This window comes from Neopsephotus bourkii, unplaced genomic scaffold (genome assembly GCF_033783945.1).
Source record: "Neopsephotus bourkii isolate Nb327-2 ecotype Australia unplaced genomic scaffold, CSIRO-AGI_Nbou_v1 NB_1761, whole genome shotgun sequence".
NCBI lineage: Eukaryota > Metazoa > Chordata > Aves > Psittaciformes > Psittacidae > Neopsephotus > Neopsephotus bourkii.
The window spans coordinates 394,768-683,125 of NW_026902235.1; the positions used below are offsets into that span (position 1 = coordinate 394,768).

Here is a 288,358-nt window from a genome sequence, read left to right on the forward strand (position 1 = left end):
GTGAAATACTCCTACTGCTAAGGCTGCGCTGCTCACTGGTACCAAGAGGTGCTGGGGTGCCAGTGATGGGGTCAGGAAGGGGAACAACAATGGGAAGGAAGAAAATCCTTTTTCAGTGCTTGATGTTGTGCATCAGTGAGCCATTTCCATGACTCCAGAAGCTATTCAGAACTCAACATCAGCTGCCTGCAGATCATGAAACCCCAAAGGCTCCACTGGAGGCACCGTTGTCCAACATGAGCAAAACCCTCCCGTCAAGTTATAAACCCAAGGACTCTAACAGGAGTAGTAAAAACCCCAACTAACCAGCTACACAGGAACCAAAATTAAACAGAACCCCCCAAACATTAAACATATAAAATTAGATTTCAGGGCAATACACTCATTGGTTCACCATTTCTGGCCTAGCATAAGCAAACGATCCCACAGCTCTTTCAATGTGGAGCTGTCCTTGCCTTCACCTCTCTGGATCTTATTGTTTTCTGGAGTGACATTCCCAGAGCGCCAGGAAGATGATAACCAGTGGCACAGGGACAGGTCCCATGCACTGTGAAAACGGAATTCTTATTGCTAAAGAGCCACATCTTCAGAAATACCCCCCCCCCCCCCAACACTGTGACTCAGACAATGTTTCTGGGCATTCCCAATGGATCCCATAGATTAAAGATCACGGTGTAGCACAGAAAATGCACAGCAGCAGCAGCAGCAGCAGCAAAATGTTGAGTGATCTCCCCACACCCTGATTCATTCCTCCACTGTAAGGGTTGATGATAACTCAACTGGTGTTTTCCCCTCTGTCCCTGTGGTCAGCTCCCTCCCTCCTTTATGAAACTTGGTTAACCTGGAAACCTGGAGTGCTGGGAAGGGTGGGAGGACAGGGAGGGAGATGCTCTGTGAACCCTCCTGGACCTATCTTGCAGCACCAGCATTTCCCACCTCTACATCCAGTCTCTTTTCTCTCGGCAAGGCCCAAAGCAGCCTTATGCCTTCTGGAGCATGCTCTAGGGAGCTGTACAGCCTTGGTTTAAATGACAGGGCTCAAGAGCCAGACTCCTCCCAGATAAAACAGATTTCTCCTGCCTGAAAAGGTTTCCCAGAATCTGCTTTTAGTGTCATTTTGTTTATTTTCATCCCGTTACTTTCAGTTACTCCATAGGGAACAACTTGTCCCTTCCTGTGTGTGCTCCTTCTGGATGCTCCCAGGAGCTCCTCTCCACCTCGTTTAGCCAGAGAGACGCAGTTATTGATCAGTCTTTCCTCCCAGCCTCTGAGTAACTTTTTGGCCTCTCCTTTACTGTCTTGTGATTTATCAGTAGCTCGGAGCTGTCTTGATGCAGGCAGCAGCACAGGTTCTCAGTCACCCTGCTCCTGTGCAAGACCACGTCCTGGCTTGTCTGCAGCGAGTACAGAAGGTGGAGATGGTCCCTCAGACTGGGTATAGCTCAGAGGACTCATCCCCCAGTACAAGCATATGTGGTAACTTCCTCTCCTGTTAAACCATGCATGTTATTGCAAGCAGCTGGAGAAAAACAAACCAACCACCCTGAGACATCTCCATGAACAGTGTTAACCCAGCCACCACAGCTCAGAGCTCAAGCCATTTCCAGAAGTGTCTCCCCTCTATTCCCAGCTGCTCCCGAGCTGTGCAAGTATCCGACACAACTTCAGGTGCAAAATTCACATAAGGGTCACGACTCCCTGAGCTGCTTCTGGACGTATTCTCGGCTCAGCAGGGGAGAACACCCAGCAAGCGCAGTTCAACCAGTGCAGGCAGCTCATGAGGATGCTTAAACCAAGTTAAACTGCTTTAACCGGCAACTAACAACTGAATTAAGACAAAACCTGAGCCCCCAGTTGGCTTTCACAGGAAGCTTTCCAGATTGGACTAGCTCAGATACAACCAAATCAGCTTCCGTAGAGCACAGCTTTGACAAAGGGAAATTCACTTCCATCTGAAACCAACCCAACCAAACCCAAGACACCAAGCCCATCGTGCCAGCCAGAACGCAACTGCTGGAGACATGGGGAGAAGAGACAGACACGGGAGACTTATCTGGGCTCCGTGTTCTCCACTGACTCCCTGGCTGCTGCACTCACACAGAAACAGCTTCTGTTTTGAAGAGCTCTGCCGTTGTATCCCAATTTCTTACGGATCCACAAGGATCTTCAGACAGGCCTGGAAAGCCCTTCATTCTTTACAGTTCATCTTCTCCCCATGTGTAGATTATAACCCCTCCCAAAGCAAACTGTCAAGTCAGAAAGAGAAGTCTGTAAGGTCAGGCACAGAGTAAGCAGCAGAAATAAACGAATGCCTGGAGAACACATGCACCATTTGTACCCCAACACATTCCCCAAGTGTGAGTAAAGGAAACAAGAAGGCAAATGGCCAACCTGACCCACCAGAGGATGATCCCAATTCTGAGGACATCTCCTTGCAACTCAGAGAGAGCAGAACCTCATGACACCCCTGCCAAACAAAGATACCCTCTCCTCTCCATCTCCCACCACAGGAAAGGCAATGCTCCTACAGCAGAACTGTTGCTCCGTGCCACCGAGCCAGCCATAGAATCAAACAATAGAACAGTTTGCGTTGCAGTAACCTGGAAGATTAAGAGCTTCCAAAATTCAAACCTGGGTGAAGTATCTATGCTCCCTAGAATGCAAATCCAATGAGCGGAAAAGAGAAATAGGAGCAAAAGCTTTGCATTTAGGATAAAGAGATGTGCTCCAGATGTGCTTCTCCCCTTTTAATGAAGTATGTTGAACAAAGCCTGTCAGCAGACACAGCATGAACAGCTCCTCTGAGCTCCACACCATGTAACCACGTTTAAGACTCATTAAAATCTGCAGCTTCTTCCACCAGGTCCCTGGAGAAGGGGGCAAGCTCCTCACCACCTTTCCAGATTGCTCCACTTTAGGGCTTTAGGTTTTATCTTGTATTTTCAGCTGCTAAGATGAGGTTTTAAGTCTTTGGAAGAACCTCATCTACCAGGCACTGCTGTGTGTTCGCTCAAGAGCCATCATTAGTGCAACTATAACCAAAGCTGCCTGAGAGGGAGCAGTTACTAGGATGAGGGAGAGGGCCACTCAGTCCCTCTCTTTGGTTGTCACAGCAAGGAAACTCCAGATCTGATGCCCAAACCACAGTGTAGGAAGGGGAAGGGAGATGGGCTGGGAGCTGAGGGTGGCTGTGGCGTTCCTGTGTGCACACCCCGGCTCACTCTGTGCTCAGCCTGGCACCAAACACTTGCACGAACGACTGCAGTTTTACCTCCTCCTCAATTCCAGGATTTTACAACTGGGCTAACTCTGCTTTGTCCACTCTCCCCCCTTAATGCCTTGCAGACAGACAACACAACAAGCCTGAGCTAACAAATCCTACAGAAGTTATCAGCCTGTCCCTTAGCAAAGGAGTGCTGGGGTTTGGAGCTTTCATTGCAAAGTAACACAAGGGGTTTGCACATTCACCTGAGCATCAAAGAGCCTGTGAGTGGTTCTCAGGTGAACCAAGCACAAAGAAGTGCTGCTAGGAGAAAGAACTACACATCCTGTCCCCATTTCTGCCCACAGCTGAGCCGCATGGCACACATTTTGTAGCCCCATCTTGCTTTGGATTCACCCTCCAGCCAAGCTTCCCTGCTGCAAGATACCTTGTGCTTTCCAGTGGGAACAGCAGCATAGCACAAATGCTTTATAATGGGCATGCATCTCACTTAGGGTTTTTTGTTTGTAGTTTGAGACTTACATATTGTTTGCTATAGGTTTCTCCTGCACTGCCAATGCAAACAGATGTGTTATCACAGGTCCAGCTGGTGCTGGGCAGGCAGGATTTGTATGGGAGGAAATAAAACCAGCAAGAAGAGAACATCTCCATCAGCCAAAGTCACTGCCGGAGAAATAGGATGTCCAAGTGCCTCAGCAGCTCACCCTCCAGCACCATAGCTGCCAGTGGGGCTCACCCTCTCTTCTAAGACTTACACTTAGGAGACAACAGGTTTTGCCCTGATGCCAGTAACAGTGCTGAGAGGTCAACCCAAAGGCTAGACTCAAGCCAACAGTAGGTCCCATTTCTAGGCTGAAAAGGGTAAGAGCTGGGTGCAAAGAGCCATCCTCAGTGACCCTGACCTAGGGATGGTCTCTAGCATGCAAGCTGTTCCCCTGCCTGAGCCCCACAGCAGTGAATCAGTGCCTGTCAGGTTCAAGGCATCTGCACACAAAGCCTGAGAGATTGTGTTTGACATTTCTCATGTCTTGGGACTTGCACCTTCTATTCTGTCCTGGTTTTGGCAGGTGGGATCTTGGTTTAACAACCATCCAACAGCAGCACTTCAATGGGGACCCCAGTCTCAACACTGTGTTGTCAGCAACCAGAAACCCCCCTGTGCTGCTGAAGGGCTCCAGCCTGCAGCGAGCCCAATGCTGCTCTGCGGCCACTGTGACCACAGCCCCAGGGGACACTACTGGAATGGGAGAGACTACTTCAAAAGTAAGAATTTGCTTCAATTTGCCTCCAGGATACAAGTCCCAGGGATGAAAAAATTAACTGTTTGGCACCAGAATTTAGGAATTGTCTGAGAGGCACCAAACCTCACAGCAGAGACCCCATCCAGCCACCCATGGGCTGTGCCTATGGGCACTGGACACAGCAGAGTGCTGGCCTCAAGGCCAGCAGAGTGACTGAGATGTTTTTGTGTTATGATGCTCTCTGATTGCATTTGGGGTGAGCCAGTAAGTGTGAACATTTAAGGGCCTGTGGCCTTTCTGGCCAGAACGATTCAGCAACGTAACAAGTAGTGTAATGCACTGTAGGTATCAAAAACACATTCGTGCTACAAGAGGAAACCATTCCAAACAAAATGGGAAGATATTCTTTGCACTCAATCAGGAGCACTTACATTCAGAAGGATCATTGAGCCCATGCACTTCTCTAAGCCTCCTTCAAACCCCAGTTTGACAAAACTGATGATCTTTGCTCCCCTGAAAACTCATACACCTTGGTTTGTCCTTGGCCATGCAAAGGTTGTTTTGAGTGGTGTGTGTTGACAAGCTTTTTTACTACAGGTTTAGGTACAAGGGTTCTCAATGGCAGCTGGCAGACCCTGACAAGCTTACTGGTGGCCTGCAGGGCTCTGTGCTGTCACTATTTGCTTGCTTTTCCTGTTTTCTAGTTTTGCCATCTTCACAACTGCTGTGCTTCCCCATAAGGATATTCTTTAATCGCAAATGGGCTACTCTAGAACAAGTCTGAGAGTGCCTGATGTCCAAAATTCAGAGAAGCTCATTACTACTGGGAATTCAGAGAACAAACTGTGCTGTAAGAAAACAAATCCAAGAAACATAAAGAGTTAGAGCCATTTCCTGCCATGAACCCTTTCTCTTAGGTTTAAATCAAACTTGGAATCATTAGCTAAGGTGTTAAATCTGGGAGTGGAGACAGAAGAGTAACTTCTGGGTTTTTTTGGAAAAAAAGTGTATGAAAAAGTTAAAGTAAAATAAACCCTTGCAGTCTCCCTTCCTGACTTCTAAAGACACTGGTGTTAGGAAAACACAGCTGCCCTGGTAACATGCACCGTGTGTCAAGAAAGCTGCAGGCAAAAGCCCTCAAGGTGTACAGTTATTCAAAGGAGCAAAGTCCAGTGCAGAACTGGTCTGTTCAGTGTAGTCTGATTATCCATGGCAAGATGGCCCAGGGGACAAGAGGAAAGGTGGGGTGGAGGAGAAACAAAAGAAACTTCAAGTCACTTTAGATCTCAGCTGCCTGAAGACTTTAGAACATCAGCCTCCCATTCGTCTGCCCACTTGAAAACATTAGAAAGTCTGTCAAGTCCACACACTATCTAGGGAAAGGAGCACGTTCCTGGCAGAGGGCTGTCTCTCTCACGTGCTCAGCTTTCCTTTCAAACTTAATTTTATATATATTTATATTTTTATATATATATAAAAAAGCACTTGGTTTCCAGGGGCATTCATAATGAGGTCCACAGTGTTTAGAACTTAAAATTCTTTTTTTCTTTGTTTGGAACAGTGTTTTAAAGTTTTGTTTTAATTAAAAGACAGTCTTAAAGCATGTTGGACTTCAAAAACATGAGTTTGTTCATGTCTTCTGGACTGAGTAGCCGTCTCCTTTTGATTAAGAGAGCCTGCTCACACATATTTACACATTCACTTCTGGCACCAACAGCAGGCACTGCTAAGAGCCAAAAGGCTAGCTTGGCTAGTTTTGTATGCTTTTGAGTAACACACGACCAGTACTGAAACAGGTCAGGGGTGGCCTGGAAGAGAGGTTCTTGCAAATAATCATAGACTTCATTTTTCCCAAACCAATCTTCTTCCTGAGCTGCAGTGGCTTCCCCTGCTGACCGAGGCTTCTTGGTTGAAGGTTCAAATTCTGTTTCTTCTGCCCAGGACTCTTTCACCTCATTGATCAGCTCACAGACCTTGCCAATGATCTCTTCATGCTGGTATGGTGGGACCGGCCGCAGCTTCTGCTGAGGGTCTAAGATCATGGCTACCTTGTGTGCCGAATGAACTTTGAAGTTCTCCTTCAGCGCCTCCAAGAAGAGGTGGCAGAGTTTGCTGACCACGCCAGCATCGTTAGCTTTGGAAGTGAACAGTTTCTCCAGTTTGACGTAGGTGGGCAGTACCAGCTGCAAGGTGGGCCGGCTCTCGTTGCTCAGCTCTATCACCGCCTGCTTCACTGGAGCCAAAATAGCTGCCAGGTTGCTGAGCAGGTGTTTGTTCAGGTTTTGGATGAGGTTCATCTTCTTGGCCCTGCTGTAGAACTCACAGATCTGCTCGTAGCGCTCGTGGACGAGCAGCAGGGAGTCGGTGACTGAGTTCCAGCAGGGCGGGGGGGAGGTCTCTTCCAGGGAGCCAAAGGTCTCCTTTGAGAGGCCTGTGGATCCCGCCAGATCTTCACAGACATTCAGGAGCTCGATCACTTCGTGCATATTGCGGGCCTGTAGTGTTCGCTTGTTGAGCACGCTCTGCACCACTGAGTTCAAGGCACAGGCCGAACAGCGCAAGCACATGCCTGCCTTGGAGAACGCAGAGGAATTGACTTTGCAGTCTGTGACATACACTGTCCTGATCTCCGACATCACAAACTCTGAGAGCACGTTCTGGACCCAGTGGTGGATAAAATCACCGTTATCTCGAATGTCTACACCCTTAATTCCCAGGACGTAACTCTTGATGTGGTTGCCTTCCACCTGATAAGCTGTGAGGATGTAGCAGGAATCGGGGCCGATGCTCTGTGAGTGACAAGTGACGCCAATACCCAGGCATGCGTTGCTGCCCAGTGCACAGGTTACCTTCACCTTCACCTGGTTGTACATCCGAGGCAAATGCTTCAGAGCCAGTGTGTTGAAATTGCCAAGGATTTCGGTGACGGAAAAGGCACCGTAGCGAGCGCCACTATCCACCAGGGTCTGTGCTAGCTTGATGAATTCCTTCCCGCTCACCACGCTCAGAGCCCCAAGGTCAGTGCACATCACCCTCAGGAGCCTCTCGGCAATGTTCTGCCGCTCCTTCTCCGGGATCACGCTGTTCCCTACTGAACCGCTCGCGGATGCTGCAGTGAAATACAAGGAGGGAGAGAAAGCACCAGATGAGCACTGCTCCCGTACAGAAGGAGAGAGGAGGGAGCCACAAACCAATTCTCAGAGGCCCAAAGAGGTAGAACATGCCCAGATGATGGAAGAGGCATCTCCAACCCTGGACTTCTTCTCCCAAGGATTTCTGGACAGAGGAACCCTTCTGTTCAGCAAAGGGACAGGCCTTGCTCTTTGCCTGGAGCAGCAAGGAGCTTGTCTGCATGCTGTCCCTGGTGTCGGGACTGAGACAGAGCACACACTATCTATTCACAATCCAGTGCCTTAACCAATGCCATCCCTGTGGTGTTCACTGAGGAAGTGCCTGACTAAGTTATAATCATGAGTGCCATTTGCTATCCATGTCTAAGGGCTGGTGGTCGCAGCTTAGCCCAGCTGGAAAACTGGACATCTTCCCTAGTTTGTGATCTGAGCCTTTCAGTGAAGCATACAACTTCCTGCACCATCTCCAACAGTGCTGGAGCTCCACTTTCCATTTCCTCCTCTGAACTCCAACACCCCACATTTGTGGCCGATTTCGGGCAATGTGAATGTCATTTTTGGCCACACCAGAACACAAAAGCCTCATGTTTTTGTACCACCCTTCCCCCAGGCTGCTCAGCTCAGGTGCTTTGGAAATGATTTCCCACAGGACTGTATTTTACCTTTTTCTGTGGGGAAGCTCAGAGGATGAACTGGGGATAAATCAGACCCTGGCTGCCGGCTGCCAGGGACTGACAGGTCATGCCTATGTCACACCATGACAACTGGACTAGTCTTTCATCTCCAGGTTGGGCCTGGGAAGTCTGACTGGCTTAGAAGTTAACTTTTTCCAGGAGCTGCCAAATGCATCTTCCCTACAAACCTTTCCAACCACCTCCCCAGGGCTCACAGAACTTTTTGCATATGAGCCCTCCTGTAATGGGAACGGGTGCTCTGCTCTGCAAGGGAGTACATGAATTAGGGATGAAATCAAGTGCACTTAGGCAAGATGAGAGCATTGTGTAATGCCCACCACTGCTGCACCCTGACAGTCACTTGTTCCAAGTGGACAGGAAAGCCCAGGATGGAAGGGCAAACACTGCTACTTACTGTTGTTGACATTGTTTCTTTGGAGCTGGGGTTTCCACTTCTCTTCTACAACAGCTAGAGGTGATCTGGGCTGGCTAGAGGCAATATTGTTCTCGTTGTCAGCTGTGGGGTAAGAGACAGGGAGGTGTTAGAAGCACAAAGTAATAAGGCTTAAAGCACAAAGAAGGGGAAACAGTACCCATCTGCGTAGGATTTATTTCTGGTCCCCTTCACTTAAGGTGACAACAATCTACTACATTCTCTGTAGCTTTTAAGCAGTTGTCAGTGAGCTGGCACAGTCCTGTCAGGAACCTTTAAAAGCCTTTGGACTCCCAAAATGGGGCTGCAATGACAAGGGCTTATTCTGTGCATCAGTGACATTGATGCCCTCAGCACACATGGAAAATGTCTCCCCATAACTGGAGCTGCACACCACGAATAGATGGTCCTTGTGCAGCCTGACCTGTGCAATTTGCTTGCTTTCAGAATGAAAGGAGGTGTAACGAACATTTATCCTTCTGCTTTACTGCCCTGTTCTGCACTGCAGGTGGCTTCCCTGTTCTTCACTGCTGAGTACTCTGTTTTCCAAGCTCTGCTCAACTCCTCTGTACCTATAGATCTTACTACAGTGCACACAGGGTTCCCTCCCATGGTAGAGAGGAGGCGAGTCTCCTCTCAGGCTGCTCTCTGCTGCCTTAGACTGGAAACAAGAAGGAACCGGCCCCCCCCCAGGTTTCTGGAGTGTGACCAAAGCTTGTCCCTCCCTATGGCTGCAAAGATACCAAGCACTCCAGGGTCTCTGTGTTGATGCTCCCAATTCAGTATATGTAAGTGGGCTAAGGGCTAAACACTTTGGCTGCCAATCTGCTGGGATATTTCAAGGAAATGCAGAATCAATAAATGCTGTACTGTATCCATGTCCTTTCCTCCCCAGTGCCCCAAGAACTTCTCTCCATCCTCTACAGGAAACTTTCTAGTTTCTTAGTATTCTTCACTATGAAACTGCTCTGAAATAGACTCTGAAGCAGCAATAGAGTGCACAATGAAAAGAGGTGGAAGAGGAAAGAGAAAGATGGAGAGACTGATGACCAGGCTGAACAGAAGGATGGAATTAAACACAAAGAAAACAAAACAGGCCCTTTACTCATCACACATGGACTCATCTTGCCTAATTCTGGACATCTCTGTTAGACACACAAAGGCTTCGAAGTAGCCCCTTAGGGCTCTTTTACACTCAGTGGTGAAAAACGGGCTCAACAATGTGATTCGTTTGATTATTCACCCAGGTAGAACTAGATGCCTTTCGTAGTACAAGATCCATCATGGTCTGAACTCACCTGGAATCAGTGACTTCTTCTCCAGGAAGTCCACACTGACCAGCTCAGGCAGCAGTAACTACAGCCTAGGCACACCAGCACACCAGGGTTCAATGGAATAAATCCTGCCCCAGCATTCCTGACAGCACAGCAGGAATTACAGGAATGCCTTGTTCAGGCACACACAGGTTCTTTGCTCTGCAACCCAAGTCAATCTAGTGCTGGGCACAGCACTAGGCTGCCCTTCAGAACAAACTGGAGAGGATAAAGTTGCTCTCCATGCGTGGCAATGACCCAGAAGAGAAGGGAGACCAGCCAGGATCTAGAGACAAGCAATGATGTGATGAACTCCAGTGCTCTCTTCCTTACAAGCAAGTCCTCTCAAATTTGCACAGCTCTGCATGTTCACTGCTGGAGCATTTACAAACCTTGTGATGAACAGTCACAGACTGCACCATTATTCCATTTGGGCACTGCACTGGCCACAGACTGGATCAACACCCAGGAGATTCAGGACATGACAAACCAGGGGTGACTCTGGGACTGCTTTGAGGACTGTTTGAACCCAGGGAACCCACTGGTCATGGCTGGTACCTGGGGAGCATTGCCACGCTCAGACTGCAGCAAGAGGTCCATCTTTGAAGGTGAGGAAGAGACTTCAAGAGCAGGAGATGCTCCAGTGACTGCCAGTGATTAGATGTCACACATCTCTTTCCCCCCAGCATCTACCCAGACTAATTGCTCTTGAGCTACCACCATCAGTGTCCTCAACTCCAAACATCTGTGGGCAGGCAAAGGAAAATGCTAGATGTTGCCTCCTAACTTCGTTCATGGTTCAGGCTGTCCTTGTCTTAGTGAGGGGCAGGGGAAGAAACCCTCTCTATTTCCTCCCCTAACTCTTTATCTGTTTCATATTAATAGGGGATTTATTACGTACAAATATCTGCTGGCATTCAATATGGCATTAATGAGATTTGTGTATTTCAGCCTCATCTTCCTTATCAGGCAGTCTGTGAGCTACACAGATCATGGTTCTTTAATTTCTCTTCATGCCTCCAATCCTTTAATCCAAGTTCAGCCTAGTCGTCCTTCTATTCTGTAGCTCTAGATTGTAGAAAGGGCATTATACGGTAGCACTCTACCTGAACAAAGTACTCTAAAGGGAGTCAAAGCTGTATATTGTACAGTGTAATTACAGAACAAATTCCTTTGCCTGGTGTTCTGCTGTTCTGTTTCTGCCTTTCAGCATCCAATTTACATTCTAATTGCTTCTCCTCACTGTGTAGCTTCTTTATGGAGCTATAATCTCTCCTTATTACCTTCTAGCCCCAGGCTCAACCCTCTGAGTGACTCCAGAGCCAGCATGTCCCTGGCTTCACAAGGCTCCAGCACATTCCCTGGCTTCACACACTTGCAAGAGAGGCTGAGTAGATGCATCACATTTAGTTGGAAGAGATGAACCCTTTGCACCAGACATGATAAGCCAAACTGGATGCCAGAACACACTAACTGAAAGAGTATTTGACCCATACAGGCTTTCTGTATCTCTGTATGGAATCACAGAATCACAGACTGGTTTGGTTGGAAGGGACCTATGCTCCTCCAGTTCCAACCCCTGCCATGGGCACGGACACCTTCCACTAGAGCAGCTTGCTCCAAGCCCCATCCGACCTGGCATCCCCATAATGAAACATTCCTTGAGCCAGGCATACGGACTGGTATAAACTGCTACTGTGTCAGTGTCCCCAATATGTGGATGACCCTGGGCCACCAGTTCTGCTGACTACTGCAAGGTCTCTGCACTCCCAGATTTCAGAAATGTGCCAACGCTGTTTCTTGGATATGGAAATCCCCACGCCCTGACAGGGTGAAAGGCAACAAACTGCAAGCAGAGTAACTGCAAACCCTGTGCGATCTCTGCTGTTGCTCCGCTAAAGTACAGTATCCAGAACCCACCAGAGCTCGCTGCAGCTTTCACACCTCTTCATTTTGTGTTCTGTTCTCACCCCACAGCAGTGAGTACCATGCTTCTTGCCCCCAGTGCACAGATCTGGAGAACAGGCTGCTGCTCCCCCAGGGAGGAGGCAGGAGTACAGGACTGGAGGCACCACACAGAGATGCCAGGACAGGGATGGCTGCTTCCACAGCCGCAGCCTCTGGGATGCCTGAAGAATGTACTGAATATACAAGACATGGACAAGTGTCTTCTTGTCATTGCACCACTGAGACATTTGGGAGGAAGCAGCCAAGCAGAAGATAATGAATTACAAACAAACCAGGGAGAGATGAGAAAACAGAGTTTAACAAGAGGAATCCAGAGCTGGGGAGAGAGGATTTAAGCATTAATGTATTCCTGCTAACGTTACGAGTCAGATCACAGATACCTGCTCCTCCAGCCGCCTTCTGTGTCCAAAGTGACCCAGGTGAACAAGCCCAATGGCCAAGAGACGGAAGAAGCTGCAGAGAGCACTAGCTTAAAAGTTTTCAACAGCTCCCCTCTTGCTAGTGAAGTGCCATCCCCTCTTTTGACACTAGCCTAATCCCTCTTTTGCAGCTCCTCTACTCAGCTTCATCAGGAGCTGCATTTCAAAATGCTGCATTTCAGTACCAGAGACCAGAAGAAGGAACAGGATGCTCAGGACACAGCCTGGAGGCAAGCAGGAATTGCCAGAGAGGAACAGCAAGAGCAGAACCCAACACCATGGAGTGATGGCAGCTACTACCATGAGAGGAGCTGCGCTGCTCCTAGCTGTAACATGAAGTCCAGTTCCTCCACATCAACCAGATTATGCTTGCACCATCTCATATTACCCTGAATGTCTCTTCATTACATTACAAAGATGATACAAAAGCTGCTGAGCAACACACAAAGCCTGCACTAAGGTTTGTCAATGAGAACTGAACTGGAATCGAGGAACCATATGGATGAAGAACTCAAGGGACACTATCAAAATGTCAGTCACAGAACAAGATTAAGAACTTTGATAAGAATTACTATTACAGAATGGAAAACGTGCCTATCCTCAAGCCACTCATCCTCCTGTGCCACTCTGGTCAGGACTTACCGGTAACATTAGGGCAGATGCAAGCACTAAACACGAATCTCAACAGAACAGCTGTCTGTTGAGCACACAGGTCTGTCCAAGGTGAATTGATTTGTAAACCTGTGTCAACTCACTTGCTTTTCATTCAAGAGTCAAAAAATGACAAAGTTCTGCGCTATAAAAAGATCCTGTTTCTATGGTTTTGAATATTCTGAATGCTGCCTTTGAAACAGCTTTTGCTTTGAGACTTAAAAGTCATCTCTTATGTACTGAGATAGAAAAGAAAAAAGGTGCCTCAGAAACAACACAGGAATTGCTCCTTGGAATTTTCTTTTGTAGATAGCTGAGAAGGAAATGAACACAACTGCTGAGGCAGCAAATACTTCTGCTGGGAACACATTCCAGTCCTTCGCAGAACTCCAGGAGACACAAGCACAGACAGAGGCTTGTGTGGGCAAAGGCTCTGGTGCCCTGCGAGCAGTTTTGCTTTGTTTGCTTCCATGAGAACTACCCTTTTTGCAGGAGAAGGGATTTAATCTGCTGTAGGAGTGACCCGCAAATGCTTACGCACTGAGCGTGCCCTAGATTCTGTTGGATAAAGGGAATGAATAGTGTGATGTGCTCTGTGCTAGCATGGCACGTTTCCTCTCTCCCTAGGAAGTGAGGTTTATGGCATCCCCTGAGCCTTGCAACTCTCAGCCCCTGCTACGTGCTCCAACTTTGAGGATCTTTTCTGCTGCAGATGAGGTTACTGGGGCTTTGGAAATGGTGAGCACAGAGACTGACACACAAAGGGGTGAGCATCAGGCAGCAGCGCAGAACTGAAGTGCCCAGCTTACCTGCGTGGGACTGCATGTGCTCCAGGAGATTGTTATAAAACTGGAACTGGATTCCACAAGCTCCACAGGTATAAGGCTCTGTTTGGGAGAAATCAGTTCAGAAGAATTACACAGAGTATGCAGGGAAGCAGCATATGTGCATACTTCAGTTTGTACAGTAGCGGGGCAGTGCCCTGTGGTCGTTGTCACCTCAGCCCACGTGCGCACATCACAGCAGCTCCTTAGGACCGAACCTGAAGGCTCGGGCTGTGATTTAGGAAGACTCTAGGGCAGGTCACTGCTTCTGGGCTGGGGCTGGGCACTCTTCACTTGGGCACACTTCATGGGCTTCACTTCACTCCACTGCCATGAGAAGGCCAGGATGGCAGCAGGAGAGCTCGTGCAACAAAGCAAAGCTGCCGATGGTGTGCGTGTGGATCTCAGTGACTTTTAGCAGGGCGTGTTGTGACAGAATGAGGGGTGATGGTTTTAAACTAAAAGAGGAGATTCAGGCTGGATGTGAGGAAGAAATTCTTTACAATGAGGGTGGTAAAACACTGGCACAGGTTGCCCAGAGAGGTGGTGGATGCCCCATCCCTGGAGACATTCAAAGCCAAGCTGGATGCCATGCTGAGCAACGTGACCTAGTTGAAGATGTCCCTGTTCATTGTGGGGGGTTGGACTACAGGACCCTTCCAAGCCAAACCAGTCTGTGACTCTATGAATCTGCACAAAGACTGGAGAGGCTGCACTCTTGACTGGGGTTTACTAACTCTTGCCTCTTGTGGGCTGTTTCAAGTGTATGTGTTCTTTGTAAGCCTGAAAGCAAAGATTGTGAATTCATTTTATATCCAGTCTGGTCAAATACCAGTCTCTGCTGCCTTTCCTGAGACATGGAGAAGCAGGTTATGAAAAATCCTGTTGCTCAGAAGCTGGGGGATGAAGTGCCACAGGGGAACTCAGCTTGGGGGTTTTGTGGCTGTCACAACTGCAGCGAGCCTGGGGAATAGCGAGTGCCACTGGGCTCAGCAGCAGCATGGTGCTGGGTGAGCAGAGGTGGAGGGGAGGAAGCACAGGAGCTGTGCCAGGGCTGAGAGCAGAGCAGGAGAGCTGTGTTGCCAGAGGACATGGATGAGCTGGAGTCAGAAAAGAGCTGGGTTCAGAGCTCCCTCATGAGCCGAAAGACATGTTTAGTTCTGTTCTACCGAGTATGTTGAAATGCATTTCTTCCACCACATTAACCTAGGAGCAAATGTTTGCAGTTGCTCTTTAAACAGTATGAGTTGAGTGCATTAGTTGACAGATGTAATACCAAACTACAGTGGCTGCAGTTCATTAACACTGCAGTTTGCTTCTACACCTCGAGATACACCAGCACTACTTACACTGTGGCATTTTGTTTCAGAACAGCAGAATGAACAAACACAAGCGTTTGGCATATAAACAACTTCATATCTAAATGCCTGGCATACGCACAGAGCAAGGTCTATTGCTACAAGACACCAGGAATTTGTATCTATACAGTATGACAGGAAACACATATTCTCCATCAATGAATAAGCAGAAGCAGCACCATCGGGGATGGAATAACCAAAGTACAGGAAAACACAAGCCTGGCTTGGCTATGATCTGTAAGAAGTCTGCCGCAGGTAGCAAACCCCAGAATTCATCAGATGGCTACAGGAAGCTGTGAGGAGAAACACAGAAGAGACCATGAGGGGTTCACACAAACTATACTCATATGCTGTAAGGCTGGAGACCCTGCTGTGCCTCTCCACAGAGCCACCAGCCCTCTGAACCAATGGAGGCAGCTCCATCTGGAGAAGCTGTGCTCAATGGTTTATTTAACTGTGTTTTCTTGTTATGGGTTTTGCTGTAACAAGGAAGTTTGGAAATACTGTACTTAAGTAACTGTGCTTGTGAAAAACAGGGAAGACTCTGGCACACTTACGAGTCTGACTCACATCCATCCAGCACTCTCCAAGCAGCACATGTCTCACATCCATTTTTCTCTCCTGTTTCACTACATCCTCACATTTCCTTCTCTGCTGACTCTGTCTCACTGAACGGCCTTTCCTTCCTCCTGCTATATACTCCTCTATTTTATCACCAGAAACTTGTGCTGCCTTTCTTCTAGCTCTCCCCTTGCCTGACTCCCTTTTTACTCCTGACTTGTTTTCTGGGTTCTCCCCATCAACATCCATTATGCAGTGACCATCAAGGTCTCAGCAGTTCTTCACCTCAAGGTCCCCCTCTGCCATTACAACACACTGTGCACTCACGGACTCTGAAACATCTCTCATATGTGATTCTTCTCCAAAAAAGGTTGTGGATTTCCATCCCATTTCCAAAATCCCCCCTCCTGTTTTGCACAGAAATATCCACCTCTGGAAACAAAACCACTGTTGACTCTTGAAAACTAGTTTTACATTGAACATTGTCTAAATACTCTTGAGACCAAGAGTCACATAAGTCTACAGTTTGCCACAAGTGAAGATGAGCTAAGTTAAAACTAGGGATAACATTTAAATTCATCCAACAATTCAAAAATCATTCCTGGGGAGGAGGGATGAGATGCCTGGGAGGATGTGCAGAATCCCTGTGGGAATGAATGAACTTGCTTTACTTCCCAGGGCTTTCTCAATCCTCACACTTCTGAGGTTTCGGCTTCTAAGCCCCTTTATGCTCTACAGCACAGGGAGCTGGGAACAGCCAAGCTGACTGGAAGCAGGTGGGATGTGTCAGAGCTAGAAAAAGGAGAGAGGGCAAGTGAAGAGAAGGAAGAGGCAATTTGTACCTGAAATCAGGCAAAAGCCATTGCCGGAACAGAACTCCTCAGCTGGGCTGGTACACAGCAAGTAAATCCCCTTCATTTGATTTCTGCTTACAACTCAGAGTTGACTGGAGAAGTCAGAACTGCTCTGCACAGCCCTGTGAGCCCCACTTGTGCCTGTTCTCCTGGCTGGGAGCACAGCCCCCTCCACAACACTGCAGGACCTCCCCTTCCCAGGGGGAGTTTTAGCTCCCCTCTCCCCTGCTCTGGATGCTTCCCTGCATCCAGAAGGGATCTATTCCCACCAGGTGGGCTGAACTCAGCAAGGGGCCCATGACTGTTCCAATCCCCAGATCTCCCCTTTCCCTCTCAGCTTTGCTGGTGATGGTATAAGGGAAGCTGGGACTCATTTGTGCTGCTATCACCAAACCCCCTTGAGAGCATCTGTGCTCTGTAACAGCCCCAGTTGCCTTGGGTGGCCAAGACAGGCCTTAGGTATGAGCAAAGCAGGAAGAGCAGCCATGCAGTCAGAAATGGCTCAGAGCCTTCCAACCCACAGCAGAACTGCCTGGATGGCCTGTGTCCCCCTGCTGGAAACCTCCTCCCTCCTCTCCTCAAACCTTCCCTGCTCCAATTCCTCTTGCTGTTGCACATCCGAGAGATGGGAGTTGTGGCAGGAGCAACAGTACCCCTTTGATGAGAAATCAGCCATTTACCTGTGTGCTCAGACAGGGTCCTGGCTCTCACTTGGGCCCATGGGCTTCTTTGCAATGCCAGATGCTGTGAACCTTCTAGCTCTGTTCCCCTGGCATGGGCATGGGCTGGGGATGAGGGTACTTTGCTTTCTCCACTACACTCTTGCTGTGCACTTGGCTTCCTCAGGCTGCAGGCTGGGGCTCCAGCTCACACCAACACTTTTAAACTGGTGGCACAATTTAAAACATCTTTCCCCAGGGCTATTATTAGACACTTTTATTAGTGCTCTAACACAGTGAACAAGGCTCCCGAGCAAGGCAGCAAGGCTGTGTGAGCCAAGCCAGAGAAAAACCAGCATTTGTGCTCGGCTTAAATAAATCACTCTAATTCCCATGTTAAATCTCATTGCCACATCTAAGCCAGAGAAAATAGCAGGGCCTGGTCTGAGGCCAGGAGGGAACATGAGTTGAGAGGTTTTAACAGAAAGTTTCAACAGCAAACGCCCTGAGTGAAGCCCAGCACCAGGCTGGGGCCTGGCGGCAGCATGGGGAACAGACCACCAGGCAGCTCAGGCTCTCCTCCACCGAGACCCACATTTCAACACTTCTGTCCTCATTCTGATGAAGAACAAATGCAGAAGAGCTGCAAAGGAAACTTCTCAGTCTTTTTGCCCACTCGCTGTTTCCATTGGCTTCAGCTTCAATAACAGAGAAACTGCATCTTTCAGTACCTTTGACACATGCCGATGAAACAATACATGAGGACCAGGAGCAGTCTCCTAGAAAAATGCCATCACACACCAAAGGAAAGGGGGATTTCTTGAAAACAAAACTTCCGTCACTTCCACCCATCTCAGAAAACGAGAAGTGCTACCTAAAAAGGTGCTGTGGAGGATGCTTCAAAAAGGGGGAGACCCCAAATGCCTGAGGGTTGTCAGACTTGCTGGCACTAATTTGGTTTCTCTTCCAAGGTGAACTCTCCTGTTCTAAATAAAGCTCTTGCTTCTTTCTCAGATCTGTGAGTGAAGAATGACCAAGCATTCGGGGTGTTCAGGGTGCAGCCCTCAGCACTGGCCTGCAGGTTGGCGCAGACAGCATCACCCCTAGAATCCAGACGCAAGCCAAGGAGTAACTAAACACAAGGTAGCATGAAGGAAGCAGCTCCTCCTCTTGAAAGCATCAAGAACACGGGGCAGAATCTCCAACAGAGACCCAGACCTGCTCTCCTTTCCCTCCCTCTTGCTCACCACTGTTCCCTGGGCTCACACTTCTCACCTGGGCTCTCAGGCCAAAGGGAACTGTCTCTGCGAAGGTGTTTACTGAGCTGAGCTATGCAGGTGAGTTTTCCTGTGCGTAAATGTAACTCAGACATGGGTTCTTTTTCAGGCTTCAAACCTCAGTCTCTCAGAACATGTATTACTGGCATCCTCCATCAAACAGAAGGCTGCAAATGAGTCTAAATGGTGTCGCAAACACACACTGCACAGAAACACCCTGAAGGGCCTCTGCTGTGTTTAAAGCTGGAACCAGAGCCACAGAAATGAGACATTTCCTTCTTTAACACCTAGACTCGTAATAAACCCCCCATTTATTAATGAGAAATGCCAGGAGGGCAGCCAGCAGGGCTGCAGGTGGAGGTGCACCCCCGACATCCATCACCTGATGCTATAAAAGGGGGAGAGGATTTTAAATCAGGGGACTTGTGGATTCTGCAAAAGAGAAAGAGATTTGAACACTGAGGCTGGCAGAGCCCTCTCTGCCTCCTGCACAGCTCTGCCTACCTGTTCCTGCTCCTCATCCTTCCTCTGCACTTCCAGATGTAACTCTGGCAGGATGGCGGGGTCTCTGCTGAGGGTAAATTACACCATGCCCAGCTGGGGTTTGTCGCTCATGGCCAGGAAGCTCCATCTTTCCTTCCCATTTTAAGATGTCCAGGGATTTTAACATACACCCTATGCTACAGTAACAGAAACAGTCAAGTGGGGAGGGTCCACAGAACAAAAACTAAGGGGGCAACAAAACCTCACAAAGGCTTTTTTGGGCCCCTCAAAAAGATGCAAATCCTCAGATTCACTGTGCAGCTTCCTCACACTGAAGCTGGGAAGGAAAACCAGGATGTTGTAGCCCCACTGGGTGGTATGTCCACAGAGGGAGCTCCTAAGCAGGCTGAGAATACAAATTCCCTGCCCAGCACACCCTGCACATTGCCCCTCTTTAAGGTGTGACTGGAGGGACTGGAAACCCTGGATGCTCTACCAGCACTTGGTCAACCACGGGACATCTGCATCCAGCCTGCAAGTGCCCAGGAGCAGAAGCAGTGATTCTCAGCACCCCAGACCGTAAGCAGTATCTTACAGTCTCCAGATGAGGTCCTTTAGTGTCAAAGGATCCCCCCTGCGGAAGGCAAGAAACCATTAGTGTTAAATACTCAAGTCATCAGTTCAGATCATCTACAGAATGGTCCCTGGTCCAAAGTTATGACTCAATGCAGCAGCGAATGAAGCTCCTGGGGCTGACAGACTTGGACTGGTTTGCTTGGAAGGAAAACTTTACTCATTAACCACATGAATCAAGCACTGGAAGCCTTCCTGCTAAATGTTTCCACATGAGGAGGACATGAGCTGTTGAAGAGAGCTTCAGCTGGCAGGAGCAGCCAGCAAGGGATGAAGGCATGGATGATGCTTGGCAAAGACATGAACGGACACTGCTATGGGAAGGGTACGTGTGGAAGGCACTGGCTGGATACAGAACCCTGCTCGTCACTTAACACATTTCCACTAGCCAGCATTGCACTGGGGGCTATTTGCAGCTCATGAGGCCTGTATCTTCACTGAAACAGGTTCCTAATCTGGTCCTGCTGAGCAGCTGTACAGGGCAGGCTCCTCCAGCTGCCATTCTTACACTGTCTGTGCTCTCTGCCTCTCTGCTGTGCTCAGCAGACATCCCACTACTTCAGAGCCAGGCTGAATGGGGCTTGAAGCAACCTGCTCTAGTGGAAGGTGTCCCTGGTTGGATGTGGATGAGCTTTAAGGTCACAGTCTGTGATTCTATGACTCTGGGTTTAAAGGGCTCCTTCAGCACTGCAGAGACAAGTGAACTTTTGAAGGCCCAATCCCAACAGTTTACTGTCCTCCCAGAAGTGAACCTGATCTGGACAAGGCACAGCAGAGGCAAATCCCACTTAAACACTGCAAGGAATTCTCAGCACGCTCTGACTGCTTTCCAGCCAGAAGTGCCAACGTAGTCTCCTTGGTACACCTGACTTCCTATACACATGAAAACCATTGCCTGTCTGCAACAGGAACTCAGGCCACCTGCTAAGCATTGCTACTATGGTATGTTAAGTGAAGAAAGCCTGTGGTTGGATTTTTCTCATCTTTGTATTATAGGCCATTTTGTTATTCATGCACTGTAATATCCCTGCCTCAGCACAGTCAGTTCCACTAAAGCCACCTCTCAGAGAAACAGGCACAGAAGTGTCATAGTTTGAACGAGTAACGACAGTTGGCTTTGGCTTGCTCTGGGATTTGCTCATCTCACTCCCTTCATTCTCCAGGCAAAACTGAAATGGTTTTCTGCCCATAGGCTTGTCTGTCAGTGACTCTTTTCGCCATGCCCTGTCCAGCCCCAGCCCAGCACAGTATCTGTGCTTGAAGACTGCAATCCACAGCTCCTGTCACCGCCTGTTTGTTCTCAATTTTGCTGACTGCTCACCCTTTCGCCACAACGTCTTTCAGATGTATTGTCTCAATGTCCTTCCTGGTGTCCCAAGGCTCTTGGGCAATTGGAAGGATGTCACCCACAGAGACTTCCTGCTGCATGCTTATTTTATCCCAGATTATCTTTCTTCCTGTCTATAAGTTGACTGTTCAACATGACAGGTCTGGAACCACTTAAATGAATGTGGCACCAGAAATCAATCATTCCCAGAAACCTCAATTCCATGCAAATGCCCAATGGACACAGCAACTCGTATTTATGCAACAGAGCAGTGACACTTTGTTAATTGATGCCTCTCTCTCTGTTACACTTATTCTAATGGTGAGAACTGCATTCAAGTGCTCACCCTGCATCCAGGCACATCTTTTTTAAGCTGCTTTGAAAAACGAACTTCTATGCATGTGCAATTGTGTTGCCCCATTGTGTTGCATTACCCATGCTCTGCACAGCTGAGCTACACCAATATGGAAGTTCACACGACTACAGTCCCTCCTCCCCCTTTTCCTCACTCCTCAGACTTGGTCTTTAGCAGGCCTGGACCTCCCAGCTCAGTAGAAAGACAGCAGTACTGTTTGCAGAGCAACCAGCAGATGAGAAAGGGATTTACCAAGAGATGAATCACTTGAATGGGACTTGTATTTTCAGTCCAGCTGACTTAAGCCATATGTGTCTCTGGAGACAGAGGCGCAGGGAGCTGGCTGAGCTACCATCAGACCAAGAATTATTACATCCCTGGCATTAAAGCTGCAGTCACCCACCAAAAATTCCAGCTTAAAAGTCAAGTCTTCCCAGAAGAAACCCAACCAAATGGGCTATATGATCACTGGACTACAGAGAGAGAGCAGAAGAGGATGTATGGCCATCAGCAGAGAAGAAGGAAGATCCCAGTGTCTAACACACCTTAGTTGACTCCTCCCTGTGTGTGTGCCATGAGAACCTGCACTTCCAGTGCAAAACAGCTCTTCTGGTACAGAAGTTTGGCAGGAGCCACTACTCAGGGTCTTAGTCTGGGCTTCCACTAGAGTGCACTGGGAACCTGCACTGTAAAGGCAGGAGTAGGAGCCAAACTCCTTCTACTGCAACAGGTTGCAAGGGGGAGGTTGCAAGGGGGACTCAAGCAGACACCAGGTCTGTTCCCACCACCACCAAACAAAGCTGCAGAGATTTAAGTCATGAATAGAACACTGATTTTCACTCTGCCTTTTTGCTGCTTTCCATAAATCTAAAGGATAGTTCTGCCCAGTTGCTAAGCAAGACACAGAACCTATTTCTGTTTGAGACTGCCCTCTTTAACACATGCTAAAAATACTGGGTTATGTGGCAAGTGACGAATGAGACATTTCTGATTATCCTACTGCTTGAAACAGTTCCATGCTACAACTGGATGCAGTTGGAATGCATGATGGAATTAGGAACCATAATATACAGTAGGATCCTGCTTATGCACATTTTGAGTAGCTAAATAGAACTGTCTCTAGTGTGCTGCATACACAGGAAAGTACTGAAAAATGATTTGCACTTCAAACTGACTCACTAGAAAGAAATTCAGTCCCTAAGATGACGAAATGAGACTGGAGTTCCTGAGAATCCCACGAAGTGCATGTTTAAAATCTGAGCCTATGGCCTTTGACTTCTGGGAACTGGCACTTCTCATAGATTTTAAACTTAAAAGAGGAAATTAACTGGTTTTGGTCTCAGTCTCACCTCAGCTTGCCATGAACTGATTGAAGAAGGTATTTCCCTGCCTCTCTACCCAGTCTGGAATCAACCCTGCTGGAAAGAAAAGCTTCCCTGGGTAAACAGAATGAAAAGCACCAACATTTAAAACCTGGAAATGCTAAACATTGTTCCACTGAACTAATGACAGCAACAGTTACCTAATGCAGCAGATGACATTCAGACACATTTATGGAGCTTAAATCGAGCCTGAAAGTTAAAAAATATTTCCCAATTCCCTATGTAATTTTAAATATTGTCTCTTTCACATTCATACTGTCTTGCAAGTTTAGACACTGACAACTACTGTCATTTCAATCAGGTTTTCCTTTGGATGGCTAGGCTGTAAGACAGTGAATCTAAAGAACGATTTCTTTCCCTTTCTGCTTTTTCTCTTCTTCAAGTCTTACAATTTCCCCCCTCCCTCTTGGCCTACAGATGGTGCGACAAGAAGAAGCTTCATTTTACTAAGGAGTCATCCACAGCATCGAGACCCAGACATCAAGGCTGGATCATGCTGTAACCACAGAGTTAGAGATGGTCGTTGCCCCTGTGGCTTTCCAAGGTCAGACAAAAAGTGAGACAATGGAGAGATCCAAAACCTTGGGAAAGAACCTGTGTGGTTACACAGGCACAGCATAGTAGGGCCGAGTCTGCAGCCTCCCATGGAAACGCTGCTCTGCCCACTCCAGCTCCGTACAGTGGATGAGGAAGGCAGCAGCCTTCACTGCTGAAGACAATACCCATATCTGACCCCTTCTGGGGCTTTTTCCTTTCAGTGCTCAGGCTGATCACAGCCAGCCTCTGCCAGAAGAGTACTTCTCAAGCTGCCCTTCAAATATTGCCTGGCCCCTTGAGAATTCAGTACCAAAAGCCCCTGTGCATGCCAAGACTCAGCAGAAAACCCACCATCAAGGAGAGTTTCCTTGAAAGCAGCTTTACAGCATTTTAGATGAGCTCACACATCGCAAGAAGCCAATTCCATCTTTCAGGATCAGGTCACATAATTGTTTTCTGGAGCCTGCTTAGTTCAGCAGGGAATAATCACATGCTTCACATGATCTGGGATGTCTGTGTTGGCTGCCTGTGCTCCAGAAGAAGCACAGGGAATCAATCTGCACACTGAAGCAGATACTACTGAGTAGTTTCATCAGGTTTCATCAAAAAGCAAGTTTAAGGAGCTGCGGAGACTCTTTCCCATGTAGTAATGGGAAGAAGGCACACTCTCCCTATCATGAGGTGGACAGCAGCTGAACAGTCCTTCTCCATCCACTCTGCGGCTCCATCACTCCATCCTTCTGCTAGTAGCTGGGACTCAAACACAGCCACAGTGCTGTTTTATCAGCAGCAAGATGCCAGGGTACTTAGATAAGGATACCAGGTACCTGCAGTGGGGCTGTGCATAGGGAGGAGACATCATTTTCCATTCTGGTTGTCTTACTCCCAGCTAGGGCTCCCTGCAGCATTGCATTCAACGCTATTTTAGGTGGCTTTACTTGCTGACCTTGCTGCTCTGCTTGTCCTCCTCACTCCAGCCATGAAGCTGCCTGTGACACTGACAGTCAGAAGAGTGACACAAGGTAAGAGCATAATGTCCCCAGCTGAGTGGCCTGAAAAAATCCTGTGTTATATCATTGTGACTGAGCTTGTGACTTAAAACTCACACTGAAAAAGAGCAAGTGGCAGAGGGAATCAACCATTTAATGAGGCCAAGCCACACAGGTCTCGGGCTGCTCAGCTAGGGCCTACATTTACTCCCCAAACCTGGACACTGTTCTTCACAGCAGCAGTTTGATGATAAGCAGCAGATGGGAGTGGGGAGGATGAAGTGTTCGTCCTTCTGTCATCCTCAGCCACAGTATCACCAGCTGCCTCCCCACCTGTGTGAAATATGCTGCCTGGAGCACAAGAAAGGGTGAGCCAACGACACCAGAGTTACTCCCAAGAGTTCATATCACACAAGTGAACATGAAGTCACACAGTTTGTCCCACCTACCAAAACACAGCCATGGAAAGAAGGAAAACTGGGAGATCAGGACATGTCAGCTTTTCAAAAAGGAAGTTACTGAGAGCTCTGCTTGGACACCCAAGCACACAGATGCCTGCAGAGCTTTCCATGGCCTCTCTAATCACCAGTGCCATTCAGAGTGGGACATGGCGATATTCACTCAGGCTGTGATCAGTGAGAACATTTACACTGACTTCTGAAAACACGAAGAAATAAAAGAGAAGAAATGGCTTGGTGCAAGAGCTGGAGAGAGCACTGAATGGGACACACCGGAAGCAGCATGGCACAAAGATAGCATTAAGGGGAAAACAGGGCTGGAGAAATGAAAAAAGAATGTAGGACAGGGAAGGGAAGACGGAAAAGGGAAGAAGTGTATACATCCCAATGCACCAGTATGGTTTTGAGTGTGTCAGCTGTTTAATGCAGGAAAGAACTACTTCCAACCAGAGCCCAACTCCCCTCAAACCAGTCCTGAGCACCTCACGCCAGTTCCTCAGGCTTCCAGGCTCAAACAGAAGTTCAGGTGAGCACCCTGCAAATCCCCTGCCATGTCTCAGACTGAGCCACTAAACCAAACTGAGAATGCATGCGGTGCAGACAGAAATGACATAAGACAAGCAAACCAGATGAAACTCACTACTCTATTTGTAAGAACTTCTGCCTTTGCATTTTACTATGAGCTTTTACTCATGTGCTTTTAATGTTGCAGTTCAGAAGGATGAGTGCGATCTGAGCTGGTATGAGGAGATGGCAAGGAGGATCTGTGAGATGTGTCACAGCAACAATGGGTTAGTATTTGATAGTTCAGACAGGACTGAAGTCTTGGGTTCTTCTATACAGCTACTACTGACTTCCTGTCAGTAGTCCCTGGACCCCCTCCATGATACAGGTTCTTTTCCCTCCTATAAAATGTAACACATGCAGCTCTCTTGGCTTTATGGATGGGCTGTTTGATAGGAAGGAAGGTGATTCTGTCCTTCCTCTGTAGGCTATACAGGGCCTGACAGGCATAAAAAAGGAACAATCTAAGGCTGCTGCTTTCAAAGGGCCCCAGTGGAGTCAGGAACCCAAATGGTACACTGGCGTTTGAAGATGTGCACTTAAAGGCTTTGAAACCCTTCAGACAAACCACTCATACTACCCACAGAAGACAAGACATGAGGAGCAGACCTGCTGAGGGGCAAGGGGCCACCTTTAGAGCAGCAAGTGAGGCTGGTAACTCTTGGCAGCCAGTTCTGTGTCATGTCTAACAGCCTGGCTGGGCTGACTGAACACTTGGCCAGCCCCTAACGACTCCTGACTGCTGCTGCTTAAGTGGAACAGGACTAAAGAGTACAAGGGCCTGAAACACAGAGACAAGCTCACCTGATGGGTTCTGCTTACACCTCTTTTCTTTAGGTTTTTCTGTCCCCGAATGAACAGCTGTAATTGTGGTGAATGCTTGGATTAGTACAGGGTTGTTCCTCAAAACACAATTGCAGTAGTTTAGTAACAAACAACTTTTTTCCCATCCATTATCACCCACTCTGCTACTGCACATGGGTCTTCCAGTACCACACCATTCCTTTGCAATACAGTTTCAGGAAGGTCCTTCTTTGCTTCACAGGCAGACATAAACCCTATCAAGAGATGCTGTGAAACCTGCTTCAGGGAGAAATTCCTTCCCTTACCTGTTCATCCCAGCCAGTGGCATTGGGAACACCACATATTTTGGTACTCTCGAATGGGGAACGGAGGGAGGCCAGCCTTTCCTGCTGACACATCATTTATCTCCGCATAGAGATGCTGAAATTACATTTTATCTGGTCTGTCTGTTATGCTCCTGTTAGGGAACATAAGAGAATGGCAGTGTCCCACCTGAAGACAGGGGGATGGACTGGCAGGACAAAAACCTTGTAAGCTCTACAAATGGTGTATCTAAATAAACTGGTCCAGCCCAGTGGCTGTTCAGTTTCTACCAGCTGGAGTTAAAATTTAAAGGAAACTCCAGAAGTAAATTTTAATTCCTTCTAGCACATACATTTCAGTCCTACATCTACACATCTGGTGTGCTGTGACCTCTGTGTAGCAGTGAACTCACAAACAGCTGGACTCCGGTTATAGTGATGTGTAAATAAACTGCCACATTAGATCACTGTATCATGCAAACTGCTGTTCTACTCAGAGTCCTTGAACTTCTCTTGCTGGTTGCAAATGGCTTTGTTTCACACAGACTTCACTGATGCATAAACAAAGAACAAGAACTGCTTCATCTCCGTCCATATTCCCCTTTCTCTACATCTTTGATCCCAACAGAAAACTTTATGCTCAAGTACCTGGACCTTGGGAGTAGGATCCCCAATATCACCTTTTTTTAAATGCTTGGAGTGGCAGGAAGCTGGAGAGGAGCGAGAAGAGGGCAATACCCCAGGAAGGCTAGCAGTCTGCAAGCTTAAAGAAGGTACCCAAACAGATCACCAATCACCAACCACAGCTGATTCCTGGTCTGGAGAGGGCCGTGGTAAGCAACAGCAGCAGGGAGAGAACACACTTACCGCTGGAGTTCTGAGAATTGCTGTTTGTTTCTTCAAAGTTGTTCTGTGCTTTGCCTTCCACTCTCCTGCTGAAAGCACTTTCTGCTGGGTGGAGAACAAAGCAGGGATGGTGACTGGTCAACAGTGGGCACAGAACCAATCAGACAGGAGGCAAAACATCCTCCTGTGCCAACAATCACATACCCTGAATACAGCAGAAAGGTGAAATACCTCGTTTTGGAGGCAAATGGGCCAGATTCATTGATGGGGTAACAGGTATTTTTCTTGAATGCCTTCTGGCTGAGGTGGCCTGGATTGGCTCTTAGGGAGCCCATGAACACCAGGGAGCCCATGAACACCAGTCCTGACTGAACCAGAAGGGTCATGGCTTCCTCCCCTGCAAAAAAACCCAACCCTTATCTTACTCTTTCTTAAGGCAATAAGCAGCCCTTAAAGCCTCTGGTACAGGTCTGCTGGTTGAACTCGGGTTTTCATCACAACATGCAGTGTGTGATCAACAGAAGCATTATCCCAGCTCTCCCTGTGCTTCCAGTAATCTGCACTCCCTCCCTGAACACCCTTCCAGAAACATTCAGAGGGCGGCTGAGGGGCTGCCTTGGAGCTGCCCACGATGCCTGGAAAAGCTGCAGTAGAGCCCCTGTCCCCTGTGCTCTCCAACAGTGACCTCGCTCCCGCATCCCTACCCAGGTCCCACAGACAGGCCTGGGCTCCTCAGGAGTGAGCTGCCAGCCCAAGCTCTTGGCAGTTCACTGGCTTCACCCACTGCAGCAACATAACAGGGCAATTTCTCAGTAACTGTACTGGGAGGACCCCTCCAATGTGCAGAGGTGGTTCCTGACACTGGCAGTGGCTGCAGTATCCTGAAAGGTCACTGCACAGCACAGCTGAGGTGCCTCACATCCTCCTCAAGCTGGCGTCCCTTAGTATAGGTTCACCATTACAAGCAATGTCCTGACTCTGTCGATAATGCAGGACAACAAGAAAACTTGGTAATCTAATCAGTTAAAACAGGAACACATAAAACAGGCCTGAAAAGGAACTGGAGACATTGTCTAGTCCACCCCCCTTGACAGATAAAGAACAGGATTGAGAGGCCTTAAGTAACTAGAAAATCACAGTGGGAAAGAGACCACAATAAAATGGATTTGGCCAACCAACCCCCCAAGAGACCCAGGTTCAAATCCTGGCTTCTGTCACAAGTGGAAATGAAGTTTGCACAGTAGTTTTGTCCTCATCTCTCTCATCCCCTATCCTTTATTGGTTGTCAAGTCTGGCAATAACAAAGAGCTGGTTGGATGCATTTCCCTGTCTTACAGTGTCCTTCCCACAAGGAGAAGGCAGCTAACACAAATTGTCTCTCTCTTCCCTCATACCTGAACCTTTTGCATGAAAAGCAAAATTATCTGTACAGACAAGTGCCACTCTACCAAGTGTCTGTGCAAAGCCTGCAAGGAATGATGCTCCACATCTCTGGTATTACCCAGGCCCATGTGGAGCATCTCTAACCGCAGCACTTGGAAGGCATCCCTTCTGGAGACTGTCTTCCTGATAGGTGTTATGGTCAATGCACTTGTACCAGAAACCCAAGAAGCTGCTCAGATTACATCTGTACAGGACACTGCCTTGAAAGACACCACAGAAATGACACCACCAGACAGATGGGGCAGGACCCCCAGGGTAATACTAGATGTTTTAAGATCAATCTGCCAGGCTCAAGCATCATGCGATTCCCTCCTCCATACAGGAAGAGAGCAGCTCAAGGTTTGTACCTCAGGTATCGATGATTGTTTTTTGATTAGAGAAGTGTGGGGGGAAAAGTGTCTTTACAAAAATCCTCTCTCAGTTACTGCTCTTCTGGCCTCTGCCCCAGGGAACGTTCCCAGCTTTTCCATTTCTCTGAGGGTCAGGAAACTGGAAGAAGTTGGTGCAAGTTTAAGTAAATACTGAAAAAGGTTTGTCAGCTTTAACTTGGTTGAATTGGATGGACCTCAAATTAGTAATAAAATCATATACATGCTTAAGAGGTGCGATAGCAATATGGAATCTCAGAACTCACAAGCTGTACAATCACTCACTGCCACATTTAGTAGCTGTGGATGTGTGTGTTATCTCACAAAAAGCATCACTGCTCAGCACTCTGTGGCCTCTCCCACCACAGCCACCTCTGTTACTCTTATCTGTCCATGCCAGACATATCAGGGGTGTTTACACACTAACTGATTAACCCATTCTTCTTCTGCACTGAGATGGAATAGGTATCCATCAATCCCACATGTTTAAAAGTGCTGCCCCATTGCCTGGGCAAATGAACACCATGTCTCACATCCTACTTATTAACAGTTATTTTTCAGTGCTCCTCACTTTATTTTTATCCTTTTTTTTTTTTTTAAGGTTTGATGTTGTTTGGAAGGAGGAAACTGGGGCTACAGAAGAATCAATCTTAACTTGAGTTTTTTACCCCCTCTGTAATGGTTCTGCACCATTAATTTTGCCGCTGAAGCCCAGCTTATCTCTTGGTGTTTCCTATGGGCAATGGAACACAGTGAAGACACCTGCACTCCACTTTACTTCCTCAGGTACAGGCCCAGCCCTTAAAATATCCACCTCAAGGGAAACAAACAGTAAATTGACAAACAAAGCTGGAAATGAAACAAAACTCTCCATCCCTGACAAGCCATTACACCAATACTTGTCTGGAAGCTATCCTCAGTTTGTGACACCAGGATTTGAAACAGGGTCTTTTGTACCTTGTGGTTAGCATGATGCTTAAAAAACCCAAACTTGTCATTGGGAAGAGGTTGTAAAGACCTACTGCTGATGGAAATTTCCTTTAGAACATGCCAAAGGATCTAATCCCCTGAACTGCTTCTGAGAGTAGTTTTTCTGGGACAGTCATGGATGGAGCAGACTGAGTCCAGGAAGGGTCAAAAGCCAACCCAGGGCAGGACTGGACACTAAGCAGTTAAGAAAGTTGATGGTAGAAAGTCAGTTGGTACCTGTGATGGCCTTGCTTCCTGGGGATCCAGAATTTGGAGCGCGGAACATCTGGGATTGGGATGCCGGTGGGACACCGGAGGGGGTGCGGTGCAGGAGGGTAGAACATCGGTTTATTGAAGCCGGTGTTTTTTTGCTGGCTTGGCTCGCCTGTGTCTTCACTGCCACGAAGAGTGGAGATCGAGAGAACTCTGGATATGAACACTCAGAACTAGTGCCTGGACAGTCAGTCAGCTCCCAGCTCGAGGGCCTTCTGGGAGGGTTTGCTTTCTAACAGCCACGCTCATGAATCCCTCGCACCGGGACCTGCAGCGACTGTGGATCCACCGATCCCATGGAACAAAACTGTTTTTCCCCACTCACCTGAGGGGACAGAGTCTTGAAGCCTGTTAGTTCCCTTCCACACCTTTAACTGCCACATGACCAACCCATTCCTCCTCCAGCAGCATCACCCCATCCATCCAGGAGTACTATTTGACTGTCATGGCCTGGCTGGGTGTACCTGCTTCTCTGTCCTCTATTCCAATGTATGTAAGACTGAATTTTGAGAGCAGGTTTCTAATGTGATACTCAGAGCTCTGAACAGGGAGAAGTTCACATCTTTGTTACTTAAGCCTTGTATAAATCCTAGAGATCTCCAGCTACATTCCTTGTCTTGTTAACCAATACAAAGGAAAGTGGGCTGTTTGTAATGGAAGGGAATCAGAAGGCAGAGTTCTCATCCTGCAAGTCAAGAAAAGGCCTTTTGGCCTGCATCTCCAGACAAGTCACATGTGGAGAAATCCTGAGTAATACTGGGATATGCTCTTTGAATGCATCTACATTAGGTATCTGTAATGCACATTGAGGATCACAAGGAATTTTCAATGCCAAAAGTCATATGAAAACCCTCCCTTCAGGAGGAAAGCCCCTTGTCTAGAACACATGGATAAAAAAAGAACTATTACAAAAATGGAGAAACAGTCTAACAATCCTCTTCATTCCTCAGGGGCTTCCCCCATGAAAATTTGGATATTGCTCCTGAAGCCCAAGTCCCACTCCAACCATCTGCCACAAAGAATCACTAAGAAACAAGGCCCACATAACCCCCTGCCCAAGCCTGCTACCAGTGATTTCTATAGAGTGGTATTTTAGGATTCCTGAAGTTGGACGGATAACATGAACTCCTGTTCATCCTATACGGTGTAATTCAGAAATCCTTATCCCCACGGAGCAGCTCTCCATCCTGGACTGCCACAGCAGCACAACAGCCTGACTCTGAAACAGGGGAGGGGGAAATTCACCCAGGCTGGGACTGGATGCTCACTTCCAAAATCCCATGAGATACAACAGACCTCAAATGTGAACTGCTCTCACCTTCCCTGTCAGCACTGGAGACTGAGGATGGTACATCCAAAGGAGCCTGCAGAAAGATACTCAATACATGCAACAGATGGATCCAAGATGAGATTTAGTGTAAATAGTGTAATTCTGTGAGAGATTCTGCACTAGGTTTTCTCATAGCTTAAGTCATGACACTTCTCTGCTTGGTCTCTGGCCAGCTGACTAGGCAGGAGGCTTGCTTTTGCTCCGTACTTCCTTTCAATCTCCACGGAGAGTCCTCCTCCAACTGCTGCCAAACAAAACTGTACTCAGATATCACAATTTCCTGCTTATGTGTCATCTGGTTTCCCACAAAGCCCATTCCCACCAATTGCTGCTTTATTCCCTGCCCATACCAAGAGAAGTAGTCATCAGCCAACCACCTAGTGTCAGAAACAAAGAGCATCACTGGGAGTCCTCTGCAGTCCAGATACTGTTCTGAGGTCCAAACAAGAGTCTCAATGCTGTGAAGACCTCCAAAATGACCTCTTTTTCCTCCCAATTTAAACAAATAGTATGTCTTTCAATTCAGACCCCTGAGAGAATGCTGCTCCATCTGACACAAGGAAGAGAAAGAGTTTAAGCAATGCAACGACAGACAGAAGAATACTAGTTCTACCAGTCTGGAGGATGCCAATAATTCATTGAAAAAAGGTTTTAGCCTGTAGTTAATCAGATGATAAATTCCCTCTGAAGACAAAGCAACACAGGTACAATCATGGAGCTCCTCTGTTCTGCTGTTGAAAAGCCATCTTCACTGTGGAACGCACTGCCTCAGGCTGATCAAATGGCCAAGTTCTAGATACTTCCAAACATGAAAATACTGAGTAGCTGAATGGTTACAAAAACTTCCTGCCCCAAAATCGGCAGCTAAACAGCAAGACTGGAGACAGGACTGTGGTCAGACAGTCCTGTAAGTGCTGCTATGAAATTAAAAGAATCAACCAGACTGGAAAAGACCTTTAAGATTATCAAGTCCAACCATAATTCCAGGACAAAATTCTTCAAACTTTCTCAGGAAGGATCTGAGAGATGCCCCAGTTGAAGCTGAGATACTGGGGAAGGGAGGGCAGGAGAGGAGGAAGGTAGAGGGTAAGTCTCACTGAATGATCTCGCATCACTTGGTAAACAGTGCGACAGCCACGCAGGATGGCGCGTGGTGTGTTAAAGAACAGAGGTGACACAGGTGATACTTCAAAGATAGGGGACTCCACCTCAGCAGCAGGAAAAGAGCTTGTTCATTGTTGTGCTTGGTCATGATGGCTGTAGAGGAGGTACCAGGGCAACGACAGAGTTAAAAAACCGATGTACTCCTTGGGTATGGAACCAGGGCACTTTCAAAGGGGGTCAGAAAGGCAGTGTTAGCTCTCCGTTCCTCTACTAGTTCTGGTGCGTGCCCTTCATGAAGGTTGTTAACTGACTTGGGAATATTCCCTTTAGAAAACAACTGGACAACTGAAGGACAAGAGCAGCATCCCTTCCAATGGAAACATCAAGTTACTCCTGTGGCTTAACTGAGAGGTTAGTGCCTATAAAGTGACTGGACAGTGGTGACACAAAGCAGTAGAAAGGACAGGAATATGGTGACTTAGCCCTCCTTCACCCAGCAAAGTTTTGGATCCAGTGTCTGAAAGCTACAAGCAATAATTCATCAAAACAATTAGCTTAAGAGGTTGCTCTATGTTCTGTCATTCTTAACAGCAAGATTACACGTCTCTCTAAAATATGTGAGCAATTAGATCAAGGCAACCCTACAGCATGTGTATTCCCATCAGCCCAGAGACCACAGTGGTCCCTCCTGCCCTTCCTGCCTTTGGTAAGACCTTCAAGTGAGTGGCAAGCTGTGGCACTGAGCAGCACTGGCAGACATTTCAACATGTCTCGTAGAAAGATACCTAAATCCACACACCAGCATGATGTGCCATCACAACAGAACAGGTATCAGGTTAGCTCAGTAACTTTGCTTTTTCCAGGTAAAATTTCTGGCTCTTAATTCGTGTATCCCATTTTTTCAGGAAAGATCTTGTCAGGATGGGCGAGGAACCATTTGATGGTTCAGATGGAATTATACCACCACTTCTAGAGAAACACCTCTTTAATGAGTATGATGGAAAGTGATTCCTTAACAATGGCCTGAAATTCAACATGCTGAGCAGAAACCTCTGCTACTGGAAATGGGTGTTTCCACAGGACCCCCCCCCCCATGCTCCAACCTATTCTTAATGTGCTTCTTTGTACATACCAACAAATACTGCCAAGGGAGCCTATTGCTATGGCACTGTGGGCTCAGACAGTGGGAAAAACACCTGAGCTCCCACATTTCACTCACTAAGATGGAGGAAGCAAAGACACATCATCCAGCTGGAATCTGCACCTGGCTTTTTCTTGGTTAGGCAGGACCTGTGTGGAAAATAGACATGCTACCCAAAAGGATCCCTTTCTCTAAAAGAAAAGGCCTTGACAGCAGCTGCCTTTAGGGAACTCTGTTTAAGTACCTTTGATCAACAGATTGTATCCAGAGTCCTTCATGATAAGAAAAGTAATAGAGCAGAGAGACTTGATGAACTTCTTTGCGTATCTCAGCTGCCAGGGTGGATGTAGGTCTGTCTGTCCCCTATGGAGCCAAGTCCATCCCAAGGCTGGCAGAGTCTTCGACAGCTGGGCCTATCCCATAACCCCTGGGAGGTAACCAAGGCAGGACTGGAGAGGACAGCCAGGTTTAACCAAGAGTCCAGGTCATCAGGATCAGTTCATGGCGATGAGACAGGTCTGTAGTCAAGCTGGGAAGTCAATCCACAGGCCAATGGCAGGATCAGCCCTGGTATCCAGACATATAGCAGCAACCCTCAGGGAGGTCCACAGTGATGAAATAGGGTTGACGTCAAACTGAGAAGTCAATCTACTGGTTGTTGGGGTACACACCAGTGGGATCCATGGCCAGGAATAAGCATGTCTATAACTGAGCGCTCAAGACCAACATCCTACAGAGTAGCTCAGGCAGGGACTGATGGTCCAGAGCTGAGCTGAAACAGACGGTTTCAATATAGGCAGAAGCCTCGTGTGAAGCTGGTGAGGGCCATAAAGACCTATTAGTGCACTCAGGACCCAGCCATCCCTTTAGACTTTCATCCTGGAAGCAACAGACATGGATAACTGTGCAGATTTTAGTGCTCTCACCACATACTGCCATGGTCAGGGAGTCTGTTGCCTTATCTGCAGTTACCAGAAGAAGATGAGGTGAGTGCATACTCTTGAGCCTGGACTTGAACCAAGCTAAAACCTACTTCTGGTGGTGTTTCTAGCCAGTCCACATCCCAAACACACCAAGTTTTCTCTGCACTGTTGACACATCCTCTAAGAGCAATCACAATAGCCCAGCCACCTGCAAATGTGGTTAAATCAGTTCCATCACAGAGCAGATGGAACCTGGAGCAGGACAGAGAGATCTCTGAACCCTTCCCCCTGTGCACCTCCATTCAGAGGCATTTCTAAAACTGGGACAATGAATGTGCCTACAACTCACTTTTTTTGGAAACAGTCTCTGACACCCTTCTTAGAAAGACTGAATAGGCTGACAGAAACAGCACAAGAATATGCATTGTTTGAATAATAACCCAGTTCTAACCATAGGAAAACTCCTCGCTAACAAAAGGGAACTTTTGAAGGAGACATTTGGCATTAACAATTCCAGGGAACCCCACAGCAGAGCTCTTTTCCAGACAGCAGGTATCCAGCAGCACTGACCGAAACTTATCCTGCAAGGCCCTCTTGACCCTGCAGGATGTGAGTCCTTGGTTTAGCCCATTTTCAAGGAATTTTTTATCCATTATTACAGAAAACCAGAAAGACAGGCTCCGGAAGGGAAGCTTGCACTCAAGTAGAGAGATCCAGAACTTTGAATTGGGAATGCTGAAATGTTTTCCTACCCATTCCCACTACAGCTAATTTTTCAGCATTTGCCTTATTAGCAGTAGAACAAGACCAGGGTAAAGACACAGCCTCAGCTTTACTTCTTCTGACTACTAGGGCCAGTTGTGCTTTTCAAACCTCATGTGTTCACAGAAGCCTCACAGGACCTTGGTCTATAGGAAGAGCAGTAGAAAGGTGGGAGGAAGGAGTTGCCAGCCTGCCCTGGAGGTCCTCATGCCCTCTGCCCTGTGCTCATCAGGGTTAGTGGCCTGTCACTGTAAATCATGATCTTACTGGTCATGGGAACTAGGAGAGGGAAAAAAAGGGCTAAAAAAAACCAAAAGGAAAAAGAAAAGTTTGTGGGGGGGTGGGTTAAATTTTATGAAAATATTATTATTCTCCTGATCTGAAGTGTCCTTGCAGTTAAAGGTATTTGCTGGAAGGACTGGAAACCCATCTGCATATCTCAGTGACTGCTGGTTTAGTCTGCAGCAGGGGTAGCTTCTTTTGCTTTCAGAAACGTTACTGCAGAAACCATGGTGAATGAATGGCTTCAATCCCAGCATTCAAAAGAACATGCCTCCTCCTCCAAAACTGGCTTCCAAGGTTCAAAAAGTGAACATCAGGATCCTGCACTCTGCACAGGGAGAAGGGCAGCATCTATGTGGACCATTTGTATCTGCAGGCAGACCTGCAGGGCCCACTTCTGGTAAACACCTCCCAGAGAAAAACAGTTGTGGAGAGCCTGAAAAGGAACCACAAGCTGCAACTACTTACTACAGATAGTTGGGAGGGTGGAGACATATCCATAGCGACAAATCCCCTTGAAATGGGAAGCACTGGGAAGGATCTGCTACTGATGAGGGGAGATTCAATGCGCAGCCCTTACAGCAGAGAGCTCCTTAGCTATCTGTACTGTGGACTAGAGACACCCTAGCCTTAGTGTCTGAGGGCCCATCTAGACTAAGAAATCTACCTACTGCTGATCAACAAACATCAACAGCTTTTCTATGGACCTGGAAACATCAGAATGAAGACATGGAGGTTGGAGCTGCAGGGACATTTAGGAATAACTGTTGTGTGTGCTATCCTAAGCACTGGGTTAATTCCTTCAGGCAGATGGGAGATAGTAAAACTAACTTTGTGGTGATGGTGATAGGGGTATTTTATGCCCTACACCCTCTACCCTGATCTTGGTCCATCAGAGAACCTGAATGGGAGCTGCTGGGAGCCACCAAGTCTTGACCCACCTTAAAAGTGATATTATGGTGGACTACGTTCCAAATTGATTTCTGTGTATGTCTAAACCCAAAGCTACCTTACTATAATAACTTAAAAACCTAACTAAAGCGAATTTGGTGACGGAGGAGCACATGTTCCCTCTGGTGGCTGTGGATGAGCAGCTACAGAAACCCATTAAGCTCATGAGCTCAGCTCATCCATTCTCAGCATCAGCCAAAGTGCTGCCAAGAGCAGCCATGCTGGCCAGCGCTGTGAAAGAAGCATGAAGTTCAGGAGTAAAGAACTTCTCTGCACACTTTCAAAGCATCCAAACCCAGCAAGGAGCAAGAATTAAAACTATTTTACTAAAATTTCGCACTGAATTGGACTTATTGGCTCATTAAAACTCCCCTGTGTGTGGGGAGTGCAGACTGCAGTGTCCCTCCAGAGCGCAGGCTGCAGTGCTGTGCAGTGTGCTCAGAACTACCTTTTGCCCAGCTCCCTGATATACATACTTTATTGCCTGGAATAACAAGCTGTCAAGGCAATCTGCATGATGCCGAAAACCAATTTTTAAATCCCTGCAATAATTTCTCAGCAGCTCATAGGAAAGATGTTCCTTCCCCAGCACGTTCTGCGATTGTTTAAGGGACTCTAAAAATGTTGTGCAGCACTCCAGTTAAAGAACAAACTAAAATCTCAAACCCCCAAAGAACATATGCAAGATTGCATAGACTTAGGTAAATTCAGTGATGTTACACACCTAAGAGTAACAGCATCCCTCTGAGGAAATTCCAGCTCGGCTTCCCAGTGCCCTGGTCAGCACATGTTCTATGTCCTACCAGCTGCAACCCCACAGCTCCAGGGGAAGGACCCACAAGACTGACACTACTCTCTCCTGTAATCCTGGTGTTCACCACCAACCCCTGTAAATCACAGGCTGTCATGAATAGATCTCCAGCAGGATACTCACTAATAGGTGCGTGCAGCGCCACATGCTCTTGGTAGGGAGTGTAGTATTTGTACTGCTTGCCACAGAATTCACAGGTGTAATTGCCAGTTTCTGTGAAGATGAAACAAAGATCAGAAAGGAGCACAGCAACCTCTCACACAACCACTGCCTGGGTTATCACATAGGAACTGGCCAGGAGATAAAAACCTCATGCACTTGGAGCTTATCTGCCCTGTAATTCACACATTCTTTTCCCCAGCAAAGGCAGCGTCCAGAGTGATGGACCATGTGTAAAAGGTCCGGTACAACAGAACAAGCTACAGGAGATTATCACAGAATCCCAGACTGGTTTGGACTGGAAGGGAACTTAAAGCTCATCCAGCTCCAACCCCCTGCCACAGGCAGGGACACCTTCCACTAGAGCAGCTTGCTCCAAGCCCCTGTGTCCAACCTGGCCTTGAACACTGCCAGGGATGGGGAAGCCACAGCTGCTCTGTCAAGCTGTGTTTCATAGCGCCAAGGCTGTTGGTGTTTGGGATTGATTTGACCCTACACAAGCCCTAACCCCTGCTGAAAGCAGCACCCCTGAGGTGCCACCACCTCTGTGAATGCAGTGCTGTATGGTTCTCCTAGAGGTTCTCCAGCTAATGCCCAGTTTGAAACGCTTGCACTTTCTCTTTCACATTTGAAGCTGTAGGATAACTCATACTTGGACCAATCTTCTGGAACGGTTCCGGCTCCTCCTCCTTCACTTCATCTGCTGCTATGACAGCCTGGTCATAGGGGTCTGCAAGAGAACAGAACCAGGAAGAGAGCTGACAATACTCTCAGGTTTTCCTTCTACAGCTACACGGGCACTGAATGCTCCTGCATCTGTAATGACATTTCCATCTGTAACAAGAGTTCAAGACAGAAATTATAAACCAAATGACCCCTCTCACTGACTTGTCTCTCCTCAGGTGCCCCAGGATTACCCTGCTCCCAGCCCAGTAACATGCCTTGTAGATATATAATGTTTAATACAGAGAAGACTGAACAAACACATCGCAAAGCCTGATCCATACTTTCTGATCTTCTTCCAGTGCATCACCTGTCTAATGATGTTATATTGTCTGAAGTGGTAATGCAGTCTGCAAGCAAGTCAGCTAACAAATACTAGCCAATGACTTCCTACCATCTAACAGCACAGCAAACAACAAATCAGAACCCATCCCATTTTATCAAATAATTTCATTTATGCCTTGAACAATTCACTTAATCACTGAAGACATAAACCACCTTTTTCTTTGGATTTTAGAACCTGATCAATTGTACATACAAAAAAAGCCTGGTATCTACTAGGGCTGGGCAGCAACCTACTGGCTGTACACTGGGGAAGGGAGAGAGGATGCTCCCTCTCCTGCTGCAAGCAGTGACACAACTCCCTTACAAGTGTAGAAATGGACCTGCTGTGCCTGAACAACTGAATGCTTGGAAAGGTTTGTGAAATAAAGCGCATGAAGGAGCTCTGCTTACCTGCCCGGTTTTCTGGGGCCCCTTCCACACTAAAAACTAACACAGAATAGAAGAAGGAGGGGAAGAAACAAAACAGAAATTAAATCCTCTGAAATGGCCTTGTTTTCTTCCTGCATTTCACGCACCACTTCAGCATGTTTCAGCCCCATCAGAATAAACCAGGCTTTGTGCCCCAGTCCCTCCTCTTCCCAGCAGCATCCACACAGAACTATTTGAGCATGCCCAGCCCTAACACACAGAGATGCACAAGGCCTTTGCTCTTATCTTACACTGACAGGACCTCATGTGAAGTTCTGATGCACGGCTGCCTCCCACTTGTGTTTGCTACAACAGCCCCTTGAGGAACTGAGACTGTCCTTGCAGGACACAAGTGAAGCTCTTCAAAGCCCTCCTGTAACCCTAAGCAGAGCTTCCTGAACCGTAACTATGAAGACATGCTTCTGACAGAAGCAGACAGATCTCACAGTGACTTGCAGGGCCAGCAATTGAATTTTGGCTGCCCATGGGAGGAAAGGAAGTGCAGTGGTGCACTGCAAGAGAACACTGGCTGTTCTTACAGCATGTTCAGATGGCCACACATTCCAGTTAAACCCAGCCATTTTTCTGGACACCATGTACTGTGCAAAGCCACTTGCTTGTCTGAGATATCCAGCTATCCAAAACCTACTGCTTTCCAGGCAGCCTCTCTCCATAACTCTGCCAGGGCCCCCCTTTAGCCAAGTGAGAAGCAGAACTAACAGGCATGCAGCATACACAGTGAGAGCCTGGAGTATCTGCGGGTTCTCAGTTGAGACCTTTAGATGCTCACAAAGCAGGGGGCAGGCCAAAGTATGTTGTTGCTTCTATCTTCCCCAAAGAAAAACTGCTTCTGGAGGAGGGTGTCTGCTTCTGTCCGAGTGTCACCAGCCCTTGGCCACATCTACATCCACGGAGGAAAAACTGGCCTGTGAGGTCCACTGCCAACTGCATCAGTTCACTACCACAGTGATTAACAGGAACGAAACACTTCTCAACTCTGCAATGTGGTTTCTCACAGGGAAGATGTTGGGAACAATCCTGTGGAAACCAAAAGGCGACCAACTCTTGCCCAGTAAGTAGCCAGACTGACAACCTGAGGTACTCAGTCCCCGCACAGACATCCTAACCATGAACCTCCACACAGACTGCAAGGACCACAGGTCCCAGCAGAGGGTGTTATTTTGATGCACACAAACTGAATCAAGCCCAGTGAAGTCCTCCTGCAGTGCTCGTGGACTGTGCCTCCACTGACCAAAGCAAGAGCCATGCAGTGCAATGTCCTGCACATCACAGGTCACACAGTCCTGCAGAACCATCTTTTGCTTCCCCACTGACTTCTCCTTCTAGTTTGGGTGTCAAAACAGTACTCACCATCCACGGCATGCAGGTCTCTGTGCTCTTGGAAGCAGCTATAATATTTGTATTTTTTCCCACAAATGTCACATGTGTACCTAAAATTGTCTGTAGAAAGAAGAAAACAGTGACTTTAGAAACTGAGGTGAAAGGCAGCACTCCAGACAATGCTGCTCAGCCAGACACCGCCATGCACTTACACTCATCCCCACATGCTTCTGTCAAATCTCTAAGGCACAGAGACCACCACTGCTACAGAACATCCCCTGCATGTCCCACATTCTATGGCATATTCTGATTTGTTATGTCCTACCGAGGCAGCTCTGTTCTCTAGTGCAGCTTCCAGAAGCCCTCAGAGCAGTGAAGACACAGAGCAGCTGAAACCTCCTTTGGAAGCTCCAAGGCTACAGTAAGCAAGTGCTTGTCAGGATGGGGACAAACTGAGAGAACTAAAGACAGAGTCAAGATACAAGCTGTTAGAAGTGAAAGTCTTAATATGCCAACTACAGCATGGACTGGATGTGCCCGCATGCTCAACTCCACACTTGGTTCTCATTGCTGCTGCTTACTGGTTACTAACTGCATCCAAGATCCTGTATGGACATGTAACAAACTAAACCCAGAGAACAAACCAGCAATCCAAACCACACAATATGGGTAAGCTGCTCAGTGAACAGGAGGACTGGCGGACTGGCAGAGACTGGTTTCATCTATGTTTGTGCCGTAGACATCTCCCTTCACCCCACAGACAACAGCCCCCTTCACCACAGCTGGAAGGGAAAGAGATGCAGAAAAGCTCAAGATGCTCATGAATTCTGGGGACAGTGAATGTCTTTGGCTCAGCTATTGGATCAGGGTAAGAGGAAAGTTTCACTTGTCAGCATAGTGGGATTTCTCCATCTTCCGATGTCTGACACACGTGTTGGGGTACAACCTGACAGCCCTAAGCAGTCACCCCACCACAACCTGCAGCACTGTCTTGTCAGCCAGCTGCAGTAGCTGATGGGTTGTGTGTTACCAGCCCACTGCAATCCAAGTGAAACGCATCAGCTTGTGTAGCCACAAAGGATCTGGAAATGAATGTGGTTTACTTCTCTGCAGGAGCAGGCTAGGAGGTACGCAGCAGCTGAGCTGCGTGCCATTGAGCTCCCTGCAGCAGCTCAGCTGTTTGTATTCATGTTTTAATGCCATTAGCAAAGTTAAAGCCTTGTTTCTACCTCCTCCATACCGTGTTCAAACACACCAGAGTATGCACATTAAGCTTTCATTTTACTTCTTAATCTTTTTAGTTTTGAAAGAAATAACTCTTTTAAGCTGCTATGCCTTGTAAGTCTGTACTCACTTGGGCTCACACTGCAGTCCCTCAGCACATGGGGTTTCAACATTCATCAGAGAATCACCTCCTGCCCTTTATTCTGCTGGGCAGAAGGAAAGTAGAAGCTATAGATATCTATAAGAGAAAAATGTCAACTATTAAATAGGTGGGCACTGGAACTTTACCCCTGCTACCAGAAACTATTTGTATCTTAATCAGAGCACAGCAGTGCTGAGCTAAACCTAAGGGAGTTTTAAAAGTCTAGGCTGAACAAGCAAGACAGAGCTCAGGCACGTATATGGAGATGAAAAGGAACTGCTGCTTCAGCCAGCGCTTAAGGAAGAGCAGAAGCAGCAAAACATGACTGTGAGAACATTCAAGTGATGAAAGCACTGGTGGGTCACATTTAACTATGTTTCATTATCTTATGTAGTCTCCTTCTGTGGTCATACAACAGCGCTGAGGTTCTCAATGTGCCCTAGACCCTTTCTAACAACAAAGAGTCTGTAATGATCATGAGTGAAGAGCTGTGTATCTGTTGCAAAAAAAACCCAATTATTAGCAGAGAAAATTCTTATCATGTCATCAGTAATCAGCCCCACATCACTGGGCATCCTGTCCCCAAGACACAAGCCAGCCTCCTGTCTGAAGTGTAATGAGCCAGCAGTAGATGAACTGGAGGAAGAAAACTATTATGGCCTTAATTTGGAGTAAAAGTGCTCAATAAATAAGGTGATTTGCTAGAACAGAAGAAAACTGAATGCTAGAGGCACATCACAAACAGGCGTGGCTGGGTGTAGTGTCTGTAACCCAGGAATGATGGTGGGAATCTCACTGTCAGGAGCAGAGTACATGTGCTAGGTATGATCACATCCTCCCTGGGCAGCGTGGGGAAATGAAAACATGACAAGTGCAACAGCATACCCCAACAGAGCTTTGCTTGGTTTGTTAGGGAAGTGTTTTCTCAGAGGAAAAATGACCTCCAGAGGTTCTAGTGAAACCAGTCCTTAGGACTAAGCAAGAATTTGTTCTAGCTGGTACTGGCACTAATCTCTTCCTCAGCAATTTCAAGGAGATAAACCTCAGCAAAGGCTGCCAAGGCTCAGGTTTACAGAGAATTCAGGAAGTCCCAGGGGACTGCCCATGTGCAGCTTCCCCCTCTCTGAACACCAGCTTCTTCCAGGGCTGCAGCCCAGTGCCAGACTTCTTACCCAATAAAGCTGCCTTTGCTGACAGCATCCAATGCTTCCAGTGCTGGTCTTAGCAAGAAACTCACTTAGCAGCATTAGCCTGTGCACTACCACTTCTCCTGCTCTGGTTTTAACTACCAAGGTAGACTCCAGCTGGGACAGCATCCCCAGGGTATGTAAGAAAAGAGCTGTCAATGGGAAGAGCTACAAGGGACACCAAACAGTCAGGGGTGCCTGCAAGCCCACTGCAAACTCCCCACCCCTGAACATCTGAACAGATGGCACCAGACAGAGCCAAACTAACGCTGCTTAAGCAAATCTACTCAGAGAACTCTCCTATCACCAGGCAGACATTAACACTGTGCAGCTCCACCAAACCAGGAAGATACAAACAGGTACTATTAGGATTTCAGGGAAAGTATAGGGAAAGATACAACTAAGCCCACTAGCACAAAGGTTTAGTGCTGTCCCTTACTCATATTCAGGCTGTTGCCTGCAGAACATTCTGTTGTCGTGCAGAACACATTCCTGCTGCAAGCTGAGCAACCATTGGATTACCCTGCTGCAAACCCAGAGTTTCAGAATCACAGAATCCCAGCCTGGTTTGGGTTGGAGGGACCTGAAAGCTCACCCAGTTCCAACCCTCTGCCATGGGCAGGGACACCTTCCACTAGAGCAGCTTGCTCCAAGCCCCTGTGTCCAACCTGGCCTTGAACACTGCCAGGGATGGGGCAGCCACAGCTTCTCTGGGCACCCTGTGCCAGCGTCTCAGCACCCTCACAGGGAAGAATTCTTCCTGATGTGCTTAAAAGATGTTTAGTTAAAAGCCAGCCTCCAGTAAATATCATTCCTCCTTCATGCTCATGAATCATTCCAAGGGGAACAGTGACTGCAGAAGAGGTCTAAGGAGTAATGTTATATATGTAGTCAGGTCACATTTAATCTTGTGAAACCCACACACATACATCAGCATCACCTCTTACTAGGAAGAAAGGCCACCAGCAGCCTTGTTACAAGGCAACTCCTCAGATATAAAGGACTAACATGCTGAGATTGAGGCAGGTTTTTCAAGTACCCCAAGAAACACCTCCCTGGGATCTGAATGCATTTCTGACTGCTCTGCTTGCAGTGCACCTCCAGTGAAAGACAGGGAATGTGCTGCTCTCTTCTACCTGTCTCCAGGAGCTCTGTGGTGCTGCTTTTGTCTCCAGCAATGACTGGCAGCTGCTGAAGCACCCTGCATGCACTTCAGTTTGGCAGGAAATAGGGCAGAGAACACATGCCCAACAGTGGCAGGCAGAAAAGGCTTCTTTCCTTAGGGCATCTGGCCCAGGGCCCAAGCGGATTTTGCTCTAGAAGTCCAGGAAGGCAACGCCAGCAATCAGCAATCTAATGAAAGGCTGGGACTTCTGTATCAAAGCTAAAAACACAGATCCCTGAACCCACCCTCACAAGTGCAGGAATCTGAAACCACAAAACCGGGGTACAAACCAGTTTCCACTGGGCTCCAAGAGCTCTGCCCAGCATCCCAGAAACCCATACTGGAAACAGTTACATACATCATTCAGATGGTCTCCCTGCAATGATAGCAGCACATCCCGTTCAGGGTCCAGTGTGATAGGGTCTCCACACAGCAGAATGTGGGAGCTAGTTCTGGAATTCTCCAAGGCAAAGAACAATATTCACCTCATCCACAATTCATACTGACCTTTCAAAGGGAAGAAGTCACAAAAGCTACCTGACAGAGGAGCTCTCATGGCACCTAGGCACTTTGCAGATGCTCCTGAATCCTGAGTGACCTGACTCTCAGACAGCACTGCAGAAATAGCTGTCTGGTAGGGACAGCCTCCAGATGTGGGAGGGCAAAGCTGCTGAATGCAAACAGATTGTAACATGCTGAATTATTCCTAATACCCAGCAGCGTTCCAGGTCCCAGGCAACGAAAAAGCAGCAAGATTAAAAAGAGAGGGCAGCCTGAACAGCACTGCTGGTCCTGCTCCATGGTCCCAGTGGCACCTTACACTAAAGGAAGTAATAAACTTCAGGAATTCCACAGTCCTGGCTCACCTTGGGAAACAAGGTTTCCCAAACAGTTCATAAAGTCCAGCAGCATCTCTGAAAGGGGAGGTGGTGGATGTTTTACAATAAAGCCCACTGCAATACATTTATCTGTCATCTCTCTGGATGAGGTTGTGATGTTTCTCCCCCCAAACAGGCTTTCTGAGTAAGGCTTATGTGACCAAGAAGTACCAGCATCATCCCTCCAGCCATGGCCAGTGGGTCACAGGACAGTCCATGAGATGCTCTGCTGCTCAGTTTCACATTCCTTCACTGATTCCTGAAAACCTGTTGGAGTCCTGCTGGCGATAAACCCAGAGGGCTGGAGCTGGTCAGCAGCAGAGCATGAAAAAGGTGTCATCTTTCCTGTGATGTCTCACTGGAAGGAACCAGGAGCAGCTCCAGCACTCTTCAGTAACAGCCAAAGCCACCACAACTAAAGAAACAGGAGAGGCTGGCACGTCCTGAGAGATGTGCTGCACACTTGCCACGGGGAAACACCTTTGGGAGCTGTGTCCCAAGCACAGCCTACCTGAGCAGAGCCCCCAAAGACCCAGAGTGCAGCCACTGATTCCTTACAACACAGCAGGGGGAAAAGAACATCTGGGACCCTCACTTGTTTCTGTGGATTCCACCCAGGGCAGCACAAAGACAGCTCTGGAGAGACGCTTCTTCTCCCTTTCCGCAGCCAGAGGGGCACCTAGATGGAAAGGAACATATTTATGGCTTCCTAAGCTAGCAGGATATTCCCCGCGCAGGTTCATGGACAATTCCCTTGACCCAAGCTTTTGGCATCTTTAGGGGCTTCCTTTTAAACGCCAGGCTGGCAGCTGGGGAGAGGTAGAATGCAAGTTTGCAGACAGAGAACTTGCTGCCTGCAGACCTCCATCTACTCCTCATTCAAACCTTTCTTGCACGGAAGTTACAACTGCATTTACAGTCAAGGAGAGAGCTGCCAGTAAAATTAGCTGCAATCGATGTCAGAGCTCAACTTAAAGGTGTCTAATGGCCAAATTCCTTGAAAAGGGAGCAGGACTGAGCCCAAAGTCAGCAGCAAGCCTGTAAGAGGATTAAATTCTCCTGAGTTACATTAATAAGGATCAAATAATAATAAAATCCAGAAACCTGGAAAGGACAAAACCCCTCACAACACAAAGGCACAAGCCAGCTCCTAAGTGGGGGTTAGGAAAAAACTTTCCCTGTGGGCAAACCATTCCACAATCACTCATTTCATGATCATTTACTTCTTTCCCACAAACACTTGGCATTTTTCAGGAACACAGGAGACATCTAGGAACACACTGGCTTAACCCTTAACCTAGCATGGTGCTTCCCAGGCTTCACAAAGGAGGTTCCTCGGGCTGCAAACTGCCAAACCAATAACAATGTCACCCCAAACCCTCACAGAGGAGCCAAAGCCCTTGAAATCAGCATTTGTTTTTCATAGTGCAAGATGTCAGCTCACCTGCAGGCTGGCAAAGGGGAAAATGGGAGGTGAGAGGGCACAGAGCCACAGGTTGTGCTTGGTTTCCTGGTGAAGCATTTCAGAGCTGAGCCCCAGCTCCTCAGAAGAGCTGTTACAGATGTATTTGGTAGCTATAGGACAGACTTGACTTTACAACACTTTGAAGCTGCTTTCAAGTAGGTAGCCAGTGAACTCTATGAATTCTGTGATACATCATCCAAACCACATTGAGGCTGAATCACAGAATCCCAGCCTGGTTTGGACTGGAAGGGACCTTAAAGCTCATCCAGCTCCAACCCCTGCCACGGGCAGGGACCCCTTCCACTGGAGCAGCTTGCTCCAAGCCCCTGTGTCCAACCTGGCCTTGAGCACTGCCAGGGATGGGGCAGTGTCGTGGTTTAAGCCCAGCTGATAACCTAGAACCACGCAGCTGCTCTCTCACTGCCCCCACCTTTCCTCCCCCTGCTCCTGGAGGGATGGGGAGGAGAATCAAAAGAATGTAACTCCCACGGGTTGAGATAAGAACAGGCCAGTACCTGAGGTATAACACAGACCACTGCTGCTACCACCAGTAATAATAATGATAAGGGAAATAACAAGGGAAGAGAATACAACGGCTCACCACCCGCCAACCAATACCCAGCCCGACCCAAGCAATGATCTAGCCCTTCCGGGTAACTGTCCCCAGCTTCTATATTGGGCATGACATGCTCTGGTATGGAATACCTCTTTGGCTAGTTTGGGTCAGGTGTCCTCTTTCTGCTTCCTTCAAGCTTCCCCTCCTCCCTGGCAGAGCATGGGACTCAGAAAGTCCTTGGTCAGACTAAACATTACTGAGCAGCAACTAAAAACATCGGCATTACCAGTGCTGTTCCCAGGCTGAAAGTCAAAAACACAGCAGTGCACCAGCTACTAAGGAGGAGAAAAATGACTGCTACTGCTGAACCCAGGACAGGCAGCCACAGCTTCTCTGGGCACCCTGTGCCAGCGCCTCAGCACCCTCACAGGGAAGAGCTTCTGCCTAAGAGCTCAGCTCAGTCTCCCCTCGGGCAGGTTCAAGCCATTCCCCTTGGCCTGTCCCTACAGGCCCTTGTCCCAAGCCCCTCTCCAGCTTTCCTGCAGCCCCTTTAGGCACTGGAGCTGCTCTAAGGTCTCCCCTTCAGGAGCCTTCTCTTCTCCAGGCTGCCCCAGCCCAGCTCTCTCAGCCTGGCTCCAGAGCAGAGCTGCTCCAGCCCTCGCAGCAGCTCCGTGGCCTCCGCTGGACTTGCTCAGGCAGGTCCACAGCACAGTGGAGACTTAAATGCAGACCATCCAGGTCTGGATGCAAGCCCTCCAGGTTTGGAACTTTGATGCCAGACTAGCAGGAACTTACACACAGAGGGGACTACCCTGAATTAATTTCTGAAGGACAGCCCCTTGTCCATAATAATTTTATGATCACAAACTAATTATGGGGAAAAGGTGCTTTGGAAACTACTCACTGGATGCTGAGAGAAAAAAGACTTCCTAACTGTTCTCAGCACCAATGAATTTCCTTCTCCCAGTTAATCATATATTAAAGTTGAATCCAAACAGACAGCAAACATCAGCTATTTAAAGCAAAAATATTATGGTGGTTTGTGATCATCCTAAAAACCAGCATTGTGAACCGGGATATTCAGACTCCAGGACAAAATTCAGACACTCCAAACAATATAATTAATGCCAGCAGATCTAGTTTCATACTTCTTCATTCTGCTGTTACTTCAAGGGAGTGGTTGATTCTTTTTTATTCAGATTGTAACTAAATGTAAATTAAAGAAAAGAGGATATTAAGGTGCTACAACTGCAATTTCACAATGAACAGCATCAACCTTGCATAATTAAACAAAGAGGTATATCATACACACCCAACTTGCTGATGTTGGAAGGTATGTCTTTTATATCAATCAGGATGCTGAATCTCAGTCTTCAGTGAAAAGCTCAGCTGAGCCACACTGATAGTTACACACAATACACAATAAAGGGCATTTTATTTTAACCTCCTTTTGGAATCAAAATGGTTTGGCTGGGAACACACTACTTCCCTGCTTCACAACTCTTTAAAGGATGTAGCCCTGAGAGTTTCATAAAGGAAAAGCAAACCTCATATTGAGTTTTTCCTACTCATCCGTCTCTCTCACTCACATGGAATATCACTGCCTAGTTTCCAAAGTGGAAAGGAAAAGTGACGGTGAAATGACTGAGCAGCAATGATGAAGAGATCCTGGCTCCACATATCATAGAACCATGGAATGATTTGGATTGAAGGGACGCTAAAGCTCATCCAGCTCCAACCCCTGCCATGGGCAGGGACACCTTCCACTAGAGCAGCTTGCTCCCAGCCCCTGTGTCCAACCTGGCCTTGAACACTGCCAGGGATGGGGCAGCCACAGCTTCTCTGGGCACCCTGTGCCAGCGCCTCAGCACTTTTGTAAAGAACAAGATCAAATTAAAGTAAGGTAGAAAGGATGCAGAACACTCCCCTCTACAATCCCCCAAGATAAACAAGAACTCAAACCTTTTTGCTCAGCTTGAAAAGAAGCTGCCTTCAAAGGTGAACCTCACACTGCTCTGACCTTCCTGGTTATCAACATCCTTAAGAAGAATGCAAATCCTTCTGCAAATCCTGAGAACTTAAATGCTTAAAATGCTGAAAGTATTTCCCGTTTGTGTGCTATTCAGGTTCAAAGTTGTTGAAATGCCAACAAGCAGCTCAACAGACAAAGCGTCAGTTGAAAGAAGAACATACTATTATAGCAGTATATATAGGAATACTCCTGGTGCTGCTCTTTGAACACCTTTTCTGTTGCTAAATTTCAGCCTGTGTTGGAAGATGGAAAGAGTATCCCTAACACATGGTGTATTTCTGTCTTCAATAAAGCTATTCTGGCTTTGTCAAGATAAACTAATGATTAGGCCAGTCTGGGATTACTAAAATTAATATACCCTTTTATTTGGATAAATATATTTCTCCATCAATTTTCCTGCCTAGGAGCTCCATAAGAGATCTGCTGCCAAGTATTAACATCCAGATGTCTGTAAATGTGGTTTATTTGGTCAGTATATGGGAAAGGGATGGAAATTTCATTTTTATGGGTGTATCAGCAATTTACTGTGTAAGATCATGTGAAAATCATAGATTTATAGACAACTTGCAAGTCTCCCTCTCTAAAACCTTGGATTAAAACTGCATACAGAGAAACTGCTCCTCTCCAGAGCTAGGGAACTGCAGGACTTGCACGAACACCAACACCTCCAGCATGACCATGTGTACATTACACCTCTGAGCACATCTGATGCGGTTATGAAGCAAGACTCCCAAAGTGAGAACATCCAGAAAAAGCCCTTAGTGTAACAGTTATGTCAGAAGAGCAACTTCAAATCGACCCTATTAAAACCAAGGTCCAGGAACTGTTACCTACTTCACCCAGCCTCAAAAGAATAGACGTTGATGTGAAGGTGCTGGGTGAGAACTAACAAACCCCAGCTGAGAAAGGCGAAGGGAATAGATCTCCCCTGTGTCACAGGAAACCTGAGAATCCAGAGACAAACTCTCTCCTATTCCAGTCTTGTGAGGGTCTTGGAAAAGTAGAATGTAGGAGCAAGCCAGGAGCAACCTGTGTGTTAAGGCGCAACGGACAGCACTGCACCTTATCAAAAAGGTCTTGTTCCAGGGAAGAATGAATGACCCCAGAGCTGCAAAGAAATGTGCTTTTGTGAAAGACAACAACTCCCGCACTGAAGGAACGTATCTCGGGTGTTAAGGTCCAAACTTCTTCACACTGTAAATCCCATAACTAAATTCCTATTATTTTCTTAATGTTCTCTTCCTGCACCAAAACTTATCATTCTTGGTCTCAGCCCACTGGTCATTTAAATTTGAAGACAAACATATTCATCTACTTGTTCAGCAAATGGGAGTCTAAAGAGACTTTACCTACTTAAAATGCAAGTGCATTATAAAAATAAAATCCATTTTTATTGCTCTCCCCAAGGAACAAGAGAATTATTAAGTAAGAACATTGGAAAAACTAATCACGACTGGTAAATGACTAATGGTTCACTGTGGTGTGTGCACGTGGGTGTGCTCACACACAGAGCATTCACAGCTGGGTTTTAACTGCATAAGGCATTGGAAGTTTTATCAAGCACAACAGTGGAACTTGCCATTTGCTGCTCTGGAACCCCCCAAAAAGTAAAAGCTAAAAAACTTACTTTGAGGAAACAGTAAAGCTGCAAATCTGAAGACTTAAAATTAATGGAGAAATGCTGATGCTAAAGGTTCTCCCTGAACCCTAAATTCACACCAGTGAACCACTTCCAGACCTGTCCCTCATTAGTCAGAGCCTAGCCTTGACATCACCATACCCTGTATGTGGAAGGTCCATGAAAAAGGCAAGAAAACCTTAACTTTGAATATATTGATCTCATGGTTTAAATTCACAACCCTCAAACTGGTTTTGCACATGCAAAGCATTATCACTGCCCCTCCTCAGCTAATGCTGGCACAGCACAGCCCGGCCCACATCCAGCTCCTAACCTTACACTGCTTTTGCAAAGAAACTCCCTCTTCAGCTGAACCTCCTCATGCTCATCAGAGCCCAAAGGGGAAAATGTTTTTAAAAGATCAAACCCATCATTTCTTATTTATGGGGTTGTGAAATATTTACTGTGTGTTCCAGTTTGGAAAAAAAAAATATATTGCCATTTTCTTCTTTGCCTTGTAAAGAAATAATGTCACCCAGTGGAGACACAGGCTCCTTGCGGTCACTGGCCTGTATTCAGGTGATGGTTTGAATGCATTTGGCTGAGGAACTGGAAAGAAAAACATTCTGTTCACAGCCTACAACCTCCTCAGACCCACATGAAAGTGTCCCCCCACCACTGAATGTCCCATCTTAGGCCAGCACCCAGCTACCACCTAGCACACAATAAGCAAGTATGACACTGCTATGAATGAGGAAGGAGAAAACAAAGCTCCCAGATCCTATGACAGCAGTTGTATTTCATTTTCAAAAGATGTGTGTGCACTGCCAAGGCCACCACTGACCCATGGCACTGAGAATCTCATGTACATGGTTTGTGAACACTGTGGCCCTGCTGCCACACTGGTGCTGATACAGGCTAGGACGCTGGTGGCCTCTTGGCTTCCTGGGCACAAGCTGCTCATGTTCAGCTCTGTCAATCAGCAACCCCAGGTCCTTTTCCACAGCCAGCTTTCCAGCCACTCTTCCCAGGCCTGGAGTTGCTGTGGCCCAAGTACAGTGGACCCAGCTCTTTGCTGCTTCGCTACATCTATCAGAGGGACTGAAAATCTGGCAAAGAGAAATGACTCAGACATCCTAAGACACCCACCAGAAAACTCTGCCACAATGTGGGAACTTCAGCATGAGAATGCTGGATGTGCTGGCAATGTCCCAGCAGTCAGCTCCACTGCACCACAGCCATGTGCTTCCCTCTAGGCTGCAGCAAAGCCTGAGCTCGGAGTCACGCTCTGAGCCAGGGATGGTGACAGCACCCAGCCAGTCAAAACCCAAGAGAGAATGGGTTGTCCTGCCTGCTTCATCACATACATACCAGGGACTGCAGTACCTCTTCCGAGGATCATTTTAGTGCCTCTTTTATAAAGATCTATCCTTAAGAGCAGTTATTTTTAACTCTGTGGCACTGCAGCAGACTGTGCATTCCTGCCTTCCTTTTGCCCTCAGTAAAGCAGGGCTGAAATTTGCCTTTGTCAGTGGGAGATCAGAGGGAGCTGCAGGGCATGGGAGCTTCTGCCACAGGGCTCAGCTCTGTGGTTGTGCTCTGCCAGCTACCACCACCACTCCACAGGTGGGTCCTGCCTGGGGCCACAACAGGGGCTCCAGTGTGGGGTATGACACTGCTGAACACGGCTTCGACGTAGCCCCGCTTCCATCTGTACTGCTGCTGTCCACAGCGTTGCCTCAGACCCTGTGACTGGTGCTCATCCATGGTTCTGCTACTTCCCACAGCCCCTTCTCCAGTGCCCAGTCACGAGACCACCAAGGGCTCTGGTAAATCAGTATTTTCCTGGTGAACACAGTTACTTCTCTGTCCTCTTCAAAGGGCAACATGGAGCAGGCCCTGCCTCCTCCCAGGAGACATTCAGCCAGGACACTCTTTAGTGCCAGAACTTCCCACCCCCTCCAGAAAAACTTCACACCACAATGGTCTGGGAAGAGCTGCTCATGGGGGCATGTGGAGGTGACATTACATTATGACACAGGACCCCAAGACCACTTTGTGCCCCTGCTGCAACCTGATAACACAAGAGGATGGTCTGAAACCTGGTGCATGTCATCACCTGTGAAATGGTACTACTGATTCTTAATTCCATTTCAATTTCAGTCATTTGCTAACAGGGAGAAGAGGCTCCAACACAACAGAAAGGACAATAGAGACGAAGGAAAACCAGGCCGTGCTACTTGGGGTCATTCTGGGGATTCCATGGGATCTGGCCCAGGAGTTTTCAATCCATGCAGCTGGCCACAGCCAGCTTAAATGTGCTATGGAAGTTGCTCCCACTGATGTTAGGATCTAAGGCACAAGTGAAGGAGGCTGTCAGGAGCTGCCAGGCCAAGGCTGGTCTGAGCTTGCATACAGGATTTGTACTCTGGGCTCCCAGGGATCTCCCAGATGATGGAGTCCACTGAAGAGCTGGGCAGCAGTAACCTGCTGGCAGCACCGCACAGGTCTGCTTTCCAGGAACAGCACAAAATCCAGCTTTGCCCTGAACGGAACTGCATGTACACAAAAGCAGGAGATCTACCAGAAAACAACCATTAGTGGTCTTCCAGGAGCTGCCACTGAATTGCCATAGTAACAAACTGCACCACCACTGGGAACTGGCTTGTTTCAGTGAGGCTGTTTTGTCTTCTTGCCTGTCACAGAGTAACTGGCTGGTGGCATTGCTCAGCCTAACAGAGCAAGCTTCACACTCATAGCTAGTACTGTCCGTGAGTACTACCTGCTTTTAGACTACAACTTGTTTGTCATGGTCCTCCAAAAGCAGGGCAAAAGAACAGAACAAACCACACTATCAGCAACCTTCCCTGAACTCAGCCAATCCAACTGGTACACTGGAGATGAATTCAAGGCTCCTGACATCGTCTGTTTCTGAGCCTTCCCACTTTCAGCAACATTTTATGTCAGATTTCCAGGAATGGCAAGATTCTTCCTCACAGTACTAATCATCATCAGGGTCAGGACTTCTCCCCAAGAAGAGGAACACTTACTAAGTCTCTAATAGCAAACCAGACACACATGAAGTTAATACACCAGCTGTACTTTAGAAACCTTCAGCTTTTAGCAACTTTTCCCTTCCCATTTTCCTGTGCATTTGTTTTCTGTTTCCTTCCACAGGGCACAGACATGAATCCAACAGTGCAAGACTGCACCCCACAGACAGGGACTGGGCTGCAAAGCCTGGACACTTGTGCTTTCTTCCTTTGCCACTTGCCCGCTGGTTGCCTCTGGCAAGTCTCTTTCCTCCCATCCTGTGGCTTCCTGGCCTGTCTGCAGAATACCAACTGCTCTGGAAGTGATCCGAGGCCCATCTACGAAAAGGCTTAGAATTACTATAGACTTGTAGCATTATTTGCTATTTTGAAAACAGGTACTAAAAGGTCACTGGTAGCTGAAATTAAGCAAGTGCCGTATTAAGTTGCCAGAGTAACTGTAATTTTGCCCTAGGCTGATCCAAAGAAGCAGAGAAACTATTGCAAAAAGCAGTAATGAGCATGAAGACAAAGGACAGGTGAAATAAAGATTTCATGGGCAACCACAAAATTCACAGTCTAACTCTGTGCTGTGCAAGCCAGTCACGGCTATATGGGAGGTGTATGTAAGTTCCTAGAAAGGAAAACAGGAATATCACCGAATTCCAATAGCTTCAATATTACAATCCATAATCTGCAGAGTTACAGATCTGGAAACAGCGAAGGCTGCCATGGCTCTGGAGACAAGGGCTGTGCTGGTGGAAGCCCCTACTCCCCTCTGCCTCCTGGGGATGAGACCAGAGCCAAGCTTCCAGCACAGAGACCATCCCGGTTCTCTTCCTAACCCAACCGCAGCTCCCAGCTACAGGCACTGCCATGGGTCCAAGTGCTGAGCATGGGTACAACACTGGCACCAGCCCTGCTCTGCAAACTGTTGTCCCCAAACTGTGACACGTGCACTGAACGCTACCCACTGAAGGCACCCTGCTTCATGACCCAGCACTGTGCAAGCACCTGCTCACCTCAGAGGTGATGCTCCCCCAGCAGTGTCTCTGGCCCATGGTCCCTGCTCTGGACCCTGTTTGCAGGGGTTTCCTTTAGGTCTGTCACATTGCCAGGAATGCCCTGTGGTATGTGAGCAGCAGGAGGGAGGCTGGGTTTGCAAAGTCTGTACCTCCCCTGAACATGACTGGAATTTTCACGGAGAATGATGGCGCAGATCTAGCCCAAACACCTTCTTCCTGAGGACTTCCAGACTTCATTAGGGACTGTAGTGATTGGACAAGGGGAAGTTTAGATTGGATATAAGGAAGAAGTTCTTTACTGTAAGGGTGGTGAGGCACTGGAATGGGTTGCCCAGGGAAGCTGTGAATGCTCCATCCCTGGCAGTGTTCAAGGCCAGGTTGGACAGAGCCTTGGGTGACATGGTTTAGTGCAAGGTGTCCCTGTCCATGGCAGGGGGGTTGCAACTTGATGATCTTAAGGTTCTTTCCAACCCTAACTATTCTATGATTCTATGAGCATCTCAGAAAAGACGGCCAGCCTCTTCTACAGGAAGAGCCAGTGACCCTGATGTCAAACTGCCATCCCTGGCTAGGAATACTATCACACAGAAAGCTTCTTTCAAAATGACTCTCCTCCCTTCCTCCTCCCCTGTCAAAGTTGGTAGTACTTAGACAAGCCTTTTTATTAGCACATTAGCACTGTGGGTTGCATTGTTTTCTTCTCTCTACATGTGGTTATTCTGGTCTTAGACCCTGAGCCAAGGCTAGAAAAGTACCTCTCAAAGCCAGTCAACTATGTCCCCATGAGCACATCCCCTCCTCAACACCAAAGATCTGTGTCCCTTCAGGAATGGGTAAAAAGGAATAAAAAGGGTTAGGTCCAGAGACACAATCTATAGACTAAAAGGCTGAAAATAACCAAGTGCAACAGTTATTCCTCAAGGGACTCTTCAAAGTGCCTTCTCAGCTGGAAAGTCTAAACACCAATGTCTCCTCTATGCAGGCAGCAAACAAACAACTGGCCTCAGCGGTGTCGCAGCCTCCCCCATGGCTCCCTTCTTTCCAAGCAAAAAGGCCAGGCCAGCCCTTCCCACAGCAGCCCCTTCTCAGCTAAACCCTGCAGGCATGGCACAACACAGCTTCACCCACCACGTCAGTAACTCATCCTCCCACCAGGCCAAGCACTCCCCACTCACAGACCCAGCGGGGCAGGATGCAGACTTTGCCTTCCAAGAGCAAACAAGACTCAGGGAAGTCCAGGGAGCACCACACAGCAACTGCCACCAAACCTCAGATACTGCCATGACCGTGCCAAGGTGCCCGTGCTGTGCTCTGCAGAGGCACCAGCAGAGATGTGCCCTCACTTGACACACAAGGTTGCCTTCCCCACAACTTTTCATGTGACCACGGTGGAGCTGGCCCAAAAAAAGTCACCATAGAGAAAACTTGAAGAGCTTTTAAAACCCTGCAGTTCTAGTTAGCTAAATGCATGTCAAGGACCCACTGCTGGTCAAGGCAGCTCTTCATCCACACCAGTTGAGGATGGATGCAGTCTATGCCCTGGAGAGAAGCCCATGAGAGAAAACAAGATCTTGCTGTGTCCCTTAAATACAGAGAAATTTTGGAAGAAGGCAGCAAACCATGTCTGCAGAGACCATGAACCTAGAGGCTCCCAATAAGACAGAAATAGCAAAGGGAGATCTGAACAATACAGACATCTGTAATAGAAAGGGTGTAAACAGCCAAATCGGGTCGCAGAGGAATAGCAGTGGAGCAGCAGGCAAAGCAAAAATAGCAGGAAAGGAAAGATAAATACAAAATTCCTAAAATATATGAGGAGCAAACAGACTGACAAGGAAACAAGAGAGCCATTGAGTGGGAAAAGGAGAAGAGCTGTGCAGAGGCAGCCAGGGTAGGCCAGGGAGCAAACCCAGCCCCAGAGGAGAAGGGAGGAAAGAAGGCAGCTGAGCTATTTCACTGCAGCAGCAAGGAGGGGAAGAGGAAGATGACTCGGCCAGGAAATGACAACCATCTGCACTTAGAACAGCAGCACTGGTGGAGCAGTTTCACCTTCACTCTGTGAGCCAGGTGACATGCCCAGCCTGCTCCTCCACCAGGGTGGATGCTGTGGTGGATCTTCCTTCCCCATCCCCACCACCCACCGCTTCCATGCTCTGGTGGCTTCGCCTTGCTTCCAGCTCTTTCAGTTAGATGAGAATATTTTGGGATAGCAGTGAGAGTGGCAGGTAAAAAGGGGGTTTAGTGATTCCTGCACAGGGAAAAGGGTGAGACAGGTACAACCCTGCATGAAAATGGAAGCAGTCCCTGCCTCTTAGTGCTCCCTGCTTCATCTCCACCACTACCATGGGGGCTTGCCTGAAGCCTGGTACAAAGCAGCTGCTTATCACTGGTCCCTCCTAGAGTCTTGTTCTGTCTGTGCCTTTCCATTCTCCTCCACTCCCCAAGATCCAGCACCACAGAAGAGGCAGTTTCATCCACAGAAAACCTCCTATGGCTGGAATGACCTAGGGGTCTGCCCACAGAGCAGGCATGAACCCTCCTGGTTTTTCTCCCTCTAACTCCTCATACCTCCCCCTGTCCTGTCTTTCTCAGCCAAACTAATTCCCACAACAGATAAGAAGCCAAAAAGCTGACTTAAAGAAAAAAAAAACACCACCACATTTCTGGCACATACGATACTGTGTCCAATCCCTAAATAAGAAGCCCAGGATGCACACAGCCTAGCCCAGAACACAGTAGGGCCCAGTATCAAAACTGAGAGCAAGGGGGCCAGGAGATGGGCCCGGAAAGGTTCAGGATAAGCAAAACACTGATGGAGCAGCAGAGCACCTACAGAAAAAGAGACAACGGGGGGGCAGGAGCCTGGGAAAGAGTTTGCATTCCCTGCACAGGGCTGAGCACCCCATGTCACTGGGTCAACAGACAGGGCCCAACTGCAGAACCCATCACCCCCCAGTAAGCACCAGGACAGGGTGCACACTGTGTGGCGCTGGGTGCTGCTGAGGTGTTCTGGCTCAGGGCTGCGGCTCTTCACCTGCAGTGAAGTCAGTCCTGCTTCCTTCTGCAGACAGGAAGCCAACACTCCCCTGCTGACCCCAATGCTCACCTATGACAGAAGAGGCCTGAAGCAGCAGCAGTTCTAATGAGGCTGGACTTTCTAATTATTATTTACTATTGAGATAACATTTTATACCCGCCTAGGGTAAGTTCAGTGCTTCCAAGCTGCCTCCTGTAACCACCAAGGTTGGTAACTTACCTTTCGAATGGGAACCATGGCTCTCCCCTAACACGATCATAGCAAAACCCAGGCCAGCCTGAGCTCTGCTCTGGCCTCCTGCTGATCTGGTTACTCAGGACTTTACCCAGGCTGGTCTTGCAAACCATCAAGGATGCATTAGACACAACCACTCTGACCAACTTGCTCCACAGCCCGGGGGAAAGCTTTCCCTTCCACACACCCTCAGCCTCTCCTCTTTCCACTTTATGCCCATGTTCTCTCACTCTCCCACCACTGGGAATTGCCTGGCCCCACGTTCCCCATCACCCCCTCAGAGGGGCTGCCACTGCCTCCCCTGGAGCCCCGACGAGGGGCTGGGCTGAACCCGCTCCGGGTTACCAGGGCAGGGATACCCTGCCCCACACCGCAGCTTTAGGGTTTAAACCGCCACCAGACTCCATCACCGCAGAGGCTGGCAGCACCCAGCGCCTCCCCTGTGGGGCCGAGGCAGTCGGGGGCCGCCAGCTCTGCCCACGGCCGCCCCGCGGCTGGCCCTCTCCCCGCCCGCCGCCATCTCCGCGGAGAGGGCGCCCTCTGCCGGCCGCGCCGCAGCCCCGCAGCCCCCCCCCCCCCCAGTTACATCCCCCGAGGGGACGGTGCCCGCACACGCCGGTCCCCCGTTAGCACCCCCAGCGCCATGAGTACTTACTGCCTTGTGAGGCTCCTTCACCTGAGGCAGCTTCAGTGTCTGCAAAGAGAAAGAGCTGCACTTAGATCTGAAGGACGACTCCGCCCCGGCCTCGCCGCCTCCGGCCGCGGCTCTTCTCTGCTATCACAACCCCCGACGCGCGGCCGAGCGGAGCCGCTGCCTTGGCCAAGAGGCCCCGGCTCCCTCAGGGGCCGGCAGCGCGGGCTGCTAAAGGCCGTGGGGGGCTCCGAACCGGACCGCTCAAGGCCCGTCTGTGGAAACGTGGCTGCCCGCGGCCCTTTAAGAGCCTCCAGGACCGGGCTCTCGTTTCCCACGCTGTCACAGGGGCCTGGACTCCAAACGGGACAGTTCAAAGGGATGGCCCTACCCCTGCTCCGAGGAGCTTCGGGGTGCCCTAAAGAGGGTTTGAGAGGCGCAGGGTGTCAGGGACCGCAGCATTGCCTCCCTGATATTCCCTGCAGCTCAGCTGCCATCCTCCTCCCGCCCCAGGCTGCTGGTGGTGCATGTCCAAGCAGAGGGACCATGACCACGGTGAGCACAGCCCGGCCTGGCACACCCCAACAGTCCCACTCAGCGATGGAGCTCAGGACCATGGCTTTCATCATCTCCTGCTGAAGACTCGAAATCGCTCATGTGCTCAATGCCTGGACAAGTGCTGTCAACCCAGGAAAGCAAATATCCTGCTCCACTGCCATGTCTTCCCTTCACTGCAGCGATGGCAAAGCCTCTGCCAGAGATGGGCCACAAGATCCTACCCCCTTGGATATTCTATCCCGGTCTTCCTAAACGAACATGGGAAAAGATGGGAGAAAAAGCTCCCTCCTCTGTAACACGTGGGACGGCAAGAAGAACTCAGCAAAGATCATATTCAAACCCTAAATAAGTGCAACAGGAAAAAGCTGCAAGCTGGAAAACAAAACCCAGTGTTACAAGTCAAGGATCATAAGTGATTAGGATTTCCAAGCCGTTTTGAAGTGTTTCATTTTCATCCTAAATTGCATATACTGTATGTCACATTATCTAATAACAGAACTACGTTTCAAAATATTACATCTGTCTCTTGGAATCACGCTTGCATTGCTCTGGAAACCACAGCTGCAGAATGTCACAGCACTTCTGAATTTGAAATCTGCAACCTTAAGTAATGAACAGTTTGCATTTAATTTCCTTATTTCTTAAAAATAACACAAAGAAATGATTGTGGGTTTGTGAATTTGTACATTTCTACTCGATTAACCTGCCTGATTAGATCACTTTTCCAGGCAACGATATTAATTTGGCACAAATTCATCAACTGCGGGGCCAGATCAGAAACCTTCAGCATCATATGTAAAACCTCAACAGTCAAAAAAGCCCTGTATTTTTCCACAGCTGCTACTTGTCTGAATTACTACCTATCACTCAAGGAAAAACCTAGCTCTGGCACAATGGAATTCTGCAAAATGCTGTCCTGGCATTCACAGACAACGGGCATAAATAAACCATAAGAGAGATGTACTATACATGCACCAGGCCATTTCTGTCATCTAAATAGCCTAAAAAGTACTTTGGTCAAACTTAACAAGATTCAAGCAACACACAAAGGCTTAAGGAGCTGTTAAGAACTGTGTTAAGAAATGGTGATTCTCTTAGTCATGAGACAGACTAAAGTCTTCATGAATAAAAAAGAAACCCTTAAAAATCCCCTAACAGCCCACTCCAAATCACCTTTGGGCTGAGACCAAGTAATTACAGCTTTAAAACAAAAGACCAATTTCTGAGAAAGTTGCAAAAGTGACTGAGAGTAGGGAGGCTGGCAGGGAAGCTGGAAACCAGGCGAGTTAACTCCTGTGGCTCAAGCCACTTTCTGCAGCTCTTACAAAAACCTGCCGCAGCCTGGGAAATGTACACAGTAAAAAAACAGATGCTTGGGATGCAGCAGAGAGAGCTCAGAACCCCCCAAATTCTATATCAGCACAGAAATGGAACCCAACTTGCTTGAGCTCAGAAGCCCAAGCTCTCCTCAGGAATGGCTATCTCGCAGTTAATTTTCAACTTCTCACCTCAGAATGGTTTCAGTCACAGAACTGCTCCAACTGAGACTCCCAAAACGTCCACTTTGGGAAAATGCATTTTTTCCACATTCACAATTTGAACGAGTCATCTTCCTTTTCATATTGTTGGGATCAGGCAGAACCTCGTTCTTGGAAAATATTAATCCAAAACTTTAACAGCTTTGAGAAGTTTTTAACAAGTAAGTGGTTCAAGCAGAAACTTCACCTAGAGAACACAATCCTACAGTAGTGCCCTCAGCATCTGTCATGAGTGATGATGGCACACCAGCCCTCGGCTCACACCCCCATGTGGGAAGGTAACACAGAGCCAATCGGTTCAGAGGCAATGCAGCAAATAGCAATGTAAATAAATAACAGAGGGAAATAACTGGAGCAAAATCATCATTCAGCCCAGAGAAGCTTATCTGGGAACAGAGAACTTCCACCAATTATTAGGACAGAGGCGATATATCCTGCGAGGGTTAAACTTGAGCCTTGCTATTTTCTTTCATTGGCTTTCTGAAGAATTCTCCTTCTGGTAAAAAAAAAAAATCTCCCCTGCTTGGCCTCAGCCCAGAGGTTTTTAAATTTACTGTTTGCAAGTCTAATGAAGTAATTTCAGCCTTTTTTTTTTTTTTTGGTGCGTTATCTAGAAGTGAAATAACTTTCCTGACTCAAAACATGCAGATGTTTTGCTGCTTATATTGCTTAAATACGACCCAACCATACAAAACAACTTTCTAGCTGACTGACTCCTGAAGGCAATCCAAACCTTTCAATGGCTTGAAAAACCCCACGCAGCTAAACAGAAAGCACTGTAAGCAAAACATTTTTCAGGCCCGGGTTGCATGTAGGCGAAGCGGTAATGTTTGTGGGGATGGAGCCTTCCACCAGCACTGGGAATGCACAGCCTCTCTGCTCCCGCTGAACTCCAGCAGCTCTGCGGGAGGAAGGAGCCACGGTCCTGCCGGGCTGCACAGCAGCCCACAAAGGAGCCTTTCAGCTCCACAACACAACTTTTTTTTATTGTTGGGTTTCTTTATTACTTTCTCAGTGTGTTGTGGGGAGGTGGAGGGGAAGGAACGAACCTTTTCATTTCTTCCCTGATAAAATGTAGGGAAGAAATTTCTCACCTACATTTCTGGTTCTTTGCAGAACGCTTTACACGGGGTTTTCCAAGTCTGCATCTTGGCTTTCAGAGCACAGCTCAAAGGAGCTTGCCCCAGCGAGGCAGCATGTCTTGAACAAGAGCTGCCTCAACCTTTTGCACTTGCGAACTACCAGGAGATCAGTGGGTCCCTGAAATTGTCCAGCCAATGCTGAGCATCATAGGGGAGGCTCAAGAAACTCAGAATATGCCCCATTTTCCAATGAGAAACCACGCGTTTCTGAAGGCAGACAAGAAAAAAAGATCCATCTAAAGAACGCAGGTCACCTCCAACACAACTTCTCTGCCATGGAGATCTAATGAGGAGGCAAGTGCAGTTGGTAAATAAAAATCTAGGAAATTTCTGCTCCAAATGATCATTACAAAGCAAACATGATATCACCAGTGTGAGACTCTTAATGTGGAGCTGAACAGCTCAAAGGATGAGAGGAAACAAGTGTGGCACAAGGCAAAGCAGTGAGGACGGGCTGCAAGAGCAGAGGGTGACCACCTTCCTGCCTCGCTGGCCATGAGCTGCAAGGCCCAGGCTCCTCTGCTGCAGCTCCCAGCTGGACACCGGGATCTACAAAAACCAGCTTAGAAACAGTAAGCAAAATAAGTTCAAAGCAAGAACAACCTGAGACTTCCAAACCTTGCAGCCTGAGAAACAGGTTGTGTCACTGAATGGCGACAGTGGGGCTGACTGGACAGATGGGTTTTCAGTTGTTTTGCCCCAAAGGTCCAATCCAGATCAACAGTTACTGTCTGCTCTCCTATGGGCTGAGCCTTTTGCACCACCAGCTCTGTCCATCTGTAGGAGCAATCCACAGCTTGGCCAAGGACCATTAGTAACACAGGAGCCACACAAGGAATCTGAAAGCAGAGGGCTGTTCAAGGGGAAGGGGTATATCCTTCAGCAAATCACAAGAAGCAGATGTTTCTGCCTGAATGCCCAAAAGTTGTTCAGATGCTTTCCTGGAATAAAGCTTCTGAAGAGAAGAAAAAGGGACCTGAGCTTGCTCTAGGTAGTCTGATGCTGAGCTGCTGAGCTTCCCCAGGATCAGTCAGCCCTTCAGAGAAAGATGTTACATGACTGATGGGTGGCCCAGACTTCACAGAAACCACAGCTAATGCTCAGAAAATGCATCAGGCAAAGAGGGAATGCCAGGTCCTGCCCTGCAATGCAGCTCCTTCCTTGCCCAGCCAACAAAAAATGACTGAAATATTCAGGATCTGAGGTTCTGGCAGCTGATAATTGTGTGTGAGGGAGCTCAGTTTTCAGCACTTGATGGAGAAGCAGACCTAGGAGAGCTGGCTTGCCAGTGCTTGGGGTTTATCCAAGACACGGACTGAAAGACACAGGGAAAACATGCAAAGTGCAGGATCACATCCTCGGTGGACGTACAGCCACCAAGTTTGTTATGATGGTGCAGCACCAGCCACTTCTTTGATATGAAACCTTACATACATGTGGCTATACAAGCATCTTCCACAAAAATTCCTTTCAGTCCTGCTGCCTTATGCTATTTCCAGCACTGTTGCTGGTACAGTTCTATGTACAAGCCCCACTGGATAATATCACATAGATATTTCCTCCATATAATCCTCCTTTTTTCCTCACTATACATCACCTGCACAGTCGTTGGCCTGTTATCTCTCTGCAGACAGGTAGGTAAGTGTTTCCAAATGCTTGAACTGCAAACTCAGGTTCTGTTCCTGGGAGAATCCCATTCCCATTTGATTTCTTGTTGTAGAGTGTACATGAACAAATACTTCATTTTGGTTTTTATTGTCTTAAGGCAATTCAAATACACTTTAGATGTTACTGCATGCATCAATTTACTGTAACATAAGCCAACATTTTCTAAGTTTCCCACCTATAAACTGTGCTTCTCGCCCACTGCTGTGAAAATCACTCACACGTTTCCACGTTCCAAATTTTGAAGATTGCCATCTTCTATAGCTACACATTAAAAAAGGCTTTGGAAGCAAAAGGTAAAAGTCATGTCTCCGCTGAGTTCATGACAACACTCTGGATATCAACTGTACATGTGTGCATTGATGCATCCTGACTGTTTAATCCATAGCTTCATTTCATGATGAAATAGAAATACAAATCAGTTGGATCACACATTAGGAGGTGACCTCGTACTAACAGAGTTCCCAAAATTCCATCTGAATTAAGGATCCCATAGCGCTAGAGAAGTAAAATAAAAGCAATCCTTGTCTCAAATCTAAATACTGCAATGATTATTGCAAAACTATTGCAATGCTGTGATGCAAGAGTACAGCATTCTGCATGTCAGCAAATAACTGCTGCTCACCATTATTATAGCCATTATTTTCCTTAAACTGCAGGGTGAAGTTGCAGTTACATTTAAAGGACTTTTAGGAATTTTCTTGTTATTTTGAAAGGAATTCCAGCATTGAAAAACAATTCTGCATGTACCCAAGGATACAGAGGAAGTTTTGTGATGTTAAAACAGCACAGAAGGAATATGCAGCCATGTCATTAAAGGACTGAAAACTTCTAAGAAGGATGCATGTTCACCTTGCAGCTGGGCATTTCCCCACTGCTGAGAGCTTACACATTTAAAACTTAATACCCCATTAAGCCTTCACTAGTCCTGCATTTTCAAACCTTTCACTGGGATTTTATGCTCATTTAGACATTCCAGTCAATTGTTTTCTTGAGGACCACATGTGCTGATACTGGTAGTTACAATGGAGGACCTAAAGCAGACACTCCTACAAGCTGGACACACACAGACTTCAGTGACCAATCCAGGTGAACAGAAAGAAAACCACTGACGGGCTCCTGAGCTAGTTTCAAGTCCCTGGTGCTCTTTGAGATCCGTATTTCTCCAAATTACAGCAACTCCACTGATTGTACACAGCACTGAGAAAAACTTCCACATTTCTGCAATTAAGCAACATGGAACTGGCCAGTCTTACAGAAAATTCAAACAAAGTCACTTCTAAGCAGGAGATGCTTCACACAAACAATACATGTGGGAAGTGACCTCAGCTGACAGAAGGGGTATGAGGCTGAGTTCAACTTTGATTTTAACATCAAAATACAGCAGTTGAGCAATGCCAGTATCTGACTTTGTAACCTCCCATCTTAACAGGGATGGACTAAACCACCCAGCCAGGTGGAAGTATGGAGCACACCAGGGAGATGCCCAACCCTGCGGTGGGTGGTAGCTACACTGCTGGCAAGTGTGAGATGCCAGGAGAAACCTGTTAATTTGCAGCTCTCCCAACACAGTGATGCCTTGAGAGAGCCCTGTGCAGTAAATACTGCACCAAATGCAAGAGCTGCCCCTGACCTCAAGAGAAACACTGATGGAAAGCCACAGAGCTTAGACAGCCCCAAAGTTTACCCTTTTGGGGTCACCCAAAAGAAGCATTATTGATGAACTGAGAGGAATCTGCAAGACCTTCCTGAAAATAGTCACAGAATCCCAGCCTGGTTTGTGGTGGAAGGGACCTTAAAGCTCATCCAGTTCAAACTCCTGCTGCAGGCAGGGACACCTTCCACTAGAGCAGCTTGCTCCAAGCCCCTGTGTCCAACCTGGCCTTGAACACTGCCAGGGATGGGGCAGCCACAGCTTCTCTGGGCACCCTGTGCCAGTGCCTCAGCACCCTCACAGGGAAGAACTTACTGATACCTAATCTAAATGTTCCCCCAGGATTCCCAAAGATTTGAGCAGGAGTGAGATACCTCTGTGTGCTCGCACATGGGTCTGGAAACAGTTGTAATACTTGTATTTCTTCCCACATATTCCACACTCATAAGACCCTGAAAAACAAGACAGAAAAGTATACATCACCATATTAGATCAGGAAAAACAGCCTCTCCACATACTTATCCATAAACTGGGGACAAAAGAATGCAGTTTGCAGCAAAGCAATTTTTGGAAGGTTCATGGAGATAAATGCAGGAAATCACTATCCCAGACTCAATTCTTTTTTCAGCTTTATTTAAGATTCCTTGGCATATTACCCTGAACTCACATTTTCACTATATTTTTTTAACTTTGCTGACATGAAAAGGGCCACTCTCAAAATAGCCCGATTTATAATTTTATAATAGTGACTAATATTTCCTATGGACAGAAATAACCTTGAATTACTTTTCAGTAAGTTCCTAGTATATGGGAAAAAAAGCTTTTCCACTGAAAAAAAGAAGGCAATATGTTATCTGGAGGCAAAGAGTTTTCAAAATTCCTCAAGAAATGCACAACGTACAAATTTCTCAAGAAACCCACAGAGATTTGGTAAATATCCACCCAGAGGAAACCAAAGAGATACAAATAGAACTTTTGACCTTTTTAAGGAAAAGCACATGACCACAGTAGTCTCTCTTCTCAATTTGTGCCTCTAATTCCAGAAAACACACATCTGCAAACAGTCATTTCAAATGGAACCAGAGAAACATTGCTGGGAGAATCATTTGTAATGATGAAATTATGCAATGAATTTACCCTCTTCTGTTTATTGGACAGACAGAAATTTCCTTAGATTTGTTATTAAAGTTGATTCAGCCTTTTCTTCCCCCACTCCACTGTGGTGAACAGGCTAGAAATTCACCTTTCAAGCTCTTTCTTGCAACAAGTATTGTGTTTATTAGCTGTTCACCAGCAGGTAAACAACAGTGATCCTACCTGTGCTCTTCAGTAGGATGAGAGGAGCACTTAGGAAACAGGAGGTGGGACGAAGAAGGGCTGAATCTTATTTTGTGTGAATGTAGTATTTCATAGAATCCAGCCTGGTTTGGGTTGGAAGGGACCTCAAAGCTCATCCAGTTCCAACCCCTGCCACAGGCAGGGACCCCTTCCACTGGAGCAGCTTGCTCCAAGCCCCTGTGTCCAACCTGGCCTTGAACACTGCCAGGGATGGGGCAGCCACAGCTTCTCTGGGCACCCTCTGCCAGCGCCTCAGCACCCTCACAGGGAAGAGCTTCTGCCTAAGAGCTCATCTCAGTCTCCCCTCTGGCAGGTTCAAGCCATTCCCCCTGGCCTGGCCCTTGTCCCAAGCCCTTCTCCAGGTTTCTTGTAGCCCCTTTAGGTGGTCTCTCATTTCCATGGATGTTTCCTCATGCAACCCTGAAACAATCTTTTCCTGACCATACAAAACAGTAAAACTCAGGATGAGCACAAACAGGAACAAAACATTCACACACACACCTAAATAAATATTCCCAAACATCATCTTACAGCAATACTTACCCAGCACTACTCAAAGTGAGCTCTTTCCAGGAAAAAAAAACAACCATGCTCTTTGAACACACTGTACCCATGGTCTGTTTCTCCCTTTCCATGACCTACTGCTTACAGCTTGGGAAGAAAACAACTCTCCTTCCACTTCGTAGCAGTGATGAATTCCCTGTCCATCACTGTTAGCACCACTTAGGAGTGCCTGTTGAGGTTGGGAGCCTACTATGTCATCGATGCCAAACAAGGCAATTTGCTACAGTCTGATACACAAGACTACACATCTGAAAAAATACCCTAAAATACTGATCTGACAGTCAGATGACCATGTCTGACCTGCTCCACAGGCTTTTGATCATCAAATCTAGTTGTATATCATATAGAGATCACGGAATCATAGAATGCTTCGGGTTGGAAGGGACCTTCAAAGCTCATCCGGTTCTAACCCCCTGCACCAAGTAGGGACATCTTCAACTAGATCAGGTTGTGCAGAACCACATCCAGCCTGGCCTTGAGTATCTCCAGGCATGGCACATCTATACACAGATATACATACAGGTATATATACACATACACAGCTGTCACCCATGGTCGCTCCAGACAGGCTTTTCTAAATGAAATCCCGGATATCTCCAAGCCAACAGCATTTGCCAGCCCTCAATTTTCCATGATCAAGGATCAATTATATTCATTGCCAACCTCCAAAATTCTTTTCTGAAAACTATTCCAGCTGGAGCCCCAAAGCAGCATGACCAGAAGACGAGCGCACCGACCATCACTTGGGCCCTACCAACCTGTGCAACAGCAAAGGTTCAACTGTACCAACAGCAAAACACAACTGACATCCACCCATACCCTGACACAGTGCTGCACACACCCAGAGCACCAGGAAAAGACAGAACACAGCGAGGGGCTCTAGGCTGAACTTTCCCTCTATTTTTCTTCTATTTCTCCCTTCCTCTGGCGATAGTCTATAGCACATGAATGCATCTGGCTGTGCAGAAGGTCTTCAAGAAGAGCACAATGTGTGCAAGTCACTGTGTAGTGCCTTTCCTCTCCAATATGAAACCAAACCGGTGCTGCAGCCCTCATGCAAGGGGCTGTGCCTGGAAAGCAAGGGCAGGAGCCAAAGGCAGGAGAGGGACCAGTCAGTCCCACAGCCAGCGCTTTTGCACAGATGTCCTCAAGTGCCTCAAGTGCAACCTAGGAAGGCTGGAGTCATCTTCTTTGATGGGGGTATCTCTACCCATCTCCTGTGTGGGGACAGCAGAGCCCTGCCTCAGCACAGCACGTTTGTGGAGGGTGCAAGGGAGAAGCATTACAGATCTCAAGTCCTAGAAGCACCAAGAAGTAACTCAACAGCCATAACTGTACTCAGCCCACCACAATTCGGGAGGCAAATGCACACATCCTCTTATTAAAGAAAGAATAATAATTTGTCACAATAAATGTGTTACTGGAGTGGAGGAAAGATGAAATGGGAAGAAGAAAAGACACTGCTATGTGATAAGGCCTTACAAAGAACATGCCTGTGTCGCCTCGGACAGTGCCACCATGGTCATGGCTTATCTTGGATTTGTCCACACCAAGATGTGTCATGCAGGTTAAAGCTGTTTCTAGTAGGAGGGGAGATAGGGACGGGTTTTGGTTAGTTGGTGTACTCAGTTTTGCCAGGCTTTTCCCAAGGCTCATAGCTGGAATTTGGGCAACACACCCATTGCATCCAGAGCTTTCCCTTGCTCCCTGGTTAGCCTTTCACACCCTTCCATCACATACCGGATGTGTATCTCAATGCATGGTCAAAAATCCAGGTCCCTGAATATCGATTTCGTGTATATCCAATGGGAGAGCCACGTTCCACTGCTTTTCCATCTAAATTATGCAAAAAGAAATCAGAAAAAAGCCCTTAAAGCGGATGCATTTCCAAAGAATAATGATGCCTGAAGCCCATTAAAAATCGCCAAGACCCATCTGTCCCTGTGGCTTGCTAAAAAGATGTCAGAGGTCACACAGAAGTTCTTAAGGCTTGCACAGCACTATTTTACTTGGTATAACTAGGGAGACTCCAAAGTGCTCTTGAATTACCTATGCTGAGCAGCACAGCAACCGAGACATCAGCATCATGGCACGAATCAAGCACGTGCATGTCAGATTGAAAGTCTCAAAGCAGATGGATTCACTCTTCACTTTGTCTCAGAAACATTTCTGATTTAATGCACTGCTTGAAAACTGCTCTCCAAAATGTTTCTCATAAAGCACAGACCAGATTGAGAGCTTAAATAGTCTTGTATAAAAGTTCTCCTGATCAACTCGCAGATAAGCCTGTCTTTCAAAAGACATACTGACCTGATGGCATTCACAACATCAGAAAATGACGCACATCAGCCAAACAGCCTCTCTCCTTTCTCTTCACTTACAACACAAGTGCCATTTGCTTCTCCTCTCGTCTCTAGACAGCTTCATGGTGCACTCCACTGCCTTTCTGCCCTGACACCCCACCCTGAGAAATGCTGCTCACAGAATCATGGACTGGTCTGTGTGGGAAGGGACCTTAAAGCTCCTCCAGCTCCAACCCCTGCCACAGGCAGGGACCCCTTCCACTGGAGCAGCTTGCTCCAAGCCCCTGTGTCCAACCTGGCCTTGAACACTGCCAGGGATGGGGCAGCCACAGCTTCTCTGGGCACCCTGTGCCAGCGCCTCAGCACCCTCACAGGGAAGAGCTTCTGCCTAAGAGCTCATCTCAGTCTCCCCTTTGGCAGGTCCAAGCCATTCCCCTTGGCCTGCCTCTACAGGCCCTTGCCCAAAGCCCCTCTCCCACTGCCAGAAGACTGTTATAAGGTTCTCTCCTTAAGAAGCATTCTCCTCTCCAGGCCGAAGGAGCCTGGATGTGTTGGAGCTCTTCGAATGACCTTGGCCCAAGGCCATCACGTGAACCTAGCAAGGCGAAAGAAGAATAGGGCACGTTGTACCTCTGAGCTGTGCAGGGCAAGGAACACACCACCTATGAGGCAGGGAGGCCTGGTGGCTCTGCAAGGGGTGCCAGCTGGGGGATGGGGACCACCATGGATCCACACTGGTGGTATCAGTCTGCTGCTGCTGGCTGACCCAGGCTTGAAGCCAACCTCTCCATTGGCTTTCTTTGCTTGGCATGCCTGAAGGGGGTCCCGACGGGGCTTGCAAAGCTTCTGTAGAAAAGCAGCTGAAAGGAAAATGGTCCAAAGCCACAAACATGAGCACTGGCTCTTCGGGGAGGGATGGCAGGCACTGTCCCCACCCATCCCGCTTGGCTCCATCCACTTGCAGGCATCATGGAGTCTGGGCTGCTCCAAAGGGCTGGAAACAGAGTCTGCAGCAGTGCAAAGTGCAGGGAGAGACACGTGAACGTGTAACTGAACAGGAGGCAGCGCACACAAGGCCTGATCTGATGAAAACACTACAAGCAAATAGCAGCAGCTGCGCTGGGAATCCCTGTTACAAACTGCTCCAAGAAACAACTGACAATATAAATACAGCCCGCTCCTGGAGGAGATGTGTGACTCAGAATAGAGACATAAATCTTCTACAGCACGTTTCAGCCAGCTCCCGAAGCTGAGCCCCGGAGGAAGCCGGCTGGCTCTCACTTGGAGCCACATGTGCCCCGAAGCCTCAGCACTGTGGCCCCAGCTCAGACAACACATCCCCCACTTAACCGACCATGCCCAGAACACCATGCAAGGAGACAGTCCAGGGGTCAGCACTTCCATGGGAAGGAGAGGGATTCATTTCCTCCCGATTCACCACTTCACGCTGCATCATGAATTACTGTAAGAAATAACTGCTTTCGACACCTCCCATGTCAGCTTCCCTGATGAAGGCGAATAAAATCCTAGCAAAGCCCTGCCTTTCTGCACAGCTGAAGTGATTTAGATACAGGGCTACCAGAACACATCACGGGAAAGGCTTCACAGAGGAGAACTCCTGGAAGTAACAGTGAGCAGCAGCAGAGAGCTCGGAGCCTTTGCTCTGGAGGCAGGAGGCACCGGTGTCTTCAGCTGGCAGCTTGGGCTGTTCCAGAGCAGCAGCCCAAATCGCCAGCGGAGCTGCAGGGATGGGACACTTCTGATGCGAGTTACACAGATGTCTGCAGTCACGGAACAGTGCCTGGCCATGGTTTCTGCAGGGTGATGGAGGGGACCAGAAGAATTGGCTGGGAGCCAGTTCAAGAAACCACAAGTAACAGATATCTGGGCACCAGTTGGTCCACACAGAACCCAGTATTTGGTGGCCAAAGAAGTTTTTCAGAGCCACCTCCCCAACAGACAGAGTTATGTGAATAGTGGATGAATGGGGGCACTTACAGGGCTCTTTTCACAAAGGAACCCATCAACTGCCAATTGCCTCAGGACCAAGTCACCTTTAAAGAAACCGAGGGAGAGTCTCTAAAACAACAAGTATGATGCATGTTTCATGTGAAAAGGCCCTTCCCAATAAAAGTTCTCCAGTTTACTTTCTACAGCTTTCAACCACCACTTGTTAACCAGTACAAGAGCTCACCATCCCTCTCCCCATGGTGCTTATACATCAAACCACGTTCCCCCTCATGCCAGCCTGTCCCCAGCACTCTCCATAGGGACATGCTGGTGAATGTCCAAGCCAGCCAACAGCAAAAGCCCACTCGCCACTTTGCACAACAATACAGTCAACCTCAGCAGGAAACCTTCGTTCTCAGAGGACATCATCTGCAGCCCAGCTGCTGCTGCCCAGCCACAAGCCATGGGGAGAAGAGGTGCAACACAGCAGACAGCCAAGCTGCAGATGCTTTCATCACAGGCTGGTGATGATAGCTGAAGGAGAAGCTCCCATCAGTGGTCACATCCCCACCCTTCCCTCCCAGGGCACCAGGGACACCTGTGCATTTCAGGGTTGCCCATGCAGTGATCACCCTTTCAAGAGCTGTGGAGGATCAGCAACTCTGAATACACACAGAATAATTTCTCCAAATCTTGTGATCTTTAATTCAGAAGCAGTTTCAGATTTCCCAGGTTTTCCCCAAATGTTCTCACCCTGCATAAACAGCAGTGACCTCCCACCCTACCATTCTTAGTGGCTGTCCTACTGGGGAACAGAAGGACAATGATGATCCTGAGACACTGACCAGCTACCAATACCTGCACGGTTTCTTTCCAACAGCATAGGCAGTGATCAAGCACAAACTAGGAGAAAACCTAACACCAGTTCCTCTTTCCTCTCCCCCTGAAAGATAAACCAACCCCAACAGCAACACTGAGCAGCTCAAGTCAGCTTTCTCCTGGGTCCTTTGAAGGGAACATAGTCCAAGTGCTGCTGTTTCATACTTCTGCCCTTCACTCTTAGAGTCACTGCTGGGACCTGCTCCATGGCAGAACCAACAGAGGAGCCCCTTTAGCAAGTGGTGCCTCTCCAGGATCTCTGGAGCAGGAAAGGACAGTGATGTCCACAGGAGAAAAAAAACCCACAAAGAGCTTCTTTTCATCACAGTTTGAGGTGGGGTGGGGACAGGAACTACTGTTTTGGACCTGGCACTCTGCAGACACCCAGAAGTCAAAATTACGCCCTCAAAGTTACTGGTGAACAGAAAAACAACCAACCCGTAAAACCTGGTTTGAGCTAAATCTAATTATTTACAGAAAGCATCCACAAAGCAACCATCCTCCAAATATTTCAACTGTTTCTCAGGCTTCCCTCTTGTTCCTCCTCCTCTACCACCTCATCCTGCCCAACACACCTACCCCCAGCCCTGGGTTCACCATCAGTTTTGCACATGACTGCTGGGCAAGTCACGTAACACATCAGAAGAAGATACTAAGCTTTTTCTTAGTTACCCTGATCTTGGTTGAGTCTTTAGAGGTGACCAGATACAAACACAGAGCAGAAGGTCAATAATCCTGAGGCAGGACCCTGTGACTAATGCACATCTTGGCTCTGGTACCTCCAACAGAGTTGAGCTTCAGCTCTCCAGAACCTTGTTCCTCTTCCCACACCTCGGACTCAAGAGGACCAAATGATGCAGTGCACCACCCCACTGCTTACCAAGCGTCTGCTGGTTGCGGACCCCACCTATGACCACACAGATCTCCGCAGGCACATCTCCTGGCCCATCTTTTATGTTCTTCTTGGAATCTTTGGTGTCATCCTGCCAGATCACCTCTTCGATATAGTCATCTGGCACCTCTGTTTTCACTTTCACCTCAGTCATCATTCCAGCCTCTTCACTGGGTGAGGACTGAGATGTCACCGACTCGGAGCCCTCCGCTTTCGGGCTCCGCGGGCTCCTCTTCAAGCACTCCCTGAATGGGGGGAAAAGAGGAGAAAACATGAACCCTCAGTGTCAAGTGCTCACTTTCTCATCACTAGGATCTAATTAAAGGCACTTTTATTTAATGCAGTTTATTTAAAATAAGTACAGGTAGGTGTGTCTGTCATATGTGGGAAGTCATTAACTTTAAGCAGACAGAAGTAATAAAACCACTTGCTAGTAATGAAAATAACCTTAATCCTCACAAACAACAGCAGTGGACATGGACTGGACCACAAACCAATAGCACAGAATTCCATCGGGTTCCTTGTGGGCCAGGAGCACAATCCCACTAGTCCTGACACCAAGGATTATGCCAAGACTAGTTCATACATGCAAAAGAAAAGCCATATTCTCCTGACATCTGCAAAATGGAGCATGGAGCTATCTCCACCTGCATGCACTCCTCCACGAGTGGATCTACAGTTGTGTTCCCTCATTTAACCCTTCAAAGTAACCCAGCATCCCATGGTATTGGTATGGCCTTATTTAACATACACAGTGATGATCAAAGGGGATTGTGTGCAGTATAACGATATTTAGGGAGACTATCACGTTATGGACAGATATAAGTATCAAAGATGACAAGAGAAATTATGATGGATGGAGGAAGGCAGAGGGCAATGTATTTAGAAACAGATTAAGATTTTCATCTTGGAAAGAGAAAGCTGGAAATTCATGGGAGAAATTAATTTCAATAAATAAATACTCAAAACCCCTTAAGTAAAGGAAGGACACCTCAAAGCTGTAGAATGACGTGAACAAGTGCTATGGTGGCAAAAGGCAGAGGGAGGTTAAGCACAACAGATGAGGACCAGATAATAACTCAGTGTAGCTCCTTTTCCAAATGCACCATCCCACCACTCATCACGGGCTCCCTGCTCTTAATACTGGTTATTAATAAATTCCAACATGCAGTGAAAAGCTAAAATAATTGCTGGTTCAGTCTGTGCAGAAATCTGAAGAATTAAATCTGTAATAGCTGAGACTACCCAGAAACAGAGATTTTAAATACTGTGACATATTTAGAGCCATGGAATCACTGGGAACAGCCAAAGGTGTTTGAAAATGCTTTAAGCAAAGTAATAGGCAAAATAAAGTGGAAAATAAGCTGAACTTATAGATGAGAGTCATTAGACCATGCAGTAGTGAAAGAGAAGGAAAACCCATTGCTTGGAACAGTGTAGAAAGTCAGAACAAGGTATGAATTAAAATGTTAGAAAACTAACACCTGCAATGGCTTCTGACACTGGTTATGGGGCTGGCAGAGGAATCAAACTGCTGCAGCTGGAAGTGCCCAGTGGGTAATTCTGGGAGAATGGAGACAAGAGGAGAGATGGAGAACAATCTTCTGCAGTAATTACTGCACAGCCTCCTCCACAGACATGTAGTTGCTGTTTCAAAATGGGTCAGTCACATCACATCACCAGATATTTTATTATTCATCTCTTCATTCTCATTATGGAATGAAATGTACAATTAATAGCCCCTAAACAGAGAGAATTAGCCTTGACCTGCCTCCCCACTCCTTCCCACCCTCCTCATACTTACACCAACCCCTGCTGGGCTCCCAAAATCATACAGGGTTTTTTTCAAGTAAGAAAGATGAATTAAGGTAGAGAAAATGTGGTTGAAACCAGACAGTCTTTATGATAATATTATTGGATATCCAAAAGGTCCATCAATCTCACCCAACAGCAGCATAGGTCAGCACTCATTCTGAAGCCAAAGGGAGGCAACAGCCAGGAGCTCAAGTACAAACCACTCAGCAATCAGAAAAGGGTGGGAATTTGCAATTAAGCAAATCAATTGAACCAACAAGGTGTGAAATGCAAAACACTGATAAAGGCAGTAAAAGCAATAGGGTGGTGGTGAGGAAACAGTCTTCTTCCTCTGAGGACAATCAAACCAGTACAATTCCCACTCGTAGGCAGAAAGGTGAGAACCAGCTCTGTACCTCAAGTGAAGACAAAATGGATTGTTCACAGCAATCTGTACTTGCCAATCCTGGACAGAACAACATAAAAATCAGTGCAGGAGCCAAGTGATGTCGAATTATAAGCTCATACAACTAGCAGTGATGCTAAGGATACAGCTTTCTGAGGAGATTATAAATTTGGTAAGGACATAAAAGATCTTCCGAGGGCATGCAGCTTTGCATCACGTCACATTCAGACATAAATCAGCAGAACATGGCATGAAGTGAGCAACAGGCCATGTGCTGCAAGGCAAAGTGCTGGCCTCAAGGCGCATCATTCCTGAATGGGTCATTTCCACAAGGCTCCTGAAATAGTTAGGGTTGGAAAGGACCTTAATATCATCCAGTTCCAACCCCCTGCCATGGGCAGAGACAGCTCACACTAAACCATCTCACCCAAGGCTCTGTCCAACCAGGCCTTGAACACTGCCAGGGATGGAGCATTCACAACCTCCCTGGGCAACCTATTCCAGTGCCTCACCACCCTAACAGGAAAGAACTTCTTCCTTATATCCTATCTAAACTTCCCTGTTTAAGTTTTAACCCGTTACCCCTTGTCCTGTCACTGCAGTCCCTAATGAAGAGTCTCTCCCCAGCATCCTTATAGGCCCCCTTCAGATAAATGACTGATGTGGGACAGTTTATTAATGCTCTGGAATGAAATTTAACATCACTGGTGCTAAAAATGATGGGTGACCCCTGGAGGGGTGGAAAACAATGACTGTGGAAGGGACATCAGCACCAGTGGATCCATCACTCCATAACCATCACTCTATAACCTGGCTCTGCCCAAGATGAGCAGTTGTACCATAGTCAAATGTGTCCAGGAATGTGGGTGCACCCACAAGCAGCACCCATGGTACTCAGCCATGATGCCAGCAGGAAGGTTGTGCTGCAGCCAAACAAGAGCCACGCTCTGACCTACAGAACTAAGGCAATTTTCAGATATATGTGCCTCAGATGGAACAATGAGGTGATTTCCTCTCTGTATCCAGCCATGGTGAAGCCAGTCCCAGCGAGACTGGCTCGTTCTTAAAAGGTGATTAGAGAACTGGAGTTGGCTCAAAAAAGAGGCACTGAAATGGTTTGAGACTGAGAAAAGATACTTTCTGACTCTGCACAACCAAACAACTTCAACCTGTTTCTCATGCCAAAAGGAAGACTGAGAGATTATTTGATGGCAGCATATAATCATCTTCATGGGGAGAAAACACCATCTTTCCTTCATTTGGCAGGGAAGAACAGAGTACGAGCTCATTGCTGGAACCAGTTGAAATGAGGCACAAAACATTAGCACGGATGGCGACCCACTGGAACGACCATTTTCCAAAGGATGCACTCAGGGAGAACAAAGCTCTCCAAGTCATCAAACCCAGAGTACCTGCCTGGCCCTGGGTTACTGGGCTCTGTGCAGATGTACATTGGTCAGACTTGGTGGGCTGAGGCTGTAGGAGTATATAAACGTTAGGCCAAATCAATGGACCCTCAAGAACTTCGCTCTTCACACACATTGACTCTGGATCCATCTCTGCCACGAAAGCACCTTCCTGGCTGAGCTGCCTGCTCCTGGGTGGGACCTAACCTTGCAAATACCAACTGAAAGCAACACTATTCCTCTGCCATTCCCCCATGTGTCATAAGCCTGAGCAGGTACCTGCTGTATGTTTTGGACACCAGTCCCAAATACTTTCACAACCTTCTGCACCATTGCATAGAACAGAAGCCCTGAAAGGAGCTTGCTGAGCCTCTCAAAGTAAGCAAACCCATTAAAATACTATAGCACCACTGGAGTTTTACAACGATTTGACACTAAGTAGAGCCCTTCTCTGTCTTCAGATACCTTCTAGGAGAGATGAAGGCAGCAGATGTATCCAGGATACAGAATGGGTACAGATGGGTACAGCACTGCCACTGAGCACCAATAAGCACCACTCAGCCCAGCACCACGTGATTTGTTGTCCAGCTTGTGTGTATGTATTTACTCTATATATCTATAGAAATACAACCATATATAAAGCTGTACTTGTCTGCACACATATGTATCTGCAGGGGCTCACAGCTGTGTCTCAGCACATCCCCTCCTTGCACCCAGCTCCTGCCCCTTTCTACCACATCCTCTGCTGATACCCCAAGGTGTGCCAGTGTTCTATTGCATGAGCCACATCCCATCTCACAGACGTGGCACCCATCCTCTGCCAGCCGAAATGCAGGAATGTCATCCCAGAATGCAAGCTTTGCTTTGCCACTGACCTGCACCAGGCCAGAACCACTCCCACACCACCTGAGAGCAGTTCTGATGACCTTTTTCATGTCTGTCACTGTTTCACTGAAGAGCAAAGAGCTGTTCTCACATCATTTTCATTATTCCATATCCTACAGAGATTTTCCAGCCACTGGCTGATGTCAAGCTTTAGCCAGGCTTCAACTGCAGACTCTCTCCAGCTCAATGGCCAGAGGAACACTATGACTTTGCAGAATACCTTAAAATCAACACAATCAAACAGCAACACAGTTCCATCCCTCCTTCCTTCTCCTCTGGATGTGCTCTTCAGGGGACAGAGGAGCCAGGAGGCTCTGATTGCTTCGTATGATGTACAAGACGAGCATCATTTGCTCCTGCTGAGCAGGTGAAGGCAATGGACCCTTCCTACCTTCCCTGCACCTGGAGAACACCCTCCTCACCTTCATCATTACAGCCTCCAAAGCACTCCTGTGGCTAGAGCAAAACTAGGATCAGTCCAGGCTTCCTGCCCCTGAAGTTCAGGTGCTGAGGTGATGGTGTGATTGTCCCCAGGGTGCAGGGGACTGAAGGAACAATCCTCATGGGGCAGCAGAGTTTGAAGCTCCTGGTTTGGCTGGAGAAACAATACTAAAACCATGAAGCAAAACAGGAAAGAAAAGGAAATTGCCGACACTGGAAAAGTTCAGATGGGATGGAGAGGGGTACATGAACAGCTACAGAAGAGCCAGGTTCCACTTAGAATCACAGAATGCTTTGGGTTGGAAAGGGCCTTAAAGCTCATCATCACTCTCACAAGGAAGAACTTCTTCCTAATATCTCTAAATCCTCTGTCAGTTTAAAGCCATTCCCCCTTGTGCTGTCATTACTTGATCTTACATAAGAGCGTGCAGAAGACAGCACTCACCATAGTGTTCATCGAGCATGGCATCAAGCCAGAAGATGCACTGACCCAAGAGAAGTGACCATCATTTCTTTAGCAGCCCTTTGGTATTCAGATGCATCCCTTGCGAGCACATGACACTGCACTTGCTCAGTGTTGTGTTACATTTTGCCTCCCCTCACTTCTGAGCACTGTAAAGAGCTGCCAACTAGAGATGAAGATAAAGCAGCAGCAGATCCAGAACACACATACAGGCACTATGTGGGAACCTACCATGAGTCAGGTCCCACCCTGGGTACCTGCAGCCATCCCTCTCATGGTGGCTCTGAAAACAAGGCCCCAGTCTCATGCCATCACTTCCCTGCTTGAAACAATGCAATTTTAAGTGTTCAAGTGTGACCTTCTTGTGATCAGCTGCAGTTCCATCGAAAGGTCCGACCTGCATTTAACATCCATGGCATGATGCTCCCTGGAAAGAGGACATTCTTCAATCAAAGCACTGTTGGCACAAGACAAAAGCTCCTCAGAGAAACATGTGCATGGGTACATCTGCTTAAACCCTGTCTCCTTCCACAGGGTGCATCTAACACCTTCTCCAAGTCTTTGAGCTTTCCTGGGGAATACCAACTTCTCTTACTTGGAATGTCTTGTTGTTATTGAGACGTGGAGCTTGGCAATCCAAGCCTCTTCCTTGCTGAGGAGAGGAGGCAGGAGCCTTGGGATCACACACTGCTCACACTGTCCCTCAATGGTGTGCCTGGCTGTGCTGCAGGTGAGGTGCCCTCTCATCTGCTAGGACAGACACTATATAGATTTTAAACATTAAAGATACAAACAAACATTGCACTTGCATGTCTCACGCCTGTGACTAAGTAGGCCACGTACCCAATTACTGTATTACCAGCTCTGCCATCTCACAATGCTCATTTCAACACAGCTGCCTCCTTTGATCATCACACTTTCATCTTTCGATGACGTTACGGCCACTTTCATGTCAAAATACAAGCAGGCGAAGGCAGAAGAGATATAAGGAGGCCTCAATGAAGACTTGTCGTGGAGAGCTGGAAAAATAGGGGTAAAGTGAGTTCCTGGACCCATTTCGGCCCAGCTTCCCTTGGTCCTACACCCACAAAGGGCTGAGACTTTAGCAAGATAGTATGAACAAATGACCACGCCAGAAGTGCAATTTTGGATGTAAAGCTGAGTAGCCTGGATGATGCCTCACAAGCATCAATGCAAGGAGCAATGCAGGAAGCTCTTCCAGATGGAAGGACAGAAAGGAAACAACCTCTGCACAGTGACACTCCACCATGAAGCCAGTGGCCACCTTTCAGCCAGTCCCCTGTGGAAGGAGGCAAGGAGAAGGGGATGCAAGCCGAGGAGCTGCAATATGGTGCCGTTTTCATCCTTGGAGAGCACTTTGTTCTGGCTGGGATAAGCGGAACTGGCAATAACAGAAAGCAAATGGGCCCTGTCAGCTGCAGCAGCCAGAAGAAAAGTCACATTTGCAGTTTGCTTTTTCTGATCTGGAGTAGCATCCTCATAAATAATGAAAGTGACTAAAAGCTACTTAAAAAACACACACACTCCTCCCTTCTGAAAGAATGAGAAAAAACCCCAATTAGAAAAGGACATTTCTTCCAGCTAGGAATAATTTGTCATGTAATTCTCTGAAGACAGCAACAGAAACACGCGTGCTCCAAGCTCCCTTTTGAGTGATCTGTGGTTGCGTATGGACTCAGATGGCTTCTAATAAGGCTATTTTTACAGCACACATCCTGCTGAGCTTTTGGGGAGGGGCAAAATGAGATCAGTGGAGAACCAGTAACCAATGTCAGCTCCTTTGTGTTTTCTCCTCAAAAGGAAAGGAAAAGCAAACAAAGGTGGAGGAGGACAGGCTGCTCTGAACCAACACCTACAAACAGCTCTTCCGCTCCAGCAGCAAACGTGGAGCATCTTCAGGGTCCTCCTGGACACCACTGAAGATGGACGAACCAGAGACAGCCTTGGCAATATCAGTGATGGTGACACCCAGCACAAGAGATATGTGTCCACCTACACCTTGAAATACACTTTCATACAGTCCTTGGTTCACTCTTCTGGTCTGCAGGATGAAAGACATTCAGAAGAGCACAGTAATGAGGACCATGCAGTGGGCACCTGAAGGAACATGCTCTGCAGAACCCACCAGGACAGCACCACCAGTGTGATGTTACCACTTGTCTCCTTGAAACCAACATGCAGTTGGCTGGTCCCAGGTGAAATCAAAAGGCCTCAGCTGTCAGAAAGGAAGGGAAGCAAAAAAAGGGGGAAGCCTGAAACTGGGCTCAATTTCTAGATGTCTGCCATGGTTTTGAAGAGGGTTCCTGCCATGACTGGAGCTACAGGAAGTAGAACAGACAGAACAGATACACATCCATTCTTGTTTTACATACAAGCAGGGACAGAAAAAGGAAGATGTACACTGAAAATCTGCTTGTCTGATAAATTAGTTGTGGTGGCCTTGAACCACCTCCCCACAGCTGTTATTTGCTCCCTGGGGCAGCCTAGCTGCATAGGCATCATACACCACGAGGAGGGAGGTGGAGCAGGTCAGGAACCACAACAGTAGTCCCCTTCATCAAGGACATCTCAAGGGACACTACCAGGCAAAAAGTCAGGGTTAGAAGAAGGAGCTGATTTTTTACCAGTGGTACAGCTGAGTACTTTGCTTCTTTGCTTCTTCCAGTACCTAAAGGGGGCTCCAATACCTAAAGGGGACCTACAAGAAAGCTGGAGAGGGGCTTCAGGCAAGGGCCCATAGGGACAGGCCAAGGGGAATGGCTTGAACCTGCCCGAGGGGAGACTGAGCTGAGCTCTTAGGCAGAAGCTCTTCCCTGAGAGGGTGCTGAGGCGCTGGCACAGGGTGCCCAGAGAAGCTGTGGCTGCCCCATCCCTGGCAGTGTTCAAGGCCAGGTTGGACACATGGGCTTGGAGCAAGCTGCTCCAGTGGAAGGGGTCCCTGCCTGTGGCAGGGGTTGGAGCTGGAGGAGCTTTAAGGTCCCTTCCAACACAAACCAGGCTGGGATTTATGATTCTATGACTGTAGTCTCCATGCCTTCTGCTTCGGCTTTCAGATATTCCCTCATAGGCTTGAAAGCCAAAGGAATCAACCTACTCATCCAACCCAACCTGCTGTGTCACCGCTCACAGAGCTGCTCCTCTGTCAAAACTACATCTGCATCTTGAGCCGGTGCTTCTTACAGGGGTGTCTTGATTTTGGTGCATAAAGTGCTGGAGTAACCATCACATTCGTGGGTCCCTCATCTGAGTAACTGTTTTCCAAAACAGGCACTGTGCTTGCAGTGTGGATTGCTGCCTCCATCCATTGGTTTACTGGAAAAAAGATCCTGTTAATGGGAATCTCATCTCCATAGAATAGAAAATACCTCTTCTGTTGCCTCTTGAACAAAGCAAACCAAACATACTTCCTTAATGTATGTTTTATACACTAAAATACGGCTTTTAATTCTTGACTCTTTCCAGGGCATGTGGGAACGTGTCCACATTTCAAAGCACAGCTACTGGAGCAGGATGAAGTTTGATAACACACTGTGACAGCAGATCCTGCTGCATGTGTCTGAAACCCAAACTGTCACTTGGTCACAAGGAGTTCATGGTCACTCCTGTTCCCCCAAGAGATTTCAGTTCTCTTCACAACTCCCACTTTCCAAGAGGAGGTTGTGTATTCTCAGAGTGTGGGTTTAACCTCTGAAAGCAAATATTATAGGAAAAACCTGTTTACTCATTCACTGAAGTTATTTTAGGGAATGGGAACTCCTTCATCAGTGGTACAGGAGTGAAGACTTGCTGAAGAACAGAAAGAAGAAACTGGTTAGAGCTTCAGGGCATCTTCCTCTGCAATATGCTCTTGTGAACCTCATGGTTTAAGGACTTTAAGGTCACTGCTGCGTTGCAAGTGTTACTTCAAACATCTGTACTTGTTTTGTCCATGGTCCTACAGGCTGTGTCCTTGGCTCGTTTTCTTCACAACGCTGGTGGATCTCCTCTTGGCCGCAGATCTCTTGGCCACACTGATCACTTTTAAAGTGACCAAGTAAGCTGAAGCTAACCAGGAGGGATGTGCAATTCTCAGAGACTGAGAGGCTCTTGCTCCAAATCAAGATCTGGGGCACATCACGCTAATTGTGCAAAGAAAATTTTGGAGGGAAGAGAAGCAGCCCAAGACCCTGCCCTTATCTGGGACACATTGAAATGCTCTTCTTTCTCCCCTCAAAATAAACTGAAATAGAGCACGAGACCACATCCTTCTGCAGACAGATGTGTAACAGTAACATCCATTTAGGTCTTCCTGGAAGAAATCTCCTCAATAAGGACAGTATTATTATGGAGTTCATAAATTTAGAAGGACCCAAGGGTTTTTTAGAAGAGAGATGTCTCAAGTAGGATCATCACCTGCCTTTAATGCAAGCTCTTCACAACGGAGTCAACAGCTTTCAAAACCCCTAAAATAACTAATGCAGCACTTGCTGGTGACAGCGCTAAAATCTAGGGAAAACAATGAAACAAAGCAGCATAGTTAATTTTTCCATCTATCTTGGTCTAAAACACACAACCTTTCCTGGCAGCAACTGGGGTTTCATGGTGCATTCGCTACATGGTGACGCTCAGCAGCATCAAATCCTTCTGAAAAGGTGAACTAACCAACCCAGGCTGCCTCTCCTCTAGACCTGAAACATGAAAATACAAACCAGAACAATAGTCAAGAGCCACAAAGAATTCCTAAGGTATTAGCAAAACAAATTCCCTCCAGTCCTTATTAGGAATATCTTGGGGATGGTTTGAAGAGGAAAGTCTAACCAAATACAAACCAAATTTGGCTTATCCAACAAAAACCAAACGCGCTCTGCTTGCCAAAAGCTAAAATAATTCAGTCAGATAAAAAATGTGACATATGAATGATGCAGGTTAAAAATGAAATATAAGATGATAATGGAATAGCTGCCGGCATCTTTGCATTTCCAAGCGAGGAAATGTCAACAAAGAAATTCAGGGAAAAACAAAGAGAATAGATTAAGGGTTTATTTATATCAGTGGAAGAGGTTTGCCTTGCTTGACTAAGAAATGACTGAGGGGGTGACAACTGGCTGCAAATGGCCACAGGTCCATCAGGAGCCTGTGCTGGACCATGGCAGTGACCCACCGGCGGCAGCACGGCACAGCACGGCACAAGATGAATGGGATAAAAGAAGCAATAAGTAAAGATGGACAGAAAATGAGAAAGGACCTTGGGACTGGGAAAACTCCCCAGCTGGGGAGTGATACAAATAAGGTGGCAGACATCCTGCTGTGGAGATACACAGGGGCTTAACATAAACAAGTTACAAGGCTCCACACCACTCTCGGAACAAGCCCAAGGTGCCCAGGAGAGTGACCCATGGAAAACAATTTCCTGGTAACTGAAGACATTATAGCTATGACTTCTCAGTACTTCATTGCTCCAGAAAGGGATGTTTCCCACCTCACACCATTCAAGGCCCACCGAGGTTCTGGCATTTGGTAAATTGGTGGAGTCCAGAGGAGGCCACGGAGATGCTGCGAGGGCTGGAGCAGCTCTGCTCTGGAGCCAGGCTGAGAGAGCTGGGCTGGGGCAGCCTGGAGAAGAGAAGGCTCCTGAAGGGGAGACCTTAGAGCAGCTCCAGTGCCTAAAGGGGCTGCAGGAAAGCTGGAGAGGGGCTTGGGACAAGGGCCTGTAGGGACAGGCCAAGGGGAATGGCTTTAACCTGCCAGAGGGGAGACTGAGCTGAGCTCTTAGGCAGAAGCTCTTCCCTGTGAGGGTGCTGAGGCGCTGGCACAGGGTGCCCAGAGAAGCTGTGGCTGCCCCATCCCTGGCAGTGTTCAAGGCCAGGTTGGACACAGGGGCTTGGATCAAGCTGCTCCAGTGGAAGATGTCCCTGACCGTGGCAGGGGTTGGAACTGGATGAGCTTTAAGGTCCCTTCCAACCCAAAACAGTCTATGGCTCTTTGGTTCTCCCACAGAGCTGTTAACGCTGTAATGAAGTTAAGACCCATCCATGCCCTCAGAGCCAGCTCATAATCCCAGAAGGTCTGGGATTTCAGCTCCTCTTGGGAGCAGAGCCTGCTTTTCTGCACAGCTACATCTGTGCTGCGAGCGGGTTCCTGGCTGGTGACAGCCCTGTTGCAGACGGGGCTGAGCTTCCAGCTGGCTCCGTTCCCTCCACAAACAGATGCAGTTCCTATATCAGGGTCTGATTTATTCAGCAGGAGTCTCGCACATTAAGTGTAGTTAAGTCTGAAAACAAATCTAATGACTTTAAAATAAATAGCCAACAGAGGACTTGAAACTCAAATTCTTCCTTCCTCTGACACCCACCATATAAACAATAATAATTATATAAAACCGTGTCTAACACATGACTACACAAGACTCTGGTGACCAAGAAAAGCACACGCTGCTTGTCAGACATAATTGCACATTTGGGTTTTCAATTATTTCTTGTCAGGATCCAGAGCCCACCATCTGAATGCTGACATTAATTACTGGTAAGTAGTTAGTTTTACAACAGCGTCATAGAAACTCCCAATGACTACCCCGAGCTCTGCAGCTCCTGATGCTGCTCCCACACATGCTCCAGTCTCGCCAAGCCCTCCAGGACTGTCCCAGACACTCACAGAAACCAAACCTGTTTCACCATGTGCAGAAGGGGCTTCAGAAAAAGCTTCAAGAAACTTCCCAGTAGGCAGGAGCAAGGTCACTGGTCCCCAGGCAATGTGTTTCATCCACAAGAGCCCACATCACCTCCTGATGCCATTGTCCAGTTGAGACCTCCAAGCCCCACTTGAGCACCCGACTCTTGGCAACACGCTCCAACACTAACTGCCCATCACACAAGGCAAAATCCTGCCTTTTTGCTGCTTTTAATTTGCTGCCTTTTAATTTTGTTGACTCTTTTTTCCTTGCAAATGGAAGAAGGAAGCCTCTGATCTACCTTTTCTGGAGTGTTCAAAAACATGCACAGCTTTGTCAGGTTGTCTCTTAGTTGTCATCTCCTCCAAGGCAAACAGCCATCTCTCTTCCAGCCCCCTTAAAGGAAGGGCTTTTTCTATGCTCCTAATAATTCTCTTCACCTTTTAAGAGTTCCCATTAATAAGCATTAGTGAGGTAGAGGAACCACACAGCACTTAATAAGGCAGGAGAATGGTGAGCACAATCTGCCACCACTAACTCTTAGCTGCATGTGCTCAATTGTGTTATTTCAAAGGCAGCAAACAACTGTGGGGGTGAGAAGATCATAAAAATCCTGTATCTTCACAACTTGAAACATCTACTTGAAACAGAATAAAACCAATTCAATACAATAAATAAGTAAAAACAGGATCGGCCCAATGCTACGGCCACCACTTTCCGATCAAGAATGCTGGAGTATGCCACACAGGAAGGTGTCCTGGCAACCTTATTTTGCTTTTGTTTTGATACTGATGCAAATTAACCTTTAAAAGCTTCTTCAATAGTTTGCAACTAGTGCAAGTTCCAAGCAAGAGCAACTCTGAAAAACATCTACCTGGTATCTCCAGCCACCGAAGATCTTTTGTCAAAGCCATGTTTCAGCCTCCAGCCACTGACACAGCTTTCTCCAAATACTGCATTTTGATTCTATCTAATTTTTCCTCAACAGCCTTGGTCATTGTCCTGGTTTTGACCATTTTCTGTGCAGGCAGGCAGATGTGAGTGGATTTTGTTTCTACTTTTCTAAGAGAAAAAGGTGATGGCCAGCCCAGCATGTACAGGATGTACAAAGCAGCACTGATCATGGGATGCAGTTCTGTTGCCCCGCTGGGAGCTCAGTGGAATTGGAGCACCTGCTGTCAGGAAGGCTATGGCTCCAGGAGGATGCTCTGGTGATGAGCTGAGCCCAGGGAGGGAGAACACCCACAGGGGACACCCTGGAGTGTCAGCTCCCACATGCAGAATGCACTGACCCACCTGCTCTGTAAAACCCTCTGGAGAGTGCTACAGACCCGAGTCAGAAGTCAGAATGAGGAATTCAGGGGCAGGATGAGATGCCTGGCTCCCTTCTCCTTGACCAGGCATCCTCCCAGCACTTAGCTCAGGCTAATTCCCAGAATCCCAAGAGTGAGAACTGCTGAGCCACCCCAAAACTGGGACAAGAGTTTTCCTCTCCATAAGACATCCTACGCTGGCACTGCTCCCTGCTGCTGAGCCCAACTCAGCAGGCACCATTCAACACGGGGCAGCGCTGCTGTACCACAAGCAGCATGTGATGAGGGTATTTCACCCTGCCATGCTGAGCAGTGGGGCCAGAAGGATGGGTAAGGACCAGTGCACATCCAGCAGCAGGAGATGATGGGATGACTCACAGCAGCATTTCAGAGATTGGAAGAACAGAGAGGGCATTTAACATGAGAGGAAGTGTTTCACCTGAGGGATAGAACTTCAGTAGCACTTCCAAATCTCCAGAGTGATCAGGAAGGTGCTCTGGCAGAGTTAGCAGAGAGACGGTATCACTGGCAGTACAAAAGGGAGGAAGTGAAATGCAGATCCAGGTGTGGAGGAGGCAGGCAAAGCCAGAGGGGAGTGATGGTGCTTCCCTCTGTCAGCTTAAAGCCATTCCCCTTGGCCTGTCCCTACAGGCCCTTGTCCCAAGCCCCTCTCCAGCTTTCCTGCAGCCCCTTTAGGCACTGGAGCTGCTCTAAGGTCTCCCCTTCAGGAGCCTTCTCTTCTCCAGGCTGCCCCAGCCCAGCTCTCTCAGCCTGGCTCCAGAGCAGAGCTGCTCCAGCCCTCGCAGCATCTCCATGGCCTTCTCTGGCACTTGCTCCAACAGCTCCAAGTCCCTCTTGTGCTTGGGGCCCCAGAGTGAAAGGTCTTGTGTCTCACCAGGGTCTGCTCCATGTAGCACTGGTAACCTTTCCAAGCAGGAGAGCAGTGCCCATCCCTGCAGCAGCAACCAGCAGACCTTGTCTGGGTGCATCAGTGGTGGTCTTGCTCTGCGCTGATCACACCAATGTGGGGATAAGTGGCTTCTGCCACACCATCACAGCTTCTCTGCTTGTGCCACTGCAGCGTTCAGGGGCTGCCCATGCTGCTGTGTCCTCTGCTGAGGAATGGGCAGGTGATGCTGATGGAGCTGTTGCCAGGATGGGCACAGCCCCACATACCGTGATGGCTCTTTTGCATGGCAGCCAAACTGGCTCTGGTGTTCTGTTGTCCATTGTCTCCCATCCATGCTGACGTAACCCACAAATGTATCTGAGGTGTTTGGTGGTTCTCCCAACAAGTTGTGCATCATCTCACCACATGATGGAACTTCCCTGACTTTTCTACCCTATTTTCCAACTCTCACGGATGTTTCCATCCTGCAGCCTGATACCCTTCCCAGGCCACACACTCCCCTCTCTGGTACATCTTCAGCATTGCTTTTTCCAGCCTGGCACCTCTGATCTCCTACATCTTCACCCATTTAACACAAAACTTTCTGAACCTAGGAGGTGAATTTGCCACTTTGCTTCTGGATGGCAGACAAACAGGAATCAGCTCTGAGCACATGTGGGAGCAGGTAAATCCAACTGTTCCCAAAGCAGTGCTTTGCTCTTGACTCCCACCACCTCCCAAGCACCACACAGCATATCACTGCTCTGCAGAGGAAACCAGCTACCATGAGTCTGTGCCTGGCCAAAGAGGAAAAGCTGCTCCTTCTTCCACACTGTCACAGCTTTGGACTGACTTCACCAGACAGAGATGGAGAAGGACCAAGAAGAACCATCTTTAGTGCACCCCAGCAACCTAAGGTGTCCTACAGCATCAGCAGGAGACAATAACGCCATAGCAGATGAGGCTATGGCACAGGGCAAGACCCAACCTCAGCACATCCCATATGGAGCCTGACATGTCCTGCACCCACCAGAGTGAGACACAGCAAAGACATCCCTTAGGAGGACCTGAGGGGACTGGGGTGGTGGGACACCTCTCTCCTCTCCTCCTGCATGGAAGCAGGGGGGTCCTCGTCCACCTCGTCCACCACAGCACAGCCAAGGTCTCCATCCAAGAGCCCCATCCTGTGATAGTGCCTGTACCCAGTGTGGGCATAGGGCTGGGGTTCACCTGTACCTGCATGCCAACCACACCTTCCTGCAGCCCCAAGGCCAGAACAATCTTTAACCTTTCTCACATCTGCCTTGGTAGCAAAATCCAAAACCAGGGGTATGGACACTGAGCTCTACCAGCTCCAGCTCATCCCTCCCATGTGGTCACCCTTTGCCACCCGTTCCCAGGATGGAGACTCGCATCCGAGCAGAGCCCCATCTGCCACCACATCCCGCCCCAGCAGAGCAAAATATCCACCTACCTGCTGGAAGAGCTCCTCCGCCCGCTGCTGTTGCTCTCGTCGGCCTAAGGGGGCAAAAGACATCAAAAAATGAGGCTGTTTCGGTTCAGAAAGGCAGTAACACCCCCTGAATCCTCCCTGCGAGCACAATGCACCCAAATACCTGTTTTTTCCCCATTCCAAGTTACACACATGCCCTATGCTTGGTGCAGTGGGACACATTATGAGCTTAACGCCAGTGGAGGGGCCTGGGCAGCATTTTGGATGCAGCCCCATTACAGAGGTGACTTCCTGAGCGGATTCCCCCTGGTTACTCTCCTGCAGTTATTTTATGGCACTTTACTGAAGTCTAATGACCCCTCCTATGCAAAAACACACAGTTTGCAGGAGGGAAATAATGCAGAAATAGCCAAGCTCAGTGCTGTGTCCAAGCCAAGACGGACGCCCAAGAGCCGATCCCATCCGAGGTGGATGGCGAAACCCCACTGCTGGATTAGAGGGGCCACCTCCCTTCGTTAGCAAGGCATTTGCTAATTGAGCCCCTCTGAGCTGTTCCAGGGGGCTGAGCAGGGAGCAACCAGGGGCTCCTCCTTGTCTCCTCCTTCCCCCAGCTCTGCACTGGGAGGCTTCCTTGGAAAGCCAATATTATTCCAAAACCCAGAATTTTTATTTCTGAAATTGTGCAAATACAAGTTAAAAGATATGAGCTGCATTTCACATTTTGTGCAAATGGCAGAACCAGGCAATTCATGTGCAGCAGGATGGGGGCCAGCCAACGATTTCGATAAAATAAACCCTTTTTTAATTTAAATGCTAATGCACTGAATTAAAATTTAATAACTGAGGAAATTGAAAAGCCGAGCAGGAATATTGGAAATAAATCCAAGCAGAAACAGCTGAAATTAAAAATTCTGGAGAGTGGGAGGACAGCAGCGAAGCTGTCTTCGATGATTACATTTTTTTTTTCTTATTTTTTTTTCAGAATGAAGGGGGGAGGAATGAAAACCTCCTCTCTTTGCCTGGCTCTAGGGCAGTAAATCGAGAGCGCTGTGATTTATTGCTCAATTTTCCTGAGGGAAAAAGGCTTTCTTTCATGTTGAAATATTTCATAAATTTCAAGCCAGCATAAATTCTTAATTTAAAAGTTATGGAGGTCACAGTTAGTGCACTGCTGCAATTTGGGAATCTTAAAGGAATAGCAACCAAAAATTGCAATTTCGTTTTTCTCTTTTGTGAGTTCTTCACATGAAATTTTGTTCAAAGGGATTCTCCCACATTGCCCAAAGCTGAGACTCATCCTGGCCGCTGAAGGCTGGAGAAATCCACTGGAAATGAAGAGATAAAAATCTAATTCAATTACAGAAAGGAATTTTTTGATGATGATTATTATTATTGTTAGCCACTTGAGGAATTTCTGCTCAAAAATTTCCTCCCTCCATTGCCTGGGAAAAGCCAGAAGGGAGGAGCTGACAATGTAATTGCTTCTGTTAGATCTCCAATCTTTTGTGAGCACTGATATGTTCATTTGTTATACAGCTGTTCAGCTACAGAAAGGATGTCAGAGCACCCATAATTCAAAGCAATCAATCAAAAATTAATGATTTGTCATGGTTACACAATGGAAAAAAAACCCCTCAAAAGGAAGCTTTATGGGTTCCTGCAACTGGGAGATTGCTCAAACCTTCAGGGCATTTTCTAGAAGATTAGATCTGGGTGTACCAAAAAAAAGGGGGAAAAAAAAATAAAGTAGGAAAATGGAGATTTAATATAGAGCTGGGGCAGAAACCTCACGGGAAACGGTGTTATCCCAAACCCCTAGAGACGGGGGATGCAGCAATTCCTGTCCCTTCAAAGAGCTTCCTGCACAACTCAACCTCCCAGGTCACCCTGCAAACTCTGTTCCCCAATGGCAGGAAAAGTGCTCAGGCTCCTGAAATTATAATTCTACATGAAAATCACCCATGGAATATACAGGTCGCCTGGATGAGAGCTCCTGAAAGCCACAAAATACAAGTGCAAAGCTAAAGGCACAACCTCGATGCTGTCTTCACATCATCCCTAGGACCACTCCAGCCACTCCACCAAGCAGTACCTAAATATTACCAAAAATTAGCACCCGAAGTATTCAACCTAAATTATTATTAGACCTAATTTATTATTAGACCTAAATTACTATTAAACCTAAATTAATATTAAACTTAAATTATTACCAAAAATACCCGATATTTCAGTTTGGGAAGCACGGAGCCAACCTCAACTTTGCAAAGGTGTCTCTGACTGCAAAGTTATTCATCCTCCATCTGCAAGAATTTCCTTACATATAAATTCATTTTGGGAACATGTCATGCAGGGATCATATTCCCAAAATATGAAGCATCTCGATGTCCTGATGCCATATTTTACTCCTGGCTAGACACACATGTTAGCTGGGGCTTCTGGTGTGATTTACCACCCAACCCAAAGCAAGAATCACTCCGTGAAGGATCATGCATGCAATTCATTTTGCGTTCCTTTTCATATTTGTATTTGGAGATGAATGAATGAATTGCTGGAAATAAATGATGTGGTGAGTGATGACCTAATGGGGCCAAGAGGCAAAGTTATTATTTACTTCTTTTTTTTTTGCTTACCTTCCCCACTCTGTGTGTTTCTGCTCAGCCTGATCTCTCCTTCATGTCTTATTTCTTAGTTTTTATAATGGCACTGTGACAGGCTGAGAGAGCTGGGCTGGTCTAGCCTGGAGAAGAGAAGGCTCCTGAAGGGGAGACCTTAGAGCAGCTCCAGTGCCTAAAGGGGCTGCAGGAAAGCTGGAGAGGGGCTTGGGACAAGGGCCTGTAGGGACAGGACAAGGGGAATGGCTTGAACCTGCCCATGGGAAACTGAGCTGAGCTCTTAGGCAGAAGCTCTTCCCTGTGAGGGTGCTGAGGCGCTGGCACAGGGTGCCCAGAGAAGCTGTGGCTGCCCCATCCCTGGCAGTGCTCAAGGCCAGGTTGGACACAGGGGCTTGGAGCAAGCTGCTCCAGTGGAAGGGGTCCCTGCCTGTGGCAGGGGTTGGAGCTGGAGGAGCTTTAAGGCCGCTTCCAACACAAACCAGTCTTGGATACTGTGATTCTATGAAATTCGAAGCAGCGGTATTTAAGGACTACAAACACTGTAAGCAAGCCAAAGGAGCAAATTGCTGGAAATCTCCATTTAGCCACCAGCAACCAGAACGTGCCCAGATGGGTGCGAGCAGCTTTCGATGAAGCAGCCTCTTTAGTAAGGGCAAAGAGAACTCTCCTGTGCACTGGTTTACCCAGGTAATTTAATTCAGTGACTCCTTCATTTATAATTAAAAGCAGAGGGGCAGGGTCTGCATCTGCCTGCCAGAGCCAGGGCTCTGCAACACAGGCTGCATAATCCTCCATACAATCTCTCACATAAAATAATTTACAATTCAAAACATGATTCCCTAAAGCTGCTTTTGTACGGGTTGGGTATGTTTTAGATAGTTTTGTTTAACTGACGCTAATAAATATCTTTAAAAAGCACGAAGCAGAATGTGGTTTCTGGCCATATGCTCCTCAAGTTGTAAGCGAAAAGTAAATCATGTGATAAATAAGGAATGTCTCAGTCAACATCTCCTAACAGGATAAAGTGACAAAAATGAGGAGGGAAGCAGATGTACAACTGACCCGAGAAACCTATGTTTATAGAAAGGGCTACACTATATTGGGAGAAACCCCCAACATTTCAACAGCTACTGCAAAACACAAAAATAACTGAAACCCATAAAAATGTTAAATGAGATTTGGGAAGATTTAAGTGTGGGCTTTCTGCCTGATCACTTAAATGATGATTAAAAACAATCATTCGAACCGCTTGGATTTGCATCTATGTACACCACGCTCAGACCTGTTCCTGTGGGCATGAGGCTCAGTGTGGGACAGGGGTGCCAGGAACCCCCCATCCACCACCAAAGCCCTCCCCAGGGGGAAAGAGGCTTTAAATTTAAATGCATTTACTTATTTGTACAGAGCCAACCCCCTGTGATTGGGGTCTGAACTTCACCCAGGCTCTGCCAAAGGGAGATGTCCCAAACTGGGTTCTAAACAACCCTAATTCTGGGGGGTTCAGTCTGCAGAAGAGAAGGCTCAGGGGGGACCTGATGGCTGCCTACAACTGCCTGACAGGAGGATGGAGCCAGGAGGGGCTGGGCTCTGCTCCCAAGGGACAAGGGATGGGACAAGAGGAACCGGCCTTAAGATGCACCAGGGTAGGTTTAGATGGAGCTGAGGAACAATTCCTGCCCCAGAGGGTGCTCAGGCATTGGAACAGGCTGCCCAGGGCAGGGCTGCAGGCACCGTCCCTGCAAGTGTTCACACACTTTGCAGATGAGGACCTCAGTGCCATGGGTTAGTGATGGCCTTTGGCACTGCTGGGAATGGTTGGACTGGGTGAGCTTAAAGGGCTTTTCCAACCTGGCTGATTCTGTGATCCTATGATTCTAATTCCACCTGGGGTTTGCAGGAGGAGCAGGATCCCCAGCTTCCCTCCAGAGCAGCAAAGTCATCTTTCCTTTGTGGATGCCTTATAAAAGGGCCAAGTTGTTTGTTTTACCTGAGGGGAAACGAAGAACACCAAAACAAACCTCACAATCTCCTTCCCCCAGACGCGCTCCCAAAGACAGCTGAGGAATTGTCAGCAAAGCCCAAACCCCAGGCGCAGGTCAGGAAGGAGCCAGCAGCACCCAGCGTGCAAAATTCACCCAAATAATTAGTATTTGGCAGCAGGAGAAGCAACTGGGAAGAGGTCTCCCAAAGGAATGTGCCATGTAAATGACTGCGGGCCTACCTGAGCTGTCTGTTGGGATTAACTTCACAGCCATGGAAAACGCAGGAAGTGGTTTTCTTTTTTCCCCCATTTTTTTTACTGAACAAAGCAAAGACGTTGGCAATTTCCTATTTAATACTCATTAAATAGGAGAAAGAAGGAAAAGAAGCCCCCCATCACACTGAAACATCTGCATAAATATACTCATGACCCCTTTTTGTGGGGGAGGCAACTTTAGCTTCCTCCTGCCAATTCAGTGGATGCTAAGCAAACCCAAGCGCCCAGCATGGCACTGTAGAGTCCTACATCACCCTTATGGTGCACTCATCTCCCACCAAGCTCAGTGATGTCTCCCCAGGTTTATCAGGAGCAAGAGCAAAGCTGAGCCAATGGGCGAGCAGAGCAGGGCCCATGCCCAGGAGCTTCCCACGGCCAGGGCATTCTCCACACAATGGAAAATGTGATGATGCTTTACACTGCTACGGCTTGTCCTGTCCTCATCCTTTGTAGATCCTTGAGTGCAGCCTCCAAAGGGATGGATTTTCCAACAGGGAACAAGTTAGTTCCTTGGGCTGGAGGAACGTGCTGCCTATTTCATCAGCTGCAGCTTCCCCTCAAGAAACAACCAGGATTATAATAATCATTAAAAAAAGATACCTGCGAAATCTGAGCTCGACCCAAGGCATCTCCTCCAGTCCTGCAGCACAGCCCAGCCCCTGCAGCAGGGGTCCAGCATCCCCCCACACCCACCATGGGGTCTGCAAACTGCCCCCGTGCTGACTGTGGGACAACACCACCAAGACTCAGATCCGGGATGCTGGCAGCAGCTTGAAAACACTTTCGTGTCAAACTTATCCATGAGCATCCTCAGGGATTTCATCCTTTACTCAGCTGCAGCCTTGCTGCACGGAGAACCAGAGCACGGATGGGGTGAGGTCAGGGCTTTAAGGCATGGGGAAAAGACAACAGTAAAACCCAAACATCTGAGCTTTGTAAACCCTCTGAGATGAGAACAGCAGGAAGGTTTTGACCTGAGGTCATCAGAACAAAAGGGCAGTGACTCCCATTGCGGCACAGAGGTGCATGGGGCTCTGGCCAAGCCAGAGACAAGCTTTGCAGCAGGTGAGAAGGGTGGCAGCAGCACTAAGGATAGAAATAAACCAGACCTGCAAGGATACATGCAAGTGATGCTCAACACCTCCACTGCCAGAGCACGGGGACATGGTGGAACTGAAACACCTATGGTGTGAAGACCAATGATCTCATTCGGGCTCTCACACACTACAGGAAAGTCTCCAGCGTGAGTGAAGGGTGCTCCTTACTCCTGCTTATGCGCATTACTTACACCAAGCTTTCAAAAAAAAAACCCAAGCTTCCATAGAATCCCAGCCTGGTTTGGGTTAAAGGGACCTTAAAGCTCCTCCAGCTCCAACTCCTGCCACAGGCAGGAGACCTTCCACTAGAGCAGCTTGCTCCAACCCCATCCAGCCTGGCAGTTTCAACATTGAGAGTTTCAGGGTACTGAGGTGACTGTGACCTGTAGGGACACAACCTGTCCCCAGCATCCCTGCGTCAGATGGAGCATCCCAACTCTCCATGCTTGAGGACACAGGGAGCCCCTCATTCCCCACCAGCTCCTCTGAAGCCCCGTGTCTGGCCTGTGTTTAAGCTGACCACAGCTAGGCACCTCACCATGTGAGCATCTCCAGCATATCTACGCACACAAATAAATGCCTGCTGTAGACAGCTGCTCAGCCTAAAAAGAAATCAGAGCCATTTCTGGACGGGAATAAAGCATCACCCAAAGTTGGCCAGGCCCCTGGACACATCCCCTTCTGGCTGGTGGAGAGCCTCCCAAACAGGAAGTACGCCAAGGAAGACCTTAAGCTGGTGAACACCATCCCCACAGGCAATGGTACTGCAGGATCCCAAAATCCTAGGATCACAGACTGGTTGAATGGACATTAAAGCTCATCCAGTTCCAGCCCCTGCCAGGGGAAGGTACACCTTCCACCACAAAGGAGCTTTCAATCAGCAGAGGAGGTGCTCTTGTGCCTGTCCAGCCATCATGGGGGTGCCCTCCAGTCCCACCATGGAGGTGGCAGAGTGTACCCAGTCCCAGTGCCCATCCCTGTGGGATGGGGGATGATTAACCACTGATGCTACTTTTCATCACAGGCCTTCCCACAGGCTCCCAGCCACTGCGATGCCAGTGCTGCTTCCCAAACACTAATCAGGATCAAACACTAACGATGAAACATGCTGCAGTTCATCAGCCCCTTGAAAAGGTCAGGCGTGAGCACGGATTTGACTGTAAAACCAAGGTGGCAATGATCCCTTTGCTCTTGTTCCACTCCTGACTTTACCCAGTGCCCCTCTTTATCCTGATTTCAATTCTCTTTGTATTGGCAGGAAAATTATTTTCCTTTAACTTCTTTTTTTTGTTGCTTGGTTTGGCAAATGGTGGGACTGGGTTTCCTCAAACTTTCCCCCAAACTCTTACCTGGGGCAGACAAAGTTGCAGCGCACAGGTAAGCAGGCAAATAACAGTAATAGTAAAATCATTCTGTAAGTCCAGAAATCATTCAGTTGTATTGTATTTACTTCTTGCCTACTGTTTACTATCTTATCCCTTGGAGAAGGACTTTTGATGAGGGCCTGCAGGGACAGGCCAAGGGGAATGGCTTGAACCTGCCCGAGGGGAGACTGAGCTGAGCTCTTAGGCAGAAGCTCTTCCCTGTGAGGGTGCTGAGGCGCTGGCACAGGGTGCCCAGAGAAGCTGTGGCTGCCCCATCCCTGGCAGTGCTCAAGGCCAGGTTGGACACAGGGGCTTGGAGCAAGCTGCTCCAGGGGAAGGTGTCCCTGCCTGTGGCAGGGGTTGGAGCTGGAGGAGCTTTAAGTCCCTTCCAACCCAAACTGTGTGATTCTATGATTCTGTGATCTTTCCATTTTGTCATATTAATAACATTGGGGTGTTTCCTTCATCTGTGTTATCTCAGGAACTCAGATTTACAAGTTCTTCTAAAACCTCTCAAACTGAAAAGGTGGAATTCCTGCTGGACAAGGCTCACACGGGGTTTGCTCACCAGGAGAGCGTGCAAACACCAAAATCTACCAGGCAGGGACAATCCCACCACAGAGTGCCCGAGCCTGGATGGGTGCTAAGCCATGGCAGCGCTTTTCCCTTTTGGAATGGGAAAAAAATCGCCTTTGAAGGACTCCAGGTCTTCGTGTCTCCAGCCATTCGCTTTGGCTCCCAATACTTCGGGTAGTCACAGACGTGTTTAAGGGCTGTAAGCAGCAGCCTCTGAGTCAAGGGAATATTCGTACGAGTAATTTTATGAACTTGTTGAAAGAACTGGCAGAATCTGTGCATTGAATTCCAATTTTCCTCTTGTGGCAGTGCAGAGAAACTCAAGCAGTGCCCGAGAGCAGAAGCACACCAAGGGAAGGAACATGAAACAAATTCTAACTTAAAAACTACCAGCGTTCAAACAAGCATTACAAGGCCTCAACCTCACCAACTTTTTTTTTCTCCCCAAAACAATCATGAAATTAAAATTGTGAATGAAATCAATGCAGCAAATTGGCCTGGATTTAAAGAGTTACCCCTTGATTATAAGCAACTGAAAAGCAATCAAAATGTTGTTTCCATCTCCTGTTGCTCAGCTCGCTCCTCACTCTGTCCTTTATGAGAAAAATAATCAAATGGAGGGTGAAGAGGAGGAAAGGCATTCCTGATGCCTTCTGAACCCTCCTATTATAAAAGCTGGAAAATAAGAGTGACCGGGCAAAACAACAGCATTCTCTGCACCAAGCAGTTGTTTACAGATGGGTATGAGCTTCCCAGCAAAAGAAACAGCTGGAAATATTTTTAAAGAACAAATGTATAGGGAATGAAATCTTGGGGGGAGGAGGGGGTTATTATTTTTTACTTGGGGGGATCCAAAGGGAGGAGAAGGAGCCGTGCAGGAGCGCTGCAGAATCCACCCGTTTTCCCAGGTTTCCAATTTCACAGGAAACTCTCAGGAAATCAAATTTAACACAAAAAATCCCACTGCAGGCACTTTTCCAAGCTGATAAAACAACATATGCAACAAGCTAAAGTGCACATGGAAGAAGAATGAAAATAGGACTTATTTATGCACGGAATCCCACACGTTTCCTACAGAAGTGCCGTTCCACACATTCTGTTGGGAATGTGGGAGCAGGCACATTGCGTGGGCTCTGCTTCGAAACACCACGTCTGATGGGCCTGCCAGAGCTTCCCATGGGCAACCCCCTGGTAGGCACCACCAGGAACATCCACCTGCAGAGATCCAGCCCTTCCCTGCTGGAGGCTGATACGGCACAGAGGGAAAGACCAGAAAGTTGAGCTGAAGATGAATAACAGAGGATGGGCTCTCACCGTGTTATCTCCACCCTACATGGAAGAACTCAGCAGAAGTTCAATGGGAACAGTTTAATATATCTCAAAATAAGTCTCCATGCAATGACAGTGAGAGCAGGGGTTCACAGTGGTAGGAGATGTGCAATCCCAGTGCAGAGGTGGTGGTGAAAAGTGCTCAGAACAGAATCATGGAACCCCAGCCTGGTTTGTGCTGGAAGGGACCTCAAAGCCCATCCAGCTCCAACCCCTGCCACAGGCAGGGACCCCTTCCACTGGAGCAGCTTGCTCCAAGCCCCTGTGTCCAACCTGGCCTTGAACACTGCCAGGGATGGGGCAGCCACAGCTTCTCTGGGCACCCTGTGCCAGCGCCTCAGCACCCTCACAGGGAAGAGCTTCTGCCTAAGAGCTCAGCTCAGTCTCCCCTCGGGCAGGTTCAAGCCATTCCCCTTGGCCTGTCCCTACAGGCCCTTGTCCCAAGCCCCTCTCCAGCTTTCCTGCAGCCCCTTTAGCCACTGGAGCTGCTCTAAAGTCTCCCCTTCAGGAGCCTTCTCTTCTCCAGGCTGCCCCAGCCCAGCTCTCTCAGCCTGGCTCCAGAGCAGAGCTGCTCCAGCCCTCGCAGCATTCTCGTCAAAAACAAGACAATCCAAGGCCAAAACTTAGTATCTAGAAAAAAGAAACGCCCAATTTGATAAATACTTCAGTGAGGTGCTGTTAGGAACAGGACCATAAGAAGGTCCTTCACTGGCCAACGGTCCCCTCAAGGTTGACACCAGCGGGGAAGGCTGCCCATTTACAAACTATAAATTTTATCCTTATAAACAAAATCCCTTGAGGCATTTAAAATGAGGTTGAAACTAAACCATTTACCATTGGGACATTAACTCTAGGATGTCACCTTCCTTCTCTACCAGTTCAACTTTTTTTACTAGCACAAAATGTTGGTAATTTTACTTAGAAAAGGGAAAAAATTTGAAAGTCAAACCACACTGATCTAAAAGGAAGGCTGGGGGAAGCTCCCAAAGGCGGGTAATTTTTTCAGACTTAAAAAAAGAGCAGTAATTACAGGGAGAAAATTCAGAAATGGCTCAGTCTGCCTCAAAAATGGAAAAAAAAAAAAGCAAGAAAAAAATAGTAGAAAGAGAAAAAACGAAAAGAAAGAAGGAAGGGGGAAAATGAAGGAAGTTGGAGAAAAACACAGGCTTAAAGTAGAAATCTTGGAAGTTCTGCTTGCAAAATAACTCCCATCAGCCAACCACAAATCCTATAAATATCCCCAGATCCACTCCCCGGGCAGAGAGAAATCAATAAACAAACAAACAACCCCCACGATTAAAATAAATAAAAACAGAGAAAAGGAAGAGAAAAAAGAAACCCAAATCAAGACCAAATTAAAGACCAAAGGAACCCCCAAGGCCTGGCTGCTCCCACCGAGGGCGGTTGGCTTTGCCGCCTTCCCAATGGCTGCCTGGGAAATAAGGGGAGATTAAAAACGACTTTTCCTGGGTACATTTCAACCTCTTAAGGCTCCTGCAGTGCCCCTGGTCCTGCTGAAACACCACTTCCCTCCTTGAGATCATACTGCCCAAACACAGCCCAAGAGCAAAGGGGATGGTGACACCACAGACCTCCACCAGAAGTCCTCAAACTGGGCACAGCCTTGAGAAGAGCAGGATGTCACCAGGTACCATAGAATCACAGAGTGGTTTGGGTGGGAAGGGACCTTAAAGCTCCTCCAGCTCCAACCCCTGCCATAGGCAGGGACCCCTTTCACTAGAGCAGCTTGCTCCAAGCCCCTGTGTCCAACCTGGCCTTGAACACTGCCAGGGATGGGGCAGCCACAGCTTCTCTGGGCACCCTGTGCCAGCGCCTCTCCGCTCTCAAAATAAAGAACTTCTTCCTTCTATTTCATTTATCCCCTTTCAGTCTGAACCCATCACCCTTCTCCTGTCATTACAGTCCCTCATGATACTGGATGGCCTGATGATCCCGTTCAGATACCGGAAGGCTGCTGTGAGGTCTCCACGCAGCCTTCTCTTCTCCAGGCTGAACAGCCCCAACTTTCTCAGCCTATCTTCATACAGGAGGTGCTCCAGTCCCCTGATCATCCTCGTGGCCTCCTCTGGACCTGCTTCAACAGCTCCATGTCATTCTTATGTTGAGGACACCAGAACTGCACACAGTGCTGCAAGCAGGGTCTCATGAGAGCGGAGGGGCAGGACCACCTCCTTTGACCTGCTGGTCACGCTCCTTTTGACGCAGCCCAGCACACGGCTGGTTTCTAGGCTGCAACTGCACCCAGCCAGGTCATCAACCTCCACTGTTGTTACTCCTCAGTCAACATCTCCAAACAATCAGCTGGGAAGAAACTGTTTTTCAAGCAGTTTGCATGGGACAAACACCACCAAGACCCTACCTGTGTGACCTTCAACTCTATGGTTCATGGAACTGAAACAAATGAGGGCATGGAGCTGCAGGGAAACGATTTTCAGACAAAAGCATAGCTATAGTGAGACCAACCACTGCACAATTTGTGTCTGCACAATAGAATATGACACTCATATTCAAAAAGTGGAAGTGACACAGACTGACATTCAAAATTTTCTTATTCATACAGGCAAAATAGATCCTATTTTATTTTTTTTAAAGCAAGAGCTGCAAAATGTGCTCAAAATCTAAATGAAGCTCTTGGAAGCCCCAGATTCTGCTCAACTCGGAACTACACAACGCAAAAAGATTTTCTGGCCAATAAGAAAAATTAAGATCAATACAGTTTGATTTTGGCTCAACATGAAAAAGAATTTCTCAATCTGTCATGAGCTTTAAGAAAGAAATCTCTTCTTTGCTCAGCTCTGCCACCAGACACACTGGTTGGAGCAGCGCGGGAGTACGTCCACCGGGATGGGAAAAAAGGACCAAATGTTCTTACGAGATCCATTCTGGGGTTGAATTTTGCAGGTGGCATCATTAGTCCTTTACCAGTAGCCGCTGCAAAGTCTTGTGCAAGTGAAGCCCTCACATGTGATCAACTCCAAAACTCAGACGTAGCCCTGCGTCATGCCTACGAACTAGAGAGAAATCCTCAAGCCCAAGGGGTAAAGCCTAATTCTCAAATGAAGTTTGGATGTTCCTGCAATATGGGCTGCTGCTGCCAGAGCCAGACAGTGCTGGGTCTGCCTCTGAGCTGAGAAAGGAGCAATGAACCCACTGAAATGGATCCGCATGACAGAAACATGAGGCCCACGGCTGCTTCCTCCTCCAGATGGGTCATCAGAAATCCTCCAGCCACCAGCCTGCTCCAGTCGCCCTTGAGTACCAGCTGCAGAAGATGTTGGGCTGGGAATAGCTCCTGAGTGCCAGGCTCCACAAGCTCTTCCATGAAAGAAAGAAAACTGATGCTCACCTACCCTTCGTGCTGTGGCAGCACCACACTTGTTCAACCTGAGTGCATTGTTTTCCACTCAGATCATACATGCAGCTGCAGCCATGGGTATTTTCTGTATGAACTGGTTTGCACCCAAGGAACACGGTATACCACAAATTTTCACAGTATCACAGTATGTTAGAGATTGGAAGGGACCTCAAAAGATCATCTAGTCCAAACCCCCTGCCGGAGCAGGGACACCTAGATAAGGTTACACAGGAACGTGTCCAGGCGGGTTTTGAATGTCTCCAAAGAAGGAGACTCCACAACCTCCCTGGGCAGCCTGTTCCAGTGTTCCGTCACCCTCACTGAGAAGAAGTTTCTTCTCAAGTTTAAGTGGAACCTCTTGTGTTCCAGTTTGTACCCATTGCCCCTTGTCCTATCATTGTTTGCCACTGAGAAGAGCCTGGCTCCATCCTCGTGACACTCCCCCTTTATATATTTATATACACTAATAAGGTCACCCCTCAGTCTCCTCTTCTCCAAACTATAGAGACCCAGCTCCCTCAGTCTTTCCTCATAAGGGAGATGCTCCACTCCCTTAATCATCTTAGTTGCCCTGCGCTGGACTCTCTCCAGCAGGTCCCTGTCCTTCTTGAACTGAGGGGCCCAGAACTGGACACAATATTCCAGATGTGAAATTTTGGGACTGGTTTGAAGCACTTCAACTCCAATAAATTATTCTACTGATCATCTGGAATATTTTCTCAGCACAAGAATTGTTTTTTGCACAAAACCACTCCAAGTGCGGGGTTAGAAATAAGGGAAGCTGTGACAACTCAGGGCATCTGTGAAAAGCCCAGTGAATGCTGGGGACAGTCCTTGAATCTCCAAAATCCATCCAGGGTGAGGGACCTCTACTTTGGTGCACTTTGCCTCCACATTGTCCTAAATACAAAGGAGGACACAGGACATTCCTGAATCATAGAATGGTTTGGGTTGGAAGAAACCTTAAAGCTCATCCAGTTCCAAGCTAGTACATGCTGCTGCTGAAGGATCCCAACTCCTTTAGCTCAAGTTATTCCCAGCTCTTCTTAAGAAAGACAAATATAGTCTTATGTCCACCTGAATGATCCAGAAAAGACGACCAAGCTGGAGCTCCTCACTAAATGTGAATGATCACACCAAGACAGGAACCTCACAGGTCCAAGATGTGTCCCAGAATCCACAAACATGGATCTAACTGCTTGAATGACACCTCCACTGGGAAGGGGCAAAAGACAGGGAAGATGAATACACACTTCTGCAAAGGAGAGCCGCATCTGCAGTGACTTGTGCCTGTACTGCAACATCGGTCTTCCAGCATCACCAGCAAACCTCAGGAAGGCAGGCTCCAGCCAAGCCCTTGGGTTCCCCAGCAAGATACCAGAGCAGCTTCGTGGCACAGAGCTCGCAGGGTCTTCACAAAACTTTGTGCCTCACAAACAGATTTTTGTGGACGCTGTGTGCTCTGCAGGAAACCACAGCAGTTATCCTGCTCCCTACCACGAGGGCACAGCTCCCCTTTGGCTCTGCCTCCGCACGGCAGCGATGGAGCTTCACCACATCAGCACAGATTTACTGCAGTAATTCCCCACCACTGGTCCTTTGCAGTGCTCTATTTTCTGCTCATGCATATGGCAAGGCAGCAGCTCGCAGGCTCAGTGTATTGCTCTCTGGTGAATAACTGCCTAGCTAATAAAAAAGCCCAAACCTACCATGCCAGAGCTATGCAGCCACTCCACCACAGTATGAAGTGGACATTCTCTTCAGTCTCCAAGGATTTCACAACATTTGCATCCGGGAGAGGGTTCAGACGAAGGACATTCAGGAGGCAAAACCCCACGGTGCCTGTAAGGGTCTTAACCGTGACCTCCTGGCTCCCCTGCAGCCACTAATGGCCAAACTCTGCACTTCACACAAATTATCGCGAGCATCAAAAATATCTTTACAACAGGGCTTTTATTCCCATCTATTTGAAGCTGCTTTCCCCTTTTGTTTCTTCTCTAAACCGGTTAAAATGAGCATTAAGGGATATAATTATGTTGTTAGCTTAATTGCCTACTTAAAGCAGAATCTACAGGGGTTTAATGCAAGATTTGAAAGGGGGGGAAGGAAATTGGGATATTAATGGATACAATTTTAAAAGTGAACCTCTTCTGGGGAAAAGTGAGTTTGAGTTTGGGGTGTGCGACAAAGTGTGCGGGGGGATGAGGTGGAACCAGCCCCATCGGTTTCTGTCCCATGGTTTTGTCAAAATGTGAATTGTTGGCCCATTCCTTCTCCAGCAGTCTAATTTTGGAGAATTTGACCTAATTAATCATTAACCACCTCACACACACACATAAAAGGATCCCTCATTCAGTTTGAAACCTTAATGCTATTATTGGCGTGACACACTTAAGCTCAGGATAGGGGCTGTTATCTGGTATATGCCCGATGCTGCAAGGACCAGTCTAGCTGGGAAAACTCTTGCTCCCAAATCATCCAATGGACAAACCACCATTTTCCACAGATAGAGGAGCATAAACAGGACAAGGGGAGAACAAAAATTGGTACCTGGCCTTTATTCTGATAGTTGTTGTCTAAATAAAGTCACAAGTGTCAATACACAAAGGCAGAAGGATGCTCATCATCCCTATGAGCCAAGCCCTCCCCTCCGATGTGAACAGAGCAGGGTGCTTTCAGAAGCTGGAGAGCCAATGCTCCCACCACTTCCCTGGGGTCACTAACAGCATCGCGTGGCTCTGGATGTGAAGAGACTTCAAAGGCATCAGCAAAAACTCTTGGATTCTTTTCATTAGTGGTCCTAAATGCCTCTAATTTTTACACTTCTCTTCCCATACACGGTCACTGTGACTGGTACTGTCCCCCCGTCTCAGCACTAAGATGCTGCTTCTTGAGCACTTTTGGGCTCCTCTAACTAAACCGTATAGATCCTGCTTCTCCACCACCAGGGTTTGTCCGATCTAGAATTAAGCTCAGCACTTCCCTGTGCTACCTTCCTTTCACCAGATCAGCTGCATTACTTAAAGAACAGCTCTAACCAGAGCCAAATCGCCCACTCTGAACCTCCTGTCTGGCTCAGAAACTCAGTTCCTGCAGGTTTTTGATCTTCCTCCTGCCCAGCGTTCACCATGGACCTGGGGCACGCAGGGGGCACAAAACCTAGGGGAAAACCCCACCACCACCTTAATGAGATTCTGCTGCCCGTATGACCCAGCCAAGGAAATGCTCATGAAAATCCAATAAATACACATGGGAAACAAGAAATATGGAGGACTTTTTATAAGGGCAGGAAGTGACAAGGGGCAATGGGTTTAAACTTAAACAGGGGAGATTTAGGTTGAATACAAGGCACAAGCTCTTCCCTGTGAGGGTGCTGAGGCGCTGGCACAGGGTGCCCAGAGAAGCTGTGGCTGCCCCATCCCTGGCAGTGTTCAAGGCCAGGTTGGACACAGGGGCTTGGAGCAAGCTGCTCCAGTGGAAGGGGTCCCTGCCTGTGGCAGGGGTTGGAATTTAAGGTCCCTTCTGACACAAATCACTGTGATTCTATGATTCTACGAAACACTGTTCTGATCCTGCAGAGATGGAGCAAACCTTCACCCTCAGTGTTAGCTCAGAAATACACACATAGCAACACCAGCACCACCATGTTCTTGTTTTCCCAGAAAGAAACAAAATGTTGATCTTGAAAGAGATGCTTTCCACCCAAACCCAGAGCCCTCCCAGGGTCTGCTCCCACACCTTGGCTGTCTTTCCTTTAGGAAACTTTACATCAGCTTTTAAGCTCAGTTAAATAGAATACTGAAATCTTTAAGGAAGCTTTGTTACGTTTTTAAGTGTATAATTCAAATATTCAAATATTCAGTATGTTATCTCAAATATTCCTATGTTTGAAACCTTTAAGAAACCTATTTTGTGTTCTAAGCAACTGTTTCCCTAAAGCCTCTTGCAGACCCCACAGAGAGACCATTGCTGGGATTTTGGAGATGGATGGAGTTCCATGCAGCCATGCAAGAGAACACCACAGTCCAGGATGAATTATAGGTGTATACACAAAAATGAGATAAGTAATGTGTTTCGGTGTTTATTTAGGAACATAGAGAAAAAATGCATTGTTACAAAGTGCAGTGTATGAGGAGGAATATGTATAGCACAAATTAAGGACTTGAGAGAAGCCACCTTGGATTGTTTGATTAGTACAGTAAGTACTTCCTGTACCAACATAAGTGGGTTTCAAACAACTTGAACTCAACGCAATTAGAGATTAATAAAGCATCAGAATTAGGATATGAGATTGAAAGGAAAAATGGGATAGAATTTGGAAATTAGCAGATAAAGTAAACAAGGGGATGCACAAACTGACAGGCTCATAAACCCCGAGGAGCCCGATGCTGAGTCCAACCATGGTCACCAAGCAGCAACCATCAAAACCATCCAGGTTTAAAGCCCATACTGGGAACTTAACCCCATGGAGAGTTTTCAGGAAAACCACACTGAAAAACAACACCACTGCAGAATCAAAGCTCAGAAAATGACAGAATTTGGGTGGAATGCACCCTCTGGGATGTGCCGCCTGCCTGCCCCATGCTCTGGCACAGCCCTGAGATGCTGGAACACAAACCAGCTCTTCCATGGGACCCTCAACTCCTCAGCCCACAGTGGAATTTACTAAGATAAAAGTAAAGAAGGAAACCAGACTGACCTCATCTGCTGCTGGTGATCAGGTAATTGATTCTGCAACATTTCTGCATCATAATGTATTTAATTTTTTGAAAATACAAATGAATAGGATATTTTCTAGAAACATAATTTTTTTATCATTTTTCCCTCCCATATTTCTGCTTTCCTTCATACTTGGCTTTGGGCAACGTGGGGACACCAAGGATGAAGGAGGGATGCTCTGCTCACCCCTCAACCACACTGTGTGACACCCCAACTGCCCCTTCCTCTTGAGGCTCAGCTGAGTACTGGCAATAAGAACAGAATCACAGACCTCATCTCAATCTCCCCTCTGGCAGCTTAAAGCCATTCCCCCCTTGTCCAAAGCCCCTCTCCAGCTTTCTTGTAAGCACCCTTTAGGTATTAGAAGACTGTTATATGGTTTCCCCTTCAGGAGCCTTCTCTTCTCCAGCTTACCCAGCCCAGCTCTCTCAGCCTGGCTCCAGAGCAGAGCTGCTCCAGCCCTCGCAGCATCTCCATGGCCTTCTCTGGCCTCGCTCCAGCAGCTCCACGTCCCTCTTGTGCTGCTGCCCCAGAGCTGGATCAGGGCTGCAGGGGGGGTCTCCCCAGAGCACAGCAGAGGGGCAGGATCCCCTCCCTGAGCTGCTGCTCACGCTCTGGGGGTGCAACCCAGCACATGGGGGGTTCTGGGCTCAAGTGCACACTGAAGCTGGGTCATGGGGAGCTTCTCCTCACCCAGCACCCCCAAGAGTCCTTCTCCTCAGGGCTGCTCCATCCTGTCTCCCCCAGCCTGTGCTTGGGATTGGGATTGTCCAACCCATGTTCAGGAGCAGGGCAAAGCACTTGCTGAATGCACCAGCTCCGAACTACCCGCCTGAGCCTGTTGGGCCATTTAACCACATTTAGGAGGGAAGGCCTCAAAACCCACAGAAATTCCTAAAGATCAGCAAAAGATGAAAGAACCCCTGAGACAAGGATGCAGGAAGCCGGGGTTCAGGACATCGCATTTTCTCTACAGCCACAGCAGTTCTCTGGGCTCACCATGTGCTAACCATCCTCTCAACATCCATCAGCCAGGGCAGTGGCAGTTTCTGATGCAGCTTCTCCAAACACATTTCCCCCTGGGGCAGACACCTGGCTTTGAAAATTTCAGCCCAAACAGTGAGAAAGCTTTGGCAGAGTCATAAAGCATCGAGCGCAAGCGCTGGCTGGAGTTGGGCAATCTCCACCAGCGGCACTGCTGCAGCTCCACCTGCAACACGGCAGCCAGAGGAACCAGAGGCCAAAATGAAAGATGAAAGAATAAAAGCAGTCTAAAACCCCCAAACCAGCTGAATGAGTCATTGTTCACCAGAGGAAAGGAGGAATCGGGATTTTGTTTGTTTGTTTGGGAGAGGGGTGGCGTGTGAAGGAAGAAAGCTTGTTTTGTTTTGCTTTGTTTTACAGATACATCACAGGAAAAGTCTTGTTTTGAGATTAAGTAGTACTATTAGTGACGAGCAAAATGCCTGTCAGTCATGGCTGACACTCCCCGGGTGATGAACAAAGTGGTATTTCTATTGCCCACAAAAATAGACGGGTCCTCGCAGCATCAGCACCAGCCACAGGCAGGGACCCGGCACCAGGAGCAAGCCAAGCCCAGCCCAGCCCAGCCCTCGCCTCTACCCTGGCTCAACTTCAGCCAGGAAATAAACCTAAAGCCACAATGGGGCTGCACACGAGCAGTTAATTCAAACTGCTTCAACTATTTGTAGTAGTAAGACTATTAGTAGTGAGGGCGACACGAGGATGCAAGGATGAAGCAGCTGGTATTGGAGGCACACAACAGCACGGATCACATGAACCAAGTCCAACTGGTTCTTTTCAGGACTGTGTCGTTTTTTTGCCTTTTTATGCTAGTGAAGAAGAAATCCCATTAATGAACCACGAATCATGACCTTGCGGAGTCACCAGCAACTCCTGCTCACTTACTTTTCAAACAGCACTAAGAACTAAATCTAACAGCATCACTACCCCACATCCCTCTTCAGCAGAACAAGAAGAAAAGGTGTTTTGGCAATAAGGAAATAGGGAAGACTTTAAACAAAGAGCCCTGGTGCAAACCCATGCTCCAGCAGGCGCCAGCCCACCGTGCCTGGGGCACTGGCTTCCCGCAGGCAGCCACCACGCAGGTGCTTTGCTAATCCCATCCCACATGCCAGCACATTTCAATACAGGGGAAGCCGGGAACACCTCACACTCATCAAGGCTTGCACTCTGAAAAACAAAACATTCCAAAACCACTCAGGGCTTTCGATGGGCTTTGGTTTTTATTCTGTAGCTCCTATTAAAACTTTAGCAAATGGATGAAATAAGGGACCGGTGCTTCACCCCGTGGTGCACCCATCTGCTGACACCAGAGATGAAAGTGCAAGGTGGTTGCGGGACACAAGACTCTGTCTGACTGGGAAGGAGCAAGAGGTCCCTGTCTGCTCCAGGCCAGTTTGGAGATCAACACACACGCTGAAGGAGGAGCTTTGTACAAGAGCATGGGAATGCCAGTATCAGGAATTGTGTCCTTCCTTAAAACAAGAGGGAAATTAAACACAAAACACGATCAGTGAATTTCTTGACCTACACAAGGAGAACTTCCCACAGCCGATGACGCTGTAATAAAGGCAGCGGAGACAGCCCACATTAATCAGTAACATCATATCAAATTTCCTCTTAATTGGCACCAAACCCCTGAATTTCAAGGTCATTTTACAACAGTTTTGGAAACATTCTAAATCAAAATGGCTTTTTTTCATTTTAAGGAATGTTCCTGTGGTGCATCATGGCCTCAGTTTTGGGTTTTGTTTTCTGGGCTTTAAAGGGGTACTGACCTCTCCAGTCTTCTTCCTAAGGCAGCAGTAGTTAAACACAAACTAAGAGAAGTGCAAACGCAGACCGGGCCAAGTGACAGAATTACTTTCCAGACGGGTGAACGTGCCGGCGATGGAGTAGCCCGTCTGCTGAGAAAACCAGTGCAACAACTGCTCCAATGCTTTTTTTCAAGCAGAGGTGCAGCACCAAACCCACAAAATAGGTTTTGCTTCCAGCACTCAGCGCCTTGGAGCCATTTTTATAATCCTTGTTTTTCTTAGATTATCCCAGTGTGGTTTTTCTGCTGTTTCCTTGTTGAGCACTATTTAACCAGCACGAAGTATGCAATCATTAAACCATGCGACACAGAGCCAACTGGTCATCCAGAAATGACTGAAATAACTGGTTTGTTGGTAAATCCATAAAAATAAAATCACCTTGGGGGAATGTAATATGAAGGGAGTGTTGGGGGCTCAGCAGGTTTGGATTCAGCCCTGCAATGCTCCGGGTCGCTGCATGGGAGGGCAGCTCTGCACCCTTGAGACCCCTCAAGGGCATGGGCCTATGGGGACAGGCCAAGGGGAATGGCTTGAACCTGCCAGAGGGGAGACTGAGCTGAGCTCTTAGGCAGAAGCTCTTCCCTGTGAGGGTGCTGAGGCGCTGGCACAGGGTGCCCAGAGAAGCTGTGGCTGCCCCATCCCTGGCAGTGTTCAAGGCCAGGTTGGACACAGGGGCTTGGAGCAAGCTGCTCCAGTGGAAGGGGTCCCTGCCTGGGGCAGGGGTTGGAGCTGGAGGAGCTTTAAGGTCCCTTCCAACGCAATCCAGTCTTGGATTCTATGATAAGAAGAACACAATTAGAAGTGTCTCTTTAGCAGTAACTATTTATTTAATAAATTAATAAATCCGTTTGGAAGCCTAGCTCTCCAAGCTGGAATTTCTCTCCCTTGCAAGAAGCAGACCTGCACTGAGAAACATCTGTCTCTGGAATCAACACTGGAAGTTAAGGCATTAATGCATTTTTCCTCATCCCCCGGGTCCAGGGTGGCATCATGGGTGCCACCACCCAAGGCTCAGCTCTGGGAAGCGGGTGATGCTTCTCCACTTCCTTTCCCACCCAGACTCTCTGAATCTGAGCACTGAGGCCCAACTATCCCAGTTTTGGAAGGAAGCTGGATAAAACCCAAACATGCTGGTCCTCCCCAAGCACTGCTCACTGTGCTGGGATGCAGGATGCATGCTAGGACATGGTCCCCTCGCTCAGGTTTGTCTCCGTGCTCGCTCCAGGCATTTACCGACTCAAGTTATGAGCAGGCACGGGGCAATCATTAACCAGGGAGGCCAACGGGCACCGAATCCATGCACCTGCATGGCAGGGGGAAGTCATGTGAAGCAACACCCTTACGGAACCAGCACCACTCACCATCCCAGACGTGGTCTGATGCAGTGATAAAAGTACCCATTCTCATGGAAAAACCCTACTGATTGCACACAAAACTCAAAACCAAAGCCTTCTACTGACTTTGAGGACATCCTGGAAGCAAGAAGCGAGCTCTGTCGTAACCGAGGTGTTCCTGTCTCAGCAGTTGTCCCTGTGGGAACCAAAGTATTCCCCGTCCATGGTTTCCCCTGTACCATGTCACCAAGCCACATCTCCCCTTTTCTTAGGAATTCACTTAATCATCACGTGTTCCTCTGCACTGGTATTTCATAGAGCCATGGAAGCCCAGCCTGGTTTGTGCTGGAAGGGACCTCAAAGCTCCTCCAGCTCCAACCCCTGCCACAGGCAGGGACCCCTTCCACTGGAGCAGCTTGCTCCAAGCCCCTGTGTCCAACCTGGCCTTGAACACTGCCAGGGATGGGGCAGCCACAGCTTCTCTGGGCACCCTGTGCCAGCGCCTCAGCACCCTCACAGGGAAGAGCTTCTGCCTAAGAGCTCAGCTCAGTCTCCCCTCTGGCAGGTTCAAGCCATTCCCCTTGGCCTGTCCCTACAGGCCCTTGGCCGAAGCCCCTCTCCATGACGCCTCCATGTTTTGCCCTATAACTGGTCAATACAATAGGCTGGTCAGTAAGTGGTGATTGACATGTTGAGCCCCTACAACTGAAGGGGCACAGGGCTCGTTTCTCCTTGGGTATGACGTGGCACAGGTTGCCCAGAACAGCACCGACCCCCTGTGCAGGGGAAGGCTGCAGGCACCACTCTGGGGCACCATGGGCATGGGGGTACCATGGGGGCACAAATGATGAATTACCTGGGGGGGCAGGACATTGGGGCTCCTGGAAACTGCCCATGTTGGTGCAGGAGCTGAGGGGTGGCAGTGTCAGGCGTCAGTAGTCTCTTTGGTGTGCTGGGTGCACGGAGAGGATAGGAAGTCCTGGTGCAGGCACTGAAATCTGGCAGCCAGTGCTCCCAAAGGGTGATTCCTGTAGCATTTCCCAGTGTGAATGCCCAGGAGATGCTCCATCATGCTGCATCACAGCTTCTGCAATCCCCTGGTACTGCTTTCTCTTGGAGGTGACCATTAATTTGAAGGAAAACAGGAAAAACTGGTTCAGTGCACTTGGGAAACTTGAAATGAGTGGATGAATGTACCTGTGCCTCTAGAAACAGATGAGGCAGCGGGGTCCCCACGCTGGCTGGGGGGGCTGGACCTTTCCCACTCCTCCTGTGTTCACACCAATGTAATTTGGGCAGTATTTACTGCCATGTTGGTAAAACTGAGTTCAGCTCAATGGGTAAATTCTGTTGTAAGAGGGATGTCAGCTGCTCCCAAAACCTAACTTGGACTTTCTCAAAGATCTGTTTTTCTCTTTTCAGTAGAAGATGTGGGGTTTGTGACTTGCCAGCACTGGGGGATCTCAAGAGCCTTGGGCTGCAAATATGCTGGCTCCAGGGAGACCTTAGAGCAGCTCCAGTGCCTGAAGCACCTACAAGAAACCTGGAGAGGGGCTTGGGACAAGGGCCTGTAGGGACAGGCCAAGGGGAATGGCTTGAACCTGCCCAAGGGGAGACTGAGCTGAGCTCTTAGGCAGAAGCTCTTCCCTGTGAGGGTGCTGAGGCGCTGGCACAGGGTGCCCAGAGAAGCTGTGGCTGCCCCATCCCTGGCAGTGTTCAAGGCCAGGTTGGACACAGGGGCTTGGAGCAAGCTGCTCCAGTGGAAGGGGTCCCTGCCTGTGGCAGGGGTTGGAAGTGGGTGGGCTTTGAGGTCCCTTCCAACCCAAACCAGGCTGGGATTCTGGGATTCTATGATCTGATTTTTAGCACTTTTCTGTACCACAGTGTGTGCCTACATAGAAACTGGGTTTGAAATGAGTTAGGGAACACAACTGCCATGAAATCACTGATTTTGTTGCCTTGCTTGCAGTGGAAGAAAGCCCAAAATGGAGGCTTTGCAATTTCTCAAATACAGAATTTCAGTTCCCAAGGGATTAGTAATTTTTATTTCAAAAAAGAAAATGCAGCCGGGTTATTTTGTAACAAAAATATTGAATGTCCAAACTAAGTCAAAAGTGAAACATTCCACTGCCAAAGCTCTGCAAGGCCCAACTGCTATATTAAGAAAAGAGATCATAAACCAAACACAAGTCCAAACAACCTACGGGCCACGATCACCGCCATCCAACAGCAATGCTGCTTCTGCTATGTGCAAATTTCTAATTATAACCACACTGAAAAAAAATTCCCTCCAAATCCAATGAAAATCTTTCCCACCTTCTCCCCAGAGACCAAATTTAGCCAATCACAGTTTAAACAATTATTTCCATATGTTAATTATTTCCTGTAAAAGATTAACTCGCGTCTCCTTTGTGTCACAGTAAAATCCATGAGATTCAGCCACAGCTGAGCACCAAATTCCAGGATTTTTCCACATTTCAGGCCCCAAATAGATGCTTGTAAAGCAAAGCGTAAGCCCCAGAAAACAGGTACCCAGTCAGGTCTGTCCTCACCAGCATTACATGAGTGGGCCAACACTGGTTTAAGCATTCAATTGGGATGAGGAGGAACATAAAATAGTTTTGGTGCCACCAAGGAGAGCATGTGAGAACCTTCCTACAGGAAGGTCTCGTTAGTTAAGGTCCAATCACTCCTCTGCACTGAAGATGAAGACCCAGGTGATGCAGGTGGCTTCCTGGGGGATACATCTCATCCTCAATGAGGAGCGTCTCCTCCTTACCCTTCAGCACATGGAACCTGCTTTCTGCTATCACAAGCACTCCCTCCACACAGCCAGACCAAGCTGGTACCCAAAAGGAAAACCACCCACCCAAGAGGGATTCAATTTCTTTTTTTTTATTCTATGTCTTTGTTTTTTTCTTTTAGTGGCCATTTATCTCAGTCCTGAAGGGTCAAAATGACCCAAACCCCTCCTGCCTACTGAGACAGCTCAGGATAGGAGAGGAGGACTGATGCTTCCAGTGGTGGGGAAGGGCTCAACCACCTCCAGTCCCATAAACTTAAACCGATCCATAAGACTGTTTGCTTTGTCAATACAAAAGTAGAGCATAAAGCCTTCAGGCACCAGTTAAATCTCGACAGCACTGTATTTATAGTTATGAATAATAAGAGCTTTTCCACAGCATTACAGCAGGCAAGGCATAATTCAACAGAAATTCAATTTTTAAAGGATGATGAATTGTGATACACTGAGGGGTTTTATGCTCCTATGACTATTAAGAAGCCCATGATATTCATTTTAGTAAAGTAAAAATTGAGTAGGGCAAAGTATTGTTCACAACTTGGATAACAGCACCACTCCTGGCACCTGCACACATCCCAATCACAACCCCACACAATCCCAATCAGGGAGGAGATGGGCAAGTTCAGATGAGTCCCAGGCTCTGTCATCTGATGTCAGCTGCAAGTCTGGAAATCACTGAGCATCAGCATCTTCTTGATCACCTCCCACAAGAGGCCACTGTCCCTCTCCTGCATCACACCATGCCATGCTCATTTTGCAACTCTCCTTTTCCTGGATTCTTTTGCATTTCTCCCTCTGATTCATCGAAAAACCACTCAGAGGCTGGTTTTAAAGCCTTCTCCAGCCTTCTTCCCAGCTTCTCATCATCTATTCCATCTCTCTGGCAATGTCTCAAGGAGTGCAACAATAACTCCAACACAGACAGCACTGTTCCACATGGATCTGCTCTCTGATCTGTTGATCCTTCTTGAGAATCCCACAGAGGTTTTGCCCAATTAGGATTCTGTGTTAGCTCACGCAGAACCTCTTCTTAAACCAAGCACTGCTTTTCCCTCCACACACCCAAACTCCCCTTTTGTTATGTCTCTCCAGCCCACGAGTCAATTATCTTCTCCTTTAAAGCGTCACCAGAATTCACCTCCTGAGACTTTGTCCCCTGAGCACAAACCAGCGTGGGGATGAATGGCAGCAGCAGAAGCGATGCCCTGGCTGAGGCAGAGCTATCTTCAGCTGAAAGGCAGAAAGAGGCAAAGAAATTCGGAAGTGAACAATTACAGAGCATCCCGTGCATGAGGATGCTTCAGCTTCACTTGATCAGCTGCTGGCTGGCTTTTACCCTCAACTACAGGGGTTTCTCTCTCTAATAAAACCCTTTATTCCCAAGCTGTATTAATAACACAGGCTTTCAGCATCCAAATAAAGATATTTCAAAATTCTGATGCTCTTCCCATCACTGATTTCTAGCAGTAGGCTCCGTATCTACAGTGCTATGTGTCAGTTTAAAGGGACTGATTCACCACCAGCCTCATTATGCACATAAAGGCAACAAAGCTTTCCAGTCCAATGTGTGAAAAACAAATGTTTATCCACAGACCTTCCCACAAACTGACTGGTGCTGAGGCTTGGCACCCTGCTGCCAAGCTCATTGTTGCCTTAGGGTCCTGCTTAAATCCAGAAACCAGACCCCAGGGCTGATTCCTGGCACTGTATCGCATTTTTGCAGCATGGCTTAGGGTCATCTGCTCACCATGGACCTGCAAGGACACACACATACCCCGTGGGACCTGGGCCCCCACTCCAGCACATGAACTCTCACATGTCCCTTTGCCAGCACCCAGCAGAGCCAAGCTCCCCATCCCTCCTATGGCTGTGTATTTGCCAAGGGCAGTCACGCAGAGAGGGCCTGCCCAAAACACCACTGAAGAAACACTGGAAACAGGTTAAATAAGGAGCCTGATGCCAGAAGAGGCAAACAGGATAGATAGGGTTCCTCCAGTCTCCAGCTTCTCACCTTCCTCCCAACCTCATTCAAGGGATCCCCACTGCCCACCCTTTCCTCCTTGGTTTTCACAATCTCCTCCTCCAGAGCTCAGGGTGACCTCAATGCAAGAGGGATGTGGACCTACTTGAGTCCAGAGGAGGCCACAGAGATGTTGCCAGCAATCAACCGTTGCTGTCAGCATGGCTGGAGGTTGGAAACTTATTCTCTGCCACCAAAACCTTGTCCCCAAACACCGCAGTGGCACCCAGGGAGGACGGAGCTGACCCCACACACACCATCCCCTAAACTCTGGCAGCAGTGTTGCAGCTGAGTCACAAAGAAAGATCTTCAAAACATGGCTCTATGCAAGAGCTATGAAGACACCCAAAGCTTTCCACACCATTCTCACCCCAATCCAGATTAGGAGCTGCAGGTGACTGCTCTGATGGTCCCTGCTACCAGGAGCCCTGTGGAAAGCCATGCCCAGGCACGTCATGGACATCAAACAGCCAGGGCTGATACACCTGTGAAAACAGCCATGACCTTGGTGGAGGGACATCCATCCCTTCATTCCCCTTGGACTAACTCTCAAGTCCAGGTCCTCCTCCTCCTCAGACTCCTTTGAGACTCCTAGACAAGGACTCAGGTTTTGATGGACATCCCTACCATGTCCTACCACACCAAATATCAACAGGTCAGGTCACAAGGAAATGATAACACAGACTTTTAACACAGATGGAGCTTCTAAACAACTGACACTTCAGACTGTTTCTGTAAGCATCACATGATATTATTATCCCTAATGAAAAATCATAGAATCCTAGAATGGTCTGAGATGGAAGGGACCTTAAAGCTCATCCAGCTCCAATCCCTACCACAGGCAGGGACCCCTTCCACTAGAGCTTTGCTCCAAGCCCCTGTGTCCAACCTGGCCTTGAACACTGCCAGGGATGGGGCAGCCACAGCTTCTCTGGGTACCCTGTGCCAGCGCCTCAGCACCCTCACAGGGAAGAGTTAAAAAAGGTGGATAAACTACAGTTATGAAGAAGTGGTGGTTACTGTGTGATGCTTCCAGAGCAAAGAGACTCCTGTATGCACGGCAGGTACAACAAACACACCTCAGACAGAAAACATGGGGAAAAGATTCAAGAGTTTTCCTGCAGGTGTGAACAGCCTGTGCCAACCTGGCTGAAAAGATCTTCGGCCTCTATGTCTTCATATGGGAAAGAAGAAAGAAACCAGCTTTGTCACACAGCCTTGGCATTGCTTCCCAGTAAGATTTATGGCTTTGGTTGAGAAAGATAACTATTTTAGCATAAGAGACTTAGGTTTTTGCTGGGCTTACTATTGCACAAGATGTTGATTAAAAGACAAAAAATCAGCCCTAGGACAGAAATCAATGAGAACACGTACTAAGTGGATTAAAAACCAGCTATTTGATAAATTCTGAAAACTAACTCTAATGAGGGAATCCTCATTTCTTCCACAAGAAAGCAACCCATGAAAGGATTCAATATCTATCAATGATTTACAAGGAGCTTGAAAACCATTCTCATTCCTGTTTGCAGAGAGCAGAAAATTAAAAATTAGTTGGCCATAATTAAGGAGGACAGGTCACTAATACAATGCCAGCTGGATCGATGGCTGTGCTGCACTTGCTTAAACAAGATACACATTTAAGCAGCCAAACACAAGACTGTACAACTAGGAACTAAAAAATACCCACAAACCACCATGCAAACATGCAGCAGATGGATCTTGTCCTGGAAGAACAGCAGGAAACCACATCACTGTCTTGTTGGAGACCAAAGGGAGTCCTGCTACCCACATAAGGCCATGGAGAAGGAGGTCGGGGTGTTCAGAAGAGGATGATGAGGCTGTGCATTGTACAGAGGTCATCAGTGATGACATTATTTTGTGCTGTTTTCATCTCTCCTGCAACAATCACACGTAAGATGTCAAAAAGGCACACCTAGCTCCCAACTTCTCATATCCTACAGCAGGTATCTGAAACACGGCCATCTCTCCTTGACTATGGACATGAACATCTAAAACTAACAGAGATTAATACCATTTCCAGAACGTTGAAATTAGGGTTACAGACCTTTTTTCTAAATCACAGAATAATAGAATCATAGAGTCATAGAATCATGGAAACAATGAGGTTGGAAAAAGCCCTTTAAGATCATCAAATTCAACTGTTCCCCAGCACTGCCAAAGGCCATCACTAACTGATGACACTGAGGTCTTCATCTACGCAGTGTGTGAACACTTGCAGGGACGGTGCCTGCAGCCCTGCCCTGGGCAGCCTGTTCCAATGCCTGAGCACCCTCTGGGGAAGGAATTGGTCCTCAGCTCCATCTAAACCTGCCCTGGTGCAGCTTGAGGCCGGTTCCTCTTGTCCTATCCCTTGTTCCTTGGGAGAAGAAACCACCTCCCTCCTGGCTCCACCCTCCTTTAAAGATAGACTTAAGGCCAAACAAAAACTGTGGTTTGACTCTGAAGCTGCTGCCCTGGGTGGTGGCTGGATGACCATGACCCCTTCCAGCCTTGAAAGCTGCCAAGTCCATAAGAGACAGACAGAGCATCATCTGGACTCACACTAGTGGTGTTCAGACACTAAAGCCAGCCCCATTCCCTCAGTCCTCCCTGGACTGGATGACTGCAGTCCAAAAGCCTGTTTATTTGTGCTGAATCAGTCAGATGGGTTCCTGTCATAAACAAAGTTAATTTTCCAGCAAATTTGATCACAGCTAACAAAAATCCAGACTCAGATCCTTGCTTACAGCTGCAGAACCCAAGGAAAGAAACAAGGAATGACGCGGTAGTTATTTTCTTCCCACTTTATGCCTTATAAACCCCTTTTCCTCCTTGGCTGCCCAATTTATTGTTTATTACTGCCCTAGACAGCAGCTCCAGAAATTAAACACTTAACCTCTGCAAGTTGTTCCTCTTAATGAATACACAGCAGTTTGCTATTCATTACATCCAAAAGGCAAAGCCAAATCTGTTTCTGCTGCATTAGCCAGCACGGCTGTTGAGCGCACACAGGGAGTAGCCATGGCGACCTCCTCCGAAAGGAAACCCAGACTTTTCCAAAGGCTATTGTCAGCGCTCAAAAGAACCAAAATAGAAGCAACTTTATTTTATTATTGTTATTATTTATTGCTACTTTGTTAGAAAATTCAATGCCGGTGAAGGATGGCAGCCTGGCGGCAGTAAAGGAGGAGTTTATCCACAAGACTGAGCATAGTCACATCTCAACTCAAGGTGTTGAGAGTTTATTGGCGGTGTACCTCAATTCTGACCTGGAAATAACCACGTTTGTAAGGACATAGCAGTTATCTCTTTGTATACCAAAACCCCCAGCACTTCTGCTGAGCCTACTGACTGATGCTCATCTGGTTGCTTATCTACAGCCCCCAGGCAACTTGGTCAGGTCTACCAGGACAAAAGGGCCTTGAAGCTGGTTAATTCTTTCTACCTCTGAAGAGGACAAGAACAAGGCAAATGAAGATAGCTTCTATGGAAAAAGAGCTCCAGAGGCTCAAGTAAACCTCACTGAATCACTCTAACCATTCAAAGCTATGAGAAACATCAACCAAAATGTCAAAAACATCCTCATGTCTCCCAAATGCCAGTTAATATTAACAATTTTGATGTGAGCTGATGAAGTAATTTCTCTTCAGTTCCTGTGCTGGGAAATCTAAAACATATTATACAACTTGCCCAGAGCCACAGGAAAAGGTTCTGTGAAAAACAGACACGTATCTCCTGAATTTCAGCCTTGCATTTTATTCTCAAAATCATTCCTTCCTTTTGGAGAAGTTAGCTTAGTGCCCAGGGTTATCCCCAGCCTCCCCTGGGTAGCCAAAACATCTAAAAGCCAAGAGACACAACGTGGCCAGTAAAAGGAAAAACATTAAGAGTGAGCGCTCCAAACCGCTTATTGCTGCTACAATTATTATTTAATGAAAATGGGGTCATTTGATTGCTTTCCAAAGCAAAGACGGGTGTTCCTGGATGGAAGGATCCAGGTGGTGAACTCTGGGACAAACAACACCATCAAAAGAGCATTTATACAGACTGACACATAAGCAGCAATGATACAGAACAGGTACTGCTCTTTGGGGTCTGCTGATAGGTTCCTCTCAGACAAAAAAAGGGTTTCCTGAGGTATTCCCAGAGAACAAAATCAGATGCTGTGATTAGCTGCTGAGCAGGAACACAGACCCAACAAGCAGAAACAAGAAGTTGCCACAGGTTCCTTCTTCTACCAAATGTAACATTTGGACTTGGCAAAAATACATGAACATCTGATATCTCAAAGCATGTTCTGGACTCTCCTTGTTAATCACCAAACAACAGCCCAGACGTAACTATATCTCCCCAGCCCATCCACTGAGCACTCTCTGGCTCTCCACCTAGGTCCAGTCTTCACATAGCCAGAATCCAGACTTCAAGCCACCTCTGACACAGTAACTTCTTGGGACAGAAGTGACACTTCCCACCCCATTCTGGTCACGAGTCAAGGGGGTTTGGTCTTCAGGCAACTGGAGGTATCCCCAGTTCCCATCCAGCACATAATGCAACCACAGAGCTTTTACAGCCAGCAGTGACAGTACAGGAGTAGCAGGCAATGGCACTTGCAGAGGTGGCTGGGTGTTCAAGCACTGGCCATGCATCAAACAGTGCTGGCCAACACACACAGCTTGGCATACAAACTGCCCGATCAACTGGCAGTTGGCTTCTGGTCTTAAAGCTCTGATCTACATCCTTGCAAAGCCAATGCAACCCATGTCTTCCTCCAGCCATGGGTAGGAAAACATAAAATCTAAATGGAAAGCTTAGACCTCAACCCTCTTGTGTTTGGGGGATACAAGTTTGACTTTCCTCTGATCATCTTCCACAGCTTTGAGCTGTCAAACTCTGCTAAGACCATCATCAGTTCCCACTATGCGTGACAACCCACAACTCTGAGGGCCTACAGCCCTGGTATTGTGACTTGTTACTGTCAGTCTGAATGAGCGCCCACTCATTTTTAATGAATCGTACACCATATCAACCAAAATAAGCTGATGGAAAGGGCAACTGCACATGCCACACAGACCTGCACTTTTAACCATCTTATTTTCAGAGCCAAATACTTACTCCACTATTTATTTTCATGTATTTAACTTCCTGCACTACACAGCTCCTACCTTTAAAGCTTCTGAATACCAGACGAGAAAATCCTCCTTCAAACAGCACATTAGCCACATAGCTGAGAAACTACCCATCCTAGCAGCTTTAAAACAGGCAGATGAAGACCACTGGGAACTCTACAATGAAGCTGCCTGTAAAAACCAATCTAGACTCTGTAACCAAAAGGTATTTTCAGAATTACACACTTTGGTTCAAAGGGTTTTTTCCTTTATATTGGTTCTCTGACATTCAAACCTATGACCCTGCAGCATCATCACAAATCTGCACTGGTGGACAATGGTGGTCCTTGCCCTCCTGCCTGTTACTGCTCAGACATCCCTTGCAAGGGCAGACAGATGAGCTGCAAAGCCAGTGGACAGAACCAAAGTTCTTTCCCTCCTTGAAAACTGGAGGCTGACTGTGTTAGAGCAGTTATGCACAAGAGCTGGATAGCAAAAGCTTTTTATCATATGAGGAGATACATTTGGAAGCATCAAATAATGAAATTTTATCATTTTTTTTCTTTCATTTATGGAACAGACAATGTAAATGTGATGAGGGAGTACCTTCACCTTTCACAGTCCTTGGAGGAAAAGCCTATGTCCACATGGACACGCACTTTCCAGAACACACTCTCTCATTTACACAGAAGGAAAGCCTCGGAGCAAACCTCAGCACTGAACCCAGTGATGCCATGGTGAGAGGTTCAGTGCCAGGTCTCTGGGTACCCCTGGAGGCTGCTTCTTATCACTCTCAGCCGCCCCCAAGAAGTTCAAGGCACTCACATATGTTATTTCAGTTGCCTCTTACACCAGAGGTGAGGCAGAGGGGAAGTAACAGAAAGGTGGGATGGGAGCTTTTAGCATCTCAAATTCTGCAGATACAGAGACTGTAATGTAACAAAGGGGTTCACATGGACTCCCACCAGAAACCAACTGAAAGCTTCCGATGCACAGGAAAGAGCTACACCAACTGAAGTGCCAAAAGGGACAGAAAGCTGCTGGGCAGGCAAGGGAGGATGCGCTAAATCAAAAGTGCTCCTTCCCAAAGAGCTCCACCATGGGCTGCTCTGCTCAGAGCACAAAGCTTTGCTCTGGGTGACCAGGTTTTAATCTTTGGGGGTTTTGGGTCTTCTCAAAGAAGGTGTGCACACTCCCACAGGTTTGATTTTCCAGCCACGTACAGCCCGCAGGGTGCCTTCACCCACCCCAGTGACAACCCGTGCTGCAGTCACATCCCCTCTCCATCAGACACTGGTGGACTCAGAGCACAACCATCACTGGTTATAGTAGGGATGATCCAGGCTGCTGGGCTTCAAACTGAGAAACAGCCAAAGGTCCATCCATACCACTGCTGGCTCACACAGACCAGTTACCCATTAAGACCAACAACACTGTTAGGACTTTTTGCCCTTAATTCAGCCTGGGAGGATGGGAACCAGAGCCCTGAGTTCATCCTGCATTTACACACTCACTGCCATGGGCTCAGAAGCTTTCAGTGCCTGGTGAAACCTAAGAACAACATCATAGAGCAGGTCATGGCTTGGAGTTACATTTCCATGCAAGCCCATGCCCAAGGTTTGAGGAATAGGGGTGGTTACAGAGTACTTCTCCTCTGCACAGTTATGCTCTCCTGCAGGCTGCCAGTAACAACAGCTTCCTGACACGTGCTTCCCAGTGCCCGGCAAGGCACAGGAAAAAGGAAACACAAATTCCGAATCTATGAATAAATGTGACGTCCAATCCTGAACCAAAAGATAAAGGCAACTACAGGCCACTCCGAAAACTCCTACTTCTGGAGCAAGCAGGATCTCCAGGAAGGGAAGAGGAGGGGTGCCACACTGCATCCCGAATGAGCACAGAGGCCATCACCTCTGCTCAGAGCTCCAACCACTTGCACAGCACCCCTTCCTCAGTGTTCCAAGCACATCTCACCCCCTGTACCACATCTACACTTCCAAGAAGATACAATCTTCCAGCTAGCCAACACCGAAGAGTTCTGCATATGGACTGAATCCGTAACCAACCTCACTCTCATGACGACGATGAATGAAGACATCCTGTATCAGTATGAAAGCTGCTGGGCCCAGCTGACATTGTGGAACATCGTTAGCTGCATTGTTATGCTCTCCTGGATACAGATGAAGGCTCAGGCTCTTCACCTCATTCCAGCAATCCTCTCCAAGTGCTCTGAGCAGGGCAAGTGCAAGCACACTTGAATGAAAAACGCTTCTCTGGCTGTTCCAGCATTTCTTAGAAGGAAAGAGCCCTTTTCAGACATTAATGCATCATTATCACAGTTACACAGCACAGGTGGACACCCTCGCTCAGGATGTGACATGACCTTGCAAGACGCCAGCAATCCTGGCCCTGCTCCAGACCCAGACCTGCCAGTCTGCACACACTGAGTGCAAAACTTGCTCTGGCTCCTGTATCCTGTTTCTCACTTGGCTTTGATGAAGCACTTGAAAATACATCTGAAAAGTAGCTGGACCACTCTTGTGCAAGGGTATAAATGTGAGGAAGACTGAACAGGCACAGACCACATATAAGCCGTATCAGCATCCATATAAAACTCTGTTCTGTCCTCAGCAGGAGCTGTGTTAAGAAAATCTATGAAATCAGGAAAATTCTACGTAGGATATCCCAGAATAATCACCCATCCTCTAGAGTGCTGCACCCCGGGAGCTTGAAGAGCAAGAGGTGTTGCCTTTATGCTTGGTAGCTGTTGGCAGAAATTCCTTTCATGAATTTACCCAGTTGCTGCTTTTTTATTATTTTATAAATATAAAATACCAGACTCTCAAAACCAGACAGGACAGAAGGAGCTTGAAGCATTCCCATAAAAACCATTTAAAGCGCCTTTTTCATTGAAGGGTCAACATATCACACACATAAAAGAAATAGAGATGGAGTTACTGAAAGGCCACTTGGAGAGAGCAGAGCCATCAGAACCCACTTCTCAGTGCATGACTTGACAAATCCCATTCAACATACGAGCCCTTCACCCCTGGCTCAGGCTGTAATTAGCCACCCAAGTGCTGCATTGCACCCCCAGAGTGTGAGCAGCAGCTCAGGGAGGGGATGCTGCCCCTCTGCTGTGCTCTGGGGAGACCTTGGAACAGCTCCAGTGCCTAAAGGGGCTGCAGGAAACCTGGAGAGGGGCTTGGGACAAGGGCCTGTAGGGACAGGCCAAGGGGAATGGCTTGAACCTGCCCGAGGGGAGACTGAGCTGAGCTCTTAGGCAGAAGCTCTTCCCTGTGAGGGTGCTGAGGCGCTGGCACAGGGTGCCCAGAGAAGCTGTGGCTGCCCCATCCCTGGCAGTGTTCAAGGCCAGGTTGGACACAGGGGCTTGGAGGAAGCTGCTCCAGTGGAAGGGGTCCCTGCCCGTGGCAGGGGTTGGAGCTGAAGGAGCTTTAAGGTCCCTCCCAACACAAACCAGTGTGTGGTTCTATGATTTGGAAATTTCAGAAACAGTGCCAAATAATTTAACACTTGACATTTATTATTCTAAAGCTGCTGGTGGTACAATTTGCAAAATCTACTTCAAAATCTTTTTCTACTAGAAATTGTTTCACGATTTATTACAATTAAAATGAAAACTGGTCCCAAGTTTAAATACTGGTTTCACATCACTGCCTCCAAAATTTTACTGTGCTGTAGTTGTGGAGGAGAACCAGAAAATGAAAAGCAAAAGTGATCTGAGGCTGATTTCCTCTCTCAAGTAGATGCAAGTGAATGTTTTGCAGGATGGACATGTTGCTTCAATTGGTTTTAAGAACTTATGTCTCTGCCAGCAGCTTATGGAAGGAGTTATCCAGTCCTCTTTAGTGCTGACTTTTCCTCCAACAAATTTGAATCCCGTCTGATAAACGTTTGGTGCTGCCCAACCACAACAGCCCTGTCCATAGCCCAAAGGAGACACTCCAAACACCTTTGGGAGCCAGACACACCGGTGTACTGCCCAGGTGCTCTGTGGGGAGGACCTGACCCCAGCAGAGTTTCAGTGGGGTTTCGGCTGGGTTTTGGTGAGGTTTAGGTGGGTTTCATAGCTGAAGGGTGTTGAAATGCAGCAGCAGGACGGCTGCCACAGGCACAATGCCAGCAAAGGCGGCCAGTTCCTCCAGCCCCACGAGCTTCAGCGTTTCCCAACAAGGGTGAATTGTATGAAACTTTTTCTGTCCATAAATTAAACTCAGTTGTTTTCTATTACAAAAAGTTTCTGTACCGGAAGGGAAGCCCCTGCTACACAGACAGTGTAAAAAGCTATAAATCATAGATTGGTTTGGGTTGGAAGGGACCTTAAAGCTCATCCAGCTCCAACCCCTGCCACAGGCAGGGACCCCTTCCACTGGAGCAGCTTGCTCCAAGCCCCTGTGTCCAACCTGGCCTTGAGCACTGCCAGGGATGGGGCAGCCACAGCTTCTCTGGGCACCCTGTGCCAGCGCCTCAGCACCCTCACAGGGAAGAGCTTCTGCCTAAGAGCTCAGCTCAGTCTCCCCTCGGGCAGGTTCAAGCCATTCCCCTTGGCCTGTCCCTACAGGCCCTTGTCCCAAGCCCCTCTCCAGCTTTCCTGCAGCCCCTTTAGGCACTGGAGCTGCTCTAAGGTCTCCCCTTCAGGGGCCTTCTCTTCTCCAGGTTGAACTCTTGCTACCTGAAGCAAGACAGAGCTGAAGGACCCTCCTTCTCCTACCCAGCATCACCAAAACCTGCAGTAGCAACTCAGGACAGAGAAAATTCAACCATCGTGTCCAGTGCAGGGGATGATGAACAACCAATTTTCCATGGAGTAGGAGGGGCCTCGCTCATTTCACGGTTGTGCTGTACCCAAAGAGAAGTCTTCGCACCAAATCTTTAACTACACCTTGAACGCACCTATAAGACCATGAAGGCATTATGGAGGATCATACAGAGTTACTATAAATATATTAAGGAAAGAAATGGGGAGCTACAGTAGCATCTCGTGCAGTCCAGGACAGTCTGCTAAGTTCAGGGAAAATCCTGAATTTCCATCAGCGACAATCAAAAGGTCAGCCTTTCTGATGGGATTTCAGCCACCGGAGTGCCCTTTTGAGCTGCAATCTTGAAAACAGGAATAATTCATTGATGAGAGACTCCTGATTACAGGGCTGGGGGAGGGAAACAGAAATCTGACATTTCTTTCCAGTTCACCGAAAGGTCAGGCTACTGATTTACAAAATTTATACGAATTTTAACTCTGAGGCTGTCACATTGGGCATGAGGCATCCAATTTGGAGAAATTAAGGTCACTCCAGGTCTCTAGGAGCATTTATCATTTTGAATGCAAAACATTCTCAAAGGCAACGCTGAGGGAGCCAAGAGCCAAAGTCACCTAAACTGGGGCTTTCAATTTAATACTCTAAAATGCATTTCTGTAAAAGAGAACCCAAGCTCCGAGTCTCTGCTTGTCGCACGTTGCCAGACATCAACTGCCATTGCTTCATGAAACACTGACACAGCAAAATCTAGGGCTGAAGCATCTCCCATGGCAGATCCAACAGTCCTCAAGTCATCCTGCTACCTGACTGGGCTCACACCAGCACCGGGCACTAACCCCACCAGCTCTGCTTTCCACCAGCCAGCTCAACACCTAAAATCCTCCATTTAGAGCCTAAAACCAGAAAGGTGATGATGAGGAAGGAAGAGGAGGAGGAGGAGGCAGCATGGAAGTCATCTTGAGCAGCTGGAGCAGAGGAAAGAGTGTTTCAGCACTGACTCAAAGGCCACCAGGAGGTGGGTGGGAAGCATTTCCCACAAACATGGAAAACATGCGGAGCTGCAAAGCACGAAGTGGCCCCCAAAGGCACTGCTGGGGCTCAAGAGCCCTTGTGATGGCTCAAACACGGAATTCAGCCTCCATGCGCTGCCATGTGGGAGCAAGAAGTTAAACACAGTTCGAATCATCCCTCCCCAAAATACCAAACCCAGTGACCAGCTTGCTGAGATTCAGAGTCCTGTTATCTGTAAGGCAGTCATTGGTGGAGATTGAGAGCACTATAAAGTCCACCTCATGCAACTGTAGGATCTCTACAAAAAGCCTGAAGCTCCTCCAGTCCCTGCCACAGAAGCTCTGCTTAGCAGGTACAGAAAAGCATCCTCATGTTTGTAAAGAGCAGCAACAAAGACAGAGCAATCCCAATACCCATCTTCCAGCCATGGTCACCAGCCCAGACCACCTCCTCGCTAGGGAATGGCTCCCAATTTGGGAATAAAGCTACAGCAAAGGTTGAACCCTCAGCTCGTCTAAACCAGCCCCACCAAGTGCCACTGCTCTCAATTCTATTTTTAATGGAAAATCACTATTTCTTTAATGTTTATAAGGACACACTCCTAATACATTCAGTGGAGGGGCTGCTCAGGCTCACAAGGCTGTTGCAGTTTGTCCTTGTAAACAGGACCTGTGCACACTCAATGCTCTGCTGCTTCACATGGACTTGCTATCCAGCACGTCTGGCAGCACTGCCTTCTTCATGCAGGAAGAATCAAGTAAATAATCTGGACTTCATGGGAATTTATGCTCCAGCTATAACTCTGCCCATCAAACCTTCGTCCAGTTTACCCCTGTTTATGCTGCAAGCAGATTCACATTTGCTAAGTTCTTAAATATTGAAAGCTGGATTTTACAACTCTCCCTTCAGCAAAAACAGTTCAATGTTCAATTCCGTCTTCAAAATTTGCCTTGGTACAACTAGATTTTAAAACAAACTGCTACTTTTAAAACCATTAAAAAACACCAGTTCCCCTTTGTATTTCATGTCTTTGGGGAAAAAAACCCTACAAATCCAATCCACAATCAGACATTTGCCTTTTTTATCTCCTTTTTCATTTAGTAACTTATGAATTCATGCATTGACCCAGCCGAACAAAGGGCAAAGATGTTAAACTCCAGAGCCCAGGAGATACTTGTTTACTCATTCAAGGCCTTCTGCAGAGCTTAAAAATAAAACAAGAGACGTAGTGAGGAGAAGCAGCAGATTTAGAAATGGTAAATTCAAATTAACAACCAAAAAGGGTAAGAAGATAAACTGGGAAGAGATTAGCTGCTTGCTGCACCGTGATGGGGAGATGGAGAGTGGGCTGGGATTCATTAGACCAGCTACATAATCATAGAATCATAGGATCCCAGACTGGTTTGTGTTGGAAGGGACCTTAAAGCTCATCCAGCTCCAACCCCTGCCACAGACAGGGACCCCTTCCACTGGAGCAGCTTGCTCCAAGCCCCTGTGTCCAACCTGGCCTTGAACACTGCCAGGGATGGGGCAGCCAGAGCTTCTCTGGGCACCCTGTGCCAGCGCCTCAGCACCCTCACAGGGAAGAGCTTCTGCCTAAGAGCTCAGCTCAGTCTCCCCTCTGGCAGGTTCAAGCCATTCCCCTTATCCTATCACTATATGTCCTCACAAAAATTCCCTCTACAGCTTTCTTGTCAGCCCCTTTAGACACTGGAAGGCTGCTACAAAGTTTTGGCCAAATCTGAAGGGAATAAAAGCAGTAAGAGAAGCAGACACTGGGTAACAGCAAAGAGGAAGAGGTGGGGGAGAGCTAAAACAGAAAAAGCTTTCTATTATTTTATCCACGAATCTTCTTTAGGCTTCCCTTCAGCAGGGAAGTGTTGAGCAGAGGCAGGAATTTGGTGAACAACCAAAACATGGCTGGGACTGCCCATGGCCATGAGGGCAGAGGTGACCTCAGTGAGTACTGCGGGTCTGTGGGGAGGGAGCGCTGGCTCCCCAACCAAGGGGAAAAACAACTGGAGTTTTCCCTGCCTTCCCTTCCTCCTGTCCCTGCAAATCACATTGCATTGAATCCAGAAGCATTCTGAAATGTTACTAGTTTAGGCAAGATTGAATAAGCATGTAATTAAATTAATTACAGAATCACTGCTCTGCATCCTACTGCAGGAATAGCAGCGAATCAACCAAATGGATTCAAAATCACTTCCTAAATGCTTTCCAGTCAAGTAAAACTTCAAGAACAGTTTCAAACCACTTACAGAGCAGTCCAGAAAAATCCAACCTTTCAACCAGTTTCCTTCACCCATACAAAGATACGCTCCCAAAGGGCACGACCTGAGCTAGAGCATTTCCCTTCCTAAATAAACAGCAGCTGCTTAGAGCCAGATGCCTCCTCTCACTGCCTGCATCCCCTGCCTACATCCCCCCACCCCACATCCCTTACCCCACTTGCTGCTGTTTAGCTGCCATCCCAGCTGGTTTCTATGTACAGCCCCCCACGTTTCTAATGAATCACCCCTCTCTGCAAGGAGGAGATAAGAAATATCCCTCTGTGAGCTCACAGCTAAAGGGTGCATAGCAAAGTGCACGTGCAAATTGAGGATGGGGTCTGATTCCCATCAGGAAAGGTGCCACCAGCCCTGCAGCTGCAGCCTCACATGCACCAGCACCAGCAGGACCAGAGCTGAGTGTCTCCAACAAGGGCTGCGTGTGGTCCCACACAATAAGCTTGTGCTGGCACAGCACAGGTGTCCAGTCTTGGTCAACTGGACACAACATTGCTCTCCTTTGCTGGGGATGTTTAGGATCAGAGAAGCCTCTTTCTCCACTATGGGAGAGGGCAAACAGAGCTGGATTAACTACAATCAGCACAAGCTGTATCCCACCCTGACACACACGAGACCACAACCAGCAACATGACCATGGGCAGCACAGGGAGCGGACACACGCATCCGCTCTCCCAAGAAAACAGGAATAGGCTGGCACTGCCTCACCCGCGCAGCTGGGGGCAAGGCTGCCTTTCAGTTAATGCTTAATGGGCAGGTAGTTTCACACAACACCACGTCTGTGAGCACCTCTGGACTGCTGCCTGTCCCCTGGACACTGTGGGACCATCAGAGAATCATGGAATCACAGAATGGTTTCAGTTGGAAGGGACCTTAAAGCTCATCCAGCCCCAACCCCTGCCACAGACAGGGACCCCTTCCACTGGAGCAGCTTGCTCCAAGCCCCTGTGTCCAACCTGGCCTTGAACACTGCCAGGGATGGGGCAGCCACAGCTTCTCTGGGCACCCTGTGCCAGCGCCTCAGCACCCTCACAGGGAAACAAGGACAAAACAGCTGAAGCATCCCCTGTGCTGACCATGGTCTGAAAGGGACAGGAGATGCACACCCCACAGGACGTTTCACAGCTCTGTAGGCGACATGGGGGACTGAAGACCACCACTGGGAGAATGGGCAGAAACCACTAAAATCAAACAAACCACTCAAATCAGAGTAAAATTATGAAAGGAAGAAAAAAAAGGCAACAGATCCATGTTTTATGGTAGGAAAGGGTTGAACCTGATTTCATTTGGCCTTTATGTCTGAAGATGTGCAGGGAAAACACCAGAACAGTGCTCAGTAGCAGTGAAAGAGGAAAGGAGAAGATACGGAATTGTTAAAAAAGACAAAATAAACAGAAAACCCAGTTGTGCCATATACACGTCCCTCCCACACCTGCATTTTGAGCACAGCCTGCAGGTTTGGCCATCATGTCCCAAGAGTACCTCTGGGGAAAGCAGAGAGCAACACCATCAGGCAGAATTAAAATGAACAAAAACCTTTCAGCTAAGAAGAGGCAATGGGGAAAAGGAGTCAGGACCCCTCAAAAGGATTAAAGATGTTTAAATGCACCCTCCAGTCCTGGGGAAAGGAGATAGGACCCCTCAAATGGGTAAAAGATGTTTAAACGCATCCTCCAGTGCTGCAGATGTAAGCACAGGATGGCACAGGAGAGGTTTTTACTTCTCTCATGCTCCTACCTGGACACCAGCAGGATGGCAAAGCTTGGACTTGGTATGCACAGCAACACTCACAGCAGCATCCTGCCAAGGTGGGGAAGAGCAGAGCCCATGGAAGCACCAGCACCATGGTGCCAATGCAGAACCCAAAGCACAGCTGCTCCACTTGGAGAGAGGTGCAGCATCTAGTGCTGCCTGGTCCCATTACAGCTCGCTGGGGAACGTCCTTCAAGTTAGAGGGAAAGGAAGCAGGGGTGAATTATGTGTTGTTTGACCTAGGGAACAGAAACCCATTGAGTTTCACTACTTCATCATTCCAGTGCTGCCGGCTGCAGTGCCAAGATTCCTGCCAGGACCTGTGCAGAGGCAGGGAGAACACGGTGGTGGCATTTCGGGTACAGAAGTACAAAATGTGTGGCCTTAAATACACAAGCAGGTTATTTAGCTTTTAAAAAAGACAACTTTTTACTCTGAACCTATAATAACTATTTTCACATTTTTCAGTTGAGGTTAAAAGAATCCCAGTAACAGGGTGCAATCCTGATGTATAGCTAAGCAGTGCAATGTGTCTTGATAAACCAACAGAGACAACACTGAAGGTACTTACTCTGAGGGCAGCCATGTGTAGCTCTGTCCATCAGCGTTTTATAGGGAAAACCCCCTAAAATATAGAAGTGGAGAGTGCCTTATTTTGAAATTCAGGAGGCAAAAGGCCCTTTACCTCCATCTCCAGAACGTGGTGACGGACCAGCAGTGCCCATCCTCATGGCACAGCCTGAATCACAAAGAAAGAGTGGAGATGGCACTGATGTAAGTAAAACACCTTGATAAGTTCTCACCATGGCAGAAGAACCCAGCTGGTTCATTCATGTCCATCCCTGTGGCATTACAGTTTGCTCAGAAATGAGTGTGATCCCTGGTGAAATTAGGTGCTGCCTTCCATTGCCACTCTCCTGATGAAGAAGTTTCGCATGAAAAGCAGCATCTCAGGAAAGATGCTGGATTGCCCCAATTCTGGGATTTTACCCTGTTTCCTGAGGGATAGTGCTGGCCAAAAGCATGCTCCAGTGCTCCAGCCTCCTCCACAGTCAGGAAAAGGTTGCCTTCATCTCACTACTTGTTACCAACCTTTCATACCCCCTGGCAAGCTACAGCTTGGGAAATCTTTGCAAACTTCAGAAGAAATAAAAGCATTAAAGCTGGTGCTGCCCAGAGCACACCTCGCTCCCCAGTCCCATGGAAGAGGACAGGTCATGCCACAGGACATGAAGGTTCCCCTCATCCACAGGTTCCGAATTAGAGGGACACAGCCCAGGAGCGCTCACACTGCAGGAGAAGCACCCACTGATGAAGGACAGGGGTGCTGGGCTCCTGCCCCTACACCCAACAGTTCTGCTCTGCGGGACCCAGACTGGCTGGTGCACCTCAAAGAACCTGCTCAAGAACCACATCTGTCAGCAAGTGCAACTGCTCTAAGCCAGTGTCCAAAGGGCACAGCAGGGCTGCAAGACTTGTGGAGAGGGCAGAGGGCTTGAAAGGGCAACAGGAGCAAGGCTGAGGGTTTGCAAGTGCCTTTCTGTCTCATGCCCCACCCCTGGCAGTGCTCAAGGCCAGGATGGACACAGGGGCTTGGAGCAAGCTGCTCCAGTGGAAGGGGTCCCTGCCCGTGGCAGGGGGCTGGAACTAGATGAGCTTTAAGGTCCCTTCCAACCCAAACCAGGCAGCGATTCTACAATGCTTGGAGTCTTACAGGACTGCCCTCAGGCTGCAAATGACGTGTGACTGTGTTGCTTGGAGATGTTTTTGTCCCAGGACTCTGGTGTGACAGGAACTCGCAATGGGTCCAGTCTAAGCCTGGTGAAGGTGGCGTAGAACTGAGTGGCACCATGAGACAGGGTACATGGCACTGCTCCAGGGCTCAGAAACTTCGGTTCAGCTCCTGTCCGTGACTCTGGTAAAGCTGGAACCAGCTTGTTTTTCAACCATTTGTAACCAGACTACAGAACGTGTGATTACACTGCTCATCTCCATGACACCTGACCTCAGCCAGCAATGCTGAGGAGCTGATGGAACACAAACCAAAGTGCCACCGCTACGGAGTGGTGCCAGAAAATGGTGTTGGACCCCTGATGTTGTGACCACAGAGGGATGATAACTCCAGATTCAGCACCAAGCCTGAACCATGCCATCCATGCCTTAAAGCAAGCGGTGGGAATGTCCACATGAGCTGCTGACCATCCTGCAGAGAAACCTGCTGAAGGAAACACCTCCCTTCATACCCACACCATTGCCAAAATTGCATCCCCTCTTTACTTCTAATGCCACAATCACCAGCCCCTTACACCACACCACAGGTGAGCCCTTGAGTGGCTGACGCGGCCTAATGGTAGAGTGTGGTGCCTTCCTCCTCACCCCCATCCTCATTTCCCTCTGCTTGCATCCCACTCACTGCTCCACTCCATAAGCCAACTTACACACCAGCCTGGCTCAAAGCCCTGCTTTTCTCCCCCCTCCACAACTTGATTTTTTTGTAATGTGCTGTTCCTAGGTTGAGATAAATTAACCCATGGAAGGCTCCAGCAACCACTAGCCCATGAGACAGGTAGCAGAAGAGCACAGGCAGAAGGCAGAGGACCAGCACCTCCATCTTTCAGTAACAGCAATGCTCTTGGCCAGGCTTCCTCCCCCATCTTGCAGGCTCTGCTTGATACCCACTTCTCCCTTCCAGGGATGACTAGCAGTGCCATTAGCATCCAGAAACAAGGGCTTGGGGAGTTCACACCTCCAGTTATTTAGCAACATTGCTGGCAAGCTGAAGGAGACTCCAACGTGCTGCTCTGCCTTCAGCCTGCACTTGGAAAACACTCCTTGTAAAAAGTACACGGCTATTTTTAAAGGAAATCCTGGAAGCTTCTGGTCTTGAATGCAGCAGCAGCCACAAAGGTACATCAAGCCAACAAGTCAATGGGTTGGCTCTGGGCGTCTGACACCATGTCGTTACACCGCTCCAGCAGCAGCAGCCAAGCAGGGAATGAGGCTGAAGTGCCGGCCAAAGCCACGGTCCTGCTGGTGGATGCCAAAAGACACAAGCGTGCAGCCAGGAGCATGGCAGGAGGATCTCCAGAGGACACATCAGCCGTTTGCTGGAAATCAGAAGTCACTAATGCAACACAGAGCAGTGCTGGTGGTTGTTAGAACGCAGCACACGTCACACCGAGCAATGCACAGGTCTGGGGGTAGTCACTCTTCTGCTTCCTTTGCAAGAGTTGATGTGAACAGGTCAGTTAGTGAAAGCTCACTGGAGTGAGAGTTTCACTGGAAATTACATTACCCAGCTCGTAAAGGCTCCCAACAATCCTTTCATGGAAGAAAATGGCAATCTCTAGAAATGGAAAGAACAGAGTTTCTAATTTTTAGGAATAACATTTCACTGCAAATCCAGTAACTGGGACAGATCAAAACCACAAAAACCTCAAACTAAATGTCTCTGAAGGACAGGACTCTTGGAAAATCTCCCACCAACAAAGGAGAAGAGGCTGAACAATTTTAAAGGGCACCTTAGGCAACATCTTGGTCCCATCCACCACAACTACTCCTACAGGCAGAAGGTCTGTGCAGCTACCACTCCTCTGCCAGGACCTGAGCTCCAGAGATGCGCTTTCCCAGTGCAAGGTCTCCTGAAAGCAATGAATCCCAGCACAATGTCCCGCATCCCAAGGTGATGTTGCTGCAGCCACTCACACCTGTGCCGTGATTCCAAAGGCACTTCAAGAGCCTCCTTTCAGTCATCCCCTTCCTTCCCATCATTTCCATTTGGGCTGATGGGAGTTGGTACCCAACTGCAGTGTGTGGGAAAAGAACAGAGGTAACAGCACAGCACATATTTCATTTTATATTCTTTTTGAACAACAAGCAAATCAGTGAGCTCCATCCATGAGGCTGGCACCCAAAATACTATTACACCATGACATTTTCAGCACCACAACATAATCTCACCCTTCATTTTCTCCCACTGCCTCCATGAATGATCTCCCTTCTCTTCATCCCTCCCACCACAGCAGCATGGTGCTCTTCCTAACAGAGTCCTCGAGCATGCCTGTCCTTCAGCCCTTTGGAAAACACACACGTTGTTACTTCCTGCTTCTTCCTTTGCTGCGTATCTATGGTACAACTTCCCATGCTGAAACACCACTCAGACTCTACAGTAATGCTCTGCTCATCTATCACAGAATCATGGAATGGTTTGTGATGGAAGGGACCTTAAAGCTCCTCCAGCTCCAACCCCTGCCACGGGCAGGGACCCCTTCCACTGGAGCAGCTTGCTCCAAGCCCCTGTGTCCAACCTGGCCTTGAACACTGCCAGGGATGGGGCAGCCGCAGCTTCTCTGGGCACCCTGTGCCAGCGCCTCAGCACCCTCATAGGGAAGAGCTTCTCCCTAATGTCTAATCTAAATCTCCCCTCTCATCCAGCAGCTATAGACTTTTCAACAGCAAAGGTCCTGCAAGTTCACAGATACCCATCCTCCATATGAACATGCTGGAGGGATCTAACTCAAAGAGCAAGGAGCTGTAGTTTTAGGGGTGATCTGGGCCTTAATGAAATGACCCCAGATCTGAGTCTTTGCATGGTTTGAGAAAGATGCTTATGGAAACAGATCCTGGCCCTCCTGTGACCCTGCAAACATGCCCTGCCCATCCTGAACCTCAGGCCAGCAGCCCAGCTGACACAGCACACGGCCACAGTACTACATGGACAGGTCTAGGCTACTCTGAGACACAGGCTCTTCACGGCTCGCTGAACCATGCAGATTTCGTTGGACACTACTTACATTCCATCTATGAATAGGAATAAACTTCCCAACAGGAATAAACTTCCCAGCCTTGGTGCACAATAGTAAAAACAGCCTTGAAGTTCTCTGTTGGTCCTATACCAGAAAATCACCTTGGTATAGTGGATGAGATCCTTTTACATCCAGCTGATTGCAGACAGAACATGTCCCTTCCCACAATATTTCTGGCTTCATAATCCCAGAGTGAATAATGCACTTTCCAAGAGGCTACAGAAACAGTTAAAGCTCTCTCAGTTTAGACATCAGACATACTCTCATTCTGAAGCTTTCTACCTCAGTTATCTTCCAGGAAGAGGAACAAAAGCAGGTCACAACATCTGAAACTTTCTCTATGGTTTGTTCACAATTCTCCTGTTCCATGTAACAAACCAGAAAGGTTGATATAAAAGAGTCCAGCACTGCTGCACAGCCAAGCTACACAACAAGCCCTGCCGCTTCTTCACCACAGCTTAACTTCCACGCTCTATAAACAAGTCTATAACCAAGTCACCTTCTCTGGTTTGCTCTTGCTCCAGCCCCTTGCTCCTGGTCAGATACAAGCTGGCTACCTAACCCTGGGATCACTGCAGGGCAAACAAGCAATTCCAGACCTGAAAATCAAAGATTTCAAGTTTTCACTACTCACAACACATATTTCTGACTTTCCTACAGTGCAGCCTAAGCCTGCCAAGCTACACCAGACACCAGTACTTGAGGCTAGGTACTTCCATATCCTCCCGCATCTAAATACTAAGTGCAAGGTCTTCTCCTCCTCCATCCAAGCAAGTTACTGGATAGATGCACCATACAGGCACAGAGAAGCTGGAGGGAAAGCAAGTCTGCTGCTGCAGGCAGGCTCACAGCAATATGTTCACTTTCCTCTCCAAAGCAGGCTGTGATTTGAAAACAGCAGTGGTGCCAGCTCCAGCACAAGCAAGGCCTGGTGCAGTTACCACAACTCATTAGCAACCATTCCCTCCATCAGGAGCTGTTGCTTTTATCTCTTTGTCTGGACTGATGGCTGCTCCAGGACTCCATAGCCCTCCTTTCCTTTTCCAGTACAACACACAACTTCCTTCGCCACCGATTACATCTGCTGATTTACAAAAGCTTTTTCTCAAGATCTACATTACCTTTGCACAAATATCTCTCCCATATTGTGGTTTTTTTACTTTAATTTTTCTCCCCTTGAATCAAATTACCATTTTGCTCTGATCAGAATTTGGTACAATGAAATATAAAGATGAAGGCTATCAGATTTGAGGAAAAGAGGAAAGCAGAGCACAATGACAGTGTGCTCCTCTCTTGCTTTATTTCCCATTCAAGCCCCAAAGACACCCTGCTCTCCTTAGCATTTAATGCAGGTGAAAATAAAGGGGTTTAATATTAAAACACGTGGGCACATGGAAACATCCGTTCCGGACCTGTTGGAACTTGCCCAGTTCCAGTGCCAAGCTTTTTCTCTATACCAGGAACAGTTTCACTCCGGAGACTGTAACTCCTTATTTGCGTTAATAATGTTCAATGTGAAGCCTCTCAAATCCCATCTGAAAGCTTAAGTATTCAATATTTAGGATATTTCTCCACTCCATTAGAAATGTAACAGCTTAAAGAATACCATCCTGCTGCCATCACAAAATGGGCTAACTACTCATCCACTGGCTACACCTGAGCCCCAGGGTGTGAATTCAGGATGCTGCTGCCCCTCTTCCACCCCACTAATTTATACTGAGGAAGGATCGTGCTGTTTCATTAGAAAGAAAGGAAGGTTGTGCAAGGGAGCAGCAACCAGAAGGCCGAAGGGCTTCTCTGGGATGAGGACATGGAGCACAGGCTGTGCAGAACAGCATCAACGCCATGCACAGCTGGACACCTCATTCAAGCAGATGGAGCTGGCAACCCCAAACCAAACACACGCAGGCAATGCTGTGCCTCTGAAACACTGTGCATAAATGTTGTAATGTTTCAAGGGACAAGCCTTAATCTACAAACAATAGATCTGGTCACATTCCTGACAAGGCGAATTCCACCCTCCAGTCAAGATGTGACACCAGGCATCCGGCGCTTGCTGACATGGAAACTCAGTCTATTGGCGAGGCACTGGCCATGCAACCACAGCACCCCAGGAACGCAACTGAGGAGCTGCGCACTGCAGCCACTTCAAACATTGCTAATTTCCTCCCAGATTTGCTGAAATTCAGATGATGGTGCTGGCCGGGTGAAAAGCAGGAACTCAAACCCAAGAACCCAGAAACACCTTAGAACGGCCAGTGATGAGGCATGCTGGTGGACCCACGAGGAGGTGTCCACCACCCTGCTGCGTGCTGTGATAACTCATCTAGCGTAGTAACACATGGAATCAATCCTCACAAGCACAAAAAACAGAACAAAACAAGACCTGGCATTGCTAATCCTGCTCTCCAGGTCAGGGTAAGCAGGCAAAGGAGCCCACAAACCCATCCACCCCTGCACCAGCCTCCAGGAGAGTCACCGACCTTCCCAGCCTGTTAAAAGTCAACCCATTTCTCTAAATGAAACATTAACCACAGCATGATATCAAGATAGAAGATGGCTTTTAATTACATATACAAAGGAGTTCGTAACACTCCCGCTCTACTGCAAGGGCAGCTTGCTGAGAAAAGCAACTCTGATCAAAGCTAGAAAATCTAAATCTAGTGAGCTTAGCGAGTAACTGGATAAATCGTCCCCAGGCAAAACTCAGGAACTTCTAGCCAGAATGCATTTCATTTGTGGCATTACCTTTTGCTCTGATGTACATGCTCGTTGAACTTAAGACAGGGAGGATTATGGAGGTGAAGCATACAACAAACACACAGAAATCATATTTCACAGAATCATAATCACAGACTGGTTTGGGTTGGAAAGGAATTTAAGATAAAATAGTTCCAACCCCTGCCACAGGCAGGGACCCCTTCCACTGGAGCAGCTTGCTCCAAGCCCCTGTGTCCAACCTGGCCTTGAGCACTGCCAGGGATGGGGCAGCCACAGCTTCTCTGGGCACCCTGTGCCAGCGCCTCAGCACCCTCACAGGGAAGAGCTTCTGCCTAAGAGCTCAGCTCAGTCTCCCCTCGGGCAGGTTCAAGCCATTCCCCTTGGCCTGTCCCTACAGGCCTTCTTCGGCACCTTTCTAGGTCCCCTTCAAATACTGGAAGGCTGCATCCACCTCTCAATGCCACATGCTTTGTGCTTCTGTGCAAAATATTTCTATACACACATTCACAATATATATACAAATATATGCATATATATATATATACACAGAGACACACATTTGTGTACCTCAGTATGTGTACTTGACAGTCAGGAAGGTCATAAGGAAAAGCTAATCCTTCAGGACTGCCTGTTGCATGAGGTCACCTCCACACTTAGCAGGTGAGTGCAGCAACAAGGCATTTTTGTTGTGCAACAAGAAGACTCCAAGCTCCTTGGCCAGCTGTACATACCTCTTAGCTGGAAAACTAAACACAAAATGAACATGCCCAAGTGTTCTGCAACTCCCTTTGCTGACCATGGAGCTCCTAGCACGTGACACCAACAGGGTCCTGGGCACAGGTATGCCTGTGTATGCACCCACCAGGGACACACAGCTCCTACCAGGGGCATTAAACAGCTCATTTACAAATATGCTATTCCCATATCTCCTGCCTCCAACTGCTATCACTGTCTTCAGTGGACAAGTTTCCGCTGCTAGCTTCTGTCTGCTCTGAATATATCTAAAGAACCCTTTGAAGTCAAAATATTCTTAGCAATTAGATCTTCCCTATTTCTTTTTGCCTTCCTAATTATCCTTTTAACTGCCTTCTGCTTATTTTAATAGATCTTCCTATCCTCCTCCTTACCAGACTGTTTATACTTTTTAAAAGCCTACTGCTTACTGCTTCTAATACTGTTTACATCTTCCTGCAGCCACCTCAGCTCAGTTGCTGCCTTCTGCCTGATTTTGGAGTTAACCAGGGGAAATTTCCTCTCTGATCTCTACAGCAGTTTGTAAATACCTCCTGTTTTTAATATAATACGTTCCCCTTGTACCTGGGAGGACTGAAGCCTCCTCTAGACCACGAAGCACTCGGAGAAAAAGCCATATTCTCCTATATTGCTTTAAGCACACTTCTCTCCACTGCTTTGTCTATCGCTTTTGCATTAAGAATATTAAGCAGATTATTTAATGACTGTGTCCCATGTGTTCCCTAACTACCTTATTCATTATCATTTCCTGCCTGAAAAAGTAAACAAATAGCCTTTTGTGCTCAATGTTACAGCAGATTACCTATGAATTTCATTAGTTATATCTCTACTAGGGGGGAAAAAGCAAGTACATTGTTTTCATCAAGGGCTTATGTCGGGGTGTGCGCGAGCACGTGCAACAGCCCGATGTTGGCAGAGGAGGGCTGGGAGCATCCCTGAGGGTTTGGAAGTGAGAGTAATGCGGGGTCCATTGGGTAGGAGCAAGGGAGTACATTAAATGAGGCTCACTCAATATTTTCTCTGTTCCTTACAATCCTTCCTCAACCATCTGCTACTGGACACTGGGAAACAGGATACTGAAGAGAGGGACAGAAAGGGAGATCTTTTGTTTCAACCACAGAATAGCCATTCTTTACAACACAACAGCAATTCTCCCCTAACTGCTACGCTCTGCCAGAAAACTCTGAAACACATATTCCATAGATGCAGAGAATAAGCAACAGCATGGAGATATGCAGCGTCCACAGTTTCCCTTGGTAGCCTGCTCTAGCAGCCAATCTCCCCTGCTGCTCAACATTTCCAACTCCTACTCTTCCAAATATTTTGCATCTTCATTTTGTCATCTGACCATTGGGATCCAGCTTCCAGGTATTGTTTCTTGCTCCAGTTTCCCAAAATGAAAGGCTCTGGTACCTGCTTATTTTCCTTTTTTAAAAAACCCATGGAGAATTGACTCCATGAAGATAAAAAACATCAAATGATACTTGGTTTTTGCTTTAAGACACTTACTGTCAGGGAGGGTTTCCCAAAATGTGGTGCACATACAATCACAGAATAGTTAGGGTTGGAAAGGACCTTAAGATCATCCAGTTCCAATCCCCCTGCCATGGGCAGGGACACCTCACACTAAACCAGGTCACCCAAGGCTCTGTCCAACCTGGTCTTGAACACTGCCAGGGATGGAGCATTCACAGCTTCTCTGGGCAGCCCATTCCAGTGCCTCACCACCCTAACAGGAAAGAATTTCCTCCTTATATCCAATCTAAACTTCCCGTGTTTAAGTTTGAACCCTTACCCCTTGTCCTATCACTGCAGTCCCTGATGAAGAGTCCATCCCCAGCATCCCTATAGGCCCCCTTCACATACTGGAAGGCTGCTATGAGGTCTCCATGCAGTCTTCTCTTCTCCAGGCTGAACAGCCCCAACTTTCTAAGCCTACCTTCATACAGGAGGTGCTGCAGTCCCCTGATCATCCCCAAATGTTTAGGAAGAAATACCAATGAGTATTTCCTTTCACTCCACTCACACTCTCTGTGTGTTCTTCAGCTTCTCAACATCTCTTAAAAAAAATGCCAGGACTGGAAATCGACATATTTATTAAAGCAGATGCAACAGAAGACAGCAGAGCTGTTCTGACTGGGTTCCCCTGTTGTGCACACCCACAGTCTGCATTAGCCTATCTCCACAGACTCCGTGTCATTGCTTATGCTGCAGCAGTTGTCCCTTTCCCACACCATAGCCTGGTTTGGCAACTCTGCTCCTTCTGTGGCCTCCCCATCCCAAAGCACTTCCTCCAGCTCGAACCTCAAGATGCACGAATCCTGTGATCCACCATATCAAAGTTCACCCAATGGAGACTAGCCAACGATCTAAATCCCTTTGAGCAGCTACAATCCCTTGTAACCTCATTTCCACCACCCCTTTGGCTATCTGCAAGCATGCATTAGCCCCTGGGGCTGTGGAGCCAGACCCCATGGGGCCACTGGCGATGCATGTGGCAATCCAAGACCCTGTTCACAACCTGTTTCACACCAGCTTGATGCTACCAGAGGGTAACAACACCTCCTCCACCACTTCTGCCAGGGAGCAAATTCCATTTCACACTCCCATCACCTCCTTCCCTGCGTTTCATACACTCCTTTGCCTTGCCAGTCCTCATCCCCACATTGACTCATACAGCACAACAGCAGCATTAGCCATTTTTTCTGGAATATTCTCACTATATCCGTACCCTACAGGATTAAAAACAGACAGAAACCCAATGACCAGAACCCACAGGAGCCCCCGGTGACCACCAGCCTCTGCTCACCAGCCCTGGTTAATGCTGGACCTGGAAGCTCCTCAGCACATGGGCTGCCAGCGTATCATACCTCTTCCTTACAAATAGGGAACAGCAATATTTATTAAACATGTCTAGTTTTTCTGCTTTATTATGCATTTTACTTCTCCTCAGTCAGGAGAAGTCTATACAAACCATTATTAGAATTTCTTTTGTTCATAATACAAACACTTTCTTACTGTTCCTCGTGCTGACAGGCACAGGGTTTTTTTTCCCATGTGTTTTTAACTTCCTTTATCAATTCTCTGCTCTTGATAATAACTCCTAACTCAAGGATAACTGTCATCTCTTCCTTTTATTATTCACCCTTTTATTCCCCCCTATTTTCCTCCTTTAATCCTCCCCAGCACAGCGCTTCCTGGCTCAGCCTCTTCATGTGGGAGGGTGGCCACCGTGATACAAGGCAGGAGAGGGCAGCTCAGGCTCCTACACAACACAAACTGCATCCAAGTTTTAGACCAATTTTAAACCCAGACTGGTCCTTATTTCACAGCAGAGACCATCCTTTGCTAAAAAGCACTTGTGAATGACAGAAATCCTCTGATCCCACAAGGATCCACTTGTATGGCCAGGCAGTTCAGGAAGGCTGTGAAGTGGGATCTAAAGGATGGCTTCCACCAAAGGGGATGGAGCCCCTAAAAGAAAGCCAGACGCCATCAAAAGCAAAATGAAACCAGATGTCCGCATATAAAGGCCCATTTAAAATAAAGACTGAGAAAATCAAACAAGAGTAGGAGAACATCCAGTTAAAGTGAAGCATTTTCTACTGATGAGATCATAAATATCTGAAAAACTTCAAATGTATCCCTGAAAAACTTCAAATTCAGGTAGGAATCCAAAGTCCACCGGAATGATGAAGTTGTGTTGACAGAGAAGCAAAGTGCAGCCCAATAAATTCACAGAACCCCAGCCTGGTTTGTGTTGGAAGGGACCTTAGAGCTCCTCCAGCTCCAACCCCTGCCACAGGCAGGGACCCCTTCCACTGGAGCAGCTTGCTCCAAGCCCCTGTGTCCAACCTGGCCTTGAACACTGCCAGGGATGGGGCAGCCACAGCTTCTCTGGGCACCCTGTGCCAGCGCCTCAGCACCCTCACAGGGAAGACCTTCTGCCTAAGAGCTCAGCTCAGTCTCCCCTCGGGCAGGTTAAAGCCATCCCGCTTGGCCTGTCTATACAGGCCCTTGTCCAAATTCCCTCTCCAGGTTTTTTGTAGCCCTTTTAGGCTCCCAAGCTGCTCCAAGGTCTCCCAGAACGTTTATGGAGTGGAAACCCACCTAAAAAAGGCAGCTACAGCATCAGCAACCACAGAAGGATGCTCAGAATGTCACAGAATACCAGAGAGGCTGCAAGTCTCTGCCCAGTCAGGAAATACAATTTCAGTACCAGGACAATTCAGTGATCCTGTACCCACAGCCCTCCTCCCCCTGTACCTACAGATGTCCTGCACCTTCAGCACTCCTGCTGCTACTGCACCTTCGGGCTGATGGCACTAGTTGACACAAGAGAGCACCACCAAACCCTATCCTTGCTGTAGAGCTCACAGAGGATGCAGCCAAAAGTGCCTTCAGAAGACAAAAACCACACAAAAGAAAGTCTATTACACTAACACTTAACTAAAGGGTACTTCAATGGGAAAAAGTGTTAGGGGAGTGTTAATGGAGCAGCTAAAAGGGCTTGCAGGTGAGGTGGAGAACCTGGAGAAGGCGGTTATCACCTACCAAAGGGGGCTCGTTAAACAAATAAGTAGAGTTTAACAGCAGAGTGAAAAGACCATTAGAAACATAAAGACACCCTCAGAACAAAATCAAAATTACCACAAGTTAAGCGTTCAAAAGTTATACTTAAAGCCTAAAAACACAATCCAGGAAGATTTTGAAGGAATAAAACCTAATTAAAAAAAAAAATACTAGTTAATAGCAAAGAGAACCCAAAAAAACTCAGAGAGCAAGCATCCAAAATGTGAAAGTCATTAAGCTATTAAAATTATCTGGCTACCACAAAATCAGTGGTGTCAAACTCAGCACCCAGGAACCAGAAGGTAATGAATGTGATCTCACCATTCTAAAAGAGCTACAGAAGAGATCCAAGGAACTACAACAGCAGAACTTCACTTTCAGAGCAGAAAAATTACTATAAATAGTAACTACACAATAAAACAAAAGATCAGTGTTCACACAGATAAAGAAGAAACACCAGGAATCAATACGGCTTCTGCAGGTGGTCATAGTTCTAGCTGGATCTCATTGGAACTAGATAATCATTAAGGTCCCTTTCAATCCAAACAATTCTGTGATTCTATGATGTTATAAATCACTAGTTTATATGAGTCAATGTGTGGGTAGAAACAGGTGAGTGAGGGTGTAGCACCCCTGCATTTCCACAAAGCCTTCCACAAGCCTCCTCTATGAAGGTCTTTATGGAGCACACTCACAATACTTTCATATGCACAGGGTGAAGTAAGATATCATTGATTAACAGCTGATTAAAAGACGGAAAATAAGGGGCAGAAATAGTATGTTATCACAGTGGGGTCCCGCAGACATCTGCTCCATGCACCAGGTCTTGGAGAAAATAACACACAGGAGGAAAAATGACGTGACACATGAAATCAAGGCACCTAAATCAGACATCAGCATTCACAGAAGCATGGAAGAGACACTGAGGGCACCTCTCGAGCAGTACCGGTGCATGCTCGATAGTAGCCAGCAAAGCAACAACTGATTATTTGTAAAGAAACAGAAAAAGTGCTAAAGCCCAAACCTGAATCCATAGCACTGTGCACAGCTCTTGTGAGCCCACCCTGAAAGCCTTGGCAGAAGGAGTAAGGGAAGAAAGGGAGAAAAGGAGGACATGGTGATCAAGGGTGTCCATGAACAGTCCTGAAGAGCAGTACCCCAAGGATGGGCAGGGAGAAGGGGGCAGGAAGAAGGGGCACAGAGGATGGCTGGTCACTGCTTCCCCAAAAAAACTGCTTCACAAAGCTAAACCCTCAAAATAAACCCCACAAGCAAGGGAAAGCAAATACCTTTCATGCTCCTATTTGCCTAAATAAATTGCAGATGCTGCAATTATCCAAAACACTGCCTCTGCTGCCAGGCTGCTGAGAATCCACACAACAAGGAGCTGCAGCAGCTCCTGCGGACAAGATACCAGGAGCCTCCAAAGGGTGGGCACAACAATGAGGAGCAGAGGTGAGAAACAACTGGATGCTACACCTGCCAGAGTGGGATACAAAGCTATTGGTAGTAAATCATCTGCCCCATACCTGGAGTTACACAGAACATAGGTGTAAGACAGCTCCTGCCCTGAAGAGCTTGCAGGCAAGGCTTCAGGCTCTGAAGGAAGTCCAGAAAAAAGGGTTTTTAACACCGCTTTCTTCTTCTAATGCATGTAGTTGTTCACCAGCCAACATCTGGTGATGGAGAACTGGGAGTCAAAGGTGCTGATGGCTTGAGCACCTCATCTTCCCTGCGAGGGTGCTGAGGTGTTGGCAAAGGATACCCAGAGAAGCTGTGGCTGCCCCATCCCCGGCAGTGTTCAAGGTCAGGTTGGACACAGGGGCTTGGAGCAACCTGCTCTAGTCTAGAGGAAGGTGTTGGAACTGGATGAGCTTTAAGGTCCCTTCCAACCCAAACCATCCTATGACTCTATATGAAAATGCATTCCTCATAAAGGAAAGAACAGGAAAACAACTAGGGAAGGTGGGAGAAACCAATGACTTCAACCTGAGACAGCAGAGAGCTCATACAAAAGGACAGACTTGGAGACTGGGATTAGGGCAGTATCTCTTCTGCCTTGAAGTACAGATACAGGGAAATACAGCCTTGCAAAAATTCAAAGGAAAACAGTGAAGGATGGATTTGTAGAGGTCCAAGAGGCAGAAAATGGTTACAGTCCAACACCTCACCTTCCCCACACAGAATTGTTAATGGTTCTTGCACAGAAATTAGTCACAGAGACAGTGTGTGTGTGCTGGCTCCTGGCTCACTGAGTCAGCTTTGGGTCACCTTTAAATCCACGGGGAAAGAACAGTCCCAAATTCTTCCAGTTTACAGCTTGCTGCAAGGTCTACTTGGAAAAACCTGACAAAAATAATTGGACAAAAAGTTTAAAAGTTATGATGTCCCCAAAAAAAAAACCCGTTCTGCAGTTTGCTTTTGAAAAATTTCCTACTGCTTTTTTGGGTTTGTGGGATCATTAAAATAGCTGAGCTGGGAACGTCATTTACTTGGTTGGTTTTGCTAATAAAGAGTACCTTCTGGGATGGAACAGTGGGGATGTTTATGGGGGGAAAAAGGCTTTTTGTGAGTAAAATGGATTCAACTATTGATATGCAAAATAGACCAAATGATTATTTATATAACACACTATTATAACGTGATCAAACTTGAAATATTAAGAAGAAACCCCAACACTCTGGCAGCAAAGAAACTAAAATGTATTCTTTCTAGTGCCAGAATATTTCCAAATGAAAGCGTGTATTAATGGAATATATTCCTTGTACTTACTGTGTAAGGGCTCTCTTGCCATCAGGAGTTAAGGTGGAGGGATGGTGTGTTTTGGAAACAACACTGGCCAAACACTTGAAAATTACATAAATCCAGAGGAGACAGATAATTCTTTTTTTTTGCTATTTTTGGGTGGGAGGAAGGAAGAGGCTTCAAAAATGTAAATATTCAAATGCCATTTTTCCTCCCGAATGCTATTTTGTTTCTGATGATATTCTCTCAACAAAATGAAATCCTTCTGTCCTGCAGAGTCAAAGGGATAGGCTGAAGTACGGGAATTAGGTACCATTTTACCGACTTCAGTCAAAGCTACTTGTGGGGAAATTTAACCACAAGCCTAAGTCCCTGCAGGGCTGGTCCCTGAGAGAATTCCTCAGCAGAACAAAAATTAAAGCATTGAAGATTTAAAAAGAAAAATGAAAAAAAGGCAAACCACACATCCTATGAGGAAAAGTCAAGATACAAATGGAAAATTCCTTCCTGGCTGCGTGGATGCTAATTGCATACCTTATGCTAGGAGCTGAATATCATAAATTTCTCCATATATATTTAATTAGGTTAATTTGTAAAACGTAGACATATGTCTGCTTAAAAGTAGACAGGAACATCTCATTTCATACGTTTTCAATATCACATAATGAACTACGATCACAAGCACTGTTTATGTTGAGGTAGGAAGGCCCAAGAGCTGTTCATAAACCCAGGAAAGCACATTTACCAATAATGCAAACAACCATCCCCACCGTGCAACTGCGTCTCCTCCACGTTATCAGAAACCAAAAGCAAAAGGAGCATTCTCAGTGAAATCTACTTTTTAGCAACTAAACCAATTATGACTATGGCACAAAGGATTTAATACATGTGCAAGCTTTCAGGAAAAGGGCCTCCTGCTTTTCTCAAATTTGGGGTATTTTTGCTCATTTATGAATGGCACCACTATTTCCACCAAGGATGCTCCAGTGGACTCACACCTACATCCCTCCAACACCTGCCATCCACTTCCGAAAGTGCAAATGGTATCAGTGTTCTCAGAGCATATGGGATATAGCCTGGGCCTTGCAAACTTGCTCTGGATTTATTTTGCCTCCATCTAATGCCATTTATTTGGATCCACTTGCATGTTTTATTCCTCGCCCAGCACCCTCTCGGCGCACAGCAGAGCAGGTCCCCCTCCGAGGCTGTCTCTCTGGCAGTGTCCTAACAAATCCAATTGAGGAGAAACATTAATTCTAACTGCTGTTATCACCAAGGAGCAGAATTTATAGGCCTCTAAAATAAAGACAGATAAGGTAAAAATATCCCTCCCTCAGAGTTAATATGTAGTATGCCTTCACGGCATTAACCATAAGCAGATAGCTGAAGCCACATGCCCCAAAGCAGTCTGAACATGACAAGAGTCAAAACACACCCAGGAACAGTCTTCCTGGTGTTCTACTATTAATTCCTTCACTGACAAAGCTCATCTCCTGCCCTGCCATCCTGCAGTGTTCCCACCAGCTCATGCTCACCCCCAAGCACCCACAAGGGCAACCCCAAGATCACAGTACCAGGTCCTGACCCATCCTCTGGTGCCACTGTCACCATCACTCTAAGGATGCACTTGAGCACCCCGAGAGCCTGAGGTGGGCTCCTGTCGACAGCATCACTTGACGGCAAAGAGAAATCCTGCTGATTCCCAAGGGGATTTTCAGATCCCCTTTCTTACCTGATCCAAATCCAGCTGTGCCTCCCTACACAGGTTTCAAAAGTGCACACAGAAATTCAACCAGGTATTTTGTTTCCAGCAAATAACTATCCTGTGCCCTTTCAAGCTAAGGACCTACCAGACCACCTGCTCAATGTTCACCAGGATGCTCTCAGCTCAGTTTCCAAACTACACCCAACAGTCTACACACTTACTAGAAGAAATAGTACAAATTTGCTGAAATAGGGCTTCATTCATCCTCCCCTCGTGTAGCCAAGTAATTAGAATAGCAATTAAAAAACCTTCACCAAAATAAGCACAACTCTATTCTAAGCATGCTCCCCAAAAGCTCCACAGCACCCCAAGCCCTCAAGGACCACAACCACACTCTGCTCCCGGTGGGATCAACCCACATGGGTTTTCCTCCAGGTTCCTCCCTCAGCTCTCCCACACCGTAGGAGCTTCTGGCTTTGGTTGCAGAGTTTTGAGAACTGAGGTTTAATACTTCTAAAAATAGTTCTAAAGCAATTAAATACTTGTACTAAAATTGTTCTCACCATACTGGAAGCAGAACCTAAATGACAGGCCTTCAACGCAAGCACACCCAACTGCTTCTGAAAACTCACTGCTGCTGCTATTTTGGGGCAGGAAAGGATACCTACACCCACACAAGTAAAAACTTACTTGCTGCCTGAGTGTATCTAGTAAAATGAAATCACAACAAGTACTAAAACCTGAAGACTGGAGACACGGTGCTATCATCAGGGCACAAGCATGATCATGTCTGACCCATTGCAGCAAGAGCTCTGCTCACCTCTACTGACGGACACATCTGACCAAAAACAGCTGTTCTCATTTCTACCCATTGCTGAGATACTGGACCTTGTGTGATAACATCCCTAATTTCTCACACACTACAGAGGATACCAACAGCTCCCTGAGCTCCTGTGTTATCTGGCCAAGGGCTGCTTAGCACCTTGCTGATATGGACCCACCAGACCAACACAGCACCCAGGCTCACCAGAGATCTGCACTCTCCATTGAAGAGGCTCTCAGACACGTCCCCATGCATAAACACATACATGTACACATACCCAGTGACTCCTCAATGGCATAGGCAGCTCCCAGCCTCTGCTCCACGCACTGACATTCACATTTCCCTGTGTCAGCCTCTTATGAGCACAGGCAAAAACCTCCAGTTGCTGCTTTTCCACTTCCAGCCTTATTTTAATACAGATGCCAAACAAACAGGAGTACTCCAAGGTGCATGCAAGGAAGGCCTTGCCTATGTAAATCTTTGCAGGTACGGCACACCAGAGCACCTTGTAATACAGGTGAGAGAAACAGAGGAGAAAGACTCCCAAGAAGAGCAATCCTAACAGAGGACTTGGTACAATAGACTGGTCCCACCACCAAAAACCATCATGTATGGCCACTCCAGGCCCTTCACATGCGGACAGCGACAGGTATCTGCTAATATCACTTCTCCACAATTCATACCCTCTCCCAATGCCGCATCCTTCCCCAGATACACCTCTCTAGTAAGAAACTTTGCAGCTGCACTTTCGAGAGTACGGAGGAAGATTTTCTCTACTTAGCCTCTTTTTTCTGCCACATCTTACACTGCTCACTTTGAGGGCAACAGAGACTCAAATAAATACAGAATCCCAGACTGGTCTGAGTTGGAAGGGACCTTAAAACTCGTCCAATTCCAGTCTCTGCCATGGGCAGGGACACCTTCCACTAGGGCAGCTTGCTCCAAGCCCCTGTGTCCAACCTGGCCTTGAACACTGCCAGGGATGGGGCAGCCACAAGTAAAAAAGTAAAATCCAAGTAACTCAGAAAAGCCATCATGCAGCTTGCCTGGGACCTCCATGTGCATTTACACACTTAATAGCACTGATGTATGAAATATGCGTTACAGATCACCTACATCAATCATTTTGGTATCTGACCAGCACACGCATGTTTCAGAGGCCAGCAAAGCACATTCTGTGTGGGAAGAGCCCGGACTGCTGACCCCAGCCCAAGAGGAAGGCCACTAAATTATACCCACCACCACAGTCCCACTAATGGCAGTGAGACAGCAACTAAGGCCCAGGACTATGGGAGATCAGATTTGAGGTCTAACTATCCAACATCAACCAAGGGAAAGCAACCCTGCCTTTACAAACACACCGTCCAAGGAGTGGGGCACTGGCAGCTCTGAAACCTCCAGGACGCATGTCTTGGGAAGGTACCCGCTCCACAGGCAACTCCTCCAGCCTTTCTCTTCTTCCAAAGAAGACACAAGTGTATAGCAATGCCACCTACATCCCATGACTCACCTGAGCGTGCAGCAGCTGAGGGTGCATCTCAGCTTCCCAAGACCAGGCAGAGTTCAGGAGGCACCAAACCCTTCCATCCAGAGCAAACCACACCACTGCAGTCATGGGCTTTCAGAGAATCAACTGTCACAAAAGCTATCCATTAACCCCATCTGCTGCTTATTATTTGTGATTATTAAAGTTTGCATCCTCTCCGTTATGCTCCTAAGTTATATATTACATATGTATTATATATCAACACATACCCAACCCCTTCACTGTACACCATGTGTCGCTGCTTTCCTGAGTGCCTCTTCCCACTCCTGGTGCCATGGCTTAGCTCTGACTGCTTACAAAGCTGGGACAAGTTACACCAGAGCCACGTGCCACTGATGAGAGACACATCACAAATGGTTATTTTTCATATACTATCCGCAGTAAACAGCATCATTCATTTCTATTCCCTTGCTCCAGACAAATCAATGATTGTTAATGCAAAGTCAACACGTCCAGATGTAGTTTGCATACTAGTTAACCACTAAATTGGCATCACATAGCACAAAATAATCAAGAGACATTCAAGGAACCAAACAAAAGCAACAAGGAGGCAGATAACTAGCAATTAATCCATAAAAGACCTTTAAAAATGAGAAACTTCTTCCCCAGAAAACACAGTATGGCCAAACTGAATCTGTAAATGGGAAATTCTAAATACATGCAATGCTAGATGCTCAGAAATTCAGAAATTACAAGAAATACATATTTCCTGGTGCCATTTACTCATGTCCCTTACCAAAAGGCAACCACAGCCTCCAGCCACACTCTTAGCCCCTTCCCAGGCATCTCTTCCCATCACCCTCCCATCTCAGTCCCACTCGGCACATCCATGCACAAACAGGGTCCAATACTGCAAACGGCCCCTCTGACAGAATTCACGTTCATGGGCAGCTTCCCATGACTGCGGGTCTGACACCGGCCAGTTACAGCCCCCAGAATGATGAGCACACACATTGCTGCTGATGCGGATCCAAGCATGGACTGGAGTAACCCACAGTGCACCACAAAACGCTGGGAGGAACAGGGGAATCCAGCAAACCCTTCTGCATATGCAACATGCTTCAGGCATGCACACAATCCCACAGAAGCTACCTGCGCTGGGCAGCCACACGCTCCTCCACGTGGATAACACCTGCACCATGCCGTTTCCAAAACCACGGAATCCCAGACTGGTTTGGGTTGGAAAGGACCTTAAAGCTCATCCAGCTCCAACCCCTGCCACGGGCAGGGACCCCTTCCACTAGAGCAGCTTGCTCCAAGCCCCTGTGTCCAGCCTGGCCTTGAACACTGCCAGGGATGGGGCAGCCACAGCTTCACAATCCAAGCAATAGCCAAGACGCTCAGGCTGAGACTTCACTTGCAATACCAGGACCCTGAAGTGCAGTTCCCAACACCACTCACTCACCCAGAGCTGTGCCACAGGGACCACGTAGCACCAGGGACCGAGATCCACCACACCACAGCAAGAAGGTCTAAATCCCTCCACAGACACAGCATCCAAAGAAGCAGGCACAAACCATGACCGTAAATCAGCACAAGCCTTGCATCAGGTCTCAGCGGCCCCCAGAAAAATTAAATCAATCTGATTTTTAGAACAGTAATTTCACTCCAGCACTTGCAGACCTGCAAACTTGACTGTGCACCACCAGGGCCACATGACTGCACTGCGAGCTGCGTTCACAGCGTTGCATTATGGCAGTGATATAGATTTAAATTAGTCTGGAGTTACGCGAAGAGCCTCGTAAGGTTTTATATGGAGCTTGTGTAAATATTATCTACTACTTTGATAATATTATGTCTGTTTTCATCCCGGGATGCAAATATGCCTATTTTTGTCCTCAACGAGGATGAGGTACTTGAATTTTTTCTTTTTCTTGCAAAATACATTTCACTGATGTCACAAGAAATCTATTGGTGTGGCTCTGCCTTCCATCCCCTCCCCCTCCCAGGCTGGCAAAGAGCAATTTCTAAAATGATAAATATTGATCAACTTTCCAGAACAAGAATAAAAAATCCCCCTGAAAGCAAGACTGCAATGACAGATTATGAAATCTCTTTTCCAGTAGGAGGTTTCTGCTGGAAGGACACCAGCACGCAGAAAGGTGAGATTCAGAAACCCATTACAACCTCAAGAACAGCTTTTCATCACTGATGGAACATATAATGGAAGCTGTTGTTTAAAAGAAACTGATCTACACAGAGTTAAAGACTGGAAAGGTTGTGGCGTGCACACCTATGGTATGACAGCATCCCCACAAGTTGCAGCCCAGTGCTATGGCATCGCGTTTTCCTCTCTGCAGATGAGATGTGCAACACTCAAACCCACTCCAAAATTCAGTGAATTCCCACAGTGGCTGAAACCAGGGTAAAACAGACATAAAACATGCCCCTCCAAGCTTCAAATCCTCTATTTTAGGGTAGATGAGAAACTTCAAAAGATGGAACTGTTAAATCTTGTCACTGAGACCCAAATTTGAATGTATGTCATAATCTGTAATTAATATGCAGCACCCATCAGCGTGTTTTCCTCAATCCCAAAGTACATCCATGGTGTCACCTCTTAGATTTTGGGGTGATGGTGTGGGGCCAGGCAGAGAAAAAGCAGCATCAGAAAATCTCGGTTTGGAGAAAGAAAACGTATTAAACCTTAAAATTAAAAAAAAATCAATTACAGCTAAACGGTTTCTTTGGATATAACCGCAGAGTACGTGAAAGTTATGGGATGCAGCTCAAGGAAGGGAATTCTTGGAAGTACAAGAAGATGGAAAAGCCACCACATTAACGCTTCCTGGATAAAACCATGAATAAAATATTCTCTGGGATTCTTCAATCCAGTTTGGAGCATTATGTGCCATTTTTACCCATGCGTGCACCCCACTCTAACTGCCCCAGTGCTGCTCTGCCACCGAGGTACTCGCTTCAAAGAGAGATCCAGGAAGAGGGTGGGTCCTTTCCAGGGAGGTGGGGGGGGGGGGGATATTAATGCAGAAATAAACCCATGAAGTTGACATTCTCTCCTCCACCCGACAGTTCTCCTGCTTCGACAATTTTTTTCCATCACACCCCCCCCACTTTGAACAACCCCAAATGTGAAACGAATAAAGGGGAGGCGAGAAAACAGCCCCCCCAAGCCTCTGAATTCACCAGGCACTCCTGCGTCGTTTCCAGCAGTTATCAAGTTACAGTGAAATAAAAAATAAAAACTGGAAAAAAAATAAAAAAAAAAAAAACAAAAAAACACTTCAGGGCTTTGAGATCCAGATTTAAAAATAAATTCTGGATTGAAATTTAATCTTTCCTTTTTAAGCACCCGGATTTCAGCATCTGCTGCCCGGCAGCTCCAGGAACTCACTTCTGAGTTCAAAATTTAAAAATGCCTTTTTGGAAAAAAGAAAAAAAAAAAAGAATCAATAAAAAAGAAAAAGAAAAAAACCACCAAAAAAACCCCAAACTGCTGCAGCTGTGAGCCAGCCATCTTGCTATTTTGTCCCCATTTTAGAGAGGAGACTGTGTCAAGGTTGGTAAAACTCAATGTTGACCTAATCTTTCCTTTCCTCTCCCTCCCCCACTTTGGGGGGGAAAGGCCACGTCTCTCTCCTATATTGCTTTTTTCTTGAAACAATGCGTGTTTCAGTGCTCTTTTGTTATTTATTTTTAAAAAGATCAATACCAAGACCCCAGTATTCAAGGGCAACCCTATAATAATAAACCAGTGTGTGCTCAGTCCAGAACTCGCAGGCCCCCCGTAACAGCAAAATAATAGGAATGGAACAGCCTCAAAAAAAAAAAAAAAGAAAAAAAAGAAAAAAAAAAAAGAAAAAAATTAAAACAAAAAAAAATTTATGGAAAAATACAAGATTTTCAATTCAAACTCCAGGAAGGGGGTTTATAGGAAGAGCCAAAGAGAAAAAAGGATTTGGAAATTGTAAAAGAAATATCATGGCTGAGCCCTTTAAAAGCACTTTAGTTTTGCTGGTTTAAAGGGGGGAAAAAAAATCAAAATCACTAAATCTGCAATTCTCTTTTTCACAATATTGTTAATTATGCATATTCATAAAATCATGGCGGACCTTATCATAAACCTGGGTAAACACTAGATTTGTGTGATCCACAGGATCTGCACTTGGTACAGTGTGTTTTATAAAAGAAGGAAGAAAAAAACCCAACTAAAATCCCTCCTATGGAAATTTTTTTCTCTACAAAAGAAGTAGGAAATGAAATGCTGGAAAGTCTGGTTTAATTATGCCAGGAGAAACCAGCCGAAAAGCCAAGAAATTCAAACATAAAACTGACATCCGACTCTTCATTTTGCTTGTCCTCGTGTTTTCCTGGCCTGTGTTTAAGAAGCTCATTGTTTCTGCGCAGTTTTGCATGAAATCCAAAATCACCCCCCAAAGAAAAAAAAAATTAAAAAAAAAAAAAAGGAAAATTTGGGTGTGTCCACAGCAAATTTTCTGGGCTCTCATTTTCCTGAAAAACTCCTCATTTGACACAAATAACTTTCAGCACTGCAGCGAAGAACGAAAAAAAAGCACCCAAAATTGAAGAAAATCAGTTTCGTGCTGCACAAGTTCAAAATTACAATGAAGTACAATTCCTAATTGCTCCGGAACAGCAATTCTCCCACTTTCCCAAACTAATCCCAGACTGCAGCTCCCAGCCCCCGGTGTCCATCTCCAACTTGATCCACTTCCCCCCCAGGCACCCTGCTGCCTTCTCCTCCCGAAAGACCCGGGGTGCTGGGGGACACACAGAAACCTGAATTCATTCAAATTCCAGCTTAATTTTCATTTCCATAAGAACCGGGCTGTGAATCCGAAGGGACAAAATCGGGATTTGAGGCGATGGGGAGCAGCGGGGGGTGCTCCGAGGCTGTGGGGATGGGCCCCAAACCCCCCCGCCCCAACTTTGTGCAAAATAAGAAATAGCAAAATATTTCCTTTTTTTTTTTTTTTTCAATTTTAATTTCTTTTTTTTTTTTTTATTTACGGAATAGTCTCCTCCAGGGGGCGTCGTTTTAATGGAAAAAAAAAATGAAAAAAAAAAATCCACCCACTGCTCGGGAGCAAAATTAGAGAAGGGGGAAAAAAGGGGGAAGAAGAAGAAAAAGCCCCGGGAAAGGGAGCGGGGCAGCGGCGGCGCCCGGCGGGCCGGAGCGCGGGGCGGCCGGGCCGGGGCAGGGCAGGGCCGGGGTGCGGGCTCCGGGCCGGGCCGCGGCCGGCGGCTCGTCCCCGCCGACATGGCTGCTGGCGCCGCTTTGTTTTCCGCCGCGGTCCGAGGCGTGCGGCGGGGCCGGTGCGGGCCGTGGAGCCGCTGCCCCGGCTGCGCCCCCCGCGCACTGCGCCAAAGCGCCGCCGGCGGGGCTCCGCGACGGGGCGGCTGCGGCTGCCGCCCTCCCTCTCCCTTCCTCCCTCCGCCTCCCCCCGGGGGACACGCCGCCCGGCCGCCGCGTTACCTGCGCTCCCGTCGCCGCCGCCGCCGGAGCGGAGCCGTCCGGCTGGTTCATGAGGCTGAGGCTGGGGCTGGAGGCACGCGAGCCCCGCGCCGCCGGGGCCTGCGATCCGCCGCGCACAATGCCGGCGCCGCCGCCGCCGCCGCTGCCTCCTTTCCGCCCTCCCAGGAGCGGCGAGTGGGGGCGATGCCCCCGCTGCGCGGGTGGGCGGCTCGCCGGGCTGCTGCAGCCCCCCTTCCCCCCGGGGGCATGGGCCGGGGCGGCCGCCGCGGGCACGGGCGCTGCCGCTAGCGGCGCGGCGCGCAGGGCTGGGCGGGCGCCTCCCGCTGCCGAGCCCGCGCCGCCGCCATCACGAGCCGCTCTGGGGGCAGCTCCAGCCGCAGCGCTCGCAGCCAGCGGCGGCGGGAGAAAGGGGCTGAGTCTGGCCCAGCGCGGGAGCCGCGCCGCCGGCCGGCCCCGCACTGCCCTCCGCCCCTGCGCGGCCCCGGCCCGGCCCCGCGCCGGCCACCACCGCGGCCGTACAGCTCGGCCGCCGCTTGCCGCCGCCCGGCGGGCGCGGAACCGCTCCACGCTGTGGGGCCGCCGCCGCGGCGCCCCTCGTGGGGTGGCGATGCGGAGGGGAGGGAGTGTGCGGACCCCGGCCCGCAGCCTGCCCTCGAGAGCCCCGGGACAGCACCGGGACCGGGCCCCAGCCTCGCCTGTGCGGCCCCGGTCTGGCCCCGAGGGCAACGACAGGGAGTCCGGCCGGGGCAATGGGGGTAACCTGGGGTGCACACCACACCCCGGAGCCTCTCCCGGGGGCTACCGGCTGCACCTCGGCGTGTCTGAAAGCAAAGGGCTCTGGGGCAAAGCGGGACCGAGGGGATGCGGGAGTGAGGGGACCAGAGAAGGGCCTGGGGAGCATCGCCCCAGCCTGCACTCCTCTTGCAGCACACCCAGCCTGTCTGCCCCTGTAGCCCCAAAGTCCCCAGACATTGCCCCCCCCGTGTCTGAGAGCTGCTTCACCATGAGTAAAGCCTTCTCCCACCCTGGCATAAAACTCATCCCAACACCATCTCCCACCCAAAGAGCTTTTCCTGAGCCTGTGCTCACAACGCTCGGTGCTGCCCAGCAAACTTTGTGATTTTCCTCCCAAAAGCATCAAAAAGGCAGTGCTTTTCCTCCCCTGGAAAACACAGAGCGTTAACTACAAACATAATCCCACCTCATGCATGGTGTTATTCTCCCTTGTGAAGCACTTGCCAAAATGAGGTGTTAGTAGTAGACTAAGGAGAGCTTCAAGGGTATTGCAACACAAAAAAATTGTTTTTCTTAATATCTTTCATGCAAATTTCATTCCCAATCACTGTACAGTGGGATAATGTAATTACAGAGCTAAATAAAAACAAAGGGGCAAGGGAACTGGTGGAGACGTTGGACACGGAAAGATGTTTTCCCATTGAGCTTAGGAGGGATGTCGGAAGTCAAGAGGCAAAAACTACTCATGAGGCTCTTTCACCCCTAGTGTGAAGCGGAGCTGGAAGGAATTCCCTATGGATCAGATGAAAGTAAAATAGGGTGTTTAACAAATAATATAGTTTGAGTAATGTTTGGGGGGAAAAATGCCATTTTGACATGGAATTTGTAGAATGAGATGGTGCATGGAGATGTATGTCCTCAACAGCCTTTGGGAAACCTTCCTGAAGTCAAAGCTTGGAGAGAAAAGATCTCCACTGTTCTGTCCACCGTGACATCCAAGGGCCCGTTTCGAGCAGCCACTGTGTGCTTTTAGCATCTTCAGCTATGGAGAATCCACCACAATTCATGGTGACTTGCCCACCTCCACTGCTGAAAGACAAAACCATGGCTGATTTCTAGTCTAACCCCGATTTGGTCCTGTTCGGTGTTTGTAACGTGGAAGAGCCTCCTGCCACCCCCTGTCCATGACCCACGTGGGTAAATCATCCCTTTGCCATCTTTTGGGGTCTTTCTTCTCTCTACAAGGGTGGTATTTGAGCTCCTCGAGCTTCCTCAGCCCAAACCTTCTCCCATTTCTTCTGACTGTGGGCACAGAGTAGATGCAGGGTTCGAGCAGCAGCCAGGAGCTGCCAGAAACACCAACCAGCGCTTCTTTTCCACGTGTATTTTTAAGATGCTCTTGCAGTCTGCTTTGGCTGTCCAGCTGGTGCAGCCGTTGTGTTGGGTGATGGGGTTGGGGCCCCATGGGAGAGAGTTGCCAGTTCTTGGTCAGATCCCAGAATCTGAAGTCTTTCTCCTGAGGGATTTGGCTTTGTGAAACAGCGGTGATCCCTTCTGACTGAAGAGGCTCTGTTCTCCTCTGTTGGGGTGAGATCTGGTACAGAATTTCTGCAAGTTGAGACATTCTGAGTTAGGAAATTTCTGTTGCTTAGGTCTAAGGAATTCCAAGGACGTTCAGTCCTGGCAGGATGAGATAGGCATCATGCCACTCACGCTGAAGTCCCTCATGATGAGCTGACCTTTTCTCCTGTGTGTGAGGGACCGATGTTTTGGCCAGCCTGTGACCCTGGTGGTATTTGGTGGTCTCTTCTATCCTGACTGGTACCAAGTTCTTGCTTTGTCTCTCCAAACTTCCCCATGATGATTGACCAGAGCCTGATAACCCACATCCTTCACTGGAAAGAGTGTTACAGTGAACTCTGCTTCACAGCAGTGCAGCTGAGGGTGAAGTTAGGACGCGCTGGAGGCGAAGCCCATCAAGGTGATGAGGACTCTGCATGAGGCACTTGTGCTGTTTCTAGCGAGGAGCCTCTTCACAGGGTATGTGCACAATAGTCTGGAGGAGGAAGTTACTGACAGCAGTGTGCTCAAGTAAATCTAGAGCTCATGATCATCTTAATCCTGTCACAGTGCTTGCTCCTCTGCACCAAAGGTTCTCCCAGCAGGACGCAGGGGATCCTCTGTTTCTGTAGAGTTTGAACTCTGTGTCTGAAAGCTGAGGTCGAGCCCGGTGACGAAGTAAAATGCTGAACACCTCCCATGTGCTGCCATAAATAAGGCAGAGTCACCAAACCACAGTCAGGAAATGGCAAAAGGACTATTTATAATCACCGCTATCTGCAAAGGTACTTGTGAGACCAGCAGAAAACTAGAATAAACCCCCCCCTTCAGTCTTCTTGACCCCAGTGCTTTACTCTGAGGCATTAAAGCTAATCAGAAATGTTTGCCAATGGTTATATAAAAGGAAGCGTTGGATTGTATTTGTTGTTGCCAGCACTGAAAGGGTCCTTTCCCTTCTAGCTGGGATCATAGAATCACAGAATGCTTTGGATTGGAAGGGACCTTAAAGTTCCAACTGCCTGCCACAAGCAGAGACACCTTCCATGAAACGAGGTTGCTCCAAGCCCCGTTCAACCTGGCCTTGAAAACTGCCAGGGATGGGGCAGCCACAGCTTCTCTGGGCACCCTGTGCCAGCGCCTCAGCACCCTCACAGGGAAGAACTTCCCCTCTTTAAGTTTAAACCCATCACCCCTCGTCCAGTTGCTAAAGTCACTGATGAACATCCCTCTCTGGCATCCTTGTAGGTGTCCCTTTCATCCCCTCATTTGCTGGGACCATGTGTGCTTCAAGCACTTGTTGTCAGTGCCTGCAAGTCCTTCTGAGGCATCCACAGTGATCTCACCCCCAACACAGACTGGTGCTCTCTGCAGGAGGTTAATGCCAATAATGCATTTAATAACCAGCTGTGTTGAGCAGGAGCCCCAAAAATGCACTTTTAGGTCCTTTTCCCTGCAGGATGATTGACAAGATTTTCATTTGCATCAGAGCAACTTCAGAAATCACAGTGGTTTGTCGTCAGGATCAGCTCTGGGTGATGAGGATAAACCCCTGTCCTGAGGAAATTCCGGTGGAAGCCATAATCTCTGACCTTGGAACCAGCATTATGATTTTGGATGCACACAGTGCTTTGCTTCCTGTTCTGGGTGGTTTTGTGAAGAGGCCATAGCAATGCACATCTCAGGATGTGGATTAATTTCAGGAGCAAACTCGTGGGTGTGGGAGCATTTAATAAGCATGTGGGCGAGTATTTTACCTATATACAAAAAGAAACCTTGGGTTTTAAAAGCATTAAGATGTATGAACACAGCATGCTCCAGAGCAAGCTGCAAAGCAATAAAATCCCAAGCCGTGGGGTACCTCTTACCCACTCTTTAATGACCACACAACACATTTCTGCTGACGGTGAGAGGTTTATTGGTACAACAAAGAGCTTCCTTCTGCCTTCAATAAATAATGCAACGGCCACCTCCCAGAATGGGAATCACCTCTGCCTTTACCTAGAGGTGCAAGGCAGCAGATCCCTGCTCATAGGTCAATGTGGCAGCTGAAAGTGCTTTGCCACTGGCCTTTATGGGAGGAAGATGCTTGAAATACAGGCTGGAAGGAAGGGGAGCATTGCAGGTCTGAGCCCCTGGGTGCTGTCAGCCTGGTGGTAACCCAGGAGATGCGCTTTGGGTACAGCTCAGGTTGCACATTCTACTGAGGATCGTATTTGGCAGGAAAAAAGTTGTCCAAGAGAATTCAGACACTGAACCAAAGAACCTTGATAAATGGGATTTAAATAATAGATTTAGCTGAAAATCCCCAGAAAACGGGGTTTTTTATCCACACATCAGGTGCTGTAAGCTTAGGAAGAGATAACAAATGTTCGTTAGACAGAAAAGGTTGAGTTTGTCCTTTAATTGAAATATCCTATGCGGTATTGATATTCCTAGAGAGATGTTATGTTAAGGAGTTTATACTGAGAGATGTATCATCACTATTTGGGGGTAAATTAGATTAAAGTGATTTGCAGTTATCCCCATGCTAAGTAGTATAAATGGAAGAAATTGAAAGTTAAATTTGTACTTAAAAGAAGCACATGCAGTTCACTGAGGAAATCCTAACTCTGCTCTGCCATAACACGCAACCATCATCTGAGTATTAGAGAGGAATTGTAGCTTTCTGGGCCCATAATCAGATTCATCTGTCTCTTCTTTACAGTGTCATGGCAGAGCAGAATTAAGAATATTTGCATGCCTTAAATTGAGTCTTTCTGCTTTAATTGTGTAATTATGGAAATCACTGTTTAGGGATCTGTAGTTAAGGCTGTGTTGAATTTTGCACTTCAGGCAGGCACACAATCACTTTGTTAAGGAGTATTCCCTGCAAAATCCCAGCTTCTACTTTGTGAGTATTGAATACATGTCCTGGGTATGTTTTTGAAAATTCATTAATTAACTTATCAGTTAAAACTAATTAAAAATCAGTCCTTTAACAAATCTAATGCATTGTGTCAGACCTGTCTTCTTTTTTCCTGAAGATCCTATTAACAGAATAATGCAGACCCTGCAACCTCCCTGCCTAATTAATACTCACTGAAACATATATAAATTTCACTTGTAGAACTTATTCTACAATGAATGGTCTTGTATGAGACTGTACTTGATAAGTGAAGGTTTATCAACTGAGGCAAGGTTTTCCTTCAGTTTCCTATCAGGATTTGCCTCCCTTCCAGCTCCTTTGGTCCCACATAGCAGGGTCACAAGCCCAGCCCCATCCCATGTTCACTGGGGTGCTCATGCAGTAAAGCCAGATGAAGCTTCACACAGCAGCAAGCTCTGAAGGTTGGTGCCTGCCCTGGAGCAGCCAGAGATGGTGGAGAGTCAGGACACAAGCATTAGTTTGAATAATGAACTTAAGCTGTCTTTTAAACTCATTGTAACACCTTTAGCGCTTTGCATGTGGGCCACAGGGTGGGAGGCTGAAGAAGTGAAAGACTTCCTGTCTGTTTTTACCATCATGAATAAAATATACTAAATACAGGACTGAACAGGTATAATTAACTTTATTAGCACTTATCTGGGGTGCTCCAAACTGCCCACTCACAGCTTCACCGCGCCTGAGTAATACGTCCATCCCAGATGCACGCCAGTTAAAACCCTTAGAGCCACACCACCACAGAGAGCATCGCATCTGAAAACAGCCCATAAACTTCCTTGGGCTTATTCAAGACAAAGAGCCTGACCAAAACCTAACATACTGTAATTTATAATCCTGCCAGAGCTGCTGACCCACCTCGTGTAAGCCTGGGCTGTTCCCAGTCCAGTTGTGCAACTAGCAGAAAATCACAGATCCTCACCAAATGGCACTCAGTAAAGCTTGGGAATTCTTTCATGGTAGCAATCCCTGGTGTTACTCAGCTCTCACTGGAGTTTACTACCCCTCAGAGATGAACTGGGAAGAAAAAATGGTAAAACGGGGTAAGTGAAAAAATGGCACAATTTTAAAATGCATTTTAAAAGCAAAGCTCTCCTGGACCAAACCATGCTGGGTTTCCCAACAACACCAGCTTTGCTCACAGGAGAGCCCCCCTGCAATCCTGATCCAGCACTGGGACTTCAAACACAAGGACATGGAGCTGTTGGAGTGAGGCCAGAGGAGGCCATGGAGATGCTGCGAGGGCTGGAGCAGCTCTGCTCTGGAGCCAGGCTGAGAGAGCTGGGCTGGGGCAGCCTGGAGAAGAGAAGGCTCCTGAAGGGGAGACCTTAGAGCAGCTCCAGTGCCTAAAGGGGCTGCAGGAAACCTGGAGAGGGGCTTGGGACAAGGGCCTGTAGGGAAGGGCCAAGGGGAATGGCTTGAACCTGCCCGAGGGGAGACTGAGCTGAGCTCTTAGGCAGAAGCTCTTCCCTGTGAGGGTGCTGAGGCGCTGGCACAGGGTGCCCAGAGAAGCTGTGGCTGCCCCATCCCTGCAGTGTTCAAGGCCAGGTTGGACACAGGGGCTTGGAGCAAGCTGCTCTAGTGGAAGGTATCCCTGCCCATTGCAGGGTTGGAACTGGGTGTTTTAAGCTTCCAGCCAACCTAAACTAGTCTGGGATTCCATAAAGGCAGTCCTGTTCCTTTCCTGAGCACCTTCTCTAGCTGTACCTAGCAATTAGGGATTCTCACCCCTCTCCTGAAGCAGGGCTGTCCACCCTATCCCACCACAGGACAACGCAGCTCCTTGGCCCCATGGGAGCCCCCACTTCCTCTGCTGAGCCAGGATGCCCTCAGTGCTCATCCTCCTGCTGCGCTGCTGAGCCCGTGCTCATAAATTAACAAATTGCAAATACAACATTAAATAATGGCAAATGTGTACTAACAAACAAACAAATAAATATTCCCAGTGCTTTATTAATAGAATTTTGACAGCTTCATTAGGTTGGTGAAATTTCCAGATCCTTAATGAAATAATGCTTCATCCCTTGGCTTGTGAGATAAATTCTAATGAAATGCGCAATTCCAATTCATCACCAACACAGAGCGATGCGATGCTCAGAAGGCACCACCGCACTGCCAAGGGTTTTATTTCCCTGACATTATGATCTTAACAATTTTATTTTAGCAGTTAGAATGGTGCTGCCTAATAAGTTAAACAGCAGAATAAAAGATCCCTCTTGAAGGAAAAAAGTATATGTTTAGGTGGAAGAGACTTGAGAACAGATTATGGGTTGTTTTATATTCTAAATATGACACATTAATATCTACTCATTTAATACTATAATTTTTTTTTAAGTTCCTTTCACTGAGAGATGATCTTTATTTCTCTGAAAATTGCCTAGTGGAATCCCTACTTGTGCAAATGATAAGTGAATGCCGCACACCAAGCACTAAATGCTCCAGAGCTCAATGGAGCTGCCCTTAAATGAACAAAGTAAATGGAAAAAAAAATTAAGTAGAATTAATATTATTAAAGATAATAATATAAATTATTAGTAGTATTCTATTAAGGTCATATTAATCCCGCTACAATTCAATTGGAATAATACATGCAATTTATGCAATCACAAATGTTTTAACATTTAAATTACCTTTTAGGCATTCTGGAAAGCTGTATTTTACATCCCAGAGCAAGGGAAACATGACCCTAAGCCAGGACCAAGCCCCTGCTCTGTTCTGCTCCCGCCAGGGCACCACCCCAAGCCTGGCCAGGCAGGGCTTCACCCCCCACAGCACGGAGCAGCTCCTTGGCCCTCTTGGGGGCTGTGGTACTCGTTGAGCTCTGAAATTCAGCTGCAGCCTCCCATCCAAAGCTGGTCCTTTGCCTTCAGATGCTGAGATTTGCACCTCTGGGCTTCGGGTCTGGGACACAGGGGCTTGGAGCAAGCTGCTCTAGTGGAAGGCGTCCCTGCTCGTGAAGGGGTTGGAGCTGGAGGAGCTTTAAGGTTCCTTCCAATCCAAACCAGTCTGGGATTCTATCATACCCAGGGGATGTGAGCTCTCCTGCCTCTGCAGCAATGTGAATGATGGATCCCCCAAAAGTGGTACCCCAATAAAGGGGCATCCCAAAACCACGCTGCCCCCTCAAAGGGCCCTGGAGGCACCCAAAGCAATCGTGGTGCCCCCCAAAACTCCTGGGGTAACCCCAAATCTCCCTGAATCACCACAACAGCAGGCAGGACCCCCAAATCGCGGGTTTGGAGCAGCCCAAAAGTGAACCCCACCATCACCCCAGGGCCCCCAACCCCAAATGAACCCAGGGAGCCAAAAATCCTGGAGGGGCCCCACCAAACACCTCCACCCCAACTGGGGATGCCCCAAAAAAGCTGTGCTCCCCCAAAGCCACCAGCCCCAAATTGCTTCTTGTTGCCCCCAAGCCCCTACCTGGTATCAGGGAGCTGGGGGGCAGCCCCAGAGTGTGGGGGTGCCTAATTTGGGGTGTACCCCCCAAAAGACCACCAGCAAGGAGTTCTGGTGGGGGATGAGCAGGAGCACCTGCAGCAGGGACTGAGGATATTGAAACCCCAGCAGTATCTGGGGCCATAGTGGCCTATACTGGTCTGCACTAGTGCAAACTGGTCCATACTGCTCCATACTGGGATGTGTAAATGTGCAGATGACACCAAGTCTGGTGGGAGCGTTGATCTGCTGGAGGGTAGGAAGGCTCCACAGAGGGATCTGGACAGGCTGGATCCATGGGCTGTGGCCAGTGGGATGAGGTTCAAGAAGGCGAAGTGCTGGGTCCTGCACTTGGGCCACAACAACCCCCTGCAACGCTCCAGGCTTGGGGAAGAGCGGCTGGAAACTGCTCATGGGAAAGGAGCTGGGGGTGCTGATTGATGGAGCTGAACACAAGCAGCTTGCGCCCAGGCAGCCAGGAAGCCCCCAGCATCCTGGCCTGGATCAGCACCAGTGTGGCAGCAGGGCCAGGGCAGTGGTTGTGCCCCTGTGCTGGGCACTGGTGAGGCTGCACCTTGAATCCTGTGTTCAGTTCTGGGCCCCTCACTGCAAGAGAGACATTGAGGGGCTGGAGGAGGACCAGAGAAGGGCAGCGGAGCTGGTGCAGGGCCTGGAGCACAAGTGTGATGGGGAATGGCTGAGGGACCTGGGGGTTTCAGTCTGGAGAAGAGAAGGCTCAGGAGGGACCTGGTCACTGCCTACAACTGCCTGACAGGAGGATGGAGCCAGGAGGGGCTGGGCTCTGCTCCCAAGGAACAAGGGATGGGACAAGAGGAACCGGCCTCAAGCTGCACCAGGGCAGGGTTAGATGGAGCTGAGGAACAATTCCTGCCCCAGAGGGTGCTCAGGCATTGGAACAGGCTGCCCAGGGCAGGGCTGCAGGCACCGTCCCTGCAAGTGTTCACACAGCGTGGAGACGAGGCCTCAGTGCCATGGGTTAGTGGTGGCCTTGGCAGTGCTGGGGTAAGGGTTGGACTGCATGAGCTTAAAGGGCTTTTCCAACCTGGCTGATTCTGTGATTCCATTAGTTCAGAAATCAGAATGAGCATTTATAAACCTCCATGCCTGGCTTAGCCTGCAAGGATGATGTGGAACACAAAGCGTTTGCAGGGATCATGCTGTCCCGTGGCCAGAAAGCTTCAGACTCAGCACCTCTGCCCTCATGTTTGCCCTGGGCACTCCTGCCAGGGGGGAACAGGAACAGGCTGCCCATTGAGTGGTTGAGTGACCATCCCTGGGGGTGTTTGAAAGATGTGTAGGCGTGGTATGTAGGCACATGGCTTAATGGTGAACTTGGCGGTGTTTGGTTTACAGCTGGACTCGATGATCTTAGAGATCGTTTCTGATAGAAATGGTTCTAGGGAAAAGGCGCATCTCCAGAACACAAACATCAGACCAGTTTGCTCAGGTGGGCACCAGCATGTCTTGGTATTTGCTAAAAATCAGCGTCAGAACTGATGTCTTTGGGGGGCACCAAAAGCTCAAGGGTCCCAAAGCTCCTGGGTTGAAAACCCTGCTCCAACCAGGAATGTCCATCAGGCACTGGAGGAGACCTTCCCCAGAGCTCTGAGGTGTGCAGCATTGCAGTCAGCTGCACCCCTGGCCAGAGGAACTCTAGCTGCTCTGAAATGCTTTGGATTCATTTGGATTATCCAGAGAGCTTGAAGTCAGCAACTTCAGATTTTACTGACTACAGCTGACTTCCAAAGCACTGTCTTTCCTCCTTTTCCACTTGCTGGAGAGGCTGGAGGCTCTTTGGGACAGGGAGCAATCCTCTTGATGTTTGTGCAAAGGCTGCCAAGGAAGCTCTGTTCCCACGGGGGACAGGAATACTGTAGACATGCAAACAATAAGGCAGTAGTAAAATTTTAACTCAAAAGGAGTTTTGTGGCTGGCTGTGGATGCGGGATCCTTCGCTGCATTTGTTTTGCAGCAGGGCAATAGTGTAGTTACTGTAGTGGGACGGAACTGAATCTAATTCCAGTTCCAATCATTTTGCAAGCTCCTTGTGTGCCTGAGGACTGTTGTCTCATGCTGGGTCTGTGCAGGAACACTGTTACAAACACCTGTAAGAGCCCTATATCCCATCACCGTCCCACCCTCAAACCATAGTTGTAGCTTGGGACAAGGCCGATGTCCATGGCTGTAGTAGCACATGGGACAGTGCAAGGTGGCAAACCTGCTCACCAGCTCAGGCAGACCCTTGGGTGGTGATATGAGAGTGGGGCCCATCCTCCCTGCAGACAAACCCTCCATGAGCTGCAGTGGAGATGTGCACTAACCCTGCTCTCCATTGCTTCTTGCAAGGATAAATACATCAGAGGCTTCAGCTGCTGTAATAATGGTGGTTATGCAAAAAAACTTGGGTTTAGATCAAAAAGAATCATGGTTTTGTCTGCTTTTACAAAATGTTCTGCAGCAGCAGGCCATAAGCCAGCTGCTGTCCCTGGATGAAATCTATACAGAGAAAGGGCAATTTGCCATGATTTTAAAGACATGCCTTTTAAATACTCTAAGAACGACAGAGGACAAGCTGGGGAGAAATGGAAATCTGTGACACAGTTCACAACCATGAGCAAAGGGTGAGAAGTGCCATATCTCAGAGTCCAGGCAATGTGCACTGTACCATTTGCAACACTGCCCTATAGCCCTCAAAGAAAAAGTCTCTTGTAGACTCTCTAAAGTGAAGCTTCCCCCGGTGCCATGAGGAGTTTATGAGCTGCTTGACCAAGATAATGATACTCTGACATTTTTGGATCTTCTGTGTGTCGCTGTTATTAATTTTATGATCTAATTTTGTCATTTCTATCATCTTTTTCAAGTAGTTGATCTATACCACAATTAGGGCTTTTTTTTGTTGTCCTGGTATCCATAACTCATCAGCATTCTTTAATGTATTTGGCTTCCTTTATCAATTTTCTGCCACTCAGAAATGTTAAATTACCTTGATTATTAGTTTTCCCCTTTTCCCCCATTCTTTATATGCTGTTTCTTTTTCTAATTGCTGCTTTCATTCTCACCTAAAAAGACCTCAAAATCCAACAGCATTCTTTTAAAATTATAGTGGAAATGTAACTCTTGGCCGGGTGGTGAACTCTTAGTGGGAACTTCTCAATTTTCACTCATTTATTTGCGCGTTTGTTTTTCTTCCCAGTGAGTTTCACTCATCTCTTTATTCAGTTTCACAGATCCAGGGAGAAGCACCAGGTAGATATTACTGGTTGGGACTGTCTTTTATTATCCCATAATTAATGTAATCAGGTCATGATCACCGGTCTCTAGGCAACCACCGATTTCTAGTTCAGTGATCAATTCATCTTTATCCATCATAATAAGATCTAAAATAGAATTACCTCACATTAGGTGCCATCCCTTTTGTGTTAGAAAATTATCATATATAATTTTCAGATATGCCACTGATGTTTTATTACTGCCTGCAGGAGGTCTCCAGCATTTACCTCCCACAGCGATGTCCTGCAGAAAAGGGTAGGTTTCCTTTTGATAGCCTCCAGATGGGTGCACCCAGCATCGGGCATGATGGCACATATCACCCCCCAGCCAGCCCTTCCGCACCATATTAGTTGACACACTGCACCGTGCACATGTCACTGCTTATTGAATTAGCAAGAATTGCCACTTCTTCTCATTTGCGGCCAGATACAACAGCTATTTTTTCTCTTTTGATTCCTTCCTATCTTGCTTCGATATGGTCACAACCTCCTGAATTTCTTATGAAGAAGATCCTCCAACTTCTCATAAGACCCTTCGACTTCTCCATCCCCCTCATTGTGCAATGCCAGGCAAGCACACATGAACAGCCTGGCCTAGTGGAAGGTGTCCCTGCCTGTGCCAGGGAGTTGGAACTGGATGAGCTTTAAGGTTCCTTCCAACCCAAGCCATTCTAGGATTCCATGAATCTGCCCATGGGCATGAATAGAAGAGCTTCAAAATTGTCCCAACCAGATTAATGGAGAGAAACCCATTCAGGCCACCTGTAATGTGTTACATTGTAAAGGTGTTTTGATTAATTAGGATAATTCAAGATTCTGAGAAGTGTAATGAACACAATCAAGCTTACTGAATACAACTGACTTTTACGTCAACATTGGCATTGTATTTTTGTCCATTATTATTTTCTCTCGTTTGGTTTTAGACTGGGCAAAGGCCATCCTTAGGTTTTGGAGCTCCTTAAGCCTCGCTGTGTCTCGGTGTCCCACTATCAAATGGAAATAATAAAAAGCAGCCTCTTATGTTGGACTCTGCAAGGAAATATTCTCAAGACTGCGTCAGGCTGCCTGAGCAGAGGGACAGGAAGATAGTGAGATGAAAAAGAATTAGAATAATTATTTGGAAATCAATATCTGTCTGAAACAGCAATCAATCAACCTGGAGACATTTCAGAGTAAGATCTATACTGACAGGCAACTGACGTCTAAATAATGACCGACAATTTGCCCTGGAGAACCTTAATTGTCTTTCACCTTATGCCCACTGCAACCAGCAGCCAACCCTGAACCACCAACTGCCCTGGTTCCAGCTCTGGGAAGAAGAAGGCTTTCTTTAGTTCAGGGCTGTCCCACCTCTGTCATTGTGGAGGAGAGGTTGGAGACACCCCTATGAAGAAATCAAGAGACATATGGAGAGAAGCACATCTTGCAGGGTGAAGACTTGTCTCCTTCTTCAACAGAAATAATTCTGGAAGGAAATTTCAGAACATTTGGATTTGTGGCCCCAAACCAGGGCAAAATGGATCATGTCTACTGCACAATAGAGTTCTGTTTTAAGAGTGCCTGAAGCCAGATCACCTCTCACAGAGCCCCAGAAAACTGGTTTATTTTTGAGCTGTAGCATGTTTCTAGGAAGGCCTGAATAAAACTGAGGAAGCCTTTAAAATGTTCAGCAAACCCTTGTGTAGGGCCTCTGCTCCATCTTCCACTGGCCATCAAAAGGGGTAAAAAAATGGAAGAATCCCAACAGCTGAGCTAAGGCAGAGGCTGTGTTGTGATATCCTTTTTGCTGCTGCAAGTTCTTCACCCACTTTCCACTTTCCAGTTGCTCAGGTTTTTTCCTCCTGGGTGAAGGGGAAGGTGACCTTCATGTTCAGCAACAGACACAACTCACAACACATCTACTTCATGTGTCACCAGCCCGCTGCTTCAGGTTCCACCTCATAGGACATGCTCCCCTCTGCACCTTCTGAACCCTCCTTCAAGTTCTGCCTTGTTGCCCTGGCAGGCGAAACGCTCCATGTTCCTACTTTGTGTTGAGTTTGTAAAAGGCTTTAGTCTCCAGTGACAGGTATTGAATATTTAAAGCAGGGAAAGGGGAAAAATGAGAAGGTAGATGCCAGCTGCTCTGCCTGCAGCTTATCACTCTCCCCTTGAGGAGCCCAGACCATCCTCTCCCATTTCACATTAATCTGGACTGCTTTTTTGTTTAAAATTTGACTTCTCTGCAAAGAAAACATGGGGATGGACAGAAAGAGATGTTGCAAAGAACATAATTTTCCCTTTACTACAGCAAGCTAAATAAAATTAATAGATTTAACCATTTTTTCTTTCACACTGATAGTCTCTGGCTAGTTCCTTATTGTTTCCTCAGGGCTTGAATTATGGTGCAATAATTCACACTGAGTTGCGTGGACGGCACTCGGCTTTCAGCCTTGTGCCTGACAGTGCTCCAGGCATGAATTATTGTATTATAATTCACACCTTGTCATATCTTATTGCCGGAACATCCCCGAAATGGCAAAGCTGGATTCATTAAGTAGAAATTCAGTCAAAACTTGGGAAAGGCAGTTGATGGCAGGAAGCACCATGTACTTAAGTCTTATGAGGAACAGCTGAGGGAGATGGGGTTGTTCAGCCTGGAGAAAAGAAGGCTCAGGGGGGACCTTATCACTCTCTGAAACTACCTGATAGGAGGATGGAGCCAGGAGGTGGCTGATCTCCCAAAGAACAAGTGACAGGACAAATGGCCTCAAGCTGCACCAGGGGAGGTTTACACTGGAGATTAGGAGAAATATTTTCACTGAAAAGGTTATCAAGCATTGCTGTCCAGGGCAGTGGTTGAGTGAAGATCCCTGAAGGTATTTAAAAGACATGTAGATGAGGCCCTTTGTGACATGGTTTAGTGGTGAACTTGGCAGTACTGGGGAGCAGCTGGACTTGATGATCTCAAAGGTCTTTTCCTACCTAAACAATTCTATGATTCATCTGTGTCATTTCAGTCTAGAAAGGTTGAGTCCAAATGATTAACATAGGGAGAAGAGGTTTACACATCCGTGTTTCAGTGTCAGTGTTTGTAACTAACTGGGGTGGAATTTCTCCAAGTAAAGAGAGGTGACTTTGCCAAACTAGATGCCTGTTTGTGGTCAAGATGTATCCACCAGATGGTCCGCAAAAGGCTTTTCAGCTGACTAGGTTCCCATGCAAACCAAATAGACTGCTTTGTGGGGACATCAGCAGCCATCTGAATGTAAAAGATGCTCACAAGGTGATCAAAGTGAGAAAACCCCTTCCAAGGCACAAGCACATGCAGTCTCCTGCATACTGTCTTCTGCACACAGTCCTCCTCCATCATGCCTGCGACAAGTTACATTCTACCAGAAGTCCTTTGAAGTCTTCTACCAGAAGATCTGTGTGAGTCTCCCAGAGCTCACATCTGTGTGGAGCCCCAGAGGCCATCAGCACCATGGTGCATGGCCAGAGAGAGGCCTCAGGATCAGACTGTTTCGAAAGCAGAGGGGCAGCTTTGCCATTGCAGCATGCTCAACATCCTTCCCTCCTGCAGCCCAGCTCCTGCCTTGCCTTCTTGGTGAGGCATGTGTCCTTGGGAAGGCACAAGACTGCATGGTCCAGGGAGGAGATCACCGATTCTGCAGCCTGAGCTCATAGAAAGACACCCCTTAAGTTAAAAATCAGATCTGTGGAGAGAGCTATTTTGACAAATAGCAGGAGGCAGCTGAAAAGCCAGGAGTGGCTGGAAGTCATCTTGAGGAGGTGAATCTCAGCAAGTCTCACCCTGGGCTGTGCACAGTGAGCCAGCCCGTGGCAGACGGCACAGACATCTTTGTGCACAGTGTGCTAAATGCAGACTCACAGAAGCTGGTGTTTGGGGTAGTTGAGAGGAATCACTGCCAAACATCTAGGTGCTTTAAACAGCACCAGGCGTCTGCTGTGAGTCAGATAATTCACACCCTTCATGCCCACTGCAGCTTAAAACATTTCAGTCGAAATATTGCTTTTTGCTGAGCCAATTCATGCAGGAAGCAGCTTGTGCTCAGATGGTTTTGTAGCTGTGTCCCCTCCCTGCTCCTCCAGCTTTCCCTGTCCTCCTCGCAAGCTCTGAGCTAAAGTGGGGAAAAATGTGACCTCTTCCCCAGCTACTTGCTCCTGCCCATTGACCAGCCCTGCTCAGTGCAGGGGCAGGGGGAGCACTCCCAAATCCACTGTGGGCAAAGTGAGTCAACCCATTTCTTTTTGCCATTGGAGTAGCACTGGAAAGGACAAACAGGGAGTAACAAGTGGTTGGAGGTGACAGAACCTTAACTCAGTTTCTTGTACAGAAACAGGGAACGTAATGCTCAAGTGCTTCCCCAGGTTCTCAGTTGTCAGGACATTTATGCTGCCCCAAGTTAAAAGACCAGTTGGAAAAGGTGCAGGACAGGCGTCCTGGTCCCATAGGCATCCTGGCACAGAGCAGTAATAGGGAGAGAGTTGAAAAAGTGCATCACAAATAGATGATATTGCAGAAGCAACAGCCATTTGGCTAACTGCACCCAAAGAGGCCTCTTTTGACTTGCATGTGGTCATCAGTTCAGATGTCAGCAAAATGCCTTATGCACCTCAGGATGTCTCAGGGCATGACGCTCTGTACCACAGGAAACCTTCAAGCCAGCTCTCCATTGACTGTTAATGTAGCAGAAGGCAGCAAGCAACAAGAAGGCACATCTCAGAGAAGTTAGAAATCCCACCAGCTGGCACATGGGCTGTATGCAATTGGCAGGGGCAAAAGCACAGAGCCCTGAAGAGGTGAAGACAGTCAAGGAAACACAGGCATCACACACCCTGGCAGTGTTTGTGCCAGCACACAAATTCAGCTCAGTGCTTTCCTGATGGATGTAAGCATCTCTGAGCCACCAGCTGCATGTGTAAGTAGTAGTAGTTACGTAGTGTTTACTGACAACTGGGAATAAACATATCTTGCCATTAGTTATCCATTAATCACTAGACTAATAACCAGTTAAGCCAGCTTGTTATTTAGTGGTTGAGTCTCCTCTCTCATCCTGAATTAGTACCAACAATTCCTATGCATGCTCCTGCATAGCACCACCAGTCACACTGTTATTGAGAAGGGAGCACAGTACAGCCTGCAGCTACCCTGCCACTTCCTTCACCCTGCACTGAAACCCCAGTCCTGAAGAAGGGTGACAAAATGCCATAAACTGCCAGGAAAACAAGTGGTATATGTCAGACCCAGATATCTAGGCCAGTTCTCGGCCAAGGTCTTGGGGCAGACCTTCGCACCACCTTGCACCAAGAGTGAACCTGGGCGCGAGGTGTGGCAGAGAGAGCCAGCAAAGAGCTTCAAGCAGGTGAAACAAACCCAGCCAACAGCCCCAGTGGTGGCACACAGCCAGCTAATTTTTCTGACCGCGAAGAGCTCTTCAGCCTGTTAAAATCCCCTTCGGGATGTTCTATGGGCTTGTCACTGCAAGAAAATAGTCTCTTTCCTCCAAGATTGTTGATGTAGCTTATTGCTGAATACTCATCTGTTTGCAGATGTTCTATATTTTCCTGACATGAAGTTTCTTAACATCCCTTTTAAATTGTCTTTATGCTCACAATGTTGATGCATAATCTCTTTTTTCCTTGAGAAGTTACTGTAAGTGCCTCGTGCAGTGATGAGATGAAAGCCTTCTTTGTGTTCCTGCCAATCCAGTTTGTATGCCTGTGGTTGTCACCTGCAGATAAAAGCTCAGGGATGTTGTTTAGAGCTATTCTATGAAGTAGAAACTCAACTGGAGTCAAGGACAGGAGGAAAATATGAGCAAAGCAACTACCTAATTCTTGACAGTTCCAGTACCAGCCCTTGTGAAGCTTTGCCCGAACAAGGATTCCTACCTAAAGGCTCTTAGGGTGGCTTATGTGAGCACACTGAACTTCAGCGAGGGTGCACAGAAGGCCAGTTCCAGTAGCTCAGCTGATGAGTGGTAGCTCTTAAAGCTGCAATAATTTGGCAGGTCTGTGTTTAATTATACCTCAGCTGGAGCATCACATTTTGTGAACAGCTCTTTTCCAGACGGACCACGTAACAAAAGATTTTGAACTGTGTCAAGCTGATAGACCATTGTGTGGCTTAAAAATGACATCTTTAATGATGAAAGTCTGCCTATAGATCTTTCCATTAAATATGGGACCAGAGCATACTTTTCTGTGACAGAAGGACAACCTAGATGGACACCACCCTGGAGGTACCCCAATGTTAGTTTTATATCCCAAGTCACCCACACTGTGACTGGGGACAGCTGAAGCTTTGTCCCCTTGGTGGTTTCTCTGCATCCCGCTTCACCTCCGCACACAGCTCCCAGCAGCCTTTCCATCACCATCTGCCTCCACTTGCTTGCCAGGAAACCCCATCGTTGCTCACCTGTAGACCAGGACAGTGCCTTCTGTACAGTTCCTTCTGTAACAGCTTCTCTTTGGCCGTTGATGGGGTTTGCCAGTAAACCCCCGATGAAGAAGATGATGTCCATAGGAACAAACCATTTGCAAAGGGAAGAGACCAGAGGAGGACTGCCTTTCCAAGAGTCTTACAATCTCATCATGGTTACACAGCCAGGACCTTCACTCACTCCAGAAGGTAAACCTTTAAAAAGCCACTTGAAACTGCTGTGTTCAGCCGTTTGCCCACTAGCCAGAGAATTATCTCTAGAGGCTTTCTATCTCCTCTCTCCCTGTGGCACACTGTATGTTTGCCAGCCTTCTAGACTGTTCTGTAAGAAGCCCTGCCCAAACACGAGCTGTTTTCTCTCTGGAGAGTAGTGAGCTGTTACACCAGCAAGTTGTGCAGGTCAATAAGAGCTGTGTAGGGTGAAACAGCTGGCACAGAACAGTCAGCATCCATACCGCATGTGTTATAGTGGGGCTCATTTCTAGTCCCGGACCAACAGAAACGGGGTGATACTGGGATGTGTGGGATGAAACTCCTTTCTGCTTTTGGTTCCAGTCCTGAGCACAGTCTTCTTTCCCAGAGGAAGATCTCATACAGGCCAAGGGATCATCAGTCAGATGGATCCACCTGAGAGGCTGCTTCCATTGCTACTATGAGCTAGGGCATAACAGTGTGGTGAGAGTCCAGCTCATAGTTTGGGCTATCAGACAAACCTTATGACCAGAGACACAATTGTGCCCCTTTGCATCCCTCAGCAGGTTGCTGTTCTTCTGCTTGGTTTCAATGAAGTTCTTATTGGGCATAAGAGAAGTGGGGGGGTTGCTGAACTTTTCATTTGATTGGTCTCATTAGAGTGGGAAAATGTTTGAAGTCTTCCATCGTTTCCCACTCAGATGTGACTGTGTCAGCAAAGCACCAACAGCGTTCTGGAGGCAGTGAGAGGAGAACCACTATTTGATAACCACTGAAGACCAGAACAGAAAACACGGAGGGATGGAATCTTTATTTTAAACCACCAAGAAAAAGTGTTGTGCTCTGTGACTGTGATGGAGATTATTAATGTGGAGCAAAACTTCTCTTCAGAAAAGCAAACTCTTGAAGAAAGTTAAACATTGGCTTGACAGTCTCTACTGCAATAAACCACTAGAAGACCTGGGCTTGTGCAATATGAGATTGCTGTTGCAGCAAGAACACATGGGGGAAACATACAAAGAGCAAGGCAGTGAGGAAGACCTCCCATCTCCTCCTTGTCCTGGTCTGGAGGTCAAGCCAGATGATGTACAAGAGCTTCACTGGCATGCCTTCAAATGATTGTGCACCATTGGAGGCTTCTCTGAATCTCTCCCTGCTTTCATCCGTCTGCCATTTGGAAAGGGATTGGCATTAGTGTAGTTTTATCTAGTTCGCTGGCAGAAGGCTTATTTGCATCCAAGTTGAACAACCAATCCTTTAAAACATATGGAATATACAAAGATAAGTAAGAATGACTACTGATGAAATTAACTGTAGAAACTATGGAACTGGAAGGAAAGTGCACCATTGGGCCTGTAAAGTTTTGTTTATCTCTTCAACAGTTTCCTCTTTTCTTCTCCTGATGTGTCACATTGGTGGCCAAAAACCAATGTCAGGATGCTCAGCCCTAATACTCTTCTTCCTCTTCATCTCTCCTCTTTGCTGACCTGCTCCTGTTGGCACCCTCCGCTGTGGTGGTAGAATTCAGACTTTCAGGATCTTAGAGCTCTTTGCATTGTGTGAAAAATGTAATTTCTTCTTTTCCAAGGTAGGAAAATATCATGCTTTTCCCTTCTGTCCTAATGCAAATGTGGCCAAATTGATTTCTCTCCAACTTTCCATAAAATAGATTCATTCCAAGAGGAGAATTTTGGGACAAGGTACAAGTTTGTGAAAACAGAGTGTTCTCATGGAGGCTGAAATAGTTCCTTTAGCTAGAACATTTGTGGCACATGGCCTGTGAAAGGCAGGGATTGAAATTAGGGCAGGGAATATCTCTGGGTGGGGTCACAGAATGAAGAGGGTGCTAATCAAGTTAAAGGATTTACTGGGCAGACCAACTCCTTCTAATGCAGCAGGAGGTGAGATCTCGGCACCCAGTGACAAACAGAAAGACGATTGTGGGCTGAACGGTAAGAGCAAGTGAGTCTCCCAGCAGCATTTCCAGCTGGGGCTTTTCCAAGCCTGTTTTTGTGTCCATTGCAAGTGCCACTGGTGCATTTGCTGTGGATGACACTGCGCAACCTGGGCTCCACTGGGGGGAGTGGTATGCGATGTCCCTGCACTCACAGGACTGCAATAAGGAACACAGATGAAATGAGAGTTTAAGCTAGATGCAAACACAGACTGAAGTTTCTCCAGGTAGTAGGTGCATAATGCCCACAGTTTGGCTGATGCTTGCTCTGGATCCTTTAATGAGGGTTTAACATTTATTTTCTCTGGGCTGCTTTATGCAGCAAGGCCAATAAAGCACCATTGCAAATCGATTGAAACAAAGATGCAGGAGCAGAAAACTCAGAACTCCCAAACACTTAAAATAGCTGCCACATCCATAACAAAGAACAGAGACTGAGTTATTTAGCTCATCTTTGTAGACTAATGAAACAGCCTCCATATGGAAATGTGCTTTTTGCATACATTTTTGCTGAGAACTAGTTGAGATCAATATAAGCCAACTCTCATTTCACTTTTCTTTTGAATTACTCTGAAGATTTGCTTATTTACAACTGTCTGAGCATTTGAGTATAGTCACTGAATTGATATCACTGCAGACTAAATGGAGTTGGACTCTGCGTTGACAGGAGGGAGAAATGCAGTTGGCTGGGACATCAAGAGGGACAATGGGGAAGAGATGCCCAAGCTGTGTGGAAGCCCTTCCTGGGCAAGCAGCCAATACTACAGTTCCCAAAGGTCTGCCTAAGTGCAGCAGAACATAGAATCATAGAAAAGTTTGGGTTGGAAGGGACATTCAAAGCTCATGTAGTCCAACCCCCTGCAATGACCAGGGACATCTTCAACCACATCTTAAGGGGTGGCGGAAAAGTGCCTGATTTGGCCCCAGAGTTCACATGGAAGGAGAGGCTGTGGGACTGATCATGGAGTCAATGATGTCGTAGAATCATAGAACAGTTAGGGTTGGAAAGGAGCTCAAGATTGTCAAGTTCTAATCCCCCTGCAGGCAGGGGGATTCCAATCCCTGAGGCAGGGACACCTCACACTAAACCATGTCACCCAAGGCCTCATCCAACCTGATCTTGAACACTGCCAGGGATGGAGCATTCACAACCTCCCTGGGCAACCCATTCCAGTGCCTCACCGCCCTAACAGGAAAGAATTTCCTCCTTATATCCAATCTAAACTTCCCCTGCTTAAGTTTGAACCCGTTACCCCATGTCCTATTACTACAGACCATAATGAAGAGCCCCTCCCCAGCATCCCTATAGGCCCCCTTCAGATACTGGAAAGCTGCTATGAGGTCTCCACGCAGCCTTCTCTTCTCTAGGCTGAACAGCCCCAACTTTCTCAGCCTATCTCCATACAGGAGGTGCTCCAGTCCCCTGATCATCCTTGTGGCCTCCTCTGGACTTGTTCCAACAGTTCCATGTCCTTTTTATGTTGGGGACACCAGAACTGCACACAATGCTCCAGGTGAGGTCTCAAAAGAGCAGAGTAGAGGGGCAGGATCACCTCCTTTGACCTGCTGGTCACGCTCCTTTTGATGCAGCCCAGGATACGGTTGCTTTCTGGGCCACAGGTGCGCACTGCTGGCTCATGTTCATTTTCTCATCGACCAGCACTGTCATTGGTATTGGCTGGGCACTGTCTCCCATCTGTAAGAAAACAGGACTTCAGTCATGTTACGAGGTGCAGGTGTGAGAGATTGATCTGAAGTCAGACTCCACTGTCCATTGTCTCAAAGATTGGTATGAGAAGCTGAGGTGGATTTCCACCAGTCCATTGTCTCAGAGATTAGTGGGAGGAGTTGAGATAAGACTCCAAAATCCATTGCCTGGGAGAAGGCTGTGAGGAGCTAAACTGGGAGTCCACCGTCTATTGTCTGAGGGATGACTGGGAAAGAGCTGAAATAAGACTCTTCTCTCCATTACCTCAAGGGCTGGTGTGAGGAATTGCTGCCCAATATCCCGAGAATTGCTGCAGACACTTGTGTGTGCAGGCACGTGCAGTTGAAGAGCTGACTGCAAGAACAAGGAAACTGATCCAGCAGGAACATGTAATACATGACATGAAGAACAGAGGTACTCTCCCCAGCTCATTATAAGATGGAGAACAGGAGCCATTGCCATGAGGATGACTCCAAGAGGACACCTCCGTGAGGACACCCACTTCCAGTGACTACTATGGACTCTTGGGGGACACTCTGCTCAGATACTGACTACGAACCCTGAAGGACTCCCATCACCTCCTCCAGGACACCACTAGGTCCATGGTGGTGACTCTCTAGCTCTCCCTGCACCCCGAATTCTTGCATCATTTTCTACCTTTTTTCCAATCTGTCCTATCACTATTCCTTTTATTACAATAATTTTCCTTTTCTATAATGATTGTCTTTTTGTAATAAACCAAGGGATCGATTACGATACTTGACCTCATTTGTGTCTTAATTTCACTCATGAGATCATGAACTGAAACAGGGTCCAGCACCTGAGTTTTCTCCAATCGGACCCTATGGCAGGCAGCAGCCTGGGGCACTGCTTGAGGCCTCCCTGCCTGCTCTGATGGGCACTGGCAGTGAGTGTGGAAATGCCACGGATGTGTGCAGGCAGAGGCTGCCCTGGGGTGGGAAGGGCCCCCCTGGGTGGAGGGAGAAGAGTGGACTCTCCACGCTGCCATTGCACAGGCAGGTCCACAGGGGTTTTGCAGATAACCTCTTAGATAGGGTTTCCCAATGTGTGTTGGGATTTTCCAGTGGGGTGGAGTTGGCTTCTGCAGTGAAATTGTTCCCCCAAGGCAGAAGGTGCGTGTGAAATCCTGCAGTTTTAAAGCCGTCAAATGTTCAGCTGCTCTCTTGGAGGGAATGACATGCTCAGGGCAACCTGGCCAAAGCAGGAGTGCTGTGCCAGTGCTCCGAGTGCTACCTGGAGAGCTGGTGTCTGCCTGCAGAGCAGCCACATACCCTTCTGTGCCTTGAATCTAGACAAGCTGAGGTTGCTCCTACACTGTATTTAGGAGCCCTCCTTGAGTCTGAGGTCAGTTTTCCTGTGCTGAAGGGCATGTTGATCATGGCTGTGCTGTCCATGGGGAAGGAGTTTAATGGAGGGTCATTCTCCCCATGCTTGCAAGGTCAGCTGGGACCAGAGCCCAAGACAACATTTAGCTGACATGGGGTTTAGCCCTGGTCTTGGGCTAGGATCATGTAGACATGAGCTGAGTGTTTGGCTCCTTTTCGAGGCTAATCTCAGGAGATGTAGCCCTTGAGCACGGCCCTTCCCTGGGAGTCTGCACTTTGCACTGGGCTGGGAGGTGCAAACCCTCCCACAAGGCAAAAAGTCTTAAAAAGTCTTATTTGTCCTTGCTGAAGACATGAGTTGGGGATGTGGGGGTTCAGCCTGGAGAAGACAAGCTTTGGGGAGACCTCATAGCAGCCTTTCAGTATCTGAAGGAGCCTACAAGGATGCTGGAGGAGAATTCATCAGGGACTGTAACAATAGGACAACGGGCAGTGGGTTCAAACTGAAACAGAGGAGACAATATGAATATAAGGAAGAAATTTTTCCCTATGAGGGTGCTGAGGCGCTGGCACAGGGTGCCCAGAGAAGCTGTGGCTGCCCCATCCCTGGCAGTGTTCAAGGCCAGGTTGGACACAGGGGCTTGGAGCAAGCTGCTCCAGTGGAAGGTGTCCCTGCCCGTGGCAGGGGTTGGAACTGGAAGATCTTAAGGTTCTTTCCAACCTGAACCCTTCTATGATTCTATGATTTTATGGTTCTATGTCCCATTTGCTATTTCTGTTTGCATTTTGTGCTAGTGATCTCACTGACCATCTAATGAGCAATGAAAGAATCCTTGGTTAAACTACAACCAGTATCACCAGCTCTGATTCTCTTCAGCTCTGCAATAGTGAAATGGCATTGAAATTATGGGTGGTACTCTGGCACAGGGCTGGGGTGATGTGGCACAGAACCCCCATGACTCATCTAACCCCCCCCAGACCATCTGAGGGTGTCACTCTGCTCCTCAAGGTCCCCAAAACAGGGGGTGAACGGGATTTGATGGAGAGCTCAAAGACTTAAGCTCCTGGCAATGCCATTCATGGCGAAGCAGCAAGAGCCTCTTCTTGTTGCTGCAAGAATTGGTGCTGAGATTTTGACACTTAGAGCAGAAATGTGGTCCTGTGGTCCCCCATCATCTCAGTGTTTACCAGAGCTGATGCAGGCTGCTCCGCATCTCCACCCCATCGCTCATCGTGGCCTGGGAGGGACACGGAGCTCTGGCTCACAGGCACCATGTGAGGGCTCTGAGCAACAAATCCTGGAGTTTTCTCCCTTTTGCTGGAGAATTTACGAATTTGATTTGTTACAAATGGAAGCGGACAATCCAAGATGAAATGTGCTCAGTGGACAGGGGAGCGCAGCAGCTACAACAGGACAGGGGGGTAAGCCTGCAATGTGCATTCCAATACTTTAAAAGTGCAAAAATATCTGGCAAAAAGAAATGTAGCACATTTTTGAGTGCTGTTATTATTTAGCCTATGTTCTATGTCATAACATGAATTTAATGAAGAAATACATTGCAACTTGTATAAAATAAACCTGTAGAAGAGTAGTCATTCTAAAAAGAAAATTAAAAAAGAACTTGCTGGTGGATGGAAAATGTTGAGTGGTAACTCTTACCAGTAAATTTATACAGAAAAATTAGTTATTATTTTCTTCCTGTATTTCAAGAAATTAAACCCCAAATATCTATTGAGAATGATACAGCTCTGTGGCGCTTTTGGATTTTGATAAATGTGCTCTTTAGGACACAAATTTCACCAGTTCTAACGTCTGGGTAAGGGTACTTTTCAGGGAGGTGCCTTTGCCAGCCTGAGCATGGGGAATTCCAGGCTCTGCCTATGCAGGGAGATGTGGTTTGGCTGTTGGTACTTGCAAAGTGCTACTCTGATGCTCAGAAGAGCCAGGAGGGGAGGAACGTTCCTCTTGAAGACACTCAAGCCCTCTGTGGTCTGGTTTGTCAGCAGAGAAGCCAGTGCACCTCTTGGGACTGGAGCTGCTATTGGAAATGTGCAATCCCTATGGCAAAGCCACCAAAGAGACCTTGCTCTGCTGCAAGACCACTGTGCTGGCCATGACCAGCTGCTGCTCTTTGGCTCAGATCCCTGCTTGATCCACGTGAGAGCTGTCACTGAGATGCCGACAGAGGAGACTGTGGGGAAAGGTTCCACCTAAAGGTTCCTTGGATGCTTTATGGAAGAAGTTCCTTACTGCGAGGGTGGTGAGGCACTGGAATGGGTTGCCCAGGGAAGCTGTGAATGCTCCATCCCTGGCAGTGTTCAAGGCCACGTTGGACAGAGCCTTGGGTGACCTGGTTTAGTGTGAGGTGTCCCTGCCCGTGGCAGGGGGGTTTTAACTGGATGATCTTAAGTTCATTTCCAATCCTAACTATTCTATGATTCTAAAGCAGGTGATAAACAAGTGACCATCAGAGAGCCTGGCACACAGGAGCTGACCTGTGCAGAGACTGTGATATCAAGGGGATGCTGCCACAGGGCAGAAGTGCCTTTCCAGAGTGGGTCATAGAATCAGACTGGTCTGGGTTGGAAGATACCTTAAAGCTCATCCAGTTCCAACCCCATGCCACATGACCAGGACACCAAGCAAAAGTTGTGAAGTGCAGCTTGCCCACAGATTGGATCAGCTAGGTTCCTTTACAGAGCCCTTCTGGTACCCTGATCCCCATCCACAGCTCAGCATGCTCTAACCCATGTGTGAAGTGAAATCACAGCAGAATGACCAGTTTCTACACTTCATCTTGCCCAACTTGTCTCAGTGAGGGGTGCAGTTCACTGAGCTCGTTGGGATGTGCTATGTTCCCTTCCTCTCTTTGCTGCTGAGCATGGCCTGTGATGGAGAAAAGACACTCGCCATGTGAGAAGGAATACTGCAAAAGCTCTGGGGTGGAAAGAGGAAGACGTAAGCTCCATTTCATGTCATGGTACCAGCATGGCTCTGGCTCAGCCATGCTGAAGTGAAACACTGGAGCACGGAACTGCCTTTTGATCTTGGTGTGAACAAAACCAGGTTTTCCCACAGCCCTAGAGGGTATTCTCACAGCCACAAAACCATAAAGCATGAACCTTGATAATGCAGCTTCCACACACCACAAATGGGCTCTGTAGGGATGAAGCTGCTGCAGTCGTGTGTAGTAGTGTTCTGGGCAATGCCCACCCTGCGTGAAGGGGCACAAGCCAAAACATTTTTCTGTGCTATAAGCAGGGAAATAAAGACAGAAGCAGGAAAGGTGAAAGATTTTGATTAGAAACTTCTGACAGTCCAAATAAAACTGGTTTTCAAGCTTCATGCCTTATCATCTGCATTTGTGGCTGGCAGTAACAGAAGGTACTGCCAACCAGCCAGCGCTCCACAGATCTACCCAGGTGGGCCTTCTGCATCTCCTGTTTGTTTCATCAAGGGAGGCTCAGTGCACTGTATCAATCCTTTGCCCATCAGATAAGAGTGTAAAGTACTCAGCTAATGCAAATGTATAGTAAATCAATAACATGCCACTACTAATACACTTTAATTAAAGCACAACAGACTGCAGCTCCTCTGCAATTACAAGGAAGGAGAATTGGCTGATGTGGCATAAGGAAAAGGCAGCTCATAGATTTGAGGATAAAAGGAAACCTGTGCTAGAAGTGGGCTGGGGAGTGGGAGGGATCTGGTCAAGGAATGGTGGAGCTCAAAGGAAGAAGGTAGGGACTGGAAAGCAACAGCACGAGCTGTGCTGCCATTGTATATGTGGAGAATAGAAATAGCCCATCAGTTGATGGAGTGGGAGAAGAGTGCTGGGGAAAGCAGTGCCCATGGAATATGAAATGGATGGTGACACACAGCTGCTGGAGCTGAGAGCCTGAATGATGCAATAAAATCCCTATTCACAAAGGGAACTTCAGTAAAACATATCATAGAACCACAGACTGGTTTAGGCTGGAAGGAACCTTTAAATCTCATCCTGCCATGGGCAGGGACCCCTTCCACTAGAGCAGCTTGCTCCAAGCCCCTGTGTCCAACCTGGCCTTGAACACTGCCAGGGATGGGGCAGCCACAGCTTCTCTGGGCACCCTGTGCCAGCGCCTCAGCACCCTCACAGGGAAGAGCTTCTGCCTTAGATCTAACCTGAATCTTCTCTAATACAAATACAAATAATGAGCAAGGCACTCACAAGACAAACCCAAAGGGAATTCAGGAGCTAAAAGCATGTATCAGAAGTCATGGACCAAGGCTCACTGCCTGCGCTGGGCAACATCCTCTTGGGGCTACACCCGCACTGTGCCATGTGGGCAGCATCACCCTACGAGCTGGCCCAGGAGCTCAGCAGGCCACGAGGTCGCTGCTGCGATGGTGCCTCCTTTCAGTTCCCACCAGTTCTGTCCTCACAACCCTGCCACCACTGCGAACATCCACGTTCCTTAGAGCAAAGTGAGGCTTTCACATGGCCGCACAGTCCCAGAAGCGGGTGCCTCAGGGGTGAGCTGCTCATGTTGGTGCTTTAATCCAGCCCTCCTGGTGACTTCAGAGCATGTAACACTTTGCTCAGATACTGTAATTGAAATTTAATTGAAACCGGTTGGCTCGGAGCTCTCAGAGGGCTTAAGGGCTGGAGAAATGACAGTGAACCAAGGGGAGTGTTGCACTGCAAGGCAACAGTGGGGTCTGGGCTTGGTCTTCAAACAGTTATCAGTACTCTGAAAGCAAGCACAGCAACTGTATTTGGGGACTGCACTTCATCTGGGAGAGAAACAAGCATGAATAGACAGAGATGTGATTTAAAAGCCTTAGAGAGGGAGAGAGGGTTTGTCTTGATTGTTTTCAGAGCTTTGGAAGGAGCAATGTGAGAGCAAAGTGACACCTGGGTGAGAATACAGGAGTGAGAGCTGTGTAAAGGTCTGAAAGCATGGAGAGAGCTGATGGGAAGGTGAAGATGTCTTTGCAGGATGATATGGTTGCAGGGAAGGTGGAAACAATTTGGGAATGCATCCCAAAGAGCCAGAAGAGAGCAGTGAGCACCATCTAGGGAATCAGCTCCACCAGAAATACCCTACCAGTTGGGAATTTTTGGGAACTTCTGTTGATCCCGACTGGCAGCAGTGGATCCATCAGACCTATGAGAAGGTTTCTGTGGTTCCCCATGAGCTGCTGATTGGTGATTGGATCACTTGGAGGTGATGTCCCTCACCATCCAGCCCTGGCGGCATACTACACACCAGCATCTTCCCTTCCCTTGTGTGGGACTCACTTCTCAGCATATACCAGACCTCTGGAAATCCCCACGAGGTAAAGCTGCCTAAATGCACAGGGAAAGTTACCTGGTATTGGTAGACTATTCCTGACATGTCTGGATGAAGCATCCTTGTCCCTGGTGCTTGCATAAATGATACACGGTATTACAGCCACTGCATGAAATTTGAAGTAAATAACTAAAGTTGTTATGGAGCAGGGTTACCCTGAAATTTGTTTCCATCCTATCATTGTGATTTGGTTGTCTGTGGGCATTAGCTCCACGATGTAATAAGCAAAGCCTGTTAAATACCTTCATGAGAATTAGGGTTCTATAAATTAACTGATTACTGATAAAGCCTAATTATAAATTAGGTCTTATTATCAGGAGCTTCTGAACTACACTGAATGAATTAAAGCTGCAGGAGCAGAAATATTTCAGTTAACCATGTGAACTCTGATCAATGTCTGAGAAGAGCCTGTGCTCTGCTCTGCTTCCTGTCCAAGCCCAGGGCATTGGTATGCACTTCTACAAACACAGGCAGGACTATATCCTGAGAGCGAAGATGCTCGAGGATGAAGTTGTGGGGCTGTGGGAAGCAGTGAATTGGAGGGCTCAGAAACAGCTTTCCTCTCACTTTCTTTGGGATAAAATCTTAATTCTCATAAACCACTTGCTAACCCTTGTCCTGCAAATCCTTGCTATGACCTTGGTGGCACTGTGCACACAAACACAGGGGCTGTGGAATTGGAGATGAAAAGATTGTTCAGCAATTTCATCCCAGCCTAACACGTTTTTTTTCTCACTCACTGGAAAACCAGCATTTCTCTGCCTGCTTCCAGCTGATCTGTCAATAAACTGCTTCCTTTTTTTGGGAAATGCTCTATCTTGAAGATACATAAAAATACTCTATATATTTTCTTGGTAAAACCAGTAAACCTGGCCACCACACTAAAGGTGTTGGAATGCATATCCTGTCATGCTTCTCTTTACAATGTTCCTCATGTAGCTGTACAGGTGTGCATGGGAAATAGAGACCTGGGATGGTGACGTTAAATAATGCAGTAGCATCAGCACCAGGTCCCCAATTCAGGGAGCAAGGGGAGTACTGCTGCAGGGTGACCATCTGGAAGGGTGGCTGGTGACAGCCCTGCAAGCAGCAGGTACCTCCTTGTCCTGACTCTGATGGTGCACATTAGTTGGGTTTTCTTGGCAGAAATGTTGAAATATCTGGCCCAGGACAAGTTTTCTTTTTTTCTTTCCCCAACTCTGACTCCCTGGGGTTTTGAAGTCAGAGCTGTGCCTCTTTTGATTCCCCTTTGCTGATGGATCTGTTCTGGTATTGCGCTATGTTAAAGTAGGAAATCCTTTGCTTCATGGGAGATTTATCTCTGTTGATAGGGATTGGGAAATTTAGGAATGGAGAACATAAAAGGGAAGGATCTTAAGCCCTCAGTGCAAGAGCTGTGCCACATTCATGACAGTCCTGCTCATAAATGTTTTCCTTCCCATCTGGAAATCACTCTGGTTTCTTGCCAGTCCCACCCAAACCCCAGTTCTCTGGGGGCTTGGATCCTTCTAGGTTACATCCTCCATTTACCTATGCCCAATGCATCTGTCGTTGTGCTACCATAGACTCATAGTTCAGAATGCTCCTCTCCCTCCTGATGTCCCCCAGGTAGATATTCCTGTCCCATCCCATCTCATCCCCTAGCAGCACCCAGGATGTGTGTATTCTCTTTTGCAGGTGGAGACTGGAGCTCGCTGTAGCACATTCAGGAACATTTATCTGAAGAAACCATGCTGCAGTGCTGTCGTGAACAGGATCTGATCTGCAAATCCTTCAGTTCAGCTACTTCCAACCCCAATTATTAGCAGAGCAGTTCAGGATAGTGCTTAAGAAGTTGAGTTTCTCTCAGATGTGTAGTTTGAAAGATAATATTCTCTCATCATTGGACTGAAAAAGCTGTTGAAAGGCAGGGATTCACGGACTTCAGGCCATAAGGGACCATTGCAACTGCTGGTTGGACCTTGCTTAACAGAAGCCAAAACCTCACTAATAATTTATCAATCAAAACCATAACTTCTATTTAATGCCTCTGAAAAGATGGCAGGACTTGCCAAGTGATAAAAAAATCCACCATGTCCCCAGGCATGCTATTTCTGCCATCAGTTACCTCACTATTAAAAATTGTACTGTATTTCTGTCCTGAACATGTTTACCTTCAGTTTCTAACTGTTAGCTGTCAGTCTGTCTTCCCCTACACGGTCCAAGAATCATCTCCCCATGGAAGAACTTGAAATCTATGAGCTACATCTTTGGACTGATAAAACAGGTTGTGTTTAGTTTTAGTTATAATACAATTTTCCAGCCTGTGAATAATTATTCTCTTCCATCTGTCCAACATGACAACAACTCTATGAAAGAGGAACTCCCCAAATGGATACGATTTCCAGTTGTGGGCTCAGCCATTGTGGGTGGGTGACTGTGTTGCAAGATCCCTATCTCTGGAACACTCTGCTTTCTTACTCTTGAGTGGTGGCTTCCTAAATATAAAGAAATTCTGACTATGACTGAAAGTAGAATCATGAGAGAAGCTAAACTTCTTAAGCACTGAGAAACTTCAGCCTGAGAACAACACTGCACCAGCTACTAAGAAGGAGAAAACTGATTGCTACAGCTGAACCCAGGACAACTGTCCTGAACTGATCTGCAGTCATGCACCTGAGCAATATCCCAAAGGGAATCCTACAAAATATGATGGTCTCCTAGGAAAAATGTAGTGAACCAGACCCTTCTCAATGTATTTTGTGGTGACCTGGCAAGCTCTGTTGCCCAGAGAAGGCAGTTACCTGCCTGTAGGAAGGGTGGTATGTGTGGTGCCTCATACCCTTCACCCATGGGAAGCAAAAGACTTTGTGTGTCCTGGTCCCCCCTGTGCAGCTGTAAAGAGCAGGGCATTGTCTGAGCCCTATGACCATCACTCTGCTCTTCACTCACCATCTCCACAGCTCTATTTTATCTTTGGCAGTTCCTTGGGAGTGTTTGGCCACTCTTGGTGCTGCAGTAGAACTCCATCCAGCAGAGTTACCTTGGAAAGTGCACATTCTCAGGCAGGTGGTGGCTGGATACCAGCTAGGAAGCAGGGTCCAGTGGCTGATTTCGCTGAGAAAATAACACCCATCTGCTGCTCCAGTATGGAAAAGTCATCATTTGTCTTTCTAAGGAGAAATTCCATGTAAAGCTATTTTCATTCCTCCCCAGCAGAGCACACAGATGGAATAGGATTGTTTTCATGATGACAAGGATTTGCTCCCTCTATTTGCCAGTGCAACCAAACATTTAATTATAAAAGCTCTTGAAATTAAGTAGATGCGAAAATTAAGATGAATATGCTCATTTTTACCAATACTGTAAAATGCTTTTACTCTGAAAGACCCATTTCATTACAATATACTGTGACAGAAAGTTAACACTCACATAATGACCTTAAAACCTGCTTAGAATGCAGAAAGAGGTCATTGCTGTTCACTCTCTTAAGAAAAGTTATAAGCCCCAAAAAACTGAGTTTACAATGGAAGCACTTTAATTATAGGAGCACAAAATGTGACAGCAGAATTCTATGGCTCAGTATAGTCTCTTCTAGATTACAGACTACTTACAGGATATACAGGCCTGAAGGACACTGAGATGTGTTGCTCTCCTTATTTTTCTCTGCTCTGGAACATTTAGAGAAACAAAAATTCTCATTTAGGAGGATTTAGGTTGCTGCTACCACGCAGAGTTAAACTGGTCCAGTTAAATCAATTCAACCAATGCAAAGGTATTTTTAGTGTGGTTGCAGTGACCTATTTCAAATGAGCTTCTTCCTCATTACCTCAGGCAAGCTGAAAAAGGCCTGGCTGATACAGAAAAGAGAGTGCATGATGCACCTTCGCCCAGGTTGAACTGAGTATAGTTGACATAACACCCAATGCTAAATGGGCCTAAGTTCAAGCACAGACAGTCCCAAAGTGGGAATTCGCCTGATGCCCCATGGAAAGGATATTAGAACAGCCAAGAGCATCTCTGTGCTGAACCCCAGGTCTGTGGTGGGAGGAAATGCACTCCCCAGATGTGGGCGTTCTGGCTCCCAAAATTCCACAGGGGAGACTTGGGGGTAGAGTGCCTGGCCTCAAAAGATACTGCACCTCTATTGACTGCTCCCTCCACAAAGACAACAAGCAGTTAGACATAATATGAGCCAATTACACCCAGACCAGTGGTCCACGGCTTAGGAAAACTGCTTGGAACAGCTCAACTGCCATTGCTTCATCTTTCTGGAGGGAAAAGTTTCAGGGAATCATGGTAGGAAGCATCAGACAGCTGTCACTTTGATCCAGATGTTAATTTGAGATGGGGTCTCCCTGGCCTCCCAGAAGTGTGATGCTAGTGTTTGTTGTGTCACATCCCCTCCTCCTGCCCTGGTACCTAGAGCAAAGTCAAGCAGCTCTACACCACTGAGTAGGTGCATTTGAGCTGCCTTTGCTTAATGTTTATCTTCAGTATACGTGGAGGTCACCAGGCTCCAGCTGAGAGAATTAGCAAAGGAACTGTGGTGCTCACCTGTGTCAGTGTGAAGAATAGATGTTTGTAAGGCCAGTGTGGAGCACCTCCATGTCTTCAGTTCTTCCTGAACCTAGAAACACGGAGCAGGCTGTGGCAGTTTAGACAGCCCATGCCAGGAAAGCTGCCTGGTGCTTCCCTTTGCAGATCTCCTAAGCTGCAGGAGGAAAATGTCACCAGCTGGCTGGAAAACCTGCCAGAGGCCATGGCACCGGGAACTCCAGACCTTGCTTTGAAACTCCCTTGCTAAGTTATGAACCTCCTGGCAGCGGTGTCTTAGGAAGGCTCAGCAGGAGGGTGCCAAAGAAGTGACCCTGTGTGACCAAGCAGCTGGAAAATGCCAGAATAATTTGATTAATCTTCTTAATTTGCTGTTGAAAAATGCAACCTTTACAAAGGGGTGATAAGGATGCCAAGACACCTTGTTTTACCTACCTGTTATCTTGAGGAGGCATCCTCATGTGTTCCTCAAGGAAGGAAAAATCATGTGAAGAAGCAATTCAGAGGAGCATAGGCTGTACCTTGCGGAGAGATGACCCTGGCTTAAAGGGCATGAGGAGGAGGAACTCACCTAACATCAAAGAGCCAAATGATTTTGATGTGTCTGATGCTCCTTTATTTTGCCATAGCCAATGGCCCGTGGAGTTGTCAGGCAGCTGGAGCGTACCAGGCAAGGCTGAAGGGAAATGTACAGTCAAGAGAGTGAAGACCCAAAAACCATTAGTGATGCTTATGTGAGGGGTTTCTTAGAGGCATCAAAACCTAAATGCAACACAGCTGTCTTGACATTCCATTTCTTTCTGCTCCTTTTAGACATATTGTGCTTTTGTGTTACCCTGCATCAGCAAAACACTGGTATTAGAGTCATCGTTCAGAGAAAGTAGGACCATCTGTGAGTTCCATCAGGCTCCTTACCTTTGCAACCTCCTGTTTCGCCTCGTAGCTCGGCACAGCTGAACACCTTTAGCACTGATATTGTCTGGGCTCTGCCACTGCTCCCAGGTGAGTTCCCTCTGAGAATGTTACAAAAGTAATGCAGCTGCCATCAGGTGTGAGGAGAAAATAGTGATTGTTCATCAGACAGGTACTGAAGACCTTGCCCGAAGCTGCAAATGGAGAAATAGGTTGAAGGAGGAAGCAAGTTGAATGCTGGACTGAAGATCCAGGATCTGTATGCCATAGAAAGTTTTGTGTCAGATACAACAAGTCTCTACAGACTGTTGTGAAAACATGTAGTTGATGTTTCTCAGTCATTTGGTAGAATGGGTGAATGGGGTACAGCAGCCGCAGCCTTGCTACTGTCTGGATGGAGACAGGTGTGAGGACTTCCCTCAGGACTGACAAGATTTTACCTTGGAAGGTAAAGGAAAGCAAGGAAAGTTTGGACAAATAGAGACTAAGGTTCCTTTGCAGGTTGTTCACATTGGGTTTCTGCCTCTGCTCTTCCTGAGCTGCCCAGGGGGTCACATGTTAGAAATCTTTTTGCAGGCACTTGCTCAGCCTGGGATTGGGGACCCATGGACAATGCTGAGCCACTGTGGGGCTTGCTCTTTCCAGCAGCTCCTGTTTGCCAGCAGCCACATCCCCCCTTTGCAGGGTCAATCTTCATTTTCTCCTTCAGACTGTAATGGTTGGCAGTCCTGAGGATGCCTGTGCTAAGATGGTAAACTGGTTGCAGGATATATCACTGTGGGCACAGTGGGTAACTAGTTAGAGTTTTATTTTGCAGTTTTGTACATGGTGTTCATGTGGAGTTGCTTTTCCTTCAGTATAGGCTGTTTCAGTACAAGCAGGAGTTATGAAGGACCCTTTGTACAGATGGTGCTGTCACCATCCTATAAAGATCTCACGGCCTGGTTAAAAGTAAGATGTCTGTCCCTGGGATGGGAACTCAGCATCCCAAGCTGGCTGCACTGGAAGATCCCTGAAGATTCCTTCCTGAGCCAGGCCTGAGGGAAGTGCCCAGGTTAGCAGGGGGATCCTCTCCACTTTCTCACCCAACAACAGCAACTGCAGACAAAGATGGAGAAGAGGTGGAGAGAGAGTGCAGCACAGGGCAGAGGAAATGTTAAGGGGAAAGTAGGGTGTCTCCACACCCTCCTGATCCAAGAGGAGCTTGAGGCTGGCATCTGGGGATGACATTTTATCAGTCTGGGTTTATCCTCCTCCTCTCCTCCATAGTGACAGACCTCTCTCCTGCTCAGACACCTCCATGGGTCTTTGCTGTTGGCCTTGCTGCTTAAGACACATTTATTTGTAATATGAATGCATGGTCAATACAGACCTTGCTTTGCTGTGTTACTCTGAAGTAATTGGGATCTACGATCTATCCACCATTTCTCCCTGCACCCTTACAGCATAAGGAGGAAGGACTGTGTTGCACTCTAATCCAACTGTATACATTGTACATGCCATACATCTGTTGTATTTGTAATAAAATAATGCTGTATCTTTGCATGTGAGCTGCCAGGCATCCGTGTTCCTTTAGTGCTGTCACTGTAGGAGAAACACAACACCAACAATATACTATTATCACTACAAAGTGACAGCACTGTAGCTATAGCTGTGCTAATGTGCTGTACTGTATGATAATTACAAATGCTTTTCATACATACGCTTTTCTGTTTTGAAGAGACTCTGAGCTGTAGCGCTGCGTGAAAACCCTGTTCCTCAGGAGCTGCTCAGCTGAGAACCAGCAAGTCATAGTTTCAGCCTCACCACCTTCACATAAGCCTGTCTGACATCCACTCTATCATGCACTCAGTCATGTCAGCCTTGGTTTATAAATGAAGAATTAATAAACGACCTACAGAAAGGCTCCAGTTGGCTGTTTTCCTTTCTGGACACCCAAACTAAATACGCATTTGAGTGACAAATCGCACATAGATGACAGGAGTGGACAGTGAATAGCACAGTGCAAATGTATGTCAAGGTATGAGGAGTATTTCTTCTGCCCCTCAATGTGTCAGGGTATTAAGCAACACCTATTAGATCCAAACATTTTAACATCAGCATATGTCTCCCTTTATACTTCAGCATCCTAAAATAGCAGGTTGAGTAGATTTCTTATACTCTGATGCTGATTTAAATACATGTTGTAATATTGATGTCCTGATATTCAAGCTCATGTAGCAGGCCCACATGAGTTACTTCTAAACAAATTAGCTGGCACAGGTCCTAGGCAAAATAAAGGTACCATCACAGGTTGAACACCTGGAAAATCAACACAAGCTGCTCCACGTGGTTTTAGAGCATTTAGATCCTACCAAACAGGTCAGATTTCCTGGTTTTGCTAAACTGGGAGCTGGTTTAGGAGCACACAGCCTGGATGCAGCAGATGTTTGCAGTGCACCTGACAAGGCAGCTAATTGAGTGATTGGGATCACATGGGCCCATTCACAGGTATTAATGTGAAGCCAAGTGCAAACTCATGCATTGAAAGGCAAAAAGGACCTTCTAGAAAACAGTGGCTCCAAAAGTAGACTAAAGATTGCTGTGGGTAAGTGAGCAACTGTAAGCTGTTAGTGCATGAAGAGTTAATGTAGTCTGGTGTATGTTAACACAGGAGTAAGAGTAAGGATAGATTTCTTCCCTCCACATGCATGTGCTCACCTGGAATATGAGATGTCAGTCTGAAGTTTGCTCTTCTAAATAGGTAAAGGAACTGGAGAAGATTCAGCAAAGAACCACAAAACCAACCTGAGGGTGGGACAAAATGCCCTTTAGTGATCCATTTTTAAAAGCAGAATCTGTTTAGATTGTAGGGAAGAAGAGTGAGAGATGACTTGAGTAATGTGTAAGTACCTTGGTGGGGAGAAAATACCATGTACTAAAAGGCTCTTTGATTTAATGTAGAAAGGCATAATGAAAACTGACTGGGAGCTGAAGCTGGAGAAATTCAGACTAAGGCACAAGGTTTTAGCAATGGAGGTGATTAAACACTGGCAGAAAGTCCTAAGGGAAGGTGAGTGTCCTCTGTCTCCAGATAGTGTCTGTTTAGGCCTGTTCTATATTGAAACATTTGCTTTACCCGTACATCAAGGATTTGCCTTTTTTTCAGGGGTAAAGCCCTTTCTTACAGTGAGAGATGGGCCTCAACAAGTCAATGTTACCTCCTGGCTGAAAACTGCCGTGGAAAATTGCTTTCCCACCTGGATATGCCAAGGGTAAAGGGCCCGATTCTAATTAGAGATATTTTAATATCACATTCAGGTCCACAGGGCTTATGGAGGTGGCTGAAGAGCTGCCAGTCCAAGGTGTCAGTTGGAGTGATGCAGTTCAGCACTGACACCACTTGTTCAGCATGAATCCTCTCCCATGCTGTTGGTACCTCCTTTTCTGTTCCTCCTCCATCTCAGACCTTCCCTCTGCACTGACAAATGTTGCTTACAGAGAGGCTCATCCTCTTCCACACAGAAGCAGCTGGTGGTCCTCTGAAACCGAATCTCTCTCAGAAATTGGCAGGAAGATGAACACATCCCCTCCAAGGGCCAAGTCCCAGATGCATTAACCAGCCTTAGTTTAGCGATACATCTGTGTTCTGGACCATGCTCATTCACACAAACTGGGGATCCAAATTCAATCCTGTTCATGTTTTCCTTTGGTGACCCCTTTTAATTCCACCATAGCTAATGTCAAAAGTGCTGTTGGAAGTTTTTAGTGGCCAAGTTGCTTGTAGGATGTTCTGTTTGCTGATGTGCTGTGAAGTTTTTGGTGTATTCCAAACTTCTTTAGCAACAAGCAGCAAAGTGCATTTATTCTGCATGTGGTTTCTTGGCCAGTTTACACATGCTCTGTTGTCCCTCCACCTATCTATAAGCATGTCAGTTACCCAGTCATGGAGCCAAAGCAATGCCAGGTGACTTATGTGAAGGCTTATTCACCATAACCAATGAGTAGTAGAAGGAAAATACCTCCCTGAATAGTTCAAAAGCCATCAGTGGATAGAAATGTTCCCATGATAAGTACATTTGTAATAACAGAGCAAAACAAACCATTTAGAGGTAATTTCTGGGAGAAAGTGTAATCCGGCATCAGTGGAGTAAGTGGTTCATCGTGTGTCACTCCAGCTGCTTTAGGGAACCACCACAAGCCTTGCCCATTTCCAGAGAAAGCCAGTAATGCATTGAAGTGTTTAACCACTAGACTGAGCTATCACAGTGGAAAGGTCAAGGTATCAGACCTATTTTAAGAGACTGTTTTAACCCTCACAGTCTTTTGAAATGCAGTCTCCCACCCACTCAGTTCTTTGGCCATTTCTGTTTCCTCATCGTGTGCTCAGACCTGCATTTTGTGTGTACAGATCTTCACTTGTAAAACATTTCAGTCTATATCTCAGTGTTTTATCACTAAAGGGTATAATTTCCTACTTCTCCACCTCCATCTAATTCCTCCACCACCTCCATAGCATCTGACTCTCCTGTAGTCCTACTATCACAAGTAGGACCTGTATATAGATGAGCTTCTGGCACTTTGTCTTCAGACTTCATTTCTTCTGCTCCTTGGTGATTTGGTACAGGTAAGCCAATTGTGAATTTCCTAATATTAAAGATATTAGAATAGAAGCTAGTTAAGATTCTGCTCTTCACAAAACTGTTACAAATAGTTTTCTGTAGTGGTTTGGATCAATTTCTAAGTATCTTTTGCTGGAAAAAAAGTGTTTGCAGGACATCTCCAGCAATCTTATCAAATGCTTTTGAGAAAGCTGCAGCTAGTCATTTTTGGGTATTAACTCTGATTTGTAACACTCATTCCTAGTAACTTCTAAGAAATTCAGCCCAAGCAGAACATGCATCATTTTGATTTTTTCAGTAAGATTTGGATTACTGTTCCATCCTTACTACCTGGGAGACTTATGTGGAAATCCAGGAGGTGAGGGACACCTCCCCAGTGGACACCACAAAATGTCATTGTGGGATGTGAAGTGCCAGGTGGAGGATGCAGTGGGGAGGATCCCATTGCTGGATGTTTGGATAGCTGCTCTGGGCTGAGATACAAAGGTGAGACCTCATAGAGTGTCTAGCTAGGCTCCTGGTGCCACGTAAAGTCAGTAGTGGGAGTCTGTGTGAGCACCACTGGCCCAAGGAGGAATGGGAGAGGAGTTTTAGAATTTGCTGTTGAGGAGGTTGTGTAGCAAGCTGTCAACAGTGTGATTCCTAAATGCTCTCAGAACCAAGTACTCAGCAGAGGAAATAGAAGTCTCAAGGCATATATGAGAAAAATGTGTATGGGATCAGGATCTGCACCTGCTAGAAATCAAATAAATGTTCGGAGTTGGTGGAACGTGCCCATGAGAGGCAGGTTCCCACATGGCCAAAACAGACCTTGACTCAAGATGGTGTTTTAAGAGTATGTTCTTAATACAGCATCTCTAGCTGTTCAGAGGAGGTGGCTGGGCTCTGCTCCCAAGGAACAAGGGATGGGACAAGAGGAAACGGCCTCAAGCTGCACCAGGGCAGGTTTAGATGGAGCTGAGGAACAATTCCTGCCCCAGAGGGTGCTCAGGCATTGGAACAGGCTGCCCAGGGCAGGGCTGCAGTCACCGTCCCTGCAAGTGTTCACACAGCGTGGAGACGAGGCCTTAGTGCCATGGGTTAGTGGTGGCCTTGGCAGTGCTGGGTACAGTTGGACTGCATGAGCTTAAAGGGCTTTTCCAACGTAAGTTGATTCTATGGTTTGGTGTTAAAAACCCAACAGCTGAACCAATACCAAATATTTGCATGTATCTGTTTGAATGCTAGAAATGTAAAAATTAGATGAACTGGAGACTTGATTCTAAAGGAAAGTATTGACTTAACAGGCTGCCTAGGTACCTGGGAGAGGGATAGTTATCAGCATGACATTCTTACTATGGTGTAACTCAGAGTAACACCAGAGTAGCTGGCATCAGTGGAGAAGAGACAATAGGTGGGGGGTCTGAAAGATCATTAAGGGAAAGAAGTTCACTCTATCAGTAGTAGCACACGATTCTGCTGGACTGAAATGCCTATGTCAAAGAAATAGCACGGTGGCTGTACTCTGTACTCTGTGGGTAGGCATAATGATGGTGCGCGGGGTCATCAAGCACTGAGTAATGTTGGTTGGTCTCTCAGGGCAGGAAACACAAAAATAAAAGCAGTCTTCAGTTCCCCCCATGGTGATTAGTGACTGTTACAAAGGGGTGAGGTGCTGAGAGTAGATTTTCAGGCTGCGTAAGTGACTGTTTCTTTGGAGAATAGGAAAGAGAAGAAGCAACCTTTGATTTAGTATGGAGCAGTCCAGGAGACCTGGTTCAAGGTCTAACCATCAAAAAGCAGCTCCATAAGAATGACCATAATAGACTGAAGTTCAGTACTCTGTAGGAGAGAGGGGGGAAGTAGAAATTGCTCTTATACAGTTTAAAGAGAAACTATCCAAATAAATGAGGAGACTAGTTAAAAAGGAATTTAAAGAGAATGGCCAGAAGGGCAAAATGATTGAAACTGGTGGGGATACTTTTGGCAGACATTGTATTAGAAGCTCTAGGACATTATTAGAAAACTTGAAATGGACAAAAATAATTCTGGCCATGGTTATACAGTAGCATAAAAGAAGCAACTAAAAGGATATCTTTCAAATGAGGAAAATAAACTCTGGTAAGCAAATGTAAAACCAAATTAACATAGTCCAAAATGTGTTTGAGGAAGAACTTGCTAAAGACATAAAAGCTAATGATAACACTTTTTTTTCAAGCATTAAAAAGTAAGTATATGCCATAGGACTAGTACAGCTCATGGAAGATCAGAATTCAGTGGGAGAACTGTGAAAGAAAGGGCACAGCAGGAAAGTTAAATAAACAGAGGAATTTAGTAATGTTCCCACATGGGAAATTTTCATTACAAGGGATGAGTATAAGGAACTGGTTTATATTTTAGGCTTGAAATTAGAAATTGAATAATAAAAATTCATCAAGACCAGATGGTATTTTCCAAAGAGCTGTGAAGGAATGAAAAAATTAAATTCCAGTCTCTTAGCTGTGCTGGGAAATCTGTCACTTCAATCTACCTAGGCACCAGAAACTAGAATTTCTTGCCCTTTATTAAAAAGAGTTGAAGGGGAAATATGGAAAGCTGTGAAATGAGGAAGCGTGATTTTTTTTATAAGGAAAGCTGGAAGACACTACAGTAAAGAGCAAAATAAGCAGGCACGTAAGGCAGAACAAAATGTTTTCTCATCCAAAACTGACCAACAGAGAACTTCTAGATCCTGCAGGTGAGAACACAGTAGCCTTGAGTACTTGGATTTGCAGAAAGCTTTCAGTAAAGTTTCCCCAGTCATGGGATAAAAAGGTCCTTATATGGTGTGATGGCCATGTAAATGATATGAAAAAATGCAGCAGTAAAAACCTTTTTGTGTTCAGAGTCATGCAGGAGTCAGGGGAATCTGCCTATAACAGTGAATTAAACAGTGCCAGGGAACCTTCCTGGTCAATGGAGTTCTACTCATTACAACACTATGGTGTTGGTTTTAGGCTGGTTTGGTTTTTCCCAGCCAACTCACACCATATGGAACAATTCACAGGCCCCTGGTGCAGCCCAGGACAGTTTCCAATGGACAGTGTGGGTCTGACCAGCCTTTTCTGGAGGGTGCGGAAGTATTAATGCAAGGTATGGATATGTGTCATGCCATGCCAAGTGTGATCTAAAGATGAATAGAATAGAATATGAAGGTGTATAAAGATTTAATCTTTATAGAGAGTTCTTGAGAACATCAGTGCAAACCTTGGTAGTGCTCATAAATAAAATATTGAGAAATAAAAAAAAAAAACACCAGGAGCAAGCAGAAAACCACTTGTTGCATGTATAAATCCATGGAATCGCCACATTTTGAATATGATGCATATTCTCATTGAAACTGACTGGAAATCTTTTGGCACTTAGAAGAGCTTTATTGATGGGAAAGAGGAATAAACAGAGATTTAGAATAACTTCCATGACAGGAGATTTTTGGAAGGCTACCACACCTCAGTTTGGACAGTTGCACAGAGAGGAGAGAGACTGGTAGACCAAGACCTACAAAATCATGAGTGACGCACAAACAGTGCATAGAAAACAGTTCACTATTTCCCCAAACACAAATCGATGCAATCAACACCTCAAATTATCAAGCAAGAAGCTGAAAACCAGGAAGGGGAAGATCCCCTGAGAATGAATGAGTAATTACACTTCATAACACAATGTCTGAGCATGTCATGGAGTCCAAAGGTACAAATAGGTTCAGAAAAAAGGGAAACTGATTAATAAATGAGAAGGAATTTGTCCGAAACATGGTGATGCTGAACAATGTTCAACAAAAGATCCTTGAGCCACACAGTGCTGGAAGCAGGAAAGTCACCAGGGTAATGCCACTCCATGCTTGTCCTGTTCCTTCTGAGCATCTCGTAGCGAGCATTGGCAGAGACAGGTAATGAGGAGGACGGATATTACCCAGGATGTCCCTTCTTCCATCTCTATTACATCTGATGTGAGTTTGGTGACTTCTAGTGTAGGGATTCTCAGTTGGGTGTTTTGACAGGAGCACTGATTACAGTAGTGGACAGCAGTGAATGAGAATTTCTGACAACAAAGGAAAAGGCTGATTTTATTCTGTTTAGAGAACTAAAAATAGGATCAGTCCTTAAAAAAACTGGGACACGTATTTGTCAACAATGTTTTAGAATTAAAAAATGCCTTTTAAAATGTATGCTGGTGTCACATCTGATTCAACAATGACACGAGCCTATTTCTTGGTGTAGAGTAACTCCATGCTCTAACGAGCTTATCATGAGTCACTGAACACGCATCATTGACACATGCTTTGAGAACAGGACCAGCCCTTGACTGTGTCTGCACAGTCACTTGTCTTTCCCCTTCGTTCCTCATGCTGTTGCATTGGAAGCTCCTTCTACCAGGCAGTTTGATCCTGGTGAGCACGCAGTCAGGCCTGGTCAGGACCACAGTGTCTGTTGTATAGCCATACTCTATCTTTTATGTTAAGAGCTTGTCACAATGAACTGATCGAGTTTGATGTGTTAGGATGCAAGAACCCCATCAACCTCAAACCCACCTGGAATAATAAATAAAGGGTTGGATTCTTGCCTGGTGACTTAGTCATCTGTGGCTCTTGGAGGCATTTAAATCTCACCCAGTGACTTGTCTCTGAGATTCCCAGGAGTCTATTAGATTAGATGAACAAAGCTCATTAGTTGTATAGGTGACATCACTTATGCAAGTGCGGAGCCCTCCATCACCTCTACCTGTGACAAGACCATCTCACAATTCACTTTCCTTCCACCAAATATCTATGGGGTTTGTGGAGATCTGAGCTCACTTATGACCAGGCCTGAGCCAGCAGACTGGAGAGGTAACAGCCCAATGATCTGGGGTGAAAGAAGAATGGGAGAGGTTGTGTGAGATGAGCAGTACTCTCTGTACAGGGAGCTGAGTGGGGAGATGCTGCTGCTTCCAAGCACATGATGCCCAGAGTCCAGGCTGGACTGCTTTATGGGTCTGGCTTTCAACATCCCTATGGTTGTGATGTGAACTTTTTCTCACCCTCTGCCAAAAAATAAGTGCTTCTGGGCTACATATGTCTGATTATTCCTTGCCTCAGAACAGGAAATCACCTGTCAATGGCCAGCCTCTAAAAGGCATGAACCAGCAGGAGGAATAGGTAACCTGCCTGGTGGAGAGGTGCTCTCAGCAGCTGGCAGGGGAAAGCCTTCTTTGGATTTCTAAGGGAAAAAAGCAGACTGGTGCTTATAAGCCCTCTGGTTTGATCCCTGCAGTATCGAAGCTGTTAGAGCCAATTTGGACAAAGAAGAATTAAAGATGTGGGATAAATGAAGAGCGGTTAGAGCTCAACATGGGTTTATTGAGGTAGATGGTGCAAGACTAACCTGACAACTTGGAAAGAAAAGGTGGGTTTCTTGATAAAGAAATGTAGTACCTCTAACCACTCACACTGGAGGAAAGCTTTTGATTCTGTATCATATAGGAAAAGATTATCTAAACTACAGTAAGGGATAACCGGAACCAGTCTGAAAAGGTACTTACGAGACAAGATTTGGCAAAGGTACAGGGTCTGGCTGGAGGGAAGCCTCTAGGGAAATTATTCTGAATTCAAATGTATTTAGTACTCACATTGGAGGAAAGCTTTTGATTCTTCCTTACATAGGAAAAGAGGGCCCTGAATGCTGACAGAAAAAGGGCAAGAGTGTTGGGAATCAACTTTCCCTCACAGGACTGGTGACCTTCCTCCAAGCTTACTCCACCCTCATCTCTCTCTCCTGTCTCTGATGGAGCTGCCTCTGGAGTGGGGAAAATCTCCGTTCCTTGAATAGACAGGAGCACCTTCCCCTCTGCATGGTTCTGCAGCTCTGCTCGGCAGCACCACTGCCAAATTAATCTGGATTGCACTTTTCCCACTTTAGTAATTTAGATAAAAGTAACATTTTGTTTGAGAGCAGCAGCAATTATACCCTGGGGTTTGGGATTTACATAATTAATACCTTCTCCATCTCCAAATGTCGCCCCCCGCCCTTGCTTCTGCTGCAATCAGGGTCTTGTCTTTCAGTGATAGCATTCCTCCAAAAAATACATAAGGCCTTATTAGAGAGTGTTGCATGTATTTAAGAAGGAGCATCTTGGAAAAAAAGAACTGTATCTCAATGCACTGGTGTCTGTATCACATGAAACGCATGTCACTTCATCCAGAGAACTAATGAAGATCCCAATTATACAGCGATAAAATATACATATGCAGTACAGAGGGGCTTATACATTTTTAATTCTTTTTCTTTTCTTTTTTTTTTTAAGCCAAATGCAGAAAGAGAATTCTAATCACTGGTTTTGTCATTTTTAAATAAAAAGGTACCTTATTGCAAGAAACACGCATGAGCTGCATTTAATTCCCCAGCCACAGGCTCAGCACCGTCCCCCCTCCTCATGCTGAGGAAGCCCTCACCACTTCAAACAGCTTTGCCTTGCTAATGAAGCTTTTCCCTTTCACAGGGGGGTTGCAGCAGTGATAATCCATCAGGACGCTGGGGGTTTCTGTGCCCACCCTGCATCCAAGCCACTGGCTGCACCCTCCAGCTTGGATTTGCTTCTCCCCTGTTGTTCTCCGAGCTGGAGCGATAGCTGTGATTGCCCAGCCCGGCTCTGGCCTCAGCAGGGAACACCCAGCTGCATGACAAGAAAAGAATAGGATGGAGTTTTAGCAGCAAAACCAGCAGCTTCCATAAAAAATATTCTTCTTTCTTCCTGGATCAGAGCCCTGCAGATACTGGGGACTGGTGCATAGTGCCCCTGTTCAAAAATCCCTAGCAAAAGGTATATTGGGGGAACAGGAGTGGAAACTAGCCCTTTTCCCACACCTGTTTGCAGAAGACCTCTGTTATCACTGGTATTTACTGTGCTGGTCCTGTCCTGTGTGCCACGGGAGCACAGTGAGCCTGCATGGAGCAACTACACCTCTGTCCTCCCTGTGGGCTCACATCCCTGCTATCCTTCCACCTGCTGATGGGGACTGCAGGGATGCAGGGGTAAGGATGCTCATCCTCACCTCATGCTATTTCCTGAGTCTGGAGACAAGATTTGCAGTCACAGACTTCCACCCCAGCCCTGCAGACAGCACGTACACTAAGAAGGACCTTCCAACAGTTTAGCTGCACCTTTGAGAACTTACAAAAAATAAGATCTTTTCTTTCCTGTGGTCCATAACACATATACAGCTGGCTGTTGTCCACAGGAACAATCAAACACGTATCTAGCCAGTCTGACGTCTCTCCTAACTTTCAACTATTGCTCCAAACCAGGAAGGTATTAGAGCTATTCAACAAAACATCTTTAAGAGCTTTTAAACATTAGCCTAGCAATATATTTTCCTTAATTGCATCCAAAGAGATGATTGACTTATTTGAGATTCAGTTTCCAAAAAAACAGTGAATATATAAAAGCATTGATCTGAGACAGGAACTCAACTTGGAAAGTTTCAGACAAAACGCTCAAGATCTGGCAAGTTTTTAAGTCATTCGGAACAATGTTTTAAAACAGAGCTGTCAGGCAACCTGAAGCATTAAAGCAGTTCTGCCAACTCCTCTTGTAACAAAAATAAATGATCATTTGTTGCTTTCCGATGTCTAATATGCGGAGGAGTGGATATGTCGCACAATGTCCAATGTCCTAAACTCCACCTTCATTTAAAGTTTAAAGTCATTATAATATGTTCATAAATATAAGGGTAAAATATAATTACTGATGATAGCACAGTTCTGGAAAGTTTTCCAATGTGCCAAAAGCACAGAAATTGTTATTTTGGCATTAATCTGAGCATGTCGGAGTTGTGACAGGCATAGGATCACTATCACCAGCCATGACAGGAGCTTTCAACTACCATGGGACTGTTGGAGTTGTGGCTGGGGAAAGAATCCTTTAATTTTTCCAGCTACAGAGAGGTTGAAAATGCTTAAACCCCAACAGTGGTTGAAATTTGTTTATGGAACCAATTGCAAGATGTTGAAGAAAAGTTGTCGGAGTAAAACTCACCCTCACGTAGCCGAGATGAGGCTGACGGAACACTTGGTTCTGGCTGAAAGGGTGGATGGCTGCACAGATCTCCTGCTGGGTTGCACTCCCAGCCTTATGCCGAGGAGCACACCCGACATCCATCAACTGTGATACGGAGTTTTCCTGCTCCTGCATGCCCAGCTGAGTCTCTCTGCAGAAAGTAGATCTGGTCCCCTCTCTATTTAGCCTCCTGTAGTGATACAGGTGCTTTAATGCTGCTTGAGCCCTGAGAATGAAATGACTCAGATAAAGTAGACCAGGGTCTCCATTTTAATTTTTTCTCTCTCTAAGTCACAAAATTCATCTTGAAATCCCAGTACAAACCTGCCTGCCTTCCCAATTACCATCGTTTTAGCTACTCTGCCAGTTTTAAATTGCAAGTTGAACTGGAATAAAAAGCAAAGAAAGTTTAATTAATTGGTTAATTAATTATTTCTCCCTCTTTTAATAAGAAGAAAAAGTTCACAAAGACAAAACAGAGCAAAGATAGAAAATGCAGCCAGTTGACCACTGTGATGAACCCTGCAGTCATGTTCCTTGAAATCATAGAACCACACACTGGTTTGGGTTGGAAAGGACCTTAAAGCTCAAGCAGTTCTAACCCCTGCCACGGGCAGGGACACCTTCGAGTAGAGCAGCTTGCTCCAAGCCCCTGTGTCCAACCTGGCCTTGAACACTGCCAGGGATGGGGCAGTCACAGCTTCTCTGGGAGCTGTTAGCTGGAAAAGGAGAGTTCCTCCTGAATTGGGCAAAGGGTTCCAGAGGCAGCACTAATAGAAAGTTTGGGAGAAAACAATCCTAGGGGAAAAAAGAACAATATATTTTCCCACTTCTCAAAATCCTGCAGGCAGTCAGGACTCCTGTTGGAAATGTTAAAGAAATCAGTGTTGCCCATGGGGAGATCAACCAGCAGTATCCTGGGTGACAGCCTCCTCCAGATGCTGTGATGACAGCTACCAAAGGCAGTTCTGACACCTGCCCCATACTGGGCACAAGGATGTCCAGGGATTTGATGAACTCACCCCTTTCCAGAAATTAAAGCTCCAGCAACAACATTTTGGCTGTGCTGATGCTCATGAGAATTTCCACCAGCAGGACACTGAGGTAACCACAGGGCCATGAAACCGAGCAATGATCAATGAAAGCTGGATAGATTCTGTTTGGCTTTAAACCCCCAACACTCTCAGTAGGTATATCAAGGGAGGAGATATCTAGGGAGATATTTAGAAGTCAAAATAGTTGCAACACTGATATCCAGCATTGAGCATGATGGATTTGGAAGTAGAACTGGCTAATATTTTCCCGTCCAGGTGACTTTTCAGTGTGGAGGCAGCACAACAGCAATGTGATTTTTCCCACGGAGCCATACAGTAAAAAGAAATGGGATCAATGTCTTCTTGCAGTGCTATTAATAAACATTGCATTTGGTTTGCTAAACAAATGCATCAGCATCACATAAGCAGATTCACAAAATTCAGCTGCGGTGATGAACGCACCAAGGTTGTCTCAAACAAGCGTGCTGAAGGCTGCTCAGGAAAATATGTAAGGAAAGGCTTTGGAGCTTTTTGGAGAGATCCTACTGTGATCCTTCAAGGAAGAGCTGAAGTTAACACAGAGAGGGCAGGGTTTGGGCTGAGAACATGCTGAATTGGTTGGTAAGCCTTTACAAAACTTCTTTATTTTATGAGAAAGAACAAAAAAGCAGTGTTAGTGCAAGCAGAAAAATTATTCTTCAGTGAACAAATGAGATGAACCGGCTGAGAAAATCCGAGGTGAGGACTGGGACAAAGATGTGTGCATGGGTGAGCCTACAGCAAGGTTGGAGTGGACCAGATACATGAAATAGGTCAGGGGAAAAACATCAGTCATGGCTTAAGGTGAGAAAGGCTGGAGAAGCCAGAGGGAATTTCTGGCAGAACCCCCAGAAGGGTGACATTTGCTGAATTAACCAACATCTGTTCAAATTTAGATGGAGGGCTGAGCAGTTTCCAGCTCCATCATGGTAGGATGTGATGCGAACAGTGTGGGTTTTATGAGGGTTCTGGGAGCACAGGGCAGGGACAACGAAGAACCAGCCTCCTGTGCTGTGGCACGTCTTCCTTCAGACCCTGCTGTGTCCCCTATTCCTCTAGTAATGGTCTTGGGGCTCACTTCTTGCAGGACAAACCTTATTCCAATGCAGAATTGACATTTATTCCCCTGATTGGCACCCATCTGCTCCTGTGCTGCCATTCCTCTGTTCTCAGACTCACTCTTCTCCTACTTGATTATTTTTCCCCATTGTTTTTAGGGAAAATCACCCCATCCTTTATCACCTTTCTCCATGGCCACACGAGTTTGTGTCACCTCTTGTCAGGCAGCTGGTGGCTTCTATGGCTATGGGAGAGCCCAAACCCGGCTCTGCAGGTGTCTGGTCACATCACACTTGTAATTCCTGACTTCTCTTGAAACCATCCAGCCTCACATTTGCCTTTCCCATGGCCACATCACACACGTATCTTGTGGTACTCGTTATCAAAGATACTAAATACATTTGAATTCGGAATAGATTCCCTAGAAGCTTTCCTCCAGCCAGACCTTGCAGCTTTGCCAAATCTTGTCTTGTAAGTACCTTTTCAGACTGGTTCCCGTTGTCCCTTACTGTAGTTTAGATAATCTTTTCCTATATGATACAGAATCAAAAGCTTTCCTCCAGTGTGAGTGGTTAGAGGTACTACATTTCTTTACCAAGAAACCCACCGTTTCATTCCAAGTTGTCAGGTTAGTCTTGCACCATCTACCTCAATAAACCCATGTTGAGCTCTAACCGCTCTACATTTATCCCACATCTTTAATTCTTCTCTGTCCAAATTGGCTCTAACAGCTCCGATACTGCAGGGATCAAACCAGCCAGCTGATAGGTGCTAGTTCATTCTTTTCCTTTACCCTGGGAACTCACTTGCCTCCTCCTTGTTCCTCCAGCACCACCCTCAACTTAGTAGATTGATTAGAAATAATCATTACTGGACCTGCAGTTTGATGTTCTGGTTATTTTTAGATGTCTGAGGTTGAGATTATCGGGCCCCCCCCAGGCTCCAGTGCATTGAGTTGTTCAGAAGTTGCTCCTCTATGGATGTGATCAGCTCTGTTTTCATACCCTCATTCACAGCAGCATCCTGCTGTTGCCTCTGCATTCAACATCTTCATTAGTGGAGAGTGACACAAAATATGTAGTTTAGGGGTTACATCCAGCTCTGTAATCTTCACTGTTACTGATCAGAACCCCCTGCCTGTCTTCTCTTTTTAGTCATAACACAAATAAGTCCTTTACAATTTGCTTCAATTCGGTTTTAACTCAGCTTGACTTTAACCAATTCTCACTTTTTTCTTGCACTCTCTGAGATTCAACATGCAGTTTATTTGTGCTCAGTTCTTACTTCCTGTCCTTGCAGCCTGTTTGGTATTTAAAGACTTGGATTAAGTCATTCATTGTGTTAAACCCGGAGCCCAACCATCCAGGATTTTTCCACTTGCTTTGGAAGCCCATGCCAAATACCTCTGCATATTTGATTTTAACATATTCCCACTGCTTCCTCACTTATGTCCCTAAGCTGCTCAGGACAGTCATCTTAGTTCATTTGGCTTATTATCCTCTACCGTTTAAAATCAAGAGCCTTATTTGCAGGTAATAAACTGAGCCCTCCATTTGTCTGAACTAAACTCAAAGTGATTGATTGTGACTGGCTCTGCTGGTCAAATCCAAATGTGATGCTGTTGATAAAAGAGTTTTGGCAAAGTTGTGCTGCCTGTCACAGGCAGGAGCATCTGGGGTGGTCCAGTCTGAAGGTTCATGTCCTGAACCATGTCTCACCTGCCAAAGCATGATGCTGACTGATGGAAAGTGCCCAACCTCTCTGCTTGTACTGAAACAGCTCCAGTGTCAAAAGCAAGACATGTCATTTCCTTTCCATGAAGAACCTGATTTAAGAGGCAGCAAACAGACAGTCACTTGGAAGGACCACGGAAGTGACCTGTGCATTCTCAGAAGTGCATTTCATGCCATTTCAAAGGCTTATATAAAATACGAGCAAATAAAGTGTGTGAACAGGATGTAAAATACAAGATGCTCATGATTAGGAGCAAATGTTGCTACCTTCTGTTTGCTGAGAGAATGGTCTAGCAGGGGAGTGGACACCAGTGGAGTATTTTAGCAATGACAACAGAATAGAAAAGCTCCGTTATTACTCAACTTGCTTAAAAATCACGGTAAAATGTCACTGCCAAACCCTATTTGGTAAGAGCTTGTTTATCCTGTGTGCCACCCCTGCGCCTCCACAATGGTACCCGTTAATGCCACTGCACTATTTGCCCTAGAGCCAGCTGGAACTATTCCACCTTGATCAATTAATCTCAGCTACTTACACCAGCAGCTCAGGAATACAAAATATCATTAGCCTTTTATCTTCAAATACACTTGTCTCAGGAATTTCCCGGTGCTTTTTCTCTCTTTCTCCAGCGAGAAATTAATGTGGCTGTCAACAAGTGCCCTTCCATTAAACCTGCAATTGTTTATTTTAAAATAAAAGTAAGCTGCCACACTGAGCATGAAAACATGCAGCGTTTTATGTGGGAATCTGAAAGAATATTATATTAAAACGCACATTTCTTTGCTTCTCTTTTGAATCTCATGAGACTCTCTTCCAGGGAATTTCAGCTGGCAACTGCTTCCCTCCACTTTAATGTGAATCAAGCCTTTTCAACTATGAAGGTTCTTCGTGTAACACACAGCTCTCTAGTGAAGTTTGCCTTAAAATAAACAAAAAACCAATTCTTTAGCCCACCATCTCCTGTGTTCCTTTGGTAAAACTGCAATTACACACCCTGGTCTGCCAAGGCATGGCCAAGCACAGCACCCCGATCCTGAGCTCCTGGAGATCCCTGATCCCAGGAGCAGCCCCATGGAGGGAGGGCATTGCTGGAGGACAGCACAGGGGAGGATCTCACCAGCCCCAGTGCCTCTCTGCATGCCCACTGTGGTGTGAGCAGGCCATGGGACAAGTCCCAGGCTCTCAGCAGAGCCCACTTGGCTGGGGTGGTGATGTTACATTTGAAAGGTATCATCCACCACTCTCGTGCCCCACACAGGGGACTCCAGAGCTCTGGTTTTAATCCCACTGCACATGGGGCCAGCCTGGGAGCATCCTGCCCTGGAGGAGTAAATTGTGCCCACAAGCTGACCCTGTTGGGGGTCTGCAGGTAAAAGACCTGCAGCTTCTCAGGGGCTCTTGCACACACAAGTGTAGACGAAAACCCTGCCTGGGCCTTGTTTTTTGCACTTCTACTTTATTTTTCTCTGCAGAGTAAAATACCAGCTTTGCACTGATAAACGCTCTGCCCTGTCCCCCTATCCAGGGCAGGGTCCAAATTCTTCTCCTGTGCAAAGCCAACTCAGAGGATGGCAGAAGCTTGGATGCTCAGTGGGTCCCCTTGGAACATGGAACATGGGTGCTGGCGTGTCAGAAAATAGCTGTGATACAGATGTGTCTGTTCAGCCCATGAGGCTGCTGTAATTAAAAGTGCTTTCTGGGACTCTGGCTGACCCTTAGCTTTACACACACACGGATGTCAAATGTCAAACTGTCTCCCCAGCAGAACTGGCCTGATGAGACAGCCACTAGTGAAAGTCGAGCAGTCTATTGGGACATCTGGCATTCAGCATAATTGTTTAGGAGACAAAACTTGCCAGCAGCAGCAGCAGGCCAAATTGGAAAGAACTAGTGGCTAAATATTGGGGAATTCTGTACGGCCCAGCCTGGTTGTTTAGAAGCTTGCAATGAATATAGAATCACTGTTAATTTTAACCCACCGTGCTTCTCCTGAGGCTAAATAATGTGGGTATCAGCATTATGTGGTTTGGTAAATGGTGCAAGGGAATGCTTAATAATGGTGGATTTTCTTCTTTATCTTAAGTGCTTCACCCTTCATCTAGCAGCCATGCATCCACTCCAAAGAGGCAGCTAATACATCAGGATTTGGTCCTGAGTGCATTTGCAGTGCCTTTGGCAGACGTTTTCCCATGGTAGCAGCACTCCAATGCCTGGATGCAGATGGAGCATCCCTGCCTGGTGCTGCAGGCTCCCAGCTCCATCACAGTCCCTGGTGCCCTCTCCATAGAGCAGAAGCCAGAGCTCTGCAGTTGCAGGAGCAGGGGATGTGGTGCAGGATGAGGGTGATGTGGTGAGGCCTGTCTGGGTAGGCAGGGGACGTCTACAGAGGGACCAGGAGCAAGGGAGCTGCACTGGAGATGAAGGAAAAAGGGAAGGCCAGGAGCACTGAGGGGCTTGGGATGCACAGGTAGAGCTGGTTTGGGGCAGGAGAGAGGGGTAGTGAAGGGGATAAGCTAAGGAACAGGATGGGATTTTGCAGTGGGGCCACAGCCATCAGTCGCTGGGGCTGAGGGTATACAGTAAGCTGTGTCAGAGGGGGAGGATGTTACTGGGGGGCACAACTTGCCACTGGAGAGATCCAGTTCAGGGACTGGGACATGGACACTGGGGTGTTGTCTCCACCTTGCACAAGGGGAATGGTAGTTTTGTGCAGTGTCACACATGAGCTAAGCTTCTTCATTGGTGCCAAGGTTCTTCACTGGTGCTATTCCTCTGCTTACAAAGCGGTTACTAAAATGATGTAGTAAGGTTTTGTGTTGGGTGCTGAGACTATGTCCTCAAACAGCATAGCTGGGTGCTCCTCCAGAGCAGTGCTGCCTGAGGATGCTTTCCACTGATCAGTGTAACAGATTTGTGCTTTACCTTCCTTAGGTGATACAGCTGTGGAGACCTCCTAGCTGGTGAAGGTCTGTATTCCAGATCCATAGTTTCCTTCAAATATGAGTGCTGCAGTGCAGAGGAACTGAAGGGACTTGATTGCAAATACAGTAAAAAGCATCGGGTTTGCTTAAGGGCTTAGATGAGGTTTGTGACACTGCAGATATCAACCTAGGGGCACATGAAATCTGTTCAGTCCAAATTCAGTCAGATAAGAACTATCCCAGTGAGCAATTGGAGAACCCACCAAGCCTCATCAATACTTTCTGAGGCATCTTTGATTCATGTATGGTCTCTTAAGCCTCACTATCCTATGGCAGGACTGTTTGTATGGCACCTTGGTGACAATTCAAGTCAGGTTACTTTGAGTGAAATCTTCCAACTCGTTAAAGGTGATGACATTTCCACCCTCAGATATTGTGTTATGCATTAACCCACAAATGGTGCCAGTTCCCAAAGAGCAGAGCCAGTTGTGGTACATGTCTGTAATAGGACTAAAACCATCTTCCTGCTATTGTAAGAAACTACCACAGCCTGGAAGTCCATTCCCTCAACAAGCCAAATGAAATCAGTCTGGGTCTTGGGCTATTGCCTCTGGATGCTTTCCAGGGAAGCATTCAAGCTTTCAGCAGGGTCCGGGGCATAGCCTGGCAAGAGAAACCCACACTCATAATTCTCTCTCTATATTAGCACTGATTTGGGCCATCATGCTTACATCTTGGCTAATGCTCCCTTTTCATAGTTTCATACCTTGAATTTCAATGTTCTTAAACTGAGCTCCCTGTTCCTGAGTTGTAGCTTTGATGTCCTTTGGAAATACCTGGATGACAGTGATTTCAATATCAGTGTGATGTGCCTCAATGCAGTATCATGGGAAGATGCTTTTTGTCTTAACTCAGGCACGTGACATTCCAAACGTTCATGAAAGTTCCCTAAGTCACTCAGCAAATTCACCCTCCATTGAACTCATGACAGAGATGTTGTACAGTATGGCACGATGTGTGAAGTTATGGAAAGCAGAACTACTATGAAGGGTTGAAGATTTCCTGTTAATGGAAGTTCAAATAAGGAGCAACACAAAGGCCTGAGACAGGAGGAGCTCTATGTGCAGGACAAAGTATGATGTGGCATCTTCCATGTGCTAACATCCAACTTCCAGCATAGGCATCTTTTACCTTCCTCTGGCCAGCCTCAAAACCAAGTACTTATTTTGAACCACCTCAGTAATTCTTACTATTCATCTCAGAAAATATAAAATAATGATGTTTGTTACTGCACTAGGAAACAGGCCCTACCTCCCTCCCACTTGCAGCCTGATCCCTCAGCCTAACCCTGCTCTTCTTTCCTCACTTCTCTGCAAATGTTCTTCCCATAATCCGCCGGAGCTGACCTGAAATTTTTAGGCAGGAAGGCTTTTTCTGCAACAGGTTCCAAGCCTTCTTACTTCATTTAAATTTAAATTTATCCCATCTTTCAAAAAATGAATTTCAAATCATCTGTCAAAATCTGAATGCACCTGGCTGTAGAACATGCGTATTTTCTATTTATATGAAAATAGAGTGCGTGTTGTAATGAACTGCACTTCCCATATTATTTGCAGCTAAGCATTTTTTCTGGAAATTTCAAAACATGCCTGGTAGGACATCACTCTGCTTCTGTATCTGCAGAAGTGAAATCAAATCCTGCGTTTTTACTAATAGCTGTGAAAATTCTTAGCAGGCGTTAATAAGTAGGAGAAAAATCTTTTCTCTCTTTTTTCTTCCGACCAAGGGAAGAAATGGTTATGTCAGAATGTAAAGGAAATTTGGAGCTGAAAATACAGGAAGATACTGGTGGGGACTTATGAAAACACCTAGGCAAGAAATAAACCTTTGCTCCCCTTGAAATGCATTCCTTGCTGGTGCAGTGGTACAGCTGCATGCATTCTGTACAGTTTGTACAATGTCATCTTTCTTCTCAACTACCCAAACCCCTGTCATGCTGTTTGGAAAGCTCACTCAGGCAGCGGTATGGCACCCCAGCTTTTCATCAAGCTCCAGTGCATACGTTTGTTAGTATACGTTTTATGACGAGCAAGCATTCCTCAGTTAGAGATGCGGTATCTTTCTGTCTTCCTCCTGAGCAGAGCAACCTGAGAGGCACCACTGTGGAGTTACTGGATGACTTGGGTCAGGGTGAGATGGGCTGGCAGCATTTTCTACTCCAAATTGTCCTGCCCAGCAAGCAGCAAAGAGAGGAGCTGAGGAGAGCAGTAACAGCTGTGTGAAGGCTGATGAAGGGTTTAGAGCTGAAACAGAGACTGGCACAAAGAAGTTGTCTGTTGCACCCTCAAAAGCCAGAGGTGCCAGCACTTTGCAGAATGAGCAGCCAGTCAGGTCAGGACTGACCAGCCGGCTCTTAACAACAGGAGACATGAGTTCCTTTAGCTATTCAGGCTGAGGAAGATTCAGTATGCCTTTAGCAGTAAGCCTCAACGGTAGGGCAGTGTGTGCAGCACGTGCGTGTGTGTGTGCTTACTCCTGCTGATCCCTTCTCACCCTGGTGTTATGTGGACCAGGAACACTGATGCTGGTGAAACACCAGCAATCACCAGCTTACAGAGGAAAACTGGAGAAGGAAACTGCCTGTGATCAGCAGGATATGTGAGGTCAGAGCCCCTGAGAATCCCACTGCCTCCCTGTCCTGCCAGGCTCTGCCCACCCCAGCCTGCAGGATGCTGATGCTGGTTCCTCACAAGGACAGCGAGGGTGGATCTTGCTAAGACAGGGGAGGGTGGGTTTGCATGGTGACGGCTGACCCAGGGGACATCTTGCCTGTATAATGGAAAACCCCTCGAAAGTTATTAAATGCATAGTAGAACCTTGAGTCATTGTGGTGAAGCACGAAGGGAAATGAGATACAAATTAATTGGGGAAAAAACCCAACAGGCTCTGCTTGTTCTGAAGAACACCATGGTTTTTCCATTCAGTCACTCATATTTTCCACTCAATAACTCAGTATCTCATACCTCATGTCTAGCAGAAGGTGTCCCTGCCTGTGGCAAGGGATTGGAACGAGGTGAGCATTAAGGTCCCTTGCAACCCAAACCACTCTGTGATTCTATAACATCCACCAAAACTGGGAAGGTGCAAAAAAGGTACTGTGGCAGGTGGAGGTCAGTGCTGGAGCCCAGTGTGTTGAAAGGGTCTTTTGAGTGCTAATGTTAAACACAGGTGTTTCTGCCTATAGAGGTGTGTCCAGGCGAAGCTGGGGTGGCAGGATCCCTGGCTCTGAATCCCACAGCAGGTTCCGCAGAGAGGTGGCACAGACGGCGGTCCAGAGCCCTCCTCACGAGCCTGTGCCCAGCTGAATGCTCTTCCTCCAACACCCCCCTCATCTGTACACCCTCCCCTGCAGAGCAGACATGGGCCTTGCTGCAGGTCCCAGTAACCCTGGTGCTTGGAGCCTTGCTTCTTGTCCAAGGCATGGGGTAACAGCGGAGGAGGCAGAGGTTCAGGAGGTTTGCATCCCCCAGACACAGGCACTGAGCGCTGCTGCACGCAGGTTGGTTTCCAGACAACTTTCACATGGCCAGCAGCCCTGTGAAGATGAGCTGCAGGTAATATTCCACCTGCAGGTACCTGCACCACCAGTGCAATGGGGATGGTTGTACCTGCATGGCTGTGGGAAACGTGATTCCTGCTTCATTTCCCACAGCATCGGTGTTGGGAGCCTGGCGTGGTTCAAATAACTGTGATTACAGCCTCGCACTTCCAGTGATTCAGTTAACAGCCTGATTAGTAAGATACTATTCCATTTTATAATTAGATTAATGAGAGCATTCATTCAGAAGTTGTTATCTCACTTAATAATGACCTCACTGATTATTCTATCTCCTTTAACTGAGCGGCTGATTTTGATTAAAATAAATATAGCTCACAGCACCTGGAAATTCATTCTTCTATTTAGAAGGAATTTGATAGAAAGAGATTCCCTTTCAAGAATTTCTTGAGAGTGATTAAATATTTTGGTCCTCCCAAGGCTGAATTTTCGTGTTTTTAAGGATGACAATTCTGAAATATTTGATGATAAAATATTTATTAAGCCCTGTATTTATATTTTCAATACATCAGTTCCTACTTTGACTGTTTGAACATGATTTTAGCAGAACTATATATTTGCATGCTGAGCTGCTTTAAAGAAACACCCGCAAGTGCTTATACACACATTTGCACACACACAGTGACACACTGAACCTCACTATTCAGTTAATCCTGTATGTTACCAATGATTTCTGATTTAGGAACAAACGCTGCCATCAGTCATTTAGCCATCTGAGTTTATCAGATCCCTGCTGCTTATGATATTATTTTATATATTAATCCAATTTCTAAAAGTGGTAAGAATTAGAAAGCACAACTGCTAAACAGTTTAATATGGAAAAGGCAAACAGGCGGGCAAGCAGAGTTAGTGGGTTTATAGAAAGGCAAAACACACCTGATTGGTTACCACAGCAAAACAATTAGCGGCAATCACAAAATCTGTGCTAGTTTGGACAGCTTCAGGCATGTCAGCAGCAGAGTGAAGGTGAAAATGACCATGACAGGACAGAAACCACATCAAAAATAGCTAGCTTTTTCAAACAAGAGCAGCCTCTAGGAGATGCTGTGAGGGCTGGAGCTGCTCTGCTCTGGAGCCAGGCTGAGAGAGCTGGGCTGGGGCAGCCTGGAGAAGAGAAGGCTCCTGAAGGGGAGACCTTAGAGCAGCTCCAGTGCCTAAAGGGGCTGCAGGAAAGCTGGAGAGGGGCTTGGGACAAGGGCCTGTAGGGACAGGCCAAGGGGAATGGCTTGAACCTGCCCGAGGGGAGACTGAGCTGAGCTCTTAGGCAGAAGCTCTTCCCTGTGAGGGTGCTGAGGCGCTGGCACAGGGTGCCCAGAGAAGCTGTGGCTGCCCCATCCCTGGCAGTGCTCAAGGCCAGGTTGGACACAGGGGCTTGGAGCAAGCTGCTCCAGTGGAAGGGGTCCCTGCCCGTGGCAGGGGTTGGAGCTGGGTGAGCTTTAAGGTCCCTTCAACACAAACCAGTCCAAGGCTTTATTAAATGGATAGGACATTAGCTTCAGTGGAGCCACCTTCACAAACAGATCAGTGCCATTGAAATCTGTGCTGGACCAGGCGGGTCTTCTCTGGCACCAGAGGCTACGACCTCATTTTATTATGCTGATCTCCTGATTTCCAAGGATCAGAGTGGTTGGTGTTCCCCAGGGAAGAAGATGTGGTGCCCAAGCACATAGCATCATGCAAAGAAACAATGAAGTCTGGGAAAATCTGTAGGGCTGTGGGCCAGGTTTGGTGTGGGTTGTATGGATTCAGGTTTAGGACCTCCTGCTTGTGGCAAGGTGTTTGCCTCACATCAGGACAAGAGTCCTCTCCAATGCCCCTCTGCTCTACAGGTTCTCAGAGGGGATCATCAGTTTTTGTGTTTCTGGAGTGCCATCTTTTCTTCAGTCTGCCCATCTGCCCTGTTCACTTAGAGAGGCTCTGCAGCTTGACAGCCAGCAGAAAATCCCTGTCCACCCTGATTTCCTTGGGCAGTTTTCACTTAATTAGGTCTTCATTACAGTGAAGAGAGTGTGTTGGCACCATGCACATCAGATTCCTCTCCTGACTCACAGCTAATGGGTTTTTTAACTTTTAAGTAAACATATATATATAGATATATATGAAAAAAGCTATGGAGGGAAATCACTTTCGAAGCAGAATTGAAGGGCACAGAGAAGAGGAAGAGGAGTGTGTTAGGCAGATTTTGCCACCAGGCTCTCCAGAAGGTCCAAGTTTGCTCATTTAGCCAGGCTAAATGTGCTGAGGAGCCCAAGGAGGCAGAAATCAAGAGAGAGGAGCGTCTACATGGCAAATTGAAAGGTCTTAAAGCAAACTTAGATGTTGTTGATCCTGACTCTCATGCTGAAGTTTCTACCCCACTCTTCTCTTCATTGGCACTGGTGTTTCTGACCATATCAAAGGCTTTTGTCTTTGGTGGCTGCTCTGCTCCTGTGGGGTTTTTCTTTGGCTTCCTAGAACCTGCTGGGAAGTGGCCCCAGCAGCTCCAAAACACAGTGCCCCTCTGCAGCTCTGGCAGCATCTTTTCCCTTCTGCCTCTGAACTACAGAAGGGCATTTTGGCAGTGTAGGGCAAGCAGGGGAAGTAGGATTTAGGGGCACAGATGGATCAGATGGGTCAGAAGTATTTAAGAGGAGATTATAACACAGTCAGTTCTAGTGAAGTCATGTTTCTGTTTTAAATGGGTACCAAAGCTTTTTGAGGCCTCGGATACAAAGGGAAATTCAAGAAATGAGAAGCCAGGAATGTGAAGTATGTGTGACGTCAGGCAGAATGGTATTTCATACTCTGGACATCTGATGATGCAGTTTGGGGCTACACAGCGTTGACTCTGGAAAGAGAGAGAGAGGTGGGAGGCAGAGGAAGGGAGCTCAGAGGTGCTGGGGGAAGGCTCAGCATCACTGGTTCTGGGCTGCACTGTAGAGGATGTGCAAACACGGACTGTAATAGCTGGAAACCCCCATGATGGGATGTGTCCTACTCCTAGCAGGAGAAGTTCCTATTCTGTTTGTCAGGTTATTCAGTGCCTGAGAAGATGGGTAATTCCAGCACTTTCCAGCTTGTAGCTGTGCCAAGGTACAGCTACAGGTGATGGCTTTTCCTTCAGCACTGAGGTTTGATGCTGCTGCCATGTCAGGATCAGGCTGATAGTGACTTCATGGCTGCCTTTGGAGAAAAAAACAAACCAATTCTTTAAATACTAACCCAGCTTGTATTTGGCTGTTAGTTATTCTTGTGTCTTTGCAAGCATGTACCCCCCATGTGTTTCCCCACATCCCCTCTGCAGGCAGAGCCAGTCTGCACTGCTGAGCTACACCACGATTTCTTCTTAACCAGTAAAAGCCATGTCCTCAAAAGATGATTTCTTTCAGACAAGCAGTGATTTACCCTGCAATATCTTCTCCAGGTTTCTTATAGCCCCTTTATATATTGGAAGCTGCTCTAAGGTTTCCCCTTATAGCAGTCTCCTCACCTTTAGTTTTCAAAAGCTGTCCAGGGACCACCATTGCCGTTGTGGAAGCAATGGGCTGGTGCTTGCAGGGCACTGGGCACTCTCAGGACCCATAGCACAAACCAAATGATCCAAGGGGAGAAGATGTGCCAGTGTAGTTACACACTAACACCATCCTGTAGCCGCATGTTTCTCAACACACCACCAACACAAACACAGCTCAGTGGGTCAGTGTGCCCCACCACAGCACACTGAGGTTTACAGCCAGACAGCTCAAGCACATGTAACTGAGGAAAAGCTGAGTGCAGCACTGTGCTCGTTTGATGGTATTTTAGCATTCAGCTCCTCGCACCGTATGGGAAACCTGCCGTCTATTTTTCCTTTTCTTGTTGGAATATTTCTTCCAGGAGAAATCATTATGCATTTCCCCCTGCTCCCTCAACATTTCAGGTTGGAGGTCCTGAAATGGATCTCACTGAAAAGTCTTCAGCCACATTTGACTCAGATGGGAAGTACAGCCTTCACATCCTTCACCCCAGGTGTGTAGTCACAGCTTCTCAGGTCTATAGGTTTGTTGGGAATATAAAACAAAACTACAAAGTGACGACATCAGGCTGTGCCTCATCCTGGGCTCTGATTCTGAAGTCTGCAGCCTCTTTTAAAGACAGTGCTTTCTCAGAAATTCTACTGCTGGGGAGGTGCTGCAGTCCTTGGTCTTGTAATCTGGGGAGCGCACAGGGGAGCAACCTGCTCATGCTGTTCAATGCCATCATGCCTAGGTACTGCTGCAGCCTGATCTCCTAAACCATCACACAGTCCTCTCCAGCCCAAACTGTCTGAGGAGCTGTCTGCCTTTTGCATGCATGGCTGATTGTTTCTTCGCTTTTTAATCTTGAAAGACCACTTAGTCTGAGAAAAAAGAAAATACAATATCCACGGAATATTTTCTGAAGTGCCTCCACAGGATCTTCATCTCCAGCCAAACAAAACCAACATCAAATTCTTAACATTCACTTAGAGATTTTATTTTCTTGTAGGCTTTCTTCCTCCATTTACTGACTCTGGAATTCACAAATGCTTCCTACACCACCTTCACAATGACTTTTCAGAATATTGTCACGTCCGATATCCACAGACATATGAAATTGTAGATGTTTTCAAAGCCAGAAATTGTATTGGCCACTTTGACCCAGACAGAGAAGCAATATTTAGCCACAGAGAGAAAAAGTGGTGGTGGGGAAGCGCCTTTGGTTTTTGCTTTCCCCAAACTGTGATGTTTCCTCTTGTTTGATCTCAAGGCTTAGTGCACAGTTCAGTTTACTTGTACACATAGAAAAACATTTCCAGCATTGCTTTCTCTTCATGACCCCCCAGCTTCCATTCCCCAGGCTGTGACACCTATCAGCTACTTCCAAATGCCCCAGAGGTTATTGTGGATTATACTGGACTTGACTTTTGAATATAAAATTGGAATAGAGGCATCAAAAGAAGCAAAACCAAAGCACTGCCATGAAAATTCCACAAACAGATTTATTCCCTTTTACAGGTCTCCTTTGAAGAGCAGAGGGGCTGTTACTTGAATGCTGCCTTACAGTAGACAGCCCCAGTTTCCAATGTGGTTTTTAGGAGGACGACGATAAAAATACCCCCAGAGCTCGGCTGTGCCTCAGAAACAGGAAGATTTTTTATTCTCTCCTGACTGGATAGCAGCAATTCTGAACACTTGGAATTGAAGTGACGTGGTGACTTGGCAGAGCCTGTCAGCTTCCCCAGAAGAACATGAGCATTTCTAAAGGAGCGCAAGAGCTTCTAAAGGAGGTTGCCGAATGTTAATTGCCTATGGATACTGTAAAATGAGAACTAAAATACCAAAGGTTGCTAGGTCACCATCAGTCATTTTTTTTCCAGAATTCAAGCTGCAGCTCAGACTTGTTATAAAGGTAAAAGGCTTTTGCTTACGTACCTGCAGATGCAGGATGAGACTTGTCTCCCTGTCCTTCCTTCCCAGGCTCAGGTCAGAAAACACCATCTCCATCTGTAGAATCTGTGCAAGATTGACATTCTCTTTCGTGCGTTTCTGATGTGCAACCTTTAGAGGCTTTACCAGAGCAAGAAATTAGAATGAACACATTAAAACCTGTGAAATAAGGAACATGGGTAAAACAAATGGCTCTGCGTGCAAACAAACCTCTATCCTCCCCTATTCAGATGGTATAGGAGAGATCATTTTCTGCCCTGTTTAAACCATTATAACCCTCTGAAACCCAGAGGCGCTGCTGGTGCAGGATTCATCCCTGCACTTTGAGCTTTTGCTGCAGAAAATTTGGAGGCTGATGGGTGAATATTTGCTTTCAGCATGTGTGATGATTACAGCAACCATGACTCAATGTCTCCAGCTGAGCTCAGCCCCTCCCAGGCAGGCACTATTTAATATGTCTGTCACTGCAGTATGAACCATCTCAAAGTCTCTGGTGTCAACCAGACCCTCTGATGGTGCTGTGCTGAGTGGACAATACCCAGCTTTTGCTCTTGCAAGCCCTGCAAAGAGCAAACTGAGGTAGGAAAACCAAGCTAGCAAGTGTGCTGGACTAATGAATGGAGCTGGTTAGTTCAAAAGACAGCACGTTCTGCTCCCACTGTGTTCCTCTGCCCGCTCCTGATTTAGCTCGTGAAGAGTTTGCAGGGCTTCTTTGCAGGGTCTGGAATGACCCTTTCCTGAGAGTAGGGCCATGCGTTACTGTTTTGGTGTTCACTGAGGAGCAACATCATTATTTAGAGCTGGTGTTGCTATATCAAAAATAGCTGAGTGTTAAATGAGGTCCACAGAGTAAAAGTGGGGTGGACTGAGGAGCTATGAGGTGCTCATGATACAGAGAGATAATTCTGATACAAACGCCCAATGAGATACACCAATTTATCAATGGTAGTGAAGGCTTTATCCTCTGTCCCCTTAAGAACAGAATGCAGACACTGGATTTGTCTCCCCATATTTCAGCATTTGTGTTAGGAGGAGAGACAAAGGTCAACTCAATGTAAATACAAGATGAAAAACTTCGAGCTCAGCATCAGCATCTGTCTTTAAGAATAAGGAGAAATAGTCAGGTTTCTGTAAGAATCAGACCTAAATAATGAATGTGAGTAAGGAATGGGTCATCAAAAATGATTTAAATTCTGCATCTGAAATACTTCTGTGTCCTTGCTCTGTGAAGGACATTCAGCTTTGGCCTATTTGTGTGCTGCAAGAAATGCAACTTCTCTGGAAATATGTAGGGTTCTTCAAAAAGCCTCTGTGCTTCTGCTGCATTATGGCTCAGTATCTCCCAGTACCACAAGATGCATCTTCACAGTGGGGCAATGGCTCTGCTCTTGCTCCCTGCATCATCCCACCCTTCACCATAGTCCTGTTGAGCTGACCTTTGGTCTGATCTCTCAGGCTTTGCTGCTGGTGGAGACTGTGCAAGCACTTAAACCACCCATGTCAGTGGTCTATCTGTATTCTGACACAAATCTCATGTTAGACTGCTGTGGCAAGCAGCTGAGTGCTTCACAATTACAGTCAGAAGGTGACTGGTGTCCTCATGGACCTGCCTGGTCCATCCTCTGCCTCTGGGTGAGATGAGCTCAGTCTATGTGAAACTCAAGAGAAGTCTGTCGTTCTGTAAGACTAGCAAAGACAGACACTTAAGAGTCTTCAACACAATCAGCTTGTGGAAGGCTTTCCCAGCAGCTAATCTGAATCATCCCTGGACAAATGCAGCCCCATTTCTCATCCTGCCTGCCCCTGAGACTGAACAAGACCTTTTAAAAGATGGTCTCAGCACTACTGGTTCTGTCCCTATCCCTCCTTCTGTAGCTTAAACAACTCATAGCTTTCTAGAACTCTCGTCACCTTCACTACTCTCCTCTGTGCTAGCTGCCCCCTGGTCTTCCTGAAGTGTAAACCCATGCCTGGATCCCAGCTCTGGCTGAGGCCTCTGTCAGGGTCTGATTGGAGAAAACCCCAGTGCTGGACCCCGTTTCAGTTCATGATCCCAAGAGTGAAATTAAGACACAAATGAGGTCAAGTACCGTAATAGATCAGTTGGTTTATTGCAAAAAGACAATTATTATTAAAAAGGGAAATTATTGTAATGAAGGGGATAGCAATAAGACAGATTGGAAAAAGGATGGAAATGAAGCAAGAATTCGAGGTGCAGAGAGAGAGAGAGAGAGGAAGTCACCATCGCGGATCCAGTGGTGTCCTGGAGATCCATTGTCATCGTCGGTGGTGGGAGCTCTTCAGGGTTCGTAGTCGGTATCGGAGCAGAACGTCCCTCAACGGTCCATAGTGGCCATCAGAGGTGGGTGTCCTCGTGAAGGCATCCTTCCGGAGTCAACCCCTTGAAGGTACCCTTGGAGGTGTCCTGATAGATTTGCCCTCATGGTGTTATCTCATGCAGGGTGTTCCTCAGGATCCATAGTAGTCATAGAATCATAGAATAGTTAGGGTTGGAAAGGACATTAAGATCATCCAGTTCCAACCCCCCTGCCATGGGCAGGGACATCTCACTCTAAACCATATCACCCAAGGCCTTGTCCAACCTGGCCTTGAACACTGCCAGGGATGGAGCATTCACAACCTCCTTGGGCAACCTATTCCAGTGCCTCACCACCCTAACAGGAAAGAATTTCCTCCTTATATCCAATCTAAACTTCCCCTGTTTAACTTTTAACCCATTACCCCTTGTCCTATCACTACAGTCCCTAATGAAGAGTCCCTCCCCAGCATCCCTATAGGCCCCCTTCAGATACTGGAAGGCTGCTATGAGGTCTCCACGCAGCCTTCTCTTCTCCAGGCTGAACAGCCCCAACTTTCTCAGCCTATCTTCATATGGGAGGTGCTCCAGTCCCCTGATCATCCTCGTGGCCTCCTCTGGACTTGTTCCAACAGTTCCATGTCCTTTTTATGTTGAGGACACCAGAACTGCACACAATACTCCAAGTGAGGTCTCACGAGAGCAGAATAAAGGGGCAGGATCACCTCCTTCGACCTGCTGGTCACGCTCCTTTTGATGCAGCCCAGGATACGGTTGCTTTCTGGGCTGCGAGCACACACTGAAGCCGGCTCATGTTCATTTTCTCATCGACCAGCACCCCCAAGCCCCTCTCCTCAGGGCTGCTCTGAATCTCTTCTCTGCCCAGCCTGTAGCTGTGCCTGGGATTACTCCGACCCAGGTGTAGGACCTTGCACTTGGCATCATCATCAGTGGTGAGTGTCCTCCGGAGGTGTCCTTCTGGAGTCATCCTCATGGCAATGGCTCCTTGTCATGATTACCTTTTCCGCCTTCTATAATGAGTTGGAGGGATTACCTCTGTTCTTCGTGTCATGTATTACATGTTCCTGGTGGATCAGTTTCCCAGGTCTTGCAGCCAACTCTTTAACTGCACGTGTCTTCAGCAATTCTTAGGATAACAATCAGCAGTTCCTCACACCAATCCTCAAGATAATGGACAAGAAGAGTCTTATATGAACTCTTCCCACACACCTCTGAGACAATGGATTGGTGGAATTCCGCCTCAGCTAGGTGATAGTGCAATTCCATCTCAGCTTCTTATACCTATCTTTGAGACAATGAACAGTGGAGTCTGATTTCAGATCAGTCTCACAGCTTCCCCAGTGCTAAGAAGAACATCAAGGTTGTGGTGCATATCTAGCAGCTGAAACACCCAATTACAGACCGCTATATATAGTTTGGTCTTTTTGTAGCAGCAGAGTATCACTGCTTATGTATTCCTCCTTCCTAAATCCTGCTCTCCAGCCAGCTGTTCCACGCAGGACTAATGGTGCCAAAGCACTATGGACTATTACCCTTCTTTTTTGTGGTTGTTGTTTGTTTTCCCTAGACTGTTTCTCAAGTTTACCAAGACATTCTGAAATCTAACCCTGTCTTTGGACATGTTAACTGATCTTGGTGTCTTCCATGACCTTAAAATGCACGTTCTTACTTTATCTCCCTGTTCCCGGGGCAGACATATGTGGAGTGCCTCTCCATGCACCCCTCTCTGTAGCCACTGGTGACAACTTCTTCTGATCTCAGTTGTGTGCCCCCCTCTTGTAGAATCAATCATTCTCTCTTCCTTACTAGACTGATGGCACTTGAAAGTCATATCTTTAAAGTACAAGCATACAATTCCCTTTTTGTCCACCCAACTGCTTTCCCAGTTTTAGAATGGAATTAAATATATGGCAGACAATTTGCTCTTGTTGAATATAAATGTGTATCTTCTTCTTTTATAAGTCCTTGCAAATATTCAAGGCTAAGGACTTCACATTTAACACCAGGTTTAATTGTGATGTCTGTCTGACTGCATTTGACTTTTTTAGCAAAAGTCAAAGAGGCATTAAATGTTTTGGTCACCTTTGTGTCACCTACTGTTATCTCTACTCATATAGCAGATCAAATCTTTCCTTCGTCTTTCTCATTACTAATGTACAAAGAAAATGCCCAACCTACCCATCTTCTCTAATGGAGTTACTGCTAACAGCCCAGCTTTCAGAGCAGTGATCTGCTATCAAAAGCAAAACAAGATTTAGCCATTATTTCTTGTCTTTTTTCCCAATATGCTCTGAATTGTCTCTGTGGAGCGGTTGGCATCTCAGGAAAGCTTTTAAAATTCATGAATTACCTTAATATTTAGAGTCCAACCCCTTCCTTTCTGCCAAAACCGTTGATAAATGGTGTCTCCAATAGGAAATGAACCCCAGCATCAACAGTGTAAGTGAACGTTTACCAGTATTTCAGACTTTGGTCCACCAGGTCTGACACCAGTTCAAATGGCGCACATTTATAAGAGGAGATGAGCCAGGTGAAGAAGTTTCTGTACCTATAAAGACATTAGGGAAGCTCTACCAACATCTAAATGCTATTTAATGTGCCCAGAAACATAAATGCCTATTGCAATTGTATTTATTCCCATAAGAGTCACTGATGGTTTTTATAATTTACGTATTTGTGGCTGCCCCATCCCTGGCAGTGTTCAAGGCCAGGTTGGACACAGGGGCCTGGAGCAAGCTTCTCTAGTGCAAGGTGTTCCTGCCCATGGCAGGGGGCTGGAACTAGATGAGCTTTAAGGTCCCTTCCAACCCAAACCATTCTATGATACAATGTTTGGGGTAGCTTCCAATTCTTTTTGAATCTTTGGCTCCCATGGTCTCAGTGATACTTTGGACCAATGGTCTGCACAAATTTTGTTTTCATTGTCACCATACACAGCCTAATTTTCAGATTATTTAGAGAGCTGGTGCACAGTGCTCTGCTGGCGTTGCTTGGGATGTTCATACCTAAACCTGGTTTGGAAGTACCCCAGCTGCCTCACTGTACTACATGGCAAACACCACAACAGGCTTCCTAGAGAGGTGGTTGATGCACCCAGTCTGCCAATGTTGACAAGGCATTTGGACAATGCCCTTAACAGCATGCTTTAACTTTTGGTCAACCCTTAATTGACCAGGCAGTTGAACTACATGATTGTTGTAGGCACCTTTCAACTGAACTATTCTAGTCTAGTCTGTCCTATTCTATTCTATTCCATCCCGTCCCACCCCATGCCATACCATGCATCCCATCCCATCTCACCCTATCCTATCCTATGTCAGTAGCTCAGCTGCAGAGCTGCAATCACCTTTCTGATATGACACAAGTCCAACAAGCCAGCAGTGACACAGTTGGGTTCATGGGAAAACTGTAATTCATCATCCATTTAAAATGACATGTCTCTTTTAGGATTTCCATACATCTGCTTTAGCTGACCAAAACTCTTGCCTCAGAAATTAGGGAGTTTGCCTCAGGATACTCAAGCCCTGCTTTGCATGACGTTTGATTAGTGTAGCCTGGAGCCTTGTCAATTAGAATAATCATGGCAGAAAAGAGCAGTGAAGGTGGCCCAATAATCAATCTTGTCCTAATGATACCTCCTAAGCCTGAGGCTGAGGAATGCCAGCAGCCCTGGGGAGGGGTGCAGCCAGGGACCAATTCTAGATCCCAGACTCATCCCTTTTCTCAAGTGGCACCTTTCCCTTCAAATCAGTGCTGCTCCCGAGTGTGAGCAGGGGTGTCAGAGCAGATCCCTGTGGGCTGAAGCTGTGGGGTCACACTGCTGCTGAGGCAGGACTCGCTGCCTCTCCGACACTGCTCTTTACACCCCCTCCTCTCAAAACTCTTCTGGAACAAAATTCTGGTAACAGAATTGAAATCAGATCATTTGTAGGAGTAGGGCCGGTCCTTTAACACTAACCCACTAAATACAGGGTAGGTTTTGAGCAAATCACTTTGACTCAAATCAGCCATAAACACTTCAGGTTTTAGAAAGAGTCTCACCCCCTGAGGGCAGCATTAGCCAACGCAGTTGTGAGCAAAGGGCTTGACATCCATTCGCTTTCTGCTGCTGAACAATCAAGTACCAGAATCTTTTATATATTTAAATGGTATTCACCTAACAAATGGCAAATGTACCACAGCTACTATTACATCCTACTGCTACCGAGGAGGCAGCACTGGTTCCTGATTTCTGGGGGGGCTGAGTCCTGCAGGTTTTATGCAGTTTTCTGGGAAGAAATTTGCTTGGATAAATCTGGGGGCTGTAAGCCTGGCCATTATGGTAGGGCATTGAATGGCACCTCACAGGCAGAACTCACACCATAGGAAACTGCCAGTTTTCCTTAGCCTAAGTGCCTGCAGTTGGGGCGAGGCTGCTATTTTGTTCAATTACTGGTTACACTGTCCAAATTAACTTCTAGGATCAAATTGTAAATATTGAAAATAACCGTAATTCTGCTTCCCAGAGCAGTCCAGGGCTTACAAAGGACCCAACCTTCAGCTGATATGTTCAAGAGATCTCGGCTGAAGTCAGTCGAGATGTGCTGATTTATACCAAGGGAGCCTCGCAGCTCATTAATTTTGCAAATCAAGCATTTGGACATTTGGAAATGCCTTTAGGAAATGTAACCAGGTTTCTGGTGCACCTTAATTGCCTATGTTCATTATGTTGATTGGTGAACAGCGATGCCACTGGAGTAAAGGCTGAGGCTTACACAGTTTAACAAATGAGTTCTTCTGAAGTCTGTTCTATATGGAAAATTGATCAGGATAATTATACCACTATTATCATTTTACCAGTTCAACTCCCACTCACATCCCTTCCTACAGATCCTTTTTACAGTTCAGTGTCTTTGATTTGCTTTGCTTCAACACAGTGCAAGATAAAGCAGAAAACTGAGCTGCATGCAAGTGCTCATGTGAGGAGTTGTACTTGTGGGAGTATAATTATCCTGGTAGAGTTAAGTTGATGAATTTTCCTTTGCAAGCAGACTAAATCCATGTGCCTACACCCATGTAAATCCTTGAATTCCATTGAAATTTGCACCAGAGGTGCTGAAGTTTCTTCTGGCTTCATGGTGATAACAACAGGACCGAACACCCTATTTATCCACTTCTGATTGTAGGGAGGCTGTTTTAGAGCTAACTTCAAGCACCAAGTACCAATCTGTGCTTTTATAATGAACATGACTACTCAGGAAGTGCCTCAGCTCCATCTGGAAGTCAGCAGCCTTCCAAACGACAGATTAGGACATGTTTGAGGAAAAAGCGGGATCTTCACTGAAACTTCATGTAAGGATACATGCCAGATAAAGGAAATATCAACATAGGCAGCAGGCCTGGAGCTCTTCTGCAGATGAGAGCACTGGCAGGCAGCTTAACATGATTACAAAGGTCCAAATCCTGCCACTATTGACCCAAACAATGCCCCAATACAGAACAAACTCATGGAAATAAAAGTGTGCAAGTATCTGCACCCACATCTGCACTATGGGACTGTGTGTAAGAAGAAGCAAGAAGCTGACAATCTTGGCAAGGTCAGCCTATGATTTAATAGCTTTCTGAGCACCACAAAATAATGCTCCCAGGACTAACCTAAAATCAAATTTGGCTCGTCTAACCCCACAGTCCTGTCATCTAACAACTAGCATGTGCTTTTCATAAAAAAATCAAATGTTGAGAATTCATCTAGTCTGTGTATAATAAAGGATCTATCATTTTACTTCTCAATGGGATGTAGGTCTTCAGAAGACAAGGGTCTGAGATCACTGTGAAGTGTCACAGTCACTGAGGAGCTCTGGAGATCATCTAGTCCTGCTGCAGCAGCTCACTCAGCACCGAGTCCTGCTGGCTTTTAAATGTCTCCAGTAATGGAGACTCCACATCCTGCTTGGGCAACCTGCTCCAGTGTTGGACCAGCAAAGAAGGAAGGTGCCAATCTGACTATCCTTGATGCCTAGCAAAGGCCAAAGCCATTGAGCTGTAGCAAAAGCATCACAGGCTTTTTCCTTCCTGACCACTGAGTATCTTGTCCAGTGTGAGAGACCAAAAAGGCCCATCCACATTGGGCTGTCCACACCATGGCACCATTCTATATACATTGGGCAGTTGTTTATCTCTCTCTGCTGGGTCCAGGGTCAACTCTGGTCATCTCTTGGCAGAACTGAGAAAGCTTTGTACATGCATCTGGGTCAGATGCAGGGATTTTAAGGCCAGAAGAAGTCTCCAGTCAGTGTTATAAGCAGAAAGGTAGTGCCAGGACGTGGGGTGGGTTAGCCCATAAAGCACAGAAGGGCTGAGTCTGTCTAAGAGAAGATGACTGCTCAATAGAGCATTAGTGAATGTCAGCATATGTGTTGGATTTAAACAGCTGAAGAGATATTTAGGCATCAAAACCCATCTGTGGATGTAACTGATGCCCCTCACTGAAATAGCCATAACAAACCTGAAACCGGAGATTCTCTCTGCTGCTGAAGCTATGCACAAACAGTAATAAATATTTCAAATGAAATTGTGATGTGAAAATCATATTTTTATAGATCTTTTTTCTTCCAGGCTAAAATGGAAAATCTGGTATTGTATGGCATTATAATCTGTGATATTGCAGTGATACTACACAACTCCTCTGCCTGGCAGGCAAATTGGGGCTCGTTGGCCATATGGACAACAGATCAGGGCAACCTCCTCACTGCCATCTTCAAATTCCTTGGTGCTTCCCTTTAGATCCTCACTTTCCTTTTAATGCAATGTTTGGATGAATTTCCTGATTTTTAAAACATTCTGGAGGAAAAGACCGTGCAGTCATTCCTGCATGTGCTGCTGTCACTGTCAGGGTTAATAAATCCATAAAGACCCTACCCCAGCACTGATCCATAGGAGCAATTTTCCAAACCCAGTCTGCAACAGACCCTGGCTGGGAGAGCTGCAGCCCAAGTGAATTAAAGGAGCAGAGTTATCAGAAAGTGAAAACTGAGTTTCATAATGGAAAGTGTCAGCACGTTTAGGCATTGCTGCCTCCCGTTATTGTTGGTTTCTACCTTAAACCTGTTCACTTGGGTTACATTTATTTCTAGGCCACTGTCCTTTCTTTGTTTAGTGAATTTTTAGCTGCTTGACCAGAGGGAAACACTTACCTGCAGTACATGATTTCTTTCCCCCAATGAACTGTATCTCTGAACCACCCTGTTGCAACTTGCAGTCTGATACACCAAGCATTTAAAGTGTGCACTGAATTATTTTTAAGGCAATTTCCTTGTTGCATGGAATCCCATTTCCCACCACACCTATATTTCTTTCTAGTTTGCTCTAAAGCCTGAGTTCTTCTGAGCTGGGGCTAACAATGTGCAGCTGCCTCCACTGTTTCCCCCATCTCAATATAACTTTAATATTCATCTGTCCATGTGCACTAAAACATCTTTAGTGGGCTTCTGATTTCTCATAAGTTTCCCCGAAGATGTGCAGTAGACATTGACATAACTTCTTAGGTCTCTTGAATGGGTGGTTGGGCCATGTCTACCAGCCCCCTTCTTTGGGTTATACACAGCATCAATGCATCTCAAGTGGTCCCACAAGGGGAACTGGGATAGTATTTGGCTCAGCCAAGACAACTGCTCCTTTTGCTTTGAGCAACGGTGAGTTGCATACATTAGTCGACCTAAATCCCAGTATGCATTGTACAGGCACAGTTTGGGTAACTTGTAAAGGCTCTTAATTCAGCCTGTAAAGGTGTCAGGAAACTGTACAGGAATAGAAACCACAGCACAGCTCACTATAAGGCAGAAGTCTGATTTTCCAAGCATAATGATCACGGAGTGGAAAAAAGCCCTGCCTTTATTCCATTGAAGAAATCTGATCAAGCAGTACATTTGAAGACATCCTGAGCTACTCACAGATGTTGAAAGAGAAAAAAAAAAAAAGAGAGACCAAAACTGTGGAATAAATCGTTTGCTCAATTCTGCTGGCAATGTGACACCAGATTACTTGGAAGCTCTGGGATGTTTCCAGACAGGAAAAACTAGTTCATTTTATTTGAGATTCCAGCCTTGGTTTGTACTGACAGCACTTCACTGGAGAAGCAAAGCATTGAACCATCCTCCCAGCCACAACTGCTGCTGCTGCGTTTGAAACCTGCTCTTTATTTTGTGCACTTCAGTTCTCTTCAGGATGTTAGAAATCTGCCTGTGTGCTACAGGGGCACCATGAGAGAAGGTGAGTTTCATCTTGTTTGCAGAGACAACGGGGATGGATCTGCCCACGTGAGATTCAGTGACAGGAAGGTTTTCATTACAGCTAATAGGGATGAACCATGGGAACTCCATGAAGTGATCAAACGTCCTGCTGACAGAGTTTGCATATGTCATTGTCCTAAGCTGAAGGAGGTTTGAAGGTAATAGGATGTGACTGCAGGATGTTTATTGCTTGTTCTGTCATTGCAGTTGAGGGTTAATGCAAAGTTTGGGATTTTTCCCAATTCTACTGTTTTAGTAAATCAATAGGTTTACTCTAACTGTATTTCGAGGTTATACTTCCTAGGCTGTGTCTACTAGCGCAGTCTGTGCAGTCTCAGCTCAGCATTCACTGCAAGCTTGGTCTGGATCAAGCATGAGCATTGATTGCATTCCTGCTGGATTAATCAGACTGTGTGACATTGCATTAACGCTGTCTTTCTGCTGGCGCTGGGATGGGCAATACCAGATCAGGCAGAAAGTCTGCTAAAACAAGGTTCCCTCGTGAACAGTCTCCAGTAAATCTGAACTAGCAAAGTGCTTGTGCCAGCTCAGTGCTTCATGTGAACTGTTAGTAAATATTTTGATCCTAAGGCAGATGATTTACTATCGCTTGGATACTGTTAGAATGAACTAATCTGCTCCTGCCATAGCACACTGCTACTGTGCTTAAACTACAGATGGGTTTTAGAACAACCTGATGGCTTGATCTCAGCTCATTTGTGCCAGAAGGAAGGATAAGGAGGGAAAGGCCTGGAATGAGGAGAGAAGAGGGCAAATACAGAGGATCACAGGACTGCTGAGGTTGGAAGGATCTCTGAAGACCAGCTACTCCAACTCCCCGGCCTAAAGGAGGGTCAGCTAGAACAGATCCCCAAGATCTGCTGGGCTCAAAGCACAGGAAGAGCTCATATGGACAGAAGATGCTCCAAAAGGCCCTTCTGGTGCCACTTCTCCATTTCAAAGGCACTCTGACCTCCTTGCCCCAGGGGTATTTGTAACTCCCATCTATTTTGCTTGGCATTAGGCACTCCTGCAGTTAGGATTAAGGTGATCATTCAGACAGAGGAATTTTTAGATGAAAATAGAAAAATGTGTGCTGATGATTCCCCATAGCAGCAGCCCTAAGAGGAATCTTATGAACCATGGACTGAAGGCTGATCACAAGCAGACGAGCAGGATGGCAGCAAGAAAAAGGGAAGGTTTGATAATTCACAACACAAATGGATTAGATTAAGGCCCATCCACTTGAAAACCACAGCTCAAGTGCAATGAGTAGGTACACTTCTTTAACTTATTGGCACATCAGTGGTAACAACACTTTATTTGAGCAGGTTCCTCTGGTGCTGATGTTTTACATTAATCATTGCACATTTCCTGTGTATTTTAAAGGCACACCAGGTGAATATGCTCCCAAGAGCAGTAATTTCCTTGTTGCTCCATCTCATTGCACTTGATCAGAGGGCAGTTGGGAAGGGGAAGATTGAAACTAGGCTGGATTCATCTCTTTGGACGTGATAACTTTGGGAGTGGCAGTTTTAGTGCTTCCCCACTGCAGGATAGAGTCTGAAGTACAAAACTGGCTTGAATTAAAAGGTGAGGTACAAAGCTGCTCATTAGTCAAGGCAGAAATTTCCCTTTCCAACTTGCTAAGCTTTGGAGACAGACACTGTCGTTACAGCTGTATTATTTCATGGCAGACATCCTCCCTGTTCCGTGTGCAGCAGGCGAGCATCCTCAATCTCACCAAAAGATAAAATCCCACTCACTAACTGCATCTTTTTCTTGGCACCACGTCTGTGGCCCTGCCGACTGGGCTGAGCCCACGGGAGCTTCCCCTCACAGCTGGCCAGAATTTCCAGATCCTTTCATCTTTCAACATTTTGTTCATGTTCTTCTTTGGAATGAAGGCAAATGCTCAGATTTCTTCTCTGCACTGGTAATATCCCATCATTTTTGTATATAGCACTAGTAGAATGACTCTGAGACAAAACCCAAGTGGTTTTGTCCTCACCACTGTCACATCAGGACAGCTGTATCAGAGGACATTTGTTACTTGTTCAAGGTAAATCAAGCTCCCAGATACCATCTCTGAGCTAAAACATCTTATCCGTGCTACAGCTTGGTTTAGCCTCTTTTATCAGTGGGGTTTGTTGCATTCAGAGATGGCCCTACCAATGAAAGGCAGAGTTTTATGAGGTTTTGGTCAAACTGAAGCAATTTTTGCAGACTCTGAAGTGGGTTCCAGCCTTCCTCACGATAATCTGAGCATTTGTTACTCATGCCAAAGTGACAGAGTAAGGTTAAATCTGAAGATCAGTTTTGTCCACACAAAACCTTTACTTTCACCTGGTAGACCTTCTAACTGTACACACACTATGATTTTCAACCAATACACTGGGAGATACACACAAGACTAGCAGAGGGTTCCTGCTTGTCTTGAGGTGCTGCTGCCTGAAGGTGGACAGTTTTAAACCCCTTTTTTAGGTAGGATCAGGCTCAATTCAATAGACCTGGGCTGGAAAATCTGCAAGCTAGCTGAAAGTTTGTGGGTTTGTTCATCTGCAGAGTGGACATGTATCTTTAGGCAGCACAGCTCCATGTGACACTTGAATGTATTTTCGATAGAGCTGTTGCATCAAAAGCATCACTTGCAATAGGTGTAGCATCCTAACTATGCAGTGGGAAGAAAGGAATCGGAAATTAAACATCTAAAGCATCTCATATCAGTATTGTCTGGTATCTCCTGCACATCCTTGCTCTTGCACCAGATATTGACAAAAGCCTGGCTCATCCATCTGCCTTTTCCAGCTGGGGAAACCCATTGTATCCCTCTGTCACTGGTGTCAAATCCAAGTTCTGGTCTGCTGCCAAAATCTGATCAGAGAATTTTGCCGCAGATCATTTAAACGATATTTTAGGAGAGCAGTTCTCAATCCCATGCTTTCATATCTGCGGGAGGCTGATGATGCAGATCTGCAAAACTCTGATTCTGTAACTTATTTCACTGCTTGCATTTGGAGTTGCAGATTAACACTGTGATGCTGGTGTACTTGTTTAAGTATGTTATTGCAGTTTGTGCTTTCACTCTTTCTCCAAGAGCAAACCCCTCCAAGCTTTTGTTTACCCCACAATGTTTTTGTTTCTCTTCCCTGAGTTTATCAGGTCGTTCCAGGATGGAGAAGCTTTGTCCTCAGCATTTTATGTTTTGACCTTCGCTATACAAAGCTTGAAAAAGATTCATTTTCCCAAAGAAAAAAAAAAAAAAAAAGCCACAAACTGGAACAATTCAGCCATACAGCAAAATAAAAGCCATCAGGTTTGCCAGGCATGACTCGTTTTTTTAGCATCCCTGCTGTTTATTCCTTATTGATGTTTGAGGCTGCATTCTGGTATCATCCTCTGTCTCCAGCAATCAGTGCTACAGACAATAACCTCAGGCAGGGTGGTATTGTGATGATACCACACTGTAGAGTATTTCTACCATTGCATGAGGCTGTGAACTTAGGAGACAGCTTTGTATGCTCTGCAAAGGATGCTTCAGCAATCTGGACATCTCAAGAAGAAGAGGGGCAAATTGCATCCACACTGCCTGGAGACAACCCCACACATGCTTATTCTCCAGCAGATTGCCCAGCAGCGGTACTTTAAAGATACTTATTACACTGGTAGTTATTTACTGTCAAGAGGATATTTAAAAACGGGAATGGCTATATGCAATAAATATTTGTTATATGCTTGGAAAGAAGGAGGTTGATGTATTTTTATCACATAAAGTCAATTAAGTATTTACAAGATCATCAGTAACCAATGATAAAACATTATGTTACATCTGCTGTGCAAGAACATTTTCAAATCAGCAGTCTTGGGTAGCTTGTACCAACAGCCCTAAGAGAGCTGCCTGACATCTCTGCCTTACAGATGTTCATTTTTGATTCCTCCAGTTCAAGGCAAAAATCTAGGAAACGGGAGTGCTCATTTTGCCAAGAGGGCAGGGAGGATACCTGAGGAAACTGCAAACCAACATTAGTCCTGGGAAGATACTGGAAAAGTCAAAATCATCTCCAGCTGCTCATGAAGCAGAGCTAGCAATATGGCAAATATCAAGCAACTGGATTTTATGGAAAAATTGTCCAGTTCAAATAAACCTGATTTCCTCTCCTTCTCACATTGCAGATGTGGTTGCAGCCTACATAATGCATGGAGTGGGGTGTGCCAGAGTGCCTACACTGCAACCCAAGGGAACAATGGAGCCAGTGTGGTCAAAGCTAAGCTAATTCGAGTTAAGCACATGAAGAGTTGGTAGTGAAGCTCAGCTTGAAAGACTTTGGAGTATGTCCTCAAGCTGAGTGCAGGCAGACCTGGAGAAGACCTGTGGGAGACCTGAGCAGGGTCTATGCAGGAGGAACCACTCAGGGTGATGCGGCGGAGGAGATGTGTTGCTTCTAACAGTCCTGCTCAAATCCTTCTGGCACTAAGAAAAAACCCTTTTGCACCTTCTCTGGAGCTCTGGGCAGTGGAGGAAGTCTCAGGCTCCCTGGAAATACAGAACTGTTGTGTGATCACAGCATCTGAAGCACAGGGACAGCCCTTACCCAGATTATCTAACAGGGATATCAGTGGGGATTTGTCTGGGAATGTTTTGGCTTAACATTGTCAACATTTATGCTGGCCAAAAATAGCTTCCCTTGCACCTCAGCAGGGCAATGCTGAGTTTGTGCTGTCAGCCCTGTAGTTGAGGATCCTCTATGAACCATCTGGTATATTTTGTGTAAGGGAAAAGACCACCACTGTTCACAGTGTGTGACAAGACCCATGGCTTTCTAATGCTTGGTGTTTTCATCACCAATGCCAGGAATTACCATCTGGAGTGTAACTGGTCTGCAGTCACAATGGTAGACAATGGTAGACACAACCCATCCATCCTCTGCTCTTGCTGAAGCTGGTGAGCACCCATAGCATGAGTTATCTGCACATTTATTACACAAACAAAATAGTTTGTGCTGAGCACCAATTCCTGCCAGCCCCATGGAAGACAGCATCTCACAACTCTCACTTTACTCTCCAAATTGATGCGTTGCCATCCAAAAAGTGCTGCCTGGACACAGGAGAACCAGAGAGTCCACAGCCACACACAGCCCCATAAGCCTGAGCATCAGGACCTGTCAGGCTGGTACCTGCTCTTCATCTTAATGGCTATATCAAGCAACAGATATTTCTGGGCACTGTGGCTCTGAGATTTTGTGGCCTTCAAGAAACTTCGATGAATCTGGAGGCATTTGTATCAGACTGGATGAAGACAGAATTTCTGAAGTGGTTATATTAACTGTTTATCCATAGAAATGAGGTGGATAGGCTAAATCTTAAGGAACTTATTTAGTGGGTCTGGTACTCTATATTCAATCTGCTTTGCAGTGTTGCAAATGAGAACAATTCAGCTCCCTGAATACACAGGAATATGCCAACAAACGGCATACATATATCAGAGTAGATTAAAATCAAAATAAGTAAACATCAGAATGAGTTAAAATCCAAGTGAGTTATTGCTAATGGCTTTCAAGCTTCAGTTTAGTTTTCCTTTAAAAATAACTATAAACGCAGAAGCCTTACAGGAAGCTAAGTGAATATGAAACTAATCCCCTGAGATTGGTTTCAAATTTCAGTTCTATCAATCTCTCTTTTTGTGTGAAATGCAGAAAAAGGAGTAAGAAACAGTGGATATACAATGTGTGATTTTTTTGCCCCCATGAACACAGAAATACAAAGGGCAGATGCAACTTGATAGAGCTTTGTTTAATATCAAGCTATTCATTAAACAGACTGAGGTATTTAAAAATTGGGGGGGGGGGTGGTGTCCAATTTTTGTTTCATTTTAGCAGTAAAATACTCAGAGATTTAATGTGTTTTTTCCTTTGAATGACTCATGACTTGTTACGTAAAACCCTTATGGCCTTATCACCCAGTCTTTCAATACACTGTATGAAAGTATTTATTCTCCGACACACTGATGTGGAGAATATGGACCCCAGAATAACAGGAATACAGCTCTGGATGAATTTTCAGGGAAGCAGCTGCCACCATGGGGTTTTGGCCCAAAATAGCCATAATTGACTGATCTCAGGACTTCTTCACACTTAAAAATGATTTTGTGATAACTGGTGATCCTGATTGTCCTACTGGTCAGAAAGACCAGTCTGGCTCATGAGATTTAGACTCCTAGATAGTAGCTTTTAATAGGTATTTATGAGTAAATCTCTAAACTTGGATGTTTAAGAATCCCTCAAATGTAGATGCAAAGTATTTATAAATGAAAGTACTTTCGAAATGTTATTCTTGATACCAACTAGATATGGAATTAATCCAAGTCATACTTATAGCATACTTGTCACATACTACTGCTACAGGGAAGACATGAGAAAAAATGGAACTAAAGCAGACCAAAAGTAACTAAGAACAAACTGGGTTAAACTATGCTAAAACATGCGTGTTTTGATGACTCTTCTGAACTACACATAGATCTAACTCTGTCATTCATCCTCCTTTGCACACACATAAAATACAGTGGATGTAGGAAAACAAGATGATGTTACTCCTCGGGAAACGATTAGGACTTTGCAAGTAACTGAGTTTTAATTTCAGTTGCAAATTGCAGCATTTTATATTTTATTGAACTCTAAAACTATCCAAAATGTATTTTCTGTGTTCTTTTTGTGTCTTAAAACAACAAAGCTCTTCAAATGAAAAATCACTAAAATGTTTCACCCACAGCACATTGTTTTGGCTTGATTGATGCCATTTTCTTTCCTTTAGTGAAAATTCCCACGTAACTAAACTTCCAGCTGAACTTTATGACAATGGGAAGTCAGAAATGCTCTTTCTTCTTTTGAAAGGAATTCACCACTAGCCCGAAGCATCCTGAAAGTGGGTATTTGGCTTAATAAAACGCAGATACAATTTTTACCCTAAATCTCAAGCAGGAGTTCTAGGTCCTAGTTTTCTTGTTGCTCCTCTACTACCTGCTTCAAGCAGGGAAGTGGAGTTTCTGTAGAAACAGTAGCTGAAGTTTATTTTAAAAGTAATTATAGGACACATATCCTCAAAACTGTCTAGCAAAATATGCCTGCTCACAGCTAGTCCAATTTCTCCAAGGGTTTTAGACTTCAGAATAAATCTAAGCATCATCATCAAAAGCAGCTCAGATATTTTTAAGATCCTGGCTTATCAAGACTGCATTTTTCTTTGAATTCTCCAGCTCTAGGTTTATATTCGGCTTGTCATGTTGGGTAACATCAGTGTAGTAGTTTATTACTGGATGTAACACAATTTGACTGATGCAATGTGATGTGATAGGTCACAGTCTGATGTTGCATCTCAGTTATTAAAAACGGTTTGTAAAGCTGCAGCAAAGGGAAGCCTGGTTCGAAAACGAGGAATGATGTCTGGAATTAGCCTGTCCTGGTTTTATTTTCAACCGCCATAGCATAATACAGATTCAAGTCAGGTTCGCCTTCCATTAAACACTGCAAGCCCAACAGGAGGACATGACATGTTTCAACATACTCAGTGGCTTGAAGACACTAAATCAGGGTAGTAACACATCCAAAATTCAGCATGTTTCTGGCTGCTGTCTAAACATGGCTTCTTAGTTTTATCTCTTGGTACCAGTAGTGGGCATTTCACAAATTAATCTTTGCCTGCATTATTCCATTCCTCCACATCTCCTTATATAGGGACATGAGTATAACAAGCAGAAGGTCCACAAGCACTTCTCTCCTTCAGAGAGGGGGCTGTTTGTCAGCCCTGCTTTGGACAGGGAGGGGTTGATGAATGGCTTAGGTGAGCTATTTGCTCATCCTATACCTAGGGCAGGATCCTTGTGCCTTTCCCTGGAGGTGTTCTTAGCCCCCAGCTCATCACACATGCACAATGCTCCTGACCAGAAAGGTGTCCTTAGTGGTGAGAGATTTATTCAAGATAACATGCCTTTATTTGATTGCATCTCCCACTCTATATTTTTCAAATGTAACTTCCAGCTTTAAGTTAGTGTCTCTGAGTGCAGGGATTTCCCATAGCACTCGGAAGGCTGTACCTTTTGCATAGGCTTCCTAGGACCAACTCACAAGGCAACCAGGATTCCTACATAATTAAGAGAATTGGTCCTTTCCTGCTCGAATAAAAGAACTCCAGGTGTCCTTTCTTAGACAATGTTCACTTCTCAGTCCTGCAGCTCTGGCTTTGTTTAAACATATTCTTACAGCAGCACTGTGTGTGCGCTTTTATTCTGCTATCTTTTTGACTTTCTGAGTTGTTTAATTGGGGTTGTTTACCAGTGGCTGGGACACACAGTAACCAGGGGTTCTCCTTGAGCTGGGAATTACATATAAATCCATACATCTATATGCACTCAGCCAAATCCAGTTCTTGCTGTCACGGCACCACCACTGACCTTAATAAAGTCCAAGCTTTAAAAGTAAGTTAAACTTCTCTTTCTCAGACATATTGAAAATCAAATCAGATGAGTGGAACGGTCTAAACATGAAGGGGGAGATTTGACAGATGGGAAACTTATTCAAGGAGAATGGGAAATTTTCAGCACGGACAACTGTGTCCCTAGGTCAGTGGTGTAATCAGGCAATCAGTAACAGTGCTCACAACTGCTCACAAGTATTTACTTCAACACCAAATGCACTGTTTGCCTGGTGAGTATCAACTATCATTCTGAGGGTGAGTTCTCTGGGTTTGATGAAATTTTCTGATTTTTAGGTAAGGGAATATTTCAAAGTATTATTTGGGCACAGTTGGAAGGAAATGATGGATTCACTTTAGGGGCACGTCCAAATGGACTCAACGATTTTCTATAAATGCCTTTTGACTAATTTTTTTTCTGAACAAATGGAAAAAAATAAATCCAAAGGAGATCCTAAAACTGTTGCCCAGATTGTCTGCATGTCATCCCCAGGGCTGCATTCAGCCCTCTTAGTGCTGGGCTTTCAAATGTAGAAGTACAAGCCCCAGCTTTTCAAAAGCATTTAGAAAGCTCATTCCCCTCAATTTCTATGGAATTTAAATGTTTAAATATCTTTGAGGATCACCCTTAGGCATCTCTGAATAGCTGAACTCCATCCTAAAACAGGTATTTCAGAAAGAGAAGGGCGCTCTTGTGAAGACAGACTTCAAAGATGGGGAGCATTATGTTTTGAAGGAGCCAAAAAACGGTGGGGAGTAGATAAGGTGATGGCAAATGATCTAGAGGAAAGAAGTGATTTTCCAATTCAGTTTCCATATTTGGAACACCAAAGAATATGCTATGAGGTTGGATTACATTAAATTTAAAAATAGTGGAAGAAAATGCAATAAATGGTCACTCTGGGGGACTCAATGTCACATTTTAGCCTCGAGGCCAGAATTTTAGCAGAATCTACAGTGCAAAAAGTAGAAAAATATTTTTCTTTTTTTAACCTGGAAAATATCCAACGTTTTCTTTTGGACTACAGTGAACACTGGCCACTGTGTCAGCAGAAACACTGACACAACACCCACATGGGTACTGACATTTGTGAGTGCAAACTGAGGCATCAGGGCAGGAATGCATCCTTTCTACGCCCCAAAAAGCAGGAGGGAAACCCCACTGAAGCCCAGTGAGGTCAACCTGACCTTCCCATCAGCCACATTTGGCAATGCTGGAAGTAAATGAAGTCAGAGAGCAAGAGGCAGTTCTCTAACAGGGTACTCCTAACCCAAGAGACACGTATTTGTCATCCATTGTATTTTAAAAGAAAATAAAAAAAAAAAAAAAAGAAAGAAAAAAGAAAGGAGCAAAAAGATGTTCTGACTGTGAACATGCAGATGCAGTTTCCCTTTAACGGCAGGGATATTGGAAGAAGACCTTCTGTATAGAAAGAAGCAGGAACAAAAAACATGAGTCGGCATATTCAGCAACTCTCCAAAACCAGCTGATTTATCCTGAAATCTCCCTAGCTGTCATTTTAATTTGACCCTACCCAGGCACGCATTCTCAACATGCCACTTGGCCTGGAAGTTTGTTTTTCCCCTGTGACCATCCACATACCTTACGGACAGTCCTGCAAGCTCTTGTGTCCCCATCTGCTCTTCAGAAGTTCAGCCCTCTTTTCTCTCCAGTGCTCCAGTGCAAGAGCCTTTGGTTGCACCTCGTCTGCCCAAAATGCTCATCTGTGCCACCAGCTTAAGGTTATTCCAAGCTTCCACTGTCCCCAGCCTCTGTACCCCAACCTAGCCCTACTTTAAAGGTGTGAGTGCATTTTCTAGTTGTAACTGAGGCTCTGCAGTTGGTGGACATTCAGGAATTGCTCCTGGACGTTGCTGTTTGAGCTTGGCTATAACAGGGGGTTTGTAAAGAGTGACACCAAGGGTGTCTGTCAGATGGTGGGAATATCTCTGTTGATGTTAATAGACTCTAGAGTCATCTCATCTAACATCATGATCTAAGATGCCATCTCTATCTTAAGTCCAAAGAGAGAGAAAACCTTCCTGGAGAAGGTTCAACCCCCACCTCCAGACAAGGTTTATTCTCCTTTAAGGGCACACAGGTCTCTCTGCTGACCATAAAGGCAGCCAGTGTTGACTTCTAAAGCAAGAGGAGATGTACCTTACTGTGACACTATGCATGCCCTGCCAGGAGTACTGTGTTGTGTGCTTTGTATGGCTGAACACATACCTGTGAATAACAGCAAAAGAAATAATCCTATGGCTCAGACAAGACTCAAACTCACCAAGCTTCAGCAAGGTGCATCCAGCTGCTATGAGCACCACAGTCCAGCTGACTGACACAGGTATTTTCAATGGCAGGTTTGTGGTACTGGAATGGGGTTTCATATGGCATGTCCCGGTATGCTGGTCTTTGGAAATAATTGACTGCTACATTGCAATCAGGAAATTGTGTCGTTTAGACATATCCTAAAACTGTGTAAAAGAAATGCTGCGTCCCAAATTCAGCTGCTACAGTGTGTTAGTACATTTGCTACACTCATTTTTCACAAGTAATAATGAGTGACAAAAATAACTGACCTACTTATAACTCCGCAAATACCTGTACCTCACATTTGGAGGCAGTGAAATCAGCATGGAGACATTTAGAACAAGTCTATTCTTGAATACCCTTTTTTAACTCTCTTTAAATTATTCCAATTTGGACAGATTTTAATGTAATTTTTTTTTTTTACACCTTGCAACTCCCTGGAGCTGTTTCTGTAGTTCCAGGCACATCTCTACCAGGTACAAAACCCTGGTGATAGTTAACATTTAAAGATATGGGCTCTTCCATTCATGCCATCTTACTTGCTCAATGGAGCCCAACGGACCTGTGCCATGCCTCAAACCAAGCCTCAAACCCATTTTATTAAAGGCAGATTTCCCTCACCCTCAGGTTTCTCCTAATGCTGGGAAAGTGGCTTTTGAATCCCACTGGTGCTGAGCTACTGTGCTGTTTTGAAGACTTTCAGGGCTGAATTGTTGCTGGCCTTTCCCACGGCATTGGCTATTGTTCTGCAGATGGTGGTAAGTAGGTGCAAAACTTCCTGCAGGAGGCTGAAGATCAGATAACGTCTCTTTACATGGGTACAACCCCAACAGGTCAGGAATATCTTTGGTCAATGCAGGACCCATCAAGTAGAGTGAAGACCAAACCTGTGATGCTCAGGTTCACTCCTCATCAGTTGCCCCAACTCCTCTGCCCTCTATCACAGCATCTTTTTAAACACCCAACTTTTCTTCTTGGTCTCATATCTATTTTCCATTAGAAAAGCAAACATAGATTTTAATTTGGTTTATTTTAAGACAGCTTTTTCTCCTCCTAGGTTCTTATGTGGTGGATTCAATGACAAAGACCATCTATTGCTAAAGACATTTTAGGCTTTTTAACAGAATTATCCCAAGGCTGCAGATTGCTGCAGACAGAGCTGAAATGTTTTAACTTTGTTATTGTTTTCTCACACAGATGAGTCCCAGCTCCCACATTAATTATCACTGCCAGGTCCTTCCAGTCTCCATCCTGCTTAAAATTCCTACACAGCTGCAAAGCAACTGTAATAAAATGCATCTGGACAAGTGGTAGATATAAAAACGATCTCCCTCAAAACCCCCTGAAATTTGCTGCTCCCAAACCTGCGTGGTAGCCCCAGCCAGTCGCATCACTGTAAAAATGCTACCCCACAGGTCTGAATCTCTGTGGGATCGCAAAGAATTCCTGGTCTTGCGTGTGAGTCCCTCCCGCATGCCATGATTTGCTCCACTTTGAAATAATTATTCCTTCAGGACAGATCTGACCAAAACAAACTCCCTCTATCATCAGTGTGATGGGACTGACTTGTTGCATTTCTCCATACCTGTTTCTAAAGATCAGTTCTTCCTGGGGTAGGTTTTGGGGACACAAAACTGAGTCCACCAGACCTGAATATATTAGCAAATATCTTAGTAAGGATGGATAAACCCACTCCTCTGATATGATAAAAAACACTGATACCACTAAAATCATGTATAAGTATATTGTCACTTCCAATACCATTCAAGGACAGTTGTAAGAGCAAAAAAGTATCATCAGTACTACTACTGAAGGAAAATACTTGAGTGAAAGTTGTTCTTTTCCTGTTTTGATCAAATTAAGCATTACATGGAGGAGTCATTTGCAAGCAATTTGCTTTGGTTATTCTCGAAAAACAGACAAGATCTCCAGCTTTGCCTTCCCATTCTTTGTCTAAAATCTGCTGAAATCGGGGCTTTTCTTCACCTGAGAAAAGCAAGAATTGCCTCATCCTTCCTCAAATTTTTTTGATAAAATCTTCTGTTCTCTGTCAACCTCTGTTTGAAACAGCAGGGCGCTGATGCTTGGGCCATAATCAGATTTTAAAGGAATATTGAATATGTCTAGCACTGAAGGCAGACCCTTCAGAACTCACGTAGCATGTTTCAGAGATTTGAGAACAAGGGGTTTTAATACAATTGTGGACAGCTCTGCTCTTGAGTCCCTGTTTTCACCAGAGCTCGGCACTTGCTACTCCAGGTGAAATAAATGCCAGGTCCTGTGTTCAAACAACATTATTGCTGTGTGAACTGAATTTAAATTCATTGTTTAAATGCTGAAAGGCAAACATCTTTTTAGATGGTGCATTTTTAAATCACTTCCTGGCAGTTTCCAAATAGAAGTTATATTGGAGTCTGTGCTGTTAATATTCCTTCCCATATCACCTTAGATTTGGCTTTGGAGTCTGGAAACGTGCTTCTCAGCCATTCTGTCTTGAAATGCTGCCTATCTATCAACCTTCTCCAGGAAATACTTCACCGCAGCCCTCATTTTGGGTGCTGATAGAAGTGCATGTTCACCTGAGGTTTTGGGAAATGCAATGGGGTGAGGTAGTGTGAGCTAACTTGCTAAAAAGATTTAAAATATATGTATATATTATTTATCTTTTTTTTGTTAACAATTTTTTACAAGAATTTTGCAGAAGCTAGATGCACCTTCTTAGAAGCAATAAACAAATTAATTCAGTGCCACAGGACACAGAGCTCAGTCACTTGTATTTTGGGTGAACAGAGGCTGGGTATTTTGCATTACATATTTATAGGAGAGATACCTTGCAGAAAGTATATAAAAAATTATTCATCATCTAGAAGCATCCAAGCCTCATTCTTCCTGAGCATCTCTGAAGTAGACTCTGGGATGGGATGGGATGGGAAAGAGCCTGACATCGAGCAGGTTATGAGCTTCCACCAGGACTGTTTCTTAGTGGGATCCAGGAGTGCCAGTGGCAGGGATGCAGCTTGGTTCACATATCCCACCCCTCTCTTCCTGCCTCATCAATTCCACTTTCATATACAAAATTTCTCAAGCAAACACTAGCATAAAAAATCCAAGGTGTCACCACCATCAAGCATTTCAAGCCCAATCCTCTCTTCACAGCTCAAAGGAGGAAGACTTGCAAACATCTAATACAAGTAGGAAAAATGAATAATATATGAAAGAAAAAGCAAAAAGCAGGAAACAGTCAGAAGTCTGAGCTGCTAATTGCTGTACATGCCCCATAACAAAGAGACAGACAAGGAAAGGCTGGGATGCTTGGACGGATGCGGCAGGCAGCATGTGACAACAGCAGTGTGTTTCCCTCCCTGCACACACAGGGTGTGCACAGTGACAAAGACAGTCCTGTGCCGGAGGGAATCAAGTACCTGAACAGGTAGATTCACATGAATACATACAGTTTGGTAAAACTGGGGGCAGACACCACAGCACATTCCCCACAGCAGTTTCGAAATGCGAGACTTGCCCTCCCTATGAACCAGTTCTCCTTGGCCCATCTCACTGTAGCCCTCTTTTCCTCTTTCTCAGCTTTGCTGTGCTCAAGGCTGGAGAAATGCAATAATTTTGCTGGTGAGGTTCTTCCTCTGTCCCAAAATGAGATTAAACCAGACCTGGGCCAATAGCCCATTTGCTCACTCAAGTCAACACAGCCCTGCAGCCATCCCATAGCTTCTCCTCCACCCCATGAGCTAGCCTCCAGCTTTGCTGTGATGTTTCGGGGGATACAGGCAGGAAAAAGCCCGGTGTTTGGAGGGCTCTTGATGCTCAAGACCAGACACCTGACAGAGAGTGGGATTTGCAGAGCAATTTCTGTGGATTTGGCATCTTTTCTGCTTAAAATCTTCCTTCCCATCTGCTTGTGTGGCATGCTCACCCCCAGCTCCCTCCCCACCGTCACCCAGCAGCAGAGCTGCACCCACAGCCTTCCATTCCCATGTGATTCCTTCGATAGCTCTCCTTACCCTCAGCAGCACATTTGTTAGTTGACAGCTTTTATTTTATATTGCATTTGCCATTTGTCAGCCCTGTAACACAGATTCAAGTTCCCTTTTGATGTTTGCATGTTATCTACAAACGCTTTAAAGTCTCAGCGCTTGCTGGGCTGCGGAGCTCCCATCAGCACAGGCACCTCCCTCTAGTGGTCCAAAGGCAACGAGCGCTCTTCAGAAAGTGAAGCGTTTTTGAATGGGTCCATCCAATTTTCACAGCTCCAATGTGCAGGATGAAAACGTCCACAGCTCCATCCTTTAGGATGGAACCCCAAACATCCAGTTGCTGAGCCCTTTGCAGGGAGACTGTCACACCGTCTGCCTCAAATACTGTTTCTTTCCTTGGAAAATATGGAAATAAGAAGATGATGTCCCATGACAAAACTGGATTTGGTCCCTGTTTTGTGGTTCTGAGACTGCAAGGCTCAGTAAACATGAAATAATAATCTAATCCTGTTTTGCACTCTGTGGCTGTAGAAATCACTTGACTGTAAAGTTAAAGTGTGATTTAAAATACCTTAAGCAGGGAAAACTGAAATTCAGAGTCTATTAAAATTACACAGTCATGGTCACTGTACCTGAACTTAATCTTCCCCTGGTACCGCTAATAAATATCATATTTAGAGCACAATACCAGCAAAGGCCAGAGGCTGTTTCCTGTCCAGCTACGTGTGCTGCCCTCCCTGTGCCAACATGCTGTGTATTCTCCTGGAGACTGTGTCCAACACAAGACAATATGGATAAGATTTAAGTAGAGACATGTTTAGTTTAAGCACTGTACTGGAAAATTGCTGCACATTTCAGAGTCTTTAGATGATGGTTCATAATTTTTCAAAGCTATCGATGAATGAATTTTCCTCACAGATAAGCTCATCTGTAACCATCTATCTCATTGCAAAGCTGCGACAGGGAGAGAGGGTATCTGAGTGAATTTGAACATGGAGTTTTGTAGTTTTCTAGCATGAACACTGGGTAGCAATTGTAGATCTTCAAAAGAAGATCTACAATCTTCTTAAGATTTTTAAGGAGATCTTCAGAAAGCCTGAATCAGAGCACTTAATACTGTGCTGAATTCCTGTGCTGAAGTGAAGGAAGGTATTATGGAAGCTGAAGGAACAATCCCACTTGACCCCTACGGTACGTGGCAGTCAGTTTAAAACAAATTTCAAATGAAAGATGAGAGAAGTGAAGGTAGACACTAGGAGGAAAAGGGACACCTATTTATCCAAGACAGCTCCAGACAGACTAACACAGCACCCTCCTTCAGTTAGATTCCAGATACTATAGGCAAAGGAAATGCACATCTCACCTGCACAGACTTCAGTATTTGATACTGTGCCTCCTGGGAGATTGTTATTTAATCTGGAAAACATGGGGATTAACTCAAACACTTTAAGGAGCTAAGGAATTAGCGGAGAAATCACACACATTGTGCTGAAAGGGGAGCCGCTGAGCTCGGAAACGGGAGGGGTGAAGTTTCAGGTCTCAACCCTGGAGCAGGCCAAACTGATCTTCTACTCAGTGACCCTGGCAGAGAAGCAGGTATGAGGTCATGAAATCACTGGAAGGTGAGGGTGATTCAGTGGAGTATCCAACGTGTTTGGTGAATTTTAGGACTCGAACAACAGAAATGCAATGAAATCCCCAAGTAAGTCTTTAGGTCATGCATCTGCGGGCTCAGTACCAGAATTTTGCTATATTATAGAGCTTCCAACTGGAAGCGAGAGATGTAGAGAAATACTTAAACCCAGTCATATTGCCATTATCATGACGTAACTGAAAACTCTGACAGGTATGAGGCATTAACAGATAAAGTGTTTCCACAGATGTTTTGCAGTTAATGTTGCTGAACAAGCTGTTGATCAAGCCTCATCTGAAACACCGTGTACAGCTGCAGTCCAAAAAGGTGAGTAGAAATTGGAGCAAGAGCAACAAAGAGGCATGAAGAACCTGTTCTCCAGGAGGAGATGAAAATCTTGGCTTGTGATGCCAGGCTGGAAGAGGAGTGCTTGATCTGTATGAACGAAACAGCAGAGTGAACTGTAGGGAAGGAATGGATCTCTACAGAGCAAGAACTGTGTAGGCAGTTGTGAACAGATTCGGATAGGACTCAGAAGGTCCTGAACGTCAGGATCCAAGTTATGTAAGCTTGTCAACAGGAGACATAGTGTTAGGACACACCATAGTTTTCAAACACATCTGTTAAGGGGATAAAATGGTGGCTAGAGACAGTGCAGGTGTGACAAAGCCACATATACCTTCTTACTCTAAAGAGCAGTGAAAAGTATACACAGTACTCCAAAAAAGCAAATCAAAGCTTTGTCAAAACTCCAGTGTCAGACTTTTGCACAAGAGATAACCTGCTTTATATTAATGGGTTTTGATGAATAGCAAGAAATATTTGTTTCACCTTGTTGAGGAGGCCACAATCCAAATGGTCTTTATACACTGGGACTTAGAGAACAGCTGTAGCTGACTCCAAATGAAAGATTGTAAATGCTCCATCCCTGGCGGTGTTCAAGGCCAGGTTGGACGAGGCCTTGGGTAATATGGTTTAGAGCAAGGTGTCCCTGCCCATGGCAGGGGGGTTGGAACTTGATGATCTTAAGGCCCTTTCCAGCCCTAACTATTCTATGATTCTATGATTCATTCTTGACTTCAGCAAAGCGTTTGACACAGTCTCCCACAGTATCCTCGCAGCTAAATTGAGGAAGTGTGGTCTGGATGATCGGGTAGTGAGGTGGACTGTGAACTGGCTGAAGGAGAGAAGCCAGAGAGTTGTAGTCTATGGGGCGGAGTCTAGTTGGAGGCCTGTATCTAGTGGTGTGCCTCAAGGGTCGGTTCTGGGACCAGTATTATTTAATATATTCATCAATGATTTAGATGAGGGAATTGAGTGTACTATCAGCAAGTTTGCTGATGACACTAAGCTGGGAGGGGTGGCCGACACGCCAGAAGGCTGTGCTGCCATCCAGAGGGACCTGGACAGGCTGGAGAGTTGGGCAGGGAGTAACTTGATGAAATATAACAAGGGAAAGTGTAGAGTCCTGCATCTGGGCAGGAACAACCCCAGGTTCCAGTATAGGTTGGGGAACGACCTGTTAGAGAGCAGTGTAGGGGAGAGGGACCTGGGGCTCCTAGTGGACGACAGGGTGACCATGAGCCGACACTGTGCCCTTGTGGCCAAGAAGGCCAATGGCATCCTGGGGTGTATTAGAAGGGGGGTGGTTAGTAGGTCGAGAGAGGTCCTCCTTCCCCTCTACTCTGCCCTGGTGAGACCTCATCTGGAATATTGTGTCCAGTTCTGGGCCCCTCAGTTCAAGAAGGACAGGGACCTGCTGGAGAGAGTCCAGCGCAGGGCAACTAAGATGATTAAGGGAGTGGAGCATCTCCCTTATGAGGAAAGACTGAGGGAGCTGGGTCTCTATAGTTTGGAGAAGAGGAGATTGAGGGGTGACCTTATTAGTGCATATAAATATATAAAGGGGGAGTGTCACGAGGATGGAGCCAGGCTCTTCTCAGTGGCAAACAATGATAGGACAAGGGGCAATGGGTACAAACTGGAACACAAGAGGTTCCACTTAAACTTGAGAAGAAACTTCTTCTCAGTGAGGGTGACAGAACACTGGAACAGGCTGCCCAGGGAGGTTGTGGAGTCTCCTTCTCTGGAGACATTCAAAACCCGCCTGGACACGTTCCTGTGTAACCTTATTTAGGTGTTCCTGCTCTGGCAGGGGGATTGGACTAGATGATCTTTTGAGGTCCCTTCCAATCTCTAACATACTGTGATACTGTGATATTGTGATTGGTTTGTTAGCTCTTGCAGGTTTTTTCTGATCTTCTGTTTCAATTGTCTCAGTAACATTACTGGCAAATGATAAAAGACATAAAACGGCCAATGTGGCCATTCCTCCATGTGATGCCTGGCCCCTGGAGCCCAACAATTTGCCTCTGCAACAGCCCTCTGCACCATGCGGCCCAGCATCACGCACTGTTCTCAGCCCAGGCCTGGGAGGCACCAGTATAAACACAATGACAATATGGAAAGGGATTTCTCTTGTGCCATTTCTGAGAGCTGAGCAGGACTGAGTCTGAACCCAGTTCTCTGTGGGGGTTTGAGTGCCAGCACCAAGGCTTCTCCCATAAGTCACTTCTTTTCTCCTTAATTTCTGTAAAACATTCACAGGGACTGGTGTTGGCACAACGATGTTCGTGTGGCTCCGCCATGTGAACATATACCCTGTCCATAAACACACTCGATCAGTCCAGAAAGTCAGCTGCCCTTTGTGTAAGGAACTTGCTATTTCTGTGCCCAGATCCATGTCTCTCAGGACAAGCAGCCATTAACTGCTGTCACATATCCTGCAAATTCTCCTTGCTCTAATTAAGGAATAATTAATGGCTCCAAAGTACTAGGTGGATTCCCAAGTTCTCTGTATGACACAGTATCAAGTCTGTTTTCTGCTTTTCGATATCAATTAAAAGAGCTAATATTCCCTTTCAGTCTCCTTGTGTCTACAGTCATAGTCCTTATCAGACACTGCTATTACAGCAGTGACTCGCTTGTTCCTCACATGAAATAATACTTAAAAGGAAAAGCTTACCTTCATTTATTTTCTCAGCTTTTTCCCCTGTTATAAGCAACATGCTTAGACTTAGGTAAGAAAACTCAGAGCTATTGCAACCATAGCTGACATCCCCATTTGAAGGCCACTGAAGACACCTTGCTCCCCCATGCTGTGATCCTTGCTCAGTCTGTTGGAGCCTCAGCTCAGCTCAGTTCCTGCAGCAAGGTCAGAATTAAGGTGGTTTCCATGTTGCATGGAAAATACTATTTTTAATCTACACTTTGTGTTTTCTTCATGATTCCTAAAAATACAAGGCTTCCAGCTGAGGGAACTTGGCTCATTATTTCTGGGTGCCTGTTGTGTATGGGCTGTATTTGGCTGCACTCCTAACACTTCTTTTTTTGGCAGGGACAATGTGTGAAGCCTTTAAATGAGTGTCGTGGTTTAACCCCAGCCAGACAGCTTTCACTCACTCCCCCCCCCCCCTTCTTCTTGCCCTCCCCCTACTCCTGGAGGGACGGAGAGGAGAATCAGAAAGAATGCAACTCCCACGGGTTGAGATAAGAACAGTTTAGTAACTAAGGTATAACACAAATCACTACTGCTACCACCAATAATAGTAATGATAAAGGAAATAACAAGGGAAGAGAATACAACACCTCATCAGCAGGTGACCGATAACTCGCCCCCCCCAGCCTGACTAAGCACTGACCAATGCCTCCTTCCAACCCTGCAGTCCCAGCCCTTCGGGTCACTCTCCGGTACATCCTGGGCATGACGTGCTGTGGTATGGAATACCTCTTTGGTCAGTTTGGGTCAGGTGTCCTGTCTCTGCTTCCTCCCGGCTTCCCCTCCTCCCTGGCAGAGCATGAGGCTCACAAAGTCCTTGGCCAAACCAAAACATCATTTTTATCAGCTCTGTTCCCAGGCCAAAAGTCAAAACACAGCACTGCACCAGCTACCAAGAAAGAGAAAAATGACTGCTACTGCTGAATCCAGGACAATGAGCATTCTTCCCTTGGTCCAATTTTTAAGTCTATTTTGGACAGGACAGGAGGAAGGGGAAGTCCAACCACCTCACAACACCTTTAACACTGCCCCAACAAGTCTTCCACGCAAGTGAAAAACCAAGATATTGTCCTTCCCTGGGACATGTGAAACATTTCCCATTGGTCTCCCTGCCCCTCTTGTCCATCCAGCCCAGATTCTCCAGTGCCTTAAACACTGGCTGCCAGTAGTAACCACCCCCTGAGCAAATGAGATTCTCCAGCTTGCCTCTGCAGAGCTTAGGGCAACCATGGATCTGCTGAGAGAAACATCCATCAGGACTTATCCAGAGGCACCAGCTACAGCTCAGCCAGACACTCTAGGCAAAAACTAGAGTTCCCTGGAGAGATGCAGACTCCAGGCTGGTTTTTGTTGGCCCCTCGAAATGGCCATTACAAACCACAAACCACCAAGGCACAACACAATTGCAGTGCAACCAAGTCTCTGGGTGACATTCCCCTCCCTGGAGAGCAGGGTCTGAAGCTGTGGTTGCCTTCACACTCTGCAGGAGTTGGCATGGATATTTCCAACTGGTGACTTGGCTCCTCAAGTTGCTGGAGCACTTGGGTTTATCTGGAGCCCCATTATTTTGTGTGCACACCTCAGGGCACTTCAAGGCACGTCTATTTCTGGAGACTTTTGTCCAAGTGGATCAGAAAATCTCCCTTTGTGTGGGTTGGTGGGAACCCTGCGATGGGTTGATACAGTCCATATGCTTCTGCTGAGCTGGTAAGCCCTAATATGTTATTTTAGAAAATAGCAGTTATTAGCTTTTACCATGGAAAACTTGCATTTGTGGGACTCTATTTTTATCACTTCGCGTTACCACTATTTCTACCACTAATTTATTGACTAGGCTAGGAAAAATGCTGTTCCCTGTGTTGTAACTGTTACGATGCCAACACTGAGTTCATCATGGCTCCAGCAGTCTCTTAATATGGACTTAGGGTGTCCCACTTTAACTGGGTATTGCCTATAAATCAGCACAGGCAGCTGAGCTAAGTAAACACTGAAGGTGACTGGCTGGGCAATGGCTTTCAATGAAAACAAAAGGGTTCAGTTTGCTTGTGGTTTTCATTTGGGAAATTGCGAGAGTTCACCATATTAACGAAAAACATCCCAGCAATTGCTGAGGCCTTCATGGAAATTATGGTGAATTCCAGAAGTTCCCCAAAATTTTGTCTGAAAGCATTATTCTGACTTAAAAGTTCCTTACTTATTATTTCTACTGTGTTGTTGGAAAACATTTCATGCACTGATGTCACGAAGCAGCCCATGTGCTGCCACTCTCCCACCTTCCCCAGCTCACTCCCTGCTCACAGGCATTCCCCAGACTGGAAGACCTGCAAGGAGACTGGTAACTGCTCACAGGGATCAAGCAGGGTGAGGTTCTTTTTAAATGTGTACAACAGAAAACTGGAAGCAAACCTTAAATGAAGCTAAAACTTGACCTGCTTGTTTGCAAAGACACTGTCAGTGTTATTCGTGGTGGGGAAGGGTTTTGGTTGCTTAAGTTCTGCCTTCTCAAAGTTTGGTCTCTGGTCATATGTGTAGGAGAGACAGATGTAACTGCAGAGAGCTGTTGGTCTACCCTGAGTATCACAGAGTCACAGTGGTCTGAATGAGCAGCAGAAGGAGCTGCTCTCTCATGGATGATGGATAAGGGTCTCTGGGCAGCCATGCTGTCAGGCAGCCAAATGCAGACGGTGCTAATGCTCCCCTTACCATCACTACCTACTGCTCATACTTCCTGCTTTCCACAGGAAAGGCCTTAGGCATGACATGTACACAGCCTGTGTGCGCTGGACCAGAGTCTTCCTGTGCAGGAGGCAAGTCATAGCCTGAGCTGATCCTGCATGTCCAAAGGCCAACATGGGATCTCAGTGATACGAGGTTTTTGAGCTCCTACACAGGCCGGGGGCTATAGAGTGTATCCACAGGGAAGCCTGGTGAGCCAAGCTGTTTCCTCTTCCTGAGACTTCCAGTGGGAATCAGCACAGATCTGATGAACAGGGTATGAAAGAAGTTGTATCTGTCTCAATTTAATGACCCCCAAAAGTTGTGAGCGCTTTGCACAGGATCAGAGAGGATGATGCTGGGACAAGTGAGTTGTGCACATTGCCGCTTTCCTACTCTGCTGTTCTAAAGGCTTTGTATGACATTCCCATATGGAGTGACACTGCTTCATGTGCCGTGTGATCTACTGCTGGCTCCAGTGCAGGTACAGCCTGTTGCCTCTTTCTGCTGGCTTCACAGCATACACTTGGTGCATCAAGAGCCTCAGTGGGGAACAACCACCAACAGTCACGCTCAGCTCAGCACTGTGTTGGGCCTTTTGTCTTCAGGTTGCTCTTCTGTAAAACATTAGATCAAATTCTCATGGACAATTAGAACTAGGAGAATATTAACAAAGGAGAAAATTATGCATCGAACATTTTGCTTGCAAAATTCACTGAATAAATTATTCAGATTTAATGTGGAAGAATAATGGAGGAAATAATTGAATAATGAAATATCGTAAAATTAATGGACTATTCTATTAATAATTTTACATCTTGGTCTAATACAATAGAATGATGAAGAAGAAAAAAAGAAAAAATAATTTGGGTGTGTTTTGATGAAAACAGAGCAATGGGTCTGTTATGAAGCTGCATGCAGCATTGTCAGCACTCATGAATTTACCATGACTCCTGTGATGCACAGAGCCTGCACTGAGCACTGAAAGTCCACATGCAAGTCTCGAACTTCCATCTCTATGATGACAACAAAAAACCTGAATGTGGCCTCCCCCCCCCCCACCCCTAAGTATTGCCCAGTGATTTTTAGAGCAATCTTGTGACATTTCAAAGTCAACTTGCATGAGATTCGGGATCATACTTGCAAACCCTCAGGAAGGTGTGAAACTGCCAGGGCAGGCAGGGCCTTGGGTGTCAGGGCTATGGAAAGTGACCACAGGGCTTGCTGGGGATTGGTAATTATTTCCAAAGGTCTAAAGTGAGGTGAGATGAGCCCCACCTCAAGAAGACTCAATGTCTTAGCAATATCCTTCAGGTTAGCTGCAGAAAATCAAGTGTGGGAGTCTGATCACTGAACTGCTCATTCCTGCAATGGCTCCTGGACATCCATACCCTATTTTGCCCAGTAAGGTAGTACAGATGCTTCATTTCATATGAAAAGAAATAAAAATAGGGCTGTTCAGCCTGGAGAAGAGAAGCTGCATGGAAACCTCGGAGCAGCCTTACAGTATCTAAAGGGGGCCTACAAGGATGCTGGGGAGGGACTCTTCATCAGGGACCGCAGCAATAGGACAGGGGGTGATGGGTTCAAACTGAAACAAGGGAAGTTCAGGTTAGACATAAGGCAGAAGTTCTGCCCTGTGAGGGTGCTGAGGCGCTGGCACAGGGTGCCCAGAGAAGCTGTGGCTGCCCCACCCCTGGCAGTGTTCAAGGCCAGGTTGGACACAGGGGCTTGGAGCAAGCTGCTCCAGTGGAAGGGGTCCCTGCCTGTGGCAGGGGTTGGAACTGAATGATCTTAAGGTCCCTTCCAACACAAACCAGGCTGGGATTCTATGATTTACTCCAGAGGACACAGAGCTGAGGTGGACTTGCCTCTGCACGCAGCAGGAGGGCAGCCTTCCTGCAGACCCACATCGCAAGGCTTACATTTCTCTTCATTAGTTACCATAACTGATGAACCCGCAGAGGGTCAGTATGTTCTTTAGCAATTAACTGAGCTCCAGAGACTGTAATTTGTCTTGTTCATGTTACAGCACCAAATGAATTTTGCTGTGTTTAATAATCATTCTAAAAGCAGATCACAGAGCCGGGAGGGAGGGAGGGAGAGATTGTATCAATCATTTGTTTTCTAACTCTTTCAAGGAATTTCCTACTGTGTTTAATTTCGTGCTGGTAAGCCCTACATGAGCCTCGGGAAGGCGGACACTGCTATTATTACTCATTTTTTAATCATCAGAGGAAACTATTTAGCTGCTCTAGAAAATTAACATGCTCCCAAATTCAGGAGGAGCCAACAATTTGGGAAAATGCAATTTTCACGGGTGCTGTCATAATAGTCTAAATGGTATAATTTAGGGCAGCTTCATTTAGGGATTTTTGAAGGAAATTTAGCTAAAGCCTTTGGATCCCTGCTGCAGAGAATCACTTTTGGGCTGTGAGACTGGGCCATTATCCCACCTTGCAAACGAGGCAGAGAGAGAGAAATTGGCTTGCCCAGGCTACCCTAGGGATACTCCAGCCTCCCTAACCCCTGGGACCCAACGCAAAGGCTGCCAGGGTGAGAGAACAAGGTGAGGTGCTGCATGCCTGTCCTGTCTCAGCTGGATAAGGAGGGGTATTAGAAATAGCCACAGAGCAGTAGATCACAAAATGGAAAGAAGACCAGAATTTGCTCTGATTAAAGAGGAAAAATAAATAAATAAAAAGCAAATTAGCATTTGACCTGAAAGCCAACTCAGCTGGAAGGAATTGCCAACAATCAGTGTAGACAAATCATCCATATTCTGTGGGAAAAGGCTTCTTTTACCTCGTTCTGCCTGAACTCATCTGCTGGCACTGCTCTGAGGTCAGCCTCAAGGGCTCCAAGGAAAATAGCTGTAGACAGGACCTCCTCTGACCTGATCCTGGTGCATCGTGCCCTGGCTGAGTGTTCATCTCTTCCAAGGGTGATGCCTGCTCACAGACACTGTGCCTGAATGCTGAATCTGAGGGTACATCCCAGGATCTCAGTCCTGTGCACCACGCTGCTGTTGCTGCAGCACAATGCCTATGATACCACTACAGATACCTCTACATACCACTACAGATACCATTGATACCACTACATCCCACTGCAGGGAAGGAGGTACCACTGATACCACAACATCTCACTGCCAGGCCAGGAGGTGGCCTGACACCCAGCTCTGCTCTGCAGTGATTGCCGTGTCATGGGGGGACCCTTTAGGGAAGCCTTCCCACATGATCTGAGCTCTTCTCAGCGGGACTTCTTCCTTCAGGAGACGATGTGGGTTTCTGCTGTGACAGGTTTTCTATGTGACTGGTGCTGCCTAGCTGTTCAGTGATACCCAATGGGAGACATTTCTCACCTGCTTTTCTTCCCAGACATCAAGTATGCAAGAATTTGGAGCAAATAATCAGAAAGGAAATTTCCACCACGATGCTGAAATCTCAGACCTGTTTGAAAAGTACTGAAATAAGGTGATTTTCCTTAAAGCATTCCTTGTCCCTCCTCCTTCCTGCCATTCCCATGGCAAAGGCATCAGTGTGGATGGCCCATGGGGAGTGCTGTTCCTTCAGGGCCTAGGGTTCAGGTTTGGGGTCCCTTTTTCAGAGGCGCACCAAGGTTGGGGTGAAGGAGAGCTCTGGGTCTGCACTAGAGGGCACTCGTGCCATGCAAAAGCTGTGCTGATGCTTCCCAGAAAGACTGAGGCTGTTTCCAGCGAGGCTACACGGCTGCTCCATGAGGAGGGAGAGGGGCTGCAGTGAAGAAACCCCCATGCACCTTCCTTCCCTCCGCTCCCTGCCACAGCCTCCTTCCTAAGTCTGCAGGGAGGTGTAGGAAGCGCCGGTCTCATCGTCCTTGAAGGGGCAGCCCTGTCTGCAGGAGGGGTTTCAAAGCTTGCAGTTTCATAGAACCACAGCCTGCTTTGGGTGCAAAGGCGAAGGGACGTTAAACCACATCCAGTTCCACGGGCAAGGGCATCTTCCACTCGAAGGTGGGTAGCCCATCTCCTGGGCTGTTTCAAGCTCCCAGATCTGTTAGAGGAGTGCACAGTGGGGTCAAACTGCATTGTTAGAACTGTTCAGCTAGAAATAAAGGGGCACCTAGGAAACATGATGTGCTCAGGAAGAGTCAGCGTGGCTGCCCAAACTGGAAATGCTGCTTCATCAGCTTTCTGGAGACCCTGGGAAGCACCAAAAAGCATATGGAGCAAGGGTGATCCACTTGATGAAGTCTACCTGGATTTCTGATGTGTTTTACAAAATCCTCACCTAAAGTTTTAGGGAAATTCAGAGAACAGAGGACAAAGGAAGGTCCTGGCATGGACAAGTGCAGGTGGAGAGCTGGTGGAGAAGAGGAAGCAGAGGTGAACGGTCAGCTCTCATGGTGGGGAGGTCTCTAGCTGACCCTGTGGGCTCTGTGCTGGGACCTGGGCTGTCCAGCACATTCATGGCCTGGAGAAGGCAGTGAGCAGGAAAATGCCTACATTTGTGGGTCATAATCCAAGTAGTAAGGAGAAGAGCAAACCGTAACTAGCTTTAGGAGGACATTACCAGACTGAATACACAGTGAAATGGGAGAGGAAATCTAGTGTAGATAGGTGTAAAGTGGTACAGCTGGTGACAAACCCAAGGCACTCCAGGCTCACCCACCACTGATTAGGAATAAGGCAATTTCATGGAAGCAGAAGTGCACCCACCGTCTCCAGCAGGAACCTACTCTACGACTACCCTCTGTGGCAGGAACCACTGTGTCACCCCTACAACATGGGACTCCTACAACACACATGGTGCCTGATCTTGCATTTGCTGCTACGATCCAGTCCCATGGGGATCAGATTCCTCAGTGTTAGTTTTACTTGCTATCAGGGTTTAGTTCTGATGATGTGAAATACGGATGGCAAATACACTCCCTATCACATCTACTGTAGGGCTCTGCTGAGTGTTAAACAACTTTCCTGTCTGCAGCCACTTTCTTTATTGAGGTGACCGATCCATTGGTGCTGCTGCTGCTAGCTGAAAATCCTGTTTTAGTCACCTCTGCCCTGTCCTTCTCTTAGGGATAGAATAATAAATTCTGGTGCTGCCATGATAAAGAAGAAAAAAGGATCACATTCAACTTCCCCAGAAGCCTGAAGCTACGTTGACTGGGTGGCTTCATTACCAGCACTTCTTGCATTAACTGAGAAAACTGAATCTTCTCCAAATGGGGCAAGGGGGGAATTTGGTTCCTGCTTGCATAAGTGATTGGGGGTTATGTGTACAACAGGCAGAAAGGTCATTTTGGTAGATAGACACACGCAGATTTCTGTGCCTAAAGCCAAAACAGGCCCTGGGTGGCGTGTGAAGTAGCAGGTAAATAAGGAGTTCATGGGCCCACGTGTTTCTCACTGCAGAGATTTTTAGGGCTGTGATTGACCCATTATTCCCCCAGGACTGAGTCTGACAGAGTTTAGGGATCAGCACGCTGCAGTGGGGCTGCAAACCCCTTCCTGGGTTTCTGCAGAAGATCCTTCATGAGATGCACTCACAGAGCTGACTTCCCATGGCTCATTTCTGCCCTTGGATGCTTGGAAACACTTGTCTCCTGAGAGCCCCACCCGCTCAGGGTGCTCAGACAAGCATTGTGCTGTGCTGGCACAAATCCACTGATAAGAGACTTAATATGAAAGCCTGCTCAGAGAGAGAGAAATAAGATTGTCTCCACTGATAGTCTGAAGAACAGGAGCTGTGCACAGGCCCTGTTTCACTTTGATAGGCCAGTTCTGCTCTTTTGATCATTATTTTTCCTTGCTGAAAGCAAGGAAAAATAATGTGGCTGGCAGGAGGAAAGTCCTTAAGAGCTCTTCTCCAGTGGCCTGAAAGGATGCATGAGCTGGAGCTGGACGTGTAGAGCAAACTCCAGCCTCCTGCCATTTCCTGGGACTGTTTTAAGGAGGTAGAAGTTGGGATGGGAAAGACTGGAGATGAGGTGGGAATCAGAGACACAGAGACACCATCACCACCATCGGGACTTCCTTTCCTCTGCAGCCTTCTTGCAGACTGCTCACCTGTGCTGGCTTCAGCCCATGCTTATGACCTCTGTGTTTCCCACCATGTACAGAGGGCAATGCATGGAAGAGAGGGGTTTCTAGCTAAGGGTTTCTGCAGCTCCATCAAGCCAGTTCTCAGGACAGGAACAATGCATTGCGGGATGTAAAGGTGTTGGCACTTCACAGATGTATGATGCATCTCAGTAGCAGAGGGAAACAAACACATTCCAGTCACAGACCAACCAGGTTGTGTCCCTTGTTGCCCTGACCCACGGCACAGCCCCTTGCACCCCCAGCCAACACCAAGCAAGAGAGGACCCATGTTGCAGCAGTTTATTCCAGCAGACCTGAGATTCCAATGGTGGCTGTCCTGTGATGACCTGTCACCTCCTGGGCAGGCAGCAGCTAATGGCCAGGATACCCCTGCATGAGAGGGCACTGGTGGCAGGATCAGTATGTTCTCGCTGATTGAGATCAGCAACCTGGTGGGAACAGAGCCACCTGTGAGCCCCCTGCCATGCTCCCTCCTCCTTGCCACCTTTCCATCCCCATAGCGCCTGGGGACACGTCAATGACCTGCAGGAGTGCTAGTGATAAAAAAGGAACTACTTCCAGCCTTGCACCCTCCAGGCACTTCATCTGAGGTGTGGGTACAGCCCTACTTGAAGCATTGAGCACCAGGCAGGATGCAAACCTTCTGCCTAGCCTGGGTCAGACCTCCGCAGCCACTGGTTACCCATGAGAAGCCAGTGCAAAAGAGGGGCTGTGCTGTTAGAGGCTCCTGGGATGGGCAGGGGTGGTGGCAGAGATGGGACAACAACTGAAACTGGGGGACAGCCCCAGGCTGTAGGGACACTGCTGTCAGGGAACAGCACTCACTCCCCTAGTGCTCGTTTGTGTCAGAGGCAACAGCACAGCAGTGGCAGTGGCAGCTCCTGGCATGCTTGTAAGGGTCAGGAGTGACAACACCTTTCCAGGACAGCTCTCAGCACTGCAAGGGTCTACCACTGAGCTGACAATATCAAAGTATCTCAGGAAACATGGACTTTGAGAAATAGAGTTGCAGCAGAGTCACTCAAGAAAGCAACGAGACAGCCTTTCCCGCAGCAGCAAGCCTTTCACATTCACACCACTCCATCACTTTCCATTGCCAGACACATTTATTTCTCATACAAGTGCTTCCAGCATCACATTTAAACCATGTTATTTTTCAAATCAGGGGCTGAAAACAGCCTGTACCAAATTGTTTCCCTCTTTCCTTTTGCCAGCCAGTGTCTCTCATGGCTTGGCCATGTGTTCCCAGACGCTGAGCCCAGCTGCTTCTGTAAACCACCCTCCAAGCACATGTTCTTGCACAGGAGCATTCATGATTATTTTCAGAAGGATTTTATTGGTGTATGTCCTTACTGTGTGCCCCCAAAGGGCTCGTGTCAGCAGGATTTGTACAGAGTGGCTTGATTGGCTTCAAGCTTGTGAGTTTACCCAATGCCAAGCTCAGACATTGAACCCATGCCAGGGAAACCATCATTTCTCCTTAAAAGCTACAGGCAGAACCATGTTCTTGGCTTGTCAAATAAAGGCCTGAGAATTGCTTTTCAGCCCACCTAATGAGGGTTTGTGTCTTTTGACGCTTGGAAGGATGGATAGTCTTAATTTCCAATTTCTCTCAAAGAAAGCAATTTTCTTCCACAAAAAAAAAAAAAAAGAGCAGGAATTATAGATACAATGTGACTTACTCTGAGTCACCCTTTAACCATTTATACTGGTATTTTCTCTTTGTACATCTCTGACTAAGAACCTGAAAGTCAGAGTCCTCTGTTAGCTGCTGCTGTACATTTTCCCTGCCATGAGATATTTCAGTGCCTAAGGCTTTAATGCACAACTATCCTCCACTGCCAGAGTTTCTGCAGGCTGACAGAGTCTTCATAAATGTTTCACTCAAATTTAAGGTAGTTCAACCAGACTGGGCTTTTTTACCCCATCACTGCAGGACTTGCCTACGTGATGTGAAAAAGTCTAGGCATGGTACAAGGGACAGCAGGGAAAGAGCTAGCTTTCTTCTGTGGGCTGGAAGTGGCACCCCAGTGCATGACATAGCTCTATATGAGGTCTCACGTCAGACCGAATCAGTCCATATTTACCATGTATATGCAAATATGCATGTGGATGACAGGGTTTCTCATTGCCCAAACTTTGTTCAAATGCTAAATACAAAGTTCTGCTCCACTCCTCTCTTTCTTGCTCTCTCAAAATTAACCCAGTATTTGCCACTCTTTCATCCCCAGCTGGAAACTTGGACTTTAAGGGCTGGTCACTCAAATAGACCATTGGATTCACTCTGTTTCCTTGGTGTGGCATCCTGAGGGCTAACCAAAGGATGGTGTTTTATTGATGAGGCAGAAGGGAAGGAAGAAAACAAAAGCTGATCCATTTGCTGGCTTCCCACCCTGCTGCTGACTGTGATGGGAAGGAGAGTGGGCTGAGGTATCCCTGCCGTGCTGACTGCCCATGGGCAGCTTTGCCTCAGCTGAATAAAAGAGAACCCACATCATGTCACCACTCTTCCTTACTGTTCCAGATTTGGCTGTAACAGTCATTTTTCTCCTTCTTAGTAGCTGGTGCAGTGCTGTGTTTTCAACTTTAGCCTGAAAACAATGCTGATAACACCAATGTTTTTAGTTGTTGCTAAGTAATGCTTACTCTCATCAAAGACTTTTCAGTCTCATTCTCTGCCAGTGAGGAGGGGCACAGGAAGCCAGGAGGAAGCAGAGCCAAGACAAAGGGGTATTCCATACCACGGCACGTTGTGCCCAGAATAGAAACTGAGGGGAACCACCCAGAAGGCCCAGATTGCTGCTCGGATCAGGTTGGGTAGTGGTCGGTGAGTGGTGAGCAATTGCATTGTGCATCACTTGTGTTTTCTTTTTCCCCTTTTAGTTTTATATCCTCTTCCCTTGCTATTTCCCCTATCTTTATTGTTATTGGTGGTAGCAGTAGTGGTTTGTGTTATACCTTAGTTACTGGACTGTTCTAATCTCAACCCATGGGATTTACATTCTTTCCATTCCCCTCCCCATCCATCAAGACAGGGGTGGGAGGGGAAGGTGGAGAGTGAGCGAGTGGCTCCGGGGTTCTGAGTTATTGGCTGGGCTTTAAACCACGACACTTAGTCACACCATGATTGCATGCTGCAGAAAGAAGCACGTATGTCCCAAAATACAGCTAACAAGTAGAGTCACTGTGCCAGGCAGCCCAATAAAAAGGCTGTGGAGCTGCTGGAGCAAGTCCAAAGGAGGCCACAGAGATGCTGCAAGGGCTGGAGCAGCTCTGCTCTGGAGCCAGGCTGAGAGAGCTGGGCTGGGTCAGCCTGGAGAAGAGAAGGCTCCTGAAGGGGAGACCTTAGAGCAGCTCCAGTGCCTAAAGGGGCTGCAGGAAAGCTGGAGAGGGGCTTGGGACAAGGGCCTGTAGGGACAGGCGAAGGGGAATGGCTTTAACCTGCCAGAGGGGACACTGAGATTAGATATAAGGAAGAAGTTCCTGTTCTTACCAGCTGCACAGCTAAGTGCACCCCACCAGCCTTTGCAAAGCATGAGGAGCAACATGAAAAACCTGACATTCCAAGTCCATGTGCTGACTGTAAGACTTGTGGTACTCTCTCCACCCTCCTATGTTCCTGCAGAGAGAACTTTATTTCATGCGGTCATCTGGGAGACCTTCTGGAAGGGTATATCACCATGTATAGGTCATGGCTGACCTAAGCTTGTCTCCCATGAGCCAACATATTGAATCTTGCTGCTCTCATGGCCAATGTTTCAGACGTCTGTCTAAACAGAGATGCTAAGATCCCTGCAATCCTATTGCTTTGCCTGTCAAATGGTAGGCAAACACCTCTAAGTACATTGTAATTGATTTAGACACCATCTGTTTCTTTGCTCATGTGAAGAGTTACTGATTTCAGGTTAGTCCCTGGAGTGTTTATTTTGTAGATGGCTTCTTGTGAGCTTGGTCAGTCATTCTAAGGTTACACCATCTGTTCACTGGTAGCTGGACCCACATAAAGAGAAACCAGAGATCCCTAGGCTGGACCTGCTTTAGAGGAAAACCCTTGCTCTTAGCTTGACTGGATAACCCTACTCAAGTAAGAAGGACTTCAAAGGCACATCCCAGAGAGCAATGTCTGGGCCTTGCCTTTTCATATGAAGAGTACACTGTCTATTCCCCATAATTTCAGCCTCATGACTTTGAGCAATTCTTCTCAATTACTTTATTACCTAAATAGATTTATTTATTTACAATAGATGGCAGAAAAGAAAACCATCTGCAGCAGTTCCGTGCTGACAGTCACCCGAACCACAGTGTGATAGTGGCAATGAGAAAGCACTGGGTTTTGGGTGCTGCCAGAGTGTTGCATAAGCTCTGGACAAAGCAGCTAACACGTCTCTCAGAAGGACATTTCCTCAAACTCAGGGGCAGATTTTCAGATTACTTGATGGTTCCCAGATGTTGCTTGTTCAAATAAATACAAGCCAGACCCCTCAAGCACAGATTTGATGGTGTGAGCAGCACAGAATAAGCTATGGGAAGTCCGGGGTGACACTTGGAGTTTGTTATCTTCTAATTGATGGGATTAACAATGGGTTCTGTTGGAAACCACTGAACTCTGAGCAGCCAGCTAAACAAATGGAGACAAAACAAATGCTCCTTTGGCTAAATGAACCACCAACACATTTTCTTCTTGGCTTGTGCCATTCTAATGAGCCTATTAAAGAAGAACCACATGCTGGTGGTTCTTTTAGCCCAAGAAAACCAAACTGAGATGCTTTGCTCTGTGTCTTCCCAGGATCAGGAATATTTCCAGGGCAGGTTCTTTTAAGTGTGTTTAAGGTGCTTTATAACAATAAGTATTACTGCAGGGTTTAGGGTTTGTTGGAAACTAAGGTGTTAGTGTGGGAACATGCACATGAGGGAGAGTGGCCTCTTCCATTAGCATCCACTGCTCCAAGTAATCCTGATGTTCCAACTGCTTCTCACCTGCCCGTGCCACGGTTTTCACCCATAAATAAAGGGAAAAAAACAAAAGGAGATGGAACCAACTAAGGAATAGTTGGATTGGAAGGGGCCTTAAATCTCATCCAGTTACAACTCCGTGCCACAGGCAGGGACACCTTCCACTAGACCAAGGCACTCAAAGCTCTGCATCTACCTGAAAACAGGAGCACATTAGGTCCAAGAAATACCCTCAGATGGAATTTTTGCACAGTATGTTTCCCTCTTCCCAAACAAGTCATTTCTTCCAAGATGCGCTTGGACTGCCATGAGTCAGGGACCAAGTGGCAAACTTAGCCTGTGATTACAAGAGGCAGCAGGACTGGTGCTGGGCCCTTGGGTAAGCTCCTTGAATACGGGTGGAAAGGACCTAAGCCCCAAGAGCACCACCAACACACCTGCATGCCCAGGGGCACTGGGAGATCAGCCCTGAAGGAACCGCCAGCCCCACTGCCTGCTGGGGGGAGACAGGAGCTGAGACCTCAGACCAGCACCAACCACTCTGCCTGTCCAGGGAGGGACAGGAGCTGAGCCCCAAGGCCAGCACCAGCCCCACTGCCTGCCCAGGAGGGACAGGAGCTGAGCATCGGGGCTCAGATCCTGTTCTCACCCTATGCAGGCAGGGGGGCTGGTGATGTCCTTGGGGCTCAGCTCTTTTCCCCCTCCCCGGACAGGCAGAGTGGTTGGTGCTGAACTCGGGGCTCAGCTCCTGTCCCTATGGGCATGCATCAGGGCTGGTTCTGGCCTCCAGGCTCAGCTCCTGTACCCTCCAGTGCAGGCAGCGGGGCTTCTGCTCACCACAGGGCTCAGCTCCTGTCCCCATGGGCAGGCAGCAGGGCTGGTGCTGGCCTCAGGGTCAGCTCCTGCCCCCCCTCTGCAGGCAGCAGGGCTGGTGGTGGCCTGGGGGTCAGCTCCTGTCCCCCCTGGGAGCTGCTGGCCTTCCTCTTGCTGGGAGCCATGAGCAGACTCTGCCCCGGCAGAGAGCAGAGGCCACTGCCACAGCCTCACTTGGCTTCTGCTGCGGATCTTGCTGCTGCTGTGGGATGGGAGCTGGGACGCAGCCGGGGCAGCTGGGACCCCCCTGCAGGGCAGTGGTCGAGATGCCTGCAGGGTCGTTTCGTGACCCTGCTGCTGGCCCGGCTCTGTTTGCTGGTGCCTTGAGCATCACTGGCAGGGAGGGTTCTTGGCAGGTGTGGAGGGGGTCTTTGTAGCTGCCGGCCTTCCTGTTGGGAGGGGATGGGGGTGTCACAATGAATGGTGGGGTGATGGCACGGGTCCTGGCTGGGGCATGTCACTGTGGGCCTCTCTCTCCTGCAGAGCTCGCCCCAGGAGCCTGGCAGCATTATCACAGGCCTTGGGAATCCGCAGTTCCACTGCCCTCTCCATCCCCATGGCTTCACTTGGGTGCTCACAACTGGTGCTTCAAGCCAGCCAGCAAGGCCTTGCCATGGCGTCCTGTAGCCCTGTCTGGACGCACTGACCTGATGTGGCTCACATCTACACACACACACACACACACACAGAGCAAGAGGATTCCTAGAGATCCTGGCTCAAGAGCAAGAACACAGCCATCTAGGTCTGGATTTACTGCTGCTGAATCACCTCAGGGACCAACTGCCTTGACCTAATGCGATACTTTGCTATATTCAGCCCAGCATAACGTTTAACTGCTTGGCAGCAAGTGCACATTGCCGGCTTCTATTCAACTTTTTGTCCACCAGGATCCTCAGGTCCTGTTTCTGTAAGGCTACTTTCCAAACAGCTATTCCCCAACATTTTCTGGTTCTTGGAATTGTTCATTCCCAGGTACACTTGCTCTTGTTGATCCTTTGAGGTTCGTGTCAGCCTGCTGAGAAGGAAAGTTAGAAGAAGTGAAGTGAGAGAATAAAGACAGAAGCATGAGTTACCCATTGTCACTGAGGGATACATGCTTTGGAAAATAGTCCTGGTGGAAACAACACATCCCAATGAAATATAACCTGGCCACTTGGTGTGAAGCAGTCAGACAAAATCCCGGGATTGGAAACAAGCACAGGGCTGTGCTGTGCAAATATAGGACAGACAAGCATTGTTGACCATCATAATTAGCTAACAACATCTGATACCCCAAGGCTGTTAATGTTTAACGGGTGTCTCAATAAGGGAGGAAACAGAACAAATGCTGGGAGTGTTTCTTATGACACCCCTTTCTAACTACCTACAGTGAAGAATGACACTACAGGAGATACTATCCTGAAAACTCAGACACTGTGAATCGCTCAGAGATGTGGAAGTGCACCCACTAGCACCCATCAGCTGTAGTAACCATCATGGACTCCTAAGAATCAACATGTTTGAAGAGCCAAGAGGAAAAAGGCAAATGCACAACTGATATTTAGAGGAAAATAGTGGGTTATAAAGTTCTTTTTCCAGAAGCTTTGATTTCTTCCTTTGTAGATTAGTGCAGCAACTATAAAGAAGCCAAGTATCATTTGGAAAGTTCGTAAGATTCCCAAGCTACTTGGCTGGGGAAAGGGCAGCCACATTGCTTGATGTCCTTACAGGGATGAGCTGCAGGAGGGTACAGCTCGGCTTGGACTGACGTGGTGTGCTGCTAGTTTTGTGACTCGGATGTTTGCATTAGTGCAATTTGGAAAGAGGGCAGCAAATCCTGGAGGAGCACAGGTTTTGTTTCACTCCAGAGGAGATTATTATATGGAATATTTGGAAATGAAAAGCTAATATTGAAAGGCTCCATAGCTCAGGGGTTAGAGCACTGGTCTAGTAAACCAGGGGTCGTGAGTTCAAATCTCACTGGAGCCTGGGGGCTCTGTACCTCCTACAAACACCTGTACCTTCATCTTTCTGGGATTTTTGTTTTCCCAAACTCTTGCTGGTGCCATTTTTGAGAGCACCCACTCAAGTCTGGGTGAAATACGAACATCATTTCATGCCTATACCAAGTAACAGGCAACAAGAAGCAGAGAAAAGCAGCAGTGGTCAGAGTTAAATGCTTGAAAAACTCCTCAAAATACTTTGAAGTATAGCTATCAGAGATAGGAAATGCCTAATAATGGGATTTAAAGTTTTCTGAACCCCACAGATATTGTGAAGCTAATTGATGAACCAATCTAAACTGACTGCTAGATACTTAGAGTCAGATCTGCTTCACCTCTTCATACTTCAGCACAACAATCAAATTACATCTGCAGAGCTCAGCAGTTACAGAGCTGGCTGAAAAAGTTGTAAATAGGGTTTGTGGAGGAATATGGAGAGATAGTAACATTGATCTTCTTCAGAGTCCTGCTGGAGTGGGGGGGAAAGTTGTAATTTTTAAGAAAAATGTTAAAATATAGGAATTAACCTATTTTGCTTCTTATTTCAGTGAATTGCAGCACAGATTCATGGGACTTCACACTCTGCCATTGCACAGTTCTCTTTTTCTTTGGGTTTTCTTTTCTTATTTTCAAGTAGACTTCCTGTTTTGTTCCATCAAAATGATCCAAACAGTGATGTAAAAGATTTCTGAAACTGAAAAGGGCCTTTTCCATTTGAGGGCAAGAAAGCTCAAAAGCCTGAAACATTTCTGGCTTGTGGAGGAGGACCTGGGGTACCAGGAAGGACATGGCACATCCATCACCTCTCTTCACCCTGTTTCCTTACAGCTCTGTTTTGCCAAAACAGGGAGCACGTTACAGCTTTGGTGTGTTGATGTGTTTCCTCCACATGAGAGGTGACCTGCAGGGCTTTCCTAGCTTTCTATATATATCACAGTAAGGCTAAAGAAACAGAAGTCAGCAGGGTTCCCATTAATCTGCAGCCTAATAAACTAGCACAAGTTATTGTTATTGTAACCCAAGATACTGGAAAATGGAAAGATGTGTCTTACTAAGAGTGAATTTGTTTCTAGACTGTTGTGGCTCTATATCTATTTATCCTGTCCCTTGTTTTAGTTATCTCTTTATTTTAAGCTCACAGAATCACAGAATGGTTTGGATTGGAAGGGACCTTAAGATGATCGAGTTCCAGTCCCTGCCATGGGCAGAGGCACCTCACATTAGACCATGTCACTCAAGGCTTTGTCCAGCCTGGCCTTAAACACTGCCAGGGATGGGACATTTACCACTTCTCTGGGTACCCTGTGCCAGTGCCTCAGCACCCTCTCAGGGAAGAACCTTTTTCCTTATATCTAACCTGAACTTCCCCTGTTTCAGTTGAACCCATCACCCCTTGTCCTGTTGCTACAGTCCCTGATGAAAAGTCCCTCTCCGGCATCAAATTTTGCTTTCATATGACACTGATGAGCAATACCTAAAAAAATCTTTATGGTTCAAGTTCACTTCAGCAATTGTACTCAGGGTTTCAGCTTAGCTGAGCCTGGCAGTGATGGAAATGGTCCTCTGAGAAATTAATGTCTTCTTTCATTTCTGTGCAAAACTAACAAATGTTTAGGATATGTATTGCTGAATGCTTAATCTAAATGGTACCTAATATCAATGTAAAAACAGCTTTCTTTTGTAACCCCTCTGCAATGAAGAACACCAAACATACTAATTGTTAAACATGGGCCTGATACAAAGATCACTTTTAACAGTGGACATCATACCTTGCCATAGCTAAATCCCTTTGTGTCCATCACCCATCATCTTTTTCACTGCTGAAAACAGATTGTCAAAGATAGAACTTGACAGGGTGGTGAAGAGGGCAAAGTCATTTGTACCTGTGTCCTGAAGCCCATGTAAATGTTGGAACCTGCAAAGTGGAAATGCTTCACACATGGTCAGAGAGGCAGAAAAGGTTGTGTTGCTCTGCCACAAAGACTAGCAAGGCTGGTGCACTTATGGGTTTACTCAGGAAGAGCTCTCGCATTTGAAAGTCATGGCCTGCACTAATCCAGATCTGGACAGTCTTTTATTGCTTTGTTTAGGGAGATTTGAAAGGATCTTCCTGTATATCCTAGAAAACTTGTTTTTCGTATTTTCCTGAAAACTCCAGAATGCCATTTCTACTTTTACAAACATCGTAGATGCTGTCGCATGCTTTTCATTCCTGGGTCTCCCTCCAAGGGTTGCATCAAGCTGGAATAAGAAACCGTTTATTGTAGTATGAACAACATTGAACTTTGTGGCAGCCTGGATCATTGAAGTGCCCGTGGTCATTCCCTGAATCCAAGGACCATGTTAGCAGAGCTGTATTTCTGCTTCTGGTCCAGTTCTAGTGAAGGCCACATATGCCTCAACTAATCCATGTGTTAAGTCGCATGCGAAACAACCAATAAATAATTGAATCCAGGGAAAAAAACTTGCAGCAAGAGCCAGTGAAAATGTTTTCCTGTTTGAGGAGCTTTTAGGCTTAGAAATACAATTCAGGCCAAAGTTAAAGTCTAACACACAAAATGGTGACATGGCACCCAGTTAATTCACACACTGAAATTCATCAACTGTGCAAAGGGGCCTTGGCACCTTGCTCAATTGGAGGCAGCTACACTGTGGATGCTTTGGTGGGAGGAAACCCGCGTGCTGGTCTCGCAGTGCTTCTGCTGACATCTCTGTGAAAGCCAACCTGGCGTGTTTGAAAGAAATCAAATGCAAATGCTAGGGAAAAAATATTCACAGCAAGTAGTTGATGAAAAAACAAAAAAGAGAGAGAATGAGAAATGCTGGTAGGGTCATCCACACTTTGCAGCAGCCATGGACCATGGTACCTCTTTCAAATGCAGAGAAGTCAAGTTTCCTTCCTGACTGGAGGACAGCTGTTCTTCAGTAATAGCAATATGTACCTGTCTGCCGGGTTCAGGGAGCTCTGTAGCATCCCCAGGGAGATCTATGCACAGCCTTGTCCATATCCAGCCAGTGGAGATTTCTCCACAGCCTTGATGCATAACTTTTCCCAAGGAGATTGTCATCTCCTGGAGCCAGTTCAATCCCTACCTTCTTCTCCTGAACTATGTGGCTTGAAAAGAGCATTACCATAAAACCCAGTAATGCAAGCGGCTTTAATGAGACCTTTCTGGCTGCCCAGAAAGGCTGACTGCAAAGACACCATGCATGAAAACAGATCTGAATGTGGCCTTGGTGCTCCCCATATCTGCCACATACTCAGATGGCATTTTTGCAGAAGTATTGATAATCTTGATGACTTAATAATGACTGCCCATTGCTTTCAAATACACGAGCCTCTTACAGCAGTCCTGGCAGCTGACAAAGGTCATCTCCATGCTGAAGACAGGCACAGCAGCTCATAATCAAAGCTTCTGGCCAGTATCACCATATTGCAAATATCTCTGTGTGAATAAGTGGAAAAGTTTACACCCAGGCTCAAGGGCAAAACCCCAGAGCAGCGGTCCACAGGGGAGTAAGAGCACCCACAGTCAGGAACAGCACTGGCACTTGTCTCAAAGCCATAGACTGATGGGGCAGGTATTCAGGACTCTTCCTTAGCATCCAGTGTGATTTGTGCAACACCTTGATTCCAGAACTGCTGCAGCATCCCAGGCTCTTACTGACTGTGGTGCTCACTCTTACAGTTTCCGTACCTGCAGAGCAGACTAGGAAACCCTGTCCCCTAAATGGCAGGTCCTTCAGGGTTTAATACTGGCATTATAGTTCTCCTGGACGCAATCGGTGAGATAACATTGATCTCACTTCCCAGCAAACATGCTCCTTCCTGTAGGCCATATGTCCATGCAGAACCTAGGGCAAAAAAAGAAAGAAGATTGGGTTTGTAACTGAAATTTAACCAAGCTAAATAAAGCCAACCACATCTGCTTTCACCTAGGTGCCTTGCCATGCAAATAAGAGCTTAAAAGCAGATGCAGGATAGGGATAGCCTCAGTCTGCTTTGAGGATGCAAGAGAGGAACAGAGGAGCTGCCTTAGTTTAGGGGATATAAGGAGTTTGTTGTGGTTAGTCTTGCAACAGGAAGGCTGAAAGTAGACACAACCAGCTCATATAAATACCACAGAGTAAACAACTCGAAGGAGAAAGCACACCAGCAGGTTGTGGAGGGGGTGGATAACAGAGCCGGACTCCAGGAGCCAAGAGCTCTTACCCTGCCCTGTGTTCCTCAGCAATACGACCTTGTCTAAGTTAGCAGTGTCCTGTGTTGTGTGAATGCTGGTGTGTACTCGTGTATTTTTATCAGCCTTTTAAGTAACTTCTCTCTCCAAATGTGTCTTCCATTTCCAGAAGCAGGAGGTAATGACTTTGGGCCTGCTTTCTCCTCTACCATGGAGACCTTGTGATGTACCTGTTGTACTTCCCCTGCCTGTTGGGAAACAGTTCATTCCCTGTGCAGTGAGCCTAGTTTGAGAGCTTGGCTGCTCTAATAATGCTCATCTATTTATAGCCTTTTATAATTTGTTTCATGACAAAGCGTTTCTGCAAGATGCTCTTTGATTCTTGCAAGTTTGTAATGATTTTTCCCTTCCTGTGTTATTGAAAGTAGCTTTTGTGCTCAGAAAAAATACTGCAATAAAGGTTATTTCATGTGTTCAGAGTAAATGATAGGGGCTTTAATAGGGTGTGGATGAAAGCTTAGAATTAATCTTTGTTTTCTTTCAATTGTTTTCAATCTTCTGGGTCAGATGAGCCTGGCTTACCCTGAAACATGTAAGAGCAGAGCAGGGATGGAGTAAAATGGTCTCGATGCCGTACTGCCTTGCCCATTCCTAGCAAAGCAGCTCAGTCCTCTGCCCAGAGTCTCTGATGGTAGCATGTTGCAAACAGCAGAAGGGCAAAGCCTGGAGGTGGCACTGTCTGTGCTTCATTTGCTCATTCCATAACTCACCAGATACGACAATCTAACTCTTTCTGTTAGGCCAGCTATTAAGTTTTGTTGGAATCGAAACAGCTGGCCTGATGAAATACTCTCCAACACTTTCCTCCCTCAGATCTCTGCACTGTCATAGGTACCACTACATTTCTGTTGCCACTGTGAGCTGCACAGTTGAATCAGTTTTACTCCAGGAGAGGGTATCCAGGTTTTCTCAATTCCCTGCAGTATTTTTAACCTGAAGCAGTTTTTCTCTGCTGGTTCCCTGTTCTGCAGAGCTGATGGGGTAATGTCAAAGCAAAGGGAGAAGTCTTTCTATTTGCGGTTTGCGTGCCAAGGCTCAGACTTATCACAAGTACCCTGCTTTGAAAACTACCCCCCCCCCCCAGAGAAAACTGGACTGGGGGAGTTGATTCCTGAAGCTACAGCCATGCCATTGCTCTCTGCCAAACTGAGTGGGACCTCATTAAGCAGTGGGCTGTGGTATTCCATTAGTCAAGTTTCAGGTTCATACTTCTGTGGTTGTCCTCTTCTTACCTGGTCACAGCTGTGCCTGCACTTTATTTACAGTTAAAGATTTCAGCAATTCTCTGATGGGCTCCAGCTTTGCTGCTCCTCCCTGGTCAGTCCATAGCCCAACACCACTTCTCTGCCTTTCCCCTTTCCTCATTTCCACTCTTTGCCTTTTTCCTTCTTGCTTTGATTCCCCCTTTCCCAGTTGGTGACCCATGCATCTCCATGGGCACTTCTAGGTGCCAGCTGGGATGTCTCCAGCATCCCAGCAGCCAAAAGACCTTGCTACCAGTGGAAGTAGTGAAGTGCACTTGGGTGCAGTTCTACACTCAAGTGAGCTGTGTCTGGGACCACCAGGAGGCATTAGTCCTCCACCAAGGTGGTGGGAATGCCTTGCTCATCTCCAGAGTGTGGTTCCCGCTTGGCTGTAGTGCCCAGCAATGCCCTTCAAGTGAACCACAGTTAGAGAAGATAAAAAGAGCATTACACCACTATCAGACCTGGCGTTTTGAAAGTCCAGCAAAGTTTGATCTTGCCTTTCTTGCATTAAGCCAGCTCTGGGGCTCACTCAGCTACCGTGAGAGGGCAGCATGTGGGCTTTCTGGAAGAGGTCCTGGGTATTGAGCTTCCAGCAAAGATGCACCAGGCTCCCTGGAAAACATGGAGCAAACCTACAGAGACTTCTTTTTCTTCAGGTTTAAGATGCAGTCACACAGATGACAGCTCCCAACTAAACCCTGCCCGCAGCTTCCCTTCGCAGTTGGGCTGTTTGCTTCTTTGTACGAGCAGTTTCACAAAAGGATCTCAAATTGCCAAGAAATTCTCCTGCTTCCGCTCGGGATGGAAGTGGGTTGCATTTTGTTTTGTTTTCTCAGCTGTTGGAACCAAAGCGTGCAAGAATTTGTGGGGACCGGAGGGGGATTATGAGTCTGAGCCTCCAGTCGGGACTTTGGGTTTCCAAAACACCCACAGCTGTAATTCTCCAGCTCGTCACCAGTAACAAACCTGAACGATGAGGTCCACAGGACATTAGTGAGCCTGGTATTTGCTTCCTTTCTGGAGAGAGCCTTATGCTTCCTTTCTCAGGAAGGCAGAGCAGCTTGAGATGGGTGGCGCTTTGATTTCACCTTATTTCTCTCCTTCCCCTCTGCAGGAGTGAGAGCAGCAGGATCCAATTTGCAGGGAAGCAGCACAGGACTGAATAGCTCAGCGTATGCTGTAGTGTAGAGAGTGCTTTCATAGAGCGGAACACAAACAAGCTGCTCTCTATATTTGGATGCTTCTGGCTGGAAAGCAAAAGAGCGATTTCAATAGGCACTATACATCACATGGATGTCCATCTGAATCCTTCCAGGGGGTGGCACATTCACTTTTGAAGTGAAGCATGTTCTAGGAGTGAACTCTGGTGTTGTTTGTAGAGGTAATTTCCCTGGGAACCATACAAGAACTTCCTGATTCAAATACAATTGACTGTGATGATGCTGGTAGAAAGCAGCATAATTATATTGCCACTGGTGCTCTGCTGGGCACGTCAGATCCATCCCGTATCCTTATCAAGGCTGAGACCTGGACAAGTTCATCCTATACCCAAAATCATGATAATGTGAGGGGTTGAGAACTTAAAGTACTGGTTTCAAGGAGTTCATTTTCTGCTGCGGAATTTACGGTCTGATCATAAATGAAAGAGGATGAATATCCCCAAAGAGAACAGAATGAACCTCTTCAGGTGGTTTCATTGGCAATGAACTTCTTTCACTGTAACTGGTCGTTTCAGTTGATTTCAGAATGAGCCATCAGAACTGAAACAAAAGCTGTTGGGTTTTCCCGTGTGGGATTCTCTGCTGACTTGTGCTGGCCCCATAGTCAAATGTGATATTCCCCCTGCCATTTCAAAGTCTTAATGAAGTCCAGAGATGACCTCGACTCTTGTTCTGTATTTCATGGAACACTAATGGCAAATTCAGCCCCCTGGCCCCAGCCAAGCAGATGGCAAAATGCAGCCTTGGCTCCATTTCAACCCCTTTTATAGCCTGAGGGCAGAACCTCAACTGGCGTCACAGCTCAAGACACTACAACCATTTCCCTCAGCTGGAGATCTGCTTTTCTGGGTGTAATATTGTATATGCTGAGCCTGTACCCCAAGATAGATTTTATCCTCATTGCAGCCCTGAGTCCAGTCCTGGACCTAGTCCAGATGCTGGCCATTGTCCAGAATCACTTCTGCAGAACCATCCCCTATTAAGTTACCTTTTTCCATGCTGGATATTGCTGTGCCCCATAGGTCCATCTGTTCCTTACACCATTAGATTTGATGAGGTTGTTGTACCTCTAACCTTGCTGGCGAGTGGGAAGGTATTCTCATGGAAGCATCAGCGGGAGGACTCAGGCAGAATTCCTCCTGTCTTGCTGGACACTCTCTACCTTTCCCTAGGCACTGGGACAAGGTCATGTCCTTTCTGCAAGGTGAGGCGAGAGTGCTGGAATCATATATTCTGATAGCAACTGGTGGTTTATGTCCTTTCCTTCCGGCCCCACTAATTTAAGCTACAGCCTGTTCTACAGCTTCTATTTTCTCCTGTACCATAGCTCTCCTTTGGGACTTCAGAGTTTCAGAAGTAGAGAACTAATCTAACACTGAGGTAGTGACTCGTACTAGAAATTGCTGCTTTTACATACTCCCCACCTAGAATACAAACAAATCTCCTTGGGGTCTCACAGGGGAAGATGTTGGTTCCAGATGCAAAGATCACGAGCTGTTTATTAAGCTGCAAGCAGAAATATTTATCTAATTGTCTGGAAGCCAAAGGCAGGGATGAATTTGGGTGCACAAGGCAAAGCAGGGGCAAATGGCACTCAGCTGGCACCTACCACTGTTTTCAAATGCTGGAGGTTTAGGTCAAGAAAACCCTGTTTATTTCTCACCTGGGCAGATGCTGGTGGCCACATTCTCAGACAGGCAGTTTGGCAGGAAAGCTGCCTGAGACTCAGGGAATGCAAAGCAGTGAGTGACAGAGGTGAGGAGGTGAGGAGCAATGGAATCATAGAATTTCACCTAGCTTGTGTTGGAAGGGACCTTAAAGCTCCTCCAGCTCCAACCCCTGCCACGGGCAGGGACCCCTTCCACTGGAGCAGCTTGCTCCAAGCCCCTGTGTCCAACCTGGCCTTGAACACTGCCAGGGATGGGGCAGCCACAGCTTCTCTGGGCACCCTGTGCCAGCGCCTCAGCACCCTCACAGGGAAGAGCTTCTGCCTTATGTCCAATCTAAATCTTCCCTGTTTAAATTTGAACCCACAGCTCCTTTTCTTAATCACTACAGATACTACCATAGTGTGATTTGTAAGCAGTCAAGCTGCAGAGTATTGCCAGACAGGAGCATCATGCCCACACTTCTGACCCCCTGCAAGCAAGATGTTGATAGCTCTGCTCAACTGAGAATTGAGGCAAAACCAAGATCTGGGTTCATGGGTTCATTTAGGAATTGAGATGCTGATTCAGAGGCTTGTAACAAATGCCTGAGGGTGTAAAATCATGTAAAGGTTGGGACTGGGAACAGGCTGTCTTCTAGACCCCCATAGCATGTAGTGGTCTTAGAGATGAACCTGCACCAAACAGCAAGTCCAAGAGGTTGATTCAGCTTGAGCATCAAATGGAGAAGGGAGCAATACATGGGAAGACAGCTGTCCAGTAACTACAGTGCGTGTAGGGGTTTCTCTTCGTTTTTGTGGTTTGCGACTCCTGAGCAGTGTCCTCACAGAACCAGTCCTAATAGAAAGGCCTCACATTTCCCTGCAGACCACAGAGTTCAGGCATTTGGGATTTCATCCATTCACCTTCAGTTCACCTCTTGCACCCTATCCCCAGCTCACAGCTAATGCTGAGCTAAAAGTGTTCAAGGATTCCAGGATGGAAGGAATGGGCTCTGCACCTGCTTGTTCCCATGCAACATTAGGATATTGGGAGTGAAGCATCACAGAAGGAAGCAAAATACAGCAGGACGGTGTGTTTCACAATGCAGGATAAGCTGATGGTAACTCAACTGCAGGAAGCAAGGAAATCAAAAGCAAAAGTGTTTCACTGAGCAAATCCAAAGTTATCCTGGTTGTAAGATTCTGCATGTGGCAGGAGGTCTGTGGGAGCTGCAGCAGGTATCTTCAGGTATCTGCAGCCATGAAAACACAAAATGTGTAGCACAAATGACCACACTGAAGTCAACACTCAAAGAATAATCAATTCAGCCTTCCAGAATAATGTTTAAACTTCTTAAATCCTGTTACAGCAGTAAATGGATGCCCCAAGAACCCCACCTGTCTTCAGAGGAAGATCTAGCTACCTAATCTGTAGGTGGTTATGGAAGAGGCACCCGTGTAAAAATCCTTCCTGAGGCTGTGCAGGCAACAGCAGGAGCAGAGAAAAACAGGCCCATATCTCTACCAAACAAGCATGGGCATTGCGGTCCCCTTTCCCCCAGCAAAGGGGAGCAGAAACTGAGAGTTCCCAAAAGTTTCCAGCCACACTTAGCAACTTGCAGCAACCTCAGTAGGGAAGTGAGAGGTGAGCAAAGAAGGGCTGCAGCAGAAGCCCAGGGGCAGTGAGAGACCCAGCATGAGCTGGGCAGCATGGCTGGTGGAAATCATGAGTAAGGTACCTGGAATCCCTGTTTCCTGGCATTACAGCCCAAACCCCCCTTTGGGGGTGTTTCCTGCTCCTTGGCTATTCAGCTTGATGCAGCCACCTGCTGCCCTTCCCCGCATTGTGCTGGGCAGCGGATGGAGGATGTCACCGGCCAAGAATTCCTTAACACGCAACAAAACTCCACCTGGCTTTCAGCTCTGTAACAAACTCCTTGCAGTTACAAAGGCAGAATAATGGGTGGAAGAGATTTTGCCAGGTGCATCCTGCAAGCCAGGAGATGTGCCAGAGCCAGGCATGGGTGTAAGACCTGGTCATATGCAGTGCTGAAGCACCTCTGTGAAGGGAGCTCAGCAGGATCAGGACTTGGGTGTCAGAAGAGTGATGGCTGCTCTTGAGGCTTGTTCTGCAGGAGACTGACATGTTGTGATCCTTGAAGTTGGACCAGAACCCTCCAGAGGTCCTTCCCAACCTTGGGCATTCAGAGGTGGTGTGATTCACTGGAGCAGATTCACCAGCAGCGAGGATCTGCCCAGTGCTGTGTTTGCAAGTCAGCAACTGTGTTGTTGTGACAGTGCAGCATCATCCAAATCTCATGGATTTACCCCAGGATTTCAGTGTGTGTTCAAAAAACACTGAGCTATTTACCAAATCAGCCTACAAACCACCAAAATATTCTATTTCATTTTCTTTTTTGACTCTGAAAACCTGTTCCTAAATGCACATTTCCTCTGAGCTAGAGCGAGGGGCATATGAGCAGGTCACTTCAACTGATCCTCCTCTGAACCCAAAAGCCGGGTTCTTCGCCTCTTACACATGCCCATGGGGTCCAACAGCATCTTCAGCAGCTCCTGCCTCCTCTTCTCTTCTTGGAGTTCAGCCATAACCACTCCTGTCCTCTGTATTTATGATCCTGTCTTCTCCCCTCTCCCTCCCTGCAGCAGTCTGAGCAGCTGACGTGAAGAGCTGCAGGCAGCCAGCAGCTTTCCATCAGCAACACACCGACCCATGGGCTGACCCTAGTCCAACTGCACCAAGCAGATCCCTCCTCGCCAGCGCTGTCAGCAGCATCGGCTCATTGCATGGCAGGTGCTGGGATGGCTCCAACCGTCCCACTGAGGCACAATGGAATGTGCCCAGCAGCTGCAGACGGGTCATGGAGAGGACACCTCAAGGCTCTAGGAGATCCCAAGTACACCTATCAATGCCAGACACGATTAGTGTCAGTTGACATTTCAGCTGTTGTTTTGGGTACCCATAGAAGTTGTTTTGTTCCCTGCACTTGGGACCCAGTCCTGCCCCTCACTGCAGTGTGGAGCTCCCTGCCCCATCAATCCCAGCACATGGAATAGCCTCTGCCCAGGCAGGAAGAAGTGGACACTGGAGATGCCCTTGTTTCCTCCATGTCTTCCTGGCAGTGCACCCTTTTTTCCCCAGAATCCTAGGATGGGGGAGGTTGGGGGAGGTTGTGCTGTCCATGGGGAGAAGGAAGGAAGCAGCTGCTCTGGGTGATCTTTCTTCTCTGAATCAGTCCATAGTAAAGAGGAATAAGAGGGAGAGACACGGGCACATGTACAGCTCCTTTTACAGGACTCCAGTAAGGTATCATATGGGATTTTCACAGAATCACAGTATCACAGTATGTTAGAGATTGGAAGGGACCTCAAAAGCTCATCTAGTCCAATCCCCCTGCCGGAGCAGGAACACCTAGATAAGGTTACACAGGAACGTGTCCAGGCGGGTTTTGAATGTCTCCAAAGAAGGAGACTCCACAACCTCCCTGGGCAGCCTGTTCCAGTGTTCCGTCACCCTCACTGAGAAGAAGTTTCTTCTCAAGTTTAAGTGGAACCTCTTGTGTTCCAGTTTGTACCCATTGCCCCTTGTCCTATCATTGTTTGCCACTGAGAAGAGCCTGGCTCCATCCTCGTGACACTCCCCCTTTATATATTTATATACACTAATAAGGTCACCCCTCAATCTCCTCTTCTCCAAACTATAGAGACCCAGCTCCCTCAGTCTTTCCTCATAAGGGAGATGCTCCACTCCCTTAATCATCTTAGTTGCCCTGCGCTGGACTCTCTCCAGCAGGTCCCTGTCCTTCTTAAACTGAGGGGCCCAGAACTGGACACAATATTCCAGATGAGGTCTCACCAGGGCTGAGTAGAGGGGAAGGAGGACCTCTCTCGACCTACTAACCACCCCCCTTCTAATACACCCCAGGATGCCATTGGCCTTCTTGGCCACAAGGGCACAGTGTCGGCTCATGGTCACCCTGTCGTCCACCAGGACCCCCAGGTCCCTCTCCCCTACACTGCTCTCTAACAGGTCGTTCCCCAACCTATACTGGAACCTGGGGTTGTTCCTGCCCAGATGCAGGACTCTACACTTTCCCTTGTTATATTTCATCAAGTTATTCCCTGCCCAACTCTCCAGCCTGTCCAGGTCCCTCTGGATGGCAGCACAGCCTTCTGGCGTGTCGGCCACTCCTCCCAGCTTAGTGTCATCAGCAAACTTGCTGATAGTACACTCAATTCCCTCATCTAAATCACTGATGAATATATTAAATAATACTGGTCCCAGTACCGACCCTTGAGGCACTCCACTAGATACAGGCCTCCAACTAGACTCCGCCCCATAGACTACAACTCTCTGGCTTCTCTCCTTCAGCCAGTTCACAGTCCACCTCACTACCCGATCATCCAGACCACACTTCCTCAATTTAGCTGCAAGGATGCTGTGGGAGACCGTGTCAAACGCTTTGCTGAAGTCAAGGTAGACCACATCCACCGCTCTGCCATCATCCATCCACCGTGTTATTTCCTCATAAAAGGCTACAAGATTGGTCAAGCATGACTTCCCCTTGGTGAAGCCATGTTGACTGCCCCTCATAACCCTCTTATCCTTGATATGCCTTAAGATGGCACCAAGGATAAGGTGTTCCATCACTTTCCCAGGAACGGAGGTGAGGCTAACCGGTCTACAGTTACCCGGGTCCTCCTTCTTGCCCTTTTTGAAGACAGGAGTGACATTTGCTTTCCTCCAGTCCTCAGGCACCTCTCCCGTTTCCCAAGACTTGGTAAAGATGATGGAGAGTGGTCTAGCAATGACCTTTGATGTCTTTTCAGATAACACTGCCTGATAAAACTGAGTGGGTTTGTCCATTGCTGCCACAATTGCAGTTTTAGGATGGGAAGGGCTTTGTCTGAGCAGTTCCACAAGAGGGAAAGAAGCACAAAAAGAGCAAATGGACTTGGACCAGTTTTTCCTATTTAGAATCATTTGTTACAGAAGTATCAGAAATGCTGGAAGCTGAAAAGCTTTAAAAAGAGGAGATTATTGCCAAGGCTTATCCCTGCCTAAAATGTTCGCACTTTTGCTCCAGAAGTCTCAGAATTATGTCAGGGTCCTCATTTTTTGCTAACTAAAAATATCCTCATAATGGAGAAAGAGCCTTGCATAGAAACTATGATGTAAGTAGGAACCTGAAAACACAGAAACTGGAAGGTAAAGAAAAACCCAGGAACTGTTCTCTGAAGAGATGACACCATATTAAAGCCAAATTATGGTCTGGGGGAATGTGTCACAATTTTCAGTCACGCCCTGGTTGGCACAGGGGGCACTGACACCTCTTGCAGCTCCACACTACAACCTTGAGGTTCAGTCTTCGGAGCAGAAAGATTTTTGCTTGGTTTCCTTTCATTTCCTTCACAGCAGATATCCTGTGTCTTTAAAAACACCAGTTTGAGGACTGTGTCCCTCCATCATACAGTTACATAGGTGTTGGGGGTCTGCAGATATGCTGATTCTCCCTCCTCTTGTCTTGTAGGGCAGAACACCCTCATGCCCCCAGGTAGACAACGTCATCCCTATGAACCTATACACTGAGCTAGGGAGAAGCCTGTGCCTTGCACCTCTGTTCCCAGCCCTCCTTCAGGGCTCACTTCTGAGTCCTCTCTTCCAGTTTATAACAACACCAAGCTGGAGGTGACCCATGGTGGGCCATGATCGTGTCAGGGACCCACTGTCACAAACAGCATCTGGCATTTATAGTTCACTGAGTCTGGGGGCTGTGACACCCCACAATGTGGCTCGTGGAGCTTGTGCTGCTCAATTCACAGCCCCGCATCACCTTGTGCTCTAAACTGTTGGATTACATTTCCCTTTGGCACTGACCCTGCAAGGCAGCAGCACTGAGAGCCCTGCACATCTGCATGATGCTGCTGCAGGACTTCCAAGTACTTCCCTGCAGGCACTTCACAAAAACCTGCTGAAGAGCAAATAGAGGGCAGCTGCAGGTAGGAAAAGGCATCCTGTGCTGAAAAAAAAATGAGGCTTAGGAGGAATTGAGGGGATATCAGGAGTGGTAACTTTTCATCTGAGATTCCTGTGCTCAGATGAAGCAAGCAGGGAAAGAAGTGAAATTCCACAGCAAGGGACCACCTTTTCATCCCTCTTGTCACATCTGCTTTGTCCTGTGTTCAGCTGGCAGGCAAGCCTCTCTTCACCTTCAGTGATGGAACAGTGATGCCCTCCCAGCCCTGCTCTGCAGAGGCCTTTGGGGAGGAGACAGAGCAGCAGGGAGCCTGTGCAAGGGTGATGTGAAGACTCCTGTATCCCCTTGTGCTTTCCTGCCCAGCCTGCCACAAGCTCCGTCCCTGCTTGAGAGACCTGGCAGACACATGTGGATCTCAGCACAGAAACAGATCCATTTGCTCCCACCCAAGCACAGCAAAATGAGAACGAAGAGCTGAAGAGCTGACTTCAGAAACCGCAACGTGGTAGAAATTTGTCCCCCCCTATGACTGTGAACATCAACAGAGCTGCATTAAATACAACCGAACGGCGTCTGTGGGTGGTATTCTACACTCTCCCTTCTTAGGAGAAATGAGACCAAGCCAAATAAATTATACCTGATTTAATGCGTAAATTATATGCAGCTAAAAAATATTTCAAATAATTGCAGAATTACGTCTTTCTTTCTCCCCTCAAAAAAATCAAGTCACCAACAAATAACAGCTCCACTTTTTCCTCTTTATTGTCTATCATATCCCACCCAGGCAGAAAGCAAATGACTCCAATGTGGGGGAAGAGCAGCAGCACCCACAAGCAGCCACTAACCCCCAGAGAGCTGGGGCTTCACTGCAAATGTACACTTACCAAAGCTGTTGAGGGCTGGCAAGAGCGAGTGAAAAGAGAGTTTTATCTGTCAAACCATGGCACAAGGCCCATTGATGCAGTGGAAAGGCCACAGACATGACCTCAATGAGGTGCTGAGGCCAGCGACCTCTGTGGTATTTGTTCTTGTGTTAGGTTGTAGTTCAGTAGAGGGAGCCAGGGGGGCTTTGAAGAAGGGTCATGATTTACATCCTTACAAAACTGGTGAAAATCAACATCAGAAATGGCATTTCACATCTCACATGTGCTCCTGCCTGCACTGGTACCCCCATGCTGTGATCCCTGCACAGGGATTGGCTCCCATCACACTGAGAGCCCCCCTTGAGCTGGTGCTTGGGTGAGCCTGGGAAGGGAGGAGCGAGGGACCCTCCCTGGCAAAGGCACAGGTTTTGATGGTAGATTTGGCCATGTCCCTGTGAGGCTGACCCATCACAGGAGCAGATGTGAAACCACAAAGAGCCTCAGCTACAGTAGCTGTAATGAGCTCTGAAGACAGGTTCATTTTGCTTATGAAAGATACTCCTCCTTGCAGCTCCAGCACTGGTCTCTATATCACATCCATACGGGGAGAGCTCACCCCCAAGTCCCTTCGCTGGCACCAGATGGATGCAAGGACATCCAGTTTAGACCTCAAAGCCAAGATGAAGCTCTTCATGACTTTCTCTGTCTGTGTGCAATATCCACAAACTTTCTCCTTTGCTGTTTTTCTTTTATTTACCCAATTTAGGTTAGGGTAAGATTACAGTTGACATTATGACTAAAATCGTAGATCAGCATTAGGGGTCACAGTTGGAGTTAATCTGGGTTAGGATAAAGATGTCAGTTGAGGGTTTTTTTAACTTTTAATGTTAAAATATACAATTAGGTTTTTCTTTGTCAGTTTAGATTAATTTTAGGGTTATATCTGTGGTGATGATTAAACTCAGAGACAGATTTTCTATTTCAGGACATAATTTCCGTTGGGTTGGAATTAAATTTGAAATAATATGAAGGATTGGTCTGATATTAAGGTTTAAACTTGAAATACACCACAGAATAATTTGGGTTGGAAAGGACCTTAAGATCATCTAGCTCCAATCCCCTTCCGTGGGCAGGGATGCGTTACACTAGACTCAAGGCTCAAAGGTTAGATATGATCAACCATTGCATTCAGTAGATTACAGTTAAACATAATCTAGGGCTGATTTAGGAGTTCAGTTTGAATTTAATTATAATTAGGACTGTTATTTGGCATAAACGCTGATTCCTGATCAGGGGAGACAGAAGAATGTGCATCAGTGTCTCACACTCTCTGAGTTGCATTTCCAGCTGATGCTACTATTTATGTGCTTATCGTGGTGGGGAGCCCAAGCCCCTCTGCCAGCTCTTTCTATCCTGTCTGCTGCACAGGATCACCCAAATCCGTGTGCTCATGAGGAGGAATTCTGCTCCCTTACCCCACTGGCAGCAGTCTCCCATTTTGGAATGCTCCTTGCCCAGTGGCATGTCTCCCAGTGGTGGGAGACAACCAGACATAACAAGGAACCTGATCTAGTTGAAGATGCTCATTGCACGGGGAGTGGACTGGATGAGCTTTAAAGGTCCCTTCCAACCCAAACCATTCTGTGATTCTATGAGAAGGACCAGATGATCTCCTCAGTCTCCAGCCCAACTCCCTGCTGAGGATACAGGGTCCTGTAAGGAAGCCTTCTCCCTGCCCCAGCACTCATAGGCAATGCTCCTCAGAGGGACCCCAACCAGATCACATGCTCCTAGCACACATTGTGTCCCTTCCTGTGGAAACCAGAAAAGAACCCCAAAGCCAAATAAGCAATTTTATGCACACCTAAAATTCATGGCTTAATCCAGGACCTGCTGGAGAGAGAACCTCAGAATTATGACTGCCTGATGCCAGCAGGCCAGAAGCAGTTTAGAGTTCTGCTAGATGTCAGATTACAAATACAGATGCTGCTTTGGTTGCAATCCGTATTTTTGTTTTATGAGGCACGCAAAGTATAAATGAAGTGGTTTTATTTCTAACATGTTGTTGCTTCCCCAGGTTTCCAGCTATTCAAAGCAAGTCAGCAAGAATACCTGATCATTTAAATCTGTTTTCCATTCTATGCCTAAGCCTGTATGAATAAAACCTATGATAGTTATTTAGAAATAACTCTCTTCCGTATATAACTACAACTTCTCTGTGCAGAAAACCCCCTTGATGTTTATCAGTGCTATTTTATTCAGTTGCAGTTAAAGCGTGGAAGAGAAGACTCAGTCGGCTGTTTATTACTGTGGATGTTATTTTTTTGTACTTTACAGGATGCATTTTCTGTCAGAATTTGTAAAATATTAATCAAACAAACAGAAAACAGTACAGAAACTACAACTTGAAATGAAGGTGATTTCACAGCAACACTAAATCCATAATGGCACCTTCCCCATCTTTTTTCTGTCAACTATGCCACCTAAATGCTTCATTTACAGAAGGTTTGCTTTTGTTTTGCTATTTCTTGACATTTTATTGTCTCATTTGCATTGAAATGAGAACAAAGGAGAGAAACTCTCTGTGAATAACAAAGTTAAGAAGCAATTAGGCAGTAGAAATCATAATACGTGATCATGTGATTGAAGTATGTGACAATTCACATGCACAAGAGGGAAGAGTTACACTTCAGCAGATAATGTTTAAGCCAGTGTATCACATATACTACTTGTCGTCTTCATTGCACAGACCGTGATTCTTATAGCTTGAGGGAAATACGAGGTGGGAAGTTGCCATCTCCCCCCATATCTCACTACCCAGACTGTTTGCCCCATCTGTCCAAAGGAAAGCCACCCATGTTACATTGGCTTCCACCAGAAATGAGTGCTAAATGAACACACAGGCTGTGTTTTCTGCTTGCTTGTTGTCAGACGTCCCTAAGAACTTACATTGGATCCACTGGGCAGTGTTGAAAGAATCTGATGGGAGAAAATCAATTCAGAGTTTCTGGGTTGGTTCAGTCTTATGAGAACTACAAACTGATGGAGGAAGTGAACCCAAACTGATTCCCACTGCAAAGAGAGCTCCTGACCAGGGATGCTCAGCATTGCACATCCCAAATTCCCACCAATGGCTCCTGATAGATCACGGTAAGGATAGGAGGCATCGAGGGGAGAAACTGCCACCGCTCTGCTGGGTGAGCAGTGTTTGGAAGGAGACCTGCAGATACTGCCAAGAGACCTGGGGCACGTGCAGACCTTGGGAGGGTTGCAGAGAGGTTTTTAAGTGGACATGTGAAAAGAAGGTATTATGAGATAAGCAGAGAATAGCATTAGGCAAAATGGATTCCATCCCAGACATCTGAACTCCTGCTTCCACAAAGCACTATATTGGAAAGTGTGGGGGTTTGTGGAAAAAAAAAAAAAATTGTGGAAAAGGAAATTTGAAGTGATGGGGTTTATTATTTTATTTGAAAAAAAACCCCACGAATTCTAGTGTTTTAACAGCAATTTGACTGTTCTGAGACCAAAAATGTGTTTTATTGAACTCCAAGGCTAAGGAAAGTCCTGCTTAGAATAAACAATTAGCAAAGATAATGAGGTTTCGTTTCCTAACCTTAGTGTCTAAAATATGTGTGCCTACAGCATGTTGTGTGTCACAAGCCCATGACCATCAGAAGAGACCCAGTCACACAAACAGTGCAGGCTGGGGGGATCACCTCACCCAGGGCTCTCAGACTCCACATGGCAAAGGTCTCCATCACCACAGAAGATGCCTGGGATCATGGATCTGATGGAGACCCCCATCTTGCCAACACCTACAGTCAGTCAAGTAGAATCCTGCTCTCCTGTACTGGACACATAATGCACTTCCCACATACACCAGATACTAACTCTTCAGCAGGACAGCATCTTGAGTCATGAGGTGCCTCCATGAACAGCTTTGCAACTACTATTCCTAGAACCAAGATTTCAATGTTTCCTATTAAGGTGTTTTTGTCATTAGCTAAGTATCACAAAACCACAGGATTCCAGCCTGGTTTGGGTTGAAAGGACATTAAAGCTCCTCCAGCTCCAACCCCTGCCACAGGCAGGGACCCCTTCCACTGGAGCAGCTTGCTCCAAGCCCCTGTGTCCAACCTGGCCTTGAACACTGCCAGGGATGGGGCAGCCACAGCTTCTCTGGGCACCCTGTGCCAGCGCCTCAGCACCCTCACAGGGAAGAGCTTCTGCCTAAGAGCTCAGCTCAGTCTCCCCTCGGGCAGGTTCAAGCCATTCCCCTTGGCCTGTCCCTACAGGCCCTTGTAAAAAGTCCCTATGAAAATGACATTGTCATAACATGTCATGTATAACATTTTATTGTGATTTTTGTTGACAATTTCCAAAGCTGTGCTGAGTGCTGAAGGCATCTCTGCCTCCAGGTATTGCATGATAATTGAATGTTGGGGATATCTGCAGTCTTTCCAGTTCTACACGTTTCCTATACTTAGCATATAAAAGGAACATTTCCTCATTAATGTTTTCAAGATCCTCAAGTCATCTTCTTCTAAGATACGCCAAAAGAGTTTCACAATCACTGCATCTGATGGATCCATTTTTCAGAAAGAAGTAGTTTGGCATTAATACCACAGACCTTCCATTTGGACTGCAGTAAAGGCTGTAGCTGTTTTGAAAAGTACTTTCTAAAGATCCTTGTGATCTAAAGATGTATTTACATGGTCTTATCTTCAGGGGATTTTGGCAAACCATTGGACCAAGGCAACGGGTACATGTTTCTTTCTAAGTCAGAACAACTTTCCTCAGCTGGAGCTGCTGTCCTGGCTGCTTCTCATCTGTGGGTTTTGGTCTTGCATAGAATAGCTGCACTTCATTCAGATACTGCAATTCTTATTTCAGGACCATCTGTTCAGTCCGAAAGCATCTGAATTTCCCTTATTTTAGACACATGAGCGGAGGGTTTCGGTCCTCATACTGGGATTTCAGGAGCCTGTGCAGATACAACCCCTCAGACCCAGTCTGAAAAATCCATTAGGAAAATAATTTCTTTCTGGGCCTTGCCCTACATCTGCCTTGCCATCTCCTAATGGTTCACTGAAATGGATAGAGGAGACAGGATGGTGGGGAGCTGCTTAGAAATCACCTGCTGAATTTATTCTTTCTCTTGCTGGATCATCAGGGCATTATCTCAAACCACTTAGATCAAAACCCACTTGAAGCCTTTTTGATATCAGAAAATGTCCAATATCAGTAAAATCCTCAAATGCCTGCATTTTTCCTTATCAGTTTTGACCAGTGGCACTGAGGAGATGTCCCAAATCTCTCCACTGCTGCAGTTATCCAAACACAGATGCAATGCATGACAAAGCAGCCTTTATAGTTCATCAAGCAATTGCCTCTGCCATCACGGTTGCTCTGCACATTATTTCATTCTCAGTTCCATGTTATCCGGATACTGAACTGTAAAAATAAACAGAAACAAACAAAAAAGACAAAGCAGTAGCTGAGCAGAGATCAGCCCCATACAGCATAGAACCACAGCCTGAGGGATGGCAGGGCTGGGCAGGCAGGGCAATGCTGCCTACAGACATAGCACAGATGTCCAAGGAGTGAGATGGGATGAGATGGGATGGGATGGGATGGGATGGGATGGGATGGGATGGGATGGGATGGGATGGGATAGGCCAGAAAGGGGTAATAAAATAGGTAAGGGGGTGAAAAGAAGATAAATCTCAGAAACAGTGTGAAAGGAAGGAAATGGGTTGGGTGGTAGAGGCAAGTAGAAGTGGCAAGCAAGGGTGGATAGACCAGAGCCTGTCCTGAAGACCTGTGGCAGCTGCAGCTGTGGGCAAGGGACTCACTCTGGCAGTTGATGGCCTGAATGATCTAATGGGTCTTTTCCAGCTGAGCCTTTGAGGCTCCCCAGAGCTGCCCGAGACACTTTACGTAACCGGTTGGAACAAGGCACATTCCAGAAATAGTTTTCCAAAAGAAAACTTCAGAGTTGGTGCAACTTTTTCTCAAACCAGTAATGAAGGAGGCGGGGGGAGGGTGTGGGGGGAATTTTTACAGCAGCCCCAGAGGGAGCATAGTTAATATCGGACTGGTTTATTGCCACATGAAGTTTTTTCTGGCTCTATTTATACTCTTAACTTGAAGTGGAATCCATTCCTGAGGGGGAAAAGGCAGGAACATGTTTATTTTATGCAAAAAGCAACCTCCTTTTACATTGCAAAACCTGTACAGTGGAACAGCGTGGGATCATTTCTCTAGCTTTTTCTTGGTAGTCTTTAACATTTGTTCCAGTGCTTTCACTGTTGAGATGTGCAGGACATTGTGTCTGAGGCAAAGTGAGAGGAACAGAGCGGTGACTTATACCCTGCAGTCACTGATACTGATATTGTTTCCTGCCAGAGAGTTCAGATCAGAGTGAAAAGCCATCCTATTTCTATGGCAGTTGAAGCATCCCCCCAGGCCCACACTCAACACTGAAGTATCTCCATGACCATTTTCTTTCCTTAAGCCCCTCTGCTCTTTGAGAACTTGTTTGTGCATCAGAGCAGCTCTTCGGGGAGGAGACCTGCTTTTTATACAATCAGTTGAAGATTTTTATATGACTTTGAGAATTTGCTATAGAATCATAGAATCTCAGACTGGTTTGTGTTGGAAGGGACTATAAAGCTCATTCAGCTCCAACCCCTGCCATGGGCAGGGACACCTTCCATAGGCCAGGTTGCTTCAAGCCCCATCCAACCTGGCTTGGATTTGATGAACACCAGCTCACCACTTGTTGCAGTACAGGTCATGGAGGGCTCTCTAAGAAGTCACCAAAGCCTACACCAACAAATGAAGGGTGAGAAATGTGGGGTGTGTTAGGATGGTGTGGGGTGAGAGAACCTCCTACACTCCAGGACATCATGTCCATGGCCACCTAGGCCAGGCCAATAGGTATCTATCATTAGCTTGCGTGGTCTTTGTGAGCACTGAGGTTGAGGATATGAAGCTGTGTGCTGGGGATTCATCCAGGTCTCTTCTCCACAGCTCCTGTGAAGTGTCACCAGCCAAAAGGCAAGGTGCATCTGCTACATCTAGTCTGGAGTACACGTGAGGCTTGGCTGGATGCTGTGTGAGAATAACCAGTTGGGCTGCACTGGCCAAATCACAAGGCAGAAAGCCAAGTTCTGCTGTGGTCTGGATGGAGACACCACCCAAGGAGGTTTCTCTTTGTACTGTATCATTCTGTTCTGGCTTGGAGATTGGACAGAAACTGCTTCTTTGCCCTTATGGTCCACCAAGGACATCTATAAAGTTAATTGCAGAAGGGAAATAATAGCCTGGAGATAAACGAATGAGTTCTTTGGCTCTGTTTCAACTGTCCAGGGCTCTTATCCCCAGAGAGGTGTTCCCAAACTGTGTCCTCCATTCTCCCCTCCTTTCCTCTGACAGACTTTCTTGTGGGTCAGTCCCAGAGGGCTCCTGAAAATTTTTGGAGACTTTTCCTAAAGCTTCTCTGAAGGGGAAGCAGAACATTTCTGAAACAGAGGTGACCTGGGTGGGAAGTTAATGTGGTGTTCCCAGAGTAGAAGACAAGGGCTGGCATTTGATGGTGAGATGTCCAGCACTGGTCTCTGGGTCACTCTGTCAGGTTAGGAAATGCACTGGCAGTTGTGAGGACTCATGGATAAAAAAGAGCAGGCAAATAGAGTGTTCTTTTGCTGCAATAACCTTGTAGTGTCTCAGAATCAGTGCTGCCTGCCACAGCTCTTTTCTCATATGGGCACCTGGCCCAGGAAGGGAAGTCAAAGCACATAAACTGAGGTCTCACCTCCCTACCACATAGCTCTGTCCCAAACACCTGAGCAGCATGGAGATGTTTTGTATCATAGAATTACAGAATCACAAAAGATCTGGGGTTTTGGTTTGGGTTGGAAAGGACTTTAAAGCTCATCCATCTCCAACCCCTGCCACGGGCAGGGACAACTTCCACTGGAGCAGCTTGCTCCAAGCCCCTGTGTCCAACCTGGCCTTGAACACTGCCAGGGATGGGGCAGCCACAGCTTCTCTGGGCACCCTGTGCCAGCGCCTCAGCACCCTCACAGGGAAGAGCTTTTGCCTCTAGATCTGACCTTAACTTCCCCTTTCATTTCTGGAGGACTGATAAAAGCATGATGCAGGTAGGAAGACTACCAAAT

At 46.9% G+C, this 288,358-nt stretch overlaps 1 protein-coding gene, 1 long non-coding RNA gene and 1 other non-coding gene across 8 annotated transcripts; 2 read left to right on the forward strand and 1 right to left on the reverse strand.

Annotated features, from left to right (window-relative positions):
- Positions 1 to 6,024: 6,024 nt before the first annotated feature.
- Positions 6,025 to 155,864, reverse strand: ZNF618 (zinc finger protein 618). Of its 6 annotated transcripts, XM_061378009.1 has the most exons (17): positions 155,433 to 155,703; positions 89,047 to 89,090; positions 73,297 to 73,553; positions 69,025 to 69,120; positions 65,757 to 65,834; positions 58,850 to 58,888; positions 45,791 to 45,874; positions 40,630 to 40,719; positions 39,241 to 39,276; positions 38,435 to 38,512; positions 37,747 to 37,836; positions 30,284 to 30,472; positions 27,288 to 27,371; positions 26,119 to 26,175; positions 13,863 to 13,940; positions 8,685 to 8,786; positions 6,025 to 7,573 (listed from the first exon to the last, which is right to left on the reverse strand). In XM_061378009.1, the coding sequence occupies exons 1-17, from the start codon at positions 155,481 to 155,483 to the stop codon at positions 6,060 to 6,062; spliced, it is 2,967 nt and encodes a 988-aa protein (XP_061233993.1). In that variant the 5' UTR covers positions 155,484 to 155,703; the 3' UTR covers positions 6,025 to 6,059. The 6 variants fall into 6 exon arrangements, with proteins under 6 accessions (XP_061233993.1, XP_061233996.1, XP_061233995.1 ...); XM_061378012.1 differs by lacking the exon at positions 45,791 to 45,874 and having other exon boundaries at positions 155,433 to 155,864; XM_061378011.1 differs by lacking the exon at positions 13,863 to 13,940 and having other exon boundaries at positions 155,433 to 155,864.
- Positions 155,865 to 192,243: 36,379 nt separating this feature from the next.
- On the forward strand, positions 192,244 to 197,633 carry LOC133225514 (uncharacterized). Its single transcript, XR_009729174.1, has 3 exons — positions 192,244 to 192,392; positions 194,705 to 194,892; positions 197,402 to 197,633. It is a non-coding gene; the product is annotated as an uncharacterized LOC133225514 (long non-coding RNA).
- Positions 197,634 to 264,867: 67,234 nt separating this feature from the next.
- Positions 264,868 to 264,940, forward strand: TRNAT-AGU (transfer RNA threonine (anticodon AGU)). Its single transcript has one exon. It is a non-coding gene; the product is annotated as a tRNA-Thr (tRNA).
- Positions 264,941 to 288,358: the final 23,418 nt, after the last annotated feature.

What these genes read in the sequence shown, in the direction of transcription:
- ZNF618 (XM_061378009.1), bottom strand. Translation starts at nt 155,483, where the DNA reads ATGAACCAGCCGGACGGCTCCGCTCCGGCGGCGGCGGCGACGGGAGCG. An exon ending in TGAAGGAGCCTCACAAGGCA is followed by an intron (nt 45,875 to 58,849) that starts GTAAGTACTCAT and finishes CTTTCCATCTAG; the next exon opens with GTGCCCCTCTGGCTGCGGAA. An exon ending in GGCCCCAGAAAACCGGGCAG is followed by an intron (nt 38,513 to 39,240) that starts GTAAGCAGAGCT and finishes GTTCTCTTGCAG; the next exon opens with ACCCCTATGACCAGGCTGTC.